This window comes from Rattus rattus, chromosome 1 (assembly GCF_011064425.1).
Source record: "Rattus rattus isolate New Zealand chromosome 1, Rrattus_CSIRO_v1, whole genome shotgun sequence".
In the NCBI taxonomy this organism is placed as follows: domain Eukaryota; kingdom Metazoa; phylum Chordata; class Mammalia; order Rodentia; family Muridae; genus Rattus; species Rattus rattus.
In genome coordinates, this window is record NC_046154.1 from 205,591,923 (window position 1) to 205,844,422 (window position 252,500).

The 252,500-nt window shown below is 48.6% G+C and overlaps 16 protein-coding genes, 1 non-coding gene and 1 pseudogene across 49 annotated transcripts in view; 7 read left to right on the forward strand and 11 right to left on the reverse strand.

Annotated features, from left to right (window-relative positions):
• Positions 1 to 2,393: 2,393 nt before the first annotated feature.
• Positions 2,394 to 2,714, forward strand: LOC116890042 (40S ribosomal protein S26-like). The gene has a single exon (XM_032890813.1). It carries the CDS (start codon positions 2,394 to 2,396, stop codon positions 2,712 to 2,714), a length of 321 nt encoding a protein of 106 aa, XP_032746704.1.
• A 6,854-nt stretch (positions 2,715 to 9,568) lies between these two features.
• Positions 9,569 to 16,566, forward strand: B4galnt1 (beta-1,4-N-acetyl-galactosaminyltransferase 1). Of its 3 annotated transcripts, none has more exons than XM_032913582.1 (11): positions 9,569 to 9,931; positions 10,412 to 10,630; positions 11,127 to 11,291; positions 11,408 to 11,514; positions 11,880 to 11,920; positions 12,063 to 12,243; positions 13,909 to 14,007; positions 14,134 to 14,324; positions 14,828 to 14,968; positions 15,156 to 15,396; positions 15,857 to 16,566. In XM_032913582.1, exons 2-11 carry the CDS (start codon positions 10,413 to 10,415, stop codon positions 16,072 to 16,074), a joined length of 1,602 nt encoding a protein of 533 aa, XP_032769473.1. In that variant the 5' UTR covers positions 9,569 to 9,931; position 10,412; the 3' UTR covers positions 16,075 to 16,566. The 3 variants fall into 3 exon arrangements, with proteins under 3 accessions (XP_032769473.1, XP_032769467.1, XP_032769481.1); XM_032913590.1 differs by lacking the exon at positions 9,569 to 9,931 and adding an exon at positions 9,988 to 10,264; XM_032913576.1 differs by lacking the exon at positions 9,569 to 9,931 and having other exon boundaries at positions 9,986 to 10,630.
• On the reverse strand, positions 16,542 to 24,701 carry Slc26a10 (solute carrier family 26 member 10). Its single transcript, XM_032913602.1, has 18 exons — positions 24,304 to 24,701; positions 23,724 to 23,834; positions 22,967 to 23,124; positions 22,580 to 22,744; positions 22,175 to 22,327; positions 21,345 to 21,427; positions 20,845 to 20,992; positions 20,638 to 20,751; positions 18,970 to 19,047; positions 18,782 to 18,877; positions 18,248 to 18,354; positions 18,068 to 18,137; positions 17,886 to 18,002; positions 17,781 to 17,784; positions 17,602 to 17,684; positions 17,458 to 17,512; positions 17,251 to 17,357; positions 16,542 to 16,808 (listed from the first exon to the last, which is right to left on the reverse strand). The coding sequence occupies exons 1-18, from the start codon at positions 24,668 to 24,670 to the stop codon at positions 16,770 to 16,772; spliced, it is 2,055 nt and encodes a 684-aa protein (XP_032769493.1). The 5' UTR covers positions 24,671 to 24,701; the 3' UTR covers positions 16,542 to 16,769.
• A 2,081-nt stretch (positions 24,702 to 26,782) lies between these two features.
• Arhgef25 (Rho guanine nucleotide exchange factor 25) lies at positions 26,783 to 33,836 on the reverse strand. Of its 2 annotated transcripts, XM_032913616.1 has the most exons (16): positions 33,706 to 33,836; positions 33,335 to 33,449; positions 30,971 to 31,176; positions 30,744 to 30,839; positions 30,195 to 30,271; positions 29,968 to 30,034; positions 29,684 to 29,787; positions 29,406 to 29,475; positions 29,206 to 29,295; positions 29,029 to 29,121; positions 28,871 to 28,921; positions 28,595 to 28,672; positions 28,216 to 28,416; positions 27,907 to 28,087; positions 27,457 to 27,653; positions 26,783 to 27,238 (listed from the first exon to the last, which is right to left on the reverse strand). In XM_032913616.1, exons 1-16 carry the CDS (start codon positions 33,802 to 33,804, stop codon positions 27,131 to 27,133), a joined length of 1,833 nt encoding a protein of 610 aa, XP_032769507.1. In that variant the 5' UTR covers positions 33,805 to 33,836; the 3' UTR covers positions 26,783 to 27,130. The 2 variants fall into 2 exon arrangements, with proteins under 2 accessions (XP_032769507.1, XP_032769513.1); XM_032913622.1 differs by lacking the exons at positions 33,335 to 33,449; positions 33,706 to 33,836 and adding an exon at positions 32,104 to 32,640.
• Positions 33,837 to 34,222: 386 nt separating this feature from the next.
• Dtx3 (deltex E3 ubiquitin ligase 3) lies at positions 34,223 to 37,830 on the reverse strand. 2 transcript variants are annotated; one of them, XM_032913644.1, is made up of 4 exons: positions 37,735 to 37,830; positions 36,627 to 37,375; positions 35,205 to 35,422; positions 34,223 to 34,891 (listed from the first exon to the last, which is right to left on the reverse strand). In XM_032913644.1, coding segments are annotated over exons 1-4 (1,044 nt in total). In that variant the 5' UTR covers positions 37,736 to 37,830; the 3' UTR covers positions 34,223 to 34,815. The 2 variants fall into 2 exon arrangements, with proteins under 2 accessions (XP_032769535.1, XP_032769526.1); XM_032913635.1 differs by having other exon boundaries at positions 36,627 to 37,356; positions 37,735 to 37,822.
• Positions 37,831 to 41,785: 3,955 nt separating this feature from the next.
• On the reverse strand, positions 41,786 to 56,273 carry Pip4k2c (phosphatidylinositol-5-phosphate 4-kinase type 2 gamma). Its single transcript, XM_032913656.1, has 10 exons — positions 56,100 to 56,273; positions 53,591 to 53,688; positions 50,673 to 50,769; positions 49,564 to 49,707; positions 44,613 to 44,759; positions 44,417 to 44,455; positions 43,803 to 43,916; positions 43,246 to 43,513; positions 42,972 to 43,075; positions 41,786 to 42,825 (listed from the first exon to the last, which is right to left on the reverse strand). The coding sequence occupies exons 1-10, from the start codon at positions 56,271 to 56,273 to the stop codon at positions 42,745 to 42,747; spliced, it is 1,266 nt and encodes a 421-aa protein (XP_032769547.1). The 3' UTR covers positions 41,786 to 42,744.
• Positions 56,274 to 70,649: 14,376 nt separating this feature from the next.
• On the reverse strand, positions 70,650 to 106,656 carry Kif5a (kinesin family member 5A). The gene is made up of 29 exons (XM_032913667.1): positions 106,279 to 106,656; positions 92,492 to 92,579; positions 92,325 to 92,398; positions 91,840 to 91,944; positions 91,330 to 91,378; positions 90,635 to 90,690; positions 90,402 to 90,489; positions 90,039 to 90,163; positions 88,208 to 88,312; positions 87,918 to 88,066; positions 87,216 to 87,364; positions 86,537 to 86,712; positions 84,761 to 84,829; positions 83,835 to 84,041; positions 83,403 to 83,549; positions 82,129 to 82,317; positions 81,730 to 81,847; positions 81,189 to 81,253; positions 80,984 to 81,093; positions 80,248 to 80,349; positions 79,627 to 79,687; positions 79,323 to 79,394; positions 79,095 to 79,199; positions 76,606 to 76,822; positions 76,249 to 76,402; positions 75,879 to 75,946; positions 75,387 to 75,414; positions 74,964 to 75,075; positions 70,650 to 73,245 (listed from the first exon to the last, which is right to left on the reverse strand). The coding sequence occupies exons 1-28, from the start codon at positions 106,405 to 106,407 to the stop codon at positions 74,997 to 74,999; spliced, it is 3,084 nt and encodes a 1,027-aa protein (XP_032769558.1). The 5' UTR covers positions 106,408 to 106,656; the 3' UTR covers positions 70,650 to 73,245; positions 74,964 to 74,996.
• Positions 106,657 to 109,631: 2,975 nt separating this feature from the next.
• On the forward strand, positions 109,632 to 124,810 carry Dctn2 (dynactin subunit 2). 3 transcript variants are annotated; one of them, XM_032913746.1, is made up of 16 exons: positions 109,632 to 109,860; positions 110,692 to 110,760; positions 113,448 to 113,456; positions 115,519 to 115,524; positions 117,938 to 118,034; positions 118,213 to 118,274; positions 119,401 to 119,499; positions 119,877 to 120,037; positions 120,195 to 120,342; positions 120,746 to 120,811; positions 120,983 to 121,021; positions 121,182 to 121,259; positions 121,354 to 121,425; positions 121,622 to 121,724; positions 121,809 to 121,900; positions 124,246 to 124,810. In XM_032913746.1, exons 1-16 carry the CDS (start codon positions 109,825 to 109,827, stop codon positions 124,330 to 124,332), a joined length of 1,224 nt encoding a protein of 407 aa, XP_032769637.1. In that variant the 5' UTR covers positions 109,632 to 109,824; the 3' UTR covers positions 124,333 to 124,810. The 3 variants fall into 3 exon arrangements, with proteins under 3 accessions (XP_032769637.1, XP_032769644.1, XP_032769653.1); XM_032913753.1 differs by lacking the exon at positions 113,448 to 113,456 and having other exon boundaries at positions 109,633 to 109,860; XM_032913762.1 differs by lacking the exons at positions 113,448 to 113,456; positions 115,519 to 115,524 and having other exon boundaries at positions 109,633 to 109,860.
• A 1-nt stretch (position 124,811) lies between these two features.
• Positions 124,812 to 133,428, reverse strand: Mbd6 (methyl-CpG binding domain protein 6). Of its 9 annotated transcripts, XR_004389115.1 has the most exons (14): positions 131,539 to 131,881; positions 130,472 to 130,535; positions 130,229 to 130,365; positions 129,914 to 130,016; positions 129,646 to 129,808; positions 128,388 to 129,434; positions 127,557 to 128,218; positions 127,221 to 127,374; positions 126,941 to 127,110; positions 126,426 to 126,842; positions 126,288 to 126,340; positions 125,913 to 125,979; positions 125,271 to 125,775; positions 124,812 to 125,166 (listed from the first exon to the last, which is right to left on the reverse strand). XR_004389115.1 is itself a non-coding variant. In XM_032913696.1 (13 exons), exons 3-13 carry the CDS (start codon positions 130,339 to 130,341, stop codon positions 125,701 to 125,703), a joined length of 3,024 nt encoding a protein of 1,007 aa, XP_032769587.1. In that variant the 5' UTR covers positions 130,342 to 130,365; positions 130,472 to 130,535; positions 133,397 to 133,428; the 3' UTR covers positions 124,812 to 125,700. The 9 variants fall into 9 exon arrangements, 8 of the variants coding, with proteins under 8 accessions (XP_032769587.1, XP_032769570.1, XP_032769620.1 ...); XM_032913696.1 differs by lacking the exon at positions 131,539 to 131,881 and adding an exon at positions 133,397 to 133,428 and having other exon boundaries at positions 124,812 to 125,775; XM_032913679.1 differs by having other exon boundaries at positions 124,812 to 125,775.
• A 144-nt stretch (positions 133,429 to 133,572) lies between these two features.
• Ddit3 (DNA damage inducible transcript 3) lies at positions 133,573 to 138,370 on the forward strand. Of its 2 annotated transcripts, XM_032913772.1 has the most exons (4): positions 133,574 to 133,722; positions 136,234 to 136,281; positions 137,454 to 137,611; positions 137,810 to 138,370. In XM_032913772.1, exons 3-4 carry the CDS (start codon positions 137,474 to 137,476, stop codon positions 138,176 to 138,178), a joined length of 507 nt encoding a protein of 168 aa, XP_032769663.1. In that variant the 5' UTR covers positions 133,574 to 133,722; positions 136,234 to 136,281; positions 137,454 to 137,473; the 3' UTR covers positions 138,179 to 138,370. The 2 variants fall into 2 exon arrangements, with proteins under 2 accessions (XP_032769671.1, XP_032769663.1); XM_032913780.1 differs by lacking the exon at positions 136,234 to 136,281 and having other exon boundaries at positions 133,573 to 133,722.
• Positions 138,317 to 155,499, reverse strand: Mars1 (methionyl-tRNA synthetase 1). 2 transcript variants are annotated; one of them, XM_032913791.1, is made up of 22 exons: positions 155,276 to 155,499; positions 154,473 to 154,563; positions 154,266 to 154,344; positions 154,051 to 154,185; positions 153,071 to 153,146; positions 152,549 to 152,727; positions 152,175 to 152,281; positions 148,083 to 148,199; positions 147,788 to 147,991; positions 146,718 to 146,919; positions 145,278 to 145,352; positions 142,198 to 142,368; positions 141,967 to 142,062; positions 141,729 to 141,846; positions 141,224 to 141,437; positions 140,016 to 140,147; positions 139,829 to 139,933; positions 139,544 to 139,730; positions 138,967 to 139,038; positions 138,810 to 138,833; positions 138,631 to 138,723; positions 138,317 to 138,524 (listed from the first exon to the last, which is right to left on the reverse strand). In XM_032913791.1, exons 1-22 carry the CDS (start codon positions 155,382 to 155,384, stop codon positions 138,378 to 138,380), a joined length of 2,733 nt encoding a protein of 910 aa, XP_032769682.1. In that variant the 5' UTR covers positions 155,385 to 155,499; the 3' UTR covers positions 138,317 to 138,377. The 2 variants fall into 2 exon arrangements, with proteins under 2 accessions (XP_032769682.1, XP_032769688.1); XM_032913797.1 differs by lacking the exon at positions 138,810 to 138,833.
• A 169-nt stretch (positions 155,500 to 155,668) lies between these two features.
• On the forward strand, positions 155,669 to 158,786 carry LOC116883706 (annotated as a pseudogene).
• A 6,562-nt stretch (positions 158,787 to 165,348) lies between these two features.
• On the forward strand, positions 165,349 to 173,359 carry Arhgap9 (Rho GTPase activating protein 9). 2 transcript variants are annotated; one of them, XM_032913831.1, is made up of 16 exons: positions 165,349 to 165,829; positions 166,077 to 166,291; positions 168,572 to 168,652; positions 168,780 to 168,857; positions 169,069 to 169,127; positions 169,267 to 169,360; positions 169,547 to 169,642; positions 169,768 to 169,866; positions 170,096 to 170,237; positions 170,320 to 170,430; positions 170,970 to 171,068; positions 171,218 to 171,295; positions 171,425 to 171,478; positions 171,712 to 171,846; positions 172,227 to 172,332; positions 172,859 to 173,359. In XM_032913831.1, the coding sequence occupies exons 1-16, from the start codon at positions 165,514 to 165,516 to the stop codon at positions 173,028 to 173,030; spliced, it is 1,935 nt and encodes a 644-aa protein (XP_032769722.1). In that variant the 5' UTR covers positions 165,349 to 165,513; the 3' UTR covers positions 173,031 to 173,359. The 2 variants fall into 2 exon arrangements, with proteins under 2 accessions (XP_032769722.1, XP_032769715.1); XM_032913824.1 differs by having other exon boundaries at positions 166,077 to 166,282; positions 168,780 to 168,861; positions 169,034 to 169,127.
• On the reverse strand, positions 173,251 to 185,649 carry Gli1 (GLI family zinc finger 1). Of its 2 annotated transcripts, XM_032913806.1 has the most exons (13): positions 185,568 to 185,649; positions 185,214 to 185,330; positions 182,239 to 182,364; positions 181,916 to 182,008; positions 181,248 to 181,443; positions 180,756 to 180,900; positions 180,371 to 180,460; positions 180,143 to 180,280; positions 179,685 to 179,834; positions 177,730 to 177,894; positions 177,040 to 177,270; positions 175,751 to 176,015; positions 173,251 to 175,173 (listed from the first exon to the last, which is right to left on the reverse strand). In XM_032913806.1, the coding sequence occupies exons 3-13, from the start codon at positions 182,336 to 182,338 to the stop codon at positions 173,420 to 173,422; spliced, it is 3,327 nt and encodes a 1,108-aa protein (XP_032769697.1). In that variant the 5' UTR covers positions 182,339 to 182,364; positions 185,214 to 185,330; positions 185,568 to 185,649; the 3' UTR covers positions 173,251 to 173,419. The 2 variants fall into 2 exon arrangements, with proteins under 2 accessions (XP_032769697.1, XP_032769703.1); XM_032913812.1 differs by lacking the exon at positions 185,214 to 185,330 and having other exon boundaries at positions 185,568 to 185,641.
• Positions 185,650 to 193,378: 7,729 nt separating this feature from the next.
• On the reverse strand, positions 193,379 to 194,710 carry Inhbe (inhibin subunit beta E). The gene is made up of 2 exons (XM_032890814.1): positions 194,413 to 194,710; positions 193,379 to 194,161 (listed from the first exon to the last, which is right to left on the reverse strand). The coding sequence occupies exons 1-2, from the start codon at positions 194,708 to 194,710 to the stop codon at positions 193,407 to 193,409; spliced, it is 1,053 nt and encodes a 350-aa protein (XP_032746705.1). The 3' UTR covers positions 193,379 to 193,406.
• Positions 194,711 to 200,112: 5,402 nt separating this feature from the next.
• On the reverse strand, positions 200,113 to 213,818 carry Inhbc (inhibin subunit beta C). Its single transcript, XM_032890815.1, has 2 exons — positions 213,413 to 213,818; positions 200,113 to 201,672 (listed from the first exon to the last, which is right to left on the reverse strand). The coding sequence occupies exons 1-2, from the start codon at positions 213,723 to 213,725 to the stop codon at positions 200,930 to 200,932; spliced, it is 1,056 nt and encodes a 351-aa protein (XP_032746706.1). The 5' UTR covers positions 213,726 to 213,818; the 3' UTR covers positions 200,113 to 200,929.
• A 15,172-nt stretch (positions 213,819 to 228,990) lies between these two features.
• R3hdm2 (R3H domain containing 2) overlaps positions 228,991 to 252,500 on the forward strand; it is a 128,007-nt gene continuing 104,497 nt past the window's right edge. For 13 of the 15 annotated variants that reach the window (XM_032913844.1, XM_032913876.1, XM_032913931.1 and 10 more), the window contains exon 1: positions 247,854 to 247,925. The gene's annotated coding sequence lies outside the window, so the exon portion shown is untranslated. Of the gene's footprint in view, positions 229,091 to 247,853; positions 247,926 to 252,500 lie in introns of those variants that run through there. The other 2 variants (XM_032913907.1, XM_032913892.1) reach the window with 1 other exon arrangement.
• On the reverse strand, positions 251,559 to 251,666 carry LOC116890381. Its single transcript, XR_004386591.1, has one exon. It is a non-coding gene; the product is annotated as a U6 spliceosomal RNA (small nuclear RNA).

Genomic DNA, 252,500 nt, shown 5'->3' on the forward strand with positions numbered 1-252,500 from the left:
AAATTATATTCCAACTTCCTTGGACACAGGAACAACAGCAACAAGTCAATCAAATTTTGGAAAACTAAACTCAAGAACATATTAAGGCAAAAGCAGATAGACTGAGGCTAAAGTGTAAAGAAAACATCGTAAAGGACCCATTACTCTAGGTGCACACCAGAAAAGTAATTTTTTAAGAGGAAAGGAATGAAGATAACATTAGGGAGATGAGAGTCAGGACTGGAAAAATGGCTCAGCGGTTAAGAGCACTTAACTGCCCTTTTACAAGTTCACACCACACTGTGGATCAGAACCATGCATAACTCCAGTCCCAGGGGATCTGGTGCCTTCTGACTTCTGAGGGCACTAGGCACACATGTGGTGCATGTACACACACGATGGTAAAACATATAATATCAATAGATCTAAAAAAAATGTTTTCAAAGAAGATGGGAGGTGACAAGATGGCTTAGCAGGTAAAGGAACTTGCTACCTAGCTTGACTACCAGAGTTTGGTTCCCAGGATCCACACAGTGGAAAGAGAGGTCAGACTCGGGAGAGTTGGTCTCTGACACCTCCCACCCCCACCCCAGCACTACACACACATACATGTGTCACAGAGACAGACAGAGACAAGCATGTACACATGTGTGTGATAAATAAATGAATAAAATGCAGTAAGGTTGTTGAAAAAAATAAAAGGGAAAAGATCATACCCCATGACCAACTTGGTTTCATTCTAAAGATCTAGGCTCAGGTGAGAGTTCACAAATTAACAAGTGTAAATAGGCAAATGACCCAAGGACCAGATCAGGCCAGTCACCTCAGACAGTGCAGAAGACCTTTGACACGGCTCAGCATCCCTTGTCTAAACAAACAACTTTGAATAAACTAGGAAACAAACCTTTAGGCTACCTTACACTAAATGGGGGCAGCCTGAAAGGGATCCCTTGAAATCACCGTGTAGCTAAGTAGAATGCTTGCCTAGCATGTGTGGTACTAAAAATAAATAAATAAATCAACTGATAAGACTTTTTTTTTTTCAAAATCCACTCCAGCAAGTCACCTAAGTTAGTCTGAAATTACTGAGAACAACCACTCACCCATCACATGGGTGCTGGGAATGGAACCTGTTGGGGTCCAGGGATCACCTCACTAGCCACAGGAACACAGATCTCAGTCAGACACAGATAATTTAGTGAACATATTCTCCAGGATTGATTGACCAGGGCCATGGTTCAGACTTGGGAGCTAAACCGCGACATTGAGTTAATAATATCCTACATGATCTTTAAGCCTAAAATCCACAAACACCTGTGCCAAGTTACTCCGCCAATCAGGATTTAGGGATTTCCTTAGGAATATGTCTTTCTTATACAAGTATCTTTTTCCCATTGGTTGGGGTATTCAAGTCTGGCAGGGGGCTTGTCTGATATTCATCTCTCTCTTTTTTTAAAGATTTATTTATTTATTATTTATATGAATACACTGTCACTGTCTGCAGACGCACCAGAAGAGGGCATCGGATTTCATTACAGATGGTTGTGAGTCACCATGTGGTTGCTGGGAAATTGAACTCAGGACCTCTGGAAGAGCAGACAGTGCTCTTAATCGCTGAGCCATCTCTCCAGCCCCTGATATTTCATCTCTTAACCTGCCAACCAGGAAGTCAGCTTCCCAAGGACATGTCTCTTTCTTCCAAGTAGGATGTCAGATTCCAGGGTGGTCTTGTGAACTTAAAATTTACCCAGCCCCTATTCAAAATGGAAGTCTTCTTCCAACTAGCTTCTTGTATTGGTGCAGATGTCTCTCTTACGTTGGGGTCCGTCCTAGGGGCAGCTTATAAAAGCAAATACCATAAAGGCTTATTATACACAGGTTTAGGAAGTGCTGCTGGGTGGTCAGTGGGTCCAAGCTCATTGTGGGTAACTACACAAAGCAGTTCTACTGACTCCTGTCGTGATTGGTTTCCAAGGGCACAGAACACAACAGAACATGAAATCAACTTGGACATGAGAAAGTTTCTAGAACCTGCAGAAACAAAATAGGAGAAAGCTTCCTTTTTTTTTTTTCTTTTTTTTTTCTTTTCTTTTTTTTTCCGGAGCTGGGGACCGAACCCAGGACCTTGCGCTTGCTAGGCAAACGCTCTACCACTGAGCTAAATCCCCAACCCCAGAAAGCTTCCTTCTAATATTAGTAAAAGCACAAACTGACCAACTAGCCAGGTAACAGTGACCTAGGCCTTAACAGAACTCGGATCCTTTAGAAGAACCCAGTGCTCTGAACTGCTGAGCCATCTCTCCAGCACTTTTCAGAACAATCTGAGAGCAGGCTGCATACATTGTACCTCCTTGATGCTTTACTTTCTAGAGTATACCTTTAAGGACAAGGAGTTTTGGAGTCTTGGCTCCAATATGACCAAAAAAAGGAAAAACAATAGTCGTGCCAAAAAAGGCCTCGGCCATGTGCAGCCAATTCGCTGCACGAACTTCGCCCAGTGTGTGGCCAAGTTCATCATTCGGAACATTGTAGAAAACGCTGCAGTCAGGGACATATTTGAAGCAAGTGTCATCGACGCTTACGTGCTTCCCAAGCTCTTTGTCAAGCTGCACTACTGCGTGAGCTGTGCCATTCACAGCAAGGTCACCAGGAATCCATCTCGTGAGGACCGAACACTCCCACCACGATTCAGACCTGCTGGCGCTGCACCACGACCTCCACCAAAGCCCATGTGAAGAGGAGATTTCATGAAGGCAGAAAGAAAAATACTTTGGAAAAATAAAAAGGAAGTTATACTTAAAAAAAAAAGAACAAGGAGTTTCTTAGACACCAGTTATCAACTTTACGAAACTTAATATTTACCTTTCAACAATTATCTTTTAACCCAATTAAACATTAACTTTTACTAATCTACTATGCATATTCCTGCTTGTCAGCCACCCTCAAAGTTTTCATTATAGCTCTTTCCCTCGACTGAAAGCCAGAGTTTAATCTAGGATCACATTATATTTAAGATCACATCTCTATTATAATTTTCCCCCAACCCCGTTGTTACAGGAGTCTTTTTTTTTTTTTTTTTTTTTCGAGCTGGGGACCAAACCAGGGCCTTGGCGCTTTGCATAGGCAAGCGCCTACCACTGAGCTAAATCCCAACCCCTTGTTACAGGATTCTTAAAACTATTTTCTCCCAGAAGATTCAAATGACTCCTTTGATATTTTCAGATTCATCCCAACTATAGGCTGAGCAGTCTGTAGTTTGGAAAGGCTGAACTCCAAAAGCGTTGGTATTTGCCAGGGTCAGGATCTGCCTTGATGAACTGTCTCTGTCTCTCTGTCTGCCTCTCTTTGCTTCTGTCTCTGTTTCTGTGTCTCTCTCTCGCTCTCCCCCCCCCTTATTTTGAAATTTATTTGGTGTGATTTGTTCGTTTGTTGTTTATTTGTGGAGACAGGGTCTCCCTATATAGCCTTGGTTGGCCTGGAACTCACTATGTAGACCAGGCTGACCTTGAACTCTCAGAGGTTTGCCTGCTTCTATTTCCCAAGTACTGGGATTCAAGGTGTGAGCCACCATGCCCGACCTATTTTTGTTTTTAGTTATGAGCATGTGTGTGACCATGGATAGACCACATATGCGCAGGTGTCCGCAGAGGCCAGGAGAGGGTGTAGGATTCCCTGGAACCAAAGTTGCAGGCGCTTGTGAGCCACTTACCGACATGGGTTCTGGGAACCTAAGTAGGGTTCACTAGAAGAGCAGCAAGTGTTCGCAACCCTCCAGTCAGTCATCCCTCCTGCCCCTCTTCTCTTTCTCCTGCAGCTTGAGGGCGACACCTCCCACAACCTCATTCAACAGATGCATGATGGTGTCTGTGTGGTATGGAGCTGTGACTGGAGTGAGGGCAGTTACCCTTCACCCAGATCAGCTCTTCTCAATCATGGCCGGTGACTCTAGCCTTATGCATGATGCAAACACAACCCCTGTGGGTAGGCCCCCGTGGACATTCCTTATTCATCTTTAATCTGGAAATTTCTCAGTCTTCCTCTGAAAAAAATGACTGGCATTTAAAAAAAATAGATTGTTTTGTATTCATACACAAATATGTGTACACACCGATTTCCTCCTTGTTTAAGTTTGTTTACCTTCCTCCTTAGGATCGAGTTTAGTACCCTCAGGTAGGAGTCTGCACTGTAATATGTCTTCGTCAGGGTGGCCTGTGTGGAGGTCCATCCTATACCTCCATTCCTCCTCCCGAGTAATGCCCCTCCTAAGGCACTGACTGTTAGACACTGGACATTTTTCCGTTTTGCAGCTAATGAATCTGCTAGAGGAGAACTTCGGGAGCTGGGGATCCGGTGCTTGCCTGTTGCTCTTGCCTGGGTTTGATCCTCAATGCCACAAAGACTAACATTCACAAAAATGTGTGGATTCTCCTCTTACCAAGTTTCCCCTTTAATAAAAATTCATTTAAGGGAAGATGGGGAGGGGAACACCTATATAGAAGGGGAGGGGGAGGGGTTAGGAAGATGTTGGCCCGGGAAAGGGAATAACAATCAAAATGTAAATAAGAAATACTCAAGTTAATAAAGAAAAAAAAAGAAATGTAAGTAAAGAAATATATCTAATTAAAAATAAAAAAAAAAGTGGTACGAAGCTTTAAAAAAATTCATTTAACCGTCTCTCTGTAACTGGTTTCCATAGTGATCGTTATAGTCATTTTACAACACTTATCAATGGGCACCCGCCCTTTACCTAGGGCATGGCTCATGGGTTCTTAATGTCTGTTAAATTATTTGTTCTGTTTATGGTGTGTATGTGTGTGAGCAAGCATGGGGGAGGTCAGAGGACAACTTCTCAGATAGGAGAGAAAGTTCTGCCCTTGTGTCATTAAGTAACAGGGATCAAACAGGTTATCAGTGTTGACAGCAAGTGACTTTAGCACTGAGCACATTACCTGCCCCACCTTAGGTCAAACTGGCTTCCAACTCATAATCCTGGCTACGTCTCCAGCATCAGACTTATGTGGCATGGCCACCACACCCAGCCAGGTTCCTAATTGTTTTTGTTTGTTTGTTTAGTTTAGGCTAACAGATTTGTGTTTTCCAAAAATTCACATTTCATTCTTATAATGAATTATTTTATGCTAAAATTATCTTAATATTCTACCAGTGTGAACCTCTTTAAGCTGCCTTCTCGGGACATTTTGTGTACCACTCACATGCCTGGTGCCCTCGGATGGCAGAGAGGTTGTTGGCGTCCCTAGAACCACAGTTACCTGCCACAGGGTTGCTGGGAACTGAACAGGGTCCTCTGGAAGAGCAGCCAGTGCTCTTACCCACTTAACTGTCTTCCTAGCCCCTCCTGCCAATTTTAAAAACAATGCTTTTAGAAGTTTCTAAAATTACGTTTTGTGTGTGTGTGTATGTGCATGTGTGTGTGTATGTGTGTGTATATGTGTGTGTATGTGTGTGCATGTGTGAGTGTGTGCGTGCATGTGTGTATGTATGTGTGAGTCTGTGTGTGTATGTATGAGTGTGTGTGTATGTGGGCATGTGTATGTGTGTGCATGTGTGTATGTGTGTGTGTGTGTGTGTGTGCATGTGTATGCATTTGTGTGTGTGTGTGTGTGTGCATGTGTGTATGTGTGTGTGTGCATGTGTGTGTGCGTGCATGTGTGTATGTTTGTGTGAGTGTGTGTGTATGTATGAGTGTGTGTGTATGAGTGTGTGTGTATGTGTGTGTGTGTGCATGTGTGTGTGTGTGTGTGGGTGTGTATGTGTTGTGTGTGTATGTGAATGTATGTGTGAGTGTGTGTGCGTGTGTGTATGTGGGCATGTGTATGTTTGTGTGTGTATGTATGTGTGAGTGTGTGTGCGTGTGTGTATGTGGGTATGTGTATGTTTGTGTGTGTATGTGGGTGTGAGTGTGTGTATTATGTGTGAGTGTGTGTATGTGTGTGCATGTGTATGTGTGTAACTCAATGGGTTCTGGGAACTAACCAACCCTGAGTCCTGTGCAAGAGCCTCCTCCCCAGCCCTTGTTGTTTAGTTTTGTTTTTGTGTTTTTTTTAACTAATTATTTTCTATAATTCTAGGTTCATCTTTAACTTTCCCTGTCTCAACCTTTGACTAAAACCAGAAATGAGTCCAAAGAGCTTGTTTGTCTTTATGAGAAAGATAATGCAGAGATTAGAAAGACGCTTTAGTCCCCAGCACCCACATGGTGACTCGCAACTCTCTGTAATTCCAGTTCTAGAGGATCTGATGCCTTCTGGTCTCCACACACATATAGAGAACAAATGCACAGGCAGGCAAAACACTACAGTAAAAGATACACAGATCTCTGCACTCATACGAAGCAAAATCAAACCTCTTAGGCTAATGAGATGGAGAAGGCATTTCCTGCCAAGCCTGACAACCTGCGGTCCATTCTGGGGACACAGAAGTAGTAGGGAGAAAGCAGACGTTCTCAGCGTGTCCTGTGAGTGCCACTGGCGTTGTGGTATTCTCACAGCGTGCACACGCCCGCGCACGCACGCACACTCACTCACACACAATGTAGGTGCTCTTTTTAAAAGCCTGTTTTTGACAATTTACCACGTGTCGAAGAAAGTCTAAGACTTAAGTCGGCTTTTGTACTCTTGAGAATAGTCTGCACGTACACTTATCTTAGTTCAAGCAATACTTCCTCTCTGTGGTTACCAAGTCTTCAACTCCAGAGACAATTTCTTGAGCCAGTTCGTCTGTAACAGAGCTATGTGTGTAAGCTTTTATCTTAGATAACATAAAAGCCCAGGAGAAAAGTTGCTCCGGGAACAATGAACAACAGAGCTTCCGCTATCTTATTTTTCATTTGATGACAATCTTGTACTTTCAGTAATATAAAATTCCTCCTTTAAAAAAATGACTGATCATTTTATGTGCGTGAGTGATTTGCCCATATGTGTGTCTGTGCAGCTTGGTGCCTGAGGAAGTCAGAGGAGGGCACTGGGGACTGTAGTTATACTTATAACTACAAGTGGGTGCTGGGAATCAAATCCAGGTCCTCTGGGAGATCAGCCAGTGATTGTACCAGCAGAGCCGTCTTTCCAGCACCCTCAAGAGCATTGTTGAAAAGCATGTGTTTACCCAGCTGTCTCTCTGTCCCTAACCTCTGACTCAGGTGACCCTCCTATACCTTACCTTCTTGAGTAGCTGGGAACACAGACGCCACTGCACCAGGCTAAGAGCATCTTTATAGTGAGGTAGACAGATGTAGATTTTATTGGCTTTGATATCATTAGTCATCCTTCATGGCCGAGGGGCTCATCACTGAGAGATACATCCAACCTTTTTTTTTTTTTTTTTTTTAAATGTCATTTTTCGGTCAAGGTCACACTTGAGATCCATGAAATTGAGTCACAAGGAAAAAGATCCAAAATTTGTGTTTTGATTAAACATCTGGTTTTGTTTCAGACAACATTCATAGCCGTCTCGTGGTGCCTGTGCCTTGGAGGCAGTACGGTACTCTGGTTACATGGATAGACGCTGTCAAGTGTTTAATCTTAGTTTTGTCCTCTCGGCTAAGCAACTCCTGCTTCCTCGTGGAGGATGACTAGGAGCTCTTCGGCTGCAGGAGCATTGGCTGTCATCAGATAAGCTGGACGCTCAGCACTTGTGACTGGCACAGGGAAAGCGACAACTGCTTAGTTGGGTGTTAGAACTCCAACCATCCTTGTATGCACCGTGTAGGTGTGCGCACGTGTACTGTCTGTCTCCGTGTGCGGGGAGGGCAGTATGTACACATGCAGAGCAAGGTGCGGAACCCTCTGGATCTAGAGTTAGAGGCAACTGTGAAAAGCACCACATGGGTGACCCCATGGGAACCAAACTCCGATTCTCTGTAGGAACAACTGGCGCTGTTGTTTGAACTCTCGGAAATGCTCCTGCCTCTTCCTTCCAAGCGCTTGCGTTAAAGGTATGCACCAGTACTGCAGGGAGCCACACGTGCCCTTAACCACTGGGCCACTCTCCCCCAGCAAGTGCTCCATCATAGAACCACATCCTTGTGTCTTTTCTGTTTTGATTTTAAAGACAGGGTCTCGCTTTGTTGCCCAGGCTGGCTTCTACAGCCCAAGCTACCCTCGAGTTTCTGACCCTCTTCCTTCAGCCTCCCAAGGAGCTGGTATCACAGTCCTGTGACATCAGGCTCAGGGCAGCTTTTATTATTTTAACCCTCATTTTTGCTACAGTAAGCACAGATCACTAAATCAGGGTGTGTATCCGTGACACCGTCAGAACACAATGAAACATGTAACTTGATACTGCTAAATTATTCTCATGATGTAATGACTCACCCACAAGGCTATGTACTTTATACCTTGGTCAGACGGAAGCAAGCATATGTCCTGACATACTTTCTGCCTGCAGACCTCTCACCTCTCATTGATCCAGTGCAGTTGGGTCAACCAAACTTGATTAGGAAAGCGAAAGTGTGTGGCTTGCTATCTGATGTGGATAACAGCCTCCATCGACTGACTCAGGTAGTATCTGTCCTTGGGCAAAGAGTTTACAGGTTAGAGACCATTTTGTTTCACAGCTCTCTTGGACACAGTAATTAAAACATAACTATGACTATCAAGTGTTTTGTAAAAAGTTCTATTTCTATCTACATCAATATTCTACTCACAGAACACCCTGGAGCTGGAATTACAGTTGTGAGCTGCCATATGGGTGCTGGGAATTGAACCCAGGTCCTTCCAGAGATCAGCCAGTGCCCTTAACCACTAAGCCACCTCTCCAGTAAGCATTTTATATAGGCAGGTTTACTAATATTTCCCTTCACCTCTTGCTTAGGGGATCTTTTCGGACTAAAAAGAAAAAAAAAAGTTCTTAACTTATTTTAAAGTTTTTGTAATTCTACTTTTAGCATTTGATCTGACACTTTCAGTTTAAGGGTGGAATTTCCCTCTTTTTCCCAACACGCGCGCACGTGCACACACACACACACACACACACCACACAACACACACGCACGCACGTGCACACACACAAAACCTATCTCCCCGCCCCCTGCTGCCCCATTTTTCATGTTCTATCAGTTTTTCTATTAAAGTTTGATTCTGAGAACCACAGGACTTACAGGACTTTGATTCTGGTCAGTGTCAGGGGTCAAGCGACCTATGGCCTACATCACTGTCCATCTAACTAGTATCGGCGGTTTCTCCTAAAGTCTGTACCAAGAAGCAGTTAGGGGAAGTAGGCCATTGAGTAACGGCTTGCCTAGGTTGATCGCTGGAATTCGGAGCCGAGGGATCAGAGGGAGGCGGCCGTCTTTGTTGCTCGTTAGGCAGTGTTTAATCTCAAGGGCTGGCTAGTTTTCTTTACCTCATCTCCATCCAAGTGTTCCTCGAAAGGAGGTTAGACCGCACACTGTACCCAATCGCCCTTCCTGGGGCTACACAGTGAACGAATGGGGAAATGGCAGGAACCGGGAATCGGCTTCTGAGACACTGCGGTTTGGGGACGAAGAGATGTGAAGAAGAGGACCATCCTGGGAGGCTCCTTGCTTGAGCAATCTTCTCCGCGCCCGCCAGAAGGCGCCGCGGCGCTCCCCATCCCCGCTCAGAGCCCGAGCCTTTGCGGCAGCCAGCCCGGGAGCGGCGCTGCGGTGTGAGAGCCGGGCGGAGGCCTGAGCGCGACGCGGTGCCAGGGCTCCCCAGCTTTGTCGCTGGGGCTGGGGCGCGGCGGATTTACGATTCAGTTCACCCCGGCAGGAAACATTCAGAACCACCCCCGCGCTGCGGTCTACAAAGCCCTGGAGTTCGCAGGCGGGAGGAGTCGGATCCCCGACACTGTCGGGCTCCCGCCCAGCTCCCGCATCAGGCCGTCGCCGGCCTCATGAGGAACCCTCGGCTCGGGCGGAGAACCGGGCAGTGCCCGGACCGCGATCCTGCCGCGGTCTTAGAACGTTAGACAGGTCAGTGCGCTGGCGCGCCCGGCGGCCGAGGTGTGGGCAGAAGCGGCGTCCGCCGGGCCCCGCGCATCGTGCCCGTGGCGCCCCGAGGCCACCTGAGGGTCACCGAGGCCGGGCACCCGCGGGCGCAGTGCCTTTGCTGACCCGCCAGGTGCAGTACAGCCGCCCCTCCGCAGCACCCTGCCCCGGCTGCTGCCCGTGGGGTGGGGGTGGGGTCCCCGAGGGCCGCGCACCCCTAGATGCTGCATGTCACCACGCCAAACCTTGGGTGAATGCGGAAGCCCAGAGGCGAGAGAGAGAGAGAGGCGGAAGAAAGGAGGCCGGGAGACCTTTGGCGTAGGCATGAGGGAAGGGGTGCGCGCCGTGCGGAGCGGAGATGGATGGCCTTGGGTACCTGAGCGAGCCTCGGAGGCGGAGGGGTCCACAGCCTGGGCCCTCATCTTCCCTCAGCGCCTGGTCACCTCTCACCCTCCCCCACCTCAGGATGCGGCTGGACCGCCGGGCCCTCTATGCGCTAGTTCTGCTGCTTGCCTGCGCCTCGCTGGGTCTCCTGTACGCCAGCACCCGAGACGCGCCAGGTCTCCCGAACCCTCTGGCATTGTGGTCACCCCCACAAGGTCCCCCGAGGCTCGATCTGCTAGACCTTGCCACTGAGCCTCGCTACGCACACATCCCAGTCAGGATCAAGGAGCAAGTGGTGGGGTGAGTGCGGACCGCGGCGTGGCGGCGACAGCGCAGAGCATGCTGGAGGCGGTGGCCGGGAGCTTTTGTTTCCTCCAGTGCTGGACTCGGACGCTGCTTTCTGCTGACTGGTTGGGCACAGATATCGGGGAGGTGGAAAGGGCTACCGAGGCTTGAACTGAGGTGATGGATGGGGGGAGGCAGGGGCGCGGCAAATCTATCCTCCTTAACTTTGTCGCCGCCACTGGGGTGTGGGAGGATATACAGGCACCAGAGCACCGGGAGACTGCCTGCTGTCTTGATTTAGATTTGAGATTCCAGAAGGGCTCCTGGATGGCGGCTACGTAGACACCCCAGTAATAGGCCCTACTTCGCACCTCTGTAAAGCTCAGATTTAAGAGATAAGCCGCCTTATCCGTGGGCAGAGTTAAGGGATCAAAGTGTGAGGTGCTGTGCGTTTTGTGAGACAAACGGAGCGTAGGTACCTGGACTCTGAAGCCGCTTCTCCTCCCTTTAGGCTGCTGGCTCAGAACAATTGCAGTTGTGAGTCCAGCGGAGGACGCTTTGCCTTGCCGTTCCTGAGGCAGGTCCGGGCGATTGACTTCACTAAAGCCTTTGACGCCGAGGAGCTGAGGGCTGTTTCTATCTCCAGAGAGCAGGAATACCAGGCCTTCCTTGCAAGGTACCAGTGGGACAGGAGGATCCAGCTCTTCCCAGGGAGGCCAGTGGTATCATAGTGCCCCCTTCCGAAGAAAGAGCTCCTCTCCTACTGATTCCTTTGTCACCTCTGCACTACAGGAGCCGGTCCCTGGCTGACCAGCTGCTGATAGCCCCTGCCAACTCCCCCTTACAGTATCCCCTGCAGGGTGTGGAGGTTCAGCCCCTCAGGAGCATCCTGGTGCCAGGTAAAGAAGGAAGGTCTCAGGGGACGAGCCAGGCCGTGAGGGTGGCAGAGCTACAGGCTGGCAGGTGGAGATCTCTGACAAAGCGGGTTTAGGCGGCAGGAGGTGGAGCCGGAGGGATTCTAAGGTAGTCGGGATTGCAGACGGAGAGATATCCCTTCTTTGATAGCCAGCTAGGCAGGACAAGCTATGGAAGCCATGGGAAGGAGTTAAAAAGCAGACACTTGAGTTCTGTGCACAGCCCCGCTGAGGCCTCCACGGGGAAGTCGGACATAAAGCTCTATATGGCACGTGGTGGAACGGGGAAAGAAAATGAGGAAGAGTTCAGGACTGTCTGTGTAATTCTGGCTCCCCGTTCTTCCTCTCAGGGCTAAGTCTGCAGGAAGCTTCTGTTCAGGAAATCTATCAGGTGAGAGGAAACAGTAAAGAGACCAGGTGGGCAGGGAGAATGAAGAACGCTTGGAGGGTTACCGATCCACCCGAGGGATGAAAGGCTCAAAACAAGAGTCTGATCAGGCGGTCTAACCCTGCAGTCTCTCGCCCTCTACTAGGTGAACCTGATTGCTTCCCTTGGCACCTGGGATGTGGCAGGGGAAGTAACAGGGGTGACTCTCACTGGAGAGGGGCAGTCGGACCTCACCCTTGCCAGCCCAGTTCTGGATAAACTCAACCGACAGCTGCAACTGGTGACTTACAGCAGCCGGAGCTACCAAGCCAACACAGCAGACACAGGTGGGAGGCCCGCAGAGGGGCAGGGACAGACAAAAAGAACTGAAATAACCAGGAGAGCAAATGACAGCCTGTGGGAGGATCTCGGGCAATGGCCAGAACAGCCTAGACACACAATGAATGTTGCAAGTGGGCCAGCAGGGCCAGGAGTCAGAGGAGCCTTTGTTTATCTGGGGCCAAAACAGGCCAGGGAGAAACCAGAGCCGGAGAGCCCGTTCCCACTTCTGTCCATCATCACAGCTCCAGGAAGTGACCTGTTCCTGGCTGCTTCTAGCCCAACCAAGCCAAGCTCCCTTTCTCTTCCTCTTTTTCTCCAAAACTCGCCTTACTGAGCCTTACCTCCCGGCCTTTGAATCTGACATTTCCTGGGATGTTCTTGCTCAAGATTTTTTTCATGGCTGGCTCCTTGATGTTTGCATCTGGACTCAGATGTCTCCTGTTCACTTTAGACAAGGTCCCTTGCCACTGTTTTTATTTAATACCAGTACTGTAGCACTAGTTTTTTTCTCATTTACTCAGCCTAAAACCAGAATAATTAGGTCCTCACCGCTTTGTCACTGTAGAATATGGACAATTTACTTTTCTGTGTCTAAGCTTGGCTTCCTGACAGGAATTTATTAAATGAGATTGCCATGAGGATTAAATAGCTTCATCTATTTAGAACACGTTCTCAATTTTTTGTTTTGTTTTTGGAGACCATCTCATTTAATTAGCTCTGGCCGGCCTCAAACTCGCTATTCCTGCTCCTCCCCTTTCTACCTCGCAAGTCCCAGGATTACAGATGTATGCCACCACAACCAAGTTACAGAAAAACTTAAGTCTGTGCAGCACAGAGCAAAGCATAGTGACCCATGCCTGTAATCTTTGTACTTGGAAACCTAGAGCAGGAGGGGAGAAAGTTCAAGGATAGCCTAGGCTATATAGCAAGAATATATATATACACACAGGGTGTGTGTGTGTGTGTGTGTGTGTGTGTGTGTGTGTATTAGGCATGTAGTAAATGCTCAGTAAAGATTAACCTTTTTAAAAAAGTTCGATTTTTATCTACATGTGATGATGCTCATCTATATAATCCCAGCACTCAGAAAACTGAGGCAGGTAGGAGTATTGCCTTAGTGTTAGAGCAAGCCTGAGCTATATGCATTAAGTACTAAACCAGCTAGGGCTACAGAGCAAGATCCAGACTCCAGAAACCAAAGGGGCCGGGGTGGGGATTTCTTTGTCTTTGCTCCACCTGCTAAGCTGTTGGGTCTCTGGGCAGGAGCTGTAGCTCATGGGTAGCATGCTTGCCTGGCATGCACAAGACCACGGGGTTGGTCTCCAGCACTGCACAGATGCCATGACCCCTAGCTGATGTCTCCTTAGGAGACACCTGTAGAGGTGGGAGGTTCAAGAAGTTTAAGGTCATCCTCCAGAACACCAATAGCTGGGAGTGTAGCTGGGTGGTCCCAGCTGGGTGGTAGAGTGCTTGCCAAGCATGTGGTAGGCTCTAAGTTCAATTCCCCACACCACAAAACAACAGTAAGTTCCACAGAAGTCAGAACTGTGTGTTCTTGCCCACCAAGGTCTGGAAAGGCAAAACACAGATTAGGAATTTAAATTTTGGCCCGCTGAAAGGAGAATGCTTTTCTAGCCTTAAGGGTCCAATTCCACGTCCTTTCTTCCCAGTCCGGTTCTCCACCAAGGGACATGAAGTGGCCTTCACCATCCTCATAAGACATCCTCCCAACCCCCGGCTGTACCCACCATCATCCCTACCCCAAGGAGGTGAGGCTGAGACTCCTGGGATTAGGGAAATAAAGAGGGGATTGGCCCTAGGGGTGAGGGTGGGGCTGCTTTCCCACTCTTTTTTTTTTTCCTCCCCTTACACTGACCCCTGTATCTTCCTTTCAGCCCAGTACAACATCAGTGCTCTGGTTACCGTTGCCACCAAGACCTTTCTTCGTTATGATCGGCTACGGGCACTCATTGCCAGCATCAGACGCTTTTACCCTACGGTCACCATAGTAATCGCTGACGACAGCGACAAACCGGAGCGAATTAGCGACCCCCATGTGGAGCACTATTTCATGCCCTTCGGCAAGGTGTGCTGCCCCGCAAAGCAGAGCCGGGGGCGCCAGAGGACTCTGGGAAGGGGGGCGTGCCTCAGTCTTGTAGCTTCCAGGGTACTGGTTAAAGACCATCTGCTTCAAACAAGTGTGTGCCTATCACAAGGGTTCCTGGATCAGGAATCCTGCCTATCTTATTCGGTCCGCATTCTTGAAATGGTGCTTAATATCTATAGCAATACAATGGATGGATGGATGGATGGATGGGTGGGTGGATGGGTGGATGAGTGGATGGATGGGTGGGTGGGAGGACGGGCGGACGGAGGAAGCAATGAAGTACAGGACTCTTCCCCAAAGGGCTCAAAATGTCTAGGAAGAGGGGTGGGAACCTCCGGGGTTTTTAAAACCTAGTTTCCGGTCATCGGAAAGCTCTCAAAAGTCTAGAATGGGACACAGGCCGTTTTGAGTCAGGGCGAGGGAAAAAGATGGCAGGGTTTCCCTGTTTCTACAGACTCCCCAACCACATACAACTCTCCTAGGGTTGGTTTGCAGGTCGGAACCTGGCGGTGTCCCAAGTAACCACCAAATACGTGCTGTGGGTGGACGACGACTTTGTCTTCACCGCGCGCACGCGGCTGGAGAAGCTTGTGGATGTCCTGGAGAGGACGCCCCTGGACTTGGTAGGGGAGAAGGGCCGGATGTGGGGTGGGAGATGGGAGAGCGGAACGTCCTTGGGTGAAGCGAGTCTGGGGGGTAGTGTGGGTCCTGTGTGGTGAGGTAGGATAAGGGTGGGGCAGGGGTGCAGGGAGGAAGTACCCTACTCTCCGGGACCTGGTCTTAGCTAGAGCATTCTCTCGCTCCCCGCAGGTTGGGGGCGCGGTGCGGGAGATCTCGGGCTTCGCTACCACCTACCGACAGCTGCTAAGTGTGGAGCCGGGCGCCCCAGGCTTTGGGAACTGCCTCCGGCAAAAGCAGGGCTTCCACCACGAGCTCGCTGGCTTTCCAAACTGCGTGGTCACCGACGGCGTAGTCAACTTCTTCCTGGCGCGCACAGATAAAGTGCGCCAGGTGGGCTTTGACCCACGCCTCAACCGGGTGGCTCATCTGGGTGAGTGGCGCCCCCTCCTGGCAGGGCGTAAGAATGGGAAGGACCAGGCGCAGCGGGGCGCAACGGAGCGCAACGCTGCCACCTGAACCCACCACCTGAACCCACCACCCTCTGCACAGGCACCAGAGTAGTTTAAAGAGGTTGACCAAGGTCTGCACCTGAAACCTCCATTTTCTTTTGCCCAACATCTCACTTACACCTCACACAGCACAGGTGCTGGTCAGACTTGACCTTCCCCGCTACTTCCCCAGGCTTAGACCCTGCTCAGAGGGGGTGAACTGGTATTTATTGAAGTGAACGCCACACAAGAGTAAATCAGAGCGAAAGAAGCTAAAGTGTCCTTGGCAACATAGTTTTTGCATAGCTGCCCTCCGAGCTCTGTATTTCAGTCCAGCATAGGAATTGGCCTTCTCTCCCCTCAGGAACTTTTAACAGTGTGCTCTCCCCACCCTCACCCCAGAATTCTTCCTGGATGGTCTTGGTTCCCTTCGCGTTGGCTCCTGCTCTGATGTTGTTGTGGATCATGCGTCAAAGGTGAAGCTGCCTTGGACATCAAAGGATCCAGGGGCTGAACTTTATGCCCGTTACCGTTACCCGGGATCACTGGACCAAAGTCAGGTGGCCAAACATCGACTGCTCTTCTTCAAACACCGGCTACAGTGCATGACCGCCGAGTAACGTCTGATTTGGGCCTTCACACTGTCAGGCTGGGCCTGCCTCCTCCCTGCCAGGAATTTCCAGCAACCACCCCCCAATCCCTGAGCACCCCACTGATGAACACCCTGACTTCCCAACCCTCTCCACCAATCTGATTCCTAACAGGGGCTTGTCCTGGTGACACCCTTCCTTTCTGTGAGTGACCAGAGGCCGGATGGAGCCATATCCTCCCCCACAGCCAGTGCCAAGTCCTCCCCAACCCCACTCCTATGGGGCAGGAAATGGGGAGGTTCACTTTCCAAGTGCCAAAGAGCCCAGACGGACTCTAAGACCCTCAAGTGGAAACACTCTCACCTCCTGAGGTGGGCAGGGAAACTCCCAATTTGCAACCCCAGGGACATGCACCCCACCCCAGCTCTGGATCCAGCACCATGTGTCCCGGCTCCAACATACCCCTACAGAAAGCACTGTGACTGTAGTTCTATGGGGCTGGTGAACACACGGTGGAAGCCATTTTTACTTGTGTCTCTGGTACTTTGGGTATGGTGGGGCTTGGGGGGATTGGAGAGCCCCACGTGCAGATTCCTGGACCCACTTCATGGGTCTTGGATGTTCTCAGCTTCATGTTATTGGTTGCAACTACCGGGGAGCTCAAGGATCCTGGCCTTCCTCACACACATACTGTTGGGGCCTCTCACACTCTTAAGTAACTGTGGTCAGACCCACACTGTACAAATCTTCGGGCCAGTAGGTTTCTGGAGAAGAAAAGTGGACAGTTCAGGAATATTAGGTACCACATTCTCTGAGACTCACCCATGCTCTGGGAGCATATCACCCCTTTGGAAACCTTAGTTTGGTTCTCCACCCTTGGTAAAGGGTGTCCCACTCTTGAACTTGGCTAGGATGTGTGTTTGTTTGATGGATTGGTTGGTTTGGTTTTTGAAGTAGGGTCTCTCTATGTTGCTCTGATTGTCCTAGACCAGGCTGTCTTCAGACTCAAAGAAATCCTCCTGCCTCTGCCTCCCATGTGCTGGGGGATTAAGGATGTTCCCACCCCTGCCCTCCAATCTACTAGGTAGTTTCTCACTTCCCTACTTCTCAGTCCCTTCTCTGAATCCCTCTTCCTGGGGTCCTCATCTTTTTAGTACCCTAGCCCAGCACTTCCTGGCTCCCACTCTTGGTGCTCCTCCCCCTTACCAGCCTCTCCAGCGCATGCGCAGCTGCATCCTGGACGCTCACAAAGAGTTGTTCTGGAGTCATGCTATCCAAGAGTCCCGCCCGGGTCAAGGTCTTGAGCACCAAGGCTGTGTGGGAAAAGTGTCAGGCGCTGGGGCCTCCAAATCCACCCTACAAGTGTCCAGTCAGTCCGTCACCTCCCACCCCTCTGTTCTTCACTCCACGAACCATTACACTGAGCCAAGAGAAGGCAGATCCCATCGTCCTGGCACCGCCTGGTAAGCTGCAGGAATCAAACAGAGGGGTTTAACCCAAATGGAGGGTATGAGAGGGATGACTGGGAGCTTTTCCTTAGCTTGACCACTCCCTCACCTGGACCACTTCCCTGGCCCCTGCAGCATCTGCAAAAGTGACACCACTGAAGTCTAGGATCACCACTCTGATAGGCTCAGCACCTGTGGTGGGAGGAAGCAGAAGTGCCAGCCAACTCCGTGGTTCACGACCAAATCAACCTCTCTGTCAACCCACCTCACCTTTGTCAGGTACACTACCTGGCTGTAAATAGAGAAAGACAATAAGATCACACAGGTGCCATTCTCAGAACCTACCAGCCTCCCAATCCCAGAGGGTCCATGCTCCTCAACCAAAATCCTCACCTTGGTTCTTTCTCCAAGCCCCAGATGCCACTCCAAGATGCGGTGGAACTGTCCACGAGTTGCAAAGTAGAGGGGCGCTGGATAGCTCAGGATACACAGGCCTGGAACCTGGAGGAGCTAAGGAGTAAGACTGTCAGAAACAGAGTGACCACTCCTGCCTTCTTAGGCTACAGCCCACCCACCTTATGGCTCTCTCTGATTGGCCTGTAGAGCTCTGTCCCCTCAGCCAATCCAAGCGCCAGGCACTTCACCCTAGGGAAGAAGCTGGAGTCAGAGTCCCAGGCTCGCCCCAGGCTGACTGTAGTCACCCAAGGTATCTATCACCCTTCCCTCAATTCAACGGAGCCCATCTCCATGCTCACCTCTGAGTTCGGCAGACCACTGTCACCATAGAGACGACCACACCCACAGCCAGGCCCAGGTCCACGTTCAGAGTCACGACAGCCACCCATGTGACCATCCACACGGCCTGAGGGGCATGAATATGGGTGGATTTCCCAGAAGGAACACAGGTTCAAGGACAAATATAAGCAAGGATGACCCAGGAGAAAGGAAGTGTGGTGGACAGAAGAGCTCACTTAAGCATACACACCAAATATAACATCAAACCCTGGGTGAGTTAGGAGTCTGGACTAGGGGTATAGTTCAGTGGTAGGGAACTCTCCTAATATTTATGAGGTTCTGAGTTCAGTCTTCAGAACCACCCCCAAAAGATGTCCAAACAAACACTCAGGCATGATGGACTCACATCCCACCCTTCCTTTTCCCCCATGCATGTATGAGGTCTGTATGTTGGAGGTTGCACGGATTAAAGAACTAAGGATGGTCAGCTTTAGTATACGGCAGAACCGGGGGGTGCTTGGGGGGCGGCAACCTGGTGTAGTGCCATTTCTCACAAAGTCCACGCGGCTGACGTGCCACAGCTGTGGAAGTTCTTGCATCTGGAAGAACATCTGGCGCATGCTGGAGATGTTGATGCAAGCGAGAACAGCCTTGGGGAGGAGAAGACAGGCCTCTGTCAGGACAAAGGTTCTGGAACCCATCCAGTTCCACTCAAGCACACAGCGCCCCTTCTCCTTCCTACCTTGGGCAAATAGTAGAAGAAGGGCCCGAGCCATAGCAGCACTGACAGGACCACTGTGCAGGAGAAGAGGCCCGACAGCTGCAGGGAAGGAAAGATATAGACAAGAGAGACTCCTCCACCCCCACCTGCATGGGAGCTGCTCTCCCTGGCCAGCCAGCCTGTCTCATTTTCTTCAACTCTCCCTCCTCCCCAGAAGTCTCCCTCCTGCCAGAGTTCCTCCCACACAGACATAGGCCCTTCTCACCCTGTTCTTTTTTTTTTTTAATTTATTTACTTATTTTTATACGAGTACACTATAGCCATCCACAGACACACCAGAAGAGGGCGTTGGATCCCATTACAGATGGTTGTGAGCCACCATGTGGTTGCTGGGAATTGAACTCAGGACCTCTGGAAGAGCAGACAGTGCTCTTAACCTCTGAGCCATCTCTCCAGCCCCCTCACCCTGTTCTTGATGTTCTGCCAGTCGCACTTAGCTCCTCCCCCCACCAGCTAAATGCCTATCACTTGCCAATCCCTCCCAGATGTGTGCAGTTCAGCCTCCCTGTTCTTGTAGCCCACCTCCATCTGCAAAGGTCCTTTGGTACTGATGCTTTGAGAAACAGGCTGGCCATCTACTTAGGATACCAAAAAAAATAGGGGGAACAAAACGTGTATGAAGGTGGGAGTGGTGTGGAATAGCTCTTTCTTTTCGTTTTGTTGTTGTTTTGTTTGGTTAGTTCTTTTGTTTTGTTTTGTTTTTTGAGAGTGTTTTTTTTTAGATCCTTATGGGAAACACTAGAATTTTTTTTGTCGCCTCCATTTATAGGTGTGTAGGTGTGGCACACTGTTGTGTGTTTGAATGTGTATAGAAGCACAAGTGTCTTGCAGAATCTGACACCGGGACTCCTTCTCTATCACCGTTCACCTTATTCATTGAGGCAGGTCTCTCAGTTGAACCCAGAGCTTGCTGATACAGGCTAGCCTAGCCAGTCCCCTTGCTCTGGGGAACCCCACACCTTCTCTGCCTTTAAGACTGGTCACCATGCCCCTGGAGCTAGAGGATTGAACTCCTGTGCCCATGCCTGTGCTGTAACCACTGAGCCATCTCCATGGCGGAGCAGTTCCGTTTTGACAGTCTCTGTGTGGCCCAGCCTGCCTTGAGCCCCAGATACTTCTCTGTTCAGTCAGCCTTCCTACTTCCAGAACTCTGAGTATGTAATACAACACCCAGCTGTTTTTATCTTTTATTTTTTCTGGAGCTGGGGACCGAACCCAGGGCCTTGCGGTTGCTAGGCAAGCGCTCTACCACTAAATCCCCAACCCCGCTGTTTTTATTTTATTTATTTATTTATTTATTTTTTTTTTTGGTTCTTTTTTTCGGAGCTGGGGACCGAACCCAGGGCCTTACGCTTCCTAGGCAAGCGCCCTACCACTGAGCTAAATCCCCAACCCCCTGTTTTTATTTTTAATCACATCTGAGACATTGCAGCTTTTGTCAGTGCCTACCGCCAACAAAGGTCCTCAAGGAGCTCCGTTATTGTCTAACTCTCCTCTTCATAATCCCTTCTCCCATTCCCATCCTCTGATATGTAGATGCTACTGGGATCTCCACCTGTTCCCCCTCCCTCTTCTGCCACCCCTGCTGAACATCCCATTCTTTCTCCTCACCCACGGATACCTTCTTACCTGTGTATTCCCACCAGCGTCCACTAATAAGCTGGTTGTAGCCAGTGTGGCCGAGTTGGGAAAACAAGAGAAGAGAGAGGAAATGAGGTTGGAGACACCGTGGGCCAGGAGCTCCTAGAAGGATGAAGATGGGGAAGACATAGGCACAGGGGAGTGAGGCTAGGGGGTTAATTCTGAGAAGGGATGACAGTCACAATCAAGTCACACCTGGTTGGGGTCAATAGTGTAGCTGTACTTGTCTGCATAGATGGAGGCCAGAGAGGTGGACACAGCAAAAGTAACCAATGAGATGGGCAGTGAGTCGGCCAGTATCCTGGGCAGATCATCCAGGGTGGGGAGGAGAGGCTGGGGAAATCTATGGAGGGAGAGAGCCATGATAAGGACAGGTCATTGGGGTGCTTCAAGAAACTGAGCAGAGGGGGGCTGGAGAGATGGCTCAGCGGTTAAGAGCACCCGACTGCTCTTCCAGAGGTCATGAGTTCAATTCCCAGCAACCACATGGTGGCTCACAACCATCTGTAAAGAGATCCGATGCCCTCTTCTGGTGTATCTGAAGACAGCTACAGTGTACTTAAATATAATAAATAAATAAAATCTTAAAAAAAAAAAAAAAAAAAAAAAAAAAAAAAAAAAACTGAGCAGAGGAAACAGGAAGGGGCAGGGCAAGGGAGGACTATCTTGGGAGAGGTGGGAGGTCTTTCTCTTACCCTCCAGGCAATAGTCCCACTACCTGGACATTGTATCTGCTGTCCAGGGAGGAGGTGAAGCACAGCACGGTCGCCAGAAGCACCTGAAGACAATAACCCATTAGGGTCTAGAAAGAGCTGAGGCCTTTGGCAGAGGCTACAAGGAGGTCTCAAGAGTGTAGCAGCTGGGGCTGGAGAGATGGCTCAGTGGTTAAGAGCACTGACTGCTCTTCCAGAGGTCCTGAGTTCAAATCCCAGCAACCACATGGTGGCTCACAACCATCTGTGATGAGGTCTGATGCCCTCTTCTGGTGTGTCTGAAGACACCTACAGTGTACTCATATATAATAAATAAATCTCTAAAAAAAAAAAAAAAGAGTGTAGAGGCTGGTGAGGCCACAGAGTGTTTGCCTGGAGAGATAGACAAAGGACCTAAGAGGGGATCCTTCGGGATTGATGGATACTTGAGCCACGTGAGCCATTTAAGCGGAGAGGCGGGACTATCTATGTCTGAGCATTTTTGAGTTGTCTGTGGAAAGCTGTGACATTCATTTACACAGGAGGAATTATCTAGGTGAACAATGGAAGGAATTACAGTGAGAGCCCCTGCGGAGAGAAAGCGTGCAGTGAGAAGGAAGGAGATGAGCAAAGAGGCCTTGTGCTCGACTCAGGAAGTGGGACTGTGCAGGTGGTGGCTTCGGATGGGTCAATTGCTCTGGTGCTTGGAAAAGTCACTGGTACCTCTCGCTTGTGACTTCTGTGAAATCCACAAGGGGGCGGTAGCCTCCAGATCCCACCGGATAGTGAGGATCGGGACACAGTTGGGGTGAGGGATCTAGGGCCGCCCTCACCATGACAACTTCTCCTGGGATCGGAGTGGGTAGCCTGTCCCGGAATCGCACGTTTAGTTCCTTGACCGGCACTAGCAACGCCAGGCTGAGCGCCGAGATGGTCAGTTCTGCAGGACTGCTCTGGTTCAGTGCGCTGAGGACCGCAGCCAGCGTCTGCGGGCAAGGACAGTGAGCAAAGGCTGGGTACCACAGTTTACTGACCCCGAAAGACTCAACACCAACCCACTAGACCAGGGCAAAACTCTCTTTCCAGTGGCAGTCAAGGCTTCTACGTCCCCAGGGCCCTCAGGCAGCGCCATAGTTCCTTACATTCCTTCCCTTTTACCTATCCTATATCCCCACCCTCCGTCTCTATCGAGTTGCCCTTTTCCCGTGACTTCTAGAAACCTCTTTTCCAACCCCCACCTTGAAGAGAGAAAAGCAGCCGATCTGGCGTGGGAGAGACAATCCCAAGAGGCTTGGCAGCTGGGACACCAGCACGTGCAGCGCGGCCCCGCTAGTCAGCGCCTTGACCACAGGCTCGGATAAAAAGGTGGACAGGACACCAAGCTGCAGCACGAACATCCCCAGCTGTAGAGAAGGCGGCGGGAGGTGGGGTGGGACTGTGAAATCCCCAACAGACTGGCAAACACAGTGCATCAGCTTCCCCACCGCACATCTGCCACTCGGGACCGGAACCCTAGTTCAGGAGTGTTCTTCCCCTCCTCTCCATCCTCTGGCCCAATTGTTCTGGTTCTTTTCGGTGGATCCATCCCCTAAGGTCCTCACCGGGTCGGATCCACGCTCGCTTACCAACAATGCCCCACTCCCGAAGGCCACAGCGGCTGCCGCCCCAATTCTCTGAGCTTCCAACTTCTCCCTTTCGATTCCACTGAGGTTCCCCGCGAGGGGTTCAGGCACCACCCTCTCGACAACAGAGCCGGTCATTAGACTGAGTACTGCGAACGTTCCTGCAGCCAATAGACCAAATGCAGAGATTAGCAGTCCTGCAGCAGGACTCCCATAGTTCTGGAGCTGCCTACTTGAAGACCTTGGGGTCGCGAGCTGGTGCAGCAGCCAGGAACCGGTGCGGAAAAGAGTGCACCCATGGAACCGGTGGGCAAGGAGAAAAAGAGTGTGCCCACTGGCAAAAAGTGCCCCCGCCACGTGCTCTCACTGGACCACGGGCGGGCGGACTGTGCATCTCTTTCCCTTTAAGATCGAGGTCCTTTCAGGTTGCTCCTTTTAACCAAATGTCACAGGTGACAAGGAGATCCTTGTAAACTGTCATCTCTACCCACTCCAGCAAGCCGGGGGCCAGAGGGGAATACAGCCCCCAAAGCTTCTAAGTAGCAGCCTTGCTAAGTAAGGTGTATTTGGTCCACGCTTTTAATCCCAGCATGCAGTTAGCAGAGACAAGCAGATCTCTGAGTTTGAGACCACCTGGTCGGTGGAGAGCTTCAGACCAACTAAGACTACACAGTGAGACCCTGTCCCAAGGCGGGAAAACACCTCAGGTCTCCTGCCTCTTTTCATCCTAAAGAGAAGTCATGGGCATCTGGCCACTCACCAGTGGACAAGTGTCTCCCAGTGCCCAGCAAACTGTAGATGAGGACCGGAAAGAAAGAAGTGTAGAGTCCAAACACGGGGGGCACCGAGGTCAGGAGGGCAAAAGCCATGCCTGGGGAGAAATAGAAGGAAATGGGTGGGGAGGGGGGTGGCGGTGGGGCGGTTCACAACCTCCAGACACTGTCTTTCCCTCACTCTTGGACTGGCACCAGATACTACAAATCATGACACCTGAGGGAACTGAGAGGTTAATGGGCCTCAGTGGGAGGTCGTGGGGCTGACAACGTCACAGATCCTTGCCCAAGTCCTGGGTGGCAGGTTTTGTGCCTCTCTCCAATTCTCTGAGGCGGAACAGAGTCCAGCATGTCTCACAGGATTGCACAGATGAGGAGGGATGGGGGTGGAGAATTATGATGGAGTCCCACAGTCCTCCCAAACTGAACCTCAAGTTCCCCCTTTCTGATCCTCACCCCTGCAGGGACACAATTCCATCACCTCACCGGTGGCTGGACTCTCACCCCTCCACTCCCGAAGCGCCCCATAACTTGGAATTCCAACAAGATGGAGTTGGGGACTCTTACCCTGGGGCACGTGCACAACGCCCACTGTTATTCCAGCCACAGCATCTCCGAGCAGCCAGGCTCGCCAGCGGTATTGGGGCAGCCAACGCAGCGGGGGCAGCCGTGCCAGCAACACGCGCCACGCCCCCGGCCCAGAACAGGCGCTGGCTCTCCTCCTCCGCAGCCTGCACAACCAGGGTAAGCAGGGCTCGGCTGGTAGCTCCGGCTCCTGCTCTGCGCCCCCGAAGAGCTCCTGGAACCGAGCGTGGGTGAGAGGTTCCCTGAACCTTGAGCTCAGGGGAGCCTTAAGGTCGGAAGCCTCTTCCGGATCTGAGCATGTCCCAGAGGCAAGTGGCCCACTCATTTTGTTCTTGGCCCCCTGCAGCATCTCCTGGTCTTAAATACCCTCTCTGCCTCATCAGCCCTGAGCCCGCCTCCATAAAGCAGGGTCCAATCCGGACCTGCAGGGAGTACTCTCTAGAGTACCTCCTTGAGTCAGGCTTGGGTGGAAAAAGTCCCCGTGTTAGGCGTTTCCTCACACATTCTTAGATCTGACTGCCTGAGAGCCTGCTGTGAGGATGTTGAGGAACTTAGGAAGATAAGAAGAGATCCACAGTCACTTCCAGTGACCCTCACCTCTTCATGGGGGGTTGGGTTGGGGAGGTGTTTTCCTCATTTGTGCTTTGAGTGAAGACAGAGCTGGTTCCTTTGGGTCACAGGTCTTTCCCTGAGCCTCTGCATCCCCCCCACCACTGGAGCACAAAATTCACAGCCAGTTGGGGTTCCCCACTCAAATCCCACTCCTCATGTGGCAAGCTTGCCCCCAAGAAAAGTATAAGAGGCTTTATTGTTCTACAAGCTAGTACATGTGAGCCGTGTCAGGGATAGAGAACCACTCCACCCACTAATAGGGCTGGCTGGGCCTGCTTTAGGGGAAATATTGAACTAACAAATAATTTTTTATTTTATTTGTTAGGAGCCCAAAAGTTCTGTAACTGTTCCTTACATCCAGTTTTATTCTCAAAGTAGGCATCCAAAAGGGCACGCCGAGTTCTCCTGAAACTGCTGCCCATTGCTGCCTGCCTTGGCTACCCACTGTGGCTAACCACTGCCACTGGTGGGTCTGGCTGCTCCAGGGGCACACAGGGGCCATCCACCCACCTCATGTTCCCCTGTGGTCCCTGAAGAGACACAAAGGTTCTGAGCTCCAGGATTCTGCTGTTTGCCCTCATCCAGTCAAAGCTACGTTGGCATACCCCCATCATTCTCTGGTCCCTCCAGTCCTTGACCCCAAAGCCCAGGGTGGGGTCCAGAGAGGGTGGGCCTCTCCTCTTCAATTCCTCCCATTGTTCCCCAGAAATCTTATCTGGGCTTCACGTCCTGTTCCCCCCTTAAAGATCCCTCCCCTCATTGTCAGCCATGGAGACCTGGGGCCCATAGGGAGGCTCCCACATCTCCCCACCCCTCCCCCACCCCAGTAGTCTATTGTCTGCTGAGGAAGCCCCAGTGCATGTGACTGAGCCCAGGGGACTGACAGACTCAGTGGACACACAGAGACATAGGGACCCAGCGGCCCGCACCTGGGTCTCTGCACGCTTGACTGTCTCTGTTCCAGACCCTGTGCCAGAAGCTAGGAGGGGGGAGACATCTTCTGCTCTCCACCTTAGCTCTGCATTGAAAGAGTCCATTCCTACTCAGCGTGCACAAACTTTACCCCTTCCCCTCAAGATGGAAAGGAAAACTCCAGAGCTGCTCCATCCTCTTGTTCTTCAGTAGAACACGGACGCCTCAGAGGAAAGGTACCCAGGGTGTTTTGTGTTTTAGATCTAGATGTTGGGGTGGGTAGTAGGGAGTCACACTACAGTGAGTCTTCTGGTGGAGTTTGAACCAAAGGATAAATCTAGAACCCAGAAGGCCTGAATAAAGGGGAGAATACATTAACTCTAGTCTTCCCTAAGCCCAAGGGCTGGACTGAGAGATGCTGCAATTGACCTCAGGTGAGGAACAAAGAGAGGTCTCTTTTTATCTTCCAGCCTTCTCTTGTCTTGCTGTTTTTGAGAGAGGGTCTCCCTCTGTAGACCAGGCTGGCCTCGAACTCAGAGATCACCTGCCTCTGCTTCCTGAGTGCTGGGATTAAGGGTGTACACCACCACATCCAGCTTCTGCCCTCGTCTTTTTTTTTTTTTTTCTTTTTTTTGGAGCTGGGAACCGAACCCAGGGACTTGCGCTTGCTAGGCAAGCGCTCTACCACTGAGCTAAATCCCCAACCCAAAATTTCATTCTTTCTTTCTTTTTTTTTTTCTTCCGGAGCTGGGGACCGAACCCAGGGCCTTGTGCTTCCTAGGCAAGTGCTCTACCACTGAGCTAAATCCCCAACCCCCTGCCCTCGTCTTATCACCAGAGCCCTCCTCACATGACTGTAGCCAGCAAACCTCTTCTATGCCACCTTACCAACCCATTCTCACGGCAGCCTCACCATCTCCCTCCTGGGACAGCAACCTCGGTGATATAGCAAAATTTTTATTCACAGGAAAACTCGAAAACAAAATCTCAACCCAAACCAATAATTTCTATCTGGTCCCTGCCCTCGCCCTCCCTCCAAGCCCCTACATATCCTCCACTTGAGGGGGTCATGGTGCATGCAGGGAGTGGAGCTGACGGATCCTGTGTTCCTCGGGGAGAAAGGAGTCCTTTCAGGTCTAGTTAACTGCCCTCCACACTGATCTCTCTCCCAGGCTCTCCCATCCTCCAAACACCGGGAAGAATGGATTCAGGCACATTGCCAGGATTCCCCCCAAATTCATTGAGAGGTCATGCCTGAGCCAACAGCATTCCAAGGCTTTCAGGGTTACAACTCATCTTCATCCAGCTTGGCGAGCCTGGCCTGACAGGGGGGAGTGTTCACAGTGGGAAGGGCTGGAGAGTCATAAGGAGTCTGGGGGGTCTCACTGAGAGCCTGAAGAAAGAGTCAAGTCAGAGGATCAGCCACGGCTACCAGTCTTCTCTCAGTCCTCTCCAGATAAAGATCCTAGTCAACCCCCCACACACACACCCCAGAATGAAAGAGAATTAAAATTAGGAAAGTCACACAAATGATAGTGGTGGAAAAGGAGATGGGGGAAGGGCAAGAAACACCCTCCCCTTTCTGCCCTAGTAGGAAACTATTTCTCATACCTGTGTATCCAGGGGCAAAGGCGCTCTGGGCACCTCCCCTCTGGGCAGAAGGAGCAGGGAGGGGAGAGAGCCATTGATGGGTGTGTGCATGCTGACCTGGGCCATTCTTCCAGGGCTCCCTACCCCTGGCCCTCCTGATCGCCCCAGACTGTTGGTCTGGCTCTCCCGTCTCTGGTACTCGATAGGGGACTGCAATGCTGGGACAAGGGAAGGAATAGAGATGTATTACGGGAGAGACTGATCACTTCCCCTGTCTTCCCTTCTTCCTAGTTCCTGCTCTCCTAATTTGGCTAATGTAAGGTGCTTAGAACTTTTGAGGATTCTGGGTGGATGGAGAATGGAGAGAAGCCAGGCTTAAAGAAGCAAAGGCTGGAGACTGGGTGTCTGGGGAAGGGGTTCGGGGGTCAAAAAGCTTTGGGAGCCTCTGTAGAGGGAGGATGGGAGCTTCACCGTTGAGAAAGTCACGCTGGCTTTCCAGGATCTGGGCCACTTGCTTGATCCAGGCTTGACTGACAGCAGGGTCTGAAGCCTGAAGAACATAGCGCTGGATCCCACCTTCTGGCCCCCTAGAGGTCAGCGCAAAACGGCAAGCGTTGCCTTGGAGATTCCCCTCCAGCCCTAGGCAGCTCACCTGGATTGGCAAATAGAGACAACCCTCAGATTCTGCAAGCCGCAAGAGCAAGAGCCCACTCAATCGGGTCTGCTTCCTCCATATGCCCCGCCCCATCAGGTCGGCTCCCTCTATATGCCCCGCCCCACCTTGATGCTGTTCTTGTAAACATAGCCAGGCTGTGCGCCACCTCGACCTCCTCCTCCCAGGGCCTCACTGAAGATGACAATTTGCTCAAACAGGAAGACACGCCTCTCCCGACCCCGGGAAGAAAGGAGACCCCCAGCTTCAGGCTCTGTAACCAAGAATGTGTCCTGGCCCAAGAGCTTCCCCTGAGCAGTCAGTTTTCCCTGGAACGGAAGGAAGGACACCATGGCCTCTGAGAAGGTGCAACAAGAGTTTGAAGAGCATCAGAGATCCCCTCCCCCACCCCAACAGGCCCAAGGAAGTGATTACTCGTAAGGATCCAGAGTACTAAGATTTGAGCACAAGGACAGTTCACTGCTGTGTCCCGCCCCCTCCCCATACCTCAAATCCCCGAAGTCTCCCCAGGGACATCATATCATTGCAGCGCTTGGGTACGAAGCACATGACCTCCACAGCTTGCTGGGACACAGGTGAAGAGGGGCGTTGTTGGACAAACGGATTCATGACTGGCGAAGAAGCTCGTTTTGAGAGAGCCTCTCCACCCATCACCACCCCAGGGGCCTCTACCTAAGAACCGGACATCCCTGAACCACCGGGAGACTGTGGTACCCACAAGATGAAGAGGATGAGGCAGAGACGGTGTCCTGGGGACCTCACCTCCAGCTCCTCAGTATCCATGCCAGCTCTTCTGTAATACTTTAGAAAATCCTACAACGGAAAAAAGAAAGCTCTGTAGGGCCTTCAGAGCCCTAAAGATACTGAAGAGATGCCCGTCCCCAGCCAGCTTTGTCCCAAGGGAGAAGGGTGGTCCTGACCTTCAGCAGCAACTGGTATTTCATGATTCGCTGCACCGGTTTAATGAGGAGGTCACTGAGCTGCAGACGGTGTCCCAGCTGCTGCCTGAGTTCCTGGGGACAGGGCAGTTATGGAGCTGAAAACTCTGTTCACACTGATCCTGCCCTTCTTCCCCACAAGGCACCTCAGCCACTGACCTCAAAGTAGCTGTCCCCAAATTCTGACAGCACATGTTCCGACTTGGGTTTATTCTGGCAGTACACCACATACATATGCAGTCGTCGCTCCTAGCAAGGATAATGTTGAAGAAAGCCGGGTGGATGGTGACAGAAGAGAGCCCATCTCCACAGAGCCCAGACTCATCCCAAGCCCTTCCCCTGTTAAGGCCCAGCCTCACATGTTTGATGAACAGCTGAGCCAACCAATCAGGATCTTTCAAACACTGCTGCAGCTCCTGCAGGAAATAACTGGAAGAGTTGTGAGAGAGACAGCACCTCACTCAGAGCACTCACCTCCACACATCCCAGATTTTCAGCTACATGTCCTAGTCATTCTCCCTACAAAACTCCAGCAGCTCCTTGACTCTCAGGGGACCCATGGTTCCAATATGGAATCCAGGATAGACTACCAGACAGTGCCCATCCCCAGCACCTGGCTCAGGGCTCCAGCACTCACTCTCGGTGCCACTCATAGATCTGCTGAATGTTCCCAAACACAATCCTGTCACGACCTCGGAGACTCTCAGGGACACCCTGTGTAGCCATGGTAGCCATGTAACCCTGTGGGTAGGATGAGATGGGACTATGATTATGTAAACTCAGCTGTGGGTCACCCTGCACAAAGTCTAGAAGTAGAGAGAATTTGTAAAGTGGCCCAGAGAAGCAACCTCTCTTAAAAATATCCCCAGGCAGAGGGAAGGGGTCAGTGGGTCATGGCTGGGGAGGGGAAGGGAGAACTACCTCTACAATTTGTCCCAAGTCGTCCACATACATTCTTTCTGTTTCTACCAGCTCACTCAGGACAAACCTAGAGAGTACAAGGATGTCTTCACTTCAGAGTGTGGCTACATCCTTAGTTTAGCCAGTTCTTCCTGAACCAAAAGACTATCACCACAGCCACCTCAGAGGGCTATAAGATGTGAGGGATCTTGGGGAAGTTCGGCAACCAGAGTGCCCTGTGAACTTACATACTCCTTTCCAGAGCTGTCTTCTTCTGCTCTTCCTCATTCTTGGGAGCTTGAGACAAAGTTTCCTCTTCCGCTGGCTGGAAGGTTAAGAGGTAGGCAAACAAAGGAATACCTTTTAGTGAGAAGAGCCTTCTCAGATCTATTAGTTAGACTTTTTAAGACTCGTTTGTTTTGAGACAGGGTCTCTCTATGTAGTTCTGGCTGTCCTGGAACTTGCTGGCCTTGAACCTACAGACATCGACCTGCCTCTGCTTCCAGAGTGCTAAGACTGATTATTATTATTATTATTATTATTATTAATTCTTGATTTTACGTTATGGGGGCCATGTGTACAGGTACCCATAGAGACCAGCAGAGGGTGCTGGGTGCTTTAGAGCTGGAGATACAGGTAGTTGTGAGTCACGTGACGTGGGTGCTAGGGACTGAAGCTGGTTCCTCTGGAAGAGTAGTAAGTATGTTTAACCACTGAGCCACGCCTCTAGTCCCTGTTTGATTGGCTGAGGTTGGCCCAAACAGGTGCATGTCACAAGCCCAGCTCTATTTCTTCACCTGGGCCTTGACTCCAGGACCCTCCAGCAGTGTAGTCAACAATGTCAGTTCTGGCAGCTCCTGTCCTGTGGTTAGAGTTGGCTCCAGCATCCAGTTCTGGACAGACAGAGATCCAGTGACTGAGGTCATGAACAGTAGATGGGTTCCCCAATGACCAGTGACCCCAACCTGCCCTCTTTCCCAGTGTCTTTCATGGATGTCTTTCTTCTGTGACATCCCCTGCTCACCTCACATTGCCTTGTCTGACCACTGTCTGCCTCGGTTTCCACACTGAGACAATGTTTGGAATGATCCAACCATCTCCTCAGGCCGGTTACTGGTCCAGGGGAACATGGATGAGAGCTGAGGCCAGAGCTGGGGCCAGACAGGGCAGCCAGCCCTGAGACAGCAGATGCTGACATGCTCCCCTCGCTGCCAGCAATAGAATAGGATTCTAGAATAGGAGGAAAAGGATAGGAGTCCATGGACTCTGGCCCAGCTCTGGGGTCCTAGAAGAACCCCCGTGGTGTTCTCCCCATGATGTTCAGACCCTGTCTCCCAGAGTCCCCTCTTTTGAGCTGGCCAGGATAGAATCTTTGCAAGGGCACCCTGGGGAGGAAGGACAGCAAACACCTGGCTCCAGGGCCTGTGCTCCTCTAGTTCCATGTGGAGGTCCCCATACCCTGAGCATAGCACAGATATGGGGGTGGGGGCAGCCATCTGGGCAGACACTGGAAACTGGGGGGAGCCATCTGCTTTTCTACAACACTCCCCCTTCCGATAGGTACAGACCATTCTCCTGGAGAGGGGTGAGAACAAAGGAACCTAGCTGTCTGCCACCCCCAGGCCTCTCTCCTCCCACTCCAATAATTACTATATATATTGTTTTTGGACAGCCCACCTCTCCAGCACATGCACATACCCAACACAGGGGGCAGTGAGGACAGCTCAGTGAGGTTATCTTTGGCCAGCAATTGGGAAGAGCTGCAATTTGAGTTCTTATAAAAACCCCTTACAGGTAGATGCCCCTCTTCCTGACCCCCAATCCACCATTCCTCTGCTCCCGTTTTGGAAGATTTTTCAGCCAAGTGATCTGAGGAAGATGCAAGGTTCTGGGCCTAAGAGGATCACAAGAGAATTTTCCCTCCTGACTTGCTGATTATGGGAACGAAATAGATCCTCTGACCCTTCCTCAACTTCCTCAACTTGATTCAGCAGAAATCTAGGAGTAGAAGGACCTTAGAAATTCTCTGTTAAATCACTTTTCTGGAAAACACATGTACAGGCTCCAGCCTAGGGCTAGAGTAAGCAGATACCCTAAATCCCCCTCAAGCTGCCCCCCAACTCAATACTGGCCCCGGCAGACCTCCCTCACACTCACCACGTCCCCCCCGGGAGAAGCAGCAACCGCATTTTGCCAGCACTTTTCGTATCACACGGGGACAGGCACAGCGACCCCCTTTGTGACCCCCCCGCATGGCGCCCGGGGCCCCCCGCACCCCCCACCCGGGCCGGCCATGCAGGGGGAATCACGGGGGGCGGGGCGGGAAGGGCGCAGGGCGCACACCCCCCTCCTTCCCTCCGGGGTCCAGGCTTGGGGAGGGGGAAGAAAAGGATAGGAGGCGGGGGTCCAGGAGTAGACGGAAGTCGGGGCAGGGGAGTCTGGAGGGAGGGCCGTGCGGGGCTGGGCCGCGGAGTTGGGCGGGGAGGGTTTCCGGAACCCCGGCGGTGCGGGGCCCAGGGTCCAGATGTCCAGCTAGAGGAAGGGGTGATGGGGAAGGCCCGGCCGGGATGCGACAGCCGCTCCAGCTCCGTCTCCGGCCTCGGCTTAGGGGTGGCTCTAGGCCCGGGCAGGGAGGTGCGGGGGCCGACTCCGGGAGCCACTGGAGCCGCGCGGGTCCGGGCGGAGCGGAGAGCGGAATAACAGGCCGGGCCGCGGTGCTGCTGCGGGGCGGGGCCTCTGCGGTCGGGCTCCGCCCCTCCGCGCTCCCCCAGCCCCCTCCCCCAGGCACCTCCACGCCTGAAGTCCGCGTCCCCAGACCTCCGCCCCTCCTCCCAGGCCTGACTCCCTGTAGCATCCCAGCTTCAATTGCGGGGTGCTGGGCTGGGTAGGCGAGAAGCCTGGAGGTGGGGTCTGCCTCACTCGCCCCTTGGCCTCTGAGATGAAGGATTCTCAGGATGGGGCCTTGGTTTGTGTCAAAGGATTTGAGGTTCTAGCTCTCCCCCCACCCCCACGCCCCAAGCAGGGCATACGTGTACCAGGAACACTTTGTAGGGAACACAGCCCAGGTGCCGCCCTCTCCCCCGACCCTTCTTTCCTCCAGGCCCCAGCACTCCAGCTAAAACTAATCACCAATTAAGGCGAAGTCCGGGCGCCTCGGCTGGCCCAGGGCCAGGGGTGGGGCGCGGGGACACTCCACTCCGCCTTCGGGGGCTTGGGACCCGCCGAAGTGAGGACACACATCGAGCTAGAAAAGAAGCGTGGTATCTGCGAATTAATGGTCCCATGCAAATTAGGCGCAAGCCTTTATGCTAATATGAACAGAATCTATCTGAAGTCACCACTATGCGAAGGATGGCAAATTGTGCCCCACCCAAGCCCAGCTTCTTACCGGGCTGCGGAGCCCAGGCGAGGACCTCACGTTCGCGCTCCCCTGTCTGATCCTCCTCGGTACATTCACTCTCTGTCTTGGTACTCCCAGGCCCTAAGGGATCTCTCTCCTGGGGCTGCCGAGACAGAGTCACTGTAAGGACCCTTTCTTAGGCTGCCTTGACCTCCTCTTTCCTCTCTCCCTCCTGTCAAAATGCACATTATTCTGAAAGGGTCAACAAGAACTTGGCATATGGCCCTCATAACTGAATTTATGGATTCTTGCGACTGCTCCATATAACTTTTGTTTGCCGGTAAACTGAGTCGTGGAGTGCAATTCTCCTAAAGTTCTCTATAAGACCCCCGACCCCACCCGCGGTCCCTCCTTCTTACCCCCTCCTGCCCGGGTACGGCGCATGCGCGCAGCATGCCCCCCATGACCCCCAGTATCCGGTCAGTGCGGCCAGGGGTGGGGCGGTCCGGGGGCTTCATGCTGGACCCCTACCCTGCTTCAAGTTTCAGGGCCGAGGGGCCACGGAAGCTGGGGGGCTCTGAGGCCTGCGTGCGTCCGGGGAGTTGCTACTGCCGAATCCGCCCCCCTGCCCGGCTCCGCCCCGGCTCCCACCGCAGCCAAACTTCTCAAAAGGGGTAGGGTTGTTCTTTTCTCCACAAATGTAGCTGAACGACAAACAAACCCCTCTTAATCCCGATCCCATCAATCCAAGTGTGGCCTAGGGCTTTGCAGGGTTATTGCAGTGCCCAGCATTAGTTCTGCCAGAGGGGAGTGGCTCCTAGGAGGAAAAAGGGCCCATTCAGGCATGCAAGGATTCCCCATTACCCCATATCCTCAGCGGGTCCTGTTCCACACTCCACCCCCACCCTCTCCAAGGAACAGAAAACGGGTGTGGCATAGAGTTGCATATTTCACTTTATTTTTATTAAATTAAAAGCTACAGTCTGGCAGCAATTCCAGATCAGGGGGTGAGGAGGCTCCTTATAGGGGCAGAGAAGAGCGAGAGAAAGACAGACTGACAGAGACAGACACAGGAGAGAAAGGATCCGTTAAGGTAGGACTACTGTTATCTTAACACACAGCTGGCTGGGGGGAGGCAGCTAATATCAGTCCAAGGTGAGACAGTATTCAGGGACTAGAGTTCAAGAGACCCCATCCTTCCTACCCAGGTCCTTTCTCAGCTTAGTCACTGGAGCACGGTACATACCAGGAAAAGCCAAGGACACTGGAGAAGCAGGGGCAGAGAGACTATATACACGGAGTGCAGGGAGGGGAACCTTGGAAACCAGCCTCTGCTGGAGTGGCTCAAAGGGCACTGAAGCACTTGGCCAGTGGGGGGCGGGGGGAAGGAACATCCCCTTCCCCTCTGGGCTCCCATCCCAGTCAGACATATCCCCTCATGGGTGATGTGGGGGCAGCAAGAGAGGAGCAGAGGCTTCCGTTGGATCCTAGTAGAGGACAGCGGGGGGCCTTGGCAAAGGTGCCATACTTCAGTCGTCTGTAATACCCTTGGCTCTCAGTTCCTCTTGCACCCTAGTCAGGTAGGTTGGGTCCGGATACCCAAACCTGGGGAGGGGGCAAAGAGAAATGAGGGTCAGAGTTAGTTGTTTGGACTTAATCGTCCTTACCCACCCTCATTTTGAGTCACTCAGTAGGGACCAAATTCAGCCCCCTCCCACTTCCCATGAGAAGGGATCTCCAAACCCAAGATAACCCAGCCAGAGTATGCTTTTGGGGAGTGGGGGGTTGGGTGGGGGGAGGTGTTAAGCTGAACACATCAGGACCAGAATGAAAACAGACTGAGAGGGTGGATGGCTCCCCCAAATTAGAAATGGTGAAAGGGAGAAGCCATGGAGAGGGAGATGAGGAGGAGTCGCACAGCTGGGGTCCCCCTGTGCAGCTGGTCTTGTGGTGGATGTCGTTCCAAGTGATGACATTGGGTCTCCCTGTAGTCATGGACGTGCCGATAGTAAAGGTGAGACGCTGGTCAAATGCCTTTCGGAACAGGGTCAGCACCTTGTTGCCCTCGGGGCAGTCCGGGAGGTAGGCCACCCGTGTGGTACCAGGGTACCGAACTCCTGGGTTGGGGTGTTCAGCCTGAGAGGAAGAGGAGGCAGAGAGCAGCTAGTTGACTGTCTCAAGGGCCTGGATACCAGCAAGGGGTCTGTCAGTCTTTGGACGTGTATTCCCAGCAGACTGACAGACAGCCTTCCAGGGAGAGGGTGGCATTGGAGCCCAGGCAGCAAGAGGCTGTTTCTGGGAACAATCCTTATTGTTAATCCCTCAAGTCTCAATTCAGGAACAAATGGGCTTTCAGAAGTGATGGAAGTTACTTTCTAGCTAAGTCAGCAAAACTGCAACAACTAAGAAAGATTGTATCTTTTTAATTCCCTGCTCTTCCTAAAATACTACCGCCTTGCTTCTTGTCTCTATTTGTTTTTTCTTTCTTCAGAGTTTCTCTGTTCGGGTGATGGCTGGACATGACTCTGTCCAGCAGGAAGACATTGGCCTTCGCTCCTATTGTCTCATAATCTGGAACAGAGTAACACTCCCAAGGTTTAGAAGAGCTGGGTCCCTTCCTGCTGTCCCTTCCTTCACCTGGGTCACTGACTCCAGGCTTTGCCTCCACGGTCTGTCAGAGCCACTCTCAGGGTAATAGCGGGCAACCCTTTCTCTCATAACTGGTTTTAAGTTCTTTTTTTTTCAGGCAGGAGAGATGGCTTAGAGGTTAAGAGCACTGAGTGCCCTTTCAGAGGTCCTGAGTTCAATTCCCAGCAACCTCATGGTGGCTCACAACCATCTGTAGTGAGATCTGATGCCCTCTTCTGGTGTGTCTGAAGACAGCTACAGTGTACTTATATATAATAAATAAATCTTTAAAAAAATTTTCCCTTGTTTGATTTGGCTTTCTTGGGGGCAAGGACTGAACTCAGGGATGCTCATATGATGGATTACCACTGAGTCACAGTCCAGCCCTCACACCTGAGTTTTACATCTGCCTTTGGGTCATGGCAATAATCCTCGAGCCTTGGGGTTTGGGGATTTAGCTCAGTGGAAGAATGCTTGCCTAGCAAGCGCAAGGCCCTGAGTTTGGTCCTCAACTCCAAAAAAAGAAAAATAAAAAAATAAAAATAAAACAGTTGGGCCTCAAGGAGATGACCCTGCTGCCAAGCTCCAGAACACCAAGTCATAAAAGGCATGGTGGGAGATAGCAGGAGTGCACCATGTCTAGCAACATATTCTCTTTGTCAGAGTGAGTTAATTTGGAGGAGGCCAACAGGAAAGGACTGAGATTTCTTACCCCCTGGACGCCAGGCGGGAAGACATATTGGATGACAATGGTGCCGTACTTCTCATAGCTGGGCAACAGGAGGGTGGCGTCCTTGGAAACCAGCATCCTCCCGTTCTGGGGCTGGTTGCCCACCAGCTGCCCGTAGAATCGGCCGCACATGGGGCAGGCCTTTTTCACCTGCAGGGCCCGTGTGATGCAGCCCTCACAGAAGGAGTGCCTGCACTTCTCCAGCGTCTTGGCATTCTGTATCTCCCCCAGGCAAATGGGGCAGGTGGTTTCCTGCTCCTCAGCGTCCTCTCTGAGACGAGGAGGGAGTGGAGGGGGCAGGGGAGGAGGAGGAGGGGGGAGCCCTCTTGCCCCTGGGGGCAGGAGTGGGGCTGCTCGGAGAGGAGGTGGGCCTGGGCGGTGCAGCTCAGGGTGCTCCCCTCCACCCCCCAAAGCCAGGCAGCCCATGAGCTCCCCCTGCCTCTGAGCTTTCTTCAGCTCTTTTTCTGCCTCTTTCAGTAGCCCCTTGAGAGCCTTCCTGGCCAGGTAGAGCCCATTGGGAGGGGCTGGGGGAGGACCCTGTGGGGACAGCTGGAGCACATAGATGTCAGAAGTCTCGCCATCTATGAGGATGGACACTCGGTGCTCCTCCCGAAGCCGGGCCAGCCGGGCTGGGGTCTCCTTGCTCAGGAAGTCCCACACAGGCTTGGAGACGGTCACTTTGTTCTTGCAGGAGCCTCCACAGGCTGCCATTCTGGACAGGACGAACGACACTGCCCCCAGGGTGAAAGGGACTCAGAGTGGGGCGTCCCCATTTGGCAGATAAAAGTGCCTCCTACTTCAGGCTCCCTCCAAACCCCATATTACCTCTGTTTTCCTCAAAGCCAACCCCTAACATCGCCTGCAAACTAAGTTTTTCTATCTCCCACTTCTCTCTTATAGTCCCAGCACCCTTTGGGAACAAGTTTCAATATTTCATCATTATCTAAGCCAAGCACCAGTTTTGCTTGCCTCTTTCATTTCTCTCCTGAGCACAGCAACCTACCCCTTCCCCTCAGAGTGGAAAAAAAAAAGGGAAGGAGACTTCCCACCCCACCCTCACCCCCACTCCCACCCCCTCCCATTTGCTCACTTTGATCCGGAAGAGCTTAGAATTGGCATGCAGGCTCACTCTCTTTTCCCCTTGCTACTTGGAGATCGTGTGGTCTGGTGGGATGGGAAAGAAAAGAAAGTAAGAAACCTATTCCCCAACCCCCACAGGCCCCAACTCAGGAGCCCTTGAAACAGCCAGGAATCTGGGGTAGGGGTACTGGGCAATGGGGATTTCTCGGAACATAGGAGGACATGAGAGCTGAGGTTCTCTTGGGGCACAGGTACCTGAAAAGACCACGGTATGGTGGTAGCGGATCCCTCCACCTCCACCTTCAGCTGGCCAGAGCTGGGGACGAGGAAGGTAAAGAGTTATGATAGCATTTCCTCAGCCAGCCCAGAAAGAAAACGCTCCTCTATTTCCTCTCTCCTGCAGGATCCTCTCCAAGTTGCTCAAGGAACTTCATCAGGCTAACTTCTCTTTTTCTCCCAGTGCAGAGGGAGATCCTAGGTGCAGATAAAGACAGGAAGGAGAAAAAAAAAACGGCCTCATAGGATGAAGGTCGTACATGCCACCTCCCTCAGATTACACTGACAGAAATATCTCCTATGTTCCTCGCCTCATTTCTTTACGTTCTCAAATAGTTCAAGTCCCTGTTGTTGACGGGGACCTTTCCTTGAGAGCCGGAAGTCTGTTAGGGATGCCAGCAAAGTGTTAGCAGTCCCGCAATAACAAAGTTCTCATTGTCACCTTTAAACCCAGTGCCTGCAGAGCTGTTGTCAGCAGCAAATCAGGCAGGAGCTCAGCTCCAGGGACCTGAGCCCTGTCAGTCAGCTCCAGGCCTTTCCCACAACATAAAGTGTAGCTCAATTAGGAAGAGGGGCTGTTAATGTGACCCCAATTCCTTGTGATCCAAAAAGAAGCCGCTGTCCGTCTGTGCCTCTATCATAGGATCCTTGAGATGAAAACCTATAGTCTCAACCCGCACGGTCTGTGCACGGTGAAATGCCCCCTCCCCACCAGAGAGAACCCAGGATCTAGGTGTCCTAGCTCCAAGTCCTGCTGGCACAGCACAGGGAGGCGGGGCCACAGTTCAGTCTGGGTCTAGCATTCCTCTGGGGCAAACCAGGCCGGACACGAGACCAGCCTCTTCCTCTAGACAGCAGCAGCTGTCAGGGACGGCGAGAAAGGGCAAGGGTCCCCTGGGGGGTGTCCGCTGAGGCACCCCTATCCTTCTCCCCCAGACTGCCCCCGGATCCATCCAACCCGAAACCAACTCCCGCATCCCTACTCGAGGAAGCCCCGGAGTCCCGCCGCTTGGTGAGGGTGTGTGTCCACCTGACTGCGGCCCTCAGAACCCCCAAATGGAGGCCAGGGCTGGAGGTGCGGGAAAGATGACAGGCCCGGCCCCGGGGTCGCCCCCTTCTCCCGCCGCGCGCGCGCAGGGGGCCAATGGCGGAGGAGGGGGCGGAGGAAAGCGGGGGGCTTGTGAGGATGCGGACCCGGCCTGGGGGGCACGCGGTGGGTGTGGGGGCGCCGGGCTCACCTACCTCTCGTCAGCGCCGCCATTGCCGGTCACATGACTGAGGCTGTTGCTGGGATGACGGTCCGGGCCTTAGCAACAAGGGGCGGGGTGGGGGGGGGAGACCCCGAGAAGGTGGAAGGGGATGCCGGGGTGCAGACTGAGAGAAAGGAGGGGGAGAGCACCCTTCCTCTTGGCGGGTGATAATCACCGTTTCCTCTGACCCCCTCCTACCCGGGAGCCCCTGCCTCTGCCCCAAAACAAAAATGGAGGCGCAGTTCCAGTCTTTGGTGGGAGGGGTGGCGTCATGTAGCCGAGGGTAGGAGGTTAAATCCCTTAGAAACGCCACTCTCTTGGCTTCCCCTCCCGGAGGAGCCCTCTCCCCACCTCTTTCCCAGCCAACTGCGTGACACCTTGAGGAACTGGCAGGGATGGGAGCAGGCGGGTATATGGATTTGGAAGGGAGGGCAATTTTTTGAAATCTTACGCTGGAATATGTTGGATGGGAAGTTTTAGTTAAAAGGAAAACATTGGTACTACAAAATAAACCCTGTGACTAAACTACTTCAATCCCCTCCCTCAACTCTTGCCTCCTTCCAGACTGTTACCTCCAGTGACCCCACCCCCACCCCCACCCTGCGCAGCCTGTTGCCAGATGGGGGCTGATGACTAGTTTTCCACAAATAGGGACATAGGTCAGTGCAGAATGCGAGGTGGATAGATCCTTTAAAAATGGCTTGGGGTAGTGTTAGTGTCAAGTACGTGGCTCAAATAGAGTTAAAAATTCCCGAAGAAAAAAAGCTCTGCTCCGCTCTGCTTCCCGACAGAGCTGTCTCCGCCTCCTCCAACTCACTTCCCTGGGGCCACATCAAGCCAGGTTTTTCCACCAGCCGAAAGACCTCCTCAGCCAAGACAGTACTGAACCTCCCAGACTAGCAACAACCACGTCATCCACCCCTGTCCATCCCCTCCCCCCTGACCTGAAGAGGACTGGTCACTCCTTCACTTTCCCAGGACCCTGCTGTACTCTTCCTGCCCCCTAAGCTTTCCCAGGAAGCCTGGGTGAACAGAGAATTCCTTCCTTCCCACATAGCTGGTACAGAGAGAGAGAGAGAGAGAGAGAGAGAGAGAGAGAGAGAGAGAGAGAGAGAGAGAGAGAGAGGGGAGAGAGGAGGGAGAGAGGGGGAGGGAGGGAGGGAGGGGAGGGAGGAGGGAGGGGAGGGGGGGAGGGAGGGGAGGGAGGGAAGGGAGGGGAAGGAGGAGGGAAAGAGAGAGAGACTGACTTGCTAAAGTTAACAGATGGAGGAACCAGAGCCTAGGGAAGAGGGACACCATCCCACTTTTCCCTGGCTGTCATTACTGTTCAATTCTCACAAGGTTGGTGAAATGTTTTCCGCTCCCATGTCCACCCCACACCTCTAAGTTCATAGCCATCTTAGAATATGCCCCTGCACCGACACACACATACTCAGGAACCCCAACACCTTGAAGACCAATATTCTTCACTTGGTCTCTGCATCTCTTAACACAGGATGGATTCCTCAGAGTTTTCAAAAAGAAAAAAAATTCTGTGCATGGTTTAGATCAAATAATTTATTGTGATATTGGGAGTAAATAGATATTTTATTAACAAAACAAAAATGATGGATAACAGAAGCAATAAGTGAAGGTGGTAATACTGCCCATGACCATAACCTCATGGTCAGAAACCCAGTTCTAAAGAACAGCTGCTGGTGTCACTTTATTGCATTCAACCATGGAAAAGTTGGTTGTGGGATTGAAGTGACTCACCGGGACCCTCTCACCCCAACTGGGCACACCTCTTGCTGCCTCCTTTGGTGTAGAGGAAGACAGGTGGGCTTCTCCCTGAGGACCCTGAGGTCACACAGCAAAGCAGCTTCTTGCCCTCAATGCCCACCTCACCTCCAGAGCGCTGAGCTCCGCAGGGGAGCAGAACAGCAAGGATGAGTGTCTTGCTTCCAAAGGCTTTGGGCAGCGACAAAGACAATCTATCTCATCTCAGAATTGTTTTCCCTCAAGAAGTCTCATGTATCCTTGGCTGGCCTCAACCCTGCCAAGTAACTGATGGTGACCTTGAATGCCTGATCCTCCTTACCACTTTTTCCCAAGGCTAGGAGTCCAGGTGTGCACCACACCTGGCCTATGTGGTGCTGGGGTGGAGCCCAGCTTTGTACATGCCAGGCAAGCATACTACCAACTCAGCTATCGTCTCCAGTGCTCAAACCCAAGCCTAGTTTTGAGTTTTCCTGAGACCAGGTCTCACTCAGTAGCCCAGGCTGGCCTTGAACTCCCTTGAGTAATTCTGACTCAGCCTCCTGAGTGCTGGATTTACAGGCAGGAGCTACCAGGCCTAGCAGTTCCTCTCTAGTCTGAGGATATCGTACATCTTTGGAGGGGACTGGGTGACTGAGTTATGGCTCTGACTCCTCTCTGGGGGTGGATAGTGGAGATGACAAAGAAGGCCATCTGTCCCCTGGGAGACACATTAGCAGTAGGAGATGGGACAGAAAGGGACAGAATAACAACTCCAACTAGAAAAGATTTGAGAAGGAGGAGCAAGTGCTAGGCATACATGCCCTGGGGACAGGGAGGTTCCCACACTCAAGATCTCTATCCTCTCAAAATTATGGAGACAGACCAGATAGAGCTATTATTCCCCTCTGCTAGAATGAAGTCCTGGGAGTAACTAGATGGGAAGAAAGGGTGTCACTAGGGAATGAACCCTGCACTCCGACCTGTCCTCCCAGCCTCTATGCTCTCCCTGCACCTAAGCTTGGGCACCTCTGGCCTCTAGGCTCCGGCACCCAGGACTCATGGGAAGAGGTGAAAGTAGGGTGGGGAAGGAGAATGGGAACAGCCAATGCTTGACAAGGACCTTCTCCATCCTCTGCATAGTCACAAAAGTCCACTTAGGTCCTGCCTTGTGAGGTAGGTACCAGCCTGCTGAGCATTCCCCTGACCTCCAGGCCAGACTGTCCCTACGTGAATGCCTGCACCCACACTGGAGTGTCCTGAAAGCCCTCCGTCCCAGGGCGTACCAGGAAGGAAGCATGCATGCCACAAAGTGCCCCAGAAAGGTGTCAGCAAAACCCACACATTCAGTTTCTTCCATACTGCAAAGTGCACCAGGGCAGTTGCGTGCGCCATATCCACCGTCCAGTCAGGCCCTGAAGATGGCAAACAGCCCCTGCCCCCAGCTCCTCCTAATTCACAGAAACAAGGTATTTTTCAAAGATCAAGGCACTTAGGAGAGTTGACAATAACACTCTAATGAAGCAGGCGGGCTTACTGGGAGCAAGGAGGGAGGGCAGAGAGATGGATGAGGGGAGAAAGGACAGTGTAGTTCTGGGACAGGAAAACATTATCCGCCAGAACAAAGGTATTTGGATGGAAGGAGCCTGTAGCCTGAATTTAGCAAAGAGAAGTAATGGCCAAATCCAGCTCCCCTAAGCCTCTCAGAACCTGCCACCTCCAACATAAAGCAGCGATCACCCCGGTCAGGCAGCCACTTAGGCAAAGATGTTGGAAATAAAATCCAGGAATCGCTTAGCGTACTGCTCAGGATGGACAGTGGAGATCTCCGCCCCTGCCTGGAAAGGGAAGAAGAGAAACACGAAATAGTGTCACAGGAGCACTACCACCTTCCCTTCCCTCAGCCACCCCACTGCTCTGACCCCAGAAGCTCTTTCCAGAGAAAAGTCAAGCCAAGAAAGGAAAGGCTGCGGGGAACTCTCACCCCATGCTTGACGGTTTTGGCTGCATGAGCTGCTTTCTTCTTGGCATCATACTGTGTTAGAATGTCAATGAGGCCCATGAAATACACCTCCTTCTGGGGGGCCCCTGGGGAGAGAGGCTAGCAATGAGGAGAGGGTATACAACAGTCCCAGTTCCTTTTCCTCAGGAGACAATTTTGTTGTGAAAAGCTAAGCGGGGTTTCTCCATCCACCACCCTGGTCTCTGTCTCCCAAGGACCCCCATCACCCCTCTAACATTTCCAGGCTCCTTCTCACCCTCGGCACTCCGGATAGCATAGACATCGATGAAGGACTCAAACTCTCCTGGGCCCAGGGGCCGGTGGGAATGAATGTAGCCTCCAATGCCCTCAGGGGAGGTGCCATAGGAGCCTACCAGAGCAGGAGGTCCAGTCAGGTTACAGTCCCCATCCCACTCTGACTCCTCCTCCCTCACAGGCCCCTCTTCCTCCGGTTCAGAGCCCCGAATGATGTCGTGGATGCCCAGTAGAAGGCTGTAGTCCATGATCTTCAGCTGCACTAGAAACTGAGACCCACAGACAAGTCAGAAATCCAGATCTCCCCCAACTCCAGGCACCACCCACACATCTCCTTTCTTGGTTTCAGGGCCTCCTAGGGAAAGTATAGAAATGGGGGTCAAGGCAGACCACCCGCTCTGTAGCCACCATGGGACTAGGGGTTTCTCCTGGTTCATCCCCAACTCTCCATTCAGACCCCGCCTCCGCCCCCAAAGAAAGGCAAGATAAACCTTATTCCACAAATGGAAGAAAATGTTCTTCTTTGATTAGATAAGCGTTTCTAAGCACTCTGCTTACCTCCACATCTCGCTTCAGCTTTTCCAGGAACACTTTCTTCTCTTCTTCACCAATATACACTTTCTGGTTCTTGTTAAGAAAGTCCATATCCTTCAGTGTTGGCAGTTCTTTAACCTAGAGGAGGAAAAAGGAAGTTCTGGGAATATAGCCTGTATCAAGAGATCCCTGCCTCCATCCAGGGCTCTCTCCAGCTAAGAGGCTTTGAAGAGAGCAGCAGCCTACTGCTAGTTGCCTTATGCCTGGACTCACATGGGCAGCTGGACCTCACTGTCTGCTTATGGATGGCAGTCAACACCTTCCAGACTGACTTTTCTTCCTTCTTCCTCAGCAGAAATAGCTGCTGGAGCACAAGCACCCAGGATAAGCTGTGGGATGTAAGCACATGGCTCTGCGAGCCTGGTATTCCTGCCTATCCCAAACTTTCCACACAGACCAGCAGACCACACAGACTAGCCGAGGCAACGGCACTGTGCCTGCTGCCCCAACATCAGTAGTTTATCATCTAGCTCCTTTTCTAAGGTAAGAATAAACATCTGGCAATCTGTACCCATAATGGAGAACTCTTCTTTATCCATCCGTATCCCTCAAGAGTTATCACCTGAAAGGAATATTACCTTTTCCTTATCGCTGGCTTCCCGGGATACCAGAGAGCCCTGTGAAAAGACCAAACACGAAGTGAGAAGCAATGGCTGGAGGAAGAGCCAGACAGTTCCTCAGGCATCTCTCCTTTAGGTTACCCAGTGTCCTGCCAAGGCTACCCCCACTCTCAGGCCATGAGCATTCCTTTAGCCCAGGTTATCCCATTCTTACCTTGAGGTCATACTTCCTATGCACAGGAAGACGGTGACTAAACATATTGCGCATCACGAGCATATAGCTATCTTCATTTTCTACACTGACCCGGTACATGCCCAGGAACTGGGGCAGAAGGGTGTTGCCGTGACACTTCACTATGTACTAGGGAAGAAATGAGAGGAAGGGATAAAACAAGGCTAGCCAGGAGACAACACACAGTGGGCAGGGACAGGGACCCAGGAACGTCCACCCCAGAGTCAGGAACCTCAGACAGAGGTTGCAAAGTCAAGAGGCCACACAATTCTGAAGCCTCCCAGATCCTGCCTGCAACTATTTCTTTAAATTACCTTTTCCTATTTCACCTTTTCATTTCTTTGTCTGCTGTTTGAAACTGAGTCTTACATAGCTGGGGTTGGTCTTGAACTCCTGATCTTTAGGTCTCTACTTTTGAAGTGTTATGATTACAGAAATGAGCCGCTTTATAATTTTTCAAGGAACATAGGTATTGTTACTGCACAAGTCACAAAGCCAGGGTTAAACTTAGATTTACTTCTTCTTGGTGGGTTAGGTTCCCGTACTATAAATGTCTACAAGGAGATCTGTCTGAAATCAATTTGGACTGTTTTTCTTCAAAAGGTTTATTTGTGTATATGCGCACTCTATTTGCATGACCGAAGAGGGCATCAGATTCCACTATAAAAGGTTAGGGGTCACCATGTGGGTGCTGGGAATTGAACTCAGGACCTCTGGAGGAGCACCTAGTGCTCTTAACCACTGAGCCATCTCTCTAGCCTTTGTTTTGCTGTTTTGTTTTTTAGATAGGTTTCCCAGTGTAGCCCTAGCTGTCCTGGAACTCACTCTGTAGACCAGGTTGGCCTTGAACTCACAGAGATACCCTGCCTCTACCTCCCAGGTGCTGGGACTAAAGGCATGTACCAACACTACCAGGCTATTTAAATTTCTTGATGGTTTTGTGTTGTCTTGATTTTTTTTTTTTTTTTTTTTTGAGACAGGGTTTTTCTGTGTAGTCCTGTCTATCCTGGAACTTGATCTAAAGATCAGGCTGGTCTTGAACTCACAGATCCCACCTTAAACTCAGAGATGCTAGGATTAAAGGTATAAGCCATGACATTCAGCAAAGACTTCTTCTTTTTTTTTTTTTTTCTTTTTTTCCGGAGCTGGGGACTGAACCCAGGGCCTTGCGCTTGCACTGAGCTAAATCCCCAACCCCCAGCAAAGACTTCTTATTAAAAATCTTTATTTGTGTCTGTGTGAATGCCCCAGGAGAGGGTCCCTTGGAACTAAAGTTTCAGGCAGTTGTGAGCCACCTTACATCACCTAGAGTCATCATGTGCTCTGGAGGAATGGGTGCTCCTTACCACTGAGCTGACTCTCTAGCTCATGTCTGGTTGTTTTCTGAGTCAAAGTCAGATATTGCCAGATTGCCCTCTCATAAAGCTGACTAAAGACTTGGAGTGGAGAGATGGCTCTTCCAGAGGACCCAGGTTCAATTCCCAGCACCCACATGGTGGCTCACAACCACATGTGACTCTAGTTGCAGGTAATCCAAAGGTCTTTTCTGACCTCTTCAGACACTAGACATGCATATTATACACATTTGCTGACATACAGGCAAGCAAAACACTCATACACATAAAATATAACAATAAAATATTAATAACTGTTAATTACTAAAAATAAAGCACATAAACACTTGGTCTTCCTTACTCCATCCCTAAAGTGCTGGTATCACGGGAATCTGGCTTGCAGTTTGAATTTTCTTCTCGTTTAACACAGGGTCTCAGGTAGCCCAGGCTGGTCTCAAACTCTCTCTGTAGCCCAAGATGGCCTTGAGCTTCTCAAAGTCCTGCTACTACCTCCTAAGTGCTGGAATTAGAGGCTTGGCCACCATGCCTGGTTTATTGGGGCTGATTTTCATGCACACTAGGCAAGCACTCTAGCAGGTAAACTACATACCCAGCCCACAGTTTGAATTCCTCATCTGCATGTGGTGATACATGTCTGTAATTCCAGAACTTGGGGGCGGGTAGTTGAGGAGAGAGAGGTATAAATCCAAGGCCATCCTGCCCTGGATTTGATTCCCTTCAAATAAAAAAACTGTAGAGTTCAGCTAGCAGAAAGTCCATGTAGTGGCCCGTACCATACAATTCTAGCACTCAGGAGTTAGAAGTCATAGGACTTTAACTCCAAGGTTACCCTCAGCTATACAGAAATTCAAAGCTACCCTGGGCTACATAAGATACTATCTCAAACAAAAACAAAACTGCTCTCTTTGTCCACTTTTCTTTTCTTTTTTTTTATTTTTTTTTTTTTTCAGAGCTGAGGACCGAACCCAGGGCCACTACCACTGAGCTAAATCCCCAACCCCTTTTGTCCACTTTTCTTTTTTTTTTTTGGTTCTTTTTTTTTCGGAGCTGGGGACCGAACCCAGGGCCTTGCGCTTCCTAGGTAAGCACTCTACCACTGAGCTAAATCCCCAGCCCCCGATTGTCCACTTTTCTTAAAAGACAACCTGACAAAAGTAATTTAATTAACAGAGACCTGAAGAAAAGGCTCAGTGGTTAAGAGTACTGGCTGCTCTTCCAGAGGACCCAGGTTCAATTCCCAGCAACCCTCACAACTGTCTGTTAACTCTAGTTCCAAGTGATCTGACAGACCCTTCTAGCCTCCAACGGCACTAGGTTCACATGTGGCACATGCCTGTATGTAGGCAAAACACCCATACACATAAAACGTTTTTAATAAAGTAATGAATAAGCCATTACAGAAACAGCCAAATCATTGAAGTCTGACTTCATTCAGCAGTCGGCTCCTCAGCTGTGAGACCCAGTGGAGACTGTAGTCACTGGGTTACTGCATCTGTGCACTGGTTCTACTCACCAGCCTGCCTTCAGCCCACTCTGCCCAGCTCTGCTCTCCTCCTGTCCCTTATCCTGGACGGGAGGTACTAGGGCATTGCTGATCCAAATAGCCCCTCCATGCTTAGTCTCTTTCGTGGGCACTCTAATTGCTCCTTAAAGTTTGTATTTTTAAGAAAAAATTTTTTATTTTTATTTGTGTGTGTCTCTCTCCACAGTCTTCCCTTCAAAACTGTAGTGATTTTAAGTTTCGATAAATGGTTTTAGTGAGCACTTTCTCCACCCATACCCTAGTCATCTCAGACACATGAAACCGAAACAGAATGAACTGTAGAGGCCATGTCCAGATCTGCGCCATCTCCCTCCAGAGATCGCGTCCGTGTTCTGTTTTCTAGCGTTGGCAAGTGGCAGCAAGCACTCGGAGGCTCTTTTGCCTTAACTCCCAGTCTCCTCACAGGCCTTGCAGCCTGTGGCTTGACTCTTCCACACTCCCCTCATTCTCACCTAGACTGTTACAATTTACTGGCTCCTCTCTGGACCCACCCTCTCCAACCCATGTTCTTTACGCTGTCAGAAGGGTGGTCCTAGACTGACTTCTCTCTTGCTTTCTTTGTTTCTTTCTGTCTTTTGTTTATGGTACTGAGTATAGAACTTAGGTCCTCACACATGCTAAGTATGAGCTGTATGTCCAGCCCTTCATTTCTAAATAGTACTTTCAGTTCCCTGAAAACCACCTTCAGGGTAAGGCCCAAATTTCTATTTGACTTACAGGCCTTTGTCATTACCTGGTTCTAGCTTAACTTTCCTGATACCGCACATCCTAGCTACACTAGGATTCTTGTACTCTCCTAGTATCTTCACGGTCCTTTCACAAATTCTGCTTCCCTTTGCCTGGGACTCTCTGCTACCTTGTCCAGCGATTAACCTCTACTTCTAACCACTCAAAATCCAGTTCTGGGTGGGTTGGCGCTGTGGCTCTGCAGTTACAAGTGCTTGTCTCTAAGCCTGCAGTTTGTTCAGTCCCTGGGGTCAAATGATGAAAGGATAAGATCAGCTCCTGGAGTTATCCAATTGCCATCAGTGGCATGTGCGCCCACAAATAAACACATTTTATATAGGTTTATCGAGACAGGGTTTCTCTGTGTAGTCCTGCAGTCCTGAAATTTCCTCTGTAGATCCACCTGCCTCTGCCTCCTCAGTGCTGGGCTTAAATGTGCACCACCACACCCAGTTTACAACTAAAAAAATTTTTTTTTCTTTTTTTTGGAGCTGGGGACCGAACCCAGGGCCTTGCGGTTGCTAGGCAAGCGCTCTACCACTGAGCCAAATCCCCAACCCCTAAAACTAAAAATTTTAATTAAAAAATATTAGAGAATAGAGCCATGGCTCAGCAGCTATGAGCTACTATGAACCAGCTGCTCTTGCAGTCATGGGTTCCTTCCCAGTATCTATGTGGCAGTTTACAACTGTCTGTAACTACAGTTCCAGGGGATCCCATGCCTTTTTTAGGCTTCTGAGCACACCAGGCATACACATGCAGTACCAACATGCATGCAGGCAAGACACCCATAAACATAAGTTTTTAAATAAAATGTATTCCTGAGGGCCTGTGAGATGGCTCAGTGGGTATAAGCATTTGCTACCAGGCATGTGAGCCTGGGTTTGATCCCTGGAACCACATGGTAAAGGATGACCAACTCCAAAAAGTTGTCCTCTGACCTTCTGCTCATGCACACAATATAAACAATGGTTTTAGACCATGTATGCCCAGTGGGAAGAGACACATCACAGTTTCTTTTTTTTTTCTTTTTTCTTTTTTTTCGGGGCTGGGGACCGAACCCAGGGCCTTGCGCTTCCTAGGCAAGCGCTCTACCACTGAGCCAAATCCCCAACCCCTCAGTTTCTTTTAAGTCAAACCTAAGCAGGCACACAAGGCCCTTCTGGTGTTACTGTACTTCCTAAGTGTTCAGTAAGAAGATTGGCGGTGCTTCTGAAGGAGAGACAGCCCGTAGCAGAGAGTAGGAAAGCTCTGTGGGCTCTGGCAGCTGCACGCACACAGTGGGACAGCAGGGCTGGAGAGGCCTGACCTGGTGGTAATTGGAGAGGTTGCTGTGCATGTCCGCGATGTCCTCACTGGATACTTCTTTGATGACCAGAGTGCGGTCATAGGAGATAAGGAAGCGGCCATCACTGCCTTCGGTTTCGCTTGGGGGGCTTCGAGTAAGGGACACCTAGAGACAGACACAGAGTAGGCTAGAAGCACCTCTTTCCATCTTATATAAAGGTATGGGAAGAATGACCAAACAACCCCTTTTCAAAGAGGATCAAAGTCTGCAGTAGACTTCTGAGAAGGCTCAGAGGAAAAGGTGTTCGCTCCCACGCCTGACAACTAGAATTAAATCCCTGGGACACATGTGGTGGAAGAAAAGATGACTTCCAGAAAGGTTTCCTCTGACTCCCACACATGCAAATCTACTAAGTCACCCAAACGCACAATAAACAAATAAAATACAATAAACCCTGGGGGAAGAGAGTCAGGAGAGTTCCTAATTTGATTAGCACACATGACTGAATGCAACTGGATGCCAACTCTAAATGTATGTGCGTCCTGACCCACCAGAACAGCTTGACTGGCTCCACCACATTTTCAAAGATGCCCATGGCCACACACAGGCACACAAACACAAATATACAGGCATACAGACACACATACAGATACAGGCACACAGAAACACAAGCACACAGAGATACACAGGCACATATACACACAGGCATACAGACACACACACACAGAGGCACACAAACACAGACACACAGACACAAATACATAGGTACACTGATACAACACATACAGATATAGGCACACAGACACAGACACACAGACACATACAAACACACACAGGCACAAAGACATATATAGACACAAACACACACAGGTACACACACATCAGGCATTCAGACACACATAGACATGCACACAGGCATGCACACCCAGGCACACCCAGGCATGCACAGACAGACATAGACACAGACACACAGACACACAGACACAGACACACACACAGACACACACACACACACACACACACACACACACGATGGTATTACCCAAAGTTCTCAATTCTCTAATCATAATGGCCAACAGACTCTCTAGTCACCAGAGACTACCCTCACCCCACACACACCAGACTCTTACCAAGTAATCATGATCATCAATGGCAAACCGATCTCGCAGGTTCCTGAAGACCTGGGGACAATACTCCTTGAACTTGAAATGACTGGGAAGATTTTCTCTGAAATACAGGTTTTTCAAGGTAAGAAATCAGCATCACTTTACACTCATATGAAGCCTGCCATTCATAAAGTGCCTTTACACTATTGCCTGGTTTAATTCTCACAAAACCCTGTGAAGCATTTACTGCACTTATTCGGGTGGAGTGTGTGCTCAAGGGTATGCATGTGTGGTATTAAGTGTGGTGCATGCACTTGAGTGTGTGAATGCACACAGCCGTGTGCTCAAATGCAGAGGCCACAGGAGGAAGTCCAGTGTCTTCCTCTACTGCCCCTACCTTATGCTTTGAGACTAAACCCAAAGCCCACCATTTCTAATAAGCCTGCTGGCAAGCAAGTTCCCAGGATTCACTTCCCTCTGCCTACTCCAATGCTGGGATTATGGGCTCATGTAGCCACACCCAGCCTTTTCATGTTTATTGGGGATTCAGGTCTCAGTGCTTGCTGTACAAATGCTTACGATGCTGAGACATTTCCCCAGCCCCAACTTTATTTGTTTTTGTTGCTTTAGTTTTTGAGACAGGGTCTTATAGCCCAGGGTTAGGCCCAAAATGTTACACAGCAGAAGCTGGCCCTGAATCCTGATGCTTTGGATCACAGAAAGGGCAGGTGTCTCAGGGTGACCAAAGGACCTGTCTAAGTTGTTCTGTTGGTCAACGGTGTGAGTGAAGCAGGACTCACTGCACATCTAAACAGTAGGACTCCTTAAATCCCAAGCCCAGTACACATATCCTAAAATGGCAGTGCAGTGGCAGCACACACCTGTAGCTGTCTTCAGACACACCAGAAGAGGGTATCGGATCCCATTATAGATCCCAGCACTGCCAGGCAGAGGCAGGCGGATCTCTGTGAGTTCAAGGCCAGCCTGGTCTACAGAGTCAGTCCCAGGACAGCCAGGGCTACACAGAAAAAAACCTGTCTTGAAAAACCAAGCAACCAAATAAATAAAGTTGGCATATTTTCAATGGCATAATTTTGTATTAGAGGGGCACTAGAGATGGAAATTTCTTTCTCCCTTCTTTCTTTATTTTTTTGTCATGGAATCTCTACCAGAAGCTAATAACAAAGCTTCTGAATGATTTATTCGATGGAACAGACTAGAAGAAAGGCAGCAGGTGGGCTGGAGAGATGACTCAGGGGTTAAGAGCACTGGCTGCTCTTCCAGAGGTCCTGAGTTCAATTCCCAGCAACCACATGGTGGCTCACAACCATCTGTAATGAGATCTGGTGCCCCCTTCTGGTGTGTCTGAAGACAGTTTCAGTGTACTTATATACATAAAATGAATAAATCTTTTAAAAAAGAAAGAAGGAAAGGCAGCAGGTATACAAGACTGTAGGTAACTTTGGAAATATTTAAACTTAAATTTTTAATTAATTAATTAATGGTTATTTTTGAGACAGGGTCTCTCTGTGGAGTCTATGTAGGCCAGTAGCTCAATATGTACACCAGACTGCCTGGAACTCAGAAATCCACCTGCTTCTGCCTCCCAAGTGCTGGGATTAAAGGTGTACACCACACCAGCTATCTATTTATTCTTTTGTGTGTGTGTGTTGTAGTGTGTGTGGTGTGTAGTGTGTATGGTGTAGTGTGTGTGTGTATTGTGTGTGTGTGTGTGTATGTGTGGTGTGTGTTGTAGTGTGTGTGTAGTGTGTAGTGTGTGTGTGTGTGTGTATGTATATGTGTGTGTAGTGTGTGTGTGGTGTGTGGTGTGTGTGTGTGTGTGTGTGTGTGTGGGTGTGGGTGTGTGTGGGGGTGGGTGTGTGTGTATGTGTGTGTGTGTGGTGTGTGGTGTGTGTGTGTATGTGTGTGTGATGTGTGTGTATGTGTGTGTGTGTGTGTGTGTGTGTGTGTGTGTGTGTGTGTGTGTGTGTGTGTGTGTGTGTGTGTGTGTGTGTGTGTGTGTGTGTGTGTGTGTGTGTGTGTGTGTGTGTGTGTGTGTGTGTGTGTGTGTGTGTGTGTGTGTGTGTGTGTGTGTGTGTGTGTGTGTGTGTGTGTGTGTGTGTGTGTGTGTGTGTGTGTGTGTGTATGGTGTGTGTGTGTGTAGTGTATGTGTGTGTGTGTGTGTGTGTAGTGTGTGTGTAGTGGTGTGTGTGTTGTAGTGTGTGTGGTGTGTAGTGTGTATGGTATAGTGTGTGTGTGATGTATGTATGTATATGTATGTGTGTGTGTAGTGTATGTGTATGGTGTGTGTGTGTGTGCAATGTGTGTGGTGTGTGCATGCTTACACATGTGCATGGAGGTCAGAAGACAGCTTGCAGAACCTGTCCACCTCATCCTAGCCTGTATGTCCTAGAGACTGAACTCAGGTTATCAACTGGTGGAAGCAACAGCCCTTACCTGCTGAGCCATCTTGCTGGTCCTTAGATGGTGTTTTGTTTTTGTTTTTGTTTTTGTTTTTTTCTTTATAAAACTCAATTTTTGCATTTGACTTCTAAACCTAAACCATTTGACTCATTTAAAAAAATCAAGATTATTTGCTGCTCTCTTTGGTTTGTGGCCCTGGCTGTACTCACAGAGATCTGCTTGCTTCTTTCTCCTGAGTGCTGACATTAAAGGCATGCTCCACCACTCCAGGCCTTGTCTCTTTTGCTTCCTTTGAACACTTAAGTTTGTGTGAGTGTAGGTAGGTGTGTGCACCACGAAGCTCATCTGGAGGTCAGAGGTCATCCTGTGGCCACAGGTTATATCTCTTTCCACCATGTGGGTGCTGGGTATTGAACCCTTCTCCTCGTGCTTGGCGGCAATCTCCCTACCCACTGAGCCACCTCACTGGCCCTCTGGTATTCTTCTAGATTTCCGTGAGAAGGGTGGGGACCACTCACCTATGGAAAAGGTGATTGTTGACCTTGATCTTGGAGCTGGCTTTAAAGTCGTCTGGCAGCAGCATCACTGGGGGCGGCACCTGACTGAGCTCGTTGATCTGGTGAAGCACAAGGGGGGAGGCCATGAGAAGCTCCATCTGGGCGAGAGTCAAGAGAGAGCATCCCAAAGCTCCCTAACAAGACCGGCTGCACATCTGCAGGAAGTGAGAGAAAGGCCCTACCCCATCTGCTGCCCAAGAACTGCTGTCAGCCACCCTCACACAGATCCTCACACTCCCACCCCCACAGAACTTCATGCTCACAACAGCCACTTTATATTTGGCAAGCGTTGCAAGCAACTCAGAACTATTTTTAAAGCTGTGAGAAATTCTAGAAGAAAAAAGAAAGAAAAAAAGAAAGAAAGAAAAGAAAAGAGCCCCAAGACAGCTGCATGCTTTGTTAGGGGAAAGAAAGTGTAGTTTTTTTTTGTTTGTTTTTTTTGTTTTTAATTCTTTTTTTCGGAGCTGGGGACCGAACCCAGGGCCTTGCGCTTCCTAGGCAAGCACTCTACCACTGAGCCAAATCCCCAACCCCGAAAGTGTAGTTTTAATGTGCAGAGAGTTAGTGGAACTCTGAGGGCTGAGAGCAATCAGGATGAAACGTCCCTACGCTCTGAGTTGCTCCTTACAGAAAGGACAGTTCCAGATCACTCTGACCCAGTTCTCAGCAGGAGGTGCCACCTGGTTAGGCGCAAGTAGAGGGAGAAGGGCTGACCTCTGAGAAAACGAACACTTTCACAATACATATACTTGCTAGGTGTCTTCTCCCTCGGTGCATAAGCTCCCTGGGTCCCCAGGCCTTGCAGCCCACTAACTCATGGGAGGCTCTTTTCCGTCCTTTCTCACTGGTGTTACTACAGCCCCCTCCACCTGCCTGGAGGAGCACATCTGCACAGAACTTTAATCCGCAGCTCATACTAAGCCCCTGATCCTAGCTCTGAGCTCTGCAAGGGCAAGGCCTTCTAATCGGCCCCTTGCAGAGTTGTAGCTGGTACAGTGTCTGTCACACAGTAGTCCCAAACTGCTCATTAAATGAATAGACGGTGTCTGTCCTCATCTGCTCATTTGACAAAGGGTTACAGATTGCAGTCTAACCTAAATCCCACATGCCGCAGTGCGCGAGAAAAGAGGACAGAACATATTCTTTCAGAAAGAAAGAAAAAAGCGCTACTTGAGATTCCCAGCCTAAAATTCAACTCTTCCAGCCTGATCCCCGCCACCTGCTAAGCACGCTGAATCATCACTAAGACATATGCTCAAGGAATTTCTCTGCTCTGCATACTTGAGGTACATGTGTGCTGGCTGGAGAGTGAGGCGTCGATGCTAAAGTAGTTTGCCTAAAGAGTGTGAGGTGGGTCTTACAGGGAAACCCAACCCCTGTATGTATGTGTTCCACGGGGATGGATAAGTCACCGAGAAGGTACTGAGACAGCCTTATCTCCACTAGTCTTAACCACAGCAAGTGCCTTAAATGGAATCCTCACTGAAGGCAGAAGGGAGCCAACTGACCACCAGTGATGTTCCAATCAGAAAATAAGAATGTGACATTCTCCCTCACCCCCTTACACCTCCACAACACATGCCTACAACCCTGAGAAGTTGGTAACCAGAATAGTCCCTGTCAAGCTCAAGATCGCCGCATCCCTCCTACTCCCCATCTAAGGAAGGAGAAAACCAGCTATGCCTCACTAGCTTTGGCTCCTCCACGATATATTCAGGACAGGAGGTACAGTGGGCCCATCGGTCTTAACTGCACCCTTCTGAACCCCTTCAGGCTTCTAAAGTTCACCAATAACGTCCTTGGGACCACAGTTCCTCAGCTTTTCCCTGGTTACAGATGACTCCATTTATACCAAATACCAACACTGCAGCCAACAATGGGGACGCCGCTAAACCCAAAGGCATATATCAGCATTTCCACCTCAGTGAGTGCATCCCTAGGGTCAGAGTTGGGTACCTTCTCTGAAATGCTGAATCTCTGGAAAGGGCACACAGGGTTAGAAGATCCAAAAAGCCTAGAGGCATTCCCTAGAAAAAGCCAAGGCTCGAAAGTCAAGGACTGGGCTCAAAAGCAAGGTGGAGAGGAAATCAAACTACTTCTTTGGCCAGGCAGTAGTACCCAGACACGCTTCACGCACTGTCGCACCCAGACCTCACCAATAACCCTTCAGAGCCACTCCCCTTAATGTCCCTCTGGCTGCAGCCGGATCCTGGCCAGTCCCTGTAGCCTGGGGCTGGACCTGACAGGAAGGAGTCAAGGAACAGAGATGGATTTCAGATGGAGAAGATGGAACTCTAGGGGAGGAGTAAAGGGTAGGGGGAGAGACAAGAGTCTACACCAGAAGCTAGCCTGGGGACCACCCGGGAATGGTGCGCTGGGAGCCAGGCCGGGCGGGGGAGAGGCGGCAGCGCGAGGACCCGGGAGACCCTCAGGCCGAAGGGCAGGAGCCGGGGTGCGGGTCGGTTCTTACCGAGTGGGCGACGCCCCACAGGAACACGCCCACCAGTGGGTCGGCGGCCCGGAACACCTTCACTTTCTGCTGCACGAAATGCTTCTTCTTGGTTTTGGAGGCGAAGCCGAATCCCGGGCCGGGGCCTCCAGCTGCCGCGGGTGCGGTGGCGGGAGGGACGGAGGAAGACGCCATAATCTCCCGCGCACCCAAGCGAGTGGAAGCGGGAGCCGGCCGCGACTCCGAAGCCCGACCCGGAAGCGGTGCTCACCTGCGCAGCCGTCACGTGACCGGAGGCCCGCCCTCAGGCGCGCGAAGGGAGCGGGGCGGGGCCGGCGAGGCTGGCTCCGCCCCCACGGCCGCGGGACAGTCAACCTGGCCAGGGTTGTGCTGGCAGGGATGTGGGATTGGCGCTGTGCACGGCGGCTCTTCCGCCGTTTCCGGTTCTGTCCAGTTTCTAATGAGTGAACTCTATCCAGAGATGAATGCCGAGGCTCAGTTTGAAACCGGTCTCCTTGCCCAGTCCAGGCTGGCTTCAAACTTGCTATCTCCCTACCTCACTCTCATACCAAGTATGGGTTTACGGAGGTGTGAATTGGCCCTCCATGAAGTTGGGGTTGCAAAGTAATGGACATAACAAATTTAATTTTATATATTTAATTGTGTGTGCGTGCGTGCGTGCGTGTGTGTGTGTGTGTGTGTGTGTGTGTGTGTGTGTGTGTGTGTTTGGCTGACACGCCCCAGAGGCCAGAGGAGGGCTTCAGGTCCTCTGAACTGGAGTTGTGGATGGTTGTGAGCCACAATGTGAGTGCTGGAAGTCGAACATGGTCCTCTGGAAGAGCAGCTAGTGTTCTTAACTGCTAAATCATCTCTTATTTTTGGAATTTTCATCCTGGAAATATGAAAAGTTTGGCCCCAATTACCCCCCTGTGGCCCCCAGACCTAAGGACCGAACCCAGGGCCTTGTGCTTGCTAGGCAAGCGCTTTACCACTGAGCTAAATCTCCAAACCCCCTAAGTTTCTTTTGAATTCGTTTATTAATTCATCTATTCAACAAGTATTTATTGAGGACATAACTTGAACCCACTACGGTTCTTTTAGGCTCCTCTGGTTGAAGCAAAGGAAAAATTCCACCCTAGAGGAATTAAAAGTCTAAAGACACTGGCTAGCCAAGGAGAAGGCTGCAGTATTAAGAGATAAGGACTGTGCTAAATAAAGTTGTGTGCTGAACAGTGATAATCATGAAGGGAATTGTAATTGGTCAGTCAGGATGCCTTCTGAGAGGCAACCGGGCCAGGTGACAGCAGTAAGGCCGAGGGAGCAGAGCCAGCCTCTCTACTAGGCATAGAAAGTTAAAGCCAGGGCTGGAGAGATGGCTCAGTGGTTAAGAGCACTGACTGCGGGGTGGGGGGTGGGGGGGTGGGGTGGGGGGGGTTGGGATTTAGCTCAGTGGTAAGCACTTGCCCAGCAAGCGCAAGGCCCTGGGTTTGGTCCCCAGCTGGGGGGAAAAAAAAAAACACTGACTGCGCTCTTCCAGAGGTCCTGAATTCAAATTCCAGCAACCACATGGTGGCTCACAACCATCTGTTAATGGGGATCCAACGCCCTCTTCTGGTGTGTCTGAAGACAGTGACAGTGTACTCATTCATAAAATATAAAAAAAGGAAAAAGAAAAATCCAACTGGGTTTGGTTGCATGCCTTTAATCCAGCACTCCGGGAGGCAGAGGCAAGCAAAGTTCCAGGCCAGTCTAGTCCACAGATCAAGTTCCAGGACAGACAGGGTTACACAAAGAAACCTTGTCTGAAAACTAAAATAAACAAACAGAAAGGTAAGTTCAGAGCAAGGTGTTAAAACGCCTTCTAGGCAGAGAACAGCTCACAGAGATGAAGATCAAAAGGAGCCTAGTTTGTGTAGGTTGTAGGTAGTAAGGTGACTGTGAGCTCAAAGCAAGTGTGTAAAGGTTAGAGATAGGAGGCGGGTGCAGGAGACTCCTTTTGCTTTACACTGATAGTGTGTTTGTTCAGACATTCCAGTGGATGGCTGACACTGCCAAAACTCATGTACTGGTGGTGAGCTAACGCAGTGAAAAGGAAATGGCATCTACAGGCACACGTTTTGAGGCTGAAGTGTCCCTCAGTGTTTGCCTAGCATGTGCAAGACCTGGGCTCGGTCCCCTATTCCACAACAAATGAAGAAGCACATGACTAAATAAAAACAGCTCAAGGTCAATATGGAAAATTCACTGAGGGTGTTAGCTTTGAAGGAAAGGAGGATCCTGAAAATCCCTGACTGTGGCTACATCGAGAGATTGTGGTGATTGGAAAAGGGTGCCACCAGGGGTCTGGACATATGGGCCCAATGTTAGGTGAGTTATCTGGGCTAGGGATACAGGTTTAAGGATTGCCATGGACTCTGTTAAAATAGAGCTAGAGAGATGGCTCAACAATTGAGAGTACTACCTGCTCTTCCAGATGACCTGGGTTCCATTCCTAGCACCCAGGCGGTGGCTCACGTCTCTAACTCCAGTTGCCAGGAATCCTGTCTCAGCTTGCACAGATTGGTCCTGGAAACCTGACTGGGGGTGTGGGGTGTGGGGACAGATAGACACTGAAGAAACCATAGAAAAAGGTAGGGTGTAGGGAGTTTTGGGGGCTGCCTTCTAGGAATTTGGGCTAGTAGTACTCTAGGCTCAAGATGAATATGGCTGGGGAATTTGTTCTTTGTATCTTGATGGGTCTTCTTAAGACTCTAAATACAGTAATCATGAGACGTTTGTTTAGCTTCGTTCCTTGACTACTTTGTTTATGCCTTAGAACTGAGCTCATTCTTTACACATTCTTAGAACCGTATAAAAGCAGACTGGAGAAAAAGAAACACTCTTGAGCCTCAGCACCGGCTGGAGTCCTGTTACAATGTTACATTGTTGTCCAATTGTCTTTTCTTTCTTTAGTCCTCACTCCCTCCCCTGATTGACTGAGCTGGCTTGGTCAGTGGAGTTAGGTGCACTGGGCACAGTCTGACTGAAGGCAACTCAGAAGCACTTGCAGCAGAGAGAGCAGGGGTTAGCTAGTCCCAGGACAGGGAGCTGCTGCTTGCTTCTGGGGAGGCGACTGTAAGGAAATAGGTTCGACTTTGCACGTGGGGGTGCTGTACGCTCTCAATTCCAGCACACAGGAGCCGAGTCAGGTGCATCTTTGCGTTCAAGTCCAGCCTGGTCATATACATTGGTCAATAATTTATAAGCACACGTACTTAGACAAAAGAAAAGCTTTAGTATGCTTTTGAGCCTCGCCCAGACACCATGTTACCTTTTCCAGGAGCTAAAGACATTGGAGTCCTTGACATGGCTGTGCCCATGTCAAAAATATACATTCACTCAGGGATTCATCTGTTCCTCACAGGATCTGATGCCTTCTTCTGACCTCCTCAGGCACTGGGCATGCATGTGGTGCACATGTATGTATACAGGCAAAACACTCATATACATAAAATAAGTAAATCTTTAAAAAAATGAAAAATAAGCTGGTGTGGCTAGGAATGGTAGGAGACAGTTGTAATCCCAGCACTTGGGAGGCAGAGGCAGGAGGATTTCAAGTTCAAAGCCATTATGAGCTACAAAAGGGGGAAAGTTGGCCAGTGGACTACAGAGGTGATCAGTGGCTAAGAACATGCACTGCTCTTCCAGAGGCCCCAAGTTCGGTTCCCAACACCCAAGTCAAACACCTCACAAGCACCTGTGACACCAGCTCCAGAAAGATCTGATGCCTCTGTGGGCACTGGCAATCACATGCACACGCGCACGCGCACGCGCGCATGTGCACACACACACACACACACACACACACACACACACACATACACACACACACTCACACACACACACGCACACTAAAGATAAAACTTTATAAACAGTTAAAAAGAGGTTGGTTAAGGATTGAGAAGGGACGGGCAGAGACGGAAAAGCCAGGTTACAGAAACCTGGGGAGTAGAGGTGGTTTGTTTTTGTTTGTTTGTTTGTTTAAGATTTACTTGTTATATATAAGTACTCTGTTGCTGTCTTCAGACACACAAGAAGAGGGCATCAGATCTCATTACAGATGGTTGTGAGCCACCATGTGGTTGCTGGGAATTAAACTCAGAACCTCTGGAAGAGCAGTCAGTGCTCTTAACCACTCTACTCCCCAGCCCTGGGAGTAGGGTTTTAACAGGAAGGAGTGGAGAACATGTACAGGTATGGTCTGACAAGAGCTGAGTTACACAGGCTTCACTCGGTAACCTGTTGCCTTAGAGGAAGGGATTTATGTAGGGAACGACAAGATCAGGGTTGGCTGGAGAATGAACAGTAAGTAAGGATTTAGGGATGGAAGCCAGAAACTGTTAATCCCAGCACTTGGGAGGTAGAATGGTGAGAAGCACAGGTTTTAGGCCGGCCTTGGGCTTAAAGACATACTGCTCCTAGAAGAAATGGAGGAAGGGCCGAGGGGAAATGGCTTGCTTCTGGGAGTCGGCTATAAGTAAATAAGTTCAGCTGTGCACGTGGCAGTGATGTACACCTTCTATTCCAGCACACAGAAGCAGATTCGGGTGAATCTCTGAATTCAAGTCCAGCCTGGTCTACATAGGAAGTTCTAGGCCAGCCAGGGATACATAGAAAGACCCTGTCTCAAAAAACAAGGAGGTCCAGAGATGCTGTTCGTAAGAACTATACTCCAGAGAATGCATGGTGCCTTTGGCACTGTGAAAGCCATCTGCAGGAAAGACACATCCCAATCAGTCCCAACTGGGCTTCCCTGTGCCCTGTAAACAAAGAATTCCGTGTCTCCAATAGTAGGATCTTGCCCTCTACTTCTGGCATTTAAGTTTGGCTTTGATTTATAGGAAGATACCCCATTCCTATCACTGGGAGATCATTTAATAACCTTATTGATTCTGAGGATCACCCATGCTGGCTGATTTCATGTTGTTCTGACCCCAGGTGGGATCATCTGAGAGGGGGGAACCTCAGGTGAGAAAATGATTTCATAATATCAAGTTGTAGGCAGGCCTGTAAGGCATTTTTAATTGGTGGGTGAGGACCCAGCCCATGGTGGGTGGAGCTGTCCCTGAGCTGGGGGTCCTGATTCTATAAGAAAGCAAGCTGAGCAAGCCATGGGGAGCAAGCCAGTAAGCAGCATCCCTTCATGGCCTCTGCATCAGCTCCTGCCTCTAGATTTCTGGTTTGAGTTCTTGCCTAGGCTTCCCACGGTCGACTATGATTTGGGATATGTAAGCCAGATAACCCTCTTCTCCCCAGGCTGCTTCTGCTGATAGTGTTTCGTCACAGCAATGGTAGTTACCTTTAGACATCACCCATGCACAATACTTTCCTTTAAGTCCTTTAACTGCGGCTTTAAATCTCCCAAGATGCCTTTCCAAATCCGCATTACATTCAGGGGTGGCATTACATAATGGAACCTTTCTAAAGAGGGTAGGCAAGATCCATGAAGGCCTACTGCCATCTGTTCTAAGGGAATGCCAGTTAGTTAGTCTTAGGTGGCTAAGAAGATACTTCAAAAATGTTAGCAAGGACCAGTAAGTATATCATGCACATGTCCTCATCAAAATGGCAGGGTTGGGTATAGTGGTGTGGATGAAGGACATTTTTCTGTGTAGTTCTTCACACTCCAGTCATTTCCCATGAGCCATCTAACCTCACCCTGGAGGTCTGCTGCTGCCATGCCTGTGACCAGAGCTGGCTCTCCAGCACTGTGGCTACAGCCTCTCCGTGAGCCACATCTGGCTGCTGAAGGGGTCCTGGGCTCAGCAAACAGTCTCCACACTTAGAATGCATCCTTTGATAAACTGTTGTTCAATTTTATATCCTTAGAGACTCACAGTGCTGACTTTGGCTTCTGATCAATTTTCTTCCCTAGGAATGGTAGGTTCACACAAATCTGGCTACATTTCACTAAGTGATGAAGGCAGATGTAGTAGTTTGAATATGCTTGGCCCAGGGAGTGACTCATTTGGAGGTGTGGCCTTGTTGGAGTAGGTGTGGCCTTGTTGGAAGAAGTGTGTCACTGTGCTGTGGGCTTTATTTAATACCTTAGTCCTAGCTGCCTAGAAGCTAGTCTTCTCCTATTTCCCTTTGGAACAAGCCATTGAACTCTCAGCTCCTCCTGCACTATGCTTGCCTGGATGCAGCCATATTCTTGCCTTGATGATAATGGACTGAATCTCTGAACTTGTAAGCCAGCCCCAATTAAATATTGTCCTTATAAGAGTTGCCTTGGTCATGCTGTCTGTTCACAGCAGTAAAACTCTACCTAAGACAGCAGACCCCTTTGTATACTTTTTCTCCCCCTTCCCAAACCCTTTTTGAAATACGTCTCACTAGATGCTCTGGAGTTCTCTATGTAGACCAGGTTGGCCTTGAACTCACAGAGATCCACTTGCTTCTGTTTCCCAAATGCCAGGATTAAATGCTGCAACTCATCTCCTCTCTTCCTTAAAAAAATTGCTTTAGCACTTTATAAGCCCAATTACATACTAGTCCTGTTTGGTTTCAGACCCTGGGTTAAGGAGCTGAAGTGCCTTTTTGGTATGTATACTTTACATACCAAAGCAGACCTAACCTCCAGGTTCTCCCAGCATCCCTCAGTCCCTACCTGGCATACCCAACCTCTAACTCTGAGCTCTCCAGCCCAGGGGCTAGGCTGCCCTTTCCCCAGAGGTTCTTTCCTATATAGTCAAGACATTTTGGTTCTCCCTCTCCTCTCCTCTCCTGTCCTCTCCCTCTCCTCTCTCCTCTCTCCTCTCTCCCCTCTCCCCTCTCCCCTCTCTTCTTCTCTCTCTCTCTCTCTCTCTCTCTCTCTCTCACACACACACACACACACACACACACACACACAACATCTCCTTTTATTCTCACACTATTTTCCAGAATCCTCTCACTTCCTGCCAATGCCCCACCTCCTATTCCCTCCCTTAGATCATTAGCCATTGGCTTTTTTATTGGCAGGCAATGCTTATAAAAGATTGTCTTAGGCTTAGCAGTTAAGAGCACTGGCTACTCTTCCAGAGATCCTGAGTTCAATTCCTACCAACCACATGGTGGCTCACAACCATCTATAAGGGTCTGATGCTTTCTTCTGGCATACAGGTATACATGCAGAAAGAGCAGTCATATAGATAAAATAAATGCATTAAAAATTCTCTTTACAGTTGCCCTTCTCGTAGTGATATCCCTGGCTTCCTTCCTCAGGGCCAGTGAACTTGCCTGCTCAAGAGCAGCTTCCCAATAAACTTACTATATATATATATAAATATATATAAATATATAAATATATATATAAAGTAAACTTATACTCATTTATTATATTCATTTATTATATATAAGTACACTGTAGCTGTCTTCAGATACACCAGAAGAGGGCATCGGATCTCTTTACAGATGGTTGTGAGCCACCATGTGGTTGCTGGGAATTGAACTCAGGACCTCTGGAAGAGCAATCGGGTGTTCTTAACCTCTGAGCCATCTCTCCAGCCCCCCCCCACCTTTTTTTTCCGGAGCTGGGGACCAAACCCAGGGCCTTGCACTTGCTAGGCAAGCGCTCTACCACTGAGCTAAATCCCCAACCTTATATTTTTTAATCTGGCTTGAATTATCTCATTTTAACTAACAGAGAATAACTTATCAGTCTGAGCCATTCACATTCACTGGCATGCTCCTGTCTCATGACATTTGGGAAGCAGAGGAAGGACGATCTCTGTGACTTCAAGCCTGTACTACAAAGTGAATTTCAGGCCACCCAGCACTGCACAATGGGATCCTGCCAACATCTCCAAAAGTCTAAGTAAGTAAATGCCAGGGACCAGCCCCAGGGTTGACAGATTCCCAAGAGGAGAAGGGAAGTCCAAGAGGGAGGAGCCAGTCAGGCGCTGAGATCAGGGAATCTTGCATCTCTGAATGACTGGCAATCAGGTTGCTTCCTTATTTAAACACGTTTCACAGGACAAAGACAGACTATTGATTATCTAAGAAGTACTGATTACGTCATTTTGCCTTCAGACATATGTTTAGTTTTTCCTTACAGGATCAGGTTTACAAGTTTAGTCCCAATTAGACAGCACAAATAGAACAGATACTATGTTTATAATTCCAATTCAAAGAATCTAAGGAATGTTTCTGCCACAGCTAAGCAAGCCAGTCAGTCAGTCAACAGGGTCTCAAGGGAGGGAGGGAGGATTAAAGAAAGAAAAGGCAATCAGACAACATTATATCATGACTCCAGCTAGTGCTGAGGCTGAAAAGGGCTTTTTTTTTTTTCCAGTCTGCTTTTATATCATTCTAGGTACATACAAAGAATATGGTCAGTCCTCAGGCATAAACAAAGTAGTTAAGGAACAAAGAAAGCATAAACAGAGGTCCCATAATTACTGTATTCAAGGTCTTAACAAGACCCATGAAGATACAAAGAACAAATCCCTCAACTGTGTTTACCTTGAGCCTACTTTCTTGTCCTAGCCCAATGTTGAATTCTTGCCAAATTCCTAGGATCGGCCCCCAGAGCTGTCCACACACAACAAGCACATTCGTTATCTGACAGCCTGCTTTTAGGCTGGCAGGGCTTGTAGTGTTGGAGCACTCCAGACACCCTACCCGCAAATATCTGAAATGACTCTTTTTATCCATCAGCAATGCCGGAAAGTAGGAGAAGGTTATTTTAGTCTGTTTTAGTTACTGCGTCCTATTCCTCCAGGGGTGTGCCCCATATTATCCCCTGTCTTTACCTTTTCAGGGAACTCTAAGCATATTGTAAAAAAGAAGTTTTGGATCTGTTACCAATTCTCCTGGCCAGTCAGAGTCAGTCAACCATTTCTGAGTTTACCGTGTTCCAATTCTACAGCCTGAGTTTGCCTAGCGGCGGATACCCCAAGAGGATACCCCAAGAGGGCTTCATTTAGAAATTCCTAGCTTAGTGCTCATCTGCGCCCATCATGATCTGCAGGGCTAAGGAAGACGTCCACATAGGCCCAGATAACGTTACCTCCCTAAAAGCAGGAGAGATAGTGAATTTAGGACTTTCCTAAAAAGACTCAGACATAAAATTAATCATAATGCAGAAACTCTGCGAGAATCCAACACGCAGAGACCGAAGCCTAAAGGTGAGAGACAGAGCAGCAGCAACAGCAGCGTCCGACTCAGCATAACGGGAGCACTGACAGAGCAGCAGCAACAGCAGCTTCCGACTCAGCATAACGAGCACTGACAGAACAGCAGCCACATAGGCCCACAGAACAGCAGCAACGGCAGCTTCCGACTCAGCATAGCGAGCACTGACCAGCAGCAACAGCAGTCTCCGAAAAGCAGGAGAGCAGCAACAGCAGCATCTGTGAATTTAGGACTTTCCAAAAGCAACGGCAGCATCTGACTGACAGAACAGCAGCAACAGACATAAAATTAATTCCGACTCAGCATAAAGGGAGCACTGACAGAAACAGCAACAGCAGAATCCAACACTCCAGCATAACGGGAGCACTGACAGAACAGCAGCAACAGCAGCGTCCGACTCAGCATAGCGGGAGCACTGACAGAGCAGCAGCAACAGCAGCGTCCGACTCAGCATAACGGGAGCACTGACAGAGCAGCAGCAACAGCAGCTTCCGACTCAGCATAGCAGGAGCACTGACAGAGCAGCAGCAACAGCATCCGACTCAGCATAACGGGAGCACTGACAGAGCAGCAGCAACAGCAGCGTCCGACTCAGCATAGCAGGAGCACTGACAGAGCAGCAGCAACGGCAGCGTCCGACTCAGCATAGCGGGAGCTCTGTCCAACGGCTGTGCTGGCTTTGTGACTGCAGCTGTTTCCAGTGGAAATGGTTGTGCTAAGTGAATGTATGATATGTATACTACATGTCTACTGTATATTTTGTATATTACATAATTATGTAGTGGATGTAATTATGTGATATAATACACACACACACACACACACACACACACACACACACTACTGCTTGTCAAATGCTCAATTCTCTCAGGAATGTCTGTCCTTCCAATTGCTCTCTGATATTCATGGGGACCTCAGCTGATGATAGACGTATGACCAACCCACTGAGCAAAGAGAGCTCTTCTATTGTCTCAGACAATGCAGTTTTGCCTCAGGCAGGCTGGGTGGTTATATTCAGATGCCTCACTTCTGTAACACTCAGATTGCAACTTCCCAGGTGTCCCCCAGCTTCATCAGCTAGGCTGGGGATCACACTTTCCTTCCTTGTTTACAAGTCTGTACCAGGGGGCTGGAGAGATGGCTCAGTGGTTAAGAGCACTGCTCTTCCAGAGGTCCTGAGTTCAAATCCCAGAAACCACACGGTGGCTCAAAACTGTCTGCAATCTTGTTTCCAGGGAATCTGACACCCTAAAAAAAATGCACATAAAATAAAAATAATTTTCTTAAAAAAATAAAAGGCAGTACCAATGTCAGCAATTCATCTGCGCACTATTCCCTGATCACCAGTTTCTTGAACTAGACTGTTATTAGGGACCCCATTTCATCCTCACCCCTGAGTTAAATGTCTGACCAGGGACATCTTCTATCCCTCCTTCCTTCATCACTCTCCTTCCTCACTGTTTAATTCTCTCCCAACAGGCTCTAAGATTTTTTTTTTTTTATCCCAGGAAAAGCTCTTTGGTGCAGAATGTATTTTTTTAGATTTATTTATTTGTTATGTATACAGTGCTCTGCCTGCCTGTATGCCTGCAGGCCAGAAGGGGACAGCAGATGTTATTATAAGGTTATAAGCCACCATTTGATTGCTGGGAATTGAACTCAGGACCTCTGGAAGACTAGGTGATGTTCTTAACCTCTGAGCCATCTCTGCAGCCCTTTATTGCAGATTTAGTTTGTACTTTCCCTCCCCTTTTACCTTCTATAAGGAATGGCAAGCCAACACCCCCATTTTTCCTTCCCTTTATCCACTTTTCCTGCCTCGGCAGAGCTCAGCAGAGGATAGCATCTGTAGTCTCCGCCCACCCGCCCTGCTCTCATAATTAACCCTCTTCCGTGGTAAGTTCTTTCTGGGTAGACAGCTAAACTGTGTTTGGATGACTAAACGTCCACAGCAAAAGACAAGCAACTTGACCACAGCTGCTTTCGACTGACTCTCTTTCTTGCCGCTTCAGGGATGACAACATACATGTTGTGTCAGCTATTTGGAGGGTATCCCTATACTCATGTAGAGAAGCCTGCTCATCAAGGGGCAAGACAGCATCCTTAGGACCCCACCCCCATGATGCCCCAGCCTTGGTTGTGAATCTCACCAAAGATAACAGAAAGTGCACAAGCACCATTACAGCACGAAGCACATCCCCCCCAAACACAGGGGAGGAAGCCATTTCAGTGTCTCCTCCCAACACTTCCACCTCAGGCATCATCCTCAACCACAGCCTTACCACCCCTCACTGGGACCATGTAACTGCCCCTCACTTGATCGTTGGCCCTGCTGGGCTCTAGTTGTGTGGCCTTTCAGGATGTGAAGTCATGCCTGTTCTCGGCAGATCTACTAAAGAAACGATTCCACCTGAGTTTACTTAGTGAACTAAAGGGTTGGGAGAGGGACATAGCTTACTGAAGTAGGGGTGAGGGGTTGCTTACTGAAGAAGAGGTGAAGGGTTGCTTACTGAAGTAGGATTGAGGGTCTACTTACTGAAGGAGGGGTGGGGTTGCAGGAGTGACTCAAAGACAAATGTATCACCAAAGAGCCAAACAGTGACCGCTTAGAGGTTGAACCTATGGAGCTCCCTGCAGGCAACTCTATGAAGGTCGTCTCTCCCAGAGAAATCTCTCCTGCTGACACAAACTTGGAACCTTGCAACTCTTGAAATTATCTGAAATTCCTGGGTCTTGTACCTTCCTTTAGTTTTCTTTCTTTCTTTTTTTTAAAGATTTATTCATTTATTATATATAAGCACACTGTAACTGTCTTCATATACACCAGAAGAGGGCATCAGATCTCTTTACAGATGGTTGTGAGCCACCATGTGGTTGCTAGGAATTGAACTCAGGACCTCTGGAATAGCAGTCGGGGCTCTTAACCACTGAGCCATTTCTCCAGCCCCCTTTAGTTTTCTATTTTGTTGTTTTCTTTTGTTTTTGTTTGTTTGTTTGTTGCGTGTGAGATAGGGTCTCTCTTCATAGCTCTGGCTGTTCTAGACTTCACTCTATAGACCAGGCTGGCCTTGAACTCAGAGATCTGCCTGTCTCTGTCTCCCTCCCAAATGCCAAGCTTTCCTTATAGTTTTCTGAGCCTGATTAATTACTCACTATCTTCCTTCCTCTCCCAAAGAGATAATGTCTCAATTTGGAAGAAATAGCAACAAAACCCCTGAAAGTGTAAGCATGGAGATCTGTGTCCACCTCAAGAGAAAAACCTTGCATCGGGGTAAAAAGCTCCTTCAGACAGGATGCTCATTCGAAAGGGAGGTTAAACGCTCCATCTTGCAGGGAAGCCTGTTAGGCTCAGGAAGTCCCCCAAACTGAGCAGATACACTCGGTCCTTCCCTCTTCAAGCAAATGTAAGCAATGAAGAAAGCTGAGAGACTCAGACAGGCTTAGATGCCTTGAGCAGAGACCCCTGATCTGCCTGAAGAGGCTCAGACCAACTGAACTGCTTGAAAGAGAGAGGTGAGGCTGCTTCTAGGTTTCCTGAGCTACGCTGGGCTCTGGTGATGCAGCTGTCTCTAAGTCATTTCTGCTCCTGTAAGCTTTCACCCATGTTTCTGAAGCACTCCAATAAACACCAGTCACACACTGATGGTATCCCTCCTTCAATATGTCACGGAGTCCATTGTTTGGACTAAGTAGACACTTCTTCCTTCCTCCCCGGGAAGTGTCATGTAACTGGGTGACTGCACACTCGATTCCCCTGGCCTTCCCTTTAAACCAGAAGCAAGGTTGTCTCCACAAAGATTGTGGAGTGGGTCTAGGAGAGTTAGGATCTAGGCTAGTGCTCTGGATGGCAGGCAGGGCAACTGAAATGAAATATACCAGGGTAGGGGTCGGGGCCACCCCAAGGGTCAGATGAGTTTGTAAACTCATCCTCTGTGGCCCCAACATTCTGACTGTAGTTTCCTCCAGCACAGATGCCTTGAGAGAATGATGGAGATTGAAAGAATGATGGGGCTAGCTGATCGTGGAGCAGCAGAATTGAGTCTGTTGTCAAGGGGAGCACAGAGACATGGGGGAGTGGGGGAGGAACTGGCCTAGGGACCGTGCAGGTCTAGGCGAGAACATGAAGAGAGCAGGATACACGTTCTGTTAAAGTTCATAACCAGCCTGGATATCCACCAATAATGGGATGGTTGATAAAGTATAGTATAAATATATATTTATATACTTTAAAAAGATCCATTTTCATTTATATGAGTACACTATAGTTGCCTTCAGACACACTGGAAGAGGGCATCAGATCACATGGTTGTGAGCCACCATGTGGTTGCTGGGAATTGAACTCAGGACCTCTGGAAGAGCAGTCAGTGCTCTTAACTGCTGCCCCATCTCTCCAGCCCCATTTTTATACTTTTCAGCAAGTTAAATGGATATATATCGACACGCAAGGATCTCCAGAATGTATTTTCAAGGGGGAGGAAGAATGTCACATATTCTAGAAATATGCAGGAAAACATCTGCAAGGATACAAACATGCTTATGATTGTATATTTATACAGATACCTACATACATACCTGCCAGGATATATGTACACATGAATATGTGTTTGTGTACATGTATGTATAATCTATGCTAACTACTAAATTTGAGAGGAGGGAAGTGGGAGAAGGATCTTCAGCTGGATGTGGTAGCAGGTCCCTGTCATCTGAGCACTTGGGGAGGAGGGTCAGGAGATCAGGGACGGATTCTGATAGTGAGTTTGAGGCCACTGGGCCACATGAGACCTTGTCTCAATAAATAAAAACAGAGTGTTTTACTTTTTTATTGCTATAGCAAAACACTACAACCAAGGCAATTTGTACAAGAAACATTTTTTTTTTCCTTTTCTTTTTTTCAGAGCTGGGGACCGAACCCAGGGCCTACCACTGAGCTAAATCCCCAACCCCTACAAGAAACATTTGCGTTGGGGCTTGCAGTTCCAGAGGTTTCGAGTCCATGACAGTCATGAACGGAGGGGAGTGTGGTAGGAGGCAGGGACCGGTGGGGAGGCCTGTTCAACAGCAGTTTAGACTTTACGTTGTATCCACAGCAGGAGGCCGAGAGAGCTAAGGGAATGCACACTTCCTAATCCTTCCCAAACAGCTCCAGGTACTGGGGGATGAGATTCTCATTCAAATCAGCACACTGGGCTATTGTGCCAGTTCCTTGTAACCACTGGGCTGTTTTCACGGCCCACATCATGGCTTAGGACCATCTGTAACTCCAGTTCCTGAGGATTTAGTGCCCTGTTCTAGCCTTTTGAGGGCACCAGGCACATACACGGTACACGTACACATGTGCAGACAAAACATGTATCGACATAAAAACAAACAGACAAAAGCCCTTTAAAAAACAAATAAAAAGGCGACAACCAGTCGTCATCGAATTCATTTTATTTTAAAGGTATCTGTGTCCACCAAGTAAATACACACTGGGATTTGTGTGGTTTGGTTTGTCTCCCACGCCGGCATGCAATATTTCATCTTGGCAGATGTAAGTGGTCAGGCCAGGGGCCCCTGTGGTGGCCTGGCTCTCTGAAGGGGATGTAGTGAACACAAGGAGTGTGTATGCTGAGAACCTTCTGATGAAGGGCTGTTTCTTTAGGTTGGCAAATGGCCGTTTCCCTTACATCTTGCTGAGAGAAGGCTGACCACTGTCACCTCCTTCCTTGTCTGCCCCGCTGTACACCTCCACATCTCCCTCCTTGTATTTTGAAAGAATTGTTGGGTGGCAAGATCGCCCTCAGATTCTCAGGTGTCCTACTGGCGTGAGCCACAGAGGACGCTCTCTTCCTTCTGAGGCAGTGTGATTTGTCTGCACCTCCTGACCTTTCTTTTGAGTTGTGGTTCCAGGGTGGAGGGTGGGGGAAGCAGATTGGACCCCTCTTGCAAATAAGTGAGTTCCAACCTCTTAGGGCTATCCCAGGGCCCTCTAACTAAGCAAGCATTTTCCACTGGTTAGGGCATGGACACAAAGAAATAATAAAGTTCCCAGCTCTGAATTACTTCACCGTTTTGGTTGTGGTTTTTTGCAGTTCCAGAGATAGACTGAAGCCCCAGACTTGTCACACTAAGTGTCTTCGCGAGGTACCACTGAGTCACGGTCAAAGCCCTAGGCTCATCCTGCTTACATCATCCTACATAGGATTTATTTTTAAAGTGTTTGAAAACTGCCGCCTGGGGGTTCTCCCATGCTGGTCTGACGCTGTCTTCATCCCTGTCACTCCCTGATAGGGAAAAAGAGCAGAAACTTTCCCTTGAAGGAGTCACAACCCACTATTTGCCAGCTGTCATCCACAGGGAGTTTTCTTCCGAGGCCTAGAAGGGTCTGGGCGGCAGGCTGCCCTCTGTTGGAGAGTCCTGGTCCCCTATCCTGGGTAAGACCGAGTATCTGGCTACTGTATTTCTTGGCTTAGGCTGAGTACTGAGCTTTATCCCTGCAGTTATCTGGAAAACTACCTTAGCACATGGGCAGGAAAGACTATCTGAACTGAAGCATCCTCTTCACTGCTGGGCAGGAGGGGGCCTGGGCTGAGCTGGCTGTGGGGAGAGCATTAGGTTCAAGCTCTTAGTCCCTACGCACTCTCTTGCACTCTCTCTCTTCCTCCCTCCTTCCTGTCTGTCTGTCTTTCCTTTCTTTCATTTTGAGATAGGGGTTTCTCCCATCATAGCACAAGCTCTCCTGGATCTCACTGTGTAGCAGTCCAGGCTAGCCTCAAATTTAGCAGTTTTCCTACCTTAGCTTCCTGAGAACAACATTGGAAAGTGTGAACCACCACACCCCGCTCTTGCTTTTGCAGTGGTGGGAATAAAAGCGGAGCTTTATCCTGTGTCAGGGGAGCTGCCTGCTGCCATGCTCCATCCTGCTCCCCACCCGTCTTTAAAGTGCACTTGAGACCAGATGGAGATTATAGAGGGAACTCTATTTGGGGAGGAACAAGCCAAACTCCATTTTGAAGGGAAGGCATCTAGAGACAGCTATTCTGCCAATAAACTGGAAGCCCCAAACCAAAGTCAGAGGTGGGAAGCACATGCAGCCCAATATGGGAGAAAGACAGAGCTTCTGGCCTCCACCTAAGGGTTCTGTGACAGGATAGCACACGGTAGTCCCCCAGCCTGCTCACTCCCCTGCCCCAGGGAGCCAACTATCCTGGCTCCCCTGCTTCTAACTATTGGCGTGGACGGATGAGCAGCTGTTTCTCAGCAGTCTGCCCTCTCGACTTTTCAGAAGAATGTTTTAAACCAACTCTAAGTTCTGGTTGTGATATCTGGGGTGGAAAGTATCAAAAGAGGCTTGGGCCAGAAAGGGAAATAAATAGTCCCGCGGACAATCCATGCTCTCAAACTGGGGAAGGAGGGAGCAAAAGGCCGACTTCACAGGCCAGAGGACAGCACCTGCAGTCTGCTGACTCAGGTGAGGAGTGTATGTGTGGAGGGGAGGGCATTGTCACAAACCTTCCACTGGGTTCTCCTCTGTGCTCTGTGTAAAGGGGGGGTCTGTTTCTCTCCTTTCGTAGATGCTAAGACATTCTTCTGCTTAAGGCTTTGTATGTACACCGTGTGGGTGGGTGTGCGTGCGCGTGGGTGAGCATGTACATGTGTGTTTGCGAGGATGGCAGCCTCCCAGCTCCCGTTTTTTCCTTTATCTTTTGTGACCTCTACTCAGTGACTGACATCACTTGGTGTAAGAAACAAGTATAAGGAAGAAAGGAGAAACGTTTCCCTCCTCCCTAATGCTCAGCGAGGAAGGGAGACTATGCTTAAAACTGCTAAATACATCATCAGATACTTAGAGGGTAGGACAGAGAGGAGAGACGTAGCAGCAGCTTCTGATAAATAGATACAGGGTACAAAGAGATACAGAGTAGAAGGAGACATCAAACAGTCCAACGACACGGGCTGGGGAGGGAGTTAGTGTCAGAGACCACAGGTTTTGCAGCATGCTGAGAGAAGAGGCCTCAGTCCCTCTTAGAAACTGGGGAAGAAAGAGAAAGAAGGTGTGAGGACCCAGCCTGGCCCGGCTTCTGTGTAGAAACAGACGGCATAGCTCACACTTTGGTTTATAGTTCCTTTAACACCACGAATCCAGCCGTACCCCCACTTCCAGTCAGTCTAACCCATGCCTCTCCACCCCAGATCCTCCCAGCATCCTCTCCCCCTTCACAGGTCTCCCTTGGCCTGGAGAGATGTGGCCTACTGCAGCCCAGCACTATGAAGAGATCACACATTTCCCCTTGATTCTAGTCAGCGAAGGAGCTAATGTGCACAACAAAACTGTCCATCTGGGGTTCAAAACAACCATGTCAAGGTGCCCGGGGACACCAGGTACAACGAGGGGTTCCTGGTGCTACAGGGGATTTGGCAAGAGGGAGGTGTTGGGCTGGAGAGATGGCTCAGCGGTTAAGAGCACTGACTGCTCTTCCAGAGATCCTGAGTTCAAATCCCGGCAACCACATGTTGGCTCACAACCATCTGCAATGGGATCTGATGCCCTCTTCCGGTGTGTCTGAAGACAGCTGCAGTGTACTTATATATGATAAATAAATTTTTAAAAAGAGAGAGGTGTTGAAGCTGGAGGGTTTGGGGTGGGGAGGCAGCTGGTTTCCATTTTTACTGACCATACTGTTGTCACTAGCTAGAGGCACCAAGAGTCAGACAGCACTATAGTCTTTGGTAGCATATGCTGACACAGGAATAGAGCTCAAGAACAAGGCAGGCATCGCCGTACACGAGACGGCTTAGGCATTAGATTATTTTAGGGTTAAGGCATAGGCACAATGGGATTTTCTCTCAAGTTCTCCATAACTAAGGTCTCCAACCTGTGAGGCTGTAGGTGGTAGAAGGACAGCAGCCCTTGCTTTAAAAAAAAAAAATTTAACGTGTGGCAGTGACCCCTAGTGGCAGAATTCAGTACTGCAGTTGTCACAGCACCTAAGGGGAAGAAAGCTGGGGCCATGGGAGGTCAGGGTTGGATATGGATGTGATTTAGGCTTTTAGCAAATGTTTTTGTTTGGTTTTGATACAGAGTCCCACTAACCCAGAACTCCTTCGAACTCATGATCTCCCTGCCTCTGTCTGCGTGCTGGGATTATAGGCGTGTGCTGCCACCATATGGGGACAAGCAGGAGTTGAAAGATCTTGAGATTTTTCTTTTTAAAAAGGGGGTGAAGTGGGGAGATGGATCATTCATAACATGCTTACTGAATGGACATGAGGACTCTGTTCAGATCCCCAGCACCTACATAAAGGCCAGTCTGTTACCCCAGCACAGGGGACAGAAATGGGCAGATGGGAGCGGGGGGAGGAGGAGGGGGAGGGGGAGAGCTGACTGGCCAGCCGGTCTACCCAAAACAGCAAGCTCCAGGATCAGTGTGGGGCCTTATCTCAAAAAGTAAGATGGAATGTGAGAGAGGAAGACACCACACCGAAGCTGGCCTCTGGATGTGAGTGTGCACGCACGCGCACGCACACACACACACAGACACAGGAAGATACACACGCACAGAGGAAGACACCACACCAACCAACCTTGGCCTCTGGATGTGGGGGCACACATAACACACACACACACACACACACACACACACACACACACACACACACACACACACACACACATACTCATGAACAGGAGAGGAGGCCAGGGCCAGACAGGTGGAGACTGGGACCAGGGAGGGAAGCTGCCTCAGCTACCTGAAAGTGCAGATATGCAGCCGGGATTGGGAGTTAGCTGGCTGCCGTCTCTTGGTGGAGAGGGAAAAGCTTGGCCGGGTCCTCAGCCTCATAGCCGCAGGGCAGGTCACTCCTGGAGGAAGAAACGTTCTATCGTGAGCTCTGCTCCTGCCATGGTCAGTGCTCTGACAGCGTGCCTGAGAGATACTGGAGGGCAAGGGCAGGGAAGATGCTCGCTTCCTAAGGAAACTCGAGGCCTTGTCCAAGGTCAGAACGTTCCCTAAAGTAGGGAGAAAGTATCAGATATCCCGGGAATGCCTGATCTCCTGCCTCATTTCCTCCCTCCCCCGCCAGAGCTCCAGGGAAGTCCACACAGAGAGAGCAGTGTTACTCGCTTTTCCCTCTAGTCCCACCTAGAGAACCCAAGGCTAGGAGTCTGAGTACCTGTTGTCGTTGATATCTGTGGCGTTTCCTGAAGTGATGACCGTTGAGAACACAGGGTGAGAAAAAGGCTGCTGTGAGAACAGTCTTCGCAACCCTGCCCGTCCTAACACCCACGCCTCTAAGAAACTAGGAAACTGACGCACTTTACCCTCACCCATCCAAGCTGTATATTATACTTACACTCACTGAGACAGGGATAGACAGACAGACAGATAGACAGAGCAGCTACTTCTAAACAAACTAGTGGGTTTGGCTGGAGACCTAAGCAAGCCCAAGGCTCAGCGGACCCACATGGATCCCCCCACCCCCACCCCACTGTACCAGGAATGGAATGCAGGGAGGAAACCACACTAGGCAAGCGCAGTGCCACGGAGCCCTCCCTGACGGTATCTTTTTATTTGACACTCTAGTGGGAGGAAGGTTCTGTTCCTGTCTGTTGTAATCACTTCTCTTCTCCCTGGGGACCCTGTCGGCTGGGTCTTCGTCACTCACCATTGTCCGTGCTGGCCTTCTGGTAGGAAGCCAAGGGGGCAACAGATGTGGCTCCGTTGCTGGCAAAGCTGGAAGGAACAGAATAGCGCTGCAGCCCCTGGGGCCCACAGCCCACCATTCTGAGAGCCACTATGCCCACCCCCCTCCCAGTCAGTCACCCTTTCCATCCCTGGTAAAGAGGTCACCAATCACGGACACAGGGAGACAGCACCCACCTCCTAACCACAACCCAGAAGGTCGTAAAAAGGGTCAGAAACCACATGACTTAGGAAATTAATTGTTAAATGAGCCAAGAGCTGACACCACCCTATGCCTTCCCAGGGCCCAGAAGGCCTTGGGCTGGAGCTCTGGCCATGCCCACATCACTCACTACACGTCTGAGGTGGAGCTAGGCGCAGCCTGCAGGTGCAGGTTCTGGTAGTTCTGGAAGAGGTTGTTGGTGTAGCTGATACACTCGGGACTCCGGGTACCGTAGGGGTTGGTGGGTGAGGAGGCAGGATAGTGGCCGGGCCTCACAGGCTTAGCTACGAGACAGGAGAAACAACTGTAAGAAAGCTATTGGTTACCCAAGTTCACCTGGTCCCAAGGTCAACCCCAGCAAAATGACATCATCATCCTGTGGTGGAAAGACTGGGGCTAAAAGCAAGTGCTAAGTTGTCTGGCGCTTTGGGACTGGCTGTGTTTGCCTCAGGTGGTGACGAGGTCTCACCCACTGACATCCACTCACCAATCTGGGCAGAATGGCCCCGCTTGCCAGAGCTCTTGTACCGCACAGCTTCCTTGATGCGGTCCACCTCCTGCTGGTACCGGCGCTTGTCCTTCATAGCGCCCTCCTTGGCCTCCTTCAGTGCACCCTCCAGGGCCTTAACTCTCTCAGCCGTAGCCCGAAGTCGTTTTTCCAATTTAGGAAGCTCACAACGCAGATCTGCATTGTCACGTACCAGCTGCGGAGTGAGCCACGCAGAAGAACCCAGAAAAGCCAGTGACCCAAAATAGAGCCACCCAGAGGAGTGTGGGGGTTGGGAGGAGAGAGAATAAAGGAGAATCAGGACCCTGTCATTTCTTCCTCGAGAGACCTCCTTCCCTCTAGCAGTGTGCAGCTCCAGCCAGTTCTTCCCAGCTCCCTGTTTTCTAAGCAGCAAAACCAGCAGCTCCGAGATGGCCCGAGTTCTTACAACAGTGCCCTGTCCGTGCCTCATCCACCTGGACACTCCCATCCACTGTATGTCACAGCCCACGCCTGACCAACAGCTCCAGGGCCCCCGTGGGAATAAGATGGCTGTGTGTGCATGCCAAGGGCAGGGCAGCAAGAGCACATGACAGTCTGAGGGTGGACACGGGCTGAGAAGGGCGAGGGTGAGAGCCATGCAGCACAGGAGCAGAAGCCGGGATCTGGGACCCCCATACAGCCACACACGGAGCCTCACAGGAAGGAAAGAAAAAAACGCTTGCAGCACTCACCACTTTTCCCTAGGGACCCAACCCCTAGGCTGTCCTCCCCATCCCCATTAAAATCATGCCAGAGTGTAATGGCAACCCCTCTGCAGTGAGAAGGCCCTCAGATCATTTTGCAGGGTCTGCACGCACACTGACTGGAGCACTTGAAACTACTCAGGTGCAAGGCCTTGGGAGCTGGAGGGGGGGAGGGAGGGAGGGAGGGAGGGAGGGCAGGTCAGCACAGCAGAGGGCATGACGGGGAAGGGACAGAGAATCTTCTGAGCAGCTTTAGTTGATTAGGGACCGTCAAACGTCTCTGCACTGCTGGCTTAGCTTAGCTGGTGACGACTCTATTTCCTTCACAGACTGTGTCTGCTAACAAGGGATCTCGTTCACTCTCTCTCTCTATCCTGTAGGGGAGCAGTGTTTGGAGTTTGGGACTTAGAGCAGAAGCAGAGGCTTTGAGGAAGGAAAAGAGGAGAAGCTTTTTTTAAAAAAAGGAAGAAAAAGAAAGACAGTAGGTCAAGGTCTTACTAAGTAGCCCAGGGTGGCCTAGAACTCACAATATAGCCTCAGCTGCCTTCAAGCTCTATCTTCTCAGGTACTGGGATTACAGGCCTGTGCTACCATGACCAGGCTGTAAGGGACTGGGGTCAAACTCAAGGTTTTGTTTGCCCAAGCTCAACAAGAACTCTCTCAACTCAGCTAGGTCCCTAGCCTGCTTTTTAAAAGATCTTTCTAGCTGTCATCCAGCTTTTCTGTTAAGATGTCCTACCATTTTATAATAGGAGAGGGAAGGAAAGATAACACTTAAACCCTCGGGAGGTCCAAAGACAGCAAATCCAGCAGTTTGTGGCCAAGTCTCAAATTTATGAAGTTTTCACAAGGATGCACTCACCGTGTCTTTACACAGACAGCAGGCTGGGAGGGAAAGGTGGGCTTAGCTAGAGAACGAGTCCAGATGGAATTTAAGGTGGACTCGAGACAGAGATAGTGAAGTTTAGGTTGGGACTTGTTCTATGAATCAATTAGAGGGCCAGACTACTGGGTGCGCTGGTTCCTCGGTATGGATGGGACCTCTTCTGCTGTGGACACACCCAACATTTCCTGACCTGATTCCTCGGGAGGGACTGCTCTTTCACCCAGAGAGCCCACACTTGGAAACCCAGGCTTCCACCTACAGGGCAGCAAGCAGCAAGAGGGGGACAGAGAGGCAGCTGCTCAGTGCAGGCGTCCTGACTGGCGCCCACTAGAGGCTGGGTGGGTCATGTGAAGAACATCATTTACTGTGGGGTACACCTGCACATGAAGTGTTTTTGTTTGGTTTTGCTAAGAAAAAGCCCGATGCCCTTGTTTTCCTTATATCCCTGTCTGAAGTCTGGTAGTATTATACCTGGACCATGACCCCACAACAGAGCTAGAGAGAGACGCACGCAGGGCCTTGTGCAGGCTACGCAAGCCTGCTGCTGACCCACCTCCCAGCCCTCAGATAGTTACACCCCCATGTGTCTCTGTCCTGCATGCATTTTAACCTCGTCCTCCAGATGGGGACTTTCACTTTAAGCAAAGATAGGCGAGAAAAACTTTTGAGAAGGGAGAACGGGTTCAGAGCAAAGGTCAGTGCACACGTGTAGTCAGATAAGGTACCAAGCAGGGACTCATGGGTAAGAGGGCTAAGCGTAGCATGCAACTAAGTCTTCCCGAACCAAGGGGCCTTTCGGGAGGTGGGTATCACAGGGACCTGGCCTCAAGTTCTCTCCACTCCTTTCTGGATCTGACCTGTTTGTGAACCTTTGTAAGCTGTTCCAGGTTGTTCTCAAGAAAGGAGATCTTCTGCTTTTGGGAATGAATCCCCCCACTGTCCTCGGGCTCCATTTCTGCACTCTGGTTAGAGGAAGAAAGACGCTGTCCTGAGGCCAAATGACCCCACAGGGGACAACAGGCTGGCGAGCCCTGAGAGGGAAGGAGAGTACAGGGTCGGTGTGACCCGTGGGTGGGCGCACTTACTTTCTTGACTCGAGTCGTGACGTCTTGAACGAACAGCTTGCGCAGGTTGTGGAGGGTCTGGAGTTCACGGGCCTGTGAGGAATAGTGCAAACTTGGGGGCAACTGGAGACCAGGCCTACCTTCCCCCTCCACAATCACTGAAACCTTCTGTCTATACAGCGGTGGTCTGTCATGCCGACTGTGCCACCGACGCACAGTAAAAGAGCAGGAGGGACAGGGTGGGCAGAGGTGAGGACGGGGAAGAGGTGAGGAGCACAGAGCCTCCACCCAGTCCGACAATGAGGCACAGAAGGAAACCACTCACAACTGTCTCCTCCAGCCCCTTGAGGTCCTGCTTGGACTGCTCATGCCGCTCATACAGAAATCTGCAGCAGGAAAAATAAGGAGAAAGAGACAAGAAAGACCTCTTTGGACACTCCGCCCACCATTCCTTTATCTTTACCGTCATCTAATATACAGGTTACTCGTGTTTGCCATGCAGTAATCAGAAAGGAATCCTCAGAAGGAGTTCAGAGGAAATTTTACGGAAGGCCACGATTCTACTATTTGCAGCTAAAACTACCAGGCGCCCATCGTGCCAACTCTTCTTTCTGTGCATCTAATAGCCACCTACACAGTTTCTAGGGATCAGACAGTCTACACTGTTTCAAAACCTGATAGCCCTGGCTGTCCTGGAACTCATTGTATGGACCAGGCTAGCCTCAGACTCACAGTGAACCCCCTGCCTCCACCTCCCGAGTGCTGGGATTAAAGGCGTGGGCTACCACGCCAGGCCTGGAAATCCTTTCTGTTGGTCCCCTTTCCTCTCCCCACCCCTTCATGCTTGCTTCCTGTGCCTCTCCCAACAGAGGCCAGCCATGCATCCCGCATCTGCACACGTGCGTGCGCGTGCACACACGTGTCTGCCGGTAGGCGTGTCACTCACGTCAGCTCCTGGAGCTTGGCACTCTTCTCGTTCTCTTCGTTCTTCAGTCTCTCGTAATCAGCCTGAAGCTTCTCCAGCTCTAACTGGAGCTTCTGGTTCAGGCTAGGGAGGGTGGGACATAGAGAGATACTGAAGGGGGAAATGGAAGCTCGGTTCCTCACACTTCTGTCTTCTACACGTCCCAGTGAGACCTGATGCACCGGACTTCAGATATCAGGGGTACACACTGGATCTATTGGGGGTACACACTGGATCTATTGGGGGTACACACTGGATCTATCGGGGGTACACACTGGCTACCATTTTCATGGCAACATGGGAGCCGGAGTACTCCAATCATAAAGGTCTCAAGGGCAGGTCTAATTCTAACTACCTGTGTCTTCTAATTAATTTCCTATGTGCATGAGTGTTTTGCTTGTAAGTATGTGTGTGTGCTCTGTGTGTGCCTGGTACCCAAGGAGGCCAGAAGAGGGTGTCGGATCCACTGGGACTGGAGTTACAGGTGGTTGTGAGCCACCATGTGGTTGCTGGGAATCAAACCCAGGTCCTCTGGAAGAACAGCCAGGGCTCTTAACTACAGAGCCACCTCTCTAACCCTTCTTATGTCTCTTGAGACTGGGCCTCAGGGAGTGTCATTGTTGAGGAAATGACCTTGGACATTAAGGATCCAGAAGGATGGCTGGAGTGGCCACAGCAAGGACTGGGCAGACACTAGAGCCACGTCTAAGACGCTTACTCTTTAAGCTCATCAATGGTCTTCTGTTTCTCATTGATCTCGTCCCGGAGGCGGGCCAGCTGCCGGTGATGGGCCTCTCGATGATTCTCCATCTGTAGTTCCAGGGCCTTCTGCAAAGAGCACAACCCTGTGTCAGAGCCAGACTCCCGGGCTGGCAGGCAGGGAGCCCCTGCCCTGCCACACGGCTGTTCCCTCCCCAGCTCACCTTCACCTCCTCCGCATCCTGCGTATCTGGCTCCTTGTCTTTCAGAGCTACCTCGTGTACAGTTTCTAAGAGGAGAGGAAGACAGCTCCCATGACACCAGCAATCCAGGTCGCAGGGGATGGGTGCATAGGGACATGCTGGGTTGGGACAGTCCAATTGGACTCATCAGGGATAAAGAACAGAGGGTCTAGAATTCGTGTGAAATGAGATGCATGCGGGCTGGAGAGATGGCTCAGCGGTTAAGAACACTGACTGCTCTTCCAAAGGTCCTGAGTTCAATTCCCAGCAACCACATGGTGGCTCACAGCCATCTGTAATGGGATCTGATGCCCTCTTCTGGTGTGTCTGAAGATAGCGACAGTGTACTCATATATAATAAATAAATCTTTAAAAAAATAAAAGAGCTACATGCAAAGGCCAGGCCACATGTGGAGGAGCACATGAGCTGAGAACCCAGGTGAGAAGCTGTCGGCCATTTCCTCCGGTGTGGGTGACTGTCCTTCCCAGTCCCTCTGGGACCTCAGATCCAAGGAGCTCTCACCCTGCGCCTGGAGCTTGGCTAGCTCATCGCTCAGGGAGTCGTAGGACTCTTCCAGGTGCCGCTTCTTCAACTCCACAGTCTGCATGTATTCCGTGAGCGAACGGATCTTGGCCTCGTGCTGGTGGAAGGAGTGGGGTTGGTGGCATAAAGGAGACAAAGGTACAAAGGGTCTTACACTGTAAACTGCAGCTCTCCTCCCACGCCTTCCCTCATAGCCTCTATGAAGCTAAAGGCCACGGCTGGTCCTATGGAGACTCTTCCTTTAGACGGTCAGGTTGAAGGTCAGCATCCCCTAAACCTCATGCCTGGATCCTCTCCACCATCCTCCTGGTTCCTCAGGCCTTCTATAGCCTCAAAGCATCCCTTCTCATACAACGGTTCCCATCCTCAGACACTCACCTGTGAGATGAGCAGCTGGCAAGACGACAGCTCCCTACCGGTCACCTCCATCTTGCGATGACACTCCACTTGGAGGTTCTCCAGCTGCCGGCATCGCTTAACCACGGACTTCACCTCTGACTTGATCTTGCTGATGTAGAGTCGGGCCACCGTGAACTCCTCTTCGATGGCCCCACTGATCTCCACAGGCTGGGAGTGGGCAGAGGAGGAAGAGCTGCTTCTCTGAGGCGGAAAGCCTGCATCTGCATCCTTCACCCTCACTCCGACTTAATCCCCTTCACAGGTACTCAAGGAAGCTGGGAATTCCTCAACACCTTTTAGCAGCTGGTGCTGGCTAGTTCTATGCCAACTTGACACAAGCTAGCCATCGTCTGAGAGGGGGCAAGCCTCAGTTGAGAAAAGGCCTCCAGAATATCAGGCTGTCGGCATGCCTGCAGGGTATTTTTTTTTTTCAAATAGTTATTAATGCAGGAGGGCCCAGCCTATGGTGGGAGGTGTCACCCTTGGGCTGGTGGTTTTGGGTCCTATAAGAAAGCAGGCTAAGGGGGTTGGAGAGATAGCTCATGGTTAAGAGCACTTCCAGAGGTTCTGAGTTCAATTCCTAGGAACCACGTGGTGGCTCACAACCATTTGACGCCCTTTTCTGGTGTATCTGAAGACAGCTACAGTGTACTCACATACATAAAATAAATAAATAAAATTTAAAAAAGAAAAGAAAGCAGGCTGAGCAAGCCGTGGAGATCAAGCTGGTAAGCAGCACCCCTCCATGGCCTCGGGCTCAGCTCCTGTCTCCAGCTTCCCACCATGTTGGAGTTCTATGCTTTGGCTTCCCCCAGTGGACTGTGACTTGAGATATGTCACAGCCAACAGACCTTTCCCTCCCAGGTTGCTTCTGGTCATGGTGTTTCATCACAGCAACAGTAACCCTGACTGAGTCACCTTCTGACTAGCACCTCATTTCAAAGCCCCTGTTTACATTCGGATGTTGGATTTTGATAGCTCTCCCTTCTGCCTTGAAAACCAGTGAGTCATTTCTTTTGTTTGCCACATCGCCCTCGCTAGTCTTCAACCCCTGAGCCTGTCTCACCCTCCCGAGGACGGGGACTGCAGCTGCACACCTCGGCACCCCGAGGGACTTTCTTTCATAAATAATCTGGTCCTGCCTCGTGATCCCAATAGGTCATTTTCTTATGTACAGATTTGCATGCCATTCCTATCCGTTGTCACCTCTAGGCCCTGCTAATCTCACCCAGACACACAGCTGTCTCACTCACCAGCTTAATCTCGCCGTTGCCCACGATGACACTGAACTCACTCAGGTCCTTCATCAGCCCATTCAGCACCTCAGCAATCCGTTTTCGCTGGTGTCCACTGACTTCCTGGAGCCGCTGTAGCTCAGACTCCAGGGACAGCATGGTGGCCTAGGGACAGCCCCTAAGGTCATAACCATTGCCAGCCTCCTGCTCCCCTTCCCAGCTTGAGCAGAGCCTCTCAAGTCATGTAAGACTCTGAGGGCTGCTATGGAGAGAATACAGACCCTGCAGAAGCCTCTGGAAGAGAGAAGGGCAAATTGCAGAGGCAGGGCGGGGGGGAGGGGGGTGTCTTAACACACTCAGCAGCAGCGCAGGAGACAAGACCGCACAGTCATGGCGGGAGGCAGAGGCCTGTGAGGGCAGGGAGCCCCCGGCCACTCGCCAGGCACTCACCACTTTCTGGGACAGCTCATCCACCAGCAGCTGGTTCTGCTGGCTCTTCTCCTCCACCTCCTGGGACTTCTGGTCATAGTTGACTGCCAGCTCCTCCAGGGCCTGCAACACTTCCTTCACCTCCTCCTTCGCGGCATCATTCTCGGACTGCAGGTGGCTCAGCTCCCGCTGGACCTTCTCATTGTCTCCCCGAGTGGACACTAGCAGCTTCGAGGAAGAGGAAGACCGCACGCTGTGTGTGTGGGCTAAGTCCCAACACCCCACTTGGCACACACCCCAAGTACAAGTCAAGGGGAAGCGAGCTTCGGGCTCCGTTAACCAGGATGGAAAAGCATGAGATTCCATCACTAGGACTTAAGAGCAACTGACTGGTCCCTGCGTAGCTACAGATAGCTGGAACTCTTTTTACTTAGTCTGGTTTGGAGACAGGGTTTCTCTGTGTAGCCCTGGCTGTCTTGGAACTCACTCTGTAGACCAGGCTGACCTTGAACTCAGAGATCTGCCTGCTTATGCCTCCCAAATGCTGGGATCTACCACGCCCCGCTTAGCGTTGAACTCTTGATCTTCCTAACTCAGCCTCCTAAATGAAGTTTCCATAATGCACGATTTTCACAGGTCACTGGCCACTAAGTAGAATGCCTATTCATCCATGTACTTCTGTCTGTTTTAGATAAAGTTTCGTGTATCCAAGGTTTGTAGCCAAGGACGGCCTGAACGTCTATCCTGATCACAGGTGTGCACCAGATCACAGGTCTATGCCACCACAACGGTTCTATGCTCTGCTAGGGACCAACAACCCCAGGGCTTCATGAATGGCATGCTCACACACTACCAACAGAGCTGCATCCTCTGCAGCTCCCGCCCTGGGTTAGAGGAGCGCTATTTGATTTGCAGGGATGGCGACGGTCCCTCCCTCTGTTACCTACCTCTTCCTGGTCCAGCATCTGCTGCTTCAGCTTCTCAATGAGTTGGCTCTGTTGGTTGATCTCATCATCCTGTCAGAGACAAGAGGGGATGTGAGGGGCTACTTCTCCCAGCTTAGGGTGCTGGGATGGGAGGGAGAAGCCAGCCCTAAACTCTGAGTTGGTGGCCCTTGCCCCTATGGGACTATGACAGTCCCTCGGGGACAACCTTGACACTACACAGCAAAAGTCTACACATCCATATCCTTTGGCCTGGACCTCTCATATTACTACTCCCATCTAGCCAAATCATTTAAAAGCAAAACAATCAAATTAAAACTTATGGGTGTGGGGTTGGGGATTTAGCTCAGTGGTAGAGCGCTTGCCTAGCAAGCGCAAGGCCCTAGGTTCAGTCCCCAGCTCCAAAAAAAAAAAAAAAAAAAAAACTTATGGGTACTTTTTTGAGACAGGGTCTCATGTAGCTAAGGCTGGTCTCACAGTGTAGCTGCAAATGACCTGGAACTCTTGATCCCCCCGCCTCAATCTAAATAAATGTTGGGATTATTGTGGAACCTTGACCAGGATCTTGGTGTGTATGTGTGTTACAGTCTCACCACGTAGCCCAGGCTGGCCTAGAACTGTGTATATCCTAAGTTGGTCTCAGATTCCCAATCTTCCTGCCTCAACCTTCTAGGTGCTGGAGTTACAGGCAGGAATAGCACACCTGGATCAAACGGTGTGTGTGTGTGTGTGTGTGTGTGTGTGTGTGTGTGTGTGTATCTCCTTAAATCTTTTTATTTTATTATTATGTGTATGAGTTTTTTGTCTGCCTATGTGTCTGTGCACTACATGTGTGCCTGGTGCCTAAAGAGCTAGAAGAGGACGTCAGATCCCCTGAAACTGGAGTTATAGATGGCTGTGAGCTGCCATGTAGGTGCTGAGAATCCAATCCAGGTCCTCTGGAAAACCAGCCAGTGCTCTTAACCACTGAGCCATCTCTGAGCCTGAAAGGCAAATACTTATGCATAACAACCGAATCCATTTTGAAAAATGGATCGGACATCTATTTTCCCAGAGAGGGTGTCCAGGCTGGCCTCAAGCTTCCTATGTAGCTGAGGGTTACCTTGAGCTTGCTCCCACCTAAGTGCTGGGATTAGAGGCGTGTGCCTCCGTGTAATCTGCCTGGCATTTCACACTGCTGGAGGCTCTACCAGAGCTTTCTGTGTGCAGGCACTCCACCAAGTGAACTGTGTCCTTAGATAGATTTGTTTGTGAAGAACTGTTAATGGAGCGGAAAACCACATGTAATGTAACGTCAACCAAAAAGACTGGAGTCCGTCAGGGCGGCCGCACTGGTAACCCCAGCACCGAGGAGGCTGAGGCAGGAGAATCAAGAATTCGAGGCTCACCTAAAATGTGAGGCCATCTAAAAGAAAGCTACTAGATGCAAATTGCTTCAACTGTGTACCTCGGCTGCACGATGCCGGAAGAAGAGTAAAATATTAAGTGTTGCCTCTACATGATAACAACTGGTATTCTTCATGTTCGTCTATTTCTAAAACTCATTTTCCACATCATAATGGTTGTACAGTGTGCAAGGGCCTATGTGGTGTTGGTGTGTGCGCACGCACACTGCTGTGCTCCCATGGAAGTCAGAAGCACTTGAGGGCGTCACTTCTCTGTGTCCACCAGGTGGTGCTCTGGGAATGCAACTCAGGTCATCAGGCTTGGTCTCACCAGCCCAAGCTAGCTCTGTGGCCTCCATCTCAGCCTTCAGCTCCCTGTACACTGCGGTCTCACCTTGTCGTCGAGCTGCTTGTAGAGACGGCGGATCTCTTCCTCGTATTTCTGCCTTTCCTCGGGTGCGATGCGTACCACGATGGATGAGTTGTCATTCACAGGGGTCTCCTCACAGATCTCGGCTGCCAGAGCTGAATCCTCTCCAGCCAGGCGCTCAGTCTCAGGCACATTCTCTCCTGACAGAGGACAGGAGAGGAAAGACAGTGTGATGGCTAAAATCATCAACCCGAAAGTACTTAGCATCACCTATGAGACAAACCTCTGGACATCTAAGAGGGGATTTCCAGACTGAGTTAGTGCAAGTGAGCAGATCCACCTTAAATTAAATGTGGGCAGCACTGTGCAGATCCACCTTAAATGTGGGCATTTTCCTGACTGCAGCTGCCTCATGCTCCTGCCACCATGCCTTCCCCTGTACTCTCAGACTGAGCCAGCGTAGACACTTTCATCCCTAAGTCGCTATAGATAGATGTCACGTCACAGCAGCGAAGCCAGTGACTACAGTGGAGACAAGAGCTGCAGGCCTGAGTCCACCCTGTCAACTCCTCAGAGCCAGGATCTCCAGGCCCTCAGCACCACCCACTGCTCTCCTCTGGAGCACAGCCTTGATTTCAGAGGTTCCTGGCCTTTAACACTCCCTAAGCCACAGTCCCTCCCTCCCACAGCATCCCTCTCTAACCATTGCGCCACCGGCTAAGCTCAGCCTCCAGCTTCGCAATTGTCTCCTTCTGGGCCTTGGTCTTCTCCTTCTCCTTCTCATATTTCTTCTTCCATTGCTCAGCAGTCAACTCCAGATTCACTGAGGCAGTGTTCTTGATGGTCTTTGCCCTGAGCAAAGAGAAAAACAAATATGAGACTCCAGCTGGTCCTGGGTGATGTGTGTGTCTATATGTACCTGTGTGTGTTTGTGTGTCTGTGTCTTTGTGTATATGTGTATCCATGTGTGCCTGTACATCTGTGTGTGCCTGTGTGTATGTCTGTGTGTTTCTGTGTGTGTGTCTATGTGTCCCTGTGTGTGTGTGTTTGTGTGTATCTCTGTGTGTGTCTGTGCTTATGTGTGTGCCCGTGTGTATATGTCTGTTTGTGTCTGTGTGTACCTTTGTGTGTGTCTGTGTGTGCATCTGTGATTGTGTGTGTATGTATGTGTATGTCTGTTTATGTTTCTGTGTGTTCCTGTGTGTGTGTGTCTGTGTGTGCTTGTGTGTGTATGTGTATGTATGTATCTGTGTGTATGTCTGTGTATCTCTGTGTGTCTGTGTGTGTATCTGAGTGTGTTTGTATGTGTGTCTCTGTGTGTGTATGTGTGTATGGTTGTGTGTGTGTGTGAATATAGCAAGGGATGGGACAGTGGTTGGGCACCCAGGACCCCTCTGCCACTGACCGCTGCCCAAACATGAGTGTGGACTTGGTCTCTGCGTCATTGTAGCTGGATGGTGAGCAGCAGATGAACATAGTGGTCCTGCAGTTCCCTCCCAGAGAGTCCTGGAGAATCCTCGTCATTTTGCTGTCACGGTACGGCACGTAGCTTTTCTAGAGCAGGAGCAGACCATGAATGTGAAAATGATTTCAACTGGATTCCTAAGGGTAGTACTGCTCACTGAGCACTGAGTCTGTGGACTCAGGGATTGGGGGGTAGGGGGAGGATGTGGAGGAGGGGCTGGGGATACTCACAGTGCCCTCGGCCAGAGCAGAGATCACATTCCCCAGGGCCGACAGCGACTTGTTGATATTCTTTGCCTCATCCAGAACGGCTCCCTCTGCTCCTGTCTTGCTGACCTGTTGGAGAATTACAGGACAAGTGTGTCAGGAAGAGGGGAAGGCTGGCCTCATTCTCTCCACTTAGAAGGCCAAAGTCAGGCTGGAGAGATGGCTCAGTGGTTAAGAGCACTGACAGCTCTTCCAGAGGTCCTGAGTTCAATTCCCAGCAACCACATGATGGCTTAAAACCATCTCTAATGGGATCTGATGCCCTCTTCTGGTGTGTCTGAAGACAGCTAAACTGTACTTATAAATATATTTTAAATAAATATTAAAAAAAAAGTCAGAAGGTCAAAGTCCAAAAAGGGGGAGAGAATAGAGAAGCTTAAAGAAAGAGATGCTCGGCCAGCATCAGGAATCCTCCACTCACCTGAACTCTCTTGCTGAAGCTCTCCCTCACTACTCTATATCAACTACATGAACTTTATGACTGAAAAATTCGATGTCAGTGGGTCAAATCGGTGGCTGCCAGGGGATGGGTGGTAGGGAAATGTAGGTATATTCTAGAATTCGGCAGTAATGACACCATATGATTTTCAGAACAAACTAAATTGTGGATTACTCAGGGGTGAGGGTGGGAAGATTCTCACCACGTAGCCCAGGCTGGCTTCACACTCATGCTCATCTTGCTCCCACCCCGCTGACTGCAGGGATTACACGTGTACACCACCATGCCTGACTCAGGACTGTTTACTCCTGTGTGCAGGGGCTCATGTGTGGAGGTCAAAGGTCAATTTGGTGTTGTTCCCCGGAAATTGTCACCTTACTTTTTTTGAGTTGAGGTCTCTCACTGGGACCTGGGGCTTTCCAGTCAAGCTACGCTGGCTGGCCGGTGAGTCCCAAGGGCCTGCCTGCCTTCACCTCCCTGGTGCTGGACTTACAGGGATGCACCCCAATGCTCAGGTTTTTACGTGGGTGCTGAAGACAGAACGCAGGTTCTCCAGCTCGTTATCAAGCACTTTACCTACTGAACCTCTCCCTGGAGGCCCTGTGCTTTGTTTTGTTTGAGACAAAGTAACTAATCCATGCTGGTTTCACACTCCCTATGTTGCTCATGATGACCTTGAACTTGTGATCCCCCTGCTTCAACCTCTCAAGGAGATAACAGGTCTGCAGCAGTATGTCCTGCTTCTGCGGTGTTAGATGGAGATCACCAAGGAAGCACTCTACCAAAGGAGCTATGTTCCTAGCCTTGGATTATATATAAATGTGTATATGTGCACACGAGTATGTGTGTGTGTGAGAGAGAGAGGGGAGAGAGAGAGACAGAGACAGAGAGAGACAGGGGGCAGGGAGCACGTCACAGCATGTGTGTGGTCAGAGGACAACCTCAGGTGCGGGTCCTCAATTTCTACCTTATTTAAAGGTGGGTCCCTTTGTTGTTTACCACTGCTCAGACCACCTCCCTCTAATTGCACAAGCACTAGAATCAAAGACCTGAACCACCGTGCCTGGATTTGTAGCTTCTGGAGACCTGACCTCGGATCCCAGGGTTTGCACAGCACGTGCTTCACATGCTGAGCCATCTCCCTGTGATATATTTTGATGATGAAATATTTGTTTATTGCTGGGGAGGGTTCTGCTATCTGTCTGTCCCTCCCAAGTCCTGGAGTGGAAGGTGTATTTGCTACCACACATGGCCAAATTTATTTTTCTTTCAAATAGAGTTTTTAAAAAGGCAAACCTTCCCCACCAAGGATTCCTTTTCCACCCCCACACTCCACCTTACTCCAGAGATCCCAACCTTCTCGCTTCCGGCCAGATCCACGAGGTACAGTTTCCCGCTGAGCTTCTGCTCCGTCTCTATGTTCTCCTGCTTGATGTTGATGAGGAAGATGCTGTGACTCCGAGAGCTGTGCTCATTCATGTCTGCAGGAGATACAGTCGCTCTGCCTGCTAGCCCTCAGAGAGCTGCAGCCCTCGGCCACAGAGTCACTAGCAGCCACTCCACCCACCGGGAGAGAAAGGCCCATCCCCAAGGTGTCATCTCCTAGGCAGTGGGCTGCACAGGCAGGAGGCCCTTCCTCCCCTGCTAACTTGTCCCCAGTAGGCACAGAAGAGAGGTGAGAAGACCTCCAACCCAAGAGCTCTTCTTCTCCCCACTCACTGGTGACAGCAACGTGACGATTCGACTTCCCCTCATCGATCACATCCAGAATCTCCTCTGGGCTGGACACAAAGCGTTCGGTACAACCCTGCGGGAGGCAAACAGCAGTGGCCATAAGCTTTGCTCTTCAGATTGAGATGTCCACACACCACCCAGGGACCTCTCAGGGGTCCTGCAATGACCCTTCCCTCTCGATGCTCCACAACACACACAAGAACCCGCCCTGCTCTCACCTTGACAAACGGCACCCGGTTTTTGTCCTCATGCACAGACAGGTTTGTCTTGGTCACTGAATCAAGATATGGCAGGGTGAGAGAGACCAGGACTCCCACCCCTAGGTACGCTGCATGCACGCTAAAGGTAGGAAGATGCCCCGTGGAGACGCAAACGCCATATTCACAGGGAGGCTCGACTCCTCCTTCCTCCTCACAGGACCCAGCTATTCTTGGGCTCTGTGTCAGGACTGAGCCTTCAGCCCATCTCCCGACTCTCCCAGGCTTTAAGAGGGTTTTTATTTTCTCCCTATTTTTGTGTCCATAGCTGGAAGCTGGAAGATTGAACTGAGAACCTCACACCTTACTTCCTGCCTAGATCCCCATCCCTCTTTTCCTTTCTCCGTTTTTCCATATCAATTGGGATTTGAACCCAAGGCCACACGCATACCAGGTGTGCCACTACTCAGGTGTGCCACCTCTGTCCCACCCCAATTTATTTTTTCCTTTTGAGACATAATCTTGCTAAGTTGCCCAGGGTGGCCTCAAAATCACAATCCTCCTGCCTCAGCCTAGGCTATAGGCAAGTGCCACCGCAGGACCGTGGTGTGAAAGAATCATGTCCTGGATGCTTAACTGTAGCCAATCTCTGGATGATGGCGGTCTCTCTGCTCTCAGCCTCCTCATATCTGTACCCACAGGGACCAAGTACTCACCATCCAAAAGGTCGCGGATCTTATCCAGGTAAATCTCGAAGTAAGACACCTGGTTAGGGAGGAAAGGGGTGGTGTGAGAGGGGTTCTGTTGTTTTGTTTTACTTTTATTCATTTTTATGTGTATAAATGTTTTGTCTGTTTGTATGTCTGTACATCATGTGCATACATGGTGCCCAAGGAGGTGACAAGAGCCCATCAGATCCCCTGGAACTGGAAGTAGAGATGGTTGTGGGCCACCATGTAGGTGTTGAGAATTGGAGTCAGGTCCTCTGGAAGAACAACCAGCCTTCTTAACCTCTGAGCCATTTCTCCAGCCCCAAGAGGGTGATCTTAACTCTAACATGGGAATCCCAAACCAATACGACAGACTCCAGGACAGTGGTGGCTGGGAAAGTGTTGGAGAGGACATTCTTAGTGGGAAGTTGGGGTAACCAGAGTAAGACTTCAGCTGGTTTATTCTGGGTCTTCCCAGCCCCTATCTGAGGTGCCCAGAAGTCACATGCTCCTCACCTTAATGTGGAACTCAAGGTTCTCATCCATGGAGTAGATGTGGTTGAAGATGTCTCGGGCGATCCGGGGAATGATGCCCATGAGCTGAGGGTCGTGCAGCTTTCCCTGAGGAGTGAAGGATACCAAAGTGAGTACAGAGGTCACTGGGGCCACGGGGGTCAGGAGCGACGTGAGGAGCATCCTCAGTTGGAGGTCACCGCTACGGCTGCCCGTGAATGGAAGCGGACAACTGAGCAGGGTTTGGCTGTCACTGCTGCTGGTTCTTTAGATAAAGGGAGGGCAGCTGGGGTCAGCAGAGGGAGGGCAAGTGTGCGGCTGAAGGGACCCCTCTCAGCCTCCCTCCCACGTTGCACCTCATTCCATCCTCCAGACCCATCTGCCTCCAACTCAGCTCACCCCGGTCCTGGGATTTTCTCCAATAGAAGGTTTTTTGATCGTCTGTGAACCTTCCTCGAAACCCTCAACCCCCAAGTCAGAACCCTCACCTCCATGGTGTGCGTTTTCCCTGAGGATGTCTGTCCATAAGCAAAAATTGTGCCGTTGTAGCCAGCAAGGACGTCTGAAAGAGAGGGCAGAGAAAGCTATCTGCTGCTGCTGGTGGTGGTGGGTAATGGCGGACATGGGAAATACATTCTGAAGACAAGTCTCTTACCTTTGACGATCTGCATGGCACAGGCGTGGTAAACCTGCTCCTGAGTCGTGTTTGGGGGGAATACACGGTCGAAGACATATGGCTTTCCCTGGAGGGGAAATAAAACAGGTCAGACGTGAACAGGGAGAGTGAGGAGGAGGAGGAGCAGCGCAGGCCTTTCCATTGGCCTGCACAAGGCATCCCTCTCTCTTAGGCCCTGAAAACAGAGACACACGGGACTTGAGATAAGAGAACCTGTGAGAGAAGCCGAGTTCACAGCTGACAGCAGGAGTCTGCTGTGTGGTCGGCTCACCAAGGAGCGTCACTGGGTAGTAAGGCTGGGTAAGGGGGTCCTCGTCTGGATGTGACGTTCTAGCATTCCACTAAACCCAAACGCCTTTCTGGGAAACCAGACAGAAAAGAGGAAAGAAAACTAGAAAGCTAGGGAGGATTCATTAACAGCGAAAAGAACCTTAACATTTACAGGTGTCGTCCTCTACTGAGCTGTAGAGGGGGCTGGAGAGATGGTTCAGACATCAAAATCATGAACTGCTCTTGCAGAGGGCCTGAGTTCTGTTCCCAGCACCCACACGGAAGCTTACAAGAGTCCTTAAATTGCTGGGCAGCTGTGGTGGCACAGGCCTTCAATCCCAGCACTCCAGAGGCAGGGCAGGTAGATCTCTGTGAGTTCAAGGCCAGCAGCCAAGGCTATACAGAGAAATCCTGTCTTGAAACAACATAAAGTCCTTAACTCCAGTGCCAGGGGACACAATGCTCTCTTACAGTCTCCTAGCACCAGGCATACGTGCATAAACACTCACATACATACAGGCAAAACACTCGTCTTGTTTAAAAATAAAATGCAAAATTGGTGACACAGGTGCAGAATGTTCCCTGGGTGTGCGGGAAACATGCATGGAGGGCCGCTGTGCAAATGCAGTCACAGTTCCCTCGTTCTGAAAGAAAAGTGTGAAATCGGAAATGGGGTGCCCCTTTAAGGAACTGTAACTCAGGGGAGAGCACTTGCCTACTGTGCACAAAGCCAAGCGCAGGAACAACAGTAGAAGAAACAAACAGATCATCAGCGCCAGGTAATACGCTGTGATTCTACAATTCAGGGAGCTAAGCAAAGGCTTTCTACTCATATTCAGGGTCTGCTCTCTGCCCTCGTAAGTGACAGATTCCTGGGTTGTGTCGCCCTGCCAATCAGACCGGTTAAATCATTGTTCTAGAGTCAACCTGTCCAGCTGAAATAGGAGCCTCTAGATCAACCCACCACAGAGCTTTAAAAAAAGAAAACCCCACCACTTTTACCAAAAGAAAGGTGATTTGGCTGGAGTTAGACCTACATGTGCAAGCACCTTCCTACAAATCCCAGGCAGAATTACACCTCGTGGTTTCTTTGGAAAGCCAGACCAGGAGAGATAATACTTAGTGTCCTGCAGTGTTTGTATCATTGGTGGTAGCGTTTATTTGTTGCTTCGGCTCTTTGTATATATTTTTGAGATGGTTTCACCATGAAACCCTGGCTACCCTATAACTCATGATGTAGACCAGACAGACTCTGAACATACAGCAATCCTTCTTCTGCCTTTCAAGTGTTGGGATTACAAGGCCTTGATTAAATTATTCAAGGGGCTGGAGAGATGGCTCAGTGGCTGCTCTTCCACAGGTCCTGAGTTCAATTCCCAGCAACCACATGGTGGCTCTCTCAAAACCATCTATAATAGGATCTGATGCCCTCTTCTGTCATGCAGCCGATATACATGCAAACAGAGCATTCATATACACAAATAAGTAAATCTTTAAAAAAAAATTAAAGATTTATTTTAGCTGGGTGTGTGGCACATGCCTTTACCATCTGCACTCAGGAGGCAGAGGCTGACTGAGATCTACAGAGTGAATTCTAGGACAGCTGGGCTACACAGAGAAACCTTGTCTCAAAAAAAACAATAAAAATTATTTTTTTAATTATGCATTTATGTATGTGTATGTATACATGTGAGTACGGGTGCCCAAAGAGTCCAGAAGGGCATCAGGTCCCTTGGAGCAGGAGTTAAGGTGCTTCTAAACTGCCAGGTATGGATGCTGTGACTGAAAATCTGGTTACCTGCAAGAGCAGTGCATATTCTTAACCACTGAGCCATCTCTCTGGCTCTATATTCATTCATTCACATATATATACATATATGTGAGTGTATGAATATATATAGAATATATGAATATGTATACATATATGTACACACACACATACACACACACACACACACACACGTTTTTGAGACAGGGTTTCTCCTTGTAGCCCTGGCTGTCCTGGAGCTCACTCTGTAGAGCAGGCTGGCTTTGAACTCAGAGATCCACCTGCCTCTGCCTCATAGTGCTGGGATTAAAAGCATATGCCAGCACTATCCTGTTCATTTAAAATGTTTTAGAGTTTCATAACTACACACTAAGACTCTATTACCGAAGACACCACTCACACTGATTGCAGGACATAAAGAAATCACCCTCCAACTGGCCAGGAAACCTCCGCCCTGCCAGTTAGCTTTCCTAGTGCAAGAAGATTCTATTCAGGCTTCTTGGGGGGGAGGAAGAACATCAGTGGTCCTATCCAGTACTTGACCATTTACATGGCAGTTTTGATGTGCCAGGCAACATATGCACAGCAGTGCAATAAGGGGAGGGGGTGTCAGGAACCCCACAAGAGGGGATCCCCCCCAAATACTATAATCCAGCTTAAAAGCCCACTGCTAACCCAGCTCTCCAGAGGCAGAGGCTGGTGGGTTTCTGTCAATTCGAGGCCAGCCTGGCTTTCATAATAAGTTCCTACAAAACTGGAAAGTCAGGGCCACATAATGAGACCCTAGGGTGAAACCTGCTAGCATTATTTTGCTCAGTGGACATGTCTCCGATTGCATTCTAAATATTTATGTTTATAGGCCTGGGCTTCTCCCAACCTTTGCCTGAGGATCTTTTTTTCTGAGTGGGTTATCAGTTAAGTGCAGAGATTGGTAATGAGTGGAAAAGTACTAAGAAAGGGTACTGAATGCTCATCCCTAAATGGGACATTTGCATCAACACCCCACCCCACTCCTACTCCAGTCTCAGGGAACCTTGAGGAAGAGAAGCAGATGATGTACGGGCTGGAGGATTGAGAGAACTGTGAGATGCTGTCTGTTGTCTGTCTCAGAGCTCACAGCAGCTGTGGTCAGCACCGCAAGGCCTATGATAGGCTCAGGAGAGCCAAAGTCCAGCATAGAAGGGGCAGCATGCCACGCCCGTTACTGAGGAGCTGTGGGCAGCTGATGGCTGCTGAGGAGACTTAAGGATCTTCCCACAGGCAGGTTTTCCATGCTCTACTGGGTCAGGACTAATTGATCTTATCAACAACAAAAAAGTCTCCGAGGGAAACATATTGGGGGCACATAAGAGGAGAGGAGAGAAGTGGGGGATAGATAAGATTATATAGTATTGGGTACATGTATGAAGTTCTCAAGAAAAATTATAAAACATTAATTTCGAAGATTACACAATAATGTTTCTTTTCCCTTATATTTATTTGCACAAAGGAGAAACTTTTTTTAAAAAAATATAAAAACTACCAGCTGCACATGGTAGTACCCACCTTACAGCCCAGCAGCAGGAGCTCTGGTTGTTTGAGGATAGCCTAGTCTACATAGTGAGTTCCTGGCCAGTCAGTGCTACGTAGTAAGATCCTGTCTCAAAAACAAAAAACAAACAAACAAACAAACAAACAAACAAAAAACCCTTAGGGCTGGAGAGATGGTTCAGTGATAGCATTGGCTGCTGGTTCATGTCCCAGCACTCATATGGTGGCTCACAACATCTGTAACATGGGATCCAGGGGACCTGATGGCTTCTTCTGGCCTCCATGTGCACCAGGCATGCAGCTTGTGTAGACATACATGCACGTAAAACACCCATACATGTCAAAAATTAGCAAAATTAATTTTTGTTTTTTGGAGCTGGGGACTGAACCCAGGGCCTTGCACTTGCTAGGCAAGCGCTCTACCACTGAGCTAAATTCCCAACCCCCGCATAATTAAATTTTAAACTGGGGCTGGAAAAGAATAGTTGGTAGAACGCTTGCCTACCGTGCTCCCATTTTTTTTTTTAAAAAATCTGGCTTTTATTTGATCACTCCATAATCAATGCATCCACAGCCCAGGAAACAGCTGGTCTGAGAAGCTTGTTTAGGACATCTGCTATAGCAAGGGCAGACCCCGGGTTTGGTCCAGTCACTAACACATTAAGTCACACTTAGAAAGAATAAAGCCAGGAAATGGAATTCACGAAGGAGAGGAGTTGGGGAAGGAGTCCTTAACAGGGCGTGGCAAACCAGTTTTAGCAAGTCATCCTGTTCCATTAAGTGTTTAAATATTAATACACTATACCGAGATTCCGGTGCTAGGGATGCAGTTTGCAAAACATGTACCGAAGTGATAAGATGGATAGGAAGAAAATGTTCACTCCAGAGGTTTGTATTAAAGAAACCCAGAAGAAAGTCACCCGGCAGCAGTGAGGAATTGGACGGTGGCAGAGTGAGTGTGTAGCACCCATGCGACCCTGAGCCATCATCAGCCTTAGCACAGAAAGAAAGAAAATGGGACGGGGCCAAGGACAAGAGAGGAAAAAGGAATACTTTTTAAGATGTATGACATATACATATATGTATATTATATATAATAAATGTATCTATATACGTCTAAACATATATTATATATAAAGTATATAAATATGTATTTATACATATACATATATACATATATATCCTGCATAGGAAAACATGTTAATAGCAGTTACCCTTTGTCAGGATGGTTTTATTTATTTATTTATTATTTATTTATTCGTTTGACTGTTTTGGAGGGACAGGACGTCACACTGTAGTCCATGCTGACCATCAGTTCACGGCAAAGCCTCCAGGGTTAGTCTCCAGAAGGCTGGGACTGCAGTGAGAGCCGCCACACTGCTTTGATTTTAGGCTTGCGGTTGTTGTTTTACTTAAAACGTTTCTGCAGTCGTGGTGACCTATGTCTTGTCATTTTGTGAGCCTCCGTCTTTAAGTTTTTAACTCTCTCTTCAGACGACTCCTAGCACTCAGGATGGATGGCCAGCCTGGTCTACAAAGTGAGACCCTGCTAAACAACAACAATAACAACAACAACAAAAAGTTTTTCCAAAAATAAAAAAAACTTTTTAAAAAATCAGAAAATCTACTGTTTTTGTTTTGGGGGACATTCAGTAAGTAGTTCTGGCTGGCTTGGAATTCACTGTGGGCCATGCTGGTCCTGAACTCAGAGATCCCCCTGCCTCCAGAGGCCTTACAAATGCTGAGGCTAAAGGCATGAGATACCACACCGAGCCCAGAAAGTCTGAAGTTGTTTTCTTTTAAAAGATTTACTTATTTTATGCATATGAGTACACCTTAGCTGTCTTCAGACACACCAGAAGAGGGCACGTGAGCCACCATGTGGGTGCTGGGTACTGAATTCAGGACCTCTGGAAGAGCAGCCAGCACTCAACCCCTGAGCCATCTCTTCAGCCCCAAGGCAGAAGTTTTTAAACAAAGAGATTAATCTCCTTGTTTTGCAACATGTATGGGGTAGGTGTCAGTGCCCAGGAGAGAAGCCTCCCAGACTACTCCAGACAACAAGTACTCAGTTGCTCACATTTTGGATGAGATGAATTTTATGTGCTGATATGGAAAGATAATGTATCCCTGTGTGCAGGTACTTGACTGTAAGTGTATACAATGTACACGTGTATGCAGGTACTTGACTGTAAGTGTATATGTTTTTGGAAGTGTCCACAGAAACGGTAAAGAGGCTAAGGAAGAAAAGTACAAAGGGATTACTATTCATTATAAATTTTCTATTATTTGAATAAGTCTATAAGACTTATTGAAAGATTAGATTAACAACTATAAAATGAGCTGGGCAGGGGTGGCACTCAGCACTCGGGAGGCAGAAACAAATGGTTCTCTGTGAGTTCCATGCTGTGCTCTACAGAGTGAGTTCCAGGATAGTCAGGGCTACACAGAGAAACCATGTCATAGAAAAACAAACACCCAAATTATAAGACGAGCAAGGCATGCTGGTACATGCTTATAACCCCAGGACTTAGGAGACTGAGGCAGGAGGATTGCCATAAGTTCAAGGCCAGCCTAAGCTACATATCAAGGTTGTTTAGAAAATAAAAATTAAAACAATTATAAAGAGATAAAAGTTATGTAAAATATTTAATGGGGCTGTGACTATAGTTCAGCGGTAGAATGAGAGCTTAACAAGCCCTGGACTCAATCTAGCACCTTCCAAAAGAATATGAACACATATCATTTATGAATAACTTTATAAATTACCTATAATGTGCTGGGAATACATGGAATCTGGGTGTAGTAACCCATGCCTTTAATCGTAGCAGAGACTGCATCAGAAGAATTGCTGTGAGTCTGAAGCCAGCCTGGGTTACAGAGGGAGACCCTGTCTTAAAGGTGGTGTTGGGAAAGCAGCCTGGGCACAGAGGGAGACCCTGTTTTGAAGAGGGGTTTGGGAAGGAAGCAGGGTGGCTCATGGGCAAAGACACCTGAGTTTGAGCTCCAGAACCCACAAAATAGATGAGATTGCTTTCTGCAAGTGGTCCTTTGACCTCCTGGGTGCCGTAGAACACAAACATGCCTACACATGCATACACCCACAGGATAAATAAATTGAAATGTAATTTAAACCTTTTAAAGAGATAAAAAACAAAAACAGCAACTACCCCCAAAACCAACAAAAGAACAACAGAAACAAACATGAAATAACAATTCTCAGAATAGTAAAACAAAGATTGATGTTTTTGTATCTTCCGTGTGCTTTTGTCTTTAAGTTTGCCAACAATTATTATTACGTTTATAATTATATTGTTTCCATTTTTTTTAGGTCTACCTTAATTCTCTAAACTACATCCATGTTTCTTCCAGCCAGTGGCCAGAAACAGAAACACGGAACGTCTATCTCAGACCAATGATGCGCCTCTCTTCTCCACCAATGACTCTCCACCATGCTGCCTGGAGCCAGGCATCCAGCCAAAGGGGGCTAAATATAACTCTCCAGCCAGCCTGGCCCCTCCTCCCCCCCCCCGGGAACACGGGAACCAACACACGCAAATCTACACACACTCCTTCAAAACATTCCCAGTGGTAGGATTCCAGAAAGTGCTGGATGAAGAAAATGGCGGGAGCTCTCCAAATGCTGAAGCTGAGGAGTGCCTGTGAACCCTTTATCTTTAGCCCAGGCTGGAAGGGAGTGGAGAGGGAAGATGGGCGGGGCTCTCAGTCCCCGGAGGAGGATAAGACATCGGAGACCTAAGAAATGGTGCATTTACTATTCTTGTGATCAGTCATGACAAATGTTATGACTTCATTACTTCCTATCTCTTGTCTGGCCCCTCAACTCCAAATCAACTTCAATTTCTAGCTCTTTTTCATTGTTTTGGGTTTCTTCGTTTGTTTTGTATGTAGCTCAGCAGCCCTGTGGCCTCAAACGTAATCTTCCTGCCTCCATCTTAAGTGACGTATCCTAAGATTTTCACCAGTTAGCCATGGTACATGCCTAAAATCTCAGTACCGGCAGTTGAGGCAGGGGGATCACCAAGAATTTGAGGTCAGTCTGAGCCACACATCATTTTTGTTTTGTTGGTTTGTTGTGAGGTTTTGGGTTTGGTTTGGGAGTAGGGTTCACTGTGTAGTCCTGATTCACCTGTCTCTGCTCCCAGAGTGCTGGGATTAAAGCTGTGTAACACCATACCCTGCTCTGTAGTGTGTTATAAAGGAACTTTATTGGAAGTTAAGGAAATTAATACTGAGCTGATAAATGCCCTTTGTTTGTTTCTCACAGGACCTTGCTAGGTAGTCCCAGGCTAGCCTGGGACTCCAGTTCCTGCCTCCAGGCTTCCGAGTGCTGTAAATAGCACCATGGTGGCCACGCCCTGCTAGGAGGATGCCTTTCTCATGGTCCACTGCTGCCTCTGCCCAGGCTTCTCCTGAAGTTTCAGATCACCACTCAGGTAAGGACAATGTCCCTCCAAGTCCCCAACACCAAGCGGAGTCTCTGGAACCCAGCTACTCAGTGTGTTTGTTGGATAAACAGATATTGACAAAGAGGAGATACTACAGGCTTAGAGGTTTGGATGAAACCATTAATAAGAGGGCAAAGTGTTCAGCACTTCCAAATTAGACATGTGCAGAGACACAATGTATAAAAATATTTTATTTAGGGGTTGAGGATTTAGCTCAGTGGTAGAGCACTTGCCTAGCAAGCGCAAGGCCCTGGGTTTGGTCCCCAGCTCCGAAAAAAAGAAAAAAATATATATTTTATTTACTTTTATTGTAGGTGTATGAGTGTTTGTTTACATGTATATATGCACGTATGTGTACCGTCTGCAACCCCAGTGCCTGTGAGAACAGAAAAGGGTAGTTGATTCCCTGGAACTGGAGTTACAGACAGTTTTGAGTTCTACGTGGGTTCTGGGGACTGAATCCAGGTCCTTTGTAAGAGTATCAGTGCTCTTAACCTTTGAGCCATCTCTCCAGCAATCCCTTCCCACCTTTTGTTTGTTTGGTTTGGTTTTGGGTTTTTGGAGATGAGGTTTCTCTATGGAGCTCTGGATGGCCTTACACTCAGAGCTCCACCTCTCTACCTTCCATGTGCTGGAATTAAAGGCATGGGCCGTCACCACCCAGCTTCCTCACCTTCTTTTTAGACATGGTCCGTGTAGAATCCAAGTTGGCCTCAGAGTTCCAATCCTTCCGCTTTTTTCCTGAGTGCTAGGGTTCACAGGGTGTGCACCATGGCGCTCAGCTAACTTTTTAGCTGTTCATCTGTTTATTTGGGGGCACACATCTGCAATGCCACTCAAGAGGCTAAGGCAGGAAGGTGGCCTCAAGCTTGAATGTGGGCCACCCTGGACTACACATCAAGTTCTAGGCCAGCAGGGCCACACACCAAGACCCTGTCTCAAAAAGTAATGAACTGGGGTTGGGGACTTAGCTCAGTGGTAGAGCGCTTGCCTAGCAAGCGCAAGGCCCTGGGTTCGGTCCCCAGCTCCGGGGGAAAAAAAAAAAAAAAAGTAATGAACTGGGGCTGGCTAGATGGCTAAGCAGATGATGGTGTCTGCTGCCAAACCACCTGACTGCCCGAGTTCCAGTCACAGGGCTCTCGGGGTGGGAGGGGCGAACTGAATTCCTGCTCACTGTCCTGTGACCTGCACTGGTGTTCTGTAGTGCGCATACCCCGCCTCCATAGATAGATGATTGATAGATAGATAGATAGATAGATAGATAGATAGATAGATAGATGCGTGCAATTTTAATAACCGAGGCTGGGAGGTGACCCGGTAACCTCTTGTGCATGCAAGAAGACCTGGATCAAATCTCCAGCGCCCATGTAAAACCTAGGAAAGGCTGTGTGTGCCTGTAACCTTAGTACTGGGAGGCAGGGACAGGTGGATCCCAGGGGAGTCACACGTCACAATAGTAACTTCAGATTCAGTAAGAGACTGACTTAAGGGAACAGGTGGCAGGCAATAGAAGAGGACACAGACGTCCTCCTTTGGCCTCTGTATGTAGGGATATGTGCATGCTCACTCTCTCACATATACATGCACACACTACATACACTCCAACTCCCCAAGCAAGAGTTAAAAGCAGAGATGATTTATCCTGTGCCTGTTAGCGTGATGCAGTTTATGCATGGTGTCTCATGTGATGGCTACCCTAATCCTAGGAGTAGTTATTCTCACTTTATAAATGAGGAAACAGGGGCTCGGAGTGGTCTAGCAGCTTTTGCACAGACACGCAGCTATGATACGGTGAGCGCAGTTTCCAACCCAAAAGGCTCTGACTGCAAACCCATGCTCAGAGTTATTGACCAAGGAAGCTCAAATGCCAACCACGTGTCAGCTCCTCCTCCTCACAGCTTTGCCTTTGCTTGCCCATGGGCCTCCTCTCTGGTCTACATTTCTCAGTGTTTTCAAGTACAACCTGCCTTTCATCACCCCCTCGTCTAGCCTTGACCCCATTGCAGGAGGGGTTCTCCCCCAATCCCACATGGGGCCTCCTTCACTCTCCTTCCCTCAGTAATTGCACACCAGCTAATGGCAAAGCTTCAGAAGCCGCATGGTGACCGACTCCATTAGCAATATCCCTGCAGAGTCTCCCCACCTCAGAGATGCTCTCTCCCAGCACTGCAAGCTCCACACTCCTTCTAGCCTTTTCTAGAGACTCTCTACACAAAGTCCCACAGCCAGGGTGCCATGCCATCTTTCAACCCACTCTGTGTTCCCTTGTTCCCTTCATTAGTGGCTCAGGAAAGGTCCCAGGACCCCCCCCCCCCCCTATGGTTTTGCAACACCTGTGGTGACGGATGTTAATAGGGAACAAAGATTAGGAATCCAGAGACCTGCTCAGTTGTTGAGAAAGTCTTTGGTAGGATCCAAATCTTCAAGCACCAGGCCCTATTCTATGGTAATAGCCTGTGGGTTGTTGCCACGGTAACGCTTGAGTGACACTAGCCACAGTAAACAATGCCTCCCTCTGCATCTTCCTTTATGAGACTCCCCTCAAAGCTAAAGAGACCCTTACTTTCCCTTCAGGACCCCTTCATGACGGTAGCACATGGCTGTAATCCCAGTACTCAGGAGATCTGAGACAGGAGGATAGATGAAGTGCAGCCTGGAATACATAGAGTTCCAGGCTGCGCTGAGGCATATGGGAAGGTCTGCCTCAGAAACAAAACAGAACAAAACTGGGCCAGAGAGATGGTTCAGTGGGTGAAGGTGTTGCCTGGCATTATTAGTTCAATTCCAAGGACCTACATGGGGGAAGAAGGTACTGACTCCTGAAAGTTGTCCTCTGGCCCTCACATGTGTGCTGTGGCACACGCACACCCACTGCGGGTATCATGCAAACCCATCATACGATAAAATAAACGTCATGAAAAAAAAAATCCGGGCAGAGGTAGTACACACCTTTAATCCCAGCACCTGGGAGACAGAGGCAGGTGGACCTCTGTGAGTTCAAGGCCAGCCTGGTCTACAGAGTGAGTTCCAGAACAGCCAGGGCTACACAGAGAAACCCTGTCTCAAAACACCCAAAAGCAGAATTCACTTGTCTTTTGGGAGACCTGAGGGAAGAAGCTTTGGACAGTTGAAAAGGGGGGTTGGGGGAGGGGGAATTGACTTTGATTGATTCCTTGCTCTCCCCCCTCCCCCACATCTGGCAGGCTTACGTGGTCCAAGCTGGAACAAAGATGAGAAAAGCCAGAGGGACACATGAGCCCAGCGAAAACATCAACAGGATTCTAAGAGTAAAAGAGCAAACCAAGACAACAGCTCGCACACAGTGTCCCACCAGCCTTCTACAATGACAAGGACTTCTGACTTTGTCTAATCCCACCCCTCAGACTCCAGGGAGAGACAAGACCTATAGAGCCCTCTGTCTCTCCATCTTGCTGTCCTACCCTCTGCAAGCTGAATGCAGCCCAGGAACAGAAGGGCCTCTAAAGCCCAAGCGACCAGGGCTGTGAGGAGAAGGAGGGAGCAGGGCTGCTGGCTCTGGGGAGTTATCCTCTCCCACTCAACTCCAGCTCGTCCTCATCCTCCCAGACACTCCAAAGTGCTTCTTCCACTCCTCAGCAGGCAGCTCCCCATGATGGCTCCCAGAGAGAGCTGGAGTAGAAAATAAGGGAGAGGTGGGAGGGAGTTGCCATCGCCCTACTAGAGCCTTCAAGGATCTCCTCAAAACCCCGTGGTCACCCTTCCGCTGACTGAAGAATGAACATCCAGCATGCAGGCAGCTCTAAGGATGTGACCTGAGACAAAATGGCCCCTGTAAGAACCTACATCCGGAGTAAGAGACTTGGGCAAGGGAAGATTCAGACTGAGCCCCCTACAAGGACTGGCAGGACAGGTAAGAGGAGACTAACTCTGGAGCTGAGACAGGAGCTGTGTTACCAGGGGGCCATGGACTTCTTTCACCCCCACTCTTCCCCTGGTGCCTCACAGGCCAGGACTCATCCCACACCCGGATGGCCCATAGAGCCTAAAGGAATCCATCTTCATGTGGTGGATAAATCTAGGACGGGAAAGTTGGCTTTAAAGTAGACCCTAGTGGGTTTGCTTCCTATGGCGACCCCCTTCAGTCTTTGTAACTTAAAGGGGCCTCAAATTGCAAATTCTCCACTCAAAGCCAGCCAGCCAGGTTACTCAGAGAGAGGGGGCTCCCGGGGATCGATCTAGTCTTTATTTTAGCCTGGCCACACCGGCCAAACAGCAAAGCCTAGGGTCTCTCAGGCAAAACAGAGATACCCTCCTGTGGCAAATGTACACACATTACAAAGGCAGCCACCGAGTTCACTCTATGAGACTATGGCAACACATGGATGGAGACGGGTAGGAGCTTGGAGCCTCTCAAAGACATGTTTACTCTGACTAACTCAGAAGGTCCAGGCGTCTCCTTTCCAGTTACTTAGAACATAGTGCCAAGCACTATGGACTAAGGCACTCAAGAATCACCCTGACCTTGAGGACTGCCCCCATAACTGCTCCTCCCTTCTGAAACTGACAACCATTTCTTGGCTCAGTAGCCCCAAAGCCCTACAGAACCAGACCCCAGATCCTCTTACCCTGAAGGTCCTTAACACCCTAAGAAAGGTGGAAGGGGCAAGACCGAGCAGCCCTTTAGGCCACCGCAGATAACTGTCTGGAACAGAAATCTGGGGAGGTGGGGTGGCATAAAGGAAAAACATGTGAGTTTCGGAGTCACAGACTTGAGTTCAGTTCCGTAGACTAGCGGATCTATGGCTTCTCAGCATGACCTTGAGAAAGTCATTCAACTTCCTCAGACCTCAACCTCCTCCCCTGCAAAATGGAAACAGGAACACCACTTACTGCAGTCTTGAGAATTTAGTCCTAAGCACGGAACACTAAGTACACAGAAAGTATTAACTCTCCTGATGATCTCCTTGCGGGAGGGCTGCCATGGCGAGGTAGCACTCAACTACTCCATTGTATGAGATCTTCAAGACTGAGATGAATAAGCAGGAATATACCCAGTCAGGGTTCGGGCACTTCGACTTGGGAGGGCTCAGGATCTGAAATGCTCTTGATATTATACTCAGGATGGAAAGGCACACAAGGCCCTTAGGATTCTAGAGGCTAACTCTCCAATTGGGTGTGGCATCCGTGTATTGCTTTCCCAGAAAACCTTTCACCAAGATTTGTGCTCCCTGCCCCCAAGTCCAGGTAGCAACTACTTGAGGTGAGGATGAAGGGCTGGTCCTAGAACCCACTCCCATTCATACCTCCACAGAGACCCTAGACTTCTCATGTCTGATCTAGTCCATCCACTAACCTTCCCCTCCCTTCGTGGAGGTTAGGGTAGAGATGTGAGCCAATAACAAAGGGAAAATGCGCTTTCTCTACGGGAGACGGAAAACATTACAAAGGCTCTAAAACATCACAACTGGCTCTAAGGGGTGGGAACATTGCAAGAGACTAGCAAAGACAAGTTGGGGCTCCTGATGACGGGAAGGAGCCCCCTCCCACTCTGCAGAGACTTGGCTGCAGGCCTAGGCAGGCCACACCCAGCCATCCTGATGCAGGGGAGAGGAGGGGCTGCGGCGGAGAGGATGGAGGCTGAGCATCCCGGAGCCGCTGCAGGATGACAGGCAGAAGGGCTAAGTCTAGGGTGTGAAAAGATTTTTGCATTCCACCCCCTCCTCTAATTTCCTTCGGATGTAGGCACTCACCCCAATAATGACGCTGTCGTCCCCTTGGAAAATGGGGATGAACTTGTCCCCCCGCAGAATCTCGGCCTGGTTCAGGGGCCGAAATCGGCAAAGCACCTTGATGCTGCATTCGTTATTGGTCTCCGCCATGGTGGTCGACGACGAGGGGCTGGGGCGCGTCTCCCGCTGCAACGGTAGCGTATGCTCCGGAGGAAGGGAGCGCTGGGTTGGGGTTGAGGCGGAGGACAGGTGATCTGTCGCTGAGGCCAAGGGAGCAGCTGGGATGCCCAGGCGAAGGTGCGCTTTTGGTGTCCTGCGGCACTGGATGCGGGCGACCTGGGCTTTTGGTCCTCTCGCCGCGCTGTGCCTCTCCGCCCCTTGCGCTGCAGCCGCGCTGCGGGCCTGGGCGGGGCGCGCAGGAGCCGCGGGGGCGGAGTTTCCTTCGCAGGGGGGTGATCCTCCGGACAGCGACCACCCAAGGGTGGAGTTTGGTTTTTGCTCACCTGGTTTCTCGATCTGGAGGCTCGCGAATAACCTTGTCCTAACCCCTTCCCTACACAGCTCACTTCGCTACACGCGACCCGTCTGTTCCATCTCAGACTCCACCTACAGGAATGGATAAGGGGGACTAAGGTGGACCTGTCGCCTTCCTGGGAAAGAGCAACTATGGGCCTTCCCATCCCCTTTATTCCAGAACATTTCCCCCAAACCATTACACACCTCTTTTCATATTTAAATCACACATATCCTCCCTCTCCCAGCCTCTTTCCACTCCTCAGATGTACAATGAGCCAGTCAGCCTTCATGGGTGCACATCTACAGAAGTGATGTTTAGGCCTCAAGCCATGGAGAAGAGACAGGCAGGTCTAGCCTACTCCCCTCCTTTCTTCACAGAAAGCGCTACTGTGTGGTGATAATCAGGTCCCAAAATAGAAGGAAAGACAAGCTATGGTCCAGCCATCAGCATTCAGGGACAGGTGGCATTCTCAATGAGGCCTCTAAGGTTGGGGCAGGATATGGGTAGGCAGGAGCAACTTTTGCAAGAGAACAGGAGTCTAACAGCCCGAGGAAAGGAACAAGGGCCAGAGAGTCTGTTGTGAGGGGCTTCCAGGGCAAATAACTATATTTGGGTCTCAGACGGGCTCAGTATCTGTGTGTGTTTACCACCTCAGACGGCTCAGTGTTGCCCTAGTGACCTTTGGAGAGCGTCCCCATTCTTCTTTTCTCCCTATTCCCACAGCAGAAAGAAAGAAAGAAAGAAAAAAGAAAGAAAGAAAGAAAGACAAAGAGCCAAGCCAAGAGACTTCTTGTCCTGTCTCTCTCCACAGCCCAGAGCAGGAACACCAAGAGCTGGTCAAATTGATTTTGCTCAATGTCACAGCCTCTGCTAGTCAACAGAGAGCTAGGCCGCAGGGCTTGAGGTTTTAGCCAAGGGAGGATGGGCTGATGGGAGAAGGCAGAAGTGGGTGGAGGCCTTGGCTCAGAAACTGGCCAGTCACTAGGGTCAGTTAGCCACTATGGGGTGAGGGTGAGAGGGTGGTTACCTAGATAAACAAGCCCTAACCCAGCCAGACACCAGCTGAGCTGGGCCTTTGCCAGTCACACTCTTGATTTGTAAGAAAACCGACAGAAAGGAGCCCAAAACACGACCTGGGGATCATGGCCACAGAGGCCGAGGCTTGGGCAGAAGCCAGGAGTGACAAAAGCCGGTTCCTAACTCAGGAACGCTACCCTCAGTCGTTTGGCACTATTTCTGAAGGTTGCAGCATATTGCAAGCTCAGGAAATATACCAACGTCCAGCCTCTAGAGGCAAGAAGGTAGCATCCTTAGTGGCTTCAAAATGACAGTTCACAGAGGTAAGAATTCAGTGGGTCTGTGTGCACATGCACAGCCACAGCAAGGTCACTGAATTTCTGTTATTTTAATGTTTGAGATAGGGTCTGTGGGAGCGGTTCTTACACACAGGCTAGCCTGTTGTTGCATTCTTCCCACCTCAGCCTCCCAAGTGCCAGGAACATATGTGGGCACCAGTATGTTTGGCTGGAGAACTTCCTTTTATCCTGAGTGTGTCTTTTTATTTCTCTACTAGCACAGAGTAGGTTTTCTATTTGTTTCCCACCTCCCATCGCACCCCCAAACCCCTTCCTCCTTCTCCTCTTCTGCTCTTGTTTTGAGACAGCTGGAGCTACATAGAGATTCTGGAACTCCCTAGACCAGGCATGTGCCACCACACCCAGCCTTTTCTTTTGTTTCAGAAATGGGCCAGTGAGGTGGCTCAGCAGGCAAAGGGGTTTTCCAAACACCTGAATTTGATCTGCAGGACCCCCATGGTGGGAAGAGAAAACAGATGAATAACAGTTGCCCGCTGATCTCCACACTCATGTGTGTGCACACACAGCACACAAAGAAATAAATTAAATTAAATCAAATTGGGGTTTCTATTGTCAGGCAACGGCATAAGCAAAGTAAGAAGATTACCTATACCATGTCTCTCCTCCAGAAAGATTTGTTGTTGATCTGGACACAAAGCTACTATGCAAGGTCCTGAGTTTAATCCCCAGCACTGAAAAGTGAGTCCCAGGCCACCCTGAACTACAGTTTGAGACCTGTGTAAATTCCTCCCTCCTAATTTCTGGGGAACTATTAATGAATTGATGACCATCATGGAGCATTCAGTCAGACTATGAGCCCGGACTTTTCCATTTAAGATGTCCAGAATTTTGGAAAAAAAGAAATAGCACACTCAGATAAACTTGGTTTTCAGATTATTATATGTATATCAGAAATATAATAATAAGAAGCGTGCTTATACTAACAAGTGTTACTGGTCCACCTGAAGTTAATTTTTTAAAAATTATTATTATTTATTTTATGTGTCTGCGTGTTTGTCTGCATGTGTGTCTGGTGTCCTCAGAGGCCAGAAGAGGGCACTTGGTACCGGAGTTATACAGAACACAGGTCCTCTGCAAGAGGGCCGTGCTCTTAACTCCTTAGACATCTCTCCAGCTCCTGAAATTAAAATTTACTTAAGGATCCTCTATTTTTTTCCAGAAGCTCTAACTGCAAAGACGGCCTTACTTTTCCATTCTTTACATTTTTATAAAATCTTTCTGTAAACAGCATGACGTGGCGGGCTGTGTGGTTTCATCTAGTCAATTTCCAGGTTACCTACGGCAGGAATTATGAAACTCCTTTCATAGACTATTAAAGACGAAAAGAGATAAAATGTATGTAATAGCTCCCTAAGGTTGTTATTGTCGCTGCCAGCCCAAGCCCCAGAAGACCAGGACTACATATCCCACAATGCTAGGCGGCGTCTCCTCGCCATTACCTCATTCACTGTCGCTCTCACCAATTCCAGCCTGTCCAGGGGTGTGGTAGCCGGCTGTCCTCGCGACTTTTGAGGTCCCCTCCTGCCGGCCTGCTCCTGTCGCGAGACTTCCTGCTCCTCCGCCGCTCCCCTTATCGTCGCCTAGCCGGGGACCCGGACCCAGCCTCTCCCCCACTCGGTCACCGGCCCGGCTCCTCCGAGGCCCCGGTTCCCCCAGCCCCGCTTCGCCGCCGCCATGGCGGACCCTAAATACGCCGATCTCCCCGGCATTGTGAGTACAGGGCCGGGCCCGGCTCCCCAGACCGCGCCCCCGACCTCCCGAGGACCCCCAACAGAAACCAGCCCGCGACCCCTCCCGCTGGCAGGCCTTTCGCCCCAAGGGTTCCCGCCGCTCGCCCTTGGACGGCCGCAGCACCTTCTGGACTCCAGAGCCGGCTGGGCCGGCCGTTGGACCGTGTCGGGCCCCCTCTCTGGCAGTAGCGGGTTTCTCCGCCCAGAAATCACTTCCAGGCGCTTACCACTTGTGCCCGAGTGTTTGTACCGTCCATGTCAACAGTGCTCTTGTCGCCCCAAATTTCCCGATTGCCCGCCCCCGCATCCTTACTCCAGCCATACTCACCAGGCCACTTGATGGCCTTCTTGCCAGGGAGATCTGTGCATTGCGAGCGCCTGTGTGCTTGCTCCTCATACACAAACCGGCATGTATCCTCCGTTCGTGCTGCCCTCTCTGCATTCTCAGGGTTGGGAGGTTGGCATACAGGACCTTGAGAACTAAGGTCCTGAGTCACTCTCAACCCTTGCATAGTGATGTGCAGGGCCTAACTCAAGGAACCCTCACACCAGACTAGGACAAAATGATTAGCAAGGATTAGCCTCTCAGCAGTGTTCAGGGTAACATCTTTCTTTAACACTGGTCATTTTATCCCAGGTCCCAGTTTGTACCTGTGGTCACCCCACCGAGAGAAGGGAACCAACATACAGGGGAGGTGGAGGACAGAATCTTTGAGATACAGTGTGGTTTTCCAGTACCTTGTTCAAAGGAAATGGGATAAAAGAGGAATGCTGGGAAATGAGTCTGGGTGATCCCTGCTTCTCCCTGCAGGCCAGGAACGAGCCAGATGTTTATGAAACCAGCGACCTACCTGAGGATGATCAAGCAGAGTTTGATGCGGTAAGACTATGTGCTACACCTCAGGATCCCTTGGGACTCTGACCTTTCTCCCCAGATACAGGCCCTTTCCCTTCTCTGGCAAGCCACAACAATAAGTGGGTATGCCAACCCCAGCCTGGGTGGTATGTAGGTCTCAGAACTTTTAAAGGCCTTGTTCAGCTGCTGGCAGCCACCAGTGAACGATACCAGAAAGGAGAGTCAAGCCAGTGAGATTACAACTAACAAGACCTGTAAAACCCAAGTCTTATTAAATACAATTGAAGTATCTCAAAGCAGTTACATTCTGGACTAGCAATCGATTAGTGAGGCCCCTGGGTTCTAAGCCACGTGTTGAATTATAAAACTTGAACATAATACATTGTTCAAGGTTAGGGTGGGCCTTTTTTATTTTATAAGATATTTCAATCATTAAATTAAATCATTATTAGTACTTAGCAAGAACTTGAATTTGGAACTGTACTAACTATCAGGGAAGGTGTAATCAGCAGAGAAGAGACAATGGTAATAATATATTAAGTCTGCTCTGTGTGCTGTAAGGAGTCGGTGGGTGGTGGGGGGCACACTTTAACCAGGAATTTATTATCATTTAAAAGAATATGTTCATTCTCTTTTGATTTTTGCCGAGACAGTTAGGATGTATACAGGAAATGTAGGAGTTAGGATATGTATAGGTAACATAAGAAAAAGCCCAAAGGGAATGAACAGACGTTAGTAAAGTGCTGTGAGCACAGAGGTCCAGCAGTGGCCTGTATAGATTGTTTTATTCCAAACCACACCGAGCTGGGCTCATGTTGATGCTATGAGAGCGCAGTGGAGGCGTGGCCAAAGTCATGGGGACATTGTCAGCAGGCCCAGTGTGTGTGTCTGTCAGTCCTGTGGCCATGTCTGTGGGGCTGGTTAGTTCTGGGGATGTTGGCTGCTGCCTTACACTGGTATGGCTTGGCGTGCTCACTTATTCTTATCTTGTTCTCCCATGTGGAAGTGCTTCCTACACTGTGGGAATGACTTCCCTGTCCCTTCTCTCAACAGTGTGTTCCTTGTGGCTTCTGTATTTGCTGGCATGTCAGTCTGCCGATCCCTCTTCCCTCAAGCTTAAGTATCTGGAGATAATGCAGATGGTGTCATTGTCCAAGTACCTGAGTGTGAAGCTGTCACTCCAAGAGGTGCCTCAGCTAACTCTGTCCTTAGAGCAGGGGAGCATAAGATGAGGAGCCAACTCAGCGATGGCTCAGAACCTCTGCCTGTAGAATACCAAGCGTGCAGAGAGAGACTGTCTGCCAGTCGCTGATGCAGACAGACAGACAGTATCACTGCAGCCCTGTAGACCCAGGTGCTGCAGCTGCTCTCATCACCGTGGCTCAGCCAGCTTCTTAGAAGAGTGTGTGTGGAGACCTTCAGTGCTGCAGGAGCCCTGAGAGCTAAGTCACTTCCTGATGTCAGCTAATGTCTTTGGCCCCTACATGTCCCTATGGGCCTTAGGAAGGCCGCGTCCAGAAACACTGTGGCTCTGAGGCCTGGGTGCTGGCTGGGAGCCGCTGAGCCATGAGGTCTTCTGCCGCTGCGGAATCTCCAGATTGTTTTCAGTCTGAATTTCATTTGTTTTCAAATTAAGTCATACATTTGTGGAAAAAAAAAAAACGTTTAAGACTGTGTCGTGAAAAAGTTCCCCACCTCTGCCTGCCTCTTGGTTCTCTTTCCTCGGAACAGCTAATATAGCCAAATTGTAAATAATTTTAGGGGTCTGCAAATGTTAATTTATTTTTTATTTTAATTTTGAAACAAGCTCTCATTGTATTGCCCTGTCTGGCCTAGAACACCCTATGTAGTTTTATGTAGCACAGGCTGGCCAATTGCTAGGAGTTAAGACATTTGCCACCACACCTGGCTTCCGGGTAGTATTCTAAAGGAATATCAAGAAGAATGGCCCAGTGGCCCTTCAGTGTCTTTAACCTTCCTCTGATTTCTCTACTGTCAAGCAAAGAAAAAAATAAAGTCCCTGTGAAAGTAAATAATATTCTTTAGATCTTAGTTGCTAGTTTAACTTAGACATTAAAGAACCATGATGCCCAGAGTGAGAAGGGTGGGACAGGAAAGAAGTAAATTTGGTTTGTTTGTTTTTTCCAAATGATTCCAATTTTTCTTCTATTTCTTTAAAACAATTTTAGCAGGAAGTAAAATGTTATACAATAGGAATGGGCTGACAAACAGCAGAGGCTAGCAGTTCTTCCCTTCATAGTATGGGGAGATCTGTGTCTCAGCCACGCCCTGGCTGACTGAGACAATGGCTTCTCAGAGTGTCCCCTTTGGAAGCTCACCTCCCTAATGGAACACCCTCCCCTGGCCTTGGGTCCTGAAAGCTCTCTGCTCAGGGCGTTAGAAGAGGGAATTAAGGACACCTCAGTAGAACAGGGCTTAACTCCAGCCCTCCCTGTATGACGTGACTACCCCAAGGCCATGGAGAAGGAAGATTTCTGAGTCTACTTGGTGCCTCCCCCAGCTGAGGCATGCCCTGCCCTTGCCTGCCCAAAATTAGACACCTGTCAGAGGTTTGCTCTCTCGTAGTTCAGAGTACCAGGTATCACAAAGTAAGCTGATTGTGTTCATTGATTGTTGCTGCACTTTACTTACCGGAGTTTTTCCTAATGCTTCCCCCATCCTCCCTCCTCACCACCCTGCCTGGACACTAGTTTGCACAAGTAAGGCCATTCAATGCTTCTTCTCTGCATGTTTGTTCATTTGCCATCTTGCATGCAATGCTCTGCCACTTTGCAATTGTTGTAGCTAATTGTTTCAAATTCCAATGAATCCCTATTTGAGCCTGGCTGGCCTTATGTTTAAAGATCATCAATCAACGTTTAGAAACACAACTGTGATGCACGAATCATTGTGAATCATTGTCTCTTTGCCTTGTGAGGTCTGCAGAATAAAACTGGACGAAGGAGGGAGTCGAAACATGGAGGCCTTTAAACAAAAGGGTGTAGACTTGAAAAAAATTGCAAGAAGAAATTTTTATGAGCTGGCCTTCAGCCATTGTAGACAGGGGTGGAGAGCAAAGGGTCTTTTATTGGATGAGAAAGACTCAAGCAGGATGGGAAAGGTGCTATGTGCGATTTTAGAATATTTTTGGTTATTTGTGCTTCCTTAGTCTTTGTTTCAGTATTCCTCTTTTAGAAATGATGGGTTGTCAGCATCATGTTGGCCCGTCATAGACAGTTTTATTCTACAGATCTCTCCATGTTCCTTGTCACCATGGTTCTGAAGTCCCCCTGGCTGAAGTATTGTGTAGAGCCTGAACAGCCTCAGCAGAGTGGCCACCGTGCCGTCCCTGTGTGATGTAGAACCCCGGGTCTAGTTCTCTGAGGCACAGCCACTTGGCCAGACAACCATTGATGAAAGGGAGTGGGAGCCATGGTCCAGGTGAGCTGGACCCAAGATCAGAGCACTTAGACTTTTTCTAATTTCCTGTTGTATATTAAATTTCTATGACAACTGCTTCTACTACATGTGTAGGAATTAGGCCCTAAGCCTCATCATCCCTCAACTTCTTCGCAGATAGACTTGGTATACACAGCACACACCACTGCTCATCCCTGTTGTGGTTTTTTGCTGGAATGCTTTGGTTTTTGCCCCTTCCCTCTTGGTTTGAACTTCACTTTATTGCCCATGGTCTCCCCCTTCTCCTTGAGTTTTTCCTAAGCTGCTTTTAGCTTGGTAAGAGCAAGTCAGAAACAAGTATAATACCTCTGTTTCTCTTGTGGTTCTGCATGTGTGTACCTGGGAGTGCTTATGCCCACTGTGTACAGACAGACATCCGAGGACCTTGGAGTCACTGGATGTGGGTAAAAGAGGCTAAAATAAATGGATCCACAATTAGGCTGGATGAACTGTTAGGAAGTGCACGTTTGTGGGTTTTCTCACATACCATGTCAATCAGCCCTCTACCCTTCCACTCATCCATCAACAGAGCTAGGCAGGGCACACAGTTGGAGTTCCCTCCTATAGTACCGAGCCCACCACTCTTCCTGGGAAGTAAGAGCCATGTCTCCATGACCTGCACTGAAGTAAGACTTGTTTGAAGTTTACCCATCTTCCCCCATGTCCTGCTCAGTGAGCCTTGGGGCTTGGGGAAACGTGTTCTGCCCATAGGCTGGTAACTGCAGATCTTGGGGTCCCCTGGGATCCTGTGCTGTGGAATCACAGCAGAGGTCCCCTTCATCATCGAGAGCTGTAGCAGAGTCATTTACTAGCCATTCAACTGGAGAATCCAGGCTTTAGCCATGTGAACTACTTAAGGGAGACCCTCCCTTGAGGATTGTGGGCCATTGGTCAGTGTCAGGTCCCCAGAATCTCCACCTTCTCTGCACCACATCCTGCCATTTCTGTAGCTGCCCCTCACCTGAGCCTTCTCTTCTGCACTTCCTGTTCTGCACCAGCTTGTACGAGCTAACTCTCATGTCCAGCACTCCCCAGTGGCTGCTGCTAAGTGGCAAGGCTCTGCGGCACCCTCAGCACCAGACAGGAAAAGGTCTCGAGGTCTTCCTTCTCTTGGGGCAGATTCTGACCTCAGCTAGAGTTCTTGGCCCCCAAATTTTGCTAGGCTTCCCTGGGGCCCTGTGGTGCAGTGTTTGAAGACTTAGTAGTGCATGTGACAATTTGCTAATAACAATTTTGTCTTTTTTTTTTTCCCTCCCTCCTCCCTCTCCCCCACACCCTTTCCTTTTTAACTCTTGATTTTCTCACCTCTGGGGAAACCACAAGGAGCTGGTAAGAAGCCCAACCTTCGTCTGCTTTTTAATGGGTTTTGTTCTCTGTCTCTACTAAACCTTTGACCTCCTGGTCAGTCCCACACTCAGCACCCTTTCCTGTCTCACAAGACACTGTAGTGGCATGGCAGGTCTTTGAGATGCTGGTAGACTAGGCACCATCTGAGACCATCACTGGGTTGCCTCCTGGCCCAGGCCTTACTTCTCCAGCAAGCTGCTGAGAACCACTGACCCTCTCCTCAGTGTGGACCGTTTGCTGTTCTCAGCTCTCCCTACTTCAGAACAGAGCTGCTCCTCACAGAGCACCGTCTGTAAGGGCTCGAGAGTGTGGCTGTGGCTTGACTTTCCTTTCACTTCAGGTTGTGCCCCCATGCCTTTTCCTTTCCTTTCCTTTTTTCTTTTGTGTTTGTGGTAGCAGAAGTTCAGCTCAGGGGCTTAAGCTTGCAGGGTCAGTACTCCAGCACCGAGTGACAGCCAGCATTTCGTCCCTTGTCTTCTTCTCCTCCTCCTCCTCTTCTTCTTCCTCCTCCTCCTCCTCCTCCTTCTTCTTAAGATGGGGTCTCATTGTATAGACTAGCTTGACCTGGAACTCAAAGTAACCCAGGCTGCTTCTGCCTCCTAGGTGCTGGGATTAAAAGTGTGTGTTGCTGTGTCTGGCTGTCTTTTTAACAGGTCGTTGTCTTTTTTTTTTTTTTTTTTTTCCTATGAGTAGGGTCTTGTCTTGTGACCCTAGCTGGCCTGGAACTCATGGTGATGGTTAGGCTGGTTCCAGACTTGCAGCTACCCTCCTGCCTTAGCTTCCCAAATACGCACAGGGATTATGCTGTGAGCCAGCACGCCTGGCTTGCTGTACCAGTCTCTAGTCTAGCTGGGATTACAAGCGTGTGCCACCATGCTTGTCTGAAATGGGCCTCTGCCTTGTTGGCTTTTCTGGAGAGGAGCCAGCAACATAGATGCTTGCCTGTCTGGAACTGGTGTCCTTAGGCAGTTTAGAGACCAGAAACCATATAGCTACTTGGCAAGTAGGAGCTTCCAACAGAAAGGGGTGATGGGGATTCAAATGTCTCTTCTCTCCAGGACCTGTATATGGGCCACTGGACCCTTTTCTTGTCCCTCTGCCTAGCATCTGCCTGAAGGTGGAGAGAGAAGCTGCTACTTTGTCCTCACCTTCTCTCCTGTCCTCAGCTCCTGAGGCTGCCGTCCACCAGGTTCCTCCTGTGACTCAGTGGAGAGGGAAGGATGGAGCCTTTTCTGGCCATTGCTCTCTTCTGTCCTGTTTCTCCTCCTGCTTCCCACATAGCCACACACAGGCAGAGGTTAACTCAGCACCTAAGACATGGTGCAGGCCTGTTCTTTGTCTTCTCCAGGAAGGAAGGAGGGTAGGAAGGAAGGAAGGAAGGAAGGAAGGAAGGTAGGTAGGTAGGTAGGTAGGTTTTTTAAGGGACTCTAATGTACAACAACCAGATTGAACGTCATTTCCTAGATTCAGGAAGATGTCAGCCCCTAACAAAACAGCACTCCTAGGCACCTCCCTTCCTTCAGCACTGTAGTGGCCTTCCTGGTTGGAAGAGGGACATGGTGTCGTGATGTAATTGTTGAAGAGCGTGTTGATGTGTAAGGAGAAACCTCAGCCTCAGGTCTAGGGTACAGTATCTCCCCTCTCTACACATACCTGACTTGATGTTTGGGTGCAGCAGGGGGATCTAGTAGCGGGGTACATGCTGCACTTCTCTGCTGAGGGCTATATGTATGGCCCTTGCCTATGACACTCCTGAGATACTTGTAAGGTGTCCCTTTAAAAACAACCCCCTGATCCCTTGCTACTTCTCTGTATCCCCTGAGCTGTCTAGCCCCATAGTAGCCCAGAAACCAGGCTTGTAAGCACACCCTCTGCCAACAGTCCTCTTAACATCTCCAAGTTGTATCTGTCTTACCTTCCACAAGATTAAACCTTCCATTTACATGCAGAATATTGCCCTTGCCTTCCTTCTTCCTGTCCAGCAAGGATGGGAAGTCAGCTCTAAATGGACTTGATCAGGAAAGGAGATTTGCTTTGGGGAGGGAGAGGTTAGGAGAGGCCAAGTTTGTTTCTGACCCTGAGTGCATGGTGTGTGCCGGATAACTGGGGGGGTTGAGGGAGGGAGGCTGTGTACAGTGTGGGTGGGGGCGGTTACACTGCCTCTGTTCCTAGCTAAATCAGGGTGGTAATATTTATACTACTGAAGTTCCAGTTTCTCCAGGAAGCTTCACTTTCTCAGACTGAGCCTGGGTGGGTAGCTTAGAATGGAACCCCCTTCTTTTCCCCTTGGAAAAATAAGATGCAGTGTCTTAAGTAGTTTGGGGATTTTATGGAATAGAAGAAATGCTAAGGTGGAAATGGGGCTGCCCCTGGGCTGAATCCCCTGTTTCCTCAGGAGGAGCTGAGCAGCACAAGTGTGGAACACATCATCGTCAACCCCAACGCTGCCTATGACAAGTTCAAGGACAAGAGAGTGGGGACAAAGGGGCTTGGTGAGCAGGGGCTGGAGGCTGGAGGGGGAGATGGGGGTGGGTGTGGGGTCCTAGAGAGTGAGCATGCTGCCTGACCTCTGAGGCTCTACTCCCTTGTGGAGACTTCTAGGAGGAGCCCTCACAATCACCTAGGTCTGGGCTTAGGCCAGCCCACTCAGTAGTCTTCTTCTTTTGGCAGATTTCTCAGATCGCATTGGAAAGACCAAGAGGACAGGATATGAGTCTGGAGACTATGAAATGGTTTGTGGGTGACAAGTATGGGTGGTGGGCAGCCTAGAGCAGGCCTGCCTGCAGGGGTTGGAGGTGCAGCCTAGAGCAGCCTAGAGCAGGCCTGCAGGGGAGTGAGCAGTGTTAAGTTGTGGGCTTTGGGGGTTGGGGATTTAGCTCAGTGGTAGAGCGCTTGCCTAGGAAGCGCAAGGCCCTGGGTTCGGTCCCCAGCTCCGAAAAAAAAAAAAAAAAAAAAAAAAGTTGTGGGCTTTGTTTCTTCATTTTAATTTTTTCTCTTGTTTTTTTTTTTTTAATTTATTTATTTTATGTATATGAGTACACTGTGACTGTCTTCAGACACACCAGAAGAAGGCATCGGATCCCATGACAGATGGTTGTGAGCCACCATGTGGTTGCTGGGAATTGAACTCAGGACCTCTGGAAGAGCAGTCAGTGCTCTTTCCCGCTGAGCCATCTCTCCAGCCCCCTCTTGTTTTGTTTTTTATTTGGAGTATCACTATTATCATTATTATTATTATTATTATTATTATTATTATTATTATTTCGGTGGTGTTTTTGTTATTGTTTCAAGACAGAGTTTCTCTGGGTAGCTCTAACTGTCCTGGAACTTGCTCTGTAGACCAGGCTGGCCTCAAACTCAAGAGATCTGTCTGCCTCTGCCTCCCAGTGATGGGATTAAAGTCATGTACCATCACACCTTGCTTTGGGTTTTTTGGTTTTTTTTTTTAAATTTATTTTTATTTGTGTAAATAAGTGTTTGCCCGCATGCATGCATATGTACTATATGTGTGCCTGATGTCTGGAGAAACCAGAAGAGAGCATTGGATCCTGTAGAACTAGGGTTACAGAGGGTTGTAACCCGCCTTATGGGTGCTGGGGACTGAAGGTCTTCTGTGAGGGCAGCCAGTGCCCTTAGCTGCTGAGCCTGAGGGATACAGTCTTAGTGTGAGTTTGTCTGGCTGGCTTCCAAGCAGGATATACTTGAGAGTGTTCTATTCTCTGCTACAGTTCTGGAGTCTTCAGACCTCTGGTTGTCCCCCTCTCTTCCGTACGAAGGTGTTAGAGGGATACCTTATGACTTAGGTCTAAGGCTCCCTCTGATGGGAGAGGTAACGTCCCTTTCCTCCTTGTTCTCTAGCTTGGAGAGGGTCTGGGAGTGAAGGAGACACCGCAGCAGAAGTACCAACGACTACTGCATGAAGTCCAGGAGCTGACAACGGAGGTGGAGAAGATCAAGGTCACCGTCCATATACTGGCTTCTGAGTGCAGGGCTATGAGGTTTCCAGAGTTGGGGAGTACAAATCTGTATTTAATGCTGCTAAATTCAGTGCTGTTCTAAAATCTATCCTGGGGGTGTGGCAGTGGTAGCTGGGAAGATTAAGAGCACTGGTTGCTCCTCTGGAAGATCCAAGTTCTATTCCCAGCATCTGTAACTCCAGTCCCATGGGATCTGATGTCCCCTTCAGGCCCCTATGGTCACTGCATGCATGTAGTACACAGACTGCATACATGCAGATATATAAAGTAAATAAAATTGCCTGGCCATGGCTTTCTTTGAGGTTGTTGCTCTTTTTCCTCACTTCTTTCCTGTCATTGTGACTCCTCCTCCATCAGACAACAGTGAAGGAGTCAGCCACTGAGGAGAAGCTCACCCCTGTGGTGCTGGCTAAACAACTGGCCGCTCTGAAGCAGCAGCTGGTGGCTTCCCACCTGGAGAAGCTTCTGGGACCAGATGCTGCCATCAACCTCGCTGACCCAGATGGAGCCCTAGCTAAGTGAGTGCCCTGCTTAGTAGCAGAGTCACTGCTGAGTGGGACTGTGGAGGACTGAGGAGGGAGACAGCCTAGCCATTCTTTAATGAGAATTATGAGGCAGAAGAGAGACTTAAATAGCTTTTGGGTCTCCATATTATCACTTGTTCTTCTGCCCCAGGCGCTTACTGCTGCAGCTGGAAGCAACCAAGAGCAGCAAAGGCAGCTCAGGGGGAAAGAGCACAGGTGGCACTCCCCCAGATAGCAGCCTTGTCACTTACGAACTCCACTCACGGCCTGAGCAGGACAAGTTCTCGCAAGCTGCCAAAGTAAGTATGAGTGTAGCCTAGGCTGGGAGCCAGGGAAGAGCCAGGTAGCCTAGGCTGGGAACCAGGGAAGGAGACATGGCCTTACAGGGTCAGGCCTGGGGAGTGGGTGCTGGGCAGGCTTTTGATTCCTCCAGAAATCTCGATCTCTGCGCCTCCTTGCATTTCTGTTTTTTTGAGGCAGGGTCTCATGTAATTAGGCTAGCTCTGAACTCCAGATCCTCCTGCCTCTACCTCCCAAGTGGTCCATCCACTTTGAGTTTAAATTTATGAAGGTAGCTCAGGATGGATTCCAAGAAAGGAACCCTTGGCAGGGGTTGGAGGGTGGCAAACGTTACCTCCTCTTCTTCCTCCTCTTCCTCCTCTCCCTCCTCCTTCCCCTCATCTCCTTCCTCCTCCCCCATAGGTTGCAGAACTCGAGAAGCGCCTGACAGAGCTGGAGGCCACTGTCCGCTGTGATCAGGATGCTCAGGTCGGATGTTCTCCTGTACTGTCTACAGTAGTAAGCCCTGAGTACTGATCCCTTAGTTCACAGTGTTCCCAGAATCTGGGAGGGGTCAGCTAGGGGGTTACCCTAGAACTGGGAATTATCCTGTGACTGACTATATGAAGACTACTGACTTCCGTCCTCTGTTTCCCCCAGAATCCCCTTTCTGCAGGTCTACAGGGAGCCTGCCTTATGGTAAGTGTGGAAGGAGCTGGAGGTGTGGATTACAGAGGTCAGTGGGAATAGTTACTTATGGCAGTGACTGGGTTTACAGCTGTATATTAGCTCCAGTGAAACGTCGCAGACCTACTGGTTCTTTATTGGTGACATTTGTCCAAACTCTTCCTTGACCTAGGAAACGGTAGAACTGTTACAGGCCAAAGTGAACGCCCTGGACCTTGCAGTTCTGGACCAAGTAGAGGCTCGGCTGCAGGTATTAAGTAGAAAGCTAGCTGGATTCTCAGTAGCTTGGGACTTTGAAAGCCCTACTCTGGGAGCCCCGTCACCCTTAACACCTGTGCTTTCAGAGTGTCCTGGGAAAGGTGAATGAGATTGCTAAGCACAAGGCATCTGTGGAGGACGCAGACACACAGAATAAGGTCAGGAACTGTCTTCTCTATCTCTACCCCGCTGTGCTCCCCCAGGCTCCTCCACTGAGGGGTAACATCCAAATGTAGGGACTTTGCAGCCTCAGGTCTTATCAGCTGAGAGAGTTGAAGGAGCACCTTCCCTCTGCCAGCTGTCCTTTCCCCAGTCTGACGGCAGTGTCCCCTCTGGGCCTGCACACTTTTCCAGGTGCACCAGCTCTATGAGACCATCCAGCGCTGGAGCCCTGTGGCCTCCACTCTCCCTGAGCTGGTACAGCGACTTGTCACCATCAAGCAACTTCATGAGCAAGGTATGGGCTGGGCCCTTGGCCAGGGCCTTTGGTTCCCTCTCACCAGGGATCCTGCTCTTAGCCATGCCTTCTTCACTCCTACAGCTATGCAGTTTGGTCAGCTCCTGACACACTTGGATACCACCCAGCAGATGATGGCAAGTTCTCTTAAGGACAATACTGCCCTCCTGACCCAGGTGTGTGGGGCTTTTTATGTTGTTGCCACTTTTTTCAGGGCAGGGCAGGGCAGGGCAGACCTGACGTTCTCCAGCCCTACCTCAGAGGGTTCTGTCTCACAACTCTAAATGTCATTGTTTTCATAGTTGTAGGACCTTTGTACCCGAGCCTGGTTAACCTTTCTTTCTTTCTTTCTTTCTTTTTTTTTTTTTTTTTTTTTGTTTTTTTTTTTGGGGCTGGGGACCGAACCCAGGGCCTTGCGCTTCCTTGGCAAGCGCTCTACCACTGAGCTAAATCCCCAACCCCTTATGTCTACTTTCTTATTAAAATATTTTAGTGTGAGTGTTTAAGTATGTAAGAGAGTATGTATATGTTCGTGTGTATGTGTGTATAAGATTGTGTGCCTCTGTGTATGTATGTGCCCTTGTGAATGTGTATGTGTTTGTGAATATCAGAAGCACCAGATATTCTTGGAGCTTGACTTTAGGCAGTTAACTGCAAGACTGGTATATGCTCTTAACCCTTGAGATAATTTATTCAGGCCTTTAACCTTCTTGAGGTTAAAGGAATCTCAGGAACTCATTGTTCTAACTAGGTTTAGAATATTCCAAATCCCATTGCACATACGCATGGGAGCATTGGAGTTACAGACAAGTACCATTATGCCCATTCTTTTTTTAATTTATTTTTATGTGTATAGGTGTTTTATCTACATGCATGTCTCTGCAGCATGAATGTGCCTAGTGCCCACAGTAGGCAGAAGGGAGTGTTGGAATCCATAGGGCTGGAGGTACAGACAGCTGAGAGCTATTATGTGGGTGCTAGGAATTGAACCTGGGTCCTCTGGAAGAGTAGCCAGTGCTCTTAACCTCTAAACCGTCCCTCTAGATCCTGGCCCACATTTTTACATAGGTGCTAGGGATCTACATTCTGGTCCTGATGTTTGCAAAGTAAATGCCAAGCATCTCCCCAGCCCTGTTCCTCCTCTCTTCCTCCTCCTCTTCCTTTTCCTCCTCCCCCTCCTCTTTTACCTTTTGAAAGATTTTATTTTATATGTATCAGTGTTTTTTTCTATGCACATGGGTGCATCGTGTATGTGCCTGGTCCTTGTGGAGGCCAGAAGGGGGCATCAGTTCCCCTAAAACTGAAGTTACAGCCACCATCTGGGTGCTAAGGACTGGGCCTAGGTCTTGTGCAGAAGCAGTCAGGGTTTCTAACTGCTCAACACTTTTGAGCAGCAGCAGCAGCAGCCTGTTTTTATTGATTGCAGTGGCAAATGCTCAGCACACAGCTAGTACTCAGTCTCTATGGGAAGAACTATTCTTAGTGCTGTGGGGAGAACTACATTACAAACCGTCATAAAGAGTGTGGCGTTGCACACCTTTAACCCTAACACTCCAGAGGCAGAGTTGGGGATTTCTTGAGTTCCAGGCCTGCCTGGTAACCATAGTGAGTTCCAGGCCAGTCATGGTTACACGAGACCTAGTCTCAAAATAAATGGAGAAAAGAAAAAGCCAGATGTGGTATAGCACACACCTTTAATCCTAGCACTCAGGAGGCAGAGGAAGGGGTGTCTCTGAGTTCAACGCCAGCTTGGTCTACAGAGTGAGTGAGTTCCAGGACATCAAGGGAAAGAAATTGTCTTGAAAAAGAAAAAAAAAATTTGGTGTATTTTTCTTCTAGCTTTCTAAAGCTCTGAACCTATGACGACTTAATCTCATTGAAGTCACCTGTCCTTTCATAAAATAAGTAGTAGCTCTGAAGGTCGGTCAGATCCTTAGTTGAAGACCCTGACCTAAGGCCACAGGACCCAAAGGGTAGTCTGGAAACTGCTGCTCCAAACATTCCCTCCACCCACCCACCCACCCCTCCCAAAACCAGAGACCCAAAGCTGTGTTTTTCTTTCTTTTAGAGACAATTTTCATGTATCCCACATAGGTGCTGGGAATTAAACTTGGGTCCTCAAGAAGAGTAGCCAGTGCTCTTAATTTCTGAGCCATCTCTCCAGACCCTTGCCCTTGTTGGCATCAAACTATGACCTTGTTTTGTTTTCAATTTCAAGACAAGGTTTTTTTATGTAAACCCTGGCTGCCCCAAGTCCAGACTAGACTCACAGAGCTCCATCTGCCTCTGCCTTCCAAGTGCTGGAATTAAAGGGCTTGCTTGCCACTATGTCTGGGGTGCATGAGATTTTATGTGGGACTAGGAATTGAACCTAGAGCTTTATGCTTGCTAGGCAAGCACTCCAGCAACTGAGGTAGATCTTACCCACTCTGTTTCTTTTTCTTACAGTTTCTTATGGGTGTTCCTCATCTGATAGACACCTGGGCCAAACAAACATAAGGCTTCTCTTCCCCTTTTGTAGGTTCAGACAACGATGCGTGAAAACTTGGCCACAGTTGAGGGGAATTTTGCCAGCATTGATGCTCGGATGAAGAAGCTGGGAAAGTGAGCGCCACTGGGAGTTGGGGAGCTGGGGTAACCCTTGCCCCTGAGCTTTGTCAGACACTTCCACAGAGCTTCCCCTTGACCATACTCACAGTCCCATCCCACCTGACAAGGGCAAGGGTTCTTCTTGCATGTGGGGTGCACACCCTCCCCTGAGGAAGAGTGGGAGCTGGGAGCTATCACGGGATGAGGTTGTGGGCCCAGCCACATGCCAGCTCTTGTCCAGTAAGTGCTTGCCTGCTGTGGGAGAGGACTGGATCCTGTCCTCACACAGCTCTGTGGCTGATTCTAATACTGTACAACCGTCTCTGACCATTAAATGCTGTTGTACCGTGGAGCCTCTGTTGTGTTTCCTGGATTTCGAAGAGGCAGCACTGACAGACGTGCATACCTAACAATCCAAGCCACACTATTATGAGACTATTTCAGTTGTAATCTGTTCTTACCAAAGAACCAAATAAAAAATGAGTACAGAGCCAGAACCAGAGTTTCAAAATATTCTCATCTGTTAAATTAAGAGTGTCTCCCATAGAAAAGCAGTGGAGGCCCCACAGGGCAAGTACAAAACAGAATTAAAACTCCCAAGGGTCTTGTCTTTACAAAAAAAAGGCAGGAGGCAGCCCCTGGTCAGCTGGTCATGCTGGCCGCTCCGGTTGGACCACGCTGCATAATCCTCAGTGGCATCATCACAACGTCTCTGAGCGTTTGATGGGGGAGAAGGGCCAGTGTAGTGTGTATGGGAGGAGAGATCCAAAGTCCTCTTGGCCCCCTTTTCATATCCCAGAGGAAAGCAGAGGGAACCTGGCTACACTTTGAAATGAGGCTATGTGTTTCGATCCTGGAGATAGGGATAAGAGGGGATCTGTGCTTTGAGCAACCTGAGCCAGAGGCAGAGGGATGCAGTGGGGTGCGGGGAGGTGCATGATGCTTATTGCTCTGTACCTTTCACTGGGGAGGAGGAGGGCAGCAGCCAACAGTAGCTCACAGGTTTGTAAACTGAGCCTGCTGGCTTTAAGAAGGGAGGCAATGAAAAGTCGAATTAAATATAAAAGAGTCATTTGTGCAAAAATAACTTAAACAAATAAAAGACCTGGGGAAGGGGTGTTCCCCTTAGCGCCTGATGGGGAGAGGGCCATATACCACCCCCCCAGGCCTCTTCAGTGACATGGCTTTGGGGGGGAGGGGGTGAGCTTCCCTACCCCCTGCAATGGCTCAGGATAGGATTTGTAGGGGAAGGGGTTGCGTTTGTGCTCTGAGTGGGGAGTGGTGCCCCCACCCACTGTCCACAGGTGCACGTGGCTGGCAGGGGCTCCCAAGGCTCAGCACTCAGCTCTCCCCAGTCAGGGTCAGATTCCAGCTCCAGGTTTGGCTGCTATGGGGCCAGTTTCCTCCTCTTATTTTTGGCAGGACGTCCAGGGCGGGCCCGGGGAGGCAGAGGGACAGCCGCCTGTACAAGAGAAGTCGAAGGAAGTGATCAGTTAGCTAAGGTAACAGGAGTCTTTCTCCCTACCACGCTAACCTTCCATTCTTGGCTTGCCTCCTCTTATGCCTGTAACCCCCACACCCACCCAAGACCACACGTACTCGGGTTGTAGGGCTGGGCTCCAAGGTAACGTCCTGGCGGGAGCTGCTGCTGCTGTTCCGGGCAGGGCTGCAATAAGGGCACAGATGATCAGGAACAGCTCCCAAGCACCAGGTGAATTTCCCAAGGCTGGGTGAGAGACTTTCTACATTTGGACAGTAAAGGCACAATGTCCTTATTCAGATTCAAGTATTTGCCATTTCTGAAAAGCAAGCCACTCTTTGGGCCCAGGGGTATATATGATTCAGTGGTACAACACTGGGCTTAACATGCGCAGGCCCTGGGTTTGACCCCCAACACCACAAAAACAAGTGGCACTATGTGGACACTTCTCTAGTCCCAACAATAGGGGGCACAGGGGTGGGCCTCACACTCACTTGTATTTTCTCCTCCGGCCACGACGAGACTTTCTGACTATCCCCGGGGGCACCTGGGGGAAGATGGACAGTGTGTGTGGAAAAAGGGAGACATGTGCACTAGAGCCCAGAACCTGAACCTGACATTATGACACCTACCTTAAGGTCCTCAGAATGGGGCCCAGGAAGGGGTGGATCCTTGGGCTCAGCACCCCCTTCAGCTAGCTCCCCATTATGCTGCCAATGGTGAGTCCTTCTTGGGGACCGTTCCATTTGTCCATTGAAGCCACCACGTGTCCCCCACTTGAGTGCCAGCCGGCCAGGCTCTCGGCGGCTGCCCGGCTTTCGGCCTCTGCCAGGCCTGGTCTCACCGTTAATGCCCCTAAGTCCCCCTCCTCCCCTCCGGCCCCGTTTCCCTGACCCCCTCCCAGTGAGCAGCTCAGGGACTGGGGGGTCAGGAGAACCATGGGGTGGGGCTAAGGCACTGAGGGGAGGCCGGGCAGGCTCCGGTTCGAGGGCTGAGGCGGGGCTCTCAGGGGGCAGACAAGGAGCGTCTGGCTGCTCTGGAGGGATCTGCTGGCAAAAACATCTCTATTTTAACCACAGTCCTCTGTACTCAGAAAAATTTCCCCGGTTTAAGAAATGCTTTCTTCCTGACCCATCCATGTACTTACCTGGAGACTCTGTAGCAGGCAGGCTAGGGGACTAGAGGCCTCTGATAGGGTGGGAGGCGCTCCCCCCCCAGGGAGGAGCTGCAGTCCTAACTGGCTGGAAATAAGAGGGCCAGGAGGCTGCAACAGGCTGGGGAGGGTTCCAGGGCTGCTGGTCAGTGAAGACAGATCACCTGTTGAGAAATTACAGTCAGGGCCTCTCCCTCCACACTGAGCTGACCCACACTCTCTTCAGGTCAGAGAGACTCTGCCTGGTTTTGACTGCCTGTCTCATGCTACTCACCCAGCAGGCTGGCACTCAGCAGAGGGCTAAGAAGTTGAGGGGGTCTCCCTGAGTTGGAGGGGGCCTTGCCCAGAGAGGAGGCCCCCTGGTCAGTAGTTGCCGTGGTGACACTGGAGGTAGGTGGTCCAGGTTGGGGGGCACTCAGGACACAGGGCTAAGAAGAATGGTTATAGCATGTGGTGAAGTGTCTGACAGGCATATAGTACCTCCCACACACACTTAAGACTTTAAGTGAAGTGGCCTTGCTCCCTTCTTCCCCACCCTACTCCTCCCAGGGGAGAGCCCATCCTGATTTAGTTCTTATTCTGCCTCACCAGCTCATCCCCTGGGCCTTACCTGGGGGGGTGTCCCCGATGGGGGATCCAGGCTGGCAGCCAGCAGCGCAGAATTTAAAGCTATGAGGGTGGGTGGGGCTGAAAGTGGGGGGAATAGTAGGGGAGGCAGGTCTCCCAAACCTGAAAATGGCTCCCCATTTGGACCCCCAGCTCCCTCTGCAGATCCTTCTCCATCCCCAGCTGTGGGGCCCAGGGCCAACAGGGGCAGAAAAGAGGCAAGGAGGTTGCTAGGGGGTGCAGAAGGAGGGGGGAGGAGGTCGGAAGGGGGTGGTGAGAGCAGAGAAGCCACCAAGAGTGAAGGCCCTTCGGGCTCGCCTGGGGCTAAGGGAGGGCCAGGTCCCCCTGGTGGGGGCAGCAGGGGCTCAGGAGGAGGCTGCCCTGCCCCAGCCAGCACACCAAATAAACTGTGGCTAAGTAATGGAGAAGGTGGAGGCTGTCCCAGACTCAGAGGGAGAGGCAAGGCCCCCAGCATCCCCGGGAAGCCAGCTCCGCTGAGCGCCAGGCCCTGCTCAGGGCTGGGGAAAGGGAAAGCCTCTTCACCAGCCAAGGGAGGCAGAGGGCAGGCTGGGCCTGCCCCCAACCCCAGCCCTTTGTCACATGGGCTTTGAAGCACAGGGCTGGGAACTACGGGGGCTTTGGAGGCAGCTGGTGGGGCAGGGGCACCTGTAAAAGAAAACAAATTCAGCTCCAGGAAAGTCCTCTTTCTAGCATCCACAGACCCAATCTCTGACACAAACCACCAAACCCACCAATGCTCTCTAAACTTTCCCCCCCACCCCAATTCCCTGGATGGCTGTACGGCTAAGCTTAGGAACCCCATTAACACTCATACCTGGCACACTGCTGAGGCTGCCACTGGTGGTCCCAGGCAGAGAGGGCTGAATGGGGTGCCTGGGCTGGGGAGGGCTCCCTGAGGAGAGGGCTGGGGGAGGAGGAAGGTGTGCATCTGACCCCAAAAGGTTAAAGCTTCCATCCGAGTGGGAAGGGCCAGGGGTGGGGAGTCCCAGTAGGGACAGCACAGAGGGGAGAATAGGCTGGGACGGCTCTGGGAGAGGAAAGGGCTGAGGGACAGGAGCAGGGGCCCGAGGACGGCTCCGTCTAGGGCTTTGAGGGCCTCCCCCTTCTAGCAACCTCAAGACAGTTGGGGGCCGGCGAGGACGCCGCTGAGAGGGACGGGGTGATGCATGGGAAGCTGAGGGGGCCTGGGCACGGGGCCTTCGGCCCTGTAAAGTGCTGGGAGGGGGCAGCTGGGGCTGCTGGGCCTTGGCTGCTGCAGAGAGCAGGCTGCTAGCAAGGAATGGGGGTGCCCCAGGCCCCTCCACTGTGGGGCCCCCTCCCAAGGATCCCAGGACCAAGGGCAGGTGCATAGTGGCTGAAGACACTGGTGGCTGAGTGCTGGGACCAGGGGGACCAGGGGGACCAGGGAGATTATTGCTTGGGGGCACGGGAGGAGGTGTTAAGGCATCACTACAGTGGAAGAGAGGAGAGTCTGAAGGTGGTGAAGAGGAGGCATGAGGGGCTGGAGGAGAGCCCAGGTCAGAGGGCACCAGGTTGGATCGGAGGGAAGCTCCCCAGTTGTAGGAGGGGGCATTGAGGCTGATCGCAGATGGAGGAGGTGGGGCTGGAGAGGGAGCATTGCCTCTTGGAAGGAAACAAGGGCTGCTGCTGCCTGCAGAAGGAACTGGATCAGGAAGCCGGGGTGGAAAGAGCCCTGCAGGGCCTGTTAGAGGAGGGAAGGCCTGGGGAACTGAAGGTGGTTCTTGGGGAATGGAGCCAGGACCCCCATTAAGTGGAGTTGTAGGAGGAACTCGACAAGAAGGGCGGACAGAGGCGGGCCCTGGGGACACAGTGTGGAACATTTGGGGGCTTGCTCCCTCTCCTGCAATAAATTAAAAGTGAAGGTCAGCTTGTGGGTCCCTGCTGTGAACGCTGTCTTCTCCAGTCCCAACTCCCACAAGTCACCACCATGTCCTTTCTCACCAAGCTGTTCTCCATTGACTCCACCCTGGGCCTTCTCAGATCGCTCACCCACCATCCACCTTCCAGGCCCCAGGTTTCCCCCATTTTTCTCTAAAGTGGCAGACACTCACCAGGAGAAGAGTGTGAGCAGGTGGTCTCCATGCTGCGGTACAGAGTTGCCATGGCAACAGCTTTCCGCCTGTGGTTGCACAGCTTGGTCATGTCCTCCTCCGATGCAGGCCCCACCCCAGCCCCACCCGGGGTCACCGGGGCCAGAGGGTCAAAGTTGAAAACCTGTAAGGTAGGAAGTATGGAGAGGGACGCTGAGGGGTGGGATCTCGAGAAGGCATGGTGGTCAGTAATTGGCTTATGAGAACTGGCATCCCCCACAGCTCTGACCTTGGGTACATTGAGTGGACACTCCAGACCGCACTTGCAGGTCCCATCGCTGAGGAGGTAGCTACGGGTTTGCTCCAAGGAAGACAGCTCTGTGCCACTTGGGCTACGAAAGAACAGGGTCATGGATATGGGGTTAATTTCAGCCAATCTGGAGATCATTCCTAAAGGACAGTTAAATGCTTGCCCAGGCAGGGCCAGGCATAAAGGATGAGAGAAGACACAGAGTGAATGGATCCAGAGATAAAGAGAGCAAAAGGCTGGGGGGAGGTAGGGAGTGCCAGAAACCAAAGCTCTGATCTGAGGAAGGCACCTTACCTGATATAGTACACAGCACCTTCTCGTACACAGCGCTGCCACCCGATGGGGACAGCCGTGGCCGCAGGGCCCCCGGCTCTGTCTGCTGCACTGCTCTCATTCCCTCCATTCATTGTGTGCGATCAGCTCCCTTGTGCCTGGCAACACAGACATCCATGTGGGCACCAAGAGGGTTCAATGGCTGGGTACCTGAGGGAGAGTTCCCGGAAGGCAGAGGGAGTCCTGTCATACCACCATGGCTACCTGAACATCTCTGCAAACATTGTGGGGTCCACTCTAAAGCCGGGGCCACCAGCTTAGCCCACACCTGCAACACAAGGAGAGAAGGGCCTCTCAATCTACCTGACCACCACGGCCCAGGGCACTCAAGCAAAGGTCCCTAAATAACATGACGAAGTGCCTGCATCAGGGATCTGCTCACCATGTCTACAACTGTCCCCTCCAAGCCTGGTCCCTAGAGACCAGAGGAGTTCAGCACCTCAACTCCCAAGGACCACAAAACCATACCCTAATTTCTTGACATATGAAGGGCTAGTTCCCTTTGTCTAGGCACAGAAGACTTCAACAAGGAGTGTGGGCAAATTCCCATAATGCCAGGCCACTAGGAAGTTTCCCAGTGTCTGGCCACTGCTGTCCCCTCCCCCAGGAAGATCATATAAAAAGTACAGATTGCCCCACAGGTCACCAAGCAATTGCCCAACTGCCTGGCAGGGTGGTACCAGCTGAAATCCCCCTATGCCCACTCCATCCAACAATCTCGGATCTAATTCATTTGGACCTCCAAGGAGGCTGAAACCAGAGCTCTGTCTTCCTCCAGGATCCTGAGAAGCTCCTGGTCCTCTCAAGCCGACGAAAAGGGGATTCATAATCCCCCACTGGCTTCCAATTAACAACAAGAAGCATTCCCTGACATGTAGGGACGGCCCTTAGACCTGCAAGTACCCTTCACCAACCTCACCATCGCTCCCGCCGCACACTGACGGCTTCCAAACTTTCCCTCTCATAACAAGGCGCCCTGTCACCCAGACTGCTTCCTTCAGCTTGGGGAGGAGGGGAAGGCAGGCGCACGAAGTAGGAAGGAACTTGGGGAGAGGGCGGGTGGAGGGTGGGCGAAGCACTGAAGGGAGGGAGGTCAGGAAGGCAGAAGTCAGGCACTGAGGGGGAGAAACGGCGGGGCAGGTGAGGGTGCGGGGCTGTGGATGGGGCCGGGAAAAGGGGCCGAAAGGACGCGGAGGGGGCAGAGGGTAGGGACAGAAGGGGAGGAGAGAGAAGGGAGGGGGAGGGGCGGGGGGGCCGGGCCCCGCACTCACCGCGGCCCATGGTTCGGCTGGCCCCGCCCTGCGCAGTCGCGGCCCAGAGGGGTGAGTGGGAGGGGGTGGGAGGTGGGTCAGTGGAGCCCAGCCTCCGGTACGGCCCCGGCCGGTCTTAGCAGGAAGCGCCGCCGCCGCCGCCGCCGCGGATCACCGAGCGGCCTCCCGCGCATGCGCCATAGGGGCCAGGGGCAGCCCTGGGGATTCCGTTCCCAGAAGGCACCGCGCAGACTGCTACCGCCGCCGCCGTCGCTGCCGCCGCCACCGCCGCAGCCGCCGCCGCCGCCGCCGCTGCCCGGACGGGAGAGGGGCGGGGCCGGGCCCCCGCCCAGCGGACAGCAGCGAGCCAACAGGAGGGGACGCAGTGCGCATGCGGGAGCGCGCCTACCCCTCCCCCACAACCCCCCATTAATCCCCAAGAGAACAAACACCCCACGCGGCCCCCCCCCCGCCCTCCGCGGAAGGATCTGGGCCTCTTCCCAGGCCACTGGTGGCCAATCCCAATCCTCCCTCGGGAGGGGCCCCTTCCGAAGCCACAATCTGTTGGGGGAGTCAGGAATGTCAGGTCCGGGAGGGGCCAGCCCTAAAAGATGAAAGTCGCGACTTGCCCTGCCCCGCCCCAAAGGCTTCCCGGGTAGTGTGCAGAGACTTGACCCGCCTCTCCAGGTCAACATGTCACAACACGACCTCAGCCTGTCAAGTCACATGACCTCTGCCTGTCACTGACAACCTGGTCTGTCTTTAGGCCAGGAGAGACCATCTGGTTCAGCCCACCCCCAACCTCTACTAACAGAAGGGGAAATGAAGGTCTGGAGCGAAGGAGCAGTCTGGCCAAGGACCTGTCACTGTCGCACCATCCAATAGCAACCGGTCTTGGTTCAGTTTCTACTTAGACAAACTCTGGCTTGCCCCTCCCGAGTGTACGACAGACTATGTAATAGGCCACCACATGGCCTCTGTTTTCATGGCACAAAAAATAGGTTTTGCAAGATGTTTTTACTTTTACTCAAGTTTTCTTCACAGTGCTGTTTTTACCTTTACCTATCATTCTTTAATTTACAACTGAGTACGGTAGATTCCTTGGGCAAATTAAAACTAGAATGACCCAGTCCAGGCAATCATGCGCTCAAGTGCATGCACGTCCCAGTCTCTAGGTCGTGAACCCAGACACTTAGAGGCATGAGGCCAGCTAATCAGCAGGGAGTCACAGGACTTGCTATCTTGGAGAAGGAAAAGGGTGGGTATTGGGCTTAGTGAAGGGCATAAGAGCATCACACAAAGCAGGGGTAGGATAAGTAGGCAGCAGGCTACACTCTACAAAGAACTTGAATTCTGGCACGCAGTGGACGATTCTGAAACAAACGTTAAAGGTGCCCTTCTGAGAGAAGCGGATGGACTACCAAGGAAATGCCAGTACCTCAGTCTTTGGGAAGCGTTAGAAGGCTAAAAGAGGAGGTCTCTTAAAAGACTCCAGAAGATGTCAATCCAGGTGAACAAATTGGAAACTTTAAAGAGGTTCAAGAGCCTCGGTGCCCATTAGTTGGGAGGGGCCAGGGAAAATGAGAGTCTTTTATGGAGGAGTAAGTTAAAGGTGATGGGAGGTGGGCAGACAAGTTCAGGAAGGACAGCCGTTGGGGCCGTTGGACACTGTGATCTGGCGCTCCGCCTTCTTTCCTCTCTCCCCCATCCCCCCCTCCCGCCCGCTCCCCAGCACCTCCCACCACCATCGACGTCTCCTGCGCGTGCGCGCGCGGACACCGGTTGCCAAACATTGCATCATCCCCGCTCCCCCTCCGCCCCCCCACGTCATCCCCTCCCTCGCCGCACTCTCCTCCGCGCGCGCGCATGACTCACTCACCTCCTCTGCGAAGCCTCGTGACCCAAAGCCACTTCCGGGTCCGAGATAACGTAGACTCTCGAGCCAGAGGGCGCGATGGAGGCGGGGCCACGGGACTCCTGAGTGGCGGACGTGAGGGGTGAGGCGGAGCCAGTGCCAGCGTGCCGCTTTCTGATTGGTAGGCTCCTGGACACTACCCCCCCCAGGAGGGACCGAATAGCATAAAAGATACTCGCTCTCCGCTCCAGAGGTCAGTATCTTGAGTCTAATACGTCGATCATATCATGTTGAAGATGAGCGGGTGGCAGCGACAGAGCCAAAATAACAGCCGGAACCTGAGGAGAGAGGCGAGTACTGACTCCGTCTACCCCTTACTTTCCCATCCTCGCCAGCATAGCTATTCCATAAAGTTAGAGGCAACTGTCCTTGAGGGTGTAGCCCCACCCCTTCCACTGTGAGTTTGTAGACTGAGGGGCGAGTGAAGGCGGGTAATTCCTGATTCGGGAATGGTGCTTACAGGCCACCTCTTTGGGCGATTGCATTCCCGTTCCCTTGTCTCAGGTTGGTCCCAGCTCTGCAAAGGGACTCCGGTTGCCTTCGAAAATTTGTCTCAGTACTGACCATTTGCGGGCCATCTTAGGCCTAGGCGGTTCGCAGGAAAGGTGGGGCAACAGGACACACCCCCCAATGTTGGGGACTCCGGCTGTTAGCACCTCTTCTCCACCAGCCTCATTCCCCCCAATTCTTTCAAGCTGAAGCGCCTCAGGGACCACCAACATGGCCACTTTAGTAGCTGTCTCTAACGTTCAAGACAACTCAAAGACTGACAGATCTTTGCGAGTGGGGGTGCCGGTGGGAGGAGCATAGATGGGTTTTTCCCTTTTCCCCAGAGGTTTCTGGGTTTCCGTACAAGAGAGCAGCCTGGGTCTCTTTAACTATGGGAAATTACTTGGGATCTCTCCAGGGTCTTCTGCTTCTCTTAGGACTGATCTCTGCTTCTTTCCTCAGTCCTGTCTCCCAACTAATCTCTGTAACCGTTGCATCAGGCCAGCCCACTGTTTGTCTCTGCACCCTCAGGCCTGGGGCTCCTCTGCTGATGAAAGCCAGGTCCCACACACTGGAAGACCAAGGAGTTTTCCCTAGAGGACAACCCTGCAGAGAAACACTCAGGGCAATATTGCGTCTGCAGTCCCCAGAGACAGGCAGCTCAGCTCTGCCTTTGGGCTCAGTGGGCTTAGTTCTTCTCTATTCGTTCCTAACAAATGCCTAATAAGCACCCACTATGTGCCAAGCATTTGGGGATCCAGGGTATATTAGAAGCAAAAGACGAAACTGTTCTCAATAAAACTTACATTTCAGTGTAAAGCAAAAGGGGGGAAAAACAAAAGCAGGGAAAAAATAGTTCAGGATGGTGGCTAGAGGTTCTATCACTCAGTAATTGCCTCAGTGGGTGGGTGACATGGAAAGAAGGTAAGCCTGTGAGCCAAGCAGGTAATGTGGAAGAGCTTTATAGAAGGGAGAGAAGGAGTAGAAGGGTTGAGATGAGTGTGCCAGTATCTTTAGGAGCAGGGCAGTGAGCTAGCTGGACTAGAGTAAGCAGGAGAGGGTGGTGAATGGAAACTCAAGTAGCAGGTCCTGTAGAGCCTTGCAAGCATTCTCAGGATGCTAGTCTTTCACAGTCCTGAAACAGGAATCCATTGGGGGATCTGAGCAGAGGAATGTCCTAAATTAAAAGGGTTGGGGAAAGACCCCATGTCATAGCACATGCATTTAATTCCAACACTCAAAGAGGTAGGAGCAGGCAGAGCTCTGAGCTCCAGGCCAGCAAGGATACACAGCAGATCCTAACTCAAAATAAATACAAAAACAAAGGGTTGAGTGTGTAGCTCAATAGTAGTATGTAGAGGGGCCTAGGTCAACCCGCAGCCATGAAAATAAAAAAGACAAGAATAGAAACAGGAGATCTTAGCTGGAAATAATGGCAAATGCCTTTAACCCAAGCACTTGAAAGGCAGGTAGATCTGAGTTCAAAGCCAGCTAGTCTACAAAGTAAGTTCCAGGACAGCAAAAGCTACACAGCAAGACCCTGTCTAAAAAAAAAAAAAAAAAAAAAAAAAAAAAAAAAAAAAAGATTTCAAGGCTTCCAAAAATAATCTAGGGAATGAAATGCATGGTAAGTTTACATCTGGAAATAATGAGAAACAGTGAGAAACACTTAGGTTTTGGGTACTTCTAAAGAATATTGAAGTTGCCAGTGCTTTAGACTGAGCTGTGGTATCTGAGAAGGGAGGAAAGGATACCAAATGTTTGGCTTTAGGCACCTATAGTTGCCATTTAGTAAGAACTGTACCCCCTTGGTAGGAAAGGCCTTTTGTGTAAGCTGAATGCCTGCTCAACAACCAAAGGAGATGGAGATCCCAGGGCAGGTCTGTGCTGGAGGCTACTAGGGTGGGAATGGAGTTTAAGCAAATACTGCTGAAATCTCTCTTCCCTGTATTTTAGTTCTCACTTTGGCAGATCTGAGGTCTATCTGGATTTAGAGAAAACTTAGTTGGCCAGGACTTTGCTATTATGTAATCAGGACTACAAATGTCAGCAACTAAAAATAAAGTTAAGCATGCCTGTCCTTGGCTTCAGGGACACACACACACACACACACACACACACACACACACACACACACACACACGACCCTCTCTGTGGCCTGGTCTACAGAGTTGAGTTCCAGAATTCCAGGATGACCAGGGCTTCACAGAGAAACTGTCTCAAAATCCCATGACAGAAATTAAGAAACCAGCTAGAGAAAGACCAGTAAGAGGCTAGAGGTAAAGGACCTGTTTCTTCCCCTTTCTCCACAGTGTTCCAGAAGGAAGTGCATCTTCATACATCACCACACCTGAAAGCAGGTAATCTTAGCCACCCTCCCAGTCAGCTCCTAATGCTGCTCAACTTGCTTTGCTGGGATGAGGGTTAGACCAGGCCTTGACCAGAACCAGCTTTTGCTGTCAGACCATGTCTTTCTCTGACCCCATAATATTGTTTTAGAGCTGGCTTGTCTCAAAGTCAGCCTCAAAAATGGCAACTGGTTTGTTTTCCCAATTCTTAGTCCACACCAAGATTAAACCCAAAGGACCTTTAGTTCAAGCTTCCCACACAAGAAAAAAGGAGTACAAATAGCTTGGTAATTGCCCCTAGAAATTACCAGTAGTGTTCCCAAATGAGTTGAATACTTTTACTGTAATCCTGTAATATGTATGCATAGCCAGGCACAGTGGCTCATTCCTGTATCTCAGAACTTGAGAGGATCCTGAAGTTATCTGTAGTAAATCCCTCTGAATAAAGGGTAGGTTCTGTCAGGTATAGTGATGCACACCTTTAGTCCCAGCACTTGGGAGTTGATCTCTTTGAGTTTGAGGCCAGCATGAGTTCTAGGACAGGCAGGGCTACACAGAGACCCTGTGTCAAACAACAAAAGAAGACTGGCAATAGAGTCTGGAGAGAAAGCTTATCAGTTACGCATGCTTGCTGCTTTCCTGCTGTACCTAAATCAGGCTTCCTGCAGCCACATCAGGTGGTTCACATAGCCTGGAACTCCAGTTCCAGGAGAGCCAAAGCCTCTGGCCCCCAAACACTGATCATGTATACACACGCAAATTAAAGCTTGAAACAAAATAGTAGAGATAACTAAATAATATTGACATTTACTGATTTAGTTTTTAAATTACATTTATTTGTTTGGGGTTTGTCTGCTGGCCATGGTGTGTATGTGTATGTGATCATCTGGACATTGAAAGAGTTGAATCTGGCAGTATTAAACCCAGACTGCTGGGCTTTGGTGGTAGCCACCTCCCCATCCCAACACTCATTTAGTTTGTGTGCAGTGGTGTGCAGGTCAGAGAACAACTTGTGGGAGTTGATTCTCCACCCCCACCCTATTCCAATGTGGCTTTCAAGGAGTGACAACCTATGTATGCCCTTATCTGTTGTGTAAGACCAGTGCACTTTAAATTCTATGTGTTAAAACAGGCATGAGATCAGTTCACCAACTGTGGTGAATGGAATGTATGTCCTTTTCCAGAACCCGGTCCAACTACAGTCATGGCAGCTGAGTCTCTGCCTTTCGCCTTTGAGACAGTGTCCAGCTGGGAGCTGGAAGCCTGGTATGAGGATCTGCAGGAGGTCCTGTCCTCAGATGAAATTGGGGGCACCTATATCTCATCCCCAGGAAACGAAGAGGTGAGTGCTGTCCCCGGATGGGCAAGCAGGATGATGGCATGGACCCATAGCCCCAGCACTTTTTAAAAGTGCCAAGAGGCTCAGTTCATGGCCAGACCAAGCTAACCAAGTAAAAATAAAATAAAACCCAGTTAACTGGCGATGTATGCCTCTCCTGAAGTAATTAATATCCATCTCCCCTTCTTCATTTTCTCAAAGGAAGAATCAAAAACCTTCACTACTCTTGACCCTGCATCCCTAGCTTGGCTGACTGAGGAGCCAGGGCCAGCAGAGGTCACAAGCACCTCCCAAAGCCCTCGCTCTCCAGATTCCAGTCAGAGTTCTATGGCTCAGGAGGAAGAAGAGGAAGATCAAGGAAGAACTAGGAAACGGAAACAGAGTGGTCAGTGCGCAGCCCGGGCTGGGAAACAGCGCATGAAGGAGAAGGAGCAGGAGAATGAGAGGAAAGTGGCACAGCTTGCTGAAGAGAACGAGCGGCTCAAGCAGGAAATCGAGCGCCTGACCAAGGAGGTAGAGACCACACGGCGGGCTCTGATCGACCGCATGGTCAGTCTGCACCAAGCATGAACTGTTGGCATCACCTCCTGTCTGTCTCTCCCGGAGTGTACCCAGCACCATCGCGCCAGTGCCAAGCATGTGATCTCCAGTGCACATGCTGAGGAGGGGACTGAGGGTCGACCAAAGGAGAGGGGCTCGGCTTGTACATATACTGTACATTCTTTATTACTGTCCATACCCAGTAAAGTGACTTTGTGTGAACATTCTCTCACTTTTTCTTCTTGCCTTTAGGAGTTTCAATGGGTTTCCCCTCAGCCAAAGCCAACTGTTTCTTTAGATCCAAGAGTTTAGCCACTTCTGCAGCAACCTGGTTCTTGTCTGCCTTCTGTGCTTTCAGTTCCCGAACTATGTTTCCCTGAGAAAAGAATCGGGGTGAGGGGGAGACAGCAGTCCCATGACACAGCAGTCCCATGACAAGGACCTGTGTAGGTTCTGTACTTCTCAGGGTCAAAGCTTCATACCTGTTTGGTCACCTCATCCACCAGCACTTGTATGTCCTGCGACCCTGCTATAGTAACTGCCTCAACAACTGCTGGCTTGGGGGACCCTTTAGCCTAGAGAAGAGAAGAGAATTATTACTTGCTGCCATAAATACCCTCTGGCCTCAAGTTTCACGTAACATCTCAGAGGAAACAGTTACCTGTAACTCCAAAGACTCTTCTAGCTAAGACAGGAAAGAAACATAAGTGAGGAAGCAGCAAGGTCAGAGGTAAAAAGAGAGGAGTCAGGATACTTAAGGAGATCAGGAGGCAATCCCAGGGCTTTTGCTGGGTGAGGGCACAGTCTAGGTTGCTCACCTGGCCCCCTCCAAAGCGCTGCCTCAAATTTTCAATCTGGTCATTTTCCAATTTCTGGAACAAAGGACTGACCTGTTGGAACAAATGTCAGAATCAATCACTGATCTGCAGCGATTGCTCAATCTCCAGCACAGCACTTAGAGACGCTTCCCACATTAAGCTTTCTGACGTTATCCCAGATGCTTAAGGAGAAATAAGAGCATGACAGAGTGAGAGTTTGCAAAGGCAGCAGTCACTGTGGAAGAACCAGATTCTCCAGTGGGGAAGCACAGGGTATAAGGGGACACCATCAGTGTTAGAGCAGAGGGCTGTCGGCAGCACCAGGCCATGGTGTTTTTTACAGGACATTTCTGTTCTCTGCACTCCCTGACTTCTGGCAGGAACAGCGATAAGGATATACAGATAGCACTACACTCAAAGCCAGAGTGCGGAGGGAGGGAGGGAGGGCTTCTGAGGACAACTGTAGAGCCCCACACCTAAGACAGACATTTAGGTCACTACTAACCTCACCCCAATGGCAGCACTGTAAAAATAAGGATTTTAAGTGGCCAGAGCCACCAACATCAGTGAGACCTACCGTGCCAATTCGGTGGCCTGCTGGTAAGGTACAAATGAAGCTTGTGGCAAGGATGCGGCAGGCTGCCTCTGGGAGCTGGAGCTGGGTCTGAATGGTGGAGCTGACTGTGGGCATGTACGGCTGGAGCATGACAGACAGCAAGGCAGCTACGTTCACTGCCATTCCTGTCACCGTGCCTGCCCGCTGCCTGAGAGAGGGAAGGAAAGGAAGAGAGAAAGGGATGTCAAGGCCACAGGACGAGGATGTCACTTAATTCCTATAACCAGCCCTAGCGCCTGAACACACCTGTCCATCCCATCGCCTTTAATCCGTCTCCAGGGTTCATTCACTTGAATATATTGGTTGCCATGCCGAGATATGGTAAGGATACTGCGCAAGGCATCCCGGATCCTGGGAAGGGAGAAGGCAAAGTACACAGGATAGTGAACCATACCAACATATTACTGACCGGACGGAGTTGGAAGTTACTTACCGAACCTTTTCCAACAGCTGGTGATAGTGCTGGAGTTCCCAGGAGACATGTGCCACCAGGCGTCTGTCATCGTGGGTCAGCACCATCTCAGGCACACAACCCCCAAAAAACTTAGACACGAACATGCCAGCTCTTGGGGAGAGGGAAAAAAAGACAGTGTTATTGCCCAGTTTTCATAGAAAAAATTCATCCACAAGTCTTCATGCTTGGGCCAGACAGATGTCTCATGAGGTAGATAAAAGCTGCCATCAAGCTTGATGACCAGAGTTCAATTCCTGGCATCTATGTGGTGGAGGAAGAACTGAATCAGCTTATACACTGATGTTCACTATCAATCATACCCCACACATAAACCGTAAATAGATGTTAAATAAATAACCAACCAAACAAACAAGAAAACGGTTCTCATGGCATGCCTGTGCAAGCCTGATAACTCCTGGCCCTTCAAACTAGAAGGTTAAATTCTATATTCTCTCCCAAGAATGTAATTCTGCAAATAGATGAATTAAATAATTACACAATATATTTTTAGAAGTATTAAGAATTATCAAGTGGAGGGGTTGGGGATTTAGCTCAGTGGTAGAGTGCTTGCCTAGCAAGCGCCAAGGTCCTGGGTTCGGCCCCCAGCTCCGAAAAAAAAAAGAAAAAAAAAAAAGAATTATCAAGTGGAAGTATGTTTTAAGTTCACAAATATTCTAATGAAGCTGCTAAATGTGGCTAAGGGCTGCTGAGCTAAAGGTCCAGAACGCTGACTGAAGCGTCTTAAGTGCAGGAGGCATGTGTCTGTGTGTGCTGAGGATGAACCATGGAGATCTGAATGTGCTACAGCAACACTGTCACTGAGCTGTGTCTTTAGCCCAGCATATTCTTTCCTTTGCAGAACAGCTGCAAGGGCAGAAACAGCAACGGCAAAGAGTGAGTTACAGTACAGCTCTGACACCAGACAACCTCTGTTCACAGAAGCAGTCCGTGATCTGCAGGCTAACTTTGTTGTGAGGAGAGCATGTGCCCCCAGTTCTAGAAAGGCCTTTAATAAAAATATAATACACGAAGATTGCTTTGTGACCAATTCCATCAAACCACCTGGCTACAGCTGACCCACCTCAGTGCACAGCTCAGTATGTGGCCAATCCCATCTCCTTGCCTCCAGCCTCCACCCACTTAGCCGTCCTCCCTGCTGGGTGGAGAGGTCCACTGGTTCCCCCTACCTATTGATGAAGTTGCCCAGGTTGTTAAGTAGCTCAGAATTGTTTTTAATCAACAAGTCTGTCCAGGAGAAGGCACTGTCCTGGCCCTCAGGCCGAATGTATAGCAGATAGAATCGCCAGATGTCAGCAGGGATCCCTGTATCTTGGGCCATGTCTCCAAACACTCCTATCCCCCGGCTCTTAGAGAACTTCCCGTCCTCGTAGTTCAGGTATTCTGGAGAAAAGAGGACCAAGTCATGCCCTCCTTCTCAATGCTGACTGCCCAAGGATAGCTGTCCTTGAGGAGCTTACACAGGCCATGGGGGTCCAGCGCCCCACTCCCACCCCGCCATTGTCTCTGCCTGCACGCCTAGGTTCAGTCTTAGATTTTGCTTTCCAGTTCTCACTCCCCTGTGGATGGCATTCTCAATGCCTAATGGAGAACCAGCGCGTCTCCAGGCTCCTCCACGAATCGCCTTGGGCCTCACGCCCTGGGAACATCCCACAGTGCTCTGCCAGGACCTACCTGTAGCAATGAGGTTCTTGACTAAGGTGTAGTTATCCTCAGCTCCTAGGGCTGAACAAGGAAAGACCAAGCCATGGAAGGGAACATTGTCTTTGGCCATGAACTGGTAAAGGTCCACCTAGGAGAAAACATTGGGACATTGCCTAAAACTCTCTTCAGAGGAGCAAGCACAGGACCTACCTAACACCTCTTACCTAACACCCTGTCCCCACAGACAGTCTAACTGAGCCCAGCTTACTTGTTCTGGATTCTTCCACCATCTCTCCCATTGGTCTGTGTAGTTGGCTGTGATGGACAGGTAGCCAATAGTAGCATCAAACCAGACATAAAATACCTGCAGGGAAACAAATAGGAACCAACCCAAAGTTTCAGGCTAAGAGGAAATATCAATTTTTTAATCAGCTAGCCTATGAATCCAATCCTGCGGCTGAACGTTTTTAAGCCATGACTAAAAGCTAAAGGTATTTACCTTGTCCTCAAAACCTTCCAAGGGCACAGGAGTTCCCCATTTGAGGTCTCTGGTGATGCATCGTGGCTTGAGTCCATCTCGAAGCCAGGATCGAATAATGAACCTGGCATTGGGTGTCCAGTCACTGCCAGGCATCGTCGTCCCCAGCCAGTCCTCCAGGCGCTTCTCCAACTGAGGTACAAATAAAAACACAGGACGGACACAGGACATGGATACAGGACATAGTCAGGGTCGGTGAGTCAAATGTTGCACAGTTGAGTCAGTACTACATGAGTAAAATTAAAAGATTCATGACTTCAGGAACATCTAAAAAATTAACAACTTTATTCAACAAAAACTGCCACAGCCAGGCTATGGTGGTACATGCTTTAATCCCAGCACCTGAGAGGCTAGCCTGGTCTACAGAGCACGTTCCAGGGAAGTGAAGGCTACACAAAGATACCCAGTCTAAAAACAATTCCGTGTTTGGGGATTTAGCTCAGTGGTAGAGCACTTGGGTTCGGTCCTCAGCTCCAAAAAAAAAACAAAACCCTTGAGTCTTTAAGATATATCCATAATGATATGATGTCTGTAAAAGCAAAACTATGTTGAAACTAAACTGAGTACAGTGGTATATAGTTTATAATTCCAGCTACTCAGAGACAGAAGTCAGAAAACTGAATTTAAAACTTGTGAATGCTAGGCACACACTCAAGCCCCAGCATGTTTATTTATTTCATGTGCATCTGTGTGTATGAGTGTGTGTGCACACCCACACACCCATGGAGTCAGAATCAGTTCTTTCTACTATGCAGGACCAGGGATTGGTGGCAGATGTCTTTACCCAGTGAGCCACCTCTCTGAACACTGTTTTGTGCTTTTGTAATACAGGATGTCACTGATGTAGTTTCAAACTCACTCTAGAGGAGAAGATGGAACGAAGATTGAAAATCCTGATCCTACCAGTTTTCTACTGCTGGGATCACATATATAACACCTAGGCCAGAAAGACTTGGTCTTTAAAAAAGAAAGATTAATTACCAAACAGTCGGTTCAAATCATATCTATGCAAGCAACACTGAAGGGACTCCACAGGTTGTATATTTATGTAAATGGTATGTATGTATGTATATAAAAACAATTGAAGAAAAAGCCATGAGAGGAAGCAGTTGGAGGAAGAGAAGTGATATATTTTAATTTTTAAAAAAGCTGAAACAGCTGGACAGTGGGGGAAAACACCTCTTTCTAATCCCAGCATTTGAGAGGCAAAGGCAGGCACATCTCTGTGCGTTTGAAGCCAGTCTGGTCTACAGAGTGAGTTTTAGGACAGCCAGGGCTACACAGAGAAACCCTGACTCAAAAAACCAAAAACAGAAAAATAAAAAACAAAAATTCTTACAGTTTAGATGACTAAATATGGTATCTGAAATGTATGTATACAATGAAATATTACAAGGCCATCAAAAAAACTGAGATTAGGGGACTGGAGAAAAAGCTTAGTGGCTGTGACTGTTTACATGTGCTCATCCCAGGGAGTGGCACTACTAGAAGGTGTGGCCTTGTTGGAGGAAATGTGTCACTGTGAGGGTGGGCTTGGAGATCCTCTTCCTAGCTGCCTGGGGATGCTCAGTCTGTTCCTGGCTTCCTTCAGGTGAAGATGTAGAACTCAGCCCCTCCTGCACCAGGCCTGCCTGGATGCTGCCATGCTCCTGCCTTGATGATAATGGACTGAACCTCTGAACCTGTAAGTCAGCCCCAATTAAATGTTGTCCTTTAAGACTTACATTGGTCATGGTGTCTGTTCACAGCAATAAGACCCTAACTAAGACAGTGATTAACAGAACTTGCTGCTCTTGCCAAGGACCTGGGTTTGGTTCCCAGCACCCACTTGGCAACTCATAACCATCTGTACCTCTAACTTCAATTCAGTTCCTATAAGGCAGTGGTTCTCAACTTTCCTAGTCCTGAGAGCCTTTTAATACAGTTCCTCATGTTGTGACCCCAACCATAAAATTATTTCATTGTTACTTCGTAACTGTAATTTTGCTATTATTATGAGCAGTAATGTAAATATCTGATATGCACGTTATCTGATATCCAACCCACTGGCTGGGAACCACTGCTGTGAGGGTACTCTAGGCATGTGCTGAAGGGATACATGCACGCAAACACCCATACATATAACAAAAAAATCTTCTTAAAAATAAAAACAATTTTGGAATTAAAACTTTGGAATATGAATGGTAGATGAAAATAGCTAGGCCTGGTTCTATATCTGTCTGTAATCCAGTACTTGGGAGAAGGAGGAGGAGCATCAGGAGTTCAAAGCCATCTTCAGCTAAATAGTGAATCCAAGCCTATGAACCGTGAAGGAGAAAAGGTCTGGGGAGTGGGCCTGGGACTCACCTTGTGCTCTCTAATCTGTCTCATCAGAATAATGTGTTTATTATTTTTTGAAACACAAGTCTTAATATTATTTTGCCCAAGTTGGCTTTACATTCATGAGTCTTCTATCTCCTGCTTTAGCCTCTTTAGTGCTGAGAAGGCTGGGATTAAAAGCACATAGTCTGGGGTTGGGGATTTAGCTCAGCGGTAGAGCGCTTGTCTAGCGAGCACAACGCCCTGGGTTCGGTCCCCAGCTCCGGGGAAAAAAAAAAAAAAAAAAAAAGCACATAGTCACACAACTGTGCCAGGTCTAAGTTTTGCCTAGTACCAGTTATTGAATAGAGTGACTTGGACAAAGTAGGCACGAGGTCTACATAAGCTGTGCTCCCGAGCATCTATATAAATGACTACTGGAAATAAAATACTCTTTAGGGGATCCAAGTCACCATTCTGGTGCCCATACTGGGTGGCTCACAACTGCCCATAACTCCAGCTCCAGGAGATCTGACCTCTTCTATCCTCTTTGGGCACCTATACACACACAGCACACAGGCTCACATGCATGTGCCCTCATGTATACACACACACACATACAAAGTAGAGAAACAAAACAATAAAACTGGGCATGTGGCACACATCTAAAAATTAAAACAAAACTACTTGAGAGTGGCTGGCTACCAGTGTGTGTGGCTGCAGCCCAAGGAGGCCTAACTTACCTTAGGCAAGTCTAGAAACAGGTGCTTCGAGGACTTCACCACAGGGTGGGAGCGGCAGACTTTGCACTGAGGTCTCTGTAAGGACAAATTCCAGAGGGTGTGATCCTGGTAGGAGCATGCAGATCAGGGCTACAGAGGAGGGAGACTGTCCAGCCTCACAGCTCAGGACTAGCATATCCCTCCAACTATGGCCTCCTGTCAACAGAGACTTGTGTGAGCACACCGCTGCAGCATCTGCTCCCGAGTCTCAGGTCCCTGGCAGCAGTGAGCACCCTCAGTACCAGTCGGTTACAGAGCACCACACTGTAATACTCAGCCTGTGAGGTCTGGGATGGCGCTGTTTTGATCTATTTATTTTGTGTGTGAGTGTGAGCAAGTGGAGATCAAGTCTGTTTTCTCCTTCCACCATGTGGTATCTGGGTGTTTTTATGTGCACAACCATCTTGCCAACCCCGACCTAAGGTATGAAGGTGAGACATAGTGTCTCGTAGCTCATCTGAAATCCACATCTATTTCCGACTGCTCCTTTTGAAGTCTGTAGGCACCTCACGCTTTGCAAAGCCAACATTACGGTTGCATCCAGCTCTGAATCTTGCCTATGTTCACAGACGGCACTAACCATGCCTCATCTTCCCTACTGTGTTGCTAGGGTTCAAAATCAGAACCTGACCCCTGCTAGCCAAGTATTCTACCACTGATCTACAAATCCAGCACAAGCCAAAAAACATCTTACTTAACTGTCCAGCACTACAGTCTTCTTCTAAAGCTTTTCCCCATTTCTCTGTACTAGTGACAGAGTACAAACCAATATTCTTAGCCTCCAGGGCGTTGACCTCATTCCTTTTCCTTTCTTTTTTAAAATTTCTTTATTATGTATATGAATACACTGTAGCTATATCTTCAGACACCAGAAGAAGAGGACATCAGATCCCATGACAGATGGTTGTGAGCCACCATGTGGTTGCTGAGAATTGAACTCAGGACCTCTGGAAGAACAGTCAGTGTTCTTAACCGCTGAGCCATCTCTCCAGCCCCTCATTCCTTTTTCTATCCCATCAGTTTTCCAGCACCATAGCTTTCCACTCAACTAGAGTAGCATTGAAGCTTCTTCAGTGTCCTAGCAGGCTTCTGTGGTCAGCACAAGATCTTAGGTACTAAACATTAAAGTTCTGGCCAGGTGGAAGTGGCGCAAAATTTTAATCCCAGCACTCAGGAGGCAGAGGCGGAGGCAGATGGATCTCTTATGAGTTCCAGTCTAACCTGGTCTACAGAGTGAAACCCTGTCTCTAAAGAAATATCCTGACCGGTCTGTCTTTTAAGTACAGTGGTACGTTCATCAGAGCCTGCAGCTCCCCCAGGTCAAGTCTGAATCTGCACCCCCTTCCCTGTTCTCATAAATCATTTTTTTTCCTTTGGGCTTCCTTGAGTTCTTCCTTTTACCTTAAGCTCAATGGCATTGATGAGCTTGCCACACTTGTCACACTGGTCACCCCGGGCCTCTTCATAGCCACAAAAGGGACACACTCCCTCCACAAAGCGGTCAGCCAAGAAACGTGCACACTGCTCACACCGAAGCTGCTCTACAGTATCTTGCAGTACAAAACCCCGTGTCAGCAACCTCTGGAAGATGTCCTGTGTGATTCTAGCAAGGCCAACAAGCAAGGGATGAGAAAGAACAGCCAGACAAGCATAGACCCTTCCTCTACTGCTCTAACCAGAGACCTGACCTCATTCAGGGGGAAGTCTCCCACACTGAAGGCCTATTCCTAGCTAGAACCCACTGGATGTGCTCATGGTGCTCTCCAGACACCAACTGCCTGTACACACTCTTCTAACTTTACAGTTCGCTTCTGCTTATTCTACATTTACATCATGTTTGGTTTGTTTCATTGGTTTTGAGAAAGGTCTCACATGGCCAACACTAACCACCACTTCAACTCCTAGTCCTCTGCCTCCGCCTCCCAAATGCTGTGATTATAAGTGTGTGACTGTATCAAGCTGAGTCTTATGTTTGGATTCAGGTCTTCATTCAGCATAAGGGCTGAGGTACACAACAGCAACAACTGTCCACCTGTCTGTCTATAGCTTCTCTAAGGGCTTGATTGGGCAGAGAAGAATGAATGTGTTATGAATACACACAAGTAGGGAGGAGCTGTTTTTAAAGACTCCAAGCTGGGTGTGGCAGCACATACTTGTGCTTCCCAGCCGTTGGAAATCTGAGGCAGGAGGATTGCCCCAAATCTGAGACCATCTTAGGCTAGACAGTGAGACCCTGTCTTAAAACCAAACCTCCTAGGCAACCAGAGGAAGGAAGCACTAAATGGTAAGGAAAGCAGGAAGCCCTTTCCTTTCACTTCATCAGGCCCTACCCTTGTCCCTGTTCAGCCTCCCACCCAGGATACACTGTAGGGCAATGCTGGGAACCAAAGCCCCTAGTCACTCTGCTCCTGTCTTTGCGGTATCCCCAACCTCTCCTTGAGTCCATTTCTGCCTCATCATCAGGAACCTACTTGGTCTGCAGAGGAGTGGTTGTGCGACCGAACGTATCAAACGATATATTGAACCAGCGGTAGATGTCAACATGTATGGCGTGGTATTTGTCACAGATTTCCTGTGGGGTTAGACCCTCTTCCATGGCCTTGGTCTCTGTCGCAGTACCATACTCATCTGTGCCACACAGATAGAGGGTGTTCCACTGGCGAAGGCGAGAGTACCTAGAAGGAGATGGTGGTCATGGAAGGACTCCTCCATTTCCCGAGGCCCACTCCGCCCTCTGGAGGACTCTCCTCCAGCAGCTGGCTCCACCTTGCAAAGACATCAGCACTGAGCACACAGCCAATGATGTTTCCAAGGTGGGGGACATTGTTGACATAAGGGAGGGCACTCGTGATGAGCACATTCCTTTCTCCAGGCACAGGCAACCTGGTAAAAAAGAAGAGAGAGACTAGTCCACAGCAGAGATGCAAACACCATAACAAGTGTACAGAATACCAAAGGACTAAATCCAGGTACCTCAGATCAAAGTCTTTCCCCACAGGTTGCCAGAGCTATGATCCTAGTGAGGACTCTGCTCAGCTGGCAGGCTTCAGGTACAGCTCTGTGTACTGTATGTACCCCGTACCAACAGCTCCCTTTGTCACTGTCAGTACTGTAGTCCACTCCCAGGCACCGACACAATTCTCCCTGGATGTGTCTGTCATTCACTTCCCAGCTCTGACCTCTTCTTACCAAGTTCAGGTAGTCACTACTTGAGATCATTAGAGCTTGTCCGTCCCCACGTGAATCAAAGCCAATCCTTTGCTATCCTGACTCTTATCTCCCTAAGCCATTTCCTCCTGGCCTAACCGAAACCACGTGGTGTGGTGCATTAAGTGCTTGCTGCATAAGCATGAACACTAGAGTTCGAATTCTATAGACTCTACAGAAGGGCCCAGCAGGTGCGGTGGCCTGGCTATAATCCTAGCACTGTAGAGGTAGAGCTATGGGATCCTGGGACAAGCTGGCTAGCTAGACTGGCCAGAATCAAAGAACTCCAGGGGAGCACAAGACCCTGCCTCAGTAAACAAAATGGATACGAATCAAGGAAGACAGCCAATCTCTCTCTCACACACACACATACACACACACAAACACATATACACCAGTTCTGCCTTTATATACACTACCTCTTTTCCAAAATCCTTTCTAGTCATGCTCCTCAATCTGCTGACTGAAGTCACTCAAACCATTACCTTCCTACACTTTATCATCCTCAGCAGCTCAGCCACACCCACTGCCACCTCTGCAGCACTAACACCTTACCAGAGCTCCTGTCAACTTTGCACCCACTGTCCTACAGCCACTGGCTTCCTGATCCCCTCACTTGTCTGCTCCAGCTGATGGCATAAATGTCAGTCAGATGTCCCATCTACTTCAAGGAACACTGCATAGCTCAATTCGTCCAAGAGCACATTCATCTCTTGGGCATTCTTGTTCTTCCCTCCCATAACTGGATCCCACTAACTGTTGTAAAATGCAATTTACAAGTCTTCAGGAAACCTTTCGCTAACAACTGGCCTTCAAGTCTTTGCTGCAACCCAAGTCCTCAGCACCATAAAGTATGAAGGTCCTTTACTTAATCCTTAAACTTGTCTCTTAATTTAACCCATGCACACGCACTGGTTACTGTGGCAGGCCAGACATATAGGCCAGTGTGCCTGGCTCTGCCAGGAAAGCGGTCCCATTCTACTATCCAGTAGTTTTTATTCCTAGGGATATTTCTCAGTTCTAAGACACACCTGCGGTTACAGACAGATCCAAACCCAACAGAAACTGTGCTTCTCCTCACTCCCACCTATGACAGTAGACTAAGGCACAGCTTATAAACAATATCAAAAAAATAGCAACAATACACCAGCTATAACAACACGCTATAATAAAAGTTGTTTAAAACTTATGGATGGGGGCTGGAGAGATGGCTCAGCAGTTAAGAACACCCGACTACTCTTCCCGAGGTCCTGAGTTCAATTCCCAGCAACCACATGGTGGCTCACAACCATCTGTAATGGGATCCGATGCCCTCTTCTGGTGTGTCTGAAGACAGCTACAGTGTACTTATATATAAGAAATGAATAAATCTTTAAAAAAAAAAAAAAAACTTATGGATGGAGCCTTGGCAGTGGTGGTTGAGACGGATGGATCTCTGAGTTCAAGGCCTGTCTGGTCTGCAGAACAAGTTCCAGGACAGCCAGGGCTAGCTACTTACAGATTATTTCTGGAGTTTTTCCATTTAAAATTTTCAGACCTGGGCAAAGCTTTGGAAAGCAGAACTCCAGAGCCAGAATCTGGTGTGTAACTGTTGACGGGGTTAGTACAATGTACAAAACACAAAGGGGTCTGAAGGAGAACAAGAAAAGCAGCACAGCCCAAGACAGCCTGGGCTGCTGAGAGAACGCATGCAACACAAGGGCTTGCAGCACAAGTCTGCCATCCTGAACTACATCCTGGCAGCCCAAAGTAGATAAACTGACTTCTGCAAAATGTCTCTGATCTCTACACACATATACTGTGGTATGTGTCTATCTGCATTCTCTCTCACATATAACCCACTCTCTCACACACACACACACACACACACACACACACACACACACACACACACACACACACACGTAAGGTCTTTATTTTTACAGTACTGAAGATTGAGCCTAGATCCTCATGCATGCTAAGCAAAATCTCTTACCATTGATCCTTGACCTTTTTACTTGACTAGTGGATGATTTTTAGTGATAGGATCGAGATATAGCCAAGGTTGGTCTAACCTACTAGTCCTCCTGCCTGCTGGGACTAACCTGCTTATAACACCACAAGTAGCTCCCAAGTCATCATTTTACCTTTAAGACAAGGTCTAAGTAAGGTGCCCAAGCTGTCTTGAGTTTGAAATTCTCCTGCCTCAGTCTCCCAAGTAACTGGAATTACAGGCTAGGTCAAAGGCAGCTGGCTCCTCTTCTGCCTAGGTAAATATCTTAGCCAGAAGGAACATATAAAACAGTAGATCTCTTGGTTATCTGTTAGCCAGTACACACATGTGATACAGTGTATCTCTTAGTGACAAGTTAGCCTATACATGCATTTGAAACAATGTATCATAGCACATATCTTTAATCTTAGCAGTGTAAAGGCAGAGACTGACAGAGCTCTGAGAGTTCTAAAGCAGTGTGGTCTACAGAGAGTTCCAGGCCAACCAAGGCTAAAGTTTGTCCATAAGGTAGAAGGGGGAAGAGCTGCAGAGACAGGGAAGGGGTTGCTGCTCCTGCAGAGGATTCCCAGTCTGATTCCCAGTACCCACATAGTGGCTCATCTAAAACTCCAGATGCCCTCTTCTGACCTCCATTGGAACCATGCATACAACAAGTGCATATACATTCATTCATGCAGTCAGAACACTAGGACAGATGAAATAGAAACAAACTAACCCCATTATTTTTTGATTGGTTCAAGAATGCCTCAGCACACATATGGAGGTCAGAGGACAACTGTGTACAGTCCATCTTCACCTTCTGCCTTTATTTCTGTGGGTTCTGGGTGTCACACTCAGGTTGCTAGCTTAAACAGAGTTCCTTACCCTGCAAGCCTTCTCACGGGCCCCCCTAAGCCAGCAGCACCTTGTAAGAAAGGCTTAGCTGGTTCTTTGGTGTAGTTCTATGGTCCTAGCACTCAGGGGACAGGGGCAAGAGAATAAAAAGATCATTTCAGCACAGTGCGTTTGGGGCCAGCCTAGGCTAAAAAAGATTTTTCAAAACAGAGAGGCCTTCAGTCTTGTGATTTATTTTTTCCTCACAGCATCCTATTCTTTTCCTTCATGGAACTTAATTAAAATTCATAAATATAGGCTGGAGAGATGGCTCAGTGGTTAAGAGCACTGACTGCTCTTCCAGAGGTCCTGAGTTAAATCCCAGCAACACATGGTGGCTCACAACCATCTGTAATGGGATCCAATGCCCTCTTCTGGTGTGTCTGAAGACAGCTACAGTGTACCCACATACATAAAATAAACAAATCTTAAGAAAGAAAAAATTTGGGCTGGAGAGATGGCTCAGCGGTTAAGAGCACAGACTGTTCTTCCAGAGGTCCTGAGTTCAAATCCCAGCAACCACATGGTGGCTCACAACCATCTGTAATGAGATCTGATGCCCTCTTCTGGTGTGTCTGAAGACAGCTACAGTGTACTTATATATAATAAATAAATAAATCTTTAAAAAAAATTTTTTTTAATTAAAAAATATACAACTGTCAGTTTTGTAAACATCTCTCCATCCTACTTGAATCAACATTCCATGAGGAAAGAGGGTTAGCCTGCTTTGTTATGTGGCAGCAGTGCCCAGTTAGGAAGACAAACCTCATTCCTGGTGTACTCACACTGGATGCTGCTGGGGCTGTAGTGGAGGTAAGTTTTCCAGACCCTTCTCCCAAGCAGCAACAGCGGCGATGATGTCCTCCTCAGACAGGGTAGCCAGCTCCTCCTCCTATCAGGAATAAACAGGACGGGGACAAAGGGTAAAGAAACTCACTTCTGGGGTTGGGGACTTAGCTCAGTGGTAGAGCGCTTGCCTAGGAAGCGCAAGGCCCTGGGTTCGGTCCCCAGCTCCGAAAAAAAGAACCAAAAAAAAAAAAAAAAAAAAGAAACTCACTTCTTGCTCTCTAGCAACTAAGAAGGTGGCCACAATCAACATGTGCCTCCTAGATACCTTCTACCCTAAAGCCCTGAGAGGGTGCCCTGCCCAGTTCCAAACCTCAGGTTCATTGCTGACAGCTCTCCCCTCAGGAGGTAGGGGCTGGGGCTGGGGCTGTTTTTGGAGGTAGGGACGCAGTGCCAGGACACCCTGCTGTTTCAGCACAGTCTCTGCAGCTCGCTGACATGGCTCCTGGGTGCTCAGTGTCTGGAACCAGCTTTGTAGGGCACCCAACTCCTCTGTGGATGTGACAAAGAAGAACAAACATAAGGATCAAGACTGTACAGGCAGGGGTTGGGGATTTAGTTCAGTGGTAGAGCGCTTGCCTAGAAGCGCAAGGCCCTGGGTTCGGTCCCCAGCTCTGAAAAAAAAAAAAAAAAAAAAAAAAGACTGTACAGGCAGAAGTGGACCCCCTCCCTCTGGAGGCTTCTCCATGTTTTCCCCAGTGACCTTGGCTATACCCTGCTACATACAGTTTCCCCGTCAAACTGTACCCTGAAGTGAAAACTCAACACCCTACTGTTCTACAGCCCTGTACCAAGGGCTTGGGTTTTGGGGTGAAATGACATGTATAATTCTCACCAGGGAGGTAAGCTGGGTCTTGCAGTAAAGGATATAGTGCTCCCCACAAAACAATGTCAGCTAGAGATTCTGTGTCCTGGTTGGAGAAAGAAAAAAGTACACGGATGAAATATTCATATATTTCCTGATTGTAGCAGCTAATGTTTGCTGTGTTCTTTTGTTTTTCTTTTTTCTTTTGAGAGTCCTGGCTGTCCTTGCCAGTCTGTCCTTACTTGCAGAGATCTGCCTGCCTCTGCCTCAGAACGCTGGGATTAAATGCACGCGCCACCACCCCAGCTTTCATTAAGCTCCTATGCTCCTGCACCCATGTTTGTTTGTTTGTTTGTTTGTTTTAGGTATCACAGAGCTCTAGCTGGCCCTTAACTCCTATATGCCCAAGGATGACTTTGAACTTCTGATTTTACCTCCCAAAACTCAGGAGTACTAGTGTGTGCCACTATGCAGAGTTTTTATTTACTCTATATGCCAAGTACTAGGTGGGACATTGTGTGCTTTCCAATAATCCTCACGATGACTCTAAATAAGGCAGGAACTCTCACTTCTATTTCACAAAGGTTTAAAAAAAAAAAGCAACCAAGGGCTAACTGTGGCACACGCCTCTGATCCCAGCACCTGGAAAGCAAAGACAACAGGCCCCCCTCTTGAGTTTCAGGCCAGCCTGGTCTACATAGTGAGTTCCACAACAGCCAGGGCTAACAGAGAAACCTTGCCTCAACAAACAAACAACAAGAATTAAGAATTAGTGAGTTTGGGGTTGGGGATTTGGCTCAGTGGTAGAGCACTTGCCAAGAAAGCAAAAGGCCCTGGGTTCGGTCCCCAGCCCCTAAAAAAAAAAAAAAAAAAAAAAAAAAAAGAATTAGTGAGTTTAAGTAATATGCGGAGGTTACCGTGGCTAATAATTAGTTGCTGGGATCTGAATACACCCCTCCCACTAAGTCCTGTACCATAAGCCTTCCAGACCCCATTTCAAGCCAACTCACCCCTGCCAAGAAAGGACAGTTTTGCCGACTCAAGCTGTGATCAATGTGAGTCAGGACTCTCCGAAGTGGGCCAAGTACATCTTCCCCTTTTTTGCCTTGAACCACTAGACAGTATAGGGCAGCAGACAGAACCGGCTAAAATGCAGGGGAAATGGGTCAGGAGGTTCATACAGAGGGAGAGCAAGTTTTCCCCCCTCCCTGGTACATGGATTCACCTGCAGTTCTGTTGCTTCCCATTCCAGCCATTGGTTGGTAAGATCATCTTGTTCCCAGCCACATAACAGAAAAAAATATCTGCCCAGGGAGAGAAAATAAGGGTTTTGGCTAGTTTTGTCACTGTTTGCAAATAAGGTAGCAAAAATATCAGTGAGGCTGGCCTGCTACAATCTAGCCACTTCCCCACACCAAGAACCAATACTGACCGGCAGATTGCACTAGCAGAGAAGAGGTAGTTGCCGCTATCCAGCTGCAAGACAGGGACCTTAGGCCGGGTAAGAAATGGTACCACACACTCTGAGACAGAGAAAAATTGGTGAAAATTAGGGGTAAGAAAATAATGATTTGACATTACATTGTGTGCCAGGGTTTTCAATCTACAGTTTCCAAGGTAAGAACACTAATTAAACAGGGTGGGATGGGTGAGGTGGGTTTGGAGTATGCTAGAGAGGCCAGCAAGGGTTCAGCTGAGACTGCCAACTGGAAACAAGTAGAGTCTACATAGAGGTATGAATAGTGCTGCAGCCAAGCGGTCACAGCAGAACAGAACTGATAGAGCTGGGAGGATTTGAGAAGAGAGCTCTTTGAAAGTCACCCAAAAAATAGGCAGGGAATAAGCGATAAACTTCAAGGACCGAGCGTGCACATGTCTGTATTGAGGTCCTGGAAAGAGAAAGGAGATTCCGAAAAACGACACAGGGGTGGTCGGAGGTTGTCATGAGAGTGACCGGATGGAGAGGGAATTTAGCATGATAGGTGGGAGGGAAGATTAGAAGACAGCGGAGTGGGGCAGGATCATGGAAAATGAGAGGGGAGACTTAAAACGAGGCATGAAGAGTATAGTGAGGGTTAACTATGGGAACTAACTTAAGAAGGGTCGTGGAAAGAAAGGTTGGAGTGACCAAAATTAACATTGGGTCGATTGGGGGACGGGCACTGACTGGAGCCTGGCAGAGAACTGTGAGATGAACACCCTTCACCCGCCACCCACCAGCAGCCACTCCAGTACCTTCGGGGCCTACGGTGCTGATGAGCAGCTCCGCCCGGCCCCGGGCCCTCGCGGCCGCAGCCAGCACCGGCAGGCTACCCGGGGACCCTTCGCTCACGAACAGCCTCATCGTGCCTCGGAGCCCACGCTGATGCAACCGGAACGGGTCTCCAGCTTCTGGGTTAAGCTGCAAGGTATATAGGGAAATGGAGTTCTGGGGCGGCCGCACGCTCGCAGTCAGCTCCAAGAAAGCCGACTATGTATCCCATCATGCACTAGTACAAAACAGGAAATGGTTATCAATGAGAACCGGAAGTAGGTAATGCGGGCTAGCGCGGCACTCTGGGTCCTCCGCTCCGAGAGGATCGTTTGAACAGTGGAAGCCGGTTGCTGTAAAGCGGGCCGAGAGCGGCGATGCGAGTGGTGGCATTTTCTGATTCTGTAGTGGTCGATAAAGTGGTGATTGTGATTACCGATTCAAGTTGTTAAGAATCGGAATTCTTAATTTCCGTGTGTGCGGGGAGGCGGGAGCATGCTATGGCGTGCTTGTAGGGATTGGAGAACGTCTTGCGTGAGTCCTACTGTCCATTTAAGGCCCCAGGAATTAAACTCAGGTCATCAGGCTTGATGGCAATGCATTTAACCTCCTCGGTGCCCGTAATCAGTGTTTTAAGACTTCAAAGGGGCACACAGCTGTAGACCCAGCCCTTGGGAAAGTCCAGAAGTTCAAAGTCATTCTTGACTACATACCGAGTTCCAGGGTAGCCTGGGCTACCAGAAGACCTGTCTTTAATAACAACAATAATAATAAAAATAAATCAGTTTTGTAGTTGGGGAACTATAGGCTAACTTTAGTGTCAACTTGGAAATTAATGTGGCTATCCATCAGCCTCAAAGGAAGTGGCTAGTGAAATTTTATTTTTAGGAATTGGGAATGTAGTTTAGTGTTTGCTTAGAATGTACAAACCGCTGGGTTCACCCTATACACGACACTTTGTGTGGTGGTACACCCACCCCTGTAATCCCAGCGTTGAAGAGGTGGTGGTAAAATGATCATAAATTCAACATTATCCTCTATTGCAAGCTAGCCTAAGCTTCTAACTTTATCAGTAAATCAATGAGGAGGCTTGGAAGGATGGCTCAGCAGAGAAGAACACAGGCTGACCTTCCCCCTGGACTCTCCTTTGAGTCCTAGCATTTGCATGGTTCACAGTTGTCTATAACTTGAGTCCTAGGGGAATCAGACTCCCTCTTCTGGCCTTTATGATTACTGCATGCATGTGGTGCAGTGACCTACCTGCATTCATACAAATAAAATTAAAAGAAAAATGAGTTGGATGTGGTGGGACACTCCCTTGATTCCGTAACTCAGAAGGCAAAGGCTGTTGGATCTCTTTGAGTTCAAAGCTAGCCTTGTCTTCATAGTCCTAGTCTCAAGAAAAAAAAAAGGGAGTATGGTTTTTGTTTTGTTTTATTTTGTTCTTAATTAAAATAAGGGGTTGAGAGATAGCTGAGGTTAGGGAGCACTGGATGTTCATGGAGAGGGAGGCCTGAGACCTAGCTCCAAGCACACAGATAAATGGCTCACAACCTTCCTTAAAACTAGTGCCTCTTCTAGCCTCCATAGACCTGCACAAAATGGTATACTCTGGTTGGGGATTTAGCTCAGTGGTAGAGCGCTTGCCTAGCAAAAGCACAAGGCCCTGGGTTCGGTCCCCAGCTCCAAAAAAAAAAAAAAAAAAAAAAAGAAAAAGAAAAAAAAAAAACGGTATACTCAACTTTCAGGCAAAACTCTCATAGACATTAAAAAAAAACAAAAACAAAAAACAAGCCCTGAAAAAGATAGAAGTGAAATAGCACAGCCTCCCATTTATGTATAGCTAGACAATCACAGCAAAGGGACATGAGAGTGTATGTTACAAAAGGTCAAACTGAGGGGAAGTGGGAGATTTTGCAATAAACACACGCAAAAGAGATATCCTATTTATCTTTTTAAAAATTTAGCATGTGGCTCTCTGCTCCTGGCTCTTCTAGAGACTGTCACATCTTCTTACGCAGTGCCAACCTCGTCCCTGTAGACATGAATAGTCAAGGTCTGTGTGAACAGATTTGGCTATATTGAGGCCCTAATTACCAGGGCTGCCTTCTGCTCTGCAATTGGCAAGGTAGAGATTGTTGCCATCAACGACCCCTTCATTGACCTCAACTACATGGTCTACCCATGACTCTACCTATGGCAAGTTCAACAGCACAGTGAAGGCTAAGAATGGGAAGCTTATCATCAACGGGAAGCCCATCACTATCTTCTAGGAGCGAGATCCCGCTAACATCAAATGGGGTGACGCTGGTGCTGACTATGTCATGGAGTCTACCAGCATCTTCACCACCATGGAGAAGGCTGGGGCCCACATGAAGGGTGGGGCCAAAAGGGTTATCATCTCTGCCGATTCTGCAGATGTCCCCATGTTTGTGATGGATGTGAACTACGAGAAATATGGCAACTCAAGATTGTAAGCCTGTACCACCAATTGCTTAGCCCCCTGGCTAGGGTCATCCACGATAACTTTGGCATTGTGGAAGAGCTCATGACGATGGTCCATGGCATCACTGCCACTCAGAAGACTTTGGATGGCCCCTCTGGAAAGCTGTGGCCCAATGGCCGTGGGGGAGCCCAGAACACCATCCCTGCTTCCACTGGGGCTGCCAAGGCTGTGGGCAAGGTCATCTCAGAGCTGAACAGAAAGCTCACTGGCATGGGCTTCCATATTCCTACCCCCAGTGTATCTATCATGGATCTGACGTGCTACTTGCAGAAACCTGCTAAGCTGTGATGGTTTGTGTATGCTCTGCCCAGGAAGCGGCACTATTAGAAGTTGTGGCCTAGGGGGTTGGGGATTTAGCTCAGAGGTAGAGCGCTTGCCTAGGAAGGGCAAGGCCCTGGGTTCGGTCCCCAGCTCCGAAAAAAAAAAAAAAAAAAAAAGAAGTTGTGGCCTTGTTGGAGTAGGTGTGCCATTGTGGGTGTGGGTCTTAGGAACCTCATCCTAGCTGCATGCAAGACAGTGTTCTGCTAGAGCCTTCAGATGAAGATGTAGAACTCTCAGCAACTCCTGCTCCATGCCTGCCTGGATGCTGCCATGATTCTGCCTTGATGATAATGGACTGAACCTCTGAACCTATAAGCCAGCTCCAATTAAATGTTGTCCTTTATAAGAGTTGCCATGGTCATGGTGTCTCTTCACACCAGTAAAACCCTAACTAAGACACCAGTACGAGGACATCAAGAAGATGGTGAAGCAGGCATCCGAGGGCCCACTAAAGGGCATCCTGGGCTACAACTGAGGACTAGGTTGTCTCCAGTGACTTCAATAGTAACTCCTACTCCTCCACCTTCGATGCTGGAGCTGGCATTGCTCAACGACAACTTCGTAAAGTTCATTTCCTGGTGTGACAATGAATACGGCTACAGCTGTAGATACACTGGGGGTAGGTTCATGCGGTGGACCTCATGGCCTACATGGCCTCCAAGGAGTAAGAAACCCTGGACCACCCACCCGAACAAGGACACTGACAGCAAAAGAGAGGTCCTTGGCTGCTGAGGAGTCCTTGTCCTAATACTGAGCATCTCCCTCACAGTTTCCATCCAGACCCTCATGATAATGGAAGGGACCTAGGAAGTCTTACTCTCTTTGCATACCATCAGTAAATCTCACTGAACCAAAAACAAGCAACCAGTATGTGTGTGTGCACGAGGGGGCACACATCTGTGGTGGTACGTGGAGGTCAGAAGATAACTTTGTAGAGTTAGTTCTCACCTTCTCTGCTTTTGTTTTGTTTTTGGAGACACAGTGTCTTCATTATGTAGTTCAGGCTGTCCTGGAACTTTCTATGCAAACGATGCTGTCCTGGCACTTAGAGAAATCCACTTGCCTGGGCTTCCCTAGTACTGGCATCAAAGGCATGTACCAGCACACTAGGCTCATCTTCCATCTCTATGGGTCTCCAGGCTTTCACTTCAAGCACCTTTACCTAATAAACCATCTTGCTGGCTCCAAAAAACAATACAGGGTGGCCAGATGGAGTGACACATACTTTTTTTTTTTCTTTTCTTTTTTTCAGAGCTGGGGACCGAACCCAGGGCCTTGCGCTTGCTAGGCAAGCGCTCTACCACTGAGCTAAATCCCCAACCCCGGTACATACTTTTTTTTTAAGGTGTATTTATTGTGTACTTTTTAAGGTTTATTATGTACACAGTGTTCTGCCTGCATGTATGCCTACACGCCAAAAGAGGGCACCAGATCTCATTACAGATGGTTGTGAGCCACTATGTGGTTGCTGGAAATTAAACACAAGACCTCTGGAAGAGCAGCCAGTGCTCTCAGCCATCTCTCCAGCCTCTGAGTGGGGACTGGGATTTTGTGTGTGTCTCTGGATCTCGGTGAATTTGAGGCCAACGTTGTCTGCAGCGTGAGATCCAGAACAGTCAGGGTTACACACAGAAAAACATTGTGTCAAAAAACCAAAATAATAACACTATCCAGTGGACATGATATCACACCAATAATCAGCATTCAGGAGACCAAGACGGAAGATTGCTGCAAGTTTGAGATCAGTTTAGGACACAGAATGAGCTCAAAGGCTAATCTGAGATTGATAGTGAAACTGTGTCTCAACATACCCCATCCAGACCAAAATGATACTGAAAGATGCTTGTCCCAAGCACCAAACCTGGTGTTCTGAAGTCAATCCCCAGAACCCACAGGGGAAACAACTCTGGAAAGCTTTCCTCTGACTTACACTCACACATACACACAAAATAAATAAATAAATATTATTATCAATAATAAATGAAGGAGCTGGAGAGGGGGCTCAGAGGTTAAGAGTGTGTACTGTAGAGGCCCCTTGCAGAGGATTGGCATTTGTAGCATTCACACTGAGCAGCTCAACAACTGCTTGCAATGGGATCTGATACCTTGTTCTAGACTCCACAGGCACTTACATTCACACACAATGCCCTCACCGATACACAGACACATGCTCTCACTGACACACACATGCACATGCCCTCACTGATACACACATACATACTCTGATAAATGCGCACACACATGCTCACTGATACATACACACACACACATATACTTTCTTTTCTTTTCTTTTTTTCTTTTCTTTTTTTTCGGAGCTGGGGACCGAACCCAGGGCCTTGCGCTCGCTAGGCAAGCGCTCTACCGCTAAGCTAAATCCCCAACCCCTACACACACATATACTCTCACTGATATACATATGCCCTCACTGATACAAACACACACACCCTCACAGATTCACACAAACACATCATACTTTAACTGATACACACACATGCATGCCCTCACTGATACACACCCACACACACAGTGTGCTTTTATATAATAAATGTCTTTAAAAAGAAAAATCCAAGAGCTAGGCTGCTGTGGTGGTTTCAACCCCCACACTCAGGAGGCATAGGCAGGAAGATTTCTGTGAGTTTGAGGCTAGTCTTGTCTACAGAGTGAGTTCCAGATTGGCCTTGTTCTACATAGTGAGAGCCTGTCTTTTTTTTTTTAAAGGTATTTATTTTATGAATATGAGAACCCTGTCCCTGTCTTCAGACACACCAGAAGAGGGCATCGGATCTCACTACAGATGGTTATAAGCCATCATGTGGTTCCTGGGAATTGAACTCAAGTTAAGAGCTGTCAGTGCTCCTAACAGCTGAGCTATCTCTCCAGCCCTGAGCCCCTGACTTTAAAAAATAAAGTAAATACAAGGACTAGAATGTGTCTCGGTAGAAAAGATCTTGTCTGCTATACAGAAGGCCTTGGGTTCAATTGCCAGTAGAGTTTGAGAGGAGGGGACTTGGACAAATACACATTTCAGTGTTTGGTAATCGGTTGAATCACTGTGAGTGGAGAGGAAAGCGACAAGACACTGCTGGGCTTCTGCAGGCACAGCTGGGCATGCGCTTTTCCATCAGGTGCTGGTACTATCTCTCCACAGTAATTCTTATCACCCTGCATTTCAGTTGTGTGAGAGGGTACCAGACCATAATTACCACCATAATCGTCATGGCCCTGCCTAGCATATGTATTAACAAAGACTCAGTGGATATTTATTAAATTTAAGTCTAACAGCTGAATACCGGCTCTGGAAGTGTCTTAGGGTTTTACTGCTGTGAAGAGACAGACACTATGACCAAGGCAAGTCTTATAAAGGACATTTAATTGGGGCTGGTTTACAGGTTCAGTCCATTATCATCAAGGCAGGAGCATGGCATCATCCAGGCAGGCAGGGTGCAGGAGCTGCTTAGAGTTCTATCTACATCTTCATCTGAAGGTTGCTAGCAGAATATTGACTTCCAGGCAGCTAGGACTAGGGTCTTAAAGCCACAGTGACACACCTATTCCAACAAGGCCACACCTATGCCAACAGGGCCACACCTACTCCAACAAGACCACACCCACGCCAACAAGGCCACATCTACTCCAACAAGGCCACACCTACTCCAACAAGGCCACACCTACTCCAACAAGGCTACACCACCTAACTGTGCCACTCCCTGGGCCAAGCAAATACAAACCATGACAGGAAGAGTAAGATTTGTGGGGAAGGTTGACAGGTCCAATTCAGTACAAACTGAATTTTTAGTACCTGTGAAATACTTGTGGAGTTTTTTGGTGGACAGCAAATAAGACCAGAGATCCAGAGAAAGATCTGGACGGGAGATATAGTGCGTAGCAGGCTACAGAGGCCATTTGAGAGAGTAAGGTCTCCAAGGCAAAGCAAAGGAGACAGCTCAGATGGGGTTTTGTGGTTTAAGGAACGGGTGGGCGGGTGGAGGAAGTTTCTTCCTCATGATGCAGAAAAGCAACAGCCATAAGGGGAACAGGAAAAGGCAGCAGCAGAGATCGGCTGGGCTGTGTCACTGAACTGTCAAACAGCTGCAGGATTACAGAGTATGCAGAGCGGAGGAGTCTCCTTGGAAAGGGGGAGAAGTGAAATACTGAAGATCACTTGCGTAGGCAACTCCAAGAAATTAGGAAAGGAAGGCCAGAGAGCAAGAGGCAGAGGAGAGATGGAGAGGCACGCTGTGCTTTGCTTTTGAGACCGAACTTAAGACTGTAGAGCTCAGACTTCAACCCTTTCCCCTCCCCCCAGGCTCTCAAAAACTGGGATTTACGGGTATGAATCCCCACTCCTGGTAGGTACCTGGTAACTTAAGAGTCTGGTAAAAGGACATTTTATTTATTATATATGAGTACACAGTAGCTGTTTTCAGACACACCAGAAGAGGGCATCAGATCCTATTCCAAATGGTAGTGAGCCACCATGTGGTTGCTGGGATTTGAACTCAGGACCTCTGTAAGAGCAGTCGGTGCTCTCAACCACTGAGCCATCTCTCCAGCCCAAAAGGGCATTTTAATAAAGAGACAGAGGAATCTTGAAAACATTTCAAAGTGAATAAAAGCAGGGGCAGGGACAGGAGAGATGGCTTAGCAGTTAAGAGCACTGACTACTCTTACAGAGGACCCAGTTTTGGTTCCCAGTACCCACGTGGCAGCTCTTAACCTCTGAGCCATCTCTTCAGACCCCCTGGGTTTTTTTTTGTTTTGTTTTGTTTTGTTTTGTTTTGTTTTGTCTTTCTTTCTTTCTTTCTTTCTTTCTTTCTTTCTTTCTTTCTTTCTTTCCTTTTTGGTTTTGTTTGTTTGTTTAGCCAGGGTTTCTTTGTGTAGCTCTGGCTGTTCTGGAACTCACTTTGTAGACCAGGCTGCCTGCAGCTCACAGAAATCCAGTTGTCTGTCTCCCAAGTACTGGGAGTAAAAGCATGCACCACCACAGCTCCACCCCTATCCCCCAAAAAAACGTCAATAAGGAGGTGCACACCTGCAATCTCCATATTCGGGGTGCTGAAGCAATGGTTGCCATGAATGTGAAGCCAGCCTCCATGTAGTGAGTTCCAGGTCAACCTCGACTGAAGAGCAATAGTGAACTTTTTTATTTTTTTATTTTTGGTTTTTGGTTTTTCCAGACCAGGTTTCTCTGTATAGCTCTGGCTGTCCTAGAACTAGCTCTGTAGATCCAGATCTTGAACTCACAGAGATCCTCCTGCCTCTGCCTCCCAAGAGCTGGAATGACTAATATCAGTTGTTTAAAAAAAAAAAAAAAGATAATTTTGCCAGGCATGGTGGGGGATTCATGCCTTGAATCCCACCACTGGGAGGCAGAGGCAGGAGGATCTCTGTGAGGCTAGCCTGGTCTACAGAGCTAGTTCCAGGACAGCCAGGACTGTTACCTAGAGAAACTTTGTCCTAAAAGACAAAGAAACAAACAAAAAGATAATTTTAAATATCTGAATGAACAGGCAGGTAAAATCAGCTTTGGAGGAGGGGAGGAAGAGATGGGGCATGCCCTCCACGCAGTGAAAGCGAGGGAACCTAAAGAGGAAGGTCCTGGAGGATGAGGAGCAGTTTGTCAGACCAGATTACGTCAAGGGAGAAGAGCTGGCTGTCTCATGTCACCAGAGGGAAGGGGCACTCATCTTCTACTCCACCTCCACAAACAGAAACTGAAAACCTTACCCCATGCAATGGAGGAAAAGCAAAGAAGTGAGAAGTTAGCTTTTGACTGTTGGTACTCCCAGGCTAGTCAGTCCCTCTGGCCTCTAGGGAGAGAGGGTGATGTCATGTGACATCAGTCTCCAACCACCTCTCATGACACTTTTATTTATTTTAGAGATAGGATCTCACTACATAGCTCTGGCTGTCCTGAGACTCAGGGTGTGTGTGTGTGTGTGTGTGTGTGTGTGTGTGTGTTTAAGATTTATTATATATAAGTACATTGTATCTGTCTTCAAACACACCAGAAGAGGGTATCAGATCCCATCACAGATGGTTGTGAGCCCCGTGTGGTTGCTGGGATTTGAACTCAGGACCTCTGGAAGAGCAGCCAGTGCTCTTGACCACTGAGCCACCTCTCCAGCCCTAGAACTCAGTACATAAGGCAAGGCTGGCCTTGAACCCATAGAGATGCACCAGTCTCTGCCTCCTGGGTGCTAGGTTTAAGGAGTGAGCCACTACGTCAGATTACTGTACTATGTGTGCATAGTCTCCAGTTTAGCTGCAAGTGGTAAATTTCCTGTGCCATCAGTGAAGCTTGGTCCCCCTTAAGCATCTCATGGAGCCCATTCCTTTGTCATTTGTCATTATTGACAGCTCCTTCCACACAGGAGACAGTCCCCAGTCAGTTCTTGATAAGAATAGAAATGAAAGGGCTGGAGAGATGGCTGGGCAGTTAAAAGCACTGGCTGCTCTCCCAGAGGACCCGGGAGGTTCAATTCCCAGCACCCATATGACAGCTCACAATTGCCTGTAACTCTAGATCCAAGAGATCTGATGCCCTCTTCTGACATCTTCAGGCACAGGGCATTTGGATGGTTGCACAGACATACACACAGACAAAACACTCACACATAAAACAAGGATGCAAACCGATGGAGCCCCACAATAAACCTGGAGACCCCTCCACAAGGTTTATCTATGGATCTATGAATCGTGCCCCATCATGTGTCCTCGATAGAGCTGAGGTGACAGGAACCCCTCTTTCTCTTTTCTTCTCATTCGTTCTTAGTTTTTCCGGTTGTGGGTCTGCACAGGAAACATGAAGCATTAAGTGTGGGGCAGTTGGTCACCGGAACGCTGAGGTCTGTGCAAGCTTAATAAAGGGTTGTGACATAACCTTTTCTCCACCATTATCACCTGTACTTTTGCCTGTTTCTCTTGGCCTGGTTCCTCCTCCTCCTCTTCATGGTCTTCCTGTGTCTAGCTCAGGGCTCCTACCAGCATCACAGACCAGGTCTTTCTGACCCTGGAACGTCACGTAACCTCAAGGTGTCTAAAGGAAAATTACCAAGCTAGGTCATCTTCTCGGATTCCCTGCCTTGCTAGCTATGTAGGCTGTTGACCACATCCTCTCTCACCTTGTTTATATACTTCCTCCTCAGACACGTCACACAGAAGTCCTGGGCCCCCAAACCTCTCTCCTACCCTTCTTCTCACTCCAAGGGTCCTGCATACACACACACACACACACACACACACACACACACACACACACACACACACACACAGTGCTCTTAACACACAAAAGCTCACTCTCAGAGCCATGTCCCTCTATACAGAGTCACTCACTCCTATTTGCTTCTGGAACTTCAGCACCCCCTTTTCCTATAGGTGACAGTGCCAACCACCATGTTCTCAGGCCAGTGGTGGCCAAGTATTTGGAAAAATCTAGGACTGAGTCTACAAAGCCCTTCTCAGGGGCCGGAGCTCTGTGCCCTTTATCCCTTTGCTTATACAGGGGCAGATGGCCGGCAGGTGTCTCTGGCCGAAGGTGACAGGTTCCTACTGCTTCGAAAGACCAACTCAGACTGGTGGTTGGCAAGGCGCCTGGGAGCGCCCCTCAGCTCTCGGCCCATCTTTGTTCCAGCTGCATATGTGACAGAAGAATCAGTCTCCTGCCACGACCCAGCAGGCAGTACCCACAACAGCTCCCTCTGGACTCCCGGTAAGTAAGTCTTCCCCCTTCTCTCTCCCCCAGCTTGAGACTGTTACTCTCCTCCTCAGCTTCTGCCGACTCCCCTTGCTTTTCCCTTAATAAGCCTAGCTCTCACCCACATGTCCCCTTTACCCTCTTAGCTCCAAGCTATCTAGGATTCATGTCATTTCCCGGCAGCCTTGCCCCACATTCCTTGACAATTCAGCCAAGGTGATATCTGTCCTCACCTGCCACTCCTCCACATCTCTCTTTCCAGGAACAAGGCTGTACCGTGGCTCCCTGGAGGATCTCTACCTATCTCAGGAACACCAGGTTGTTCCTGGGCAGTCTCCTCACTGTTCCCACAAAATGTGCAGAAGTGTCAGCATGGCCAATGTGAAGCTCTGCTCTCTGAAACCCTTCAAGGAAGGGCCCCAAGAAAGGTTTCTCTCTCAGGACGGTTGGAGGGCAGAAGCCAGTGCTGCTGCTGTGGTGAGTTACAGAGCTTCCTCAGAGCATGGCTCAGAGTGTGATAGGCAGGCCTCCTGCACTACAGCCTGCATTACAGCCGGCCCTGTTCTGTGTGAAGTGGTGAACAGGACAGACAGCCTCCCTCCCTTAAGTACCGAAGGTGGGAGAGGGGGGACACTGACAACACCCCACCCTTAAAGAACTGAGAGGAGGGGAGAAGGGGGCAGAGTAAATAAGATGAACACAAGCAGGAGAATATCCTGCAGGACAGGAAGAGTGGCCATAAGCAAAGAAGGGGGATGAGAGAGAACCGCCAAGTTACACAGCCCCTGAGGGTATAGGGTGTCCGGCCTAACAGAAGGAACGTCAGCAGACTGCTTTTCTGCAGTTCTGACTCCTAGCCCAGGGCAAGGTTTGTCCTATGTCCTGTCTTCAAGTCAGGACACCACCGAGTTCCTTCTAAAACTGCATGCCTTGTTCAGCCCCTCCCCCTCCTTTTTTTTTTTTTTTTTTTTTTTTTTTGGTCAGTTGTACTTTGAGCCAGGGGTCTTTCTCCAACGTAGGCCTGGCTGACCCAAACCTCAAACTCCAGGAGTTGTCCTGCCTCAGCCTTCTAAGCCTCTCTCTCTCTCTCTCTCTCTCTCTCTCTCTCTCTCTCTCTCCTTCTCTCTCTCTCTCTCTCTCTCCGGTGTCTCACAAGTCCCTCCTCTCATACCTCCCCCGCTCTATCGTGGTCTCTCATTTCTTGGTGTCCTCTTTTACTCGAAATGGTGTGAGGAAGGGTCACTCTCTCCTTCCCACCCCCAAAAACCTGTTCCCCTTTCCTGCAGCTCTGGGGCGGGGTTGCGTGGGGGAGGAGGGAAGTTGGCAACAGGAAGTGAGGAGAGGAGCAAAGACTGTGAGGGGAAGAATTTTTAAAAAGCAGCCGGGGACTGGGGTTTCTACCCGTGTACCAGGGGCCCTCTGGCCCAGAGCTGACCGTGAGTAAATGGGAGAGAGATTGGGAGGGACAGGGGCAGAATAAGTACCTCCCCCTTCCTGGTTAGAAGCAGACAGGGTCCCAGCTCCGGTGTACTAATCTGGTGGGCCTTCTCCGAGGTCCAGGGTTCCTGTCCCAAAGACCTTTCATCCCTCTCATGCCCCACACAAGGCTGGGCGCCTAGGAGCAGCTCCCAACCGAATTCTAAAGAGAAAGGCAGTGAGTGTCTCTTCCTTCAACTTTCAGGTCATCGAGATCCCAGGGAATTAAAATTACCCCCAAGAGTCTTGTGCTGGGGAAGTACAAGGCTGGGGTCCTGATGCCAGCCCTAAAAGGAACTTGGCTCCCAGAAAGAGAGTTCACACAGTTCTGATACCTCGTCAGAGCTTCCTGCAGCAGACAGGGAGTGGGACAAAGATGAGAAAAGGCCATCCATCCATACCCTAACTAGGACTGCTTAATTACCATCTTTTATTTTGGAGACAGGTTCTCACTATGTAGCTCATAGTTCTGACTGCCCTGAAACTCACTATGTAGACCAGGCTGGCCTTGAACTCACTGAGATCCGCCTGCCTCTGCCTCCAAAGTGCTGAGATTTGAAGGTGTGTGCCACCATGCCTGGCTTTATGATTACCTCTTGCCCTCTGTTCAAACCTAAACCTCATGTTAGGACCCCAAAAGCAGAATTGGGGATCATTGGATCTATTTAGATGACTGATCTGCTCCTCACTGTGGCCACATTTTATATGTATAGGTGTTTTACCTGCATGTCTGCTTTTATCAACACAAGCATACATTGCCCTCAGAGGCCAGAAGAGGGTGTCAGACCTCCTGGAACTGGAGTTACAGCAAACTTTAGCCCTAATGTGGATGCTGAAAATCCAGCCAGCACCCCCCCCCACTTCCCACCCCTCCCCCGCTCCCTTCTGCCCCAGAAGACAGCCAGTGCTCTTAACCAACAGAGCCATCTCTCCAACCCCACACACTTTTCTCTGTCCTTTAGCATTGCCTCTTCGATTGATTACTGGGGACAATTAACAGAGCTTAGATTTCTAGAGCTGACAAGACACAAACTTCTGCCCTAACAACACCAGTAGCACCTGGACCTGACCTGGGGATGGCGCTCCTGTGTCCCCATCCCCTAATCCCCACCCCCCCACTCCTGTACCTCCCTCCCCTCCTGTTTCCCCTCCATCTTCTCCCCCACCCCACCCCCTTCTCTCTGGGGCTCTCAGAATGTCAGAAGAAAGAGAAAATTGTGAGAAGTGTTGAGAAGTGTTGAGGTACCATCCAGATGTTGCTTTGTTTTCCCCTAAACTCAGAAATCTGGCTCCATGGAGCACACAGAGGCTTTGATCAGGGACAGCAATCCTCTGCAACATCAGGAATGGCTGGATGCACAGGTTAGAACCCTCCCTCTTCTCAGTCACCGTTAAAAAGTTAACTTATTATGACCTTTCCCTATTCCTCATACGTCCTAGGACCTCCAAACAGAAGGTTTGTCTCCCTGTTTCAATTTCCCATCCTCAGGATTTACCAAGCCTCAGCCAAAGCATCCCATGGCCTGATGTCTCAGAACAACCCGGAGCCTTGAGGCCCTGTCCACACGTGAGCTCTCCTGCCTCTGAATGCTAAGATCCTGTCTGCATAGCCCTGCAACACCTGCTCCTCTGAGACATTTCCTTCCTGGGTGCTTGTGCTTCTCAGTCTCCCCCGCCCCAAACTTTAACGGTCCCCACTTCTGGTAGATCCCTTGGAAACACTGGCTTCGGTGGGTGGCACAGGGTGGCTTACAGACAGTACCCCATACCCTTCCCAGGAGGAAAGGTCAGGCCTGCTCAACATGACCAAGATTGCTCAAGGAGGGCGCAAACTCAGGTGAGAACTCAGACTATACCAGGAGTCTGGGCTGGTGGATTTCACAGGGTAGAGAGCCGTGATGAGTGCTCAGACACTCCAGGTGAAATTCTAAAATGACCTTTTAACTACCTCTACTCCTCCCTCTCCTCCCCCACAGGAAGAGCTGGGGCCCTGCTTGGGTAGTGTTAACTGGTAACAGCCTTGTGTTCTACCGAGAGCGGCCACCGCAGTCTGCACCCTCCCAAGGCTGGGTGAGTATCGGCCAGGGGGAGCTGCAAGGATTTGGGGTTACTGGTTTGCCTCAAGCCGACCTGGGCGGGGGCGGTGAGGAAGGAAATGGAGAGGATGGTACAGGAAAGAGGAAGCAGCTCACCTCCCCGGAGAGGGAAGCGGTGAGGAAACAAACTCTTAGCCTCAGTTTCTCTTCTAATTGCCAGGCGCCGGCTGGGAGCAGACCAGAAAGTAGCGTGGACCTGCGCGGGGCGGCCCTGGCCAGCGGGCGCCAGCTGTCCAGCCGCCGGAACGTCCTGCACGTGAGTGCCTTCCAGGCGTCCCCAAAGACAGGGTGATCCGAGGGCGCTCGTCCTCGCAGGGATTTGGGCTCTCCTCAATAACGCAAGCCTTCCCCCCGCCCGACTCCCCCACCCTCCACCCCCAGATCCGCACGGTCCCCGGCCATGAGTTCCTGCTGCAGTCGGATGAGGAGACCGAGCTGAGAGCCTGGCACCGCGCGCTGCGGGCGGTCATCGAGCGGCTGGTTAGAAGGGTGCAGACCCCGGATGGCACCCGGGAGGCGAGACCCGGGAAGGGGGGACCCCCAAGAGAGCTAGGAGGCACAAAGGGATGGGCTATGGATATCGGACGAGGCAGTCTCCCGGTGGAGCCCTGCCCTTGACTCGTGCTGGAATGTGGAGGGAGCTCTGGTACCGAGGTTGGGGTGCAGATGTTCTCCAGTCCAACCTCTCACCCCGGCCGCCCGGGTCTAGGATCGGGAGAACCCCCTGGAGCTGCGTCTGTCTGGCTCCGGACCCGCTGAGCTGGCGGAGTTGAGCGGTGGTGAGGATGACGAATTGGAGTCGGAACCCGTGTCCAAGTCCCTGATGAGGCTTGGCAGCCGCAGAACTTCCAGTACGTAGAGGGCCGGAGCTGGGCCCGGCTGGGATGCAGAGAATTGGTCTTCCCCTCCAGCTCACTGTCCTGGGCTTTGCAGGTCGGTGTGCAGAGGGCACTGACCAGAAGAACCGCGTGCGGAACAAGTTAAAGCGGCTAATCGCCAAGAGACCAACCTTACAGAGCCTGCAGGAGCGAGGCCTGTTCCGAGGTAGGGTGGGCTGGGCCCGCTGGGGAGCTGCTCTTCACTGCTCTTCGTACTGGCTTTCCTAGTGTCTTTATTTATTTATTTTTTTATTTTTTTATTCTTTTTTTCGGAGCTGGGAACCGAACCCAGGGCCTTGCGCTTGCTAGGCAAGCGCTCTACCACTGAGCCAAATCCCCACCTGCCCTAGTGTCTTTATTTTGTGTAGATTTTGGGTTTCGGATTTTATTATTGGCTTTCAGTATTTATACCAGGCTTTACTCAAAGTTGGGCAATCCTCCTGTCTCAGCCTCCTAAGTGTTGTAGGGATTACAGGTAGGAGGACCATGCCTAACCTAATAAATCTGTTTTCAGGATCTTTTATATTCCTAATCTTAGCATTAACCAAAACTCTAGTGAGGCTCAAAATAGAATTTCCAGCGCTAGATAGATTCCAGTTTGCGTCTGTCCCTGCTTTTCCCATACCTCATTGTTTTTGGTCAGAAGGAGGCCCTCCTTGCCCCCAGGTAGCCACCAATTCCTTACCCCACTCCCTTCCTCTGCAGACCAGGTTTTTGGCTGCCAGTTGGAGTCGCTGTGCCAACGGGAAGGGGATACCGTGCCCAGCTTTGTCCGGCTTTGTGTTGAGGCTGTGGATAAAAAAGGTTATTTTTCCAAAGACACCCCCCCTGAAATCTCTCCTTTTGAGCCCCAGTTTCCCATGCCCCCCCACCTCTGCCTTCCTCCTGACCCCTCTCCCTCAAACCACTCACACACACACTTTAGAGTTGGAGATCTCATCCCTGTCTCCTAGGTCTAGATGTGGATGGCATTTACCGGGTGAGTGGGAACCTGGCAGTGGTCCAGAAACTCCGCTTCCTGGTAGACAGAGGTGAGACAACTTGGGAGGAAGTAAGTGGATCTAAGAACCCCGATCCCGATACCTCAGAACCAAGAGTGGTTCTGAGTGAGGGAGTTGGGACTGCATGCCTAAGCTACTGGTCTCTCACGAATGTTTCAGAACGGGCAGTGACCTCCGATGGGAGATACATGTTCCCAGAACAGCCAGGACAAGGTACTTACATGGAAAGCCCCCAGACTGTCAGAAAACCAACGTTGTACCCCATGCCCTGCCCCTACCCCATGTCCTGCTGTCCCCACACCCTCCTTTATTTATTGCCCTACTATAGACCATCCACATTCTTGTGACCTGCTTTGACCATATTTCTCCAGAATTCCTGGCCTTTGAATCTGGAATTCTCTGACTCTTCTGAGCCTTCAACCCAAGGAACCTCTTTTTCCTTCTAGAAGGAAAATTAGATTTAGACAGTGCTGAATGGGATGATATTCACGTGATCACTGGAGCTTTGAAGCTTTTTTTCCGGGAGCTGCCACAGCCTCTGGTGCCTGCGTTGTTGCTGCCTCATTTTCGGGATGCCCTTGGTAAGGGTTGAGAGCTTCAGATAATACTACTCATATAGGCAAGCACGCGGTAAAGAATAGAACAGGGGGTCCCTTCTGTCTTTACTACAGGAATGGACAATAATTTATTTGCGAACTCCAGTTGTTTTCGGAGGGTGGGAATATCTGTGAATAGAGGGCTGAGTTGAATAAGACTTCTGAGGGTTGCCATTGGGCTTCATGGGAGAGTGGAGGGCTGCAGTAAGGTGAGCTTACCACGTGTAGGGCCTTCAGTTGGATCTCTTGTACCAGAGAGAGCGAGCCAGACAAATGATACCATCCAAGGACACAGGAAAGAGTGGATTTACCCACCCGGTTGTAGCCCTTTCCCTAACCTCACTCCCTGTCCTTGCCCTCTCTAGAACTTTCTGAGCCAGAGCAGTGCCTCTCTAAAATACAGAAATTAATAGACTCGTTGCCGAGGCCCAACCATGACACTCTGCAGTACGTCCTGGAACATCTGTGCAGGTCAGGGAGACTCAGCAACCTTGTTCGTGCTGGTGAGGATGGAGCGGGTGTTCACTGGGGACCCTGACCAGGGAGGGTGGAGACAGGGAGACACTAACATGTGTCCAGGCCTTTGGCTAGCTCAGCCAAACGAAGGAATTGATAATAGGATAAGAGGAGGGGTCTCTGGGAGAAGTAAGAGGATTCCTTCCCTGGCCTTAGTCTCCCGAGGGCCAGGGGTGGCTTCCTTAGCTGAGTTGTACTTGGATTACCTTTGAGTGTGCACCTCCCACATTGTGAGCAGAGCTAGGGGCTGTCCCTGCAGCTGAGACACAGGCACTTCGACCCCGCTTGTGCCTCCAGACTGTATTCTGAAGGTTTCTCTACAGGCCCATCTTTGCTCCCTGTTAGATCTGTTCTTGGTTAGGCCAGCATGTGGAAGGATTCCGGAGTGACCTCTGATCTGCTCAAACCTAATGGGGCTGGCTGTCTTGGTCTGTCGTGGGTAGTTATTGCCTATGTCCCCTTCCCTCGGCTTTGTCCTCAGAGTGATCGCACACTCGGATAAGAACCGAATGACTGCCCACAACCTGGGAATTGTGTTTGGACCGACGCTGTTTCGACCTGAGCAGGAGGCTTCCGATATGGCGGCCCACGTGGTCTACCCTGGGCAGCTGATCCAGCTGATGCTCAACAACTTTGCTAGCCTCTTCACCTGACTCTGGAGAGGAGGGAGGAGGAAGGCCCTACCTGTGATTTGTCAGCTAGCCTTTGGAGGGGACTCGCAGGTTTTCTGTTCTGAAGATAACCTGTAAATGTCCTCCAAAGGACTCTCCATTTCCCACCGCCCGAGTCTCACTTGAGCTCTTGGCTGAGAGGGGTTGCCGAAGAGGAAGGTGTCCGAGCTTACTTCCGCTCTCCCCGACGTGACGCACGACGCTTGTTCTCAGCGTTCCTTTATTGTCAGGAAACTGTGTCATCATTAAAGTTTTTTTTTTTTTCCTGGAACATACATAGACTAAATACAGCCCCCAACCCAAACCTCCCATCCCTGGGCACCGCGTGTAGCCATTTAGGAGACGTGGTCCAGTTGGGGTTCCTTATCCTTTTAGGCACTAGAGTTGAGGAACTGCGTCTCTCCAGGCAGAGACCCCAGTAAGACACTCATGTTACCGACTGCCATGTTGGGGGGCCCGGAGGGAGGTGGGGTGTTTTTAGAGCTGTCCCCTTGCTCGTGGGAAGGAGGAGGGCTCAGCCCTTGAGCTTCATCTAGGATAGCCACAAAGTCCAGCTGAGTGTTGTCCAGGTCAAGAGAGTCCAGAGGGTTACACACCTGCCCTTCAGGGGGAGGGTACAAGGCAGGGCCTGCTCCTAACCTGCCCACTTCAGGATGCCCACAGCTGGGGTTGGCATCTCCCACCTTGAGGGGCCCATAGCAAGGGGGTAGCGGGGGCAGAAGCCGGGGTGGTGCTGCTGGCCTATGGGGAGGCCTGTTTACTCCCATGGTGAAAGTTTCATGGCACGGTGAAGGGGCAGGATAGGAGACTGATTTGTGATTGGCCAAAGCAGGTGATGCAAAGCCAGATCCATACGTAGCTGCTGCTGCTGCTGGGACCTTGGCGGGGCTCTGACTAACTTGGGAACCTCCCAGAAACTTGGGGCTCTGATATGGAAGTTCCTGGTTGGGGATCCCTCCCCGGCTTCTGCCCTCCCACAACAATTCCTGCTGCGACTGAACGTAATTACACAGGAGCTGAGCTTTGAGCTGTCCTGTGGAATGAGAGGAGGGGTTGAAATTGAGGCCAGGCCTGGATTCTAACGAAAGACAGTCATGGGGAGGCTGAGGGTAGGGACCTGACTGGGGATACTGGGGTGGAGGGAGCTGGGAGTGATGTGAAAACAGAGGCTGTGGGTCTGGGGACCCTTCACTGGGGTGGGCATTGAGGCAGGGTGCCAACCCGGTGGAGTCAGACCCCACTGGGCACCCTTGTTCTGGTTTTACTTGCACTTGTCCATAATGCTCAAGTCGAGGACACTGGCTATAGGCTGTACCTAGAGCCTTAGTGCCAGGGTACACCCCAGCATGGGAAGGAAACTCACCCCATGTTTCTGGGGTGGGATCAGGATAGGAGACCTGCTGGGCACAGTGGCCAGGGCCATAGTTGGTTGGTGGACCAGGCCCAAGAGGCAGAGAACCTGGACCCTTAGATCCATAAGACTCAGCCGCCATCCTCTCAGGCCCCCCATATCCCAGAGTGTCAGCAGAAGAAAAGTCCATGTATGGGTTCAGATCATTGCCCATCATGGAAGTTCCAACCTCTAGCTCCCCCTGTAGCCCTCTAGTATCCATAGCAACATTTTCGGTGATGCTGGGGGGCTGTGGCGAATAGACAGAGGTAGGGAGGTGGGGATCGAAGTTCCGTCCTGTTGCCACACTAGGGGGCGTGTGTACACACCCCAAGCTCTTGAACCGTTGGACTCTAGCTGGAGCCGGGTGGTCAGCAGCCCGGGCTGGGTCACTGGCCCTCCTCGTGACCCCTGCATTGGGGTTGTATCCTGGGTACTCAGCTCGGCTTCTCCAAGGAGGTGCAGGAAGACCCCCGATCCGATCCAGGCTGTGTGCTGCAGTGGGTGGGGTGCCACTCCCCCTGGCTGAAGCATATCTTGCCCGGAGCATGTAGTGCTGGGCAGGTGTGAGGCCAGGTAGTGACGACGCCCCGTTCTCTGGTGGGGATCCCGGCGGGAACGGGGATGCCAGCGAGGACCGGCGGCTGACTGTGTACGCGGAGCTAATGCTGCTGGAGCTGCTGCTGCGGCGGTCAAGGGAGACCGGTGGGCCCAGACGTCGAGACACAGGTGCGCCTGCAAATGAGAAGGAGAAAAGGCAAGTGGTTGGGAGCCCGTTGATTCTTACCCTGCCTTTTCCTCTGACTAGCCTGGGGCATGGAACCTTCGCCCTAGCTATGATGTCTGTCTCCTCCTTCCCCCACACATACTCTCTGCTTCTGCTTCAGCAGAGATTCTAAGCCGTCATTGTTTATGCATCGCCTCACACTCAGAGGGAGAACTTATCACAGATGTATTAAACACGCTATCCTGCTACCGGTGTGCATATAGCCACACCTAGCTATATATCACGGTTTTCTGATTGGTGGAAGGAAAAATGTCTTCAAGAAAGGAGGGTGCTTTTCAACCAATTAAAAAAGATGCTAACGTGGGGGCTGGAGAGATGGCTCAGGGGTTAAGACCGCTGGCTGCTCTTCCAGAGGTCCTGAGTTCAATTCCCAGCAACCCTATGGTGGCTCACAACCATCTATAAAGGAAACTGATGCCCTCTTCTGGCATGGGGTTGTATATGCAGCAGAGCACTCGTGCTCAAATGGCAACCTCCTATCAGCCTCAGCTCAGTGCAGCAACACCTCCCACATCCGGGTCTCACCAGCGTGGGTTAAGCTGGGCAGTTTGAGACCCCGAGACCCTATTGGCCGGAGCTGATGCAGCTGATCCAGCCTGAGGTTCTCTAGGCGGCGAAGGGTGGAGAGTCCGGTAGCCGCAACGCAAGGTCCTTCATCCAAGCTGGACAAGTCCTCAGTGCTGCCCCCTGCGTTGCCGGCCATCTCCACGCCGCTGTCCGTGTTGGCCGCGCTGCCTGCTGGGGAGTGGTCACTGCTGCAGGAGGATTGTGCTCCAGGGCTCTGCTGAGGCTGTGAGGAGAATGAGAACAGAGAGGGTGGCAAGCGCCCCCAAGAATTCTCTCTTGGTGAATGGCTGAAGCCCAGTGATTGCTGAGAACAGGCGTGGGCGTGGGGGTGAGGGCAAGAGGTTAGGGTAAACTAGAAGGAACTAAGATGACCCCACTGGAGCATAGAGGCTCCATTCCTGAGTAGTCCTACAAGCCTGACAAATTTCTCCTTGCCTGTTTCCTCTTGTTAAGAATACACAAAATAGGGGGCTGGAGAGATAGCTTAGTGGTTTGCTCTTCAATCCCCAGCAACCACATGGTGGCTCACAACCATCTGTAATGGGATCCAATGTCCTCTTCTGGGGTGTCTGAAGACAGTGACAGTGTACTCACATACAATAAATACATAAATACATCTTTTAAAAAAAATACACAAAATAGGGGGGCTGGAGAGACGCCTCAGCAGTTAAGAGCACCTGAGTTCAATTCCCAGCAACCACAGGGTGGCTCACAACCATCTGTAATGCCCTCTTCTGGTGTGTCTGAAGACAGAGACAGTACTCGCATACTTAAAATAAATAAATAAAAAATATATATATATATATATATATGGTTCTTTTTTTCGGAGCTGGGGACCGAACCCAGGGCCTTGCGCTTCCTAGGCAAGCGCTCTACCACTGAGCTAAATCCCCAACCCCAATATTTTTTTAAGTACACAAAATGTGCACGCCAAAGGCTTGGAACTACAAATTGTTATCTGAGAGCAAGTCCATAGGGGCCTGAAGATTTACTTAGTGTAGAGCATTTGCCTGGTTTGTATCCCCAGAAGCACCTCCCCGACAATATGTTGGACCAATTAATCAACTGATGATTATAACAGCTTCAGATTTGGAGTCACCCACGGAGCAACACTGAAACTGGAGGCAGGCAGGTTGGGGTGGCCACAGAAGACTGATGTGTACAGGAGGAGATAGATGCTTCGCTTCTAGGGAAGGGCTAGAGAGACGACAGCAGAGCAGAGCAAAGGCTTCCAATGGCTGGCTCACCATGGTGCCCTCTGGCACAGTCAGTCTGCTCTCTTCCCTGCCGGATCCTCCTTCCCTTTCTCGCTTGGGCTCCACTGTGGAGAGGGGCTGTGCCCGTGGTAAGGGGCCATCCCCTCGATGCCGTTTGGTCACGTGGGCATCCGGACCGTGCACAGTCTTGACATGTTTGCGGAGCGAGCTGGGATCTGTGTAGCGCTTGGTGCAGCCGGGGAGTTTGCACACATATGGCTTCTGTTGAATAGAGAGCCAAGCTGGAAGGCCAATGGACCAAAGCAGATGAACCCAAACAGAACGGGGGAAAGAAAGCTCCGAGGCAGGTGAGTGAGGGGGACACACAATCCCAGGAAGTAAGGGCGTGGGAGCTCTGAGACTAGTGAGGGCGGACACACAGCATCCTAGGAAGTAAGTGGGGGGGGCCTCAGGTGGAGGAAATCCCGAGAGGCTTATAGGAGGCTTAGGAAAACAAATAGAAGTGACCCTCAAGGCTGTGAGGCCACCTAAATTCAGAAGCTGAAGGGGTCGGGGTCTACTTTAGACTGACTCTTTTGCTGGTTAGTGTGGCAAGTGGGAACTGGTTTCTTACCTCTGTGGAGAGAGCCCTGGGTTAAAGGGGCTCTTTATGGGGGATACTTAGGCAGTAGCTCTCATGTCCCTGGGGGTCGGGGAGTATATCTCAGTTTGAGCGCTCACCTCATTGGAGTGGGTCCTATTCTGGTGCTTGGCACGGTCACTGGCGTTGCTGAAGGCCTTGCTGCAGCCTTCCTGCTCACACATATAAGGCTTCTCTCCCGTGTGCGACCGAAGGTGCGTCTTCAGGTTTTCGAGGCGTGAATAGGACTTCCGACAGCCTTCAAACTGTGGGATGTGAAGGGGCCAAGGATGTTCTCAGACAGGGCATGGAGGGTTAAGGATTTAAACCAGGGAATATAAATGGATGGGGACTTTGGAGAATCCCAGGATTAGGGCACAAGGACAGACAGGAGCTAAAAGCAGAAAAAACTGGAAACAGCACAGGGTGAGGGACGGCTGTGAAAGTAGTGAGCATCTTGGAGCAGGTCGCCCTGCACAGAGATTAGATGGTCCAAGAGTGGGGTCATCTGGGGGCCAGGCTTACACGAGTGTCTGTCATTAGTGCAGGACCTATCCACTAGGCAATGAAGTAACAAGAGCACTAAGTGATTCAAAAGTATTATTATTATTATTATTATTATTATTATTATTATTATTATTATTTTGTGTATGTGACTACGCTGTAGCTGTCTTTAGACACACCAGAAAAGGGCATTGGATCCCATTACAGATGGTTGTGAGCCACCATGTGGTTGCTGGGAATTGAACTCAGGACCCTCTCTGAAAGAGCAGTCAGTGCTCTTAGTCACTGAGCCAACTCTCTAGCCCCTATTATTTTGTGAGACAGGGTCTCACTGTGTAGTTTTGCTAGCCTTGAACTCACTAGGTAGACCAGGTTAGCCTCAAACTCACAGAGATATGCTTGCCTCTGCTTTCCAAGTGCTGGGATTAAAGATGTGCAGCACAGTGCCCGGCACATGCTTTCATTTCTTTTAAAATTAAAGGGGGCTGGGCAGTGGTGGTGCACGCCTTTGATCCCAGTGCTTGGGAGGCAGAGACAGACAGTTCTCTTGAGTTCAAAGCCTCCTTGTTCTACACAGCAAGTTCCAGGACAGCCAGGGCTACATGGAGAGACCCTGTCTTGAAAACCAAATAAATAAATAAGTAAATCCATATCAAAGGGAAAATATGCTTTTTGATCCAAAATTTTATTTTGTTTTGTTGCTTATTTACTTATGAGATCCGGTCTCACTGTGTCACCCACCATGGCTAGCCTGGACCTCATCATGTAGAGCAGACTGGCCTTTGCCTCCTAAGTACTGAGATTCAGGGTGTGTGCCACCAGGCCTGTCTTGTTTTGTGTCTGTTTGGTTATTTGTTTTGTTTTTAAAGATTCGATTGTTTTTTGTCTACGAGTACTCTATCTGCATCGTCATCTACATGCCAGAAGAGGGCATCAGACCACAGGGTCATGAGCTACCATGGAGTTGCTGCTGGGAATTGAACTCAGGACCTCTGGAAGAGAAGACAATGCTCTTAACCACTGTTTTTGTTTTGAGACCTAGCTTCAAACTCTTGATCTTCCTGCCTTAGCTTCACAAGTGCTAGGGCCAAGCCTGACAGCCTGCGTTTGATCCCTAGGACCTACACGGTGCAAGGAGATAGCTAAGTCCTGCAAGTGATTCTCTGACCTCCACGTACACACCTTGGAAAGCAAGCCCCCGCCCCCATAAAATGTAACATAGCATTTTATTTTATTTTTTCCCACATGGAGAGGTTTAATGAGAGAAGAAGAGCAGAGAAGAGGAAAGGCCAGCCATGAGCACTGGAGGGAAGCGGGGTGGGGTGGGGGTAGGGCGATGGGGAGAGAAGGGACAGGGAAGAGGGGAAGAGCAGGGAAGAACGAAGAGTAAGAGCAACATAGCATTTTATATACATCAGCGTGTTCATCTTTCTATCCATACGGTCTTCAGCAAGATTTAACATTTGCTTATGAAGGAAGGGACTTTGAAGGCACGCCAACTAGGACCCTGTCTTGACTTGGCACCAAGTATAGGGAGGGATGGGTGCCTTACCGTGCACTTGTGTGGCTTCTCGCCCGTGTGTCTGCGCATGTGCACCACCAGCATGTACTGGGCCTTGAAGGGCCTCAGCTCCCTGGAGCAGCCTCCCCAGTGGCACACGAACTCCTTCCGCTCCCCGTGGATGTGCTCACTGTTGATGTGCTGAAGAGGAAGACGAAGAGGCTTTCCAAGGTCCCAGACACCACCCAGACCTTGAACGTACTCCTTCCAGCCCTGTACTCATCGTCCTCAGCTCCTCCTCTTGGGGGAATAGGGGTGGGGAACACAGTTCGCCCACACCTCAGGTCTTCTAGCCTTCTAGAGCAGACTCTCTGGGCTTCAGTCTGCAGGACCAAGCATGCGATCTCTGACCTTAGTACCCTTGAACCTCCTGCCCTTCACTAGATCTCAAAGCTCCATTTAGTCTCCTTCAGGTTCCCACCAACTGCCTGTTACCCCCTGGGGCTCACGTGCACCAGCTGTTCTTGGGAATCGAACTCCTGGCTGCAACCATCCCAGCGGCAGTCTGTCTCATACACAGACTCAGGCTCAGGTTTCTCCTCTCTCTCCAGGTCCTCCCGTCCATCCAGCATCCCCAGCAGGTGATCCTAGGGCAAGAGAGACAATCCTTAGGGTCATTTGTGTGGCAAGTTTTGTTTCACTTGGGTCCCCGGGGGAAAGCCCCACCCTTCCCTTACCTGTGTGCTCGTGGAGTTGGGGCTAGACATGTCCCCTTCCAAAGGTTCCTCTGGGCACTTGCCAACCATGATGTCCAGCTCTGACTTCAGCTTCCCCAAGGGAAGAGGTGAGGGTATTGAGGGTGGAATAGTAAGAAGGGAAAGCATGTCAGGTCTTCCTGCCCTACAGACCCCCACCCAAATAGCAGGATCCTGTGAGTGTGAGGACTCTCTTCAAGCCTGTACTGGTGAGTGGGATGAACAGAGAGGTGCTCTCCTGTGGGAGAGTCCGAATCCAGGTTCCTAGTACCAAACGCTTTTATATCTGCTGTGTCCTTCACCTGCCCCCTGCTTAGTCTCCTACCCACTTATCCTGAGCTGGAGAAGACAACGTGGAGGGCCCCACCTGGCAGGTTGCACGTGGTCCTCGGGACTGGGGGTGAAGCATCATTGAACCCTGAGTAGAATCATGTGGAACACAGGGCTGGACTCCATAGGGAGGTGAAGTTCCCTTCTGGTGACTCATCTGAGGTGGGAATCCTAAAGAAGGGCTAGGTGAAGAGGAGCTGTTAGTTGAGAGAATCAGTCACCAGGAGCCCTCCCTCTGTTCCGCAGGATTCTGGAAGGCTTGGTTGAAGAAGCCCCAGGGAGGTCCTGAAGAGGGTTCCAATGCTTTGGGAGGGGAAGGACTAGAGTTGGGCTGGGGGTTTAAAGGGTCTGAGTCTTCTAATGGGTTTCAGTACATATCTTAGGGGCCTCTTTTTTTTTTTTTTTTTGGTTCTTTTTTTTCGGAGCTGGGGACCGAACCCAGGGCCTTGAGCTTCCTAGGCAAGCGCTCTACCACTGAGCTAAATCCCCAACCCCTCTTAGGGGCCTCTTAATTTGAGGCTGCCAGCACCTCATGGTGCCAATGGAGAGATGGCCGTAGGAACCGCCTGGAGATGTACAACGAGAGTTGATGAAAGCCACGAGGGAGCTGGGTGAGGTACGGATTACGGTTTGCAGGTCGAGGCTGGCGTCAGAGAGAGGCGAGATGGAAAGAGCCCGCTTCTTAGTCAGTTTGACTGAACTCCGAGGAGGAGGGAAGAGTGACCCTAGGGCAGGAGACAGGAGTTAAGATATAGTAAAGGGGGCTGGAGAGATGGCTCTGTGGTTAAGAGCACTTGCTGTTCTTCCAAAGGATCTGACTATGATTTCTGGCACCCACATCGGGCGGTTCGCAGTCACCTATAACCGCATCTCCAGGGATGGTCCTACACCCTTGGCCTCAGGGAGGGCACCAGGACATGTACATACACAAATGCAGACACACACAGTGTTAAAATATAACATTAAAACGAGGGGGAAAAATACTATAAAGGTACATGTATCCCTGCACTTGGTAGGTGGGGCCTCACTCAAAAACCACACTGCTTTTGCCTTGCTGCGTCTAGAAACTCTTGATCATTCTCCCATCCCCTTGTCTCTGGATGTCTCTTCCCTCGAGTTTGGCCCTCGATTCCCCACCTTCTCCTGCACAGGAAGTCCCAGAGGGGCAGAAGTAGGGAGGGTTATCTGGGTTCTCACCCTCAGTGCAGCTGCTGGTCTCTCTGGCAGACCCATAACCCTGGGACCCTGACATAAAATTGGCTTGGTGGCAAAAGGGCAGACCAGAAAGTCCTAGAAAAGAGAGACAGCTGTAGCCAGGCATTTGAATGGGGGGATACAGGGCTTATCTTGAGACCCTACATAAGATATGACCCCAGACTCCAAACATACATAGCATGGGTCACAAAATCCTCCTGTAGACAGAAAACTAGCATGCGGTAGGGATGGGGTGGGAGGGATCCTGGAGCTGGGCGAGACATCTGCCAAGTCCTCAAGGCTCAGGGACTGGTAAATGTTTTTACCTTCTGTTCCCATGCTGGGGACCCCTTGGCTGGGGAGGGGTCGGAGACAGCATGGCTCACCATAGCTATTGACTTGTGGTGAAGTCATTGGATTGAACATGGTGTCTCAGCGAAGGATGAGGGGCCCTGCAGAAAGGAACGTAGACCCACCAGTTACAAAGATGGAGAGAAACAGAAGCTAAATAACAAATTCAGGCACAAATCACAGGCTGGCATGTCCCTTGTGCCTCTGACCCCCATCTCAGAGACTGGTCATGGAAATCAATAACGTCTTTCTCTAAGAAGAAACATCCCAAAGAGTGGGCAGAAGCAGACGGTCAGTCATGGAGGTCTCTTGGGGGGTCTTGGATAGGAGCTCCTCAGTCTCTGTGCGTACACGGGAATGTTAGGGAATAAACGATCCAACCTAAGTCGTAGGTGATTTTAGTGCCATGAGCTCTCTACTTGCTTTTCTTTTTTCTTTTCTCTCTACCGTTTCTTGTTCTGGCCATGGACCAGCTCTGAGGTGTGTAACACACACACACACACACACACACACACACATGGACCAGCTCTGAGGTGTGTACACAACACACACACACACACACACACACACACACACACACACACACACACACACACACACACACACACACACACACACACACACACACACACACACACACACACACACACACACACACACACACACGGAAGGTCTGACTTCATGCCCAGGGCTGCCGGCTCATGCCCAAGAGCTCAATGCAATCTCTCCAGTGTCCAGTAGAGGGAGACCTCGCTTCAGTCCACATTGACTGGTGGGGCCAGAAGAGAACACAAACCATGGGTCCTCTCAGACAGAGAACTGTGTGTGGGAGGGAATAAGGCTTCAGAGCCGAGCGTCTCCCAGTCTGTTGAGTAAAAAGGATGGGAGCTAAAGTCATTCTGAGGCGGCCTGAATCTGGGTCTAACTATTCCTCTTGGTTTTGGAAAGAACTGGAAAGGGATCGTCAGGAAAGGCTTAATGAGAATGGGAAAACTAAGTCCTCTATTAGGCGGGGGGGGGGGGGAGGCAAGGAGGGAGGAAGAGAAGGAGGAGCTGGTGCGAGGTCCACGTTTCCTCCTCAACAAGTTTTCACTCCACTCCAGGTTTTTCGGTCTTCCGGGAGCGGAGGGTGGGGTGGGGCGGGGGGGGTGGAGAACCGCCGGGAGCGGGCCGGCCGGCGCGGTGGGTGATCCCGGGATGCTGGGATTTAGGGTGAGGGCGGGGTAAAATGGGGAACGGAACCCGGACCCTACGACCCAACCTAAGTGCTGTAGCCTTTGCTAACTCCTCCTTTTTCAGCCGAGACCCGGATCCCGCATCCAAGACCTCCCAGCTCGGCATTGGCACTAATGTTGGGGGTGGGGGGCACAGCTGGCTGGCAGCTGGATGAGGGGGCACGTCTCCCGCCTCTCTCCTCTGTGACTCATTCAAAGGAAGGGGAGGACTTGCAAAGGACCCCCAGACACTAGATGTTCCCTCAAAGTTGTCAGTCTTATCTCCCTGTCCCATTGCCCGACCGCCCCAAGAGACAGTATGAAAACGGGGCGACAGCCCCCTTCGCCCACGCGAGCCACCGTCTACACTCACGCCTCCCCCCTTCATACTACTAAAGACATCGCTAACTTTTCCAGTTTCAGTAAAGGTTTTCTGGGCGGTATGAGAGCAAGAGAATTAGCCTGCCAGAGACCCGAATCATCTTCGGTGTCTATTTTCTAGAGTCCTCCACGAACCCCTTCTCCCCAACTCCCTGGAGTCCGCCCCACCCCCTTCTCCCGGTCCCGCCTTCCCCGCCCCCGTGCCTTCTCGGCCCACCCAAGTCGCCGCCGCAGGCTCTGGCTGCAGACAGCTCAGCTTCCCCGCCCGCCTGGGGAGCCCAGAAAAGCGGGGGGGGGGGGTGAAGGGTGGAACATTCTTCCCTCTCTCAGCGCATCCTGAAAGCAGGCAGTGGCGCCGGGGGGGGCCACTATTGGAAATGGGGTCCCCATAGTGGAGTGGGAAAGAGAAGCCAGAAACTAAGAGAAAGAAGTGTCTGTGTAAATAAGGTGCGCTGGGAGAGGACACCTTGGATATCCTGGGTATCTCCGCCGGCTTCCTAAGGGTTAACCCCTATAGACCCCCGGGAACCCCCTAGTGACGTCAAGAGCGAGTCGGAGACGTCTGTCCGGCGGGGATGCCCAGGGAGATAATGGAGGGGGGTCCCTCTGAACCCCGCCCCCTAGGGAAAAATCACCCGCGTTCACGAACTTTTCTCCCAGAAAACTGCTCAACTTTCTCCGCGTACTGGAAAGAAAGACCTATACCATAAAGTCTCCGGTTCTCCAGATGCCCCAAACCCTCGGTCTCTACGGAGTGTCCTTCCCTTGATGCTGTTCTCAAAGCTAACTGTCCTGGGTTGATTGTTTCAGGGTCATGGGGCCTGAAAGAGGATTCAGAGCGGGGAGCAAGGGCAGGCAGGGTGGTCTGAGCCAGAGGAGGGGCCTCGGTCCCCAGCTCCCGCTTGGGCGGGGGGCCAACCGGGATACACAAGCTGGCAGTGGCCAGTGGTCCCGCTCTGCCCCAGTAGGGGTCTCCTGGCGCCTGGCTTCAGCTGCCCCGGTGGTCCTGAGGTCAGAGGGTCAAAGCAAGGTCTCCCCAGCTCTTGCTCTTCCCCAGGGCCCTGCCACAGTCCTTGGGACTCGGAAGTCCAGAATTCCTAGGGATTTTTCTACCGCCTACACTGCATGTTAGGAAACCCACCCAGCCTCCTTCAGAGTCCAAACCCACTCCTTTGCCCCCAAACCCCATGTGCACATCTGTCACAGCCACAGGTCAGGAGTCCAATCCCAGCCCGGCCCTCAGGGGTTTTGTTGCCTGGCACACTCCTGTTCCCACCACACTGAGCGCTCCCTTCTTTTGCGGTGGGTCCCGACTTAGAAATACTGACGTCTTCCAACGGCGCTCAGAGACGCACCTGGAGTTCCCTCTACCACGCAGACCTCCAGCCTCTGGCCGTCCCAACTGCCTCTTCATCCCAACCTCAAGAAAGGGAGAGATTTCTAATATGTGGGAAAGGCGCGGACAAAGAGACCTGAGACAGACACAGACTGTCAGAAGGAAGGAGGTGCAGAGAAAAGGAGGCACAAATTTAAAGCAAAACAAGAAAACACCAAAACTACTTAATAGCTCGCCCCAAACTCTCCCATCCCATATTGCCTCTGCGCCCCAGGTCTCCTTCTGGGATAGGGTGAGTCCCTAGGCGTCAGAGCATCTCCTCAGCTCCCTCCCCCATCGCTCCCAGGTGGTCTCCCGCCTGCCCCCCTCTCACCTCTGTCGGGGCGCAGGGCTCGGGATGCGTGGTCCAGGGCTGGAAACTGGGCTGTCGGGGGGAGGCGTGTGGCGGGGAGGGGGGTCACAGGGCCACTGCAGCGCAGCTTCAGTGCCACCCCACCCCCCCAACCTGGCCCCCAGCCCTCCCGCCGGCCCAGCCCGCCGGGCCGCGAGCCGGGACCACCCGCGAGAAGCGCAAACTTTTTTTCCCCTTTGCAAAAACTTTTTCTCGCTCTTGCCACCCGCACGCCGCCGCTCTTCCTGCTCACTTCCCTTGTATATCCTTCCTTCGGGCTGTTTCTAGAAGATGAGCTGGGGTGGGTAGAAGCTAGAGAGGGGGTGCCGGGCTTATGGCACCCCCAGGACCCCCAGGATCCTCCCCCTCCCTTGAGGGACCCTATACTGCCTACTACCCCCCCCCCGCCCGAACACGCTGCTCTTGGTGGACAGTAAATCCCGGAGCGGATCCCTGGATCGGCTGTCCTCGAAGAGGCTCTGAAAACATTGAGGAAAATATTGCGCGGCGGGAGAGGGAGGAGGAAAGCTTACCCAGAAAGTTAACTTTGAAGGTCTGGCCGTCGGCTTTCATTGGTCATAATTGAGCATTCTCCATGTTGTGGTCTGGAGGCCAGTCTCACTCTTTGGATGGAACGTGTAGGATTTGTAGAGTTGGGGTTTGGGCGAAAGAAGTTGGGTTGACTGTGGTAGAAAGGTTTTTTTTGTTTGCTTGTTTTGTTTTTGTTTTTGTTTTTGTTTTTGTTTTTGTTTTTTTTTTGGTGTGGTGCGCGACCTATGAAACATGAAAGAAGAACACGGGCTGGAGTTCTGAGTGCAAGATTTGTGTTCACAGATCACTGAAGTGGCCTCTGTCTAGAGTACTTCTCTGGAGAAACTCCGTTCTCCATCTCCAAATTCTGGACACAGTTGCCACCTCCACGTCTCTCTCTCTCTAAGGCTTTTCGCGCCCTCTGCTGGTAATCTTGGCACATGGCACTCCTCGGAGTCGGAATGATTGCATTGGGGAACTTTAGGAAATTTGACAGGTTCCGATTCCCAAAGCACAAGGAGCTGAATGAGCTCAAAGAAACAGAAGGGCACACCATAGAGATCCCTTAAGGTGCCTGATGGGGGAGGACCCTGTCTCTTTGAATTTGTGTTACCATGGTGACTGGACACAGGAAGAGGGCTGCTATGTCAGTTTTCCACCTGAGAAAGAAGCAAAAGTGTGGCAGGGCAGGGAAGAGGTCTTTCTTCAAACAGATCTCAGAGCTATTTTAAACCACCTTCTTGGGTCTGCAAGGTAAGTGTGTTTTTTAAAAAAACAATTAAGATTAAGATGAAGAGGGGGACATGTTTGAAACCTTACAAGTGCAAGTAGTAATTATTAGGATGGGAACAGAAAAGGAACAAACCTGCCACTCCGTATGACTGACAAGTTACATCCATGAAACTTACAAGGGACCCACAGCCAGGGCAGGTCAGTAACCACAGAGAAAGAGCTCTACACGCATCACGTGACTCACCTTGCACAGCTGGACAACTTCAGAGCCTTTTGGTTTCAAGACCCCTCTGCAGCCTTCTGAAATCTGTGGGAAGGGATACTTTTGTGTTTTGGCGACAGGCTGTTACACTTTAGTCCAGGCTAACCCGGAATTCACTCAGAAGCTGACCCAGGCTGACCTCAGACTCACAGCCAACTGGGCCTCAGCCTCTCCATTGCTACAGTGACAAGCACAAACCGTATATCCGATTTCTCCTGTATTTACTTGAAAGTTTTATTTCCAGGCAGTGATGGCACACGCCTTTAACCCTAGCACTCCAGAGGCAGAGGCAGGCAGATCTCTGAGTCTGTCTGGTCTATAGAGTGAGTTCCAGGACAGCCAGGGCTACACAGAGGCCCCTGTTTTGAAATATATATGTAATTTTTATAAAATTAATTTTAATATGCATTTATTTAATATGTAGGAGTGTCTTGCGTGTGTGTGTGTACCACCTGAATTTCTGGTGTCTGAAGAGGTGAGAGGGGAAGGTCAGAGCCCCTACAAGTGGAGTTATGAAAGACCGTGGGCCCTCATGTGGGTGCTGGGAATTGAACTCAGGACCTCTGGAAGAGGAGTAGGTGCTCTGAATCACTGAGTCATCTCTCCAGCCCCTGATTGGATGGTTGATTGATTGATTTTGAGACACGGTTTCTCCATGTTAGTCCTGGTTGACCTGGAACTCTCTGTGTAGACCATGTTGGCCTTGAACTTACAGAGATTCCTTTGCCCCTGTCTTCCTGGTGCTGGGATTAAAGGCATGTACTACTATGCCCATCTTTCTACCTTAAGTTTTTATTGATTTCTTCATTTTGTTTCTTTATTTTGTGGCAGAGGGTGTATTTCAGGGCAGGCTTGGGCACTGTTCTGTTGCTGTGACCATTGGCAGTTCTCATCAGAGAAAGCATTTTGTGGGGTGGGTGGCTTACAGTGTGAGAAGCTTAGTCTATTGCCTTCATGTCAGGGAACACGGATAAAAGCTACATTCTGATCCCCTGACAGACAGATCCTGGGCTTAGAATGGGCTTTTGGAATCTCGAAGACCACCCCTGGTGACATGCTTCCTCCGACAAGGCCGTACCTCCTAATTTTTATATCCTTTCAAATAGTGCCATCCTTGGTGACTAAGTATTCAAATATATGAGTCTGTAAGGGCCGTTCTTATTGAAACCACCATGCGTGCCCTAATGTGTGGAGGCCAGGGAACACTTGCAGGACTCAGTTCTCTTTTTGTGTGTGTGTGTGTGTGTGTTTTAAGATTTATTTATTATATATAAGTATACTGTAGCTGTCTTCAGACACACCAGAAGAGGGCATCAGATCTCATTATGGATGGTTGTGAGCCACCATGTGGTTGCTGGGATTTGAACTCAGGACCTCTGGAAGAGCAGTCAGTGCTCTTAACCACTGAGCCATCTCTCCAGCCCAGGACTCAGTTCTCTTAAGCAACTTAGTTACTGTCTGTTACTCTGAATGGTATAACCAAGGCAGCTTATAACAGAAAGTGTTTATTAGGGGCTAACAGCTCCAGAGACTGAGTCCATGACCATCATGGTGGGAACATGGCAACAGGGCAGGCATTCATGACACTGCAGCAGTAGTTGGAAGCTTACACCCTGAGACACAGCCAGAAGGCAGAGAGAAAGAAAGAGTAAACTGGGAAGAAAAGACATGTACTTTTGAAACCTGAAGGCCTGACCTAATGACACACCTCCTTTAACAAGGACACACCTCTTCATCCTCCCTAAACAGTTCCACCAGCTGGGACCAAGGGTTCACATAGATGAACCTTTGGGGTCTTTCTCATCCAAACCAACACAACTGCTTGTAGGAAACATGGTGCAGTAAAAAATAAAAATGGTGCGACTGATTCCTGTGTGTACTGTTCTGTGCTTCTCTCCCGGGCTCTTTCTTTGACCCTGGGATGGTTGCTGTCTTGCTAGTTCAGCTCTCTTGGGCCATAGGAACTAATTTATCTCAGCGGCTCCATGCTGGCCCCCATGGTACTCTCTAACCTGGGCAGTCGACGAGCTGTTCCAGTTCCACACTGCTTTGCTTTCACTCACAGTTCCCTTGGCTGGTTGTTACCATGCCAGGCATACACATCTCAATTCCATGGCGGGCTTGGAGTGTCCCGCCACCGTACTTTCTCTTGAACTCAATTAAGACGCCACATGAAGGGGTTGGGGATTTAGCTCAGTGGTAGAGCGCTTGCCTAGCAAGCTCAAGGCCCTGGGTTCTGTCCTCAGCCCCGAAAAAAAAAAAAAAAAAAAAAAAGACGCCACATGAAAGAACACACCACACAGTAACCTCTCATCCAATTGATAAGATATAATTTGCCCATCTAGACAACACAAAATCCCTTAAAAATATTCATAACCTGTGTCTATGCTCAGGGAAGAATCTTAACATCTGTTATGTTCTCCAAGCTCCTTCCTTGCTACTGCCTCCTCTCTCTGCTCCCACCTCCCTTCCTTCTCATCCAATGACAGGCCTTGTTTTATCTTGTCTGCCTTCACTTGCATAATGATATCAACCTACAGGGTTGGACCTCTGCTTCCAACATGTGTGTCTTAGAGGTCAAACATGTATGCAGGTATTCAGGCTCGAATACCTTAACCCGCAGATCCATCTCAGCAACTCTCCGTTAGGGTCACAGATGTGCACACCCCAGGATGTCACATTGCTATCAAGGAACCAAACACAGGTTGTGCTTGTGTGGCAGGCGCTTGACCTGATGAACTGTGCTCCCAGCCTCTCTTTAACTTTAAAGAAAAATATAGATGTTGCGATGGCTATTTCTGGTTGTCAACTTGACTACATCTGGAGTGAACTACAATCCAGAAATGGAGGGCACACCTGTGCAAGCAGATCTCTGAGTTCAAGGTCCATCTACTGAGCAAGTTTCAGGACAGCCAAGCTTAGGCAGTGAAAGAGTTGGAAAACAGAAAGCTGGTGATAATATAACAGAACAAGGAGGGCATGTTCCAGCTTCAACAAGCAGCAGAACTTGGCAGCTTCGGCCATGTGGCTCTGGCTTTAGAATCAAGAATAGAAGGGATGACTGGGCTGGTCAGCTGGAGCTAAGAAATTAACAGCAATTAAGAAGAGACCAACATCCCTGAGGTGAAATCTTCTGGGAAGTGTTTTCTGAGAGCACAAGGAAGCTGTGTTCCAGAGATAGCCAAGGTTGTACCTTGTGCTGTGGCTGGACTTGGTAATGTGTAAGAGTCACCCAGGTGGTACTGGCTTTGAAGGTATGAAGGGGTCATGGAGAGCAGCTGTGGGAGGCCAGGGAAGGCCATTGGTGAAGGTGTAGTCTCAATTGCAGTTGATGGCCCAGGACTGAAGGGGTCATGGAAAGAAACTGAGGCTTGGCACCATGAAGAGAGTCTATGAGAGGCCTAGGTGCAGCAGAAGACCATAGTATATTGGAGATGACAGTACCATGGGATGATCACCAAGAACAGCAGTGGCAGTGGAGTGGAGTCAACCAGAGCCTAGAGTGCTACAGAGGACAGAGCTGGAGACGTGATGCAAGCTGTTTCAAGAAGCTCAGAAGATTGTGTGTGGATCCCAGATATTGGAATAAGGAGCTATAAAGTTGAAGTTGCCTTGGAGACCCCAAGATGTTAGAGATGTCAATCATGTGGGATACCTGCTGAGGAAAGCTGCTAATAGGGAGTGGAACCAGCCCAAGAGAAAGAAGTTTGTTTCAGTCAGCATAGACCTGAAAGGCAATTTAACATCAGATATGGAGATGCAGAGTTTAGTTTGCCCAGTTGGTTTCCTGTCTTGCTTTGGGGTTGAGTAATTGAATGAATCTCAGAAGAGACTTTGAACTTTTAATGTTGTTGAGACTTATAGACTGTGGGACTTTTGAAGTTGGACTAAATGTATTTTTCATTTTGATTTGGCTAGGTATGGCCCCATAGACTCATGTGTTTGAGGAAGCCTGTGGGGCCTAGGGAATGGAATGTGGTGGTTTGAATATGCTTGGCCCAGAGAGTGGCACTGTTAGGAGGTGTGGCTTTATTGGAGGAAGTGTATTACCATGGGGGTGGGCTTTGAGACCCTCCTCCTAGCTGCCTGGAAGACAGTCTTCTCCTGCACCATGCCTGCTTGGACACTGTCATGCTCCTGCCTTAATGATAATGGACTGACCCTCTGAACCTGTAAGCCACCCCAATTAAATGTGTCCTTTTGTAAGAGTTGCTGTGGTCATGGTGTCTGTTTGCAGCAGTAAAACCCTAATTAATACAGGTGTATTTATTTGATTTTATGTACATGAATGTTTTGCCTGCACCCATGTATGCACACCACATTCATGCCTGGTGCTTGTGGAGGTCAGAAGATGTCAGACTCTCTGGGACTGGAGTTATCTATGCTTGAGCCACCATGGGGAATCTGGGAATCAAACCAGTCCTCCACAAGCAGTAGGCTCTCCTAAAGCACTGAGTCAACTCTCCAGCTTTTTCTGTTCAGTTGTGGGGTATGTGTTTGTGAGTGCGTGTGCTCTCAAAGGGAAGAAGCACTGGATCCCCTAGAGTTGGAGTTGCAGGTAGCTGTGAGCCACGGAACCTAGGAACTAAGAATTGAACTCAGGCCCAGTAGGCACTCTGAACCACTGAGCCAACTTCCCAGTACTCCTTTAATATTTAAGAAAAAAAAACCCTGCATGCCTTTTAAAGCATGATTTCTGCTCATCAGGATAGTGTTAAAATGTAAAAGTGGGGGCTGGAGAGATGGCTCAGTGGTTAAGAGCACTGGCTGCTCTTCCAGAGGTCCTGAGTTCAATTCCCAGCAACCACATGGTGGCTCACAACCATCTGTAATGGGATCTGACGCCCTCTTCTGGTGTGTCTGAAGATAGATACAGTGTATTCACACATATAAAAAAATGTAAAAGTGGAAAGTACAGTAACAAAAGAACACATAGCCAGGTGTGATGGTTTATGCCTTTAATTCCAGGGCAGGAGGGCCTGAGGCAGGAGGATTGAGAGTTCCAAGATAGCGTGGGCTGTTTCCAAGCAAAACAAAACAGTGTGTGACTGTGTGTGCACGTGTCTCAGGTGGAAAGGTAGCTCAGCCTTTAATTGTTTGTTTCTCTTACTGTGGACCTGAGTTCTGTTAACAGACAGGCAGCTCACACTGCTCTAACTTTAGTTCCAAGGATCCAGCGCTCTCTTCTGACCTCTATGGGCACTGCAAGCCGGTGCAGGCCTAAGACTCATCATACACATACAATAAAAATAAATAAAATTGTTTAAAGGAGAGAAAGGAGAAGAATATATAAGCCACAATGTCATCGGCTGTATCATATAATACACCCTGGAAAGACTCACAGTACTTTTTTTGTTGTTTTTGTTTCTTTGTTTGTTTGTTTCTTTTGCTTTGAGACAGGATCTCACTCCATAGCTCAGGCTAGCCCAGCATTCACTATGAAGGCTGGTCTTGAACTCATGGTGATCCTCCTGTCTCAGCCTCCTGAGGGCTGTAGTTATAAGTGTGAACCCTGTTCCCACAGAACAATGAAAAGATAATGATAGTAAATGACAAATGACCTCTCCGTGTGATTATGCAAATAGTTTTGAAAACCCCTTGAGAAGGCCCCGAAGCACGGAGGTCCCCAGACCACACTTTGTTTCTGGCTCATTTTAACAACCCCTTACACGCTGTTGCTTTTCTTTCTCCTTTTTATTAAGAAAATATAAACGTATGTCATTTACATGGATCCTGTCCCCAAGGGGAAGCTAGAGAACTTATGGGTTCAGCACCCCTTTTTACTGACTCTCAATTCCAGGGCCTCCTAACAGCTCTCCCACCTCAGTGCCTGCTCATCTTCCTCTTGACCTTGCTCAAAGCAGGCAACAGTCCCTGCTCTTAGCCTGTGTACCTTTCCCCAATCTGCCCCCCTTCTACTTCCTCCTTTATTACTTGAGGAACTTCTTTTTCGGGAGAGACTAAGTAGTTTTCCCTGCATTCTTCCTTCCCTCCCACGGCATCCCCTGCTGTCCTGGAACAGGGCTTGATGTAGGAAATGGTGCTGGCCAGGCAGTTTCTCGAAAGGAAACGTTTTACCCATCTGTCCACATTTGAAACAGCCTGAAATAGGCCAGAATCTGGGACAAGAAAAATGCCCATTTGAGTTCCACAGGGGTCAAACTCAGGCATACTGCTACACAGCTTGTTGGGTGTCAGTATGGATCCGGAACTTGTGCTTCCAGACACGGGACCCTTTTGCTTGGGAACCCCCAACTTGAACCTTGAATTTCACTCAGAACCTTCAGGTCCTCTTGCTAGCTGCAGCCACAGGCCTCTACAACCATGTCTGGCACATCGGTCTTGACCACATTGCCATTATGGTCAAGGTAGAGGAGGGAGAGAGGCCTTCGCGCGGTGGGGACACAGCAGGAAGAACCCGCAGGCCAAGGGTTGTTGGCTTTGAGGAGGCTAAAGACAGCGGAATGGAAGGAGGCAGCAATGCCAGGGCTGCCAGCCAGGTGGGGCGGGCACTGCCCACTGCAGTAATTCAGCTGGTATCCCTCCGGCTGCAGGATCCAGTCTCTCCACCCCAGCTCCTGGAAATCGACATAGTGGTCTCGTCTACAACATAAGGGGGTCTCAGACTCACAGGTGGGAGTCCTCCTCCTAGCCCGGCCTGCTCCGGGTTCATTAGCTCGGATCTTAAGTTCCAAGAAGGGACGCTGCTGTCCCGCTGTGTCCAACAGCAGCCGTGGCAGTCTGGCAGGAGTGCTGTTAAGGTCCAGAGGTCTGAATTCCAGTTGGAGTTTTGTGACTCCAGAGTCCTCACTCCGCAAGCCGCTAGAGGGCAGAGTCAGGGCGTGCCAGCCGGAGGAAGTGGTTTGGTGCTCAGCTAGGAACGTGCGGGATCCTCGGCACCTCGTGGTACCGCAACGGAAGATCCTCAGATACAGAGTGCCCGGAAAAGAGGGGGGCACGTGCAGCCAGAGGCGGGCATGGTACAGGTGGTGGGACCAAAGAGGGGACAGTTGGAAGGTGAGCACGGAGCGGTAGGTTGAAGTGGATTTGTCTGTTCAAACGACAAAAAAAAAAAAAAAAAAAAAAAAAAAAAAAAGAAAAGAAAAGAAAGCAAAGAAAAAACGTGAACAGAGACAAAGCTTCTCTAGGCCAACCTGCCCAACCGTCCCTCACACAAACTTTTGCAAAGAGCCTGGACTGCCCGTGTCCTCCACTCTTCTTTCTCTTGCTGCCACACCCCATTCCTCCTGCCTCCCTTGCAGGCCTCCTGTCTGCCTTTCCCGTTTCTCTCCCCTCACCCACCTATGCTGGTAGCAAAGCTGATGACTTTCTCTCGGTTGCCAGGGACCATGCTCCTGGGCTGCAGTCTCCGGAGGGCTCTGGTCAGTGCTGCCGGGGGCAGAGGACGAGTTATTCTGGGACGGCTGGTTAGGTGCAGCCCCTCCAGGATTTGCTGCTTGGCTAGCTCTAGGACCAGAGCGCGTTCTCCTTGGGGTGTCAGAGTTGGGGCCCCACAGGACGGGCACGCAGATCTTGTACTCTGCACCCACGCCAATGCCCACAGCAGTATTGTCCAGAGCTGGACATTTGAAAGTCCCATGCTCCAGGTAGATGGCTCTGAGTTGAGAACCTCAGATGGATGGCAGTTTAATGAGTCTGATTTCCCAAAGAAGATGCAGCAGCAGCAGCAGCAGCAGCAGCAGCAGCAGCAGCAGCAGCAGCAGAAGCAGCAGCAGCAGCAGCAGCAGCAGCAGCAGCAGCAGCAGCAGCAAACCAGTGTCACAGCTCCCCTCAACAAAGGGCAGACAGAGCTACTTGTCCTTGGTAGCCTGTGACTCAGGAAGCCTGAGAGTAGATCATCTGATGGGTAGCTATGTTCGACCCTCACAGTTCATGACTGACTACTGAGCAGGGCCTCTTTAGAGCCAACTGCTAGGGCTCCCTCACCTAGCGGTCAGCCAGCAGACCTACCCTCTGAACCTTAGGATTGGTCAGCTGTGCTGCCCATCAGGCCTCTGCAGGGGGTGGAGGGCTCCCCCTGGGCTCGAGTTTCACCATCTGGGTGTGGTGGCTTGAGGTAGGGGTATGGGAGGGTGTGTGCAACGTGGACATGCATGATGCAAGAAAAAGGATGATTTCACACGATCGGTTCCCAAGGTCTAGGTTTCAGATGAGGGAGTCCATAGCGGCCAGGTGGGGATGGGTGGCTTTTCCATATGCCCTGCCTTCCTGGCTTGGAAACTGGAACAGCTTTATGAGGCTGTTCCAGTGGTTAGTTCTCAGGGTCTCCATGTCAGATGAAGAATTCTGGTCTCCATTTCTAGCATTCAAGCTGTGATAGGTTTTTGAAAGGGTGGGTTTAAAAAAAAAAATGGAGTCCTCTTGCTCAGGCCAAGGTGGCAGTGCCACGGGACATAGAAGTTATCTTTTGACCCTGCCTGTGCTGGCTGCTCAGAGTCCACCTGGGGGAGGGCCAGAGCAAGGGGTGAGGGCGTGCTTCTGTGATGTCTGGGGAAACCCAGAGAGGTGGTGATGCAATCTTACAGCAGGGCAGAGTCCGTCAAGGCTGGCAGAAGGGCATGGGCCTTTGGAGAACCTGTGCCCAGTGACCACTTATCTTTAGGGTACTGTAGGAGTTGGTCAAATCTGGGGCAGCCGAGGGGTGGTGCCAGGCTTCTGATAATGTAGAAAATGGAAGTTTAAGGGACCCAAGGAACAAATCAGGAAAAACACAGCAGCCTCAGCTCCTGGTTACCCCAGGCCTCTGGTCACAGCCTTCATGGACTTTGTTTTAGTTTTGCTTGTTTGTTTTGCTTTTTAAAGATTTATTTGTTTGTTTGTTTTTTATGTAAGTTCACTCTCCTTACATTGTGAGCACACAATGTAAGCTGTCTTCAGGCACACCAGAAGAGGACGTCAGATTCCATTACAGATGGTTGTGAGCCACCATGTGGTTGCTGGGAATTGAACTCAGGACCTCTGGAAGAGCAGCAGTGCTCTTAACCACTGAGCCATCTCTCCAGCCCTTGTTTTGCTTTTTACAGATGTATTATTTACTTTATGTGTATGGGTGTTTTGCCTGCAAATATGCAAGTAAACTTCATCCATGCAGTGCCTCTCAGAGCCAGGAAGATGGCTGTTCTGGAACTGGAATGACTGTTGTGAGCTGCCACGTGGGTGCTGGGTCCTCTGCATGAGCAGGCAATGCTCTTAACCACTGAGCCATCTCTCCAAAGCCTTGACTTTGTTTTTCTGTGTGTGTGCATGTGTGTGGTGTGTGGTGTATATGTGTGTGCGTGTGTGCGTGCATGTGGTGTGTGTGTGTGTGAGAGAGAGAGAGATAGAGAGAGAGAGAGTGTATACATGTGTGTATGTGTGTACATGTGTGTGTGTACATGTGTGTGTGTGTACATGTGTGTGGAGGCTGGAGCACAGCCCTGGGTACCATCCCCAGGACTACCAGCACCTCCTTAGAGACAGGTTATCTTGTTGGCCTGGAACTCACTAATTAGATTAGACTGGCTGGCCAGCGAGTCCCCGGGATCACCTTCTGTCTGTGCCTCCCCAACACTGGGATTACATTTCTTCTTGGGCTCTGGAGACTCAAATGCAGGTCCATGTGCTTACAAAGCAATAGCTTTATCTACTGAGTTACCTCCCAATTTCTGACCCCACCTCCCACTCCCACATTACAGGCTCTCTTTGTGTAGCCCTGGCTGTCCTGAAACTTGCTCTGTAGACCAGGCTGTCTTTGAACTCACAGAGATCCACTTGCCTCTGCCTCCTGAGTGACAATGCATTAAAGATGTGTGCCACTAGCACCAGGCTTATTTGGGGGGGGGTGCGCTAGGGTTGCTTTTTTTTTTTATTTGCTTTGGTTTTTGTCTTTTGAGATGAAGTGTTTCTATGTTGCCTAGGCTGGATAGAACTCCTAGCATAAGTGATTCTCCTGCCTCAGTCTCCTTAGTAAGGGAGACTATGGTGAATTGCTTTATTTTGTTGTCATTGTTATTATTTTTTTTTTTTTTTTGGTTCTTTTTTTTGGAGCTGGGGACCGAACCCAGGGCCTTGCGCTTCCTAGGTAAGCACTCTACCACTGAGCTAAATCCCCAGCCCCTGTCATTGTTATTTGAGACAGATTCTCCTGTAGCCCAGGCTGACTTTGAATTCCCTCCCTTCAATTCCCTGTGTTGTTAAGGGCAACCTTCAATTTCTGTTCTTGAGTGCTGGGATTAAAGGCATGCACCACACCCATCATATCTGCTTTTATTCGGTGTGCAGGACTGAACCCAGGGCTTTGCACATATTAGGCTAGTACCCTACCACTGGGCTACATAGCCAGCCCCGAGATGCATGACCTTAAATGGGAGTGGCCTCTGATACAAGAGGATAGTATCAGGCTAGCCTTTCTCCATGGGCTCCAGGTTTGTTAATAACATGGGTGGCACTAGGGAATAAGCTGTGAGTGAAGAGGTTGTGATTTTGGGGTCCCAACCACTCTGCCTCCCCTTCTTTAGTTGGCCGGTGCTGCCTAGAGAGTTCCAGAGCAGGGAAAAGGGATATTTTGAGGGCTGAGCCTCAGTACCAGCAGTGTCCACCATGGGGCAGTGCCTTGTCACTGGACAGCCCTGACCCAAGAATCCTGGGGACAGGGATGGAGCTGCAGGAGAGTGGAAAGATGGGGGATGTGCCTCCCGGCTCCCTTAGGATCCTGCCTCCCTCACAGTGGACAGGAGTTGGTTCTTCTGCTCTTTTGCCTCACTACTGCCAGAGAGCAGAGAAGGTCCTCAGGGCTACACCCCTATCGCCCTTGACACGTGGCAATGGAGCCAGATGTCAGAGGCCAGACTTCTAGAAACTCAGGGTACATGGAGTGGAGAAGAGGAAGAAAGAATTAGGAGACACTTCTACCCATCTGCATTTCTCCCCAGGCCCTGAACCATTTTGGAGAGTTTTGGCTACTGCTCCCTAGAGAACCCAGTCCTCTCTCTGTTGGTTGCTTCAGGTGAGTGACAGCCTGCTCACCCCTGGAGTATGGCCCATGAGATTGCAAGTGCCTGTCCCTGGTGGTGCCTATGAGGCCTTGTGCCAGGAAACAGACTCAGGGGAAGTCACAAGAAGTGGCTGTAGGAGACGCCTTCCCACCTTCCCCAGCCCCTCTGTCTGGTGCCCATGGCTTCTAGCTCTTCCCACCCTCTTTGCTGTTGCGCCTGGCCCAGTCCTACCTCCCCACTGACACTTACGTCAGAACCTAGCTATAAATACGATCTTAGCATCTTAGTCACTTTCCCCAAGAAGTGCTTCCAGGTTATAAATACCCAGGCATCTGCCACACTGCCCGCCTTGCCACCAGGCTGGGGGCTGGGGGTAGCGTCGGGCTTGAAAGTGGGGAAGGAAAAGAAGAAGCAGAACCACTTATTTGCCCAAATGAGAACAGTCTGAAGGATTCTATAGGTTGGGGGTTCGGGGAGAAGATGTGGAGAAGATGACAGAGCCTACCTTTCTCTCTCTCTCTCTCTCTCTCTCTCTCTCTCTCTCTCTCTCTCTCTCTCTCTCTCTCTTTCAGCAAAAAGCAGAGCCAAAGAAGACAGAAAGTGAATAACACGGATGCGTGCTTATTTTTAAGTGTGCTATTTTGTTCCTTTGCAGCATCCTCTGAGAAATCTTTCACTAAAATACTGCTTCCCTACACTGATGAGTTGTTTGCCCCCAACTTAAAATTCTGCCCATCGGGTGAGTGTCTCACTCTGCCCTGTCCCAGTCTTAGTCCTAGACACTGAAACTGTCGGTATAAGGGGAGGAATTGGATCTGAGAGAGGGATAAAAGTGGGACACATTGACAGAAGGAAGAGGAAGAGACACCATGGATCTCTTTAGATGGAGGACGGACAAGTCAAAGGTGGGAAACCCCACGGCTCCGACTCGCAGCTCCCCCAAAGATCCCTTGAAGGTTTTCTCTCCTGCATTTCCATTACAGGGACCTCTTACCTGGTGGGAGGGGCGTAGATGCTGAGCAAACACAGACATTACATTTCCCAAAGGACACATGGGTTTTGCGCAAAGCTAGCCTTGGGCCGCAGACAATATCGACCCCATGGTTCAGAGCTGTCCAGCCAAAGGGGTGGTGAGGAAAGAAAGGCAAAGGTCAAAGAGCACCAGATCTCGAATAAATGTGCCCTCTCGTTATCTGAGGCCTTCCTCTTCTTGTTCCACTCAGGCCTTCAGGCAGGACCCTGGGTAAAGCTCTAAGAGGGCGTCAAAGGGAGGTGAAGTCAAAGGGAGGTGAGGCAGAGTTCCAGCAACCAGCTCTGACATGCCTCTGCCTCCCAAGCCTGTGGCTTAGAGTGAGCACAGAGGGAGATGAGATCCAGGCAAAAGCAGGCTCATTATTAGTCATGAAACCATTGAAAGGTAGTTCTGAATGGAGGGTGGAGGGAGACGAAGGAAGAAGGGGCAGCCTCGGGGAGGAAGAGGCTGAGGTATGGGACAGAGGAGAAAACCTGGCTGGAGGGGTCCATGTGAAGAAAGCTCCAATGATCTGGGGTGTCAGGGCACATCCTGATAGGGGACGGGGACCCTTTGAGCTATCTTAAGAGAGAGTTACAGAGTTGTAGGTAGGGTTAAGGGAACTAACAGAAATGATGCTCAAAGCTAGGCATGGTGGGGAAGACCATTAATCCTAGCAGAAGAAGGTAGATCTCTGTGAGTTTTAGGCAAGCCTGGTCTACATTGTGAATTGCAAAAAAGGGATGTTCAAACACCAGGGACGGGCTGGGGATTTAGCTCAGTGGTAGAGCGCTTGCCTAGGAAGCACAAGGCCCTGGGTTGGTCCCCAGCTCCGAAAAAAAAAAAAAAAAAAAAAAAAAAAAAAGAACCAAACACCAGGGACTAGAGAGCAGAGATGCCATCAGGACTCCTTAGTGTCGAAACAATGATGTGACTTGGACACAGTATGGCATGGTTACACGAAGCCACAGCCTGAAAATACATGGGGAGCAGACATAGGAAATATTCTTTTATTCTCCCTTCTTGTACTTTGTGACAAGGTCTTAACAGCATAGCCCAGGCTAGCCTACAGCTAGTTGGTCTCAACCTTTAGATAGATCTCCTCCTGCCTCAGTCTCTCAAATTACACATGTACGTCACTGTGCCTAATGGAGTTTTTCCGTGTATCATCCTGGGCTTTTGTTTCCAACCTGAGTCTCCCTTTGGTCAAGTTCAGTTGGGTAGGAGAGTTCAGGTGATGAGTCTTGGTATGCCACCCACAAGGGCAGAGGAGGGCAGAGAACACTGGAAGCTGTGCAGACAGCATTTAGCGGCACATCTGGGTGAGGGTCTCAAGATCTGAGAGCGCCTTGCTTTGGAAGACAGCGGCATAATCTTTGGTGAAGCTGAGGAAAGGGCTCTTGGGAGAGCCATAGAATTCAAGAGGAGATACTAAGGCACGTCATCGCGGTGGGAGCCTCAGGTGGCAGGTCAGGGAGGCAGAGTAGGCGACATAGTTGACTAAGGGTGAACTAAGGATGTGTTTGCTGGGAATGAAATGATACTGCTTGTGGTTGGCAGTGGATTAGCCCTTGGCCAAGCTGAAGATGTGGGTATACTGGGTCAACCATGTCCAAGGGGAGAGAAAGGCTGTTGATCGTGAGTGACTCCCTTTAGAGGTGGATCTCCTGGAGTCAACGGAGGGATGTCTGTATGCTTAGAAAGAAGGTGCTTACATTCTGGACAGAAGCCGGAGCAGAGTCACCCCTTCCTGGGGAAGGCCGCTCTACCTCAGGCTGCCGCTCTACCTCAGGCTGCCTATATCACACATAAGCTAACTGCACCCACAGGTCTCTACCACCATGTCTGGTATATCCGTCTTGACAATGTTGCTGTCCCTGTCATAGTAGAGCAGAGACAGAGGGCGCCGAGACGTAGGCACGCAGCATGAGCCCCTGCCGGCAGTGCCAGCGTCTGTGTTGGCTTTGAGCAGATTCAGCACTGCAGTGTGAAAGGACGCAGAGATGCCAGGCATGCCTGCCACATGTAGTGGGCACTGCCCGGTGCAGAAGTTCATGGCATAGCCTTCGGGCTGGATGATCCAGTCATGCCAGCCAATCTCACGGAAGTCCACGAAGAACTCTTGCCGACAGCACATCCTGGACAGCCCCTGGCAGTTGATACCTCGCCGGCGTACCCGATGCTTGCCCTCAACTCTTACCTGGGCTGCCACAAAAGGCCTGTGGGAAAACCTGTCCAGGATCAAGGAACTGTGGGCTAGCTGACTTTCCGGCACCAGCTCCAGAGTGAGGTGCCCCTGACTGCAAGCAGCTTGAGCTTCGGGTCCTAGGAGAAGCTGGTACCAGCCACTGGCATCCACCTGCAGCGTGTACTGGCTTGTCAAGGTGAGGTTGGTGTCATATGGCCTTAGCACAAGAACTCTTATATTCATGGTCTGGGTGGTGTTGGGAGGGAGCTGCATGAAGAACATGAAACGGGTCTGCAGGACCTCCACACCACCAGTAGTTCTATCAGAGAAGTGGAACTCGAGACGGGTTTGGTTGATGTTGGAGAGGCCTGTGAACATCAAAAGGCACAGTGAAGTCATTGCAGCCTTCGGAGGGTCAGCTCTACCAGCCCTGCCTCTATTCTCAGCATACCTTTCTTCTCCCATTGTTTGAGACCATGCAGCCCAAGATAGCCTTAAACTCAATATGCAGACAAGGACAACCTTGAACTGATGGTTACCCTGCCTCTATTTCCAGAATGCTGGGCTTACAGGCTTAAACACACACACACACACACACACACACACACACACACACACACACCCCTCCCCAGGCATACACATATACCCCCCACACACACACACACACACCTACACACAACCATACCCATACACACACAGACATGCCACTGTGTAGCATCACTATACCCAGTTTTTGTTTAACTATTTATTTATTTATTTATTTATTTATTTATTTAATGTATACAAACGAGTACACTGTAGCTGTCTTCAGACACACCAGACCTCATTACAGATGGTTGTGAGCCACCATGTGGTTGCTGGGATTTGAACTCAGGACCTCTGGAAGAGCAGTCAGTGTTCTTAACCGCTGAGCCATCTCTCCAGCCCATTGTTTAACTTTATTTTAGTTTTAACTGGTTATTTTGTGTGCTTGTGTATGTGTATATGTGTGTGGGAGCGGGAGCACACATATGATAGCATACATGTAGCAGTCAGAGGGAGTTACAGATAACTGTGAACCATTGTGTGAGTTCTGGGAATCAAACCCAGTCCTCAGGAAGAGCAGCCTTTGCTCTTAACTACTGAGCCACTTCTCCATTTCCTGTATTTATTTATATTGCTTTTGGAGACTGGGTCCAATATCTCTGGCTGGCCTAACTTTCCATGTAGCTAAGGCTAACCTTGAACTTCGGATCCTCCTGTCTCTATATTCTAATCTCTAGGGTTATAGGTGTGTGACACCACATCTGTTTTCTCTTTTTTTTTTTTTTTTTTTTTTTTTTTTTTTTTCAGAGCTGGGGACCAACCCAGGGCCTTGCGCTTGCTAGGCAAGCGCTCTACCACTGAGCTAAATCCCCAACCCTGTGTTTTCTCTTAATAGTGTGAATGAGTGTGTGTGTGTGTGTGTGTGTGTGTGTGTGTATGCATGTGCATTCGCGTGTGTGTATGTGTGCGCATGTGCATGTATGTGTGCATGTGTGTGTGCGTGTGTGCGTGTGTGTGTGTGTGTGTGCGCGCGCGTGTAGTCCAGAAGAGGTTGTTGGATCTACTGGAGCTGGAGTTAAAAGTTGTTGGGACACCAGATATGAGTTCTGGGAACTGAACTTGAGCAATAACTGATTTTTTTTTTTTTTTTTTTTTGACGCTAGGTTTCTCTCATTATGTAGCCCAGGCTTTCCTGGAACTCACACTGTAGACCAGGCTGGCCTGAAACTCATAGATCCACCTGCCTCTGCCTCCTGAGTGCTGGGATTAACAGCTTAGCCATGACTCCAGCTCTGAGAAGAAGATGTACTAATGAATACCTAAAAATTGAGTGGCTTTGGAACTGAGTGGAACAGAAAAGAATTTGGAGAAGGAGGTTAAAGAATACCCTAGATTTCCATCAAGTATAGAGGACAGTTCTGGGAAGGGATCAAAAACTGGAGAATTATCAGGAGGCAGAGTTAGGCAGATTTGAACTCGGAGAGTTCAAAACCAATTCGAAACATAGCAAGTTTCAGGCCGACCAGGGCTGCATAGTAAGACCCTGTTTGTTTGTTTGTTTGTTTGTTTGTTTGTTTCTTCCCTCCTCCCCCTCCTTCCTCCTCCTCCTCTTCCTCTTATTCTCCTCCCTTCTTCCTGCCTCTGCCTCCTGAGTGCTGGGCTAAAGGCATGTTCCACCACACCCGGCTATAAGATCCTGTTTCAAAAACCAAACCAAACACTCAACAAAAAAAATGGAGACTCAAAGTCCGATGCTTCTTAGAGATGAGTTGAATGGTTATAACTACAGCAATAATAGAGGAGACTGGAGAAATGGCTCAGAGATTAAGAGCAAAGATGCTTTCCCAGAGGACCCGAGTTCAATTCCCAGTGTACACATGGCGACCCATAATCATCTATGACTTCAGTGGGAATCCAATGTCCCTGCTGGCCTCCGAGAACACCAGACTTTCATGTGGTGCACAGACATACGTTCAGGTAAAATACCCACACGCATAAAACCTTTAGAAGTTGGTGGTGGAACCAGGCGTGAAGGCATATGTTTATGACCAACCCCAGCACGTGAGAAGCCGAGGAGAGAGACTGTTGTGGACTTGAGCCCAGTCTGGACAATCAAATGAGGCTTTTTCCCAGGGCGGGGTGGGATGAAGTGGAGGAAATGTTAGTAGAAATAGGGACAGAAAAAGAATTGTGTTAGAACCTCAGATGGAAACAGGAACGGCTTACATCGTGCTGGGAACTGGAGTAAAGCCCATTTCTGTTACAAAGGAGCCATTAGCTTGGCTGAACTGTCATAGGGTCTTGGGACAAACGTAAATGAAGGGAGGGGAATTTGGATCACCTGTCAGTCCTTAGCTGGGACCAGGTGGAGAAGAGGTAAGTGTAACAATCATCTGGTGGGAAAATGTCATCACGATCTTTCTGTTTAGTTTTTCTTTTTTTCTTTTTTTTTTTCCTTTTTAAAGATTTATTTACTTCACATATATGAGTACACTGTAGCCGTCTTCAGACACACCAGAAGAGGGCATTGGATCCCACTACAGATGGTTGTGAGCCACTATGTGGTTGCTGGGATTTGAACTCAGGACCTCTGGAAGAGCAGTTGGTGCTCTTAACCGCTGAGCCATCTCTCCAGCCCAAAGGCCATCATGTCTTCCCTGTCCGGGAATCAAATCCAGGTTTCCCACGTGACAGGTGGGGATACTCACTACTGTACTAATGAGGATGTAGTCTCATGTGGTCTAGAACTCACTATGTAACAGAGGTGACACCGAAGTCCTGATTGTCAGGCCTCCGCTGCCTCAGTGTTGGTGTTACAGGCGTGTGCTGGGTCACTACTGGGGAGGGGCTCAGGGCTTATCATGTGCAAGGCAAGGCCTCCTCCACTGAATGCACCTACACTTGATTTCCCTCCAGGATTTCCTTCGTGTCTTCAGAGCGAAGGTTCTTTAAGCTCTCCAAGGCCTTCCGCCTTCAGTTTCCTTAACTCTGTGCTAAAAGGTACCCTTAGCTGTACTCGTGAGTCGCCATCAACATGGTCCTTATGTGAGTGATTCTCATATAGCTAGGTCAGGTCAGTTTGCATGTGGAGACTGACCCTAAGATTCAGGTTATCATGGAATTCACGCCTGCATTTATAACTGCTTAACAGTGGCACACGGATGTCTGGCCAGCACATCGCGGGCCAGCTGCTCTAACCAGAGGATCACCGTTTGTCTCACCAATCATCCCATTTTTCTGTATGTGAATCTTACCAATGGGATGACTCCTTGCCTTGCCTCCACGAACCCTGAGATTGCCTCCTTCCCACTTCTGGTCCCTCACCTGAGCAATTCTAAAGAGTAGTTAACACTATCATTTTTATCATTTTTTTTCTTAGGGGTGAGATTTTGATACAGGTTCTTACTATGCAGACAAAGATGGCCTGTAAATTTTTCAGTAGCCAAGGCCTGGAATTCATGATGCTACCTGCCAGGGGTTAGGAAGGATGTGTGCCTGCACACCTGCCTGGACCTGCCTTTATTTTTCCATTACAACATTATCTCTCACCCTCCCTACTGAGGTACTTTTTCTCAAATGAAGGAGCCTCTGCTTGCTTAGTTCTGGTATTACAGTTGTGTGCCATAGCGTCTGGCTTTTGTTTGATCTTTGTAGTGCTGGAAACTGATGGCTAAATTCTATTGATGGATCGCTCACCCAGCATGTACAAAGCCTGGGGTTCCACTCCCAGCATCAAATACAACAAGATGAGTTGTTCTACATCCATAAAATCCCAGTACTATGGAGGTGGTGCGAGCAGGACAATCAGACCTTCAGGGTCATCCTCAGGTATACAGGGAGTTCAAGGCCAGCATGGGATACAAGAGACATTGTTGCAAAAACAAAAACAAGGGCTAGAGAGGCCGGCTCAGTGGTTAAGAACACTACTTGTTTTTCCAATAGACTCAAGCTCAAATTCCAGCACCCATATCAGCTGGCTTGCAACCATCTGTAAGTCCAGCTCTAAGAGATTCTGATCCCTATGACTTCGAAGGCACTTACACTTAAAAGCACACACATTCAATTAAAAACAATAAAAATGAAATCTAACAAATAAGGGGAAAAGATCAAGAACAAGAATAGTACATCGTTGGTTCCCAATGACCAGTGCCTTTACACATTCATAACTTTATATAGCACTTTCTTATATAGTTTCTGGACTTGCAGTGGGTTAGCCAGTGAGGCATTAACAAGTAGTTTGATAACAATTTATACACTGAGATCTTGGGTTCTCAGGAGCCAGAGGCAATGGTTTAAATGACGAGAAACCCTTCAGAAAGAGGGCCTGTGGGATCAGGGATCATCGCAGACATTCAGGTCCCATCTGGCCCTCAGCAGACTATAGTGGGTTTAGTGGCCTCAATTATACCACCTGACTCATAAAAACTGTCCAGTCAAACTAAGTCAGGACAAAAATCGCAAGAAAAATGAACTGCGGTAAGACAATTTGGTATGCTAAGTGTGACGGCTCATGCCTGTACTCCTTGTAGTTTGGAAGCTGAAGCAGGAGGATTTTCGGAAAGTCTGGGTCACCCTCACCCTACAGAGTGAGATTCTGAAAAGCAAACTAAGACAAAAAAAAAAAAAAAAAAACCAACCAAACAAAAAAACAATGTTAAAAATATAAAAAGAAAAAAGTTGGCATGTTGGGGATGGGGTGTAGTTTAAGCATCAGAGTGGTGGCCAAGTTTGTGTGGTGAATGGGACTAACTGCCAGGACCACAACTGAACAAAGCCCCCAGACAGCAACGGCAGCAGCTGACTGTTTCATGTTTCATGTAATATTAATAGTTCACAGAAATAGGAATTTGTATCAGAAGTGGGGTGCTGCCACCATAACCTTGTCTCGTTCACCCTGGGACTCGGGGCAGGCAAAGTTAGGAAGGAAAGAAAAGCCTGTTAGCAAAGACGGAAAATAAAGAGGCTGCCATGGAACTTGGATACAGAGGGACTCAAGTTTTCAGTTGTCTATCACCTGTGGTAACTTGGAAGCCAGAAACCATTTCTAACTAACTTGTGACTTTAGCTAGAGAGATTTCCTGGCAGGATGCTGAAGTCATCCTATTTTAGCTTCCTGTGATGAAGCATTTCAGGACACATGTGCTGGAGATGGGGGTGGGAGAGGATGGGGGTGGGGATAGTGGGAGAAGATGGGGTGGGGGTTGGTGGGCAGGGAGCCAGGAGCAGTGATTCACGCTTTGTAATTCTTGTAGCATTTGGGAGGCTGAGGCAGGAGGACTGCTGTGAGTTTGAGGTCAACCTGGACTACTTAGTGAGTTCTAGGACAGCCTGGACCACAGCATGAAGCCCTCCTTCAGAGAAACAAAACATAACAATCACACACAGACACAGACACAGACACACACACACACACACACACACACACACACACACACACACACACACACACACAACCTACTCAGTTTCCCAGCAGAATTTAGAGAAAATATTTCTAAAAGGACTTGTAAGATGGAAAAATAAAATTCTTTTTTTTTTCCCCTTTTTGGCTGACTCCATGATTATTAAGAGCCTATGCTCTTGAAGAAGACCTGGGTTAAATTCCCAGCAAATACATCCAGTGTCTCACAGCTGACTGTAGCCCCAATTCCAAGAGATCTGATACCCTCTGACCTCTATATAGTATATATAAACTTAGGCACACACACACACACATGTACATAATTAGTAAATAAACTTTTTTTTTTCTTTTTTTCGGAGCTGGGGACCGAACCCAGGGCCTTGCGCTTGCTAGGCAAGCGCTCTACCACTGAGCTAAATCCCCAACCCCTAATAAACTTTTTTTTTTTTTTTTTTTTTTCGGAGCTGGGGATCGAACCCAGGGCCTTGCGCTTCCTAGGCAAGCGCTCTACCACTGAGCTAAATCCCCAACCCCCTAGATAAACTTTTTAAGGGTTATTTTTCCTTCCTTCCTTCCTTCCTTCCTTCCTTCCTTCCTTCCTTCCTTCCTCCCTCCCCCCTCCCCCCCTCTCTTTCTTTCTTTCTTTCTTTCTTTCTTTCTTTCTTTCTTTCTTTCTTTCTCTCTTTCTCTCTTTCTTTCCTTCTTTCTTTCTTTGAGACACGGTTTCTCTGTATAGCCCTAGCTGTCCTGGAACTCATCTGTAGACCAGGTTGGCCTCAAACATAGAGATCCATGTGCCTCTGCCTCCCAAGTATGTGCCACCTTGCCAGGGCAAAAGACTCTTAAAAAATAACCTTAGGGACTGGAGAGATGGCTCAGTGTTAAGAGTACTGACTGTCTTCCAGAGGTTCTGAGTTCAAATCCCAGCAACCACATGGTGGCTCACAACCATCTGTAATGGAATCTGATGCCTTCTTCTGTGTGTCTGAAGACAACTACAGTGTACTTCTAATAAATAAATAAATCTTAAAAAAAATAACCTCAGGACAAAAAAAAAATCCAAAAAATTTCTTGTTGACTCTGGGTGGCTGGATCTCTAAGTTCAAGTCCAGCCTGGTCTATGTAGAGCTTCAGGAGGTCAGCCAGGGCTGCATAGTGAGACCCTGTCTGTGATGGTTTGAACAGGAATATCTCCATAGACTCATGTGTTTGAATGTTTGGCCCATAAGAAGTGGCACAATTAGGAGTTTTGGCTTTGTTGGAATAGATGTGGCCTTATTGGGGGATGGGCTTTGGGATCTTATATGATGAAGACCTATGCACAATGGGACAGTCTCCTGCTGCCTGTGGATCAAGATGTAGATAGAACTGTGAGCTCCCCCACACTATCTCTGTGTGAAGGCTGCCACGCTTCCCATCATGACAATAATGGACCAAGCCTCTGAAACTGTAAGCCAGCAAAGTGTTTTCCTTCATACAAATTGCTGGGCTGGAGAGGTGGCTCAGTGGTTAAGAACACTGACTGCTCTTCTAGAGGTCCTGAGTTCAAATCCCAGCAATCGCATCATGGATCACAACCATCTGTAATGGCATCCGATGCCCTCTTCTGTGTGTCTGAAGACAGTGAGAGTGTACACACACAATAAATAAATCTTAAAAAAAAAAAAGAATTACCATGGTAATGGTGTCTTTTTACAGCAATAGAAACCCTAACTAAAACGCTGTTTCAAAAATATAATAATATCAATAACAACAACAAGAACCCAGGGCACTGGTGGTGGAACATAGAATAAAGGCTTGGACAAATAAATGGGGAGACGGAAAACCCTTTGCTATGATCCCACACCTCGCTAAGATCTAAAATTCATTTGTTTATTTACTTACATATTTGGTTTTCTGAGACAGAGTTTCACTATGTCATCTCAAACTCAGAGACCTCAGTTTCTCAAGTGCTGGGGTTACAGGTGTGAAATCCCTGCTGGCTTGTGGTTGGTCCTGATGGGCGAGTGTTATATCTGATTGAATAGACTGTTCAGAGATCCATGGAGTCTTCTTTTAAATTTAGTTTATTTTTTAGTCTTTAATTTATTGATTGGTTGATTGGTTGGTTTTTTGAGACAGGGTTTCTCTGTGTAACAAAGCACTAGCTGTCTTGGAATTCATTCTGTAGACCAGGCTGTCCTCGAACTCACGGAGATTTGCCTGCCTCTGCCTCCTGAGTGCTAGGGTTAAAGGCTAAGCTGTAACCGCCCAGCTCATTTAGTTGATTAAGAAAGGATTTTTTTAAAAGATTTATTTATTTATTATATATTAGTACACTGTGGACACACCAGAAGATGGTGTATCAGATCTCATTACAGATGGTTGTGAGCCACCATGTGGTTTCTGGGATTTGAACTCAGGTCCTCTGGAAGAGCAGTCAGTGCTCTTAACCACTGAGCCATCTCTCCAGCCCAAGATTTTTTTTTTTAAATACAAATTCAATCATGAGCATCTAAGGCAGGGGAGCATAGGCAAGTTTGGTACCCCGAGAGGGCCATTTTGGTTTTAGTTATACACACACCTGTAGGACCCCCATCCCTTTATTTGTACTGGACTACAAGTTCTCCCGTCCTTGAACAATGGTGTGAGTTCCCCGGCCCCTGATAACACTCAAATCCAGAGAGTTTCTATTCAAATATATTCCCAATGTATTCAGGTCTGAAGAATGGAAGGGCTGATGGGGCTGAACTGGTTTTGGGTACACACACAGTAGGGCAAGACTGTTCTCTATCTAATAACAGTGTATTTTTAGAGAGGATCTTCTATTTTCCATCTGATGCCTGCGCATAATCGGTGTGCTTATGATTATAATCAGATTCATTATGGGAAGGGGCCTGGGCAGTAGGAAAGTGAATGTCTAATGTAGTAATCAAGATAGTGAGCTTATAGACAACATCCCTTAGGAACCAACTCCTCTCTTTGAACCTCACAAAAGGAAACCCCAAGAATACCTGGAGCCTGAGTGTCCTTCGTCATGTGTCTTAGGGTTTTACTGCTGTGAGCAGACGCCATAACTAAGTCAACTCTTAGAAGGACAACATTTAGTTGGGGCTGGCTTACAGGTTCAGAGGTTCAGTCCAGCACCATCAAGGCAGGAGCATGGCAGCATCCAGGCAGGCATGGAGCAGGAGGAGCTGAGAGTTTTACATTTTCATCTGGAGACTGCTAGGAGGAGACTGGGTTCCACTCAGCTAGGACGGGGTTGGGGGTGGGGGGTAGGGGAGTGTCTTAAAGCCCATACCCACAGTGACGCACCTACTCTGACAGGGCCACACCCTCTAATAGTGCCACTCCTGGGTCAAGCATATGCAAACCATCATATCATGTGATCCAGTTATCCCCATTTAATCCATGCTATCGATTTGCCCCAAATCTTACTTCTTTTGCAAATCTGTGTGAGCCTTTATTTTTAATCACTTGGATAAGAACCTGGAAACACCTGGCTCACACCCCAGCCTCCAGTAGCACATTGGAGAAAGTGAGACCCAGGCTTAAGAAAGTCTAGCCAAGTGGTGATGGTGGTGCACGCCTTTAGTCCCAGTGTTTGGGTCGGGGGAGGGGGCAGAGGTAGGCCAGGTCTACAGAGTGAGCTCCAGGACAGCCAGGGATACACAGAGAAACCCTGTCTCAAAAACAAAAAACAAAACGAAACAAAAACAACCAAAGCAAAACAAAACAAAAAGCAAAGTAGGCTCAGGTTTCTCAAGAGAAACTTGCTGAGCTCATGGTCTTAAAGAAACATTTAAGTCAAGGGAGCGCCAGATGGGACTGAAAGGGATACAGATAATTGAAAAGAGGGAGCTAAAGGCATCAGTCAGTAGAGTGCCTGTCGTCCACATGCAAAGGCACAAAATGAAAAGGGAAAGAGGCCGGGCACCTTTCATCCCAGAGCTGGGGAGACAGAGCAGGTGGATCTCTATGTGTTAGATGTTAGATGCCACCTTGGTCTACAAAGTGAGTTCCAGGCCAGCCAAGGACTACAAAGTGAGACTCTAGCTCAAATAAATAAATAAATAAATAAATAAATAAATAAATAAATAAAGTGGATGGATGGATAGATAGATAGATAGATAGATAGATAGATAGATAGATAGATAGATAGATGGCAAGCATAGAGGTCTCTCTGCACTCACTTGCAAACCCAGCCCATATCTTGTTTAAAAGTAAGGACGTTTTTTAAGTAGAGAGCTAAGAGCTGTGACTGTTGACCTAGGAGCCAGAACTCTGCACAGAGCAGAATCAGGCCCAACCAAGGACATTATCTATATAGACCAAGATATGTGCTGGGCAGGAAATTAGGACTTTTACGGATTGGTGCTGGGCTTGGTGACCCACACTGTCCCAGCACTTAGGCAAGAGGATCCCGAGACTGAGGCCAGCAAGAGCAGTCAGAGAGGGAGGTGTTTAGGAGCCAGTAACCGCTCTGTGATCCATTCCCCAAAGCCGTCTGAAGGAGAATGTCTGTTTGCTGCTACCGTGCCTCTGTCTTAGCCTCAGCATGGCATTAGGAGGGAGGGAGGAAGGAAGATATAACCTATTTCTAGGACATTGGCAGTAGTGCGTTAGTAAATGTTTAACAGCTGATCTCCAGGAGGGGGGACCCTAAAGCCCTGATTTACAGTAATTTCTCTATTATAAATTCTTCTGTGGGGTCCAAATTCAAGGTTCTAATGTGGTATAAGTGAACCCAGGTATGTTCACCGTCAGCTGTCCTAAGTCCCATGAGCCTGTTTTAGGACACCACTGGGGATCACTGGGGAAAAAAGTCCCAGAGAAGCTGAATGACTCTGATTTAGGTGACAAGACCATGGCCTCAAACCTGAGGCTGATGGTACAATGGATGGGAAAGTGACATAGAAGAATCCAGAGGGGGTGACAGTATTTTGTTTGTTGCTATGTTGGCTGCCCCCAGGGAACACAGCTCCTGGTTTGCATGGTTTTACCCAGTTCCATCCCACCCTGATTCTGGACTTAGCCACAGTGACATGCTTTGTCAATGGAGCAAAGGTAAATGAAGTATATGTAGAAGCTGGATAATCATTTACACTGAAATCACTCTCTTGGAGTCCAGCTGCCATGTTTTAAAGAGGGTTGGGTTAGAATGATCAGAGGCTTCGTGGGAAAAGGCTGCTGTGGATTTTTAAAACTTATTGTTTATTTTATTTTTGCTTTGTGTCTCCTCAAAATTCGCTTGTCTGCAATCCCAGTGTTTGGGAAGCTAAGGCAGGAAGATTCTAAGTGTTTGGCCAACCTGAGCTATATTATGAATTTCAAGCCAGCAGGGCTATGTAAGGAGACCCTGTGTCAAAAAAAGAAAAAACAAATAATGTTGAAATCGGAAGCCCAAAGTTACAGTATCAGGAGGTGTAGCCTCAGCATGGCATTAGGAGGGAGGGAGGAAGGAAGATAGGAAGGCTACTAGGTCATGAGGGCGGAGTCCTGGAGAGGGGATTTCGGTCAGAGAGTTCCCTCTTGTCTGTCTGCCATCATGTGACGATTCAGAGGGAAGAGAGCCTTCCTGGAAGGAGCTGAGCCTTCTCTATTTCCTGCCCCTTCCTAGTTCTTACCATTCTTAAGACTTTATATTATATTAATCCATTTAAGTCTATCTTCTCATTATTCTCATTTACGAGTGAGAAAACTGACTATTAACTACCCAGGTCACTTAGCTAATAAGTGGCTCTGAAAGATTGGGAGCCCAGGTTCTGTGGCTGCATAATTTCTGCTGGGTCTTGAAGGGAAAAGAGAGTAGTGCTAATCAGGGGAAAGCTAGGAGCTGGTAGGAGCGCGGTGGGGAGCGCTGTTTTCCAGACCAGAGAGCAAGTGAGCTTGCAGTAGCTTCTAAGATTTCTAAGATTTTCTCATCTTCTCTCCAGCTCTCTCCACTATGGAAGTGATTCTTTCCTTTGCCTTTTTGTTCGTTTATTTTCTAGACAGAATTTCTCCGTGTGGCCGTGACTGGCCCGGAACTTGGTCTGTAGACCAGGCTGGCCTTGAACTCAGAGAGACGCCTGCCTCTGCCTCCCAAGTGCGGGCATTCAAGGTGTGCTCCCCACCTCCCAGCTGAAGTCAGAAGTGAACCTGAGAGGAGACCTCCTTCCTAGGGTCAGATTTGGGGGTAGAGCTGTGGACCATGGACCTACCTGTGTCAGCAAAGCTGATGATCTCATATTCTTGTCTCTGGTCATGCTCCAACAGGGTTTCCGCTCGAGTCCCACGGAGGCGCCGCAGCGCGGTCTTGAGGGCCTCTCTGGACACAGGCCGACTGAGTGTGGGGCGCTGGCTGAGGTGCAGCTTGTCCAGGATGCTTTTCTTGGCCAAATCGAGAAGGAGCTCCCGATGGCTCTCCAGGTCAAAGGTGGCACCCCAACATGCTGGACATGGACCATCAGTTTCGAGGTTCACTACTGTGGCTAGAGTCAGGAACAGAAGAGCCAGGAGCAAGGAGGAGGCCATTGCTGGAGGATGGTCTCCTTAAAGGACACAAAGCCTGTGTTCAGGGTCTCAACGGGAGTAGCTTCAACTCTGTCCTGGCCACCAGGGACCCTGGGAGGAGTGTGCCTCCAGCTGGCATGACTCCTTTTTTTGTCAGAGATACAACGGCCAAACATCTGGCTTGAAAAATGAAGCCAGTACAGGTAGAACTTGGCAGTATGTTCGTGTGTGGTTAGTGAGAGTACAGAGGTGGGGGGTTGTGTGGGTTGTTTGAAGAAAGCAATGTCTACCTCCTGCTACTGTTGGGAGATTGTGAGCCAAAAGAGCTGCCAGGACAGGGGGCAAAGGTTAGAGCCTTTCCACGAAGCACTGAGGGGAAAGGTGGTGTGAGCAGAGGTTTTAAGATAATGCTAATTCAGAGACTGAAGTGGGACAATCACCAGAAGTCAGGATTTAACAGTCTCCAACAACAACAACAACAACAACAACAACAACAACGTCAACAACAACAACGCAGTGACTTTTGTGGGCGTGGTGTATGGTTGAGTCAGATTTTCATTTAGCTCGGGCTTACTTTGAACTTCCTATGTAGTGGAGGTTGGTTTTGAACTCCTGCGTCTGCTTCTCAAATCAGGTCTCACAGGCGTGGACTACCATGTCCACTTAAGAGTTGACTCTTTTTTATTGTTATTGTTTGTTTGTTTGTTTGTTTTTGAGACAGGATCTCGTGGTGTAGCCCTGGCTGGCCTGGAACTGGCTATGTAGACCCTCCTAGCCTTGAACTCTCAGAGATCCGCCTGTGTCTGTTTTGCAAGTGTTGAGAGTAAAGGTGTGTGATAACACACCTGCTTAAAGGGTGACTCAAAAAATATTTTAAAAAAGGCACTTCAAATTTGCCTCTCCCTCCTCCCTCCTCCTTTTGATCCTTTCCTCTCCTCTTCCTCCTCCCCCTCCTTTTCTTTCTGTTTCTTTTTTGTCTTTTGAGACAGGAACTAGCTCTATAGACCAGGCTGCAACTGCTGGATTAAAGGCATGGGCCACCATGCCCTGGCTTTTCTCTGCTTCTTCAAGTCCACCCCCCTCCATCTTCCTTCCTTGGAGCTCTCAGTCCAACTTTCTTTGTTAGTTCTGGTTGGTTTTTGCCCACTGAGTCACAGTTACCATCTAAAAGTTAAGGAAAGCAGAGAGAAAAAGAAACCTTCAAACCAGATGTTCTTAGTGTGCTCTCAGAAACAAGTGGGTGTATCAGAATTGTTGAGAAAACGATACATTTGCATGTCAGTTTCGCTGGTTGCAACTTACCAAGTGATCCTAGTTTCCCATAACATGCAAGGCTGTTGGTCCTCAACAGTCTCTTTTGAAGAGCCTTATTGAATACAGAGGCCAAGAGCTGACATAGATACAGTCACTGTGGGTGGTTACATAGTAATAACTCAGCTGAAGAGCTTCGTGGAAACTCAGAGAGCCTCAGGGTGAGCTAGAAGACACCGGGATTGCAGGAAAGCAAGGGGTAGGCTATCTCGAGAAATGGATGGATAGATGGAAATATGGACAGCCAGCCAGCCACGTAAGCAGAGACTGTGCTGAGCTGATGTCATGTGGACATTCAGGAGTTCTCTGCCTATTGGTCCCTCGATGGTGACAAGTTATCAAGACCATCTACCATAGCTTGGTCTGAGCCAGTGTGGGCATGTGGAGCTCCGATCCCTCTTCCTGAGGACGCTATGCTCATCAAGTTCATGGGCCTGACTTTCTAGTTAAAACTTTTCAAAACAATGTATTTGATTAGCAGTCACCTGTGTGTGTGTGTGTATGTGTGTGTGTGTGTGTCTATGTGTGTCTGTGTGTGTGCATGTGATGCCGCCACAGGAATTCAGTAGAGATCTGTGAACAACTTACAGAAGTTGTTTCTTTCCAGCTACCACGTTCATACCAGGGAATCCAACACTCAGGATTAGGCTTGGAAGCACATACCTTTACCTGGGAGCCATCTTGCCTGCCCTCTAATGTTTTTTGTTTTGTTTGTTTTGCTTGCTTGCTTTGTTTTGAGACAAGATCTCACCATGTAATGCTGGCTGTCCTAGAACTCACCATGTAGACCAGGGTGGCTTTGAACTCAGAGAGAGATCTGCTTACTTCTGCCTTCTGAGTGCTAGGATTAAAGCTGTGTGCCACCACACCTGGCTTGTTTTTTAAACTTTTTTTATTTCTTTTTTATTTTTTGAGATGGGTTTTCTCTGGCAGCCCTGGCTGTCTTGGAACTTGCTCTGTAGACCAGGCTGGCCTTGAACTCAGAGATTCACCTGCTTCTGCCTCCCCAGTGCTGGGATACCACCGCTCAGTTTACTTTTTATTTTTGTGTTTGGTTGCTTACATGTGTACCTGTGGACCACATGTGTGCCATGCGGTGCCTGTGGGGACCAGAAGAGGGCATCAGATTTCTCTGAGACTGGAGTTAGAGCTGGTTGTGAGCTGCCATGTGGGTACTGGGAATCAAACCTGGGTCCTCTGGAATAGCAGTGGGTGCTCTTAACCACTGAGCCATCTTTCCAGCTCCCTTATAATGGTTTTAATATGTCCATGCGTTTTTGTATTTACAAGAGGATGCATGTGGTACCTTTTTTCTTGTAGGAATAATTTATTATTCCTATAATCTGTGTCTCCTGGTTCTCGTTGGACAGGTGATGGGGTCTACATGCACGCATGAGAAGCAAAGCCATCCTGCCTTCTCATATGCACTCAAAACTGCTGCTTTGTAAGAGTGTTACCCAGGACAAGATGGCCTGAACACCATTGTCTTAGGGTTTTACTGCTGTGAAGAGAAACCACGACCAAGGCAACTCTTAGAAGGACAACATTTAATTGGGGCTGTGATGGTTTGTATATGCTTGGCCCTGGGAATGCCACTGTTGGGAGGTATTGCCTTGGAGTAGGAGTGTCACTGTGGGCGTGGACTTTTAGACTCTTTCCCTAGCTACCTGAAAGTCAGTCTTCCAGTACCAGCCTTCAGATGAAGATGTTGAACTCTTAGCTCTGTCTGCACCATGTTCCTGCCTTGATGATACTGTATGGAACCTCTGAACCTGTAAACCAGCCCCAATTAAATGTTCTCTTTTATTAGACTTGCCTAATAAACTTTTTACTTTATTTTTATTTGATGTGTGTTTGTGGGTGTTTGGCTTGCATGCATGTCTACGTTGAGGGTATCAGATCTTAGAGTTATATACTTGGAGTTATAAGATGTCATGTGACTGCTGGGATTTGAACCCTGGTCCTCTAGAAGAGCAGTCAGTGCTCTTATCTCTCTATCTCTCCAATCCCAGAAACCCAGACAGGGTCTTATTATATAGTTCTTACTGTCCTGGAGCTCTCTATGTAGACCAGGCTGGCCTTGAACTTACAGAGCTCCACCTGCTTCTACTTCCCAGGTGTTGGGATTAATGGTGTGTGCCACCATGCCTGGTGAACGTCTTTTTTTTTTTTTTTTTTTCCGAGCTGGGGACCAACCCAGGGCCTTGCATTTGCTAGGCAAGCTCTCTACCACTGAGCTAAATCCCCAACCCCTGAACATCTTCTTTTTTAAATTACATTTTATTTATATTTTAAGATTTATTTATTTATTATATATAAGTACACTGTAGCTGTCTTCAGATACACCAGAAGAGGGCATCGGATCTCTTTACAGATGGTTGTGAGCCACCATGTGGTTGCTGGGAATTGAACTCAGGACCTCTGGAAGAGTAGTGGTGCTCTTAACCACTGAGCCATCTCTCCAGCCCTATATTTTAAAAATATTGGGGTTGGGGATTTAGCTCAGTGGTAGAGCGCTTGCCTAGAAAGCGCAAGGCCCTGGGTTCGGTCCCCAGCTCCAAAAAAAAGAAAAAAGAGAAAAAAAATATTTGGGGGGTTGGGGATTTAGCTCAGTGGTAGAGCGCTTGCCTAGCAAGCTTCAAGGCCCCGGGTTCAGTCCCCAGCTCTGAAAAAAAAAATATTTGCTCGTTTATTATAAGCATATGAGTACATTTCAGACACACCAGAAGAGGGCATCAGATCTCATTATAGATGGTTTTGAGCTACCATGCTGGGAATTGAACCCAGGATCCCTGGAAGAGCAGTCAGTGATCTCAACCACTGAGCCATCCCTGCAGTCCCTGAACTTCTTTTTTTTTTTTTTTTTCCGGAGCTGGGGACCAAACCCAGGGCCTTGCGCTTGCTAGGCAAGCGCTCTACCACTGAGCTAAATCCCCAACCCCATGAACTTCTTTTTAAAAAAGATTTTTGAGGGGCTGGAGAGATAGCTCAGTGGTTAAGAGTATTGTCTGCTCTTCCAGAGGTCCTGAGTTCAAATCCCAGCAACCACATGGTGGCTCACAGCCATCTGTAATGAGATCTGATGCCTGCCCTCTTCTGGTGTGGTGAAGAGAGCAACATACATAAAATAAATGAATAAATTAATGAATAAATCTTTAAAAAAAAGTTTTTGAAATTTTAATTACACCATTTCTCCCCTTCTTTTCCCTCCCTCCAATCCTCCCATGGATCTATCTCTGGTTTCTTTCAAATTCATGACTTTTTTTTTTTTTATCTAATTACTTTTTATTTCTTAGATTTCCTTTTTTTTAATTGGATTTTTTAAATTTACATTTCAAGTGCTATTGCCTTTCCGTATTTCCCCGGCCATAGGCCCCCTATTCCCTCCCGCTCCCCTTCTTCTATAAGGGTGTTCCTCCTCCCCATCCACACCCCATTCCTGGCCCCCAACATTCCCCTACACTGGGGATCCAACCTTAGCAGGACCAAGGGCTTCTCCTTCCATTGGTGTCCAACAAGGCCATCCTCTGTTACATATGCAGCAAGAGCCATGGGTCTGTCCCTGTATAGTCTTTGTGTAATGGTTTAGTCCCTGGGAGCTCTTGCTGGTTGGCATTGGTTGCAAGCCCCTTCAGCTCTTTTAATCCGTTCTCTAATTCCTCCAACAGGGGTCCTGTTCTCAGTTCAGTGGTTTGCTGCTAGCATTTGCCTCTGACTGTGTCTTTCAGGAGACATCTATATCCGGTTCCTGTCAGCATGCCCTTCTTAGCTTCATCGATTTTTTGTAGTCTTGGTGACTTTATATATATATAGGGCACATGTGGAGCAGGCTCTGAATGGTCGTTCCTTCAGTCACTGCTCCAAACTCTGCCTCCATATCCCCTCCTATGCATATTTTTGTCCCCCCCCCTTTTTTCTCTTTTTTTCAGAGCTGGGTACCAAACCCAGGGCCTTGCGCTTGCTAGGCAAGCGCTCTACCACTGAGCTAAATCCCCAACCCCTTGTTTCCCCTTTTTAAGAAGGAGTTAAGCATCCGCACTTTGGTCATCCTTCTTCTTGAGCTTCATGTGGTCTATGTATTGTATCTTGGGTGATTTAAGCTTTTGGGCTAATATCCACTTATCAGTGAGTATGTTTTTCTGTGATTGGGTTACCTCACTCACGATATTTTCTAGTTCAATCCATTTGCCTCTGAATGTCATGAAGTCGTTGTTTTTGATAGCTGAGTAGTATTCCATTGTGTAGATGTACCACATTTTCTGTATCCATTTCTCTGTTGAAGGGCATCTGGGATCTTACCAGCTTCTGGCTATTATAAATAAGGCTGCTATGAACATAGTGGAGCATGTGTCTTTGTTGTATGTTGGAGCATCTTTTGGGTATATGCCCAGGAGAGTTATAACTGGTAGTGGAATGTCCTGTTTTCTGAGGAACCTCTAGATTGATTTCCAGAGTGGTTGTACGAGTTTGCAAAACCACCAACAATGGAGGAGTGTTCCTCTTTCTCCACATCTCGCCAGCAGCTGCTGTCATCTGAGTTTTTTATCTTAGCCATTCTGACTGGTGTGAGGTGGAATCTCAGGGTTGCTTTGATTTGCATTTCCCTGATGACTAAGGATGTTGAACATTTCTTTAGGTGCTTCTCAGCCATTCAATATTCCCAAGTTGAGAATTCTTTGTTTAGATCTGTGCCCCATTTTTTAATAGGGTTATTTGGCTCTCTGGAGTCTAACTTTGTGAGTTCTTTGTGTATTTTGGATATTAACCCTCTATCAGTTGTAGGATTGGTAAAGATCTTTTTCCCATCTGTTGCCATTTTGTCCTAATGACAGTGTCCTTTGCCTTACAGAAGCTTTGCAGTTTTATGGGGTCTCATTTGTTGATTCTTGATCTTAGAGCATAAGCCATTGGTGTTTTGTTCAGGAAATTTTCCCCAGTGCCCATGTGATCTAGACTCTTCCCAACTTTTTCTTCTATTAGTTTTAGTGTATCTGGTTTTATGTGGAGGTCTTTGATCCACTTGGATTTAAGTTTTGTACAAGGCGATAAAAATGGATCGATTTGCATTTTTCTACATGCTGACCTCCAGTTGAACCAGCAGCATTTGCTGAAAATGCTATCTATTTTTTACACTGGATGGTTTTAGCTCCTTTGCCAAAGATCAAGTGACCATAGGTGTGTGGGTTAATTTCTGGGTCTTCAATTCTGTTCCACTGATCTACCTGCCTGTCTTTGTGCCAATACCATACAGGTTTTTTTGTTTTTTTTTTTTTTTTTTTAAATCAAGATTGCTCTGTAATACAGATGAGGTGAGGAATTATGATTCCCCAAGAAGTTCTTTTATTGTTGAGAATAGTTTTTGCTATCCTGGGTTTTTTGTTATTCCAAATGAATTTGCAAGTTACTGTTTCTAACTCTGTGAAGAATTCTTAGAATTTTGAGTTAGAATTTTGATTGGGATTGCATTGAATCTATAGACTGCTTTTTTAAAAAAATATTTATTCGGGGTTGGGGATTTAGCTCAGTGGTAGAGCGCTTGCCTAGGAAGTGCAAGGCCCTGGGTTCGGTCCCCAGCTCCGAAAAAAAGAACCAAAAAAAAAATATTTATTCATTATATATATGTACACTGTAGCTGTCTTCAGACACACCAGAAGAGGGCATCAGACTTCATTACAGATGGTTGTGAGCCACCATGTGGTTGCTGGTATTTGAAGTCAGGACCTCTGGAAGAGCAGTCACTGCTCTTAACCACTGTGCCATCTCTCCAGCTCCTGTAGATTGCTTTTGACAAGATGGTTATTTTTACTATATTAATCCTGCCAATCCATGAATATGGGAAGTCTTTCCATCTTTAATTTCTTTCTTCAGAGAATTAAAGTTCTTGTCATACAGATCTTTCATTTCCTTGGTTAGAGTCACAATGAGGTATTTTATATTATTTGTGACTATTGTGAAGGGTGTCATTTCCCTAATTTCTTTCTCAGCCTGATTATCCTTTGAGAAGAGGAAGACTACTGATTTGTTTGAGTTAATTTTATATCCAGCCACTTTGTTGAAGTCGTTAATCAGTGGTAGGAGTTCTATTGTAAAATTTTTGGGGTCACTTAAGTATACTATCATATCATTTGCAAATAGTGATACTTTCACTTCTTACTTTCCAAATTGTATTTCTCTGAACTCCTTTCATTGTCTAATTGCTCTGGCTAGAACTTGGAGTACTATATTGAATAGGTAGGGAGAGAGTGATTAGCCTTGTCTAGTCCTTGATTTTAGTGGGATTACTTCAAGTTTCTCTCCATTTAATTTAATGTTAGTTACTGGTTTGCTGCATATTGCTTTTATTATGTTTAGGTATGGGCCTTGAATTCCTGATCTTTCCAGGACTTTTATCATGAAGGAGTGTTGGGTTTTGTTAAATGCTTTCCAGCATCTAATGAAATGATCATGTGGATTTTTTCTTTGAGTTAGTTTATATAGTGGATTAAGTTGATGGATTTCTGTATATTGAACCATCCCTGCATCCCTGGGATGAAGCCTACTTGATCATGATGGATGATCGTTTTGATGTGCTTTTGAATCAGGTTTGCAAGATTTTTATTGAGTATTTTTGCGTCACTATTCATAAGGGAAATTGGTCTGAAGTTCTCTTTCTTTGTTGGGTCTTTGTGTGGTTTAGGTATAAGAGTAATTGTGGCTTCATAGAAGGAATTGGGTAGTGCTCCATTTGTTTCTATTTTGTGGAATAGTTTGTACAATATTGGTATGAGGTCTTTTTTTTTTTTTCTTCCAGAGCTGAGGACTGAACCCAGGACCTCGAGCTTGCTAGGCAAGTGCTCTACCACTGAGCTAAATCCCCAACACGGTATGAGGTCTATGAAGGTCTGATAGAATTCTGCACTAAATTCATCTGGTCCTGGGCTCTTTTTGGTTGAGAGACTTTTAATAATTGTTTCTATTTCTTTAGGAGTTATGGGGTTGTTTATATGGTTTATCTGTTACTGATTTAACTTTGGTACCTGGTGTTTGTCTAGAAAATTGTCCATTTCCTACAGATTTTCAAGTTTTGTTGAATGAATATAGGCTTTTGTTGTAGGATCTGATGATTTTTTGAATTTCCTCAGATTCTGTTGTTATGTCTCCCTTTTCATTTCTGATTTTGTTAATTTGGACACACTCTCTGTGCCCTCTGGTTAGTGTGGCTAAGGGTTTATCTATCTTGTTTATTTTCTCAAAGAACCAGCTCCTGGTTTTGTTGATTCTTTGTACAGTTCTTTTTGTTTCTACTTGGTTGATTTCAGCCCTGAGTTTGATTATTTCCTGTTTCTACTCCTCTTGGGTTTATTTGCTTCTTTTTGTTCTAGAGCTTTTAGGTGTGCTGTCAAGCTGCTGATGTATGCTCTCTCCTGTTTCTTTCTGCAGACACTCAGAGCTATGAGTTTTCCTCTTAGCACAGCTTTCATTGTGTCCCATAGGTTTGGGTATGTTGTGTCTTCATTTTCATTAAATTCTAAGAAGTCTTTAATTTCTTCCTTTATTTTTTCCTTGACCAAGTTATTATTGAGTAGAGCGTTGTTCAACTTCCATGTATATGTGGGCGTTCTTTCCTTATTGTTATTTAAGACCAGCTTTAGCCTGTGGTGGTCTGATAGGATTCATGGGATCATTTCTATCTTCCTGTATCTGTTGAGGCCTGTTTTATGACCAATGATATGGTCAATTTTGGAGAAGATACCATGAAGTGCTGAGAAGAAGGTGTATCCTTTTGTTTTAGGATGGAATGTTCTATAAATATTTGTTAAGTTCATTTGGTTCATAACTTCTGTTAGTTTCTCTATGTCTCTGTTTAATTTCTGTTTCCATGATCTGTCCATTGATGAGAGTGGGGTGTTGAAATCTCCTTCTATTATTGTGTGAGGTGCAATGTGTGTTTTGAGCTTTAGTAAGGTTTCTTTTGTGAATGTAGGTGCCCTTGTATTTGGAGCACAGATATTTAGGATTGAGAGTTCATCTTGGTGGATTTTTCCTTTGATGAATATGAAGTGTCCTTCCTTATCTTTTTTGATGACTTTTGGTTGAAGATCGATTTTATTCGATATTAGAATGGCTACTTCAGCTCGCTTCTTCGGACCATTTGCTTATAAAGTTGTTTTCCAGCCTTTTACTCTGAGGTAGTCTCTGGCTTTGTCTCTGAGGTGTGTTTCCCCTATGCAGCAAAGTGCTGGGTCCTCTTTATGTATCCAGTCTGTTAGTCTATATCTTTTTATTGGGGAATTGAGTCCACTGATGTTAAGAGATACTAAGGAATAGTGATTGTTGCTTCCTGCTATTTTTGTTGTTAAAGGTGGAATTATGTTTGTGTGTCTCTCTTCTTTTGGTTTCGTTGCAAGGAGATTACTTTCTTGCTTTTTCTAGGGTGTAGTTTCCCTCCTTGTGTTGGAGTTTTCCATCTATTATCCTTTGTAGGGCTGGATATGTAGAAAGATATTGTGTAAATTTGCTTTTTTCATGGAATATCTTGGTTTCTCCATCTACATTAATTGAGAGTTTTGCTGGATATAGTAGCCTGGGCTGGCATTTGTGTTCTCTTAGGGTCTGTATGACATCTGCGCAGGATCTTCTGGCTTTCATAGTCTCTGGTGAGAAGTCTGGTGTAATTCTGATAGGTCTGCCTTTATATGTTACTTGACCTTTTTCCCTTACTGCTTTTAATATTCTTTCTTTGTTTTGTGCATTTGTTGTTTTGACTATTATGTGATGGGAGGAACTTCTCTTCTGGTTCAATCTATTTGGAGTTCTGTAGGTTTCTTGTATGTTTATGGACATTTCTTTCTTTAGGTTAGGGAAGTTTTCTTCTATAATTTTGTTGAAGATATTTCCTGGCCCTAAGTTGGGATTCTTCACTCTCTTCTATACCTATTATCCTTAGGTTTCATCTTCTCATTGTGTCCTGGATTTCCTGGATGTTTTATGCTAGGAGCTTTTTTTGTGTTTTACATTATCTTTGATGGTTGTGTCAATGTTCTCTATGGTATCTTCTGCCCCTGAGATTCTCTCTTCTGTCTCTTGTATTCTGTTGGTCATGCTCCCATCTATGACTCCTGATCTCTTTCTTAGGTTTTCTATCTCCAGTGTTGTCTCCCTTTGTGCTTTCTTTATTGTTTCTGTTTCTATTTTGAAATCCTGGACTTTTTTTTTTCAGTTCTTTCACCTGTTTGGTTGTGTTTTCTTCTAATTCTTTAAGGGATTTTTGTGTTTCCTCTTTAAGGGCTTCTATTTGTTTTCTTGTGTTGTCCTGTGTTTCTTTAAGGGAGTTATTTATGTCCTTAAAGTCCTCCATCATCATCATAAAATGTGATTTTATATCTAAATCTTTCTTTTCCGGTGTGTTTGGATATCCAGTATTTGTTTTGGTAGGAGAGCTAGGGTCTGATGATGCCAAGTCGTCTTGGTTTCTGTTGCTTAGGTTCTTGCACTTGCCTCTTGCTGTCAGGTTGTCTCTGGTGTTAGCTTGTGTTGCTGTCTCTGACAGTGGCTTGACCCTCCTGTAGGTCCGTGTGTCAGCACTCATGTAGACCTGTTTTCTTTCAGCAGGATCTGCGAACAGAGAGCTCTGCTCTTAGGTGTGTAGGTGCTCCTGGCGACTGGCTTTCAGCTCTAGGTGCAGGTAGAAACTGGAATGGTCCTGCCCCTGACTGCTCCTATATTCCTGTATCCAGAGGCACTATGCAGTTTCTTCTTGGGCCATGGATGTGGGAGAGGTGGGCAGAAGTGGCAGACTGTCCTGCGGTCTCAGGATTGTCCGAACTTCTGGGTGTTCAGCTCTCTCCCCCATGGGATTTGGGTCTTACGGTCTCTTTAAATATATATTTTTTCATTAAATATATAATTTTCAATTTACATAACATATAATTATATATTTATCATATACATTATATTATATGTTAATGTATAATGTATTGTATGATCTATATAACATCTAATGATAATCATATCATTAAATATAATATATTATATCTTGTATATTTATATATGACATGCATTATATATTAATATACATTATATAATCTATGATATATGCTTTGAGGTCCTGAGAGCTTTTTCTCTTCCATGTTAACATGATGATTGGTGTCATTGTTGTTCAAGGCTTTTTAGGCAGCTATGCCAATGAGACTTGAGGATTCAATGAATGTCTACACATTACTTCCAAAGCAGTGAGGCTTCATACTGGATTTTACATTTTCATTCTCAGATATTTTAGTCTCAGTATGTAGACAAGGCTGGACTGGAACTCTCTTATATAGACCAGGCTGGCCTGGAATTCACAGAAATCTATGTTTGGCAACATTTTTTAAATTTTTAAATTTTTTAATTTTTTTTTTTTTTTTGGTTCTTTTTTTCGGAGCTGGGGACCGAACCCAGGGCCTTGCGCTTCTTAGGCAAGCGCTCTACCACTGAGCTAAATCCCCAACCCCAACATTTTTTTTTTTAATTAAAAAAAATTTTTTAACACAGTATCTCATATGTTCCAGGCTAGCCTGGAGCTAGCTGTGGATAACCTTGAATTCTTGATTCTCCTGGCTTGACCTTCCAAGTGATGGGATCACAAGTGTCTCAGTTACATTTCCAGTGCTGTGATCAGACACCAGGACCAAGGCAACTTATAAAAGAAAGTGTTTAATTTGGGGGCTCACCATTTCAGAGAGTTGGAAGTTTGTCACCATTGTTGTGGGAAGCAGTAGCTGAGAGTTTAGATCTTGATCTACAAGGGAGAGAGGGAGGGCTAGAGTATATGTGTATAGATTTAAATCCTCAAAGCCCACCTCTAGCTGTATACCTCTTCCAGCAAGGCCAAACCTCCTAATCCTTCCCAAACAGTTCCCCCAACTGGGGATCAAGCATTGAAATGCATGAAACTATGGGGGGCGTTTGTTTTTTAAAGAATTATTTATTTTATGTATAAGAGTAAACTGTAGGGGTTGGGGATTTAGCTCAGCGGTAGAGCGCTTGCCTAGCAGCGCAAGGCCCTGGGTTCGATCCCCAGCTCCGAAAAAAAGAAAAGAAAAAAAAAAAAAGAGTAAACTGTAGTTGTCTCCAGACACACCAGAAGAGGGCATCAGATCCCATTGGAGATGGTTGTGAGACACCATGTGGTTGCTGGGAATTGATCTCAGGACCTCTGGAAGAGCAGTCAGTGCTCTTAACCACTGTCATCTCTCCAACACCCATGGGGACCATTCTTATTGAAATCACAATAGGCAAGAGCAACCATACCAAGTTAATAACTTTATTCATTAAGAAATACTATTTCAAGATGGAATGTGGGTCTAGGCCTTTAATCCTGAAGGGTTAAAATTTCTAAAAGTTAGTCATGAACAAAGTCCAGACATGCCTGAGAGAATTTGAGATAGGACTCACTGGCCCGACTATCAGCTCCCAAGGACACTGGCCATCTGGAGCCACCCCCTCCCCTTCCTTCACTCCCTGAGGATGGGTCATCCCCCTGCTGCAGTGAGATGAGTTGCCCTGCCCACATTGCTGAGATGCTAGATTACACGTATGCTTTGTTAATGTAACTCCGTGCCAATAGTAACTGTGCACCCTTTGTATTAGCCAATTATGTGTATCCACACGAAACCCCTGGTTTCCCCTATATAAGCTCCTGCCTAGAGAGGTTCGGGGCTGGACTCAATCTCCTGTGTGGGATATGTGTCAGCCCGAGATCTCGTAAATAAAACTGCCTCTTGCTGATTACATCAAGACCGGCGTCTCGTGTTTCCTGGGGGTACCCCAACCCGTGACTGGAGCGAGAGTCTCCCCAAAATCTGGGGGTCTTTCAATCCCAGCACTCAGGAGGCAGAGGCAGGTAGAGTTACAAGCTGACCTGGTGTATGTGTACAGTGAGTTCAATGGTTAGCCAGAGCTAGCAGTGAACAACTCCCCTCAAAAAAAAAAAAGTTTAAAAGGTTCTTGAATGTAACTGGTAAAAGCACTTGACTAACATGTAGGTTCAATTCCTTTAGCTCCCCCCTTCCCCGCACTACTACAGGCCTTGTAATTTTACTTTTGGCTATTTTAAATACACAGGGTATTGATATGTTGACCAGGCTACCATTGAACTTCTGGACTTTACCAGTACTGTGTGCACAGCCTCCTGAATGGTGTAGTCTGATACTATACCTGGCTTCTTCCTGTTACACTTCGCACTAGTTCCTTTTTAAGACAGGGCCTCTCTGTGTAGCCTGGGCTGTACTGGAACTTGCTGTGTCAACCGGGCAGGCTTAAGACTGGCATTTGCTTTCCTGCCCCCGTCCTTTCTGTACTGGGATTACAGATGTGTGCCACCACTCCCAGCTGCCGTTGTTCAGTTTTGTGAGTGCCACGGTGCCATCAACTTGAAAAACTGGTATTTGATGGGCTTTCGTTGTAAGGCTAGCTAAAAGTTTGCCTGTAGTTTCTCTGAAGCTTGATGATTTTTTACTTCGAAGAACTAATTGATCTTTCACCAATAACTACTTATAGTGGACTGTAATTAGCCCTCGCCCCAATCCACCTAGATTTCCACCGAGTTAAGACTACATTTTAAAAACATCTATTTATTTGTAAAAGTGTTCTGATTCCATGTAGGGATGTGCATGGCTCTTCGACAGGCCTCACGAATGGTTTTGAGCTGCTATGTGGGTGCTGGGAACCAACCCATTTCTCATGAGCAACAACGCTGTTACAAAGTATCTACCACACAAGCACTATTGATTCTACCTACAATAGACAAAATGTGTCTATTAGGGTTAGATTTTTTAAAATAACCCTAACTGTCCCGGAACTTGCTTTGCAGAGTGCGTTAGGGGAGGTTAGAAATTTAAGATGACTGTTCCAAATAAAAGAGCTGCATCTTTGAAAGGGCCTAAGAACGTGATTTTTGACCGATGAGGTCGCAAAACACCTTTTATTCCAGCACCGAGGAGGCAGAGACAGGAAGATCTCGAGTTCGAGGCCAGCCTGGACTACAAACATAGTGAGTTCCAGTACAGTGAGGGCCACATAGAGATGCCTCAAGACCAAAACAAAGAACAGGAGCTTACATTTGGGTGTAGGAGTTGCAGACCTAGCTAGCGGTGGTGGAACGCGTCAGAGATACCAGACGCAAGACTGAGGGGAAAGATGAGTCGGGGCTCACCTGGGCTACATAGCAAGTCCTGCTCTCCCCCTGCCCCTCCCAAGTTACAGCCCTAATTAAAGTCCTTGAAGTGCTGTGCACGGGAAAGCTGTAGGGTATACACAGCCGTCCTCGGCCACGCGCTGAAGCCTAGAGTGGCTCTGAGAGCGACCTCGGGACCCGCAGGCCTTCCGGGCCCCTGAGGGAACGCGGAGAGCGAGGCAGCGGCCACGCGCGGGAGCGCGCGCGCAGAGGGGAGGCGCGTTCTCAGAGGAGTCGAGGGAGCGCGCTGAGGGGGAGACGAGGGGCAAGGTGCGCCCTGAGGGGAGACGAGGAGAGGCGAGAGCGCTCCCTGAGAGGAGACGAGGGGAGCGCGCGCTCTGAGGGGGAGGCAGGAGCGCAGGGTGCGCGCCTTGGGGGAAGGCGCGCTCTGAGGGGAGGCAGAAGCGCAGGGCGCGCGCCGAGGGGGAAGGCGCGCTCTGAGGGGGAGGCAGGAGCGCAGGGCGCGCGCCGGCGAGGGAGCGCCCGCGGGCCCCGGGAGGCGCACACAGGAAGCAGGGACGCGAGCCGCGCAGGACGCGCTGACGACCACGCCGGACGTGGTGACGTAGCGCGCAGGCCGCAGCGGGGGGCGGACTCCGGGCCTTTCTTCCCCTTCTGCTTCTCCCCCTCCCCCCTTTTCTCCCTCTCCGGGTTTGGGCCCCTTCTCTCCCCCTCTCCCCTCCTTCCCGAGCCCCTTCCCCCTCCCCCCCCTGCTCCCCTGCCTCCCCGCCCCTGGGCCCGGGGAGACCCCTCCGAGGAGAGCCTGCCCCCAGAAGCGCGCCCGCCGCCGCCGGCCGTCGGGGGCCGAGCCGCAGCCGAGCGGCCGTGGGCCCGGGCGGCGGGCGGACACCGGGCACCCTCCCGCGCTGGCCCCCGTGAGGTGAGGCCACCTCGGGCCGGGGGGCGGGCGGCGCGGGCAGGGGCGTGGCGGCTGCGGCGGGGTGCGGGCGGCGGGACGGGCTGCGGCGCCTGGAAGGGTCGTGCCGCGGGAGCGCGCGGAGCGGGGGCCGCGGGCCTCCGGGAGGTGGCGGTGCCACCTGTGACCGAGCGAGGGTCCCGGCGGTGGAGGGCAGCGGCGCGGAGCACTCGTCCCTGTCCGTTTGCCGCGGAGCCTGTGTTGGAGGATTGGAGTTCGTAGCTGGACGGAGCTTTGAGTTGTCACATGCGGGCAGATGTTCTGGAGCTCCAAGAAGTTGGGCCTGTGCTAAGCTCAAACTCGTGCTTTCTCCGAGGGCTAAAGAGCCTTCGACGTTTGTCACCATTAGCCTAGTGACCGCAGAGAATAGTAACTTGTTTTTTCATAATTGAGGAATGACCCAATCACACACTCAGAATCTGTATTAAAACCGAGTGAAGGAATAGCCTTGTATCCCCCCGCTCCCCGCCCCCCAAAAGGACTCAAGAAGTCGCAGCCCTAGCTGATGTTTGTAGGCATCTTTTTAAGGCTCTGGGGATGTGACAAGTACCACTTATCATTACAGACTCCTAACATTTTATTGTATTTTCAGATAGTTAAATCGACAGGTCAGTCATTTGCAGCCTCTCTTCCAAATGCATTTTTTTCCTCTCTTCAGTAAAGCCCTTACCCCACAAGACTCAGGCATTAAGATAAAAGTTGAAGTAGATGTGGAAACTAGTTTATTTCATTTCACTTATTAGATGCATTTTTTTCCCCAATAGCTAATTTCCAGTGACTTCTAGAACAGAGAACCTTGCCGATGAAATGTCAGCAAAAATTAAACTTTTTAAGAGTTGCAATTCCAGCCTGGTGGTCGTGGTGCACTCCTTTAATCCTAGTGGTAGAGGCAGGAGGAACTCTGGGTTTGAGGCCAACATGGTCTACCAAGCGAATTCCAGGCCAGCCAGGAATCACAGTACCAGGGATCCTGAGTTTGAGGCCAACCAGGAGTATAGTATAGAGCTCAAGGTTAACTTGGATTCTGAAATAGTATCCTGTCTCAAAAATAACAAGTCAACAACAGCAAAATGAATAAATAAGTACATATATGTGATAAAAACAATATGCCTTGGGCTCAGATTATAGCTGAGTTGGCAGAGTGCTTACCCCAGAAGTTTAAGATCTTCCTCCACAGATAGAATTTGAGGACAGCCTGCAATACAAGAGACCCTGTCTCAAAAAACAAAAAAAACAAAAAAAACAAAAAAACCCAAAAACAACAATAACAAAAACAAAACAGTAATTTTTTCAATGGAAAGGAATCTGAAGAGAGGATGGCTTCTTGATTTAGAGTCAACCTAGTTCTCCTAGTCTTTAAATTAATAAATTTGAGACAGAGTCTCACTCTAGCCTAAGCTGGTCTCAAACTCACAGCAGTCTTCCTGTCTCAATATCTTAAGCTCTGGGATTACGTGTGTGCCCTGCTGAAACACACATTATGCCCTGCTGAAAACTGAATCTTTTATTTTTTTTTTTTTAAAGATTTGACCACACTGCAACACAACAGAAGAGAACATCAGATCCCATTACAGATGGTTGTGAGCCACCATGTGGTTGCTGGGAATTGAACTCAGGACCTCTGGAAGAGCAGTCAATGCTCTTAACCACTGAGCCATCTCTCCAGCCCAAAACTGAATCTTTATATTTGCCTGCAACACCAGTTTCCCGAAAGTGTACACTGACCTCCTGGTTATTGTTAGAACACTCTAGCACACTTTTGTCCAGAGACTGCACTTGCTTTGTGTTCTTGGATCATTTTGCATATCCTGACTTCTCACCTCTCTTAGGGTTCACCAAGGGGCCCTAACTTGACATTTCCTTAGCAATCTGCATTCCAAAAGGTTTGTGTGATCCCTACTAGTTTTTCTGCGGATCTCTTGTCACCTGGCCTCTTTCTTTGAACTTTAGTCTTTTCAGTAACACACTTCTGAAGGACAGGTTTGTTTTTTTTTTTTTTTTAATTGCCATGTCCTTATCACTTGGGGCACATTTGACATGCATCAGCACAGATTGAGTGTTTACTGATTGACTAGGTAAGATGGCCTGCTGGTGCCCACTCTGCCCAGGAACTCTTAGGCTCCATTTAGCCTCCTAAACAGCTGGGGTTGTAGTCAAGGACTATTCCACCTGGCTGCATTCTTGAGCTCTTTCCTTGTGAACTTCTGGTAGGATTTTGTAAGGAATTCAGGGGAAGATGGTATCACCCTCCCCACCCTTGTCACTTCTTGGGATATTTCCGAGGGTAAAAGAGAAGAGAAGGGAATGGAAGACCTTTTGTGTGGTTAGTCCTTTTCTTCTTTTTTTAAACAGATTTATTTGATTTTATATGCATGTATTTGTGCCACGATATGCCCCACGCCCACAGAGGCCACGAGGACATAGGACCACCTGGAACCAAAGTTGAGGCAGTTATGAGTTGTCATCTGGGTGCTGAGAACCAAACCCAGTCCTCTTCGAGCAACAGCAAGTGCTCTTACTGTCTCAAGGCTGCGTGCATGGTCTTAGATCTCCTGTGAGATTCATTCACAGCATGCTGAGATTTCGTGCGTGCTGCCTCAGTGTCAGCGAGCATGCTGGTCTCATGAGTATTCAGTAGGTGGAAGGTGATGCTCCTCTGTCTGTAGATAGCACTCGAGTTTAAAACTATAAAAGTAGCTTCCTTTAACAGTGGAGGATTTGGTCTTAGAGAACACTTGATCCCCCACCACATCATTAACTTTGAGAATAGAAGAAGCAGGATCTCTAAGTCCTTTGGGGTATGCCTCAGTTATTTCTTTTACTTCTTGGCTACCTTCACTGACCTGGCTGGAGTGACCTGGGTGAGATTTCTCTCTGGCTGTCTTGGCTGCTCTTCAGGAAGACAAAGGGTGAGGCATATTCTACACAGCATTTTGTAGAAATGTGGTAGCAAAGGTTTTGGCTTAAATGTTTGTCAGGACATTGAAAGCTGCTCTGCCCATGAGAGAGAATTGGGGCTTTTGTAAGCATTTGACTAGATCTGGTTCTGGTATTAATGTACAAGAAATAGTATGTTAGGAAAGACCTGCTGGCATGTGTCTAGCACTTGTGAGATAGAGGTGTGAAATCAGGGTTCAGAGTTAACCTTTGCTTAGTGAGTCCTGGTTCAATGTGGGCTGTTTAACAGGCTGACACCGTGTGTGTGTGTGTGTGTGTGTGTGTGTGTGTGTGTGTGTGTGTGTGTGTGTGTATTTATGCATGTGCATAGGGGTAGCGGTGGGAGGCTTCAGATCCTCCTGGAGTTAGAGGTGTCAGCAGTTATGAGCTGCCCAGCATGAGTGTATAGATACTCAGGTCTTTATAAGATCAGCACATGCTCCTAACCACCTAGGCATGGCTTCAGCCCCCCACCCTGTTCTGTTTTGTCTTGGTTTTGTCTTGTGAGTGTCACTGTGTAGCTCTGGCTGTCCTGGAACTCCCCAAGACCCTCCTTCCTCTGGCTCTCTTAGTGCTGTGGTAACAGGTGTGAACCACTGGCCTTGCCTGTTAGTCTTCTTATTTTTAAATAAATAATCTCTAATAACTTAGGCAAATTGGTAACAGTGCCTACCAAACTTCTGCTTCGCCCTTTTAGCTGTGTTCACAACAGTATTTCCAGTAAGTTTTCTTCTGCTTCAGAGACACATAAGCCTTTCTGTGACTGACGTAGATGAAGGCAATGGCAATGCTTCTGTACAGTTAGCTTCAGAATGAGGGTAGTGCTTACTATACCAGGTCTCCTCATGAGACATACGGACGGTTTGCAGGAAAAATGTAGACTAAAAAAAGGATTCTCCAATTTAATATATTTTTATATGTATGTATGTATGCATGCATGTATGCATGTATACACAGAGCGAATGAATACAAATGGTGGCACATTTGCTATGCCTGTGTGCACATTAGAGAACAACTTTCTTTGGAGTTGGCTCTCTCCTTGCACCTTAAATATTTCCAGGGGTGGATCTCAGCTGTCAACCAAGTACCTGTGCCTCCTGAGCCATCTCACTGGTTCAGGAAAAGGTAGATTTATTTTCTTCTTGGAGGAAACGTGTCATGTTTTGGTTCTGTGTTCCCAGTATGCCTAAAGGAGAGAATTTTGTAGAACAATCTAATTTTCTTTAAAGTTTTACTTTTTGAGGCAGTTCTCAACTATGTTGCCCTAGTTGACCTGATACAATGTAGTCTAGGCTGGCCTGGAATTGCCACCAGAGTGCCGAAATTAAAGTCATGAACCATCATCCCTGGCCAAATATTTGATTTCATTTAAAAATATGTGTGTGTGTGTGGGTGTGCGCATGTGTGTGCGCGTGCTAATGTGCAAGTACCTGTGGAGACTAGGAGAGTGTATTTAATACCCTGGAGTTGGAGTTGCCCAAGGTTGTGAGTGCTGGGAACTCAGGTTGTCAGGCTTGTCAGCAAGCCCTTTACCCTTTGGCTGTCGAGCCCTTCTTGTGCCACTTTTTGCAGATGAGTTAAGAAGGCAAGCGTGAGGGCAGATGCATGTCTCATAGTATCCGAGCATCGGGCAGAGCACAACATAGAAGAAAGTTTGAAGCTATCCTGGGTGGGCTCCAGTGTTGTGTTCCTGTCTCAAAAAACCAAAAGAGAAAGGAGAGTGAGTCTGTGAAGAATTTTGTCCTTCCATGGAATGTGTTGTCAACATAGAAGGAAAAATAACCAGGCTCATGGCTTCAAGATGTGCACATGAATCCAGTTGGTGGTTCTAATTTTAGACCTTCCTATCCAGTGGCTGAGTATTTTCCTTGAGCTGGATCTTTCTCACCCTCTGTAGAAAACGTTCCTTCCACTAGATGATAGTTGAATGGACTGGTTGCAGTTTGAGTAGCAGAGAACTTGCCCTATCTCTCTCTGTTGAAGGTACTCTGCCCATTCCTTCTATTGTTTGTGACTTTATTTTTACAAGCAAATATGAAATTTTCCTAATTTGGTCTTTTGAGATTCCTTGGCATATTTCCTCTTATGCTTAAAGAAAATCAGATGATGTTGAAATCTGCTAATTATGGAAATAGTAATGTAACTCACATTTATTTGTTTTGAAAAAGTCTCTCTGTACAGCCAAACTAGCCCTGGTCCTTTTTCCTCAGCTTCCTGGGTGCTGGGATTGTTAGGCTTGTGTGCCACCGCATCTGGCTAGTGCTAATATAATACGCACAATAAGCTGGTTTGGTGTGCCACTTTGGGTATATTGATATATTTCATGTCATATATAATTTTTGCTGCAGTTCGTTATTATTTACTACATATTTATATTATTTTATTGTGTGTATATGGTGTATGTGATAATAGATGTACGCCGTGGTTGTGTGTGGAGGCTAGTTAGAGAAAAACTGGGGAGTTGGTTAGTAATCCTCTTTTATGTGGGTTCTGGAAACTCAACTAAGACTGTCAAATGCATTTATTGCTAAGTCATCTTGCTGGTCTCCATTATTATTACATTTGAGACAGTGTATCCTATAGCCCAGACAAACTTCAAATTTGCTATGTAGCCAGGGAGAACCTTCAACCTGCATCTACTTCTCAAGTACTGATGTTATGGCCATGTGCTACTATGCCCATTTCCATGTTCTCCCTCTCCCGCTCCCTCTCCCTGTTAATTTCTTTCTTAATGTGATTCTTGATCTTGAACTCAGGGCTTCAAGCTTGCTAATCAAGCACTCTGCCAACTTACCTGAAATGTATTGTTAGTAACAATTAAAGCCTGTATTTCACAATCTGCAAAGCACTTTTGTCTGTTCCAAAAGCTGGGTTAGGGCAAGCAAGTGAGCTCACTAGGTAAAGGCACTTGCCTCTGTTACTCTAGCCTGGGGACCTGAGTTTGATTCCTAATGGTAAAGAAAGATGACTCTAAGGCCCTGTGTGTCCATCCTTCTCCTCCCCACAGACTGTTAAAAAACAAAACAAAATCAGGAACCAAAACTCCATGAATGTTAATGTCATATTACTGTTTATGTTTAAAAGAGTAAGTTTGGGGCCTTTAATACCATGCCTTTAATACAGTTGGGAGACAGAGGCAGTAAGATGTCTGTGATTTCAAGGCCAGCCTGGTCTACAGAGTGAATTCTAGGCCAGCCAGAGCTACACAATGAGACCCAGTTTAAAAACAAAACAAAAAGGAGTTCAGTTTTTCAAGCATGCAGTTCATATGGTGCTTGTAATGATTTATGCAGAGTTTTTGCATAAGTGCATCAGTGTTGCCTCCAGTAATCCTTGGTGCCTGGAAGGGTGGTTCAGACTTAAGGAAGCTTTCACAAAAAGGCTTAATAACTAGGAGGAAAGTAATTGAGAGTGAGCCTCAATACAAATTCAGTGCTGGTACGATGTAGCCCAGGCTGACCTCAGACTTACAGGAATATGCCTGCTGCAGCTTGCTAACACCATCTTTTCAAATTACCTCATTTAATTTCTTGTCTGTAATCTTACTTACACTGACACCCTATTACCTATGAGAGAACTGGTATCTTACATATTTTACGAACTGCTATATCCCTTATGTCCAAAATTGTTTTCATATACACTGACTAGATACATGTGTGCATGAATGAATGAAGGAATGCACACAGGCTTGCAATTTGACTTTTTTTTTTTTAAGATTTATTTATGTATATGGATGTGTCTTGTCTGCATGTACATCTGTGTACTAGAAGAGGGCATCAGCTCTCATTATAGAAGGTTGTAAGCCACCATGTGGGTGCTGGGAATTGAACTCAGGACCTCTGGAAGAGCAGCCAGTACTTTTAACTGCTGAGCCTTCTCTCCAGCCTTGCAATTTGAGTCTTACTGAGTATATTTGTATTTTGGCTTAGTATATAGCCAGTAATTTGTATTTTAGCAAAATTCCACGTGGTTCTGATGTCTCTGGTTAGTTGTCTTAGATGACATTTCACAAACAGCACCATTCAGTGTGACAGTCCCACCGCTCTGATGACTTTACTTAGCAGCTGTTATGATAAGCTGTTATTTTGTGTTTTTGCTTCAGTTCTGGACCAATCAACCTGAGCTTTAGGCTCATTTACTTCCTGGTATTTTGAGTGTCTCTATTAGACTCTCACCTAGCACCTCAGAGTGCACCATGACCAAAGCAAAAATACTTTGAAGAAACCAGGGGTGTAGCTCACTTGGGTAGAGCCCTGGGGAAGTATTGGTTTGACTCCCGAGTCATGCAAACAAAACAGACATTAAAAATAGAGTAATAATTTTTGCTAGGTGGTGGTGTGGCACATGCTTTTAATCCCAGCACTTGGGAGGTGGATATAAAAATATAAAACATTTTTAAAAAATCACTGACTTTTGTGATTGGGCACATTGTTTATTTGATAGAGCTTGGCATGTTTGAGGTCTGGCATTCTGTCCCAGTCACCACTGGGGGAAAGAAATCAAGATTTTTGCTCCCAAGGCAGGTTTCTGGTAGTGGCATGTTGGAAGATTTTGAGGAAAGAGCAAAGGTAGTTCTGAAGCTTTCCCCATGATTTCATTGGCTCTTCAAACATGTCAGCTCCAGTTGTCTGTAACGGGGAGGATTTATTGGTTTAGGCCTCCTATAAAATGGTCTAAATTTTTGCTTAAGACTGGTTCTTAGTGTGTAGGCATGGGGACCTGGATAGAACCCTCTATATAGACCAGGATGGTTTACACCTCCTCAATGCTAGGATTAAAGACATGCACCCCCTTTCTGGCCCTCAGCTAGATTTTTGTTGTTGTTATTGTTAAAGGCACATCTTTTTTCTTCTAGAAATTAAGAAGCATTCTTCATAAGCTGGGCACCTTGGCACACACCTGTGGCTCCCACATTTAGGATTTAAGACCAGCTTGAGCCACAGATTGAGATTCTTGTTTTGGAATGAAGCAAGGAAGGGAGGGGAATAGAGAGGGAAAGGTGGGGGTCGTTTTATTTTTATTTTAAAAATTTCCTTCTTCCCTCCCTCCCTTCTTTCCTTCTTCCCTTCTTTCTTCATTTCTTTCTTTGGGGGAGGGGGAGGGTTGGGGGAGGGGGGGTCAGGATATATATATAAAAAAAAAAAGTAACCCCGGCTGTTCTGGAACTCTCAATTTAAACCAGGCTGACTTTGAACTAACAGAAATTTTCTGCCTCTGCCTTTCATGTGCTAGGATTAAAGGTGTACAACACCACGCCTGACCTAATTTTTTTTTTTTTTCTGACAGCTTCTTGTAGCCCAGGCTGTTGTGAAACTTGATATGTGGCTAAGGATGACCTTGAATTCTAGATTCTCTTGTCTTTCTGTCATTGGAATTGTGGGATTATAGGCACATGGTACCACCATTTCTTTTCTGTAGTGCAGAACAGCAACCTGGGCTACTAAATGAAATAACCAGATATGGTGGCTTACATAGTGAAATTCTATGGCAGAGGGGGACAAATATGAATAAGTAGGAGCTAGCAACATAGCTCAGTCAGTAAAGAGTTTACCTAAAATACTGTAATGCTACTTCTCATTTATTCATATTCTCTCTCGAGAGACTTTCACTGTGTAAGCCACCCTACTGGCTATTTTAAGATTTATGATTCTTATTTCCTAATAACCTTTTGTTGTTGTTTTGAGATAGGGTTTCATATAGTAGCCCAGATTGCCCTCAGCTTTATAGTGTAATGGAGGATGACGGTGAACTCCTAATTCTCTTGCCTCTGCCTCCCAATTGCCGGAATAGCCAGTACCTTTACCCAGTGTCCTCTGCATCCATTGATAAGTCTTACTGAAACTTTTATTAAGTTAGTGATTACAAAATGTTGATTTTCAGATTGTCTCATTCCTTTTACACTTACTAGCTAGAATTGTTTTATAGAATATCCTTCTCTGTTTTGTTTTGGTGAGCACTATAAAGTTGATATTTTACTTTTCTTTTTCTTACTCTGTGTGTAGTAAATTTATGTGTATACAAGTGTATATAAGAGAGACTGTGCGGGGCTGGGGATTTAGCTCAGTGGTAGGCGCTTACCTAGGAAGCGCAAGGCCCTGGGTTAGGTCCCCAGCTCCAAAAAAAAAAAAAAAAAAAAAAAAAAAGAGAGAGACTGTGCCTAAAAAGATAGCCAGGGCCAATGGCTTCGCACCCAGGGTTGTTCTCTCGGCCTCCATACACATATGCACACACGTGTGTAACTCTACTGACCACACACACACACACACACACACACACACACACACACACACACACACACACACACACGAGAGTATATGCAGACACTTTACTTCCTTTCCAAATTCAATACTTTATAGTCACTAGTTGTCAATATGAAAAGTACTAACAGTTTTGACTATTAAAAATAACAACATTTGGAGCTGAAGAGATGGCTTATGAGTTAAGAATGAATATTGTGGGGCTGGTGAAATGACTTAATGGCTAAGAGCACTGATTGCTCTTGCAGTGGACCCACATTCAATTCCCAGCACCCACACAGCAGCTTACAACTGTCTGTAACTTCAGTTCCAGAAGATCTGGCACCTTCACATAACATGCAGGCAGAACACCAATACACATAAAAATAAATCTTTTTTTTAAAAAGGATGAGAATGTTTAAATTTTCTCAGTTTGGTTAATGGGATCCTCATTGGTTTCTCTGTCCTCTTGGCAGATCAACTTCAGGCTCTCAGCACCTCCCACATGTTTGCAGCAACCTTTGTACTTCACCTGCCCCGGCTCGGGCTTAGTTACTTCTGAAAGAGTCCTCATCCTTTAGTGGGCAATCGTTCTTCGAAGGGAGATTACTTCTTTTCCTTTCTAATTATAAATGCTGTGGCTCTATAGCGCAGGCTGTTTATTTACTTACTTCACTTACATTGGTGTTTTGTCTGCATGTACATCTGTGTGAGGATGTCAGGTCCCTTGGAACTGGAGATACAGACAGTTGTGAGCCAGTGTGTGGATGCTAGGGATTGAATCTGGGTCCTCTGGAAGAGTAGTCAGTGCTCTTAGCTACTGAGCCATCCCTTCACCCCCTACTTCTTATTCTTAACTGCCATCTATTCTTGCTATTTGATAAGCCTTGAGTGTGTGTGTATCTCAGAACTGTGTATGTTCCCGGATGTACTTAGGTAATACATATGTAAACTAAATCCCTTCATTAGAGGAGCAGTGCTGATGACTTTCTTGGGGATGAGCTATGTAGGGAAGAGGGCTGGCCTGGTAGCATTTTCTCATAAGTGACTTTTGGCTGTAGTGTTTTGTCACAGCAACAGAAAATAAGCAGTACTTCTGTTTTGGTGCTGACATATAAAGGCACACAGAAAGTACCATGTCCCTACTCTTGGGTTTGTTTGTTTTTTATTTTTATTTTTTATTTTTTTTTTTTGAGGCAGAGGCTGTCCTGAACTCTCCTTATAGATCAGGCTGGCCTTTAACTCAGAGAGCTGCCTGCCTCTGCCTAAATGCTGGGATTAAAGGTGTGTACCGCCACCATCTGACTGTAGAGGCCATTTTCTTTCAGGTTTTATTTTAATTTTATGTGTGTGGGTGTGTTTCACCTATTTGCTTGTCTGTGCACCACTTGTGTGCCTGGTCCCTATGGAGATTAGAGAGCATATCAGATGCCCTAAAACTAGAGCTATAGATGGTGATAGGCTGCCATGTGAGGGCTAGGAATCAAATCTGGATCCTCTGGGAGAGCAGCCAGTGCTCTTGGCATCTGAGCCATCTTTCCAGCCCCCTTTTAAGTTTCCCTTTGAGCAGACTCATCTAGTCTATGCTAGCCTTGAACTTCTGATCTTCCTGCCTCAGCTTCCCAAGTACTGGAATTTTCGCATGAGCCATACCTGGCTCAGATAGTATTTCAGTTAACACAATTACTAACCTATCAGTTGCACGTATTTCTTCCTTTTATAGGTTGGGTGCTCAAGATTACTAAAGAAATAGCTGCCTGGCAACATAAAAGCACAGATATTAAAGTGAATTACATATCTTCCAACTGTTTCTATTGCTTGGCTAAGTTTAGAACCATATAGAACTGTTGTAGAATTAAAATCCCTGGGGATTTTATAGTTAATAGACAGTATTCAGCTTTTCAGAGTAAGGAAGAATATATCTAGCTTAATTTTTTTTTTTTGTACTGTCACCCACACCATGTAATTAAAACACAGAAACCAGTAAAAAGTCAGAACTGTTCTGAGGATTTTATTTCACTGCCATGCTGAAAGCTTTTTAGAGCCTGGGTTTAAAGTAGTGAAAGATTCGTTTTCTTCCTCAGGTGAATTGCCAAAGGCGACCCCTGTCTCTCAGCAGTATACCTGATACAGTTCCTAATAGTCCACCTGGATGGAGGAGCCAGCAGCGTATCTGTGCTAGAAAGCAGGTGAGGATAACACTGGGGACCTTATGGCCGACATTTATGACGCTTGAATTGTTCTCTGAGTTCAGCCTAGAGTTAATAATTTGAGCAGAAAATAATCTATGTACCTGTATGGAACATCAACATAAGAAAAGGCAGATTTAAGGAGTGAGTAATTTGAGTACATAATTTAGGTTAAATATAATTTAAAATAGAATACAATTTTACAGTAGATATGCTTAATACATCATTTGGTAGCAGGGAAAGTAATGCTGTTACTGCATAGTAAGATACTCTGGGGATGTTTGAAAGTGCAAAACATCGTAGATTAAGGAGAAAAATTAATGTAAATAGAATGTTGTATTACTGAGATCCTAAATTTATCACATGCTAAAAGTAAAAAAATAAATAAAATAAGGCTACTTTTTACTCTTTTAAAAGTTGTTATGGGAATGGAGAGAGATGGTTCAATGATTGAGATCTGGTTGCTTTTCCAGAGGACCCAAGTTCAATTCCCAGCACCCACACTGTAGTTCATAAATGTCTGTAACAGGTCCAGGGGATCCTACAACTTCACACAGACAGACATACATGCAGGTAAAACACCAGTGCACATAAAATAAAAATAAGTTATTTTTTAAAAAGTTATTATAGAGTTTGAATAACTATTCCGGCAGTTAAGAGCACAGAAGACCCAGGTTTGATTTCTAGAACTCACGTAGTTGCTCATGAAGGTCTATAACTCCAGTTCCAGTGGTTCTGACTCCCTCTTCTGGCCCCTGAAGATAGTAGTGCATGGATATGGTGCACAGACACAAATGTAGGTAAAACATGTATATATGAAAAAGAATAATTATTTTGGAGGAAAAAGCTGAAGTCCATATAGAAAACAAACCAAAAACCTATTATGGACAGTCAAGAACTTTTGCTTATATGCATTATATTTATGTATGTATGTATGTATGTATGTATGTATGTATCTATCTATCTATCTCTTTCATTAATTAATTAATTTTTACACTCCAGATTTTAGTCCCTCCCTCCCTCCCTCCCTCCCTCCCTCCCTCCCTCCTTCCTTCCTTCCTTCCTTCCTTCCTTCCTTCCTTCCTTCATGAGATTTGTTGTACTTATATGTGTCTGTGTATGTGTGCATGAACACATGTAGGAACTTGGGTAGGCCAGAAGAGGGTGCTAGCTTCTCTGGAGTTGGTGTATGTGCTGTTGTGCGCTCCTGATGTGGATGCTGAACAGCAAACTTGCATCCTCTGCAAGAGCAACAAGCACTCTCAATAGCTGAACAACTTATCCAACTCCCCTCTCCTCTATTTACTTTTTGAATTTTGTTTTTATTGTTTTCCACCTTATTTTCTGAGACGAGATAGGGCTCGCTGTTTGAGCTAGGTTGGCTGGCCAGCTGGTATCTGGTGTCTGCCTGCCTCTGCCTTGTTGGCTCCAGCGATGAGGCTACAGTGTGAATTGTGTCCATGCTTATGTGGCTGTTGGGAATCTGAACTTAAGTCCTCATGCCTCATGCTGGTGTGGTGGGTGTTTACCCCCCAAACTACCTCTCCAATTCCTATCCTTATTTCCAAAATAATAAAAAACAACTTTCAACACAATTGACTGAGAAAGGGGGGCATTATTATTTTTTTTTCTTTTTCTTTTTTTCGGAGCTGGGGACCGAACCCAGGGCCTTGCGTTTGCTAGGCAAGTGCTCTACCACTGAGCTAAATCCCCAACCCCGGGGGGCATTATTTTATTTAACTTATTTTTTTAGCACTAAGAATCGAACTTAGGGCTTTAAATATACTAGGGAAACACTATAACTGATATATATTCCTAGCCTTGTTTTAAAATTTTGCAAATCTATGACATCTAACTTAATAGATGACAGTTGGATTCTTTTGTTACTGTCTACATTCAGTCTGCTATGATGCTTTATTTTGGTTCAAGTGTATGAAGAAAATCTAGCTCCAAAGACATATAGTTGGAGGAAGTCATAGTATTTTAATATCCCCTTCATTAATTAGCAATATTCTTCTTTGATCCTGTACCCACAATCAAGTGGATAAATGGTAGTTTTCTTCTTTTTTCCCTTCAGTCTTCACCCTTCCTTCTTCCGTTCTTTCCTTCTATTTTTTTTTTTTTTTGGTTCTTTTTTTCGGAGCTGGGGACCGAACCCAGGGCCTTGCGCTTCCTAGGCAAGCGCTCTACCACTGAGCTAAATCCCCAACCCCTCCTTCTATTTTTTTGAGAGACAGGTTCTCATGTTGGCCTTAGACTTGTTGTGTAGCTCTCACTTAAAATCTTTCTGCTTTGGCCTTGAGCTGGGTAATGGTATATGCCTGAGGTTACATTGTTGGGTCTGAGGGCATTAGTGGAGTTTGGTCTTGATGACATTGAGATTTATTGTACATCTGGGTTTGTAGTTCTGCAGGTACAAGGCTCTGCCGTATTCAGTCTAGGCACTATAGTTAGCCATCTAGTAGATGAATTAACTAGGAATATTCTAATATTTGCCGTGTAGACCAGGCTGGTCTCAGAGTCACAGAGATCCGCCTGCCTCTGCTTCCTAGGTGCTAGGATTAGAAGTGGGCATCAGCACAGCTGGCCCAAGTTGACAGTACTGATTCACTTAATGATTCAGACCTTCCAAATGTTTGACCCAGTTCATATGTATGTATATGTGGAGTGGAAGTGTTTGTGTGAGTGTGTATGTATGGAGTAGAGGTATTTTATACTTACTCTTCTGCCAAGTAGAACATTAAAAAGATCTGAGTGTGAGCTGGAGCGATGGGTCGGGGTTAATTAAGAGCACTTGTTCTTGCAGAAGACTTGGATTTGATTCCCTGTACCCACATATACGTTTACAACTGTGCCATGGGGCTCAACAGCCTCTTCTGATTTTTATAAGCACCAGGCATGCACATTCACAGACTTACACATAAGCAGAATACGCATACATTAAATAAACAAGCAAACAAATAAACAGTGTTTTTTAAAGAAAGGCATGGACATGTTTGATGTGATGGTTTATGCCTGTAATCACACTGCTTCGGAGGCTGAGGCAGGAGGATTGCTGTGTGTTCCAGGCTAGCTTGGGTTAGAATAATGACACTGTTTCAAGTAATCAGAGTGGGGAAAAGACATGAACTGAGGGAAAAGAAATTATAGTCAGCTTTTCTTAAATGTGAGTTCCACATTTGTGTGTTCAGCCAAATACAGTTAAAACATATTCAGGAAATAAGTCAGACACAGCAGTGCATCCCAGAACTTAGGAGGCTGCGCTGGGTAGGGATCTCTGAGTTTGCCAACCTGATCTATATACCAAGTTCCAGACTAGATGAGATGATGACATGCTGTCTGCAAAAAAAAGTCAAACAACAAAAAACCAAATGCTTCAGGAAAACAACTGCAATTGTACCAAAAGTGTACAGAATTCCCCCTCGTTTGTGATCAATACAGTACAACACCTATCCATGTAGTATTAAAAATGGTTGAAGTGTTTAGGAACGCCGGGTGAAGTGGTACCTGTCCCAGCATTCAGAAGACGGCATTTGAGAGAGAGTGAAGCTAATCTGAGTTATATGACAAGACCCTGTGTCCCCCTCAGCCCCGTAAGACGTATAGACCTAAGAGCGCATGTAAATATTAGTCTGTTTATAGAGGGGTCTGAGCAGTCTGAGGTTTTGGTATCCTCTGTAAGAGTTGGAGGTGTTGATGTGGAGAATGGAGGGTACTGAGAAGCGACCGTAAGATTATTAATTTTTACTTTCATTATTGACATTTCCTTTTCTTTTTTATAGTCTGTCGTGCTAGGAACTGATCTGAAACTCTTCCATATGCTATCAGGTGCTCTAATACTGAGCTATATCCCTATAGCAATCCTTGTTTACTTTTTATTTTTATTTTTTTATTTTATTTTATTTTATTTTTCGGAGCTGGGGACCGAACCCAGGGCCTTGCGCTTGATAGGCAAGCGCTCTACCACTGAGCTAAATCCCCAACCCTACTTTTTATTTTTTAGTAAGACTTTTTTGTTTTGTTTTTTGTTTGTTTGTTTTGTTTTTCAAGGCAGGATTTTCTCTGTGTAGCCCTGTCTGTCATGTAACTCACTCACTCTGTAGACAGGCTGACCTTGAACTCACCAAGATCTGCCTGCCTCTGCCTCCCAAGTTGTTCAGGAAGGCCTTGAACTTGCTATTTTTCCTGCTATATCCCTCCAAGTAGTTGGGATTGCAAGCCTAACTTCATTGAAAATATTCTAAATTCAATTTCTGTCTTTTCTTTTTAATTATTGAAAGTGTAGAAGGATGACAGTATTACTGATATGTTTTATGAGACAAGGTCTCATGTAGCTCAGGTTAGTCTTGAGTTTATTATATGTAGATCAGGATTGCCTTGAGCTTTTGATTTTCCTGCTTGCACCTCCACATCCCTAGTGCCACAGTTACAGATGCCCACCACCACACGAGGCTCCACACCAGGTTCGATGCCCGGGTTTGCTAGTGTGGAGTAGAGCCAGCCAGGGTTTGTGGCAAGGAAGCACCTTGCCCGCTGAGCTGCATTCCCACTTGTTATGAAGCCCAGGCTGGACAGTTATCCTCCTGCTTTCTACTGTGGCACTTGGGTTACAGGCTGTGCTGCCATGGCAGTTTAGTTTTGTTTGCAGTACTCATGGGAAGCCTTGGGCCTTGCACGCTGTTTGGCGCTAAGCTACTTCCTCAGCTCTGCTGTTGCACTTTGATGAATGCTCCTGCTTTAGGCCGGTGAATGAACTAGCAAGTTTACCTATCGTTACTTCTGTCTATGTGAAAAAGGCAAATAAAGGTGGGCCTACAATCCTAGTGCCTGGGGAGATGGAAGTGGGAGGATGGCAAGATCAGGGCCACGGAGGACAACTTACTAAGAGCCTGTCTCAGCATAAAAATAGAAAGAGGACTAGTGAGCTATCTTGGTGTGGGTATGCAGACGTGGTTCAGCAATTAAGAACATTCGTTCCTCTCCAGACACACATGGTGCCCGTACATACACGCAGGCCAAACTCACATATACATAAAGTTTAATAAATAAATCTAAAGCCAAAATAGAGCAGTAAAGAGCTCCCATAGTATGCACAGGGCTTTAGACTTAGTCCCTAATGCTACCAAGACACAGTAAGTGCAAATAACATCTTAGTGTTGTTATGAAACTGGTTTGATCTCTTAAGTCTCCTGAAACCTCATTTTTCAAACTGTTGTTCTAGATAGATCTGTTGTATATTCAGAGATACTAAGGTGAGAGAGGGAAAGACACAGTTTTATGTCATTTTTTTTTTTTTTTTGAGACAGTGTTTCACTATGTAGCCCTGGCTGTCCTGGAACTCTCATTCTGCAGGCTGGCCTGGAACTCAGAGCTCTGCCTGTCTCTGCCTCCTGACTGCTGGGATTAAAGGTGTGTGCCACTTTGCTCTGCATAAAGCATAATTTTAAAGTTGACTGCACATAATTTCTGAAACTCATGGTTTCAGAATGAGAAGAAAATATTAGTCAGAGTGAGAGCACAAAGCTCTTGCTCAGTAGCAAACAATCCCTTCTCTGGCCAGTGAGAAACCACTGAGTAATTTTAAAGAGATACAAGTGTGTATGATGGGGCATGTCTGCAGAGATTATAGCCCAGCTATATTCTGCATGCACTTTCTTGGCTGTCTGGTGGTGAGGAGGCAGGCCAGTGGGAAGGGCTGTGGTTGAGCATTTCTTGGCCATGTAGGCATACAAGGTGAAGCTGCATGGAGCAGGGCCGTGGCTGTCGTGGCCTTCCTGAAGCAGTACTGGCTGCAGCCACCTGTGTGTTGGCTGTGGGCTGCAACACAGCCACTGCTTCCACTGAGGCTGCCATAGCTCCCCTCCCCTCCCAGGTAATGCTGACAGACAGGCCAAACATCAGGAATGCTCTAGACTCTCAGGCATGAGGCACAGGCCCATAATTCAAGCACTTGGAAGGTAAAGGTAGGAGGGTCATGAGTTTGAGGCCAGTTTGGTGTGTGTTTCAAAACCCACAAAATAATAAAAAACCAAACAGGAACAAGAGAAATGCTGTAACCTCTTGTGTGAATATCTTGAAAAGGTCGTCACTGTTAACTTCTAGTACCACAGATTAGTATCACCTGCTTTTAAGTTTCACACAAACAGAACCATTTATCCTGTTTTGTGTATTGTTTGTTTAACCTTATGTTTGAGATTAATAAATATATAAATAAGTATATAGCAGTGGTGTTTTATCATTGCTTTATAATAGTTCATTGCCTACTCACACCATATTTTTTCTATTTAGTTGTTTCTAGTTTAGATTCTAATGAATAATATTACTGGGAATATTGTTGTACATATTGTATAATATTCCTGTTATGTGAGACAAATTTATTTCCATGGTTATATATGCCTTGGAGTATTGTTAGGTTAGTAAGTATTGCCAGTTTTCCGAAATGACTATATTAATTTATTCTTTATCAGTAAACCTATGAGTTCTGATTGAACTCTATCTTAAAAATCATATGTATTTTGAGATAGGGTCTTTCTAGGATGACAAGCATGCACCATCATGCTGTGTCACTCTCCATCCCTGTTTTCTTCCTTTCTTAAAGTTATTGTTCGAATAAACATTTTGGTTCAACAGATGAAGGGTTTTTTTTTTCCTGTGATTTCCTAGCATGGCCAGGGATTGATATTTTGACTTTGCCACTATTTCCCAAATTGCCATCATAATACCATACATCTCTTGATGCTGAAAAGATTGGTTTCTCCTTCAGGTAATTTTCATGTTTATTTTAAAATTCGTAATTATCAAAGTTGCCACTTCCTTCTCTTTTGGGCTCCCTTCTAACTTTTCCACGGTTGATCATCATTTGCAGTTGCTAATGTGGGCCTGAAGTAACTTTCTTTTGGGGTGGGGTGGGCAAGTCTCCAATTAAAGACAGCAAAGGAAGGCTTCATAGCAGAAGAAGGAGTCTAGGCTGTAGCTGTCTTGAGCAGAAGTGTTTTCTATGAAGTGCACAGGAGCCCTGAGTAAGGCTAAGATGTCATTGACTTGCTGGTTTACCAGGAAGAATCAGCAAGAGTCCTAAGTGACTTGGCAGTGTCACCTTGCATGATGAACCCTTGTTCTGCGTCGATCTCTTATAGTAGCTGTCACAGTCCGTATTGTAGAGAAGGCTGAGACAGTGCTGAAGGTTCAGGTGACTTTTAGAGAAGTTCAGGACAAGGATCTAGGTTATAAGAAATAGAAGCAAAAGAAACTGGGAGGAGGTCTGAGAGATGCTGCTATGGGTCTCGATCTGGGTCTCTATTATCTGTGATAGTTTCAGTGTATTAATATTTAAAATTGCTTTTAATTTTTTCCTTTTCTTTTTTTTGAGGTTAAACTTGTTTCCTAAGAGAGATGCCATACCAGCACTGGACTCATGGAGACTGAGCATTTATTCAGGTAATAATACTTAACATTTATGAGAAAGTTTTTATGTGGTAGGCCACAAATTGTTATATTGTCAATCATACCTAGTCATCTCAAAACCCTGTGAGGCTGCAAATTGTACTGTACTCATTTAATAGATGAAGAAGTTTAAATTCAAGAAGTATATTGAATGAATTTAACTTAGTTTTTAAAAAAGTCCTTTTGCAGGATTGGGGATTTAGCTCAGTGGTAGGCCCTGGGTTCGGTCCCCAGCTCCGAAAAAAAAAAAAGAAAAAAGAAAAAAGTCCTTTTGTTACTTCCCGGGAGGAGATGGAGATGATTTGGAGGAGATGAAGTTGTTGTTCCTACCAGTAAGTGCTGTGAGCAGATCATGCTTTTCATTGAGCTCCTGAGGTTTCTTGACATTCTCTACTAGTAAATGTGTCATACTTTAATTTCTTTAGAAAATTTTATTTTTTATATGTACAAGTGTTTGCCTGCTTGTATGTATATGTGTGCTATGGTCGTGCTTGATGCCTTTTGAAGGCTAGAAGAAGGAATTGCTTTCCCTGAAACTGGAGTTAAAGAAAGATGGCTGTGAGCCATGTAGGTGCTGGGAATTGAATCGCGGGTCTTCTGGAAGAGCAGTCAGTGCTGTTAAGCACTGAGCTGTCTTTGCAGCTTCTTAGCTGGTGTTCATAACCACCTTCCTCTCCTACCCATTCTGTGTTTATAAGTGCAGTCTTTGCAAGCTGTCCTGTCTATTAAGCAGCCTAGGTGGTGTGTGAAGCTTCCGTGGTTGAGGGTTGCTTCTAGAGACTTGAAGATATCCTTTGACACAAAAGATTGGAGTTTTTATGAAGTTTTCATTTATTTTTTTCCTATTTTCATTTTATGTATATGAGTGTTTTACCTGTGTGTATGTCTGTGCATCACATGCATGTAGTGCTTGAGAAGTCCAGAAGAGGGAGTTGGATTCCCCTGGGACCGGGGTTATAGATGGTTGTGAGCCACTGTGTGGGTGTTAGGAATCAAACCTGGGTCCTCAGAAAGAGCATCCAGTGCACTTAACCACTGACCTCTCCCTCCAGACCCTCCTACCTTTTTTGAACAGATTTCACCATGCGGCTCTTGGCTAGCCTGGATCAGGTTGGCCTCCAACTCAAACAGACATGCTTCTTCTGCTTCCTGATTCTGGGATTAAAGATGTGAGCTTTGTTTCTCTTCTTCCTTTTCATTGATGAGTCTCTTGTACGAAGTCTAAGATTCCATGAAGAATTATCTTATTTTTTTCTTTAAAATTTTTATACATGTGTTTGTGTGTGAGCCATCCTGGCAGTCCTGTGGTGTTTCTCTCTAAGTTTCCTTGTTGTTGTCCTCCGTCCACTTTCAGTCAAATGCAGTGCATGGAAGGAACAAAGTGAGGGTCTCACAGCATTGTTCGAGGTTATCACTTCAGTACTACTTGTTGAAGACATGATTCCATATTGAATTATTTTATTATCCTTGTCAGAAACACTTTACCATAGATGTTTGGTTTTTTGTTTGTTTGCTTTTGTTTTTTGATTCTTATTTCTATTTGTCTTTATAACAAAAAAAGATTTTGATACTTTAAAAATTATATGTATATGTTTGTGTCATGTGTACGTGAGTGCAGATACCCAAGGAGGCCAGGAGAGAATGTCAGATCCCCTGGAGCTGGAGTTACAGACATTTGTGAGCTCTCATGTGAGTGCTGAGAACAGGGCTCAGGTCCTCTGCAGGAACTGTAGATGCTCTGGACCCCTGAGCTATCTCTCTAGCCCTGGTCTTTGTTTGCTTTTTTTAAATTGTGTGTGTGTGTTTGTGCTGTGTGCTGTGTGTATGTGTGTGTGTGTGTGTGTGTTCCTCTGGAAGAGCAGGAAATATTCTTAACCACTGGTTCATCTCTCCAGCCCCTTTCTTGTTCTCTGTCCGTCCTTAAAGCCAGTGTCATATTGTTTAGACTGCTGTAGCTTTGTAGTTGTGAAGTCATATGAGTCTCTCTACTTTGTCTATTAAGGAACCTTTGCAGTTGCACATGAGTAATTGTAAACATTGTCATTAAAGAAGAAAGATTATATAGAAGTATTGGCTTAACTTAATTTGTAGCTTATAACAATGTTCTGGATGTGATCGTGCATGTCTATAGGCTAGCCTGAGCCACATCAGGAAATCTCAGTTTAACAAAGTTCATTAATGTATAATAGTGTATTTGAGAAGTACAACTCAATAAGAGCATTCAGAACCAGTTCAGTTTCCTCTCCTTTTTTAAAAAAATTTTTTAAATTTATTTTTATTTTTTACTATTTTTTCAAGACAGGGTCTCTCTGTATAGCCCTGGGTGCCCTGGAAATCACTGTGTAGACCAAACTGGCCTTGAACTCACAGTGATCCACTTTCCTTGCCTTCCCAAGTGTTGGGGTTAAAGGTGTACACCATCACCACCTGGGTTTCTTCTCCTTTGTTTTGAACTTTTCATATCATAGAAATTATATATTTGTATATGTTGCTCTTATTAAAACATGCAAAATTACAACCTTATAGAGTTTGGTTTTTTAAGCAGGGTTGTATTGTATAACTTATGTTTGCTGGACCTTGCTATATTGTCCCTTCTCCTGCATCTGTTCCTAAGTGTTAGGATTAAAGGCATGACCCACTATATCTGGCTCTAGTTGTTGGTGGTGGTGTGTGTGTATATATGTATGTATGTGTGTATGTATGTATGTATGTATTTTTTACAGGACCCTAAGCACTTTGGATATAGCTTTGTAATGACTTGCCTCAAAGGTTGCTAATGAAGCACTTGATATTAATCAAGGATATTGTGTATGCAATGAGATACTTTTCTGTTGCTGTTTCTAAGATTCTCACCTTGCGTCTGACAGCTTGACAATATATATGTGGGAACCAATTTTTCTTAGCTAGAACTTAGGAAGCTTGCTGGTTATGAGGATTTTTTCATAAACTTTGATGTGTTTGGATATTTCATTAAATATTCCTTTTGTTATCTTTTCCTCATTCATGGTGCTTAGAATTGAACTAAAGGCCTCACACATGATAGACAAGCATCCTGCCACTGAGCCTTGTCCCTGGTTCTCTTCTCTGTCCCTTATGGGACTGTCAGTGTACTCGATGACATGTTTGATACTTTTCATGGTCCGCCAAGGTTATTCATTTTTCTCTCTGTTCTTTTTTCTTTCTCTTCTGAAGTTTGATAATCTTTAATTCACCTAGCTCAAGTCCATTGATTTTTTTTTTGTTGTTGTTGTTTAGTTTTGTTTTGTCTTCTTAAATCTGCTGTTGCTTCCTTATCAATGATTTTCTTAATTTCTGATCCATTCTGTATCAGCCCTTGTGTTTGTTGATGGTTTTACTCTATAATGCAGGCCTGCCTAGAATTCGCTGTGTAGCCTATGCTGACTGCCTCAGCCTCCCTATGGTTTGGATTATAGGGATAATGCCACATCATGCCAGCTTCTTACTATATTCTGTGCGCATGTTCTATATGTTCATGTGTGCGGGTTATATGTGTGGAGTCAGGAGGACCTTGTTCACATGTGGGTGGTTGTATGTGTGGAGTCAGGAGACAGGAGGTCCTGCTTTATCACTTACTGTCTTGTTCTCTTTGAGCCAGGGTTTCTGATTGAACCTGGAACCTATTTCTGTACCTTTTGTGCGTCATACTTGCACAGGGGCCATGACAGTTTTCTCTGTATTGTTCTAATTTTAGTGAATGTGCTGTGAAGTAAGCACCTATTACTGTATTTAAATTTTTTTTACATTTATTTGTGTGTTTGTGCCCAACGTGCCTGTATGGCATGGCATGTATGTGGAGGAGAGAGGACATCTTGAGGGAATTCTCTCCCTCCATCATGTGGGTCTCAGGGTCAAACTCAGCTTCTAAGGTGGGTTGGCGGTGCCTTTATCCACTGGGCATCTGGGTGGCCTGTTTCTGTACTTTCTTACTCCAAAATTTCTATTGGGTTCTGATTCCTTTTTTTTAAATATAATTTTAACATCTTAATCATTTTTATTTATTTTATTTAAAAAATTTTCCTTTTATGTGTATGGTATTTTGCCTACACATATAGGTCTGTGCACTGCTTGCATACCTGATGCTTGTGGGGATCAGAAGAGGGCGTCAGATCTCCTGTAATCTTGTTATTTTGTTTATTTATTTACTTATTTATTGATTGATTCATTTATTTATCTATTCTCTCTCTCTCTCTCTGTGTGTGTGTATGTGTGTGTGAGAGAGAGAGAGAGGGGGAGGGAGGAAGAACACTGTCATAGTCTAGTTAAGTGTTACATCACTGAGTTACATCTTCATCCCCTGTATTCTTTGAGATAGGGTTTCACTACATAACTTGGGCTGGCCAGAAACTGTCTGTATAGACCAAACCAGGCTAGTTTAAAACTCAGACATACACACAGTGCACACACACACACACACACACACACACACACACACACACACACACACACACACACACACACACACGGGGGGTGGAGACAGACAGACAGACAGACAATAAACTTAACATATGGTATTATCTTAACTGAATTTATAATCACCTAAGAAACAGG

What these genes read in the sequence shown, in the direction of transcription:
- LOC116890042 (XM_032890813.1), top strand. Translation starts at nt 2,394, where the DNA reads ATGACCAAAAAAAGGAAAAACAATAGTCGTGCCAAAAAAGGCCTCGGC.
- B4galnt1 (XM_032913576.1), top strand. Translation starts at nt 10,305, where the DNA reads ATGGATGGCCTTGGGTACCTGAGCGAGCCTCGGAGGCGGAGGGGTCCA. An exon ending in AGCCAACACAGCAGACACAG is followed by an intron (nt 12,244 to 13,908) that starts GTGGGAGGCCCG and finishes CTTTCTTCCCAG; the next exon opens with TCCGGTTCTCCACCAAGGGA. An exon ending in CAACCGGGTGGCTCATCTGG is followed by an intron (nt 15,397 to 15,856) that starts GTGAGTGGCGCC and finishes CCCTCACCCCAG; the next exon opens with AATTCTTCCTGGATGGTCTT.
- Slc26a10 (XM_032913602.1), bottom strand. Translation starts at nt 24,670, where the DNA reads ATGCTGCAGGGGGCCAAGAACAAAATGAGTGGGCCACTTGCCTCTGGG. An exon ending in TCTTCTACTATTTGCCCAAG is followed by an intron (nt 18,878 to 18,969) that starts GTAGGAAGGAGA and finishes CTCCTCCCCAAG; the next exon opens with GCTGTTCTCGCTTGCATCAA. An exon ending in ACGTCAGCCGCGTGGACTTT is followed by an intron (nt 18,355 to 18,781) that starts GTGAGAAATGGC and finishes CATGCCCCTCAG; the next exon opens with GCCGTGTGGATGGTCACATG.
- Arhgef25 (XM_032913616.1), bottom strand. Translation starts at nt 33,804, where the DNA reads ATGAAGCCCCCGGACCGCCCCACCCCTGGCCGCACTGACCGGATACTG. An exon ending in CGCCTGGGCTCCGCAGCCCG is followed by an intron (nt 31,177 to 33,334) that starts GTAAGAAGCTGG and finishes CTCCTATTCTAG; the next exon opens with AATCCTATTCTATTGCTGGC. An exon ending in TTTACAAGAACAGCATCAAG is followed by an intron (nt 28,088 to 28,215) that starts GTGGGGCGGGGC and finishes TTGCCAATCCAG; the next exon opens with GTGAGCTGCCTAGGGCTGGA.
- Dtx3 (XM_032913635.1), bottom strand. Translation starts at nt 37,763, where the DNA reads ATGCCAATTCTAAGCTCTTCCGGATCAAA. An exon ending in CTAAGCTCTTCCGGATCAAA is followed by an intron (nt 37,357 to 37,734) that starts GTGAGCAAATGG and finishes CGTCCTGTCCAG; the next exon opens with AATGGCAGCCTGTGGAGGCT. An exon ending in TGCACAGGGGGACCCCAGCT is followed by an intron (nt 34,892 to 35,204) that starts GTGCGACTCCTC and finishes CCCCCTCCCCAG; the next exon opens with GTTTGGGTATCCGGACCCAA.
- Pip4k2c (XM_032913656.1), bottom strand. Translation starts at nt 56,273, where the DNA reads ATGGCGTCTTCCTCCGTCCCTCCCGCCACCGCACCCGCGGCAGCTGGA. An exon ending in TGTGGGGCGTCGCCCACTCG is followed by an intron (nt 53,689 to 56,099) that starts GTAAGAACCGAC and finishes GTGCTTCACCAG; the next exon opens with ATCAACGAGCTCAGTCAGGT. An exon ending in AACAATCACCTTTTCCATAG is followed by an intron (nt 50,770 to 53,590) that starts GTGAGTGGTCCC and finishes CCTGTATTTCAG; the next exon opens with AGAAAATCTTCCCAGTCATT.
- Kif5a (XM_032913667.1), bottom strand. Translation starts at nt 106,407, where the DNA reads ATGGCGGAGACCAATAACGAATGCAGCATCAAGGTGCTTTGCCGATTT. An exon ending in ATCTGGCCGGAAGCGAGAAG is followed by an intron (nt 88,313 to 90,038) that starts GTTGGGATCTCT and finishes ATTCTCCAACAG; the next exon opens with GTCAGCAAGACAGGAGCAGA. An exon ending in ACACTCATGTTTGGGCAGCG is followed by an intron (nt 87,365 to 87,917) that starts GTCAGTGGCAGA and finishes CTCTTTGCTCAG; the next exon opens with GGCAAAGACCATCAAGAACA.
- Dctn2 (XM_032913746.1), top strand. Translation starts at nt 109,825, where the DNA reads ATGGCGGACCCTAAATACGCCGATCTCCCCGGCATT. An exon ending in ACGCAGACACACAGAATAAG is followed by an intron (nt 121,426 to 121,621) that starts GTCAGGAACTGT and finishes ACACTTTTCCAG; the next exon opens with GTGCACCAGCTCTATGAGAC. An exon ending in ATACTGCCCTCCTGACCCAG is followed by an intron (nt 121,901 to 124,245) that starts GTGTGTGGGGCT and finishes CCCCTTTTGTAG; the next exon opens with GTTCAGACAACGATGCGTGA.
- Mbd6 (XM_032913696.1), bottom strand. Translation starts at nt 130,341, where the DNA reads ATGAATGGAGGGAATGAGAGCAGTGCAGCAGACAGAGCCGGGGGCCCT. An exon ending in GCCTGCTACAGAGTCTCCAG is followed by an intron (nt 126,843 to 126,940) that starts GTAAGTACATGG and finishes TGTTTTTGCCAG; the next exon opens with CAGATCCCTCCAGAGCAGCC. An exon ending in AGCCCAGCCCTACAACCCGA is followed by an intron (nt 125,776 to 125,912) that starts GTACGTGTGGTC and finishes TCTCTTGTACAG; the next exon opens with GCGGCTGTCCCTCTGCCTCC.
- Ddit3 (XM_032913780.1), top strand. Translation starts at nt 137,474, where the DNA reads ATGGCAGCTGAGTCTCTGCCTTTCGCCTTTGAGACAGTGTCCAGCTGG. An exon ending in CATCCCCAGGAAACGAAGAG is followed by an intron (nt 137,612 to 137,809) that starts GTGAGTGCTGTC and finishes ATTTTCTCAAAG; the next exon opens with GAAGAATCAAAAACCTTCAC.
- Mars1 (XM_032913791.1), bottom strand. Translation starts at nt 155,384, where the DNA reads ATGAGGCTGTTCGTGAGCGAAGGGTCCCCGGGTAGCCTGCCGGTGCTG. An exon ending in AAGAGTCTTTGGAGTTACAG is followed by an intron (nt 138,724 to 138,809) that starts GTAACTGTTTCC and finishes TCTCTTCTCTAG; the next exon opens with GCTAAAGGGTCCCCCAAGCC. An exon ending in TGGATGAGGTGACCAAACAG is followed by an intron (nt 138,525 to 138,630) that starts GTATGAAGCTTT and finishes TTCTTTTCTCAG; the next exon opens with GGAAACATAGTTCGGGAACT.
- Arhgap9 (XM_032913824.1), top strand. Translation starts at nt 165,514, where the DNA reads ATGTTCTCAGGCCAGTGGTGGCCAAGTATTTGGAAAAATCTAGGACTG. An exon ending in CTGCACCCTCCCAAGGCTGG is followed by an intron (nt 169,361 to 169,546) that starts GTGAGTATCGGC and finishes TCTAATTGCCAG; the next exon opens with GCGCCGGCTGGGAGCAGACC. An exon ending in GGGCGGTCATCGAGCGGCTG is followed by an intron (nt 169,867 to 170,095) that starts GTTAGAAGGGTG and finishes GCCCGGGTCTAG; the next exon opens with GATCGGGAGAACCCCCTGGA.
- Gli1 (XM_032913806.1), bottom strand. Translation starts at nt 182,338, where the DNA reads ATGTTCAATCCAATGACTTCACCACAAGTCAATAGCTATGGTGAGCCA. An exon ending in GACCACGTGCAACCTGCCAG is followed by an intron (nt 180,461 to 180,755) that starts GTGGGGCCCTCC and finishes CCCTTGGGGAAG; the next exon opens with CTGAAGTCAGAGCTGGACAT. An exon ending in CTGTGCCAGAGGGCACCATG is followed by an intron (nt 176,016 to 177,039) that starts GTGAGCCAGCCA and finishes TTCTCCTCACAG; the next exon opens with CCTCAGCAGAGCCCTGGAGC.
- Inhbe (XM_032890814.1), bottom strand. Translation starts at nt 194,710, where the DNA reads ATGGGACTTTCAAATGTCCAGCTCTGGACAATACTGCTGTGGGCATTG. An exon ending in CAGCTTTGCTACCAGCATAG is followed by an intron (nt 194,162 to 194,412) that starts GTGGGTGAGGGG and finishes TCGTTTGAACAG; the next exon opens with ACAAATCCACTTCAACCTAC.
- Inhbc (XM_032890815.1), bottom strand. Translation starts at nt 213,725, where the DNA reads ATGGCCTCCTCCTTGCTCCTGGCTCTTCTGTTCCTGACTCTAGCCACA. An exon ending in CATCAGCTTTGCTGACACAG is followed by an intron (nt 201,673 to 213,412) that starts GTAGGTCCATGG and finishes TGATGTTCACAG; the next exon opens with GCCTCTCCAACATCAACCAA.